The following is a 223273-nucleotide window of genomic DNA, read 5'->3' as shown; positions in this document are numbered from 1 at the left end:
TCTTCACCAGAATGAATGAGGAGAATGGGTTCAAATTCAAAGACAGTAAGTTGAGATTGAATACTAGGAAAAAGTTCTTCACTGTGGGCGTGGTGAGGCATTCTAACAGGCTGCCTGGGGAAGTTATGGATGTCCCATCCCTGGGGGTGCTCAAGGCCGGGTTGGATGGGGCTCTAAGCAAGCTGCTGTAGTGGAAAGTATCCTAGCCCACAGAAGGAAGGTTGGAACAAGATGGTCTTCAGGGTCCCCTTCCAATCTAAACCATTGCATGAACTGTAGAAGTGATTAGAGGTTGTGTCTGAGCTGTCTTGTGTTGATGTCTGGCAGGAAAATTGAGCTCTGATAGTAAAGTGTAGTTGTCTGAATGTTGTTCTTATCTGAGTGTGAGAAAAGGGAAAAGGACTTTACCTCTGGAGTGCTTCTTAAATGTTTTCCTACTCTGGAAGTTTCATATGTTTCTGACCTCTTTCTAATGTTCTGTCAGTGAATGTGGATGGCTTACCATGAAGACCACAACAAAGGGCCCCAGATCTTTAATTTAAACAATTTTGGTTTTTTTCTGTTGGGTCTCAGTGTGTTTATTCCACGTCTCCTGTTCTCTATCAGCTGTAGCATGTTGTGTTGTTTTATGCACATAGTTTGAAAAGACTGTACAGAGTCACAGAATTAACTGGGTTGGAGAAGACTTTTAAGATCATTGAATCCAACCTATGACTAACACCACCTTGTCAACAAGACCATGGCACTAAGTGTCACATCAAGTCTTTTTTTGAACACCTCCAAGGACAGTGACTCAATTTCTTTTTGGCCACAGGCTATAATTCCACATCATACAGTCTTCTGGTTTGATATAGCAATTTCCATGGCCTCATCATCTGGTATATAATGAATATTGTTATATTTTCTTGAAATCAGTGTAATGTTATGTATGAATGGAGGATGCACTGACCATTACAGAAGCTTCCTAAGTGAACACAACGTTAGATTTGAGTCTGCTGTAACTGTATTTTGTTTTAGCTCCATGTAGAAGTTGATTGGTGTAGGAACTTCTGTTGGAGTAGGGCTGCAAAGGGAATTCCAAAGGAAGGGGCAAGCTACTAGAAGACATACCAGGAGACCCAGAAGAACTTTTTTTAATCTGAGTTATGGCTCATGTCTGGGCCTAGGGCTCATCCCATTCCTAGGATTTGTTTTAGAAATTAAATCCATGTTGGAGCTCCAGGTTGATTTGGGTTGTAAGGGTCATTTTTGCTTTCTCTTCTCAGTCATCTCTAATGTCTCTTCTGAAAATAATTTTCTTGTCTTGTGCTCCTTTCCCTCTCTTGGCTACATACATTTTCATGTTTGGAATAAAAGTTTCTGCTTTATCTTTTAATTTAGTCTGTCCTTGACATTAGCCATCTGTGACTGGCTTTTGCTATCAGCTGTGTAGCAGGTCCCTCATTTATTCACCCTTCCTAGCTTTGGTGTTGACACTGATTTAAATGTTCTATGGTGCTTTTAGGGTGAGATACCAGGATGCAGAGAGAGATTCTGGGTCAGATGTGAAAGGAATGCATGTTGCAGTGTGATACAAGTATATTTCAGAACTGAAATTTCATCTTTTTGACAGGAGGGGGAGGCTGTGTGCAAGGAAAGAGTGTAGGCTGTTGCTTCTGCATTGCTGGGAAGGAAAGTGTTTTTCTGGAACAGTTCTTTTCCCTGGATCATTTCTAGTTCAGTTGGGCTTTTTGGGGGTGGAACTCTCTTTGGATTTTGTTTCTGTTTGGTTTTGTGGGGGGGAATGTATGTGAGAATGAGTTTGGGTTTTTGTGTGGGAAGTTCTAAATGTTTTTTTGTTTGGTCTTCTGAGGTTTCTTTGTCTTTTGTTGTTTTTTTTTTCCTCTTCCTGGTCTCCCATTATTTTATTTGCAGTGCTTTACACCACCTGGTAAGCCTGCAGAAGCTGTGTTAGGTATTGCCTGAGGACTCTTCTCTTTGCAAGCTATTTCTGACAGAGAGCAATGTCAGTCAGGTTCATTTTCTCACATTCAGTTTTGTCTCATGCTTCCCCTAGAGAGGAGAATGAAAATTTAATTACACGAGAGTTTATAACCACCTTTTTTTTGGTTTTTGAAATCTGCTTTGAAGAGCCCATGCATATTTATTACTGAAGGCGTAATACTCTGAATAAATATTCTCTCCAGTGTTACATTCTGTGTGTTTTAACCCTGAAGCTGGAAAGAGGGTGGTGTTAATTTGAATGACAGAAGGTGCTCAGACAGAGCCTGTTCAGAAGTGATATGACAGTTATTTGATTCACCCCTGGACAAAATGCTGATAAATGATCCATCTGCTTTTATGTCGTAACCAGCAGGGACTGTGTGGTGTTAATGAATCCATTGTTACAGAAAACAGTGGCAGAGCAGGTATTCTACCTTGACTTTTTCAGCTCTTATTTTAGCTATCAGGGATTTAAATTTTAAAAAGATGAAGTACTGTCTATAGGCACATACTTGATCACTGCTCTTTGTATGTGAGGGTACATCATCTTTACAGCTTCCAGATGAATGGGCTCGGACAGGCACTCTCTTTGCTGGGTAGGAAACTGGCTGATGGCCGGAGCCAGAGAGTAGTGGTGAATAGTGATACATCCAGGTGGTGGCTGGTCACAAGTGGTGTTCCCCAGGGGTCAGTATTTGGACCAGTCCTGTCTAATATTTTTATCAATGATCTGGACGAGGGGATCAGGCGCTTCCTGTCAGTTTGCAACAAGTTGGCACCACAGTGGAAGTGTTGATCTGCTGAAGGGTAGGAAGGCTCTGCAGAGGACACTGGACAGGCTGAACAGGATTGATGGGCCAAGAACAATTGTGTGAGGTTCCACAAGTGCTGAGTCCTGCACCTTGGTCTCAACAGCTCCTCAACAATGGAGTGCTGAAGGCTGGAGCAGAGTGGCTAGAAATCTACCCAGTGTAAAGGACCTGGGGGTGCTGGGCAACAGCAGCTGAACATGAACCAGGGTGTGCCCAAGTGGCCAAGAAGGCAAATGGCATCCTGGCCTGGATTAGAAATGTTGTGTCCAGCAGGACCAGGGCAGCAATTGCCCTGTACTCAGCACTGGTGAGGCCATGCCTCAAATCCCATGTTCCGTTTCGGGCCTTTCACTGCAAGAAAGATACTGAGGTGCTGGAGCAAGACCAGAGGGTCTGGAGCACAAGTCTTATGAGGAGCAGCTGGGGGTGTTTAGCCTGAATAAAAGGAGGCTCAGGAGAGACCTTATTGGTCTCTACAACTGCCTGAAAGAAGGCTGTAGCCAGGTGTCAATGTCTTTTCCCAAGTAGTGAGTGATAGAACAAGTGGAAATGTCCTCAAGTTATGTGAGGGGAGGTTTAGATGGGAAATTGAGAAAAATTTCTTCCCTGAAAGTGTTGTCCAGCCCTGGAATGGGCAGTCCAGGGAAGTGGTTAATCCACCATCCCTGGGAATATTTTAAAAAAATGTTGATGTGGCCCTTAGGGGCATGGCTAATGGTGGACTTGGCAGGGTTGGGTTAACAATCAAATTCAATGTTTTTAAAGAACTTTTCTACTCTAAATGATTATATGAAATGTACCTTTAGGAAAGTAGGTACTCCACTTGAGTTTCAAAATGATTTAAAGTATTTGACATACTTTTTTGAAGTTGTCATTAGGTACATTCCTTAAAGTCATCTTGAGTGTTAAAGTGTACATATGCATTATATAAATATGTATGAATATTTCCATTATATAGAAAAATATTAAATCATAACAAAAGTGGAATTTTATTTAAAAAAATTTGTGCATCTGTTAAATTGTGCTGACACCTAGTGGTGGGAATGCTTCTAATACAGTAGTAAATGGTCTATGGATCCTTTGGTTCTGTGAGTACTTTAAGTTAAACAAAGGCACCTTGAAACTATTATTTTCTTAGAGGAGGCCAGAGAAGACTTGGATTTCCTCAAAGGAAGGGCTGTCCCTGGAGTTCCTTCCTTTATCTTTCCTGAAAATCATCTTCCTTCCGCCTGCTTTTCCCCTCTCATCATCCTTTGAGGTACACTGCATTGCTATATACTCTATATGGTCTATATGTTAACAGAGCAGATGAGTACTTCAAAGCCCAAGTAAGCTTTCCTGCTGTTTCCTGCTGAATAGCTGATGATGCGCTTCATGGTTCTAAATTAGAAACTGAAGGAGATGTTCAGGATGTTTTCTGCCAGTATCCAGCTGATTAAACAGCTTCTGTTAAAGGGACAAAGCTTTCACTTCATAGAATCATGGAATGGTTTGGCCTAGAAGGAACCTTAAACACCATGAAGTTCTGACCCCCCAGCCATGGGCAGGAACGCCTTCCACTAGACCAGATTGCTCAGGGCCCTATCCAACTTGCACACTTCCAGGGATGGGGTATCCACAGCTTCTTTGGGCAACCTGATCCAGTGCCTCACCACACTCACAGTAAACAATTTCTTTCTAATGTTGTCGTGGTTTTGAACTAGTAATTAACAAAAAGGGGAAAAAAAAAGAATTATTTATTTCTTGCTGTGAGATATGGATTAAAATAAGAGCAAATCAGGCATAAAACTTAAAAGGAATAAAGAAAGTTTATTGACAAACTACAAGAATAAGAACACCAGAATAAACTTTCAGAAAAACCTTTTCATTTCTCACTGCCCACCATTCTTTTGTTCACATGATAACAGAGACAAAAACTTTATAATTTTGATGGTTTAAACAATCTCAATTCTTTCTACAGTCTTTCTATCAGTTTCTGTAAAGAAACAGAAGTTCCTTTCTGTTAATTTATGGAGTTTTTCACAAGAAAACTATTTTTGTTATAGTTTTTCGTTTCCTTGATATCAGCTGCTCAGAGCTGCTGTTATCAAAGCTCACTCCTCCCATTCCACATCACTCTGAAATGTGTTATGGGTCATTAGTTTGGGGATAGCATTTTAAGGATAAGTTATTCAAAGGCAAAAAGTATTCTTTATCTGTTTTTGTGAGCTTCACTAGAAAACAGTTTTCTCATTGCCTCTCAAGGCTTCAAATCTCTCAGCACTTCACTATACTATAATTACTCTACTTTTTTCTCAAATTTACACTTTGAACACTCTATTCCTCCCCATACACTATCATGAATTAAAGGAGTTCTTTTCAGGACTTTATTGTCCATCCCCATAGTTTTAACAGAAAGATATTTCAGCTTAATTAAAGCATCTTCTTAATTCTCTACCTTTCTTGAAATTTCTTTTCTTTCTTGCCACTAGTCGTTTATAAAGTCTCTTTTCATGTTGATCACTCTCCTTTTCTCTCTCTGGATAAAAAGATTAATCCGCAAGTCTCATCTGGATAAGAAAAAGTTAAAATCTTGCCCAAGCTTTTGTAGATGGTTCGGTGATCTCTGCTGAACAGGAGCTGGAGCTGTCTGCGATGGAAAGTTTCTCATAGCTGCTCTGGAAAGCATAGTCACTGTCTCTGCTTGCAGCAGGCCCAGAGCTCTTCTCCTTCTTTACTCGGCAGTTTCTGGTAAATTCCATCACGGCAAAACCTGCAGCCGAGCCAGGAACCGGCCTGGCCTAGCTTGGCTCGGAGCAAGCTCCTGCAGGCCCCATCTCCCGGCCGGGAGACACGGCAGGCCCAGCCCGGCCCCCGCCCGGCCGCATGGCCTGGGCAGGGAACCGGAGGCCAGCCAGAGGTCTGCTACTTTTTACAGCCAAGCAACAAAGAGAAGTACAGAGTTCTGGTTTTTTTTCTTTAAGGTGGGGTTCACAAGTTGATCTCACTTTTCAATGGCTAAAACTGCTGTCAATTCTCAGCAATGACCGATAATTGGTCATGAGAAAAAACTCCCGGCAGTCCCCAGCAACTTTAACTTTCTTAAAGGTAAAGTAACTCCATGACAAATGTCTAATCTAAACCTGCCCTCTTTCAGTTTGAAGCCATTCCCCCTTGTTCTGTCACTACATGCTCTTGTAAAAAGTCCCTACTTACCTGTAGAACTCTTTCCAGTTATTCTTTGCATCCCTTGCCAAGTCCAGCTCCAACTTCACCTTGGCCTTCCCCCCATCCCTGTACAACTGGACTGCATCCCTATACTCTTCCCAGGTTACCTGCTCTTGCTTCCTTTGCCTGTGCACATACTTCTTGCTCTTTAGCTTGACCAGGAGGTCCAGACTTGGTGGTTCTTATCTCCTGCCTTCCTTGCCAAATTTGTTGTGCCTAGAGATCACTAATTTGTGTGCTCCATGAAGATGCCCTTAAAGATTTGCCTGGTCTGTTTCCTTGTCCCTGAAGAAAGTTTCTCAGGGGATTGGATTGATGAATTCCTTGAAGAGCTGATGTTGACTTTCCTGAAGATGATCAGGCCTTTAAGGGAAAAAAAAAAACCCACAACTGAAAAATTGAAAAGTAGACTTGTAGCTGGTCTCTAAGGAGGTGTATTATAAAGCCTAAATTTCTGGATCACTGGCTTCAAGGTCATGTTAAAGACAGCTGTGAGGAGGAGGGTTAGGGGCCACCTGTCCAGAGTATGTAGCACTTAGCCATGACAACTAGCAAAGTGATTTAAGTAGAAAGTAGATTTAAGAAGGAGGCTCCCACAGCTGAGGAGAGAACAGCACTGACTGCTTGAAAAAGAGATTATGAAACAATCATCACTTTCAGAGTGGCTGAAATATATGGGCCTTGGATATAATAGGATAGAATAAGGCCATTGCTTTATGAAATATGGTGACCTTCATACTGTTAGGTCTACTGGAAGGTACTGCCTTTTCTCATGCTACTTCTGTATAGTGTAGACACTACAATGCCTACAGAAGTGAATTTGCTCACCAGGTAGAGGTCAGCACTGTGTCTGACCTGGGTTGCACTGTTCATTTTGGGATTATTTTACTTTCATTTCATTTTAAAGTATTTTCTTAATAACTGTAGCTATTACTATACAGCACCAGTGGGTTTACAGGGCCATGTATGATGCATTTTGCCTGTGTCTAGGGTTTTGTATATCTTTTCTAATATAATTTTTATGGATCTCTTTCATTGTGCAATAATGTCTATCTGTCATCAGCTCTTATAAAGAGTACAAATAAAGGCGGTGATGCAAATGAGTGTAAATCCCTGAAGCAGAATTCAAGAACGTGGCACCAAAGTAAATCATAATCCAGCAATATAATTTTTCCTCTCTCCGTCTGTTCCATTATTAGTGGATTGATCACACTGGGTTTAGTAAGGAAGAGGGTTCTTGGCTCTTATAGGGACAGTTACTCATATGGCTTAATTATTTACTTTGGCAATTTATAGAAAAAAAATCTTATTTGGTTTGCCAGTGATAAAATATAAACATTCTAATTCCTACAAACTCTTTTCAGGTTTACTGCATGTTTTCAGTTCTTCCAGAGAGTGAAATGTTGTGCAATACATGTTTTTGCACTGGTTATAAATCAAAGTAATTTTCTGTATAAGAACAAAGAAAAGGCTTCAGGGTGACCTAATTGTGGCCTTCCAGTACCTGAGACAAGCCTACAAAAAAGTTGGAGAGATATTTTTTTAAATAGTATGTAGTGACAGGGCAAGGGGGAATGGCTTAAAACTGAAAGAGAGCATACATTTAAATTAGATATTAGGATGAATTTTTTTATTCTGAGTATGGTGAGTCACAGAAGCAGGTTACCCAGAGAAGCTGTGGCTGCCCCATCCCTGGAAGTGTTCAAGGCCAGGCTGGATGGGGCTCTGAGCCACCTGATGTAGCGGAAGGTGTCCCTGCCCACAGCAGGAAGGTTGGAATTAAATGGTCCTTAAGGTTCCTTTCCTACCCAAGATATTCTTTGATTCTATGATTCTTTTCTATAGCTTATTTCATTAGTTTGAATGTAAAAATTGTTCTAAGCAGCACTCACTGGATTTGTAAGTAGCTCAAATGATTGACAATTAGAAAATCAGACAATCAGTGTTCCTATGTCTGTCCAAGAATTCTGGTGCTGTATCAAGCAACTGATACATGATAGCTCAGCTATCCCATAGCAGGTCGTAGTTTGCCACTGAAATAGCATAAAACTTCCCATTCCCTTTACCAAGCAGACATCTTTCTGAATTAGTTGCTTATCTATTTATAGCCTTTTTCAAGCTAGAAAATAAATTCCAATCTACTAACATTCTCAAAGTAACATAAAGGAGTACTAGTTGGTAGTACTCTTAATTAGCCAAGTACTTTTCTCAAAATATTAAAATTGGTTTAGCCTTTGTCAGCAATGACAGTGGTTAAGCCTGTCCTCATTATTTCTTCAGTTAAAGTAGCAGAACTAGTGTTAACTTCATTAATTTTCTTGAGAAACTTAGAATTTAAATGGTTCAAACTTGTTTCTTGTCACTGCAAGAGGCTGCTAATCAATATTTTCTCTCTGTAATTGGAACAGCTTTAGTACCAATAAGTTTTACTGCACGAATCTTTTGACAAATTATCTACTGTATCAAACACAGAAATTACTTCTGCAAGGTTTTGTGTACCAGTATGCTACTTGGATTAAGCAATATCATTATTCTAATTTCACAGTAATTCTTTATTTCCATCACCAGTAGCAAATCAAGGGTGAAGCAAATAACAGGACTGGAAGGGAATAATCCTCTGGTTTAACCCCAGTTCATAATTTTCCCAGGATATGTTAGCATGCCTCCTTTTTTCAGAGAAAGATTCTGCATATTCTCAGTCCACCTTCCAGCAGATTCTCCTGTCTTTCTTCTCTGCTCCTATTCTTGTCCCTCAGAGGATTATTCTTATTCCCTAAGACATTTTGTTGACTTTGCCATGCTTGTTTTCTGTGATCCTTCACCAGACACAAGTGGTGCCTGCCCCAATGCCAGGGCTCATGCCAGGCATCCATATGGCAAGGTCAAGTCCTGCTGCCACATGTGGCTGCAGCATCAGTCCCCTCCCTCTTCCTGCTTGGCAAGGTGCTTCCCATCCCTGTTGCTATTTCTAATAGTGATTGTCTTGGATTTCCACAATGCTGATACAAAAAAATAATTGTGGCATTGTCAGGTACTGTGATTCAGCATAATTAAACTGATTTGAAAAGCATTTAGGTATATAAACTTCCTAATGGTACAATTCCATCTACTGTGTGTAAACAATTGCAGTATTGAAATTACATTGCAGTTGCTAGAAAAATCCTTCAATCACTTCAGTAAATGCATTGCTGTGTGAACAGTATATTGTGATACTCAGCATGCTGTCACTGACACTGAGCATGTAAACATAGCACATTTATGTAGTTCCTGTACTTGTGGTGATAGACTACAAAGTCTGTTTACACTGGCTGTTCTTATCTTAGCAGTAAGATAAAACCATGAGCCACAACAAAGGTAGTCAAATATCTCAGTTAATGTTCACTGGAAGTGTGCCAAATCCTCCATGCTTCTGCCTCATTCCAAAGAAGGTATGTGTATTAAAGTGCTCATGAGAAAACCAACTGAGCCTTTGGCACCAAGAGTGCAACACCCAGTAGCCCAGCTGCTTGCTGTAATGTGTATTTATCTTGATGTTATGGATACTGGCTGTGGTTGGCTTTCTGGCAGGCTTCCTACCACATCCGTGGGTGATGTTCCAACTCTGAAAATGGAAGGGTACAATTTAATTTCTTTCCCTTGCAGTTGGTTAACAAGAGCACTGAGTACAAAGTCCTTATTCTTTTATTCAGTATTGCCAGTGTAGTTAAGCCACTCTCAGAATTGATTTGGCATTCACTTCAGCCACTGAAGAGCCCTCTGAGTCATATCAGGCACTGGTTACCTACAGCACTAGTGGGTCTGTCCACCAGCTTCCAGTAGAACCTGCTAGAAAGGGAACTGTGCAATAGGCTCTGCAAGATCACAGGGAACAAAATATTTATTTTGAGTAAATGAGCATTCCTTTTTCAGTCGTGTCGTTAAAGGAGAAAAAAATTAGCCAGATGTTCACTATGGAAAAATATTAATTTAAATAAGCTTTGTACCAGGTGAGTTCTTAAATAGAAAGGAAAATGTTCTTAAATAGAAAGGAAAATGAGACCTCACGTATGTTGGTCATTGCCCTGTCCACCTAAGCAGTGATGCCTCAGGAATGACTGTTCAAGTTCTGGCCCACATGATGTGTGTGGATGGCCAACAAAGAGGAGTGAGGACCAAAGAAGCTTGGCACGATGGAAACTCAGAGGCTTTGCATTGAGGAGAAGGAGGCAGGCCTGACTGGGAGGATGTGATTCCTTTCAGAGTGTGGTCAATTTGAGCGCCTGATGTAGAGACTATGTCACCCTTTCCAGTCCTGAGCTTCAGTAGTAGCAGAAGGCTTTAGACCAATGGCCATGCATAGTCAAATGCCGTTGCATCTGCTTGCAGTTAAATGGCTCATCATAGCAGGGAAAAGCATGTGACCATTCTTCCTGGTGTGTCAGTAGCTCACTATTCATCTTCTTCTGTGTGACGCTGGTTTAGGCTGCAGCACTGGGCTTTAGTGGTCCCCTGCTATGGTTGCAGAGACAGCCTCTGCCCCAAAATAATGGGTAAGGCCCCTTGCAGTTTGCTAAGTTGGTGACTCAAGAAGGAAAGGATGAATATAGGATGCCTTAGAGTATGGTGTTGAGACGTTTCAGAGCTTGGGAAGCCACAAAACTATTGGCACAGACATGGTGATGTGATATTAGCAAGATCTTGTCCTTGTAACCTCTGAAAAGCAATCCGTGCTATTGTATTACCCCAATCACTCTGGGGTTTCATTCAGACTGAGCCACTTGAATTTCTGGGGTATTTAATATGTAGATCAGGTGTCTGGCTACTCCCAGGCTTGCTTCTTAGGCTTATTTTGTAATATGAACACAGCTTTTAAGGACTTTTTGCTGTTACCTATGGGAGAATGGTTTAATCAGTTGGGGGTTCATACGAGTCTTGCAATTGTATGCAAAGTTGCACTCAACTGCTACTGGTTCAGAAAGTTTGCAACTGTTCCTGTGAGAATCTCATGTGTCTCATTCAAGGTGAATGAGGTTGTGAGTGACAAAGTACCTTGCCGTTATTTTTCTTTACTTCCCCTAAAGACTAGGAGGAAAGCAGAGCTATTCCTGTCTGCTCCCCTTATCCCCCAGAAGAGCAAGTCTGTATTTGATCTATTTTCTCTTTTTTCTTTCTTTCCCTAATGCACAAAACTAGGTCATAAAATCCATCTGCTTGGCAAATTTATTTGAACTTGCTTGAAGAATCAGCCACAGTTTTGATGTAGTCAGTGTCTTTAAACACTACTGGTTTTAGGAGGCATGTGTTGGTATAGACAAATGCGGCAGTGCTTTCTCTTGGATAGTCAGCCAATAGTACCACACAACACAAACCAGCTGTTAATTTCTCAGTTACATGTATTGTTTAACAATATTATTTGAGCTGAAAATATTTCTGTGCAAGAGTCTAATATTAAAGACTCACAGACTCCTACTCAGAGCATGGTGATTTCCCTAAGGAGTTTCTAGGTGGGTATTTGATCTTGGTGTTTAACAGTTTCAAGAGGTCTGGCATCCTCCTCCCTCTGTGGTAAAAAGTGAGATTTGGTTCCTGCAAATATACTCTGCAATAAGACTTTCAATTTCTTTTATAGCTTTTTGTAATCAGTGAAGTGGGACTTACTGTTGATGTATGGCCTCAACTTCTTGATGAATACTGTCCTGACATGTCTATTGCAAAGCTAAAATAAGGCTATATTTAGATGTATGAGTTTAGAGTGTTGTAACAGGAGTGAATGCCTGGGTTGTCAATATATTGGCCAATAGTTGTACTTTCCATAAGATAAACCTTCATAAATACTGTCAGACAATAACTCATTTTTTTTCTGCACAGAATAATTTAGTCCCAATAAAATTTGTCTGGTGATGGAGAGAGTCTCCTTGACAACAACCACCTCACCATAATCCTCTTCTCTTGCTGCAAAAGTTCTCTTTCCTCACGGTTCATTTACAAAGCCCAAATCTCAAATATATCCATTCTATTAAAAGAGGGCAGTCACAAACTCCAGCTGGATAATCTCATGCCTTAGTTGTAGATTAAAAAATTCTTGGTGTTTCATTAATTATTTGCATTTCATTCCTGATCTCTCAGGATCCATACACAGTAGGGCTCATGTCCAATCCATGTGCAAAACAGCCTTGTTTCATTAAAAACTGGGACAAAATGGACATGGGCAAAATTTTGAACAGAGATTATTAGTATGAATTATTGTTGTTAGGACTATTTTAAAGTATCAGTGAAGCAAAAACAGTTCAAGTTTTATAAAAATCATTAAAAATCTTTTATAAATTTTATAAAAATTTATGAAAATCACTGAACAGAAAAAAATTCCTCTTTTACGCTGACTTCATGTGTATTAGTGGTTGACAAATTTCACTAAGTCTTAATCTCTGCTTATGTTATACTCAAAGACTTATTATTGCTTCTTAATTCTGTGAATTCTGTGTCGTTTTGTGCCAGTCACCAAAATTGCAGGGTCAGCAGCCAGGCAACAAAATCTAGCATCCTGCTCCAGTCTTGCTGATTGGCATTGCTTTTCAGTCTGTCAGAGGTTTCCAAATATATTGCATTGTCTTTAAGTTATTCATTTTTAGTTAGAGGACTGTTTTGCTCATTTTTTTGTCACATATTATATTACATCCTTGTTTTGTGCAGCTCCCTGCAGTTGTATTTTGCTAACCTTTTCCCACAAAACAGTGGATAGAATGTACTATGTCAGTAGATTTGCAATATTAAGAAGTCTTGGAGGCTAAGAGTTCATTTTAATACTCATGAGCTGAAATTATTTCACTCTTATTACAAATATATTTCTTCATGTGACTGTATTGCTTGCTGCACTGAAATAATGTTAAAATTCCTTGTACTGCTACTATAGCTTTTTTTTTTGCCTTTGATCACATTGGTTACAAATAGCTGTAGATGTCTTATTCCTATTTGATCAATTTTGCTTTGATTTAGTCTTTTTATTGGTAAAAAATTGTGCTTTGAGCTATTTTGAAGTATGTGCACTGGAAGAGTCTGGATTTAACCATTTTTGGCATATCCTATTTTCTGCTTGTCTGGGGATTTTTCAAGGTTTTTACTGTACAATTAATCAGATTTTGACTTGGGACAGAGTCACATAGAGAGACTGCAAAGCACTTTGTATCACAGTCAACTCTTCCAAAATAACTGTTACAGAGATAGTTAAATTTAAAAAAATGTAATTAGCTATATTTTTCACCATTCCACTACAAATGGAATTTTTTGAAAACTAAGATATAAGACAAAATATTTGTAGCGGAACATACACTACAGAAATATCCGAATCTGGATATTGAATATGTAAATATTGACAATTTTCCTGTGTCAAAGGCCTTTCAGAAGCCAAGGTAGATACATAAGTTGCTTTTCCCCTGTCCATTGATCCAGTCATTCCATTGTAGAAGGCCACTAGGTTAGTCAGGCACTATTTTCCCTTTATGAAGTCAGAAATCACAGAAAACAAATACAGTCTAACTTGCCATTATTAAATCAATATACAAAAGATCTCTTTGCTGCAAATGAAACTTAGCAGAGCACCAGTTATATGTATGACTGGTGGCTATGGGCTAACAGTCTAGATTGTCCAAATCTCTCTCAGAATCATAAAAATACTGAATGTTGTCATTATCACAAAAAAAATAATATAGTCAATATTCAAGTATAAGGTTTTTCAAGGTTAGGGCTGCAAGAAATGTTTAATAGAATATCTATGATGACAGTGATTTGACATTAGCATTGTTTCTGTCAGATTGCTTTTCTTTATGAATTAAAAAAAACACAAACACATGAAGTCTGTTTTTGATGCCAAAATTATTACTGTTCCTTCCTTTTTACTTGCTAATTGAAAAACTCACAGATGAGTCTTAAATGTACCATGTTAGCATATTCATATTTTCCTCTTAGTGCAGAGAGTGTTAACAAAAAGTTCATGCAATGCATCCTCTTTCATCAGCCTCACTACACTTGCTGCAATAATCCCTGTATTTAGCCTTGTATTTATTGTTCAATCTTGCATTGTTTTTTCACTTCCTCTCTAAACATCAGAGGTAAATCTGAATTTTAATTTTAAGCATGGTTCTGTTCTGAAATCTTAATTTTCTATTCTACTTATTGTGTTAGACCTGAAAGTGTTTATTAGGGCAAAAATGCTCACTGTGCACACTGCTTGCAGGAGTTGCTGAAAATAATCAGAGTATTGCTTTGTGAGATTGCTACATATTTATGTTGAACTATCTTCAGCAAATTAAAATCATTGTTTATTTGCAAGAGCTTCCAAGCACTATATATTTGCTGACAGGTCTGCATTTCCTGCTGATGAATACATCTTTGAATAATTTGAACTTGTTTTGGAGATAGTTACCATGAAAATCTAGTGACTGCTGCCATTCCATGCTAACATGATACTTTATAGGCTTCAATTGCTTTGGAAAACAGTGTAAGCATAAAACTGATGAAGGTAGCAGTCTGAAAATAAATGAAATGTGTAAATTTTGTGAGAAGAGCTGTTCTTCTGGAGTTAGAACAAGCAAAATTTGAGTGGTTGCCAAACTTTAAACCATCCTAATACAGCTATAGACCAAAGTAGCCAGCATTTTTTGTGAATGGGACATGTCTGTGTGCTGTGGTAGAATCAGGGAGGTTTTCTGATGTCTTCACAAAAATCAGAAATTTTTCTGAAAAAAATTTCTGCCTTCAGAAAATAAAAAAATCAAAATTCTGCCTTCTTGTTTATAAAAAGTAATTGGTCTCTTTTTTGATATATATATTTGCTGATGAAAAAGGACTGTAATAATTTTTTTCTACACAGAGGACCAAAAATTCACTTGATCTTTTTATGTTTGTATTTTACTTTACACACAGTCCAAAAATTAATTGCATGTTTTAGCTGTAACTATTGTTTCTATGGCCTTGAACATCAACATTGTGGCTATGACTTATCTCATGAATAGTTAAATTCTGTGGATGCTACTTGTTCCTCTCTTTGCAGCTGCTGTTTCTGTCCCAAGAGTCCTTTTCACTGCCTTATGTAGAAATGCTGCATTTGCCAGGCTTATTCACAGCTCTAAAGCCATCATGCTCCATTGCGAATCTTAGATGCAATTAACATCATCCTCTCTCAGCAAGATCTTCTGCTCATGTTTTTTTTCTGTTTTGAACTGTTCATCACTACATGGATATAGTACTGTATAAATCTATGGTGTACTGACAGCTTGAACACTTTATAATTTGTCCTGTTATCTCAAGAAGAATATAGTAAAACTGGAAACATTCTATCTAATATGTGGCTGATTTTGTGATCAAGGAATTGAATGATTCCTGTATTGGGGACAGTTTGTTGAATCCTCATCCAGGCTCTTTGGTCTCAAAGAGAGACCAAAGTTATGCACTGGGTTATGCATATATAAAGCTGTGAATGGCACAAACTGCATAGAGAACTTCTTCCACTCTCATTCTGTGCAAGAGTTAGTGGGTGTGAAAGCCACCTAGCCCATGGTAGGGTGCAAAACATAATTCATCATAATATGACATTAAGCTGTGGAACTGGTCATCACAGGACATTGTGGAAGCTAAAGATTTACATGTGTTCTGAAAATGATTGGATTAATTAATAGAGGAAAAATATCTCAATTACTATTAAGTACAAAGATTCACTTTTGACTCAGGAGGTCCCTGAGATGATGATTCCTGGAAGCAGTGCTGAAGCTTGCACTGCTCAGATCAAGCCTTACCATCTGGCAGGTCTGTTCTTACTCATTTGTGTGGTTCTGTAATCTGACACCCAGGGCTCTACTGTGCAAATTCTGGGGAGAAATTTGTCCAGAAATGCCAGTGCAGCTGAAGAAATGAAAGGTATCATCACAATGAGAAAAAGTCCCAGTGGCTCAGTGAAGCTGAGGGAGAAACAATAAATATCACAGAATGGCTGAGATTGGGAGGAACCTCTGGAAGTCTTCTGATCCATCCATCCTGTTCAAGCAGGGCCACTTAGACTGGTTGCCCAGCACTGTGACCCTGCATCCAAAGAGGGAGATTCCAGCCCCTCTCCAGGCAACTTGTACCAGTGCTCAGTCATCTTCATAGTGCAAACGTGTTTCCTGATGTTCAAACAATGTCACCTGTGTTTCATTTTGTGACCCTTGCCTCTGGTCCTGTCAATGGGCACATCTTGAAAGAGTTTGATTCTGTCCCCTTTTCACACTCCTATCAGGTCATTTTTGGAAAGCCGCTTTCTTAGTTGGGTGTCCTCTGATGTTGTGGTGCATGTGGTTGTTCTCCAGCTGCAGGGCTCTGCACTTCTTATTCAGCTTCCTGGGTTTCCTGTTGGCCTGTTTCTCCAGCCTGTTAAGCTCCCTTGGAATGGCAGCATGGCTCTCTGGGCCCTGCTCTCAGTTTTGCATCATTTGCAAACTGGCTGAGTGTACACTCTGCACCACCACTTAATGAAGGTGGTAAACAGGATTAAACCTTGTATTGACCCCTGGGCTACGTTGCCAGTTACTGGCTTCCAGCTCGACTTCATGCCACTGATCACCTCCCTCTGGGCCTGGCCATTCAGTCTGTTTTTGGTCCACCTCCATCTGCTATATATATATATATATATATATATATATATAGACTGATCCAGTCTATACTTCACCAGCTTCCCTGTGAGAGTCTTCTGGCAGACACTGTTGGAAAGCCTTACTAAAGCCTTGCTAAATATTCACTGCTCCACCCTTTTCTACCAGGATAGTCATTTCATCATAGAAGGCTGTCAAGTTTGTCAAGCATGACCTGCATTTGGTGAATCCATGCTGACTCTTCCATATGATTCTTGTCTTTCATGTGCTTAGAAATGGTTTCCAGGATTAGCTACTCCATCACCTTCCAAGGGATCAAGTTGAGTCTGACTGGCCTGTAGTCCCCTGTGTCCTCCTTCTTGAAGATAGGATGACGTTTGCTTTCTTCTAGTCTTCAGGCATTCCTCCCAATTTTTGTGGTAAATCAAGGATTATAGAGTAGCATTAAAATGGCATCAGACAGTTCCCTCTGGTTCATCATCCATCCCCGGGAAGCACTCCATGATGTTTGGGCCCTCCAATATCTAAAAGGGAAGTCTAGGAGCAGCTCTTTCTTGTAAGTTGAAGCAAGAAACAAGCAACACTGAAGCAATCCTAAGAAGTGGGAGATTATCACTAGTGGTTGAAAATTACTGATACATAACAAATAAATTCAAGATGGAGCTGGTAAGTGTGATGCTTATGCTAAAACCACTACTGAAGTTAATAAATGAAAACCATCAGTAGTTCAGCAGGCAGAGTCCCTGGATGCTACTGAAGATATGGGTAGTCAGTAGAGAAAACTCATTCAATTGGCCTTTTTAGCTTTATTTGTATGCATGAATGGTGTTACTGCCAGCTGCAGCAAGTTTTGGCTTCAAAGGACAGCACAATAACACTCTGGAAGGAACAGCTATCCTTTTCTGCTCATTAACAGACTTCAAGTGTGGCTCTGGACTTAAGAAAAAAGGTTTTCTTACTAGAGTCCCTGTCTAAGCTCTTTAATCTTTATTCCCTGCCAAAACCAAATTCAACAGAATAATCTGTTTGGACAGATGGAGCAAAGGCTGTCATTTTATACAGTTTCATACTGTTGATATTCTGAGTGTTATTAAGTTTGACCTGCCCACAAACAGCTCACTTTATCTTTCCCATTGCTAAATTCCCCTACCTGAAATTCAGTTTTGTGTGACAGCTCTGACACCACAAAGTTATTCTAATTCCCTTCCTCCAGATCTTGCTCAGTGTCACAAGTATCCAATACATCTGCAATGTTTCTTAAGAGAAATACTGCTTCTTTGCTTTCTCAGCTTTACCTTGTGCTACCATAGATGACAGCTCAGCTGACAAAATAAAAATTTGCATCACCCACTGTTGTGGTTTTAAACCAGTAACTAAAAAATTACTTATTTCCTGCTGTGAGATATGGATTAGAGCAAGAGCAAAACAGGCTTAGAACTTAAAAAGGAATAAAGAAAGTTTATTAACAAACTACAAGAATAAGAACACCAGAATAAACTTCCAGAAAACCCTTTTTATCCCCTACTACCCACCATTCCCTTGTTCACATGACAACAGAGAGAAAATCTTTGGAACTTTGGTGGTTAAAACAGTCCCAATTCCTGGTAGAGTCTTTTCATCAGTCTTTGTAGAGAAACAGAAGTTTTCTTCTGCTAATCTATGGAGTTTTCTACAAGAAAGCTATTTATGTTATAGCTTTCTACTTTCTTGATGCCAGCTGCCCAGAAATCCTGTCATCAGTTCACTCCTCCCATTTCACATCACTCTGAGGTGTGTTATGGGTCAATGAGTCTAGGGATGTCATTTTAAGGATGAGTTATTCAAAGGCAAAAGTCTTCTTCATCTGTCTCTGTGAGCTCCACTGGAAAACAGCTGTCTCATTGCCCCCCAAGGCTTCAAATTTTCGCTTCACTCTGTTCCAGCACTTCACTGTATCACAATTACTCTACTTTTTACTCAAAATCTACACTTTGAACACTCCATTCCTCCCTATATCCTCTGTCATGAATTAAAGGAGTTTTTTCAGGACCTTATTGTCCATCTCCATAGCTTTAACAGAAAAATATTTCAGCTTATAAAGCATCTCCTTATTCTCTACCTTTTCTGAAGCTTCTTTTCTTTACTGTCTCTGATAGTTTATAAAGTCTCTTTACATGTTGATTACTCTCTTTTTCTCTCTCTGGATAAAAGGATTAATCTGCAAGTCTCATCTGGGTAATGAAAAGGTTAAAATCTTGCCCAGGCTTTTGTAGATGGTTCTGTGATCTCTGCCAGAGCAGCAGCTGGAGCTGTCTTCGATAGAAGATTCTTCATGGCTGCTCTGCAGTGTGGTTGCTGTCTCAGCCTGCCGCAGGTCCAGAGCTTTTTTCCTTTCTTTACTCGGCAGTCTCTGGTGAATTCAGTCACAGCAAAAACTGCAGCCGAGCCAGGGACCGGCCTGGCCCGGCCAGAGCCCGGGGCAAGCCCCGCAGGCCCCATCTCCTGGCCGGGAGCCGCTGGGCCCAGCCCAGCCCCCGCCCGGGCTGCATGGCCTGGGCAGGGAACGGGAGGCCAGCCGGAGCTGTGTTACCTTTCACAGCCAGGAAACAAAGAGAACAAGAGAGCTCTGGCTTTACATCTTAAGGTGGTGTTCACAAGTTGATCTCACTTTTCAATGGTCAAAACTGCTGTCAATTCTTAGAAATGACTGATAATTGGTCAGGAGAAAAGACTCCCATCAGCCACCAGCAGCTTCACTTCCTTAGCTCCCAAAGCTATCTTAAAGGTAAAGCCACCCCATGACACCCACTCACTGTGCTAACTCCTGACTTCTGGTAATGGCCATATTCTTCCGGATGCTGCAAAAACAGATCTAGAAGCATGAAAGCAGTAGGCTGCAAGAATTGGAGCATATCCATTGACTCCAAGGCATGTAAGTAAAGGCTTACTTGCCTTAAAGGACTAACTTCTCCTGTGCATATATTTTGAGGATTATTGGAGAAGTAGCTTGGGAGAATTTCTACTGAATATAGTTAACCTTGAATTTGTAGATATTCACCGGATTAACTACTTTAAGGACTTGTAGCACAGGAGGAGGAGAATGCTGCCTTGATGCATGACAAGGTGGCATGTTAGCAGCTTTTTTTTTTTTGGAATGTTGACCTTTGCTCAAGCATTGACAGAGATGCTAGTGGAAGCAGAGGCCATGGTCTCTCTGCAGCCTTATCTAGCCAAAGTAGAGGAAGATTAGAAAAACACAGAGATAACATAAAATATGACAAAATATTCAAGTCACTCGTGCATGAGAAGATTCCTTCTGTATACTGAAGGTAGATGCAGATGTAAGTTGCCTGATACCAAGATGAAGGTAGAATGCAGAAAAACCGCATGTGAGTAGCATTTTTTGATGTGAGTAGCATTTAGTGATAAGCAGCTGGACCCAAGAAAGAAAACGTTTATGTCTTGGGCTTTTGAGTGGATACACTGAGAATAATAGCACCATGGAGGGCACTGATGCCAGCATTTCATTGCACCTGTAAGCTTCTCTTCAATGCAGGATGGAATGTCACAGAACCCACCTTCTGAGGTAGAGGTGACTGGATTTGTGCTGAGAGCCCATCTTTCGAGGTAGAGGTGATTTGATCTCTGCTGTAAATTTCAGTAATGGATACTACAACAACTGGAGAGATTGTTTTTCAGAATTAGAGCTGTTGTATATGATGACCTGTTCAAAATGCATGGGCAGATGCTGGCCTCACTGATCTCTCAGCCTGCCTAGGCTGTCTTTAAAATTCAGTTTTCTTAACCCCAGATCTATATAGCAATTTCTTCTGCCTCTGAATGTAGGCAGAAATATTGTCTCCTCAGGACTGCCAGGATTCTCTACAGCTTCCATGGCTGCCAGACTGTTACTAAATCCAGCTGCAGAGTTTTTAATATTCAAGGTACAAATTATATCTGGAGCTGGGCATCTGAAACTGGTTCTTTTCCTCCTTGTAACAGCTGCTTCTTTCAGCATTAGAGTTGTGTGCAAATGGCTCTTCTCTTCCTGGCACTGACCTTTCAATTTGAAATCATAGTAATTTCCTTTAGGAAACTATCTGCAGAACTTTTGCATATTTGGGGAAGCAGACGGTCCTGGGATTGGTCTTGTTGATGTTCTTCCAGCCCTTTAAGGTTTGCCATCGTGTAGTCAGTTGAAAAATGCACGCACTGGTCAAGGTATTGAGGTGGTCAAGGCTAGTGGGAGTACATCAGTGAGTGCTTGTGTGTTTATCTTAGAAGGAGACACACAGTGTCTGCCAAGCCTAAGGGTGGTGTTTGAACCCTGGGTAGGCTGGTGTGTTTGTGCCTGGGAAAAGGATCTTGATTTTACCTTTCTGACCTTGGTGTCTCAAGTGCAGCTGCTGTATTAATCTTTCTCAGTAGTCTTTCAAGGGTGATGGAGCCTTTGACATTTATTTCTCAGTAGGAACCTCATGGGAGATAACAAATAGGATTTGGTTCTTGTTGATGGCCCCAGTGCAGCTGAGGGGCACTTGGGTGGTAGGGCCTGACCAACCTTATGTTATATATGTTTGGAAAGCAAACATTCAAATTACTCAATATTCCCCACCAAACTTGTTCATTGTGGACATGCATGGGTTTTTATCTCTTTTATTAGTGATGGCATAGCTCTGGAGGGCAGTATAGGGTCCTGGGAAATGTGGCGTTAGTGCTAAATAGCAAATGTTAGGCTCCTTGATATCCAGAAAATTGTGGCCCCACTGTTGCTCATCCTGTGTGTATGCATTAGTCATTCCTATCAGAAACACAATGGTGATGGCTCAGGTGAGCTGGCCTACCACAGCAGTACCATGTATCTGAATGGGCAGCTCAGGCCCTTGACCTGGAGTAACATCTATGATATGTGGAGAAATTCTTGTGATCCCATCTGCAGGAAAAAGCCAGGCCCACAAACTGGAAACAGAAGATGTCAGAGACCCTCTGGAAGAAGTACAAGGAGCAAACACAGCAGATGTAGAAGTAAGGTCAATGAGAACAGATGTATTGTGGAGAGTGCTGCACAAAGGTAAGAGCCATCCTTTAGGTGTCTGTTTCTGTGCCCTGAGCAGGCAAATGGTGCACACAGTGCACATGCTGTATTGAGGAAGTGTGCAGGTGAGAAGACAGCAAAGAGCATAAATAGATGCTGAGCACTGCAAGTGCACAGTGGACATAACAGAGCAGATGTGGTCTGTATAGTGCTCTTTGGGATGCAGAGAGGAAATTGCTACCTGGGGAGATGTTTGTGGTCATGCAGATGTAACCTAAGGTAACTGTAATGCAGTTCTTGGTATCTGACCACATCCAGCTTAAATATGCGTGTCTAACGAGCTAAAAACATTATTTAAATGTCTATTTAAAACCAGGTTTCTACAGGGAGTTGCCTTTTACCTCTGGTCATCATAGTGTTTCTCCAAAACAGAACAAGTTTGTATATAATGTATGTACATTATTATATATGCACTCAGGCAGTGTTACTAGCCTGGTAGGCCAAGTCATCTGTAGCCATCACCATTCAATTTCTGAAGGGAACACATAATGTATGTGTACAGGATGAACTGTGTTAACAGACATAGAGATAAATATGTACAGAAAAAGACCACAATAACAAGAAACATTTGCTCTGAATGAGGTCTTCTTTAGCTCTAGTAATTAAGTTTCATTTCTGTGCTATGGATGTGTTTCGAACTTGTAAGGCAAAATCTGTGTTAACAAACCCAATAAACTGGGCCTATTTTAACAGCTATTAAGTGGAAATTAGTGTCTTTTGGGGAACAATTAGAGCTCCTCCTAGTGCCTGTGGAGTAATATTGTAGAGGAGCTGTACCAGTTACTCTCAAAATATCTTGCAATTTCCACAGAAATAAAAAGTAATTAACAGCTTGCATTAGTGTTCTCATTATCTAAGTTCTGAACTGTTTCAAGGCTAGGATTTTAATTGGAAAATTATTGGAAAGCGTTCCCTTAAGAGCTATTTCATTTTCCTTTCTATTTCTCTGTCTTATATAAACAGATTTTTGAGTACTTGTTTGTGATACTGCTGCTAGGGAAAACAGTTACATCTTTGGTTTATTAGAGCCAGACAAGACAACTAGGAGAACTGGATAAATCTGTGCATTTTCATGATGAGAATGCTTGAAATTACCCAACAGCATGTATAATTATTTTCTGTTTGTCTTATATTTTCAAAACAAATTAAATTGTTTGTATACTCTTTGTATGTATACTCTAAAGAATATTAGCTAGCTAGTGATTAGAGCCTAACCTTTAAAACCAATAAATCAAACTGGGAGGGAGTTATTCTAGCCTATTTGATTTTACAATATTCTTCCTGAACTCTGCTATAGTAAAACTTTTCTTTCCAAAGGAATTCAAAGACATACAAATGCTAAGTAGTACTTTAGTAATAGAATTGCATTAATATTTACCATAATCTATATAAATATAAGGGTTTGCTCCACCTGGAAAAGAGGAGATTTAGGGATGACCTAATTGTGGCCTTCCAGTACCTGAAAGGAGCCTACAAGAAAGATGGAGTGGGACATTTTTCAAAAGCATGTAATGACAGAACAAGGGGGAATGGTTCAAACTGAGAGTAGGTTTAGATTACATATTAGGATGAAATTTTTTACTGTGAGGGTGGTGAGGCACTGGGGCATGTTGCCCAGAGAAGTTACAGATATTTCATCCCTGGAACTATTCAACGCCAGGCTCAATGGATCTCTGAGCAAACTGGTCTAATAGAAGAGTGTCCCTGCCCACAGCAGAGGGGTTGTAATGAGATGATTTTTAAGGTAATTTCCAATCCAAGCCATTCTTTGATTCTATGAAGTATACAAAAAAATTCTATTCCATAGTTGAAGCATAATGGCAAATTTAGTTTGAGAAGTTCCACATGTTTTGTGTCAAACTAGGGGACAGGTAGTTACTCACTTTGCTCATGTTACAATTGTTGCCAAAAGGCAGCAGCAATTGCTTTTAGACTGATGTAAAATCCTGTTTTAGTGAAGTAACATTGTGGGCTTAAAGCTGGTGAAAGTATTGATATGTGTCAGCTGAACTATCCTAGAGTTTGATCAAAAAACTGGCATTGCATTGGGAACTTTGGCAGACAGTGTGACAGAACTATTTAGCTTCGGGAAACTGGGATATTTTGGCAATTGAAATCCACTAAAAGGAGATAAAGCCCCCCAAATACCTTGAAAATTTTTTTGCATCCTGGAAATGTTGACTATGGTTTTATCTCCATGTAGGTATAAATTGAGAATGTCTAGGTAATTAAATGTTCTGCTCAAACATTTTCACTGTAAATTAATCATCTTGAACCATGCTTTTCTACTTTACTGTACTCTTGAGAGAGCAGTTTTAAAAAGCACACAATTACTTTATGCTTGAGATAGCAGAGGATCCAGGGCTCTTGACAGCCAGTGGACTCATTAGGACAATAGCAGATCACACTAATGAGTGGGGTACCAGCTGTGAAGCAATGCAGCATGTGGTGCTGCAAGTATGCATGGGATGAAGATTGACTTTGATCATATTTCAGCTCAGTATTAAACTGGTCTCACAGACCACTTGGACAGTTTGTGCAGTGCAAGGACTGTGCTTGTGGCACTAAAGCAGGAAACCTGTTTTCAGAGCCTGTGATCTTCCTTGCTGCTGAAGAAGCATTGTGCCTACCTAGAAGGCAGCACTGTTAGGTTGCTACGATAAAACAGTACTTTATGTAGGGACATAAAGAATGGGAATTTAAGCCTTAGCCTTTGAATGATACCTCTTTTTCTACCTTTGTGCTGCACTGAGTCCCTCCTAGTCTTTGAAAGACTAAAATTGAGCAGAATTACCCAATCCTGGAAACTCTGATAAGAGGAAGCATCTGCTTTTCAGGGATGGCATGTTAAGAGCCTTTGTCTCTGAGATACTTCTGTCTGATGTTAGTATTTAGGGCCATGTATGTCAAAGGAGGATTCTTTCACTCACCAAAATAAGCTGTAATGAAACAACATATTTATCATGGATAGAAGAGTTGACTGTCTAAAAAGCAAGTTAATATGACTTTACCAGGACAGTGAAGAAAACTTAAGAAAATATTCTTCTTACTGTCAGGTTAAAAGGTAGATTGAAATGTGATGTAGAGCACAGAAGTATACTGCCTTAGCAATGAGCTGATGAAAGCACCATCTTTATTAATTGCACTATTTGCATAGAGGATATTGTTCAGTTTGGGTGAGTGAACTGAAATATTTCTGAACCTGCTTGGGCATAATTTTTTTAAAGATGTCATTTGGCTTGCAATAATCTTATCTGCATCAACAATCACATCTGAAAATGGAGCCATATATCTCAAGCAGACATTGAATTCCTGTATCTGTTGAATCTAAAGCTGTCACCACTCTAAATATCTTTTTAGTCTTTCTGTTTGAATTGTGGTTAACTGCTCACATTATAAAACCAACCACTTCCAAGTAATAATGACAAAATTCCTAAATTTGGGTATCTGCTTCACTACACTCACCCCTATTGGCATTTGTTCAGGACTTTTTCTGGCTCCTATTGCCACTTGAAATGTTTCTGGTGAATCTGTTCTGTTCTGGTGTGACTTTTGACTAAGTGAATGGAAATAAAGTAAAGGATCAGTCTTTTACTGTGAAAGATTCTGGTACTTGTGAACACGTTACATTTGTCATCCAGAGAATGACAGATTAAGTGATAAAAGGAAAGCTACACTTTCCCATTTGAGGTGTTTTGCTCAGTTTAAGGTCTAGTTCAGAGGTATTCAAAGTACAAAAACTAATGGAGCTTTAGTTGCATATGATAAAAGGCTTCAGATATTGAATTATGAACTCTTCCACAGGGCTTGTTGGAAACAGTACAGGAGATATTTACCCTGCATTAGCACATAATATTCTGAAATACACCATTTCTGTCAGGTAATATTTTGATTGCATGATTCAACTAATAGTCTCCTGCATGCTATGTAAATACTATCCTTGCTAGGTCAAATTCAAATCATTAATAGTCACATTTGATTTTTGGTTGTTGCTGTTAGATTCAGGTGTTACTAATAGATTGTAAATCTGCTAAATGAATTGTATTCATAGAACATGAAGTGCAGCTGTTGTTATTTCTCAGATTAATCACACAAAATTACTTTTGCTGATGTACAGGTTAACGTGAACAATCCAATTGGATATTCAATAATCATATTGTCATCCACTTATTGTAGGCAGAAAACTACCGATTTTTAGAATTCTGTTCTAAACAAAGTATGTTTGACTGGACATACAAGAGAAAATATTAAAACAAAAATGCAATTGAGACCACTGAAATTTAAATTCTAGTTTTTGCCCTCCTTCCTTCCTGTTCAGATGGTTTCTAGCATAGGCTTTGACAGGACTTTGAACAGCTCCTATCAAAGTCCTATGATTTACAGCCATGCAAGCATGGCTCTTGTAGTCTTTTCTTCCATTCTATCAGACAGCATTCAGCCCTTTTTCCTCTTGGTGAATTGCATCTCTTCTGTAATAGATGGAGAGTTGGCAGAAAAATGGCTGGAATAGTTATGAAGGTGAGAAAAAAACCCAGATGAATTATCCTGACATAATGTGCATTTTATATTCCCTATTCTTTCCTTTCAGTATTGCTACTTTCAGTGGTCTTAAACCTTTGAATTAAGAAGCACAAGAGCACAAAGATAAGGTGTGACCTTAGACCTATTTCCATTAACATGTAGCATAACTTTGTCATATTTTTCTTTGCTACTGCTGCTGTCAGACTTAATTCTTAATAGCATACTTCAAAGGCTTAAAATTAAAGTAATCTAAAATATCTGTCAGTGGCAGAAGAAAACCATTAAACAATAGCAAGTGAAAATCTAAGAACTATCTTAGGCTAAATGTTACCCACATCAGTTGGTATACCAGAAACCTGATTTTGAATTATCTTGTAGTCTTGATTAGAAATTTTTTTTCCCCCATTTATCAATCAGGAATGAGATGGAAGTAGAATTCCTGAGCACTTAAACTAGCTCAGGCTATGACTGTGCATTAAAGTAGGAAATGAGAGGTTCTGGTTTTTGTTTTTTTTTAAAGTTTGTCATTTTAACTTAAACTTCTGAAAAGCTGATCACCCTCTCACCAGGAAACTAGCTTTTTAAAAAGGGTTTGTTCTCCTGCATGGTAATTTCTCCTGCTTTAAGTTACTTGTTCATGTCTGTTATTCTTAAATGTCATGTGATTAAAATAAAGCCTAAAATAAAGACTTTCTCATAGCCAGTTCCTAATATCTGACTAATAGTATTGCATTGTGTAAATATACAATTATTGGATTAAGAGAATGTTATTACCAAAAAAACCCTGCAAAGTTGCATCACTCACTGGGTTGGTTTCATAGTGTGGAAAGCATATGGGGCTCCTAATATTGAGAACCAGACTGCTTGCAACACCCAGCATTGCTCTGTCAGGACTTGGGTCCACCTCTTGGTTCATGTACTATGAAATTTTAATACTGTTCTGATGAGGCAAGTCAAATATAGAAATAAACTTTACTTCTGACACTCATCTTAAAGGAAAGAAAGACATATTTCTTTAGTAAATACCATATTTAATCCCCACTATTCCAAGTAGCTCTGAGAATGACTAAGATCATTTGCTTTCATAATGATTATTAATGTTCTCTCCAAAGCTGGGTTTGCAGATGAGACCACCATAGTAACAATAGAAAACAACTTTTTCAGTGATGACTAATAATATAGGCAAGTTGGGTGGACCTCCTGGATAGTCTGAAATAAATAAGATTGAATTAAGGATCTGCATTCTGTGTCTTTAAATTTTATTTGAGATACTAATTTTCCTTTGTCTCTCTTTCTATTACCTTTTATGTCATGTGTGTTTTATGGTATTTATAAAAGGTAGTGTTATTTATGTTAGATAAACGTCACAGGAAGTGAGTAAAGTATAAATTCAGTTCAATACAAAATACATGTATAATATGTTGTTTATAAATGTATTTCACTGACTCTACATTCAGTCAAAAAGCCAGGCAGGTCTCTGGGCACAAAGGAGAAGCATCAGAGTGTGAGCTGTCCTTATAAACTTGCAAATATGGCTGCATTAGGCTAAGCTAATCACTGCTGAGGCAAATGAGCACCAGACCTGGAATACTAATAGAGGCTTCTGGCCACAGCCTGTGGTTCATCCAGGGAGACATGTGGCTGGGAGAGGGCTATGAAAAAGCAGGATCAGATGGAAAGGAAAAAGTGAAGGAGTTTCTGTAGTGGTACAGACTAATTATTTTGGATTGACAAGCCTGGGACCTGTGTTTACAAAGGCTGGAAAAGGAGAAACAACTACTAAAAAGCAGAGTAAGAGAAAGACTTTTAAAATAACAAAAAATAAAATCAAACTAAACCCTACCTGATGATGAAAGAATCCACAGAACAATTGCATGTCATAGGACTGAGAGAATAAGGTTCACAGTGGGTCCAAGTCTTTACTTACAACTCCCAAGGAGCAGACTTAGTTGAAAGATCATGTCAGCTACTTTCTTAAACAAAAGAGGTGAAAGAGAAACTGATGCAGCAAACTGAGATGAGGAGAGGGCAATGCCAGGTAGTATACTTGGGGTGATGTTGGTCCTATGTATTTCTTAATGGGAACACACCTTTCACCATTGTCTTGAGCAGAGTAGGCAACTGAATGTCATCCGAGTATGTTGTTTTACAGATGAACTGTCTTGGTGTGTAGTAACTTCAAAAACTGTTGAGTTTAACAAACAGCTATTTGAGAGCTTGTTCTCTGCCCCTAATACAGTGTATCAGGTACTAAAAAAACAGTGAATAATCTTTTGTAGAACAAGTGCTGGCTTTGGGTGCTATGTAGGAATCTGTTGAAGCCTGTTGCAAATGTCATTGGGTTTTCCAGAGTTCAAGAAATGCCCTGTGGTGTCAGACCAATCTCTGATGGTGAAAACTGAAAATTCTGTTTAGGGAGAAAACACAAATCTAGCTGCTTTCTTCCATCCATTCCACTTGTACTCCTCTACTATCCACATCCATTGGATAGTAGAGGAGCCCCTGAGGGCTGCTGGAGGGGAAAGTCCTGGTGTGTTCGTTCAGCATCTGATACAACACCTACTTGAACCTTTTGCTTCTACACCTTTCTATGGCAACAGATTCCACAAATTCACTACAACCCATGGGAAAAAAACCAGTTTATACATTTTAAATTGATCCCCTTCTATTTTCAGTGAATGACCATAGTTCTGATACTTAAAGGATTTGGTGAAAAACTTGTGCATGTAACTTTTCTTCTGCTTTGTGATTTTGTAAGCTTTACATGTATGCCCTCTCAGCATTTTTAATTCTCCTTGCAAAGCAGCTGATCTCTCCCTGTCATCATTTGAGTTGCCTTTCTGTGCTTCTTGCCTCTCTCTGGTATTTCCTTCCTGATGTGTGGAGAGTGGGGCTTCAAATTGTGTTTGAGATGAGAGCTTCCCAAGGTTTTGCATGGAGGAAGAACAGTGTGCTCTGTCTTGTTCTACTGCCCTTCTGGGTTCAGAAAAACTGGATCATCAGCTATTCAGTGCTGCAATGTGCAGTGGCTGGGCCTGTCCCAGCCATTTTCCTTTGGCATATTCCTGATCTTGAGGCCATGTCTTTATGGTGCTCCTAAAAGTGAAATAAGCAAAGAGACCTGGAATTCCCTGACTCCAGTATACGAATTAATGTTCCTTTTGGAAAGTTGTAAATAGGATTTACTCCTGCCAACCAGAGGCTAACCACCCTTTCCCAGGAGGGGATCAATGACCACAATGAATCACCATGGGTTATGTTGCCACAGTCACAGGGGTGCAAGGAAAGATTCCCCAGAATCCTGCTTGCGGTGGCTCTTGCCTCATGGTTGTTCACACTGCTGGGTAGGGAGGGAAATTGTTATTTCTGGCAATGAGTATTTGACTGTACATCAAATCCCACCATTTATTTTGATTTCCATATTTTTCTTCCATGAAATGTTTCATTCCTTTCCATCATAGGCTGTTTGCTAAATTAGAAATTCACTTTAATATCAGTTGCTTTTGAAACTTTTAGATTTTGAGAAGCAATCAGTAAGGCGCTGAAATAATTTACATGACCAGAAACTGAAACCTAAAGATACTCAGTCACTGCTGCAAGATTTGCATTAATATTTATCCACAAATGATTATGGATATTTTATTGTGAAAAACATCTTATTCATAGAGCTATATTACTATATAGTATATAGCTATATTACTGTATAGCAAAGCTACAATATATACTTCTTTGCACAGACATTTCCAATCCCACATGAAACCAGCCTTTACTTTCATAGGGTTCCTTCTACAGAAATGGTCCTATTAATACAGCAAATGGCAAAAGACCAGGCAGCATTGGGTCTTGGAAGGTGTATTGCAAAGGAGAAGCATATAGGAGAATCCAGGCCCTCAAGCCCTGAGATGAAGATACCTGGCTGATGGACTCCATGTGTCACTGGGAAGGCCTCAACAGGACATTTGCCTGTAGAGGATCAGCTACTGGCTCCTATAGACCTCAGGCCATCCCCTCCTCTCACCAGCAGTCTTCCTGGGTTTCCAGGAGGCTGGGACATAAGCCATTTCCACTTTATTGCTTCTCTTTCTCTTTGCTCCCAATGTTCAGAAGATGAGGCACTCAGAAGGCAATGTATGATTTTGGGGTGAAAAAATCCCATATCAGAGGGGCATACTCAAGAGCAAGCAACATTCATTAACTTTTCGTATTACTACTTTTCTCTCTTGAAGAAAAATATTAACTTGAAAATGGTAGAAGAAACATGGCTTTTCTTTTACACTTGGTTTTTCTCTTTGTGTAGTTTACTATTCACAAACTGCAAACATGTTACTTGAGAGTCTATTTTATTTCCTGAAATATTTTTGTAGCTATGTGATGTGAACAGTATTTGTGTCTGTCAGAACCATGCAGAAGGTAGAAATGCCTTCGAAAGCACAAGAAAGCATCTGGATGCATGTCAGGTGTTGGGTTTATGCCTGAGGCTGACAAGGACTAATTGTCACTAATAGCTGCCTGAAAGAAGCTGAGCAAGGTTACAAAGCATGTAAACTGTAAGTTCAGCAAAGTACTAGCTCTGAATAGCTGGAAAGAATGCAAACGAGACAGAGGGTGTTCCTCTGTGAAATCACTTTGTTTGAGTTGTTTGATAAACCATTCTTCAAAGTAGTGAGTTAGAAATTACCTGCTATGAAGGAGTTTGAAACAGCTGGTCCTCTTACACAAGTCCTATGATTTGAAATAGAACCCTCAGCTTGTCTGCAAGAGTCAGATCTCTCCCTTATGAACACACTGCAAAGTCTCCTTTAGGAGGTTAGGAGGAGGGTTTATGTACCATGAAGGTGCTTTTGTTTGTATCATGTGGGTAATGTTCTCTGGTGTCTGAAAGCTTGCTTCCAGGGAGCCTTTGCTGCAGTTCTTGCTGTAAAGAAGTCAATCCTAGCAACTTCAGTGTAAATGTAATGCTTTGTATGTTCAAACACTGAATGCTTTAAAGCATTTATTAAGGAACATGGAGGAAGAGGAGTGAAGATGGGAAGATCAGTAACAGCAATAGATTTAAGTTCTAAGGGCTGTTGCTGCCTTTTCTTTCAGAAACCCTCATAATTCTTCCGTTTGTAACAGGGTTTTGATGTCCAGCAGGGGAAATGTGCTGGGCTCCAGGAGTATCTCTTCTGCATTGCACAGAATTCAGATCAGCATTTGGGGAACTGTAAACTGTTAATTGCTATTTCCATTCTCTTCCTTTTAGTCCTTGTGATAATTTTAGCAACTGCATAGGAATGCTACATTTCAGAGTAGAGCTTGGCATCCCTGGTTCCAAGCATACCAGCCACAACAGGTATACTAAATGAGGTGAAGGAAAATGATACAGTGTGGTAGGGGTCTTCTTTAAGGAGAAGGGTATAGATTATAGGTGTAGCACTTCCTTTTTACTCCCAAAGCTATGCCAAACTGAGAAGTAGGCCCCAAGCCTGTTGTCTGACTACCCTTGGGCACTATCTTGAGTCTTGCTCCAGTGCCTGGGAGTAGCCAGGGCTCCATACCGAGTCCCTGTGTTAACAAGCAGCCAGCAATAGCTGTTTTTGAAGACTGTCAGTTGTGAAGATAGAGGTTCAAGGCTTCAAATCTTAGTGCCTATTCCTGCTAACAACAATGTTGCCCTGAACTCAGTTGTTTCTTTTTTAGCCTTTCATTCAAAACAACTCTTTTAAATGGTGAAGTGAAGCACTTCAGTCTGATTTGGAGCAACCAACAGGACCTGAGAGAAATCCTGGGGATGGCTGGGGATAGGTTGCTCCTGGGATCATTCCCAGCAGGCAGTATGAACATGGCTGCATCAGTTCTGGCTTTCTGTCTCACCCTACTCGTGCCACATGTGCTCTTGGTGATGTACACATGCCTTTTGTATGGAGGGCAAAGCTGTCTTGTCCAGGGCACCACTGTGCTCCCTCAGGTAAATGTCCCAAGAGTAACAATGACCTGTCCAGGAATCACTCCCGCTGACCTACAGTTGCCTGTATCTTATCTTGCCTTTCAAAATAAATGTAACATTAACCATCTTGCAGTCAGCAAGGTCCTCTCCTGCTTGCCATGGTTTTCTGCAGATTATAGACAGTGGTCTATCATCTTGCTGGCCAGCAATATGGATGCTCTTGAGTGACCATCACCTGACTCCATGGGTTTGAATGTTCACAAGATATCTCAGTGCTCCCTAACTGCTGCTTCCCCACTGCACTTCTGTCCCCTCCCTGTGCTGATATGTGCAAAGACCGGACAGCACAGCACGATTCACGTGTGCCAACTAGTGCAAAAAAGCTGTTCATTACTTCAGCCTTCACTGTGCTGTCTATCCCATGCACCTGTGGACCCATGTTATACCCATGCTATCTCTTTTTACCTTACTATCCTTTATGACCCTCATTAATTTTAGTTCTAGCTGGGTTTTAGCTTTCCTGATTTTACTCTTCAGTGCCTAAACAGTGCTTTTTGTTTCTGCTTCCTGCATATTCCCTGTCTGTATTGTAGTTCACCTGGATGGTCCTTGCCTAGCCCGGCTGAAGCTTCCTGTGCTCCTGCACAATGGTATAGTTCCATGCATGAGCTCTCAGTAAGTTCTCTTTAAAATACAATTAGCTCTTCTGGGGACTTTTCCCCTTCACAGCTGTTTCCCACAGGCTATTTCCTGAATAAGTTAATCTGCTCACCCAGAGTCGTGTGGCTCACTTTCCTGGCTCTGCTCTCTCTGTCACCTCATGACTGCTGCAGCCTGTGACAAACCACCCACAGCCTGAGCAGTGCTCTGTGACCCCTCTCATCCCCACTTCTTCCCTGTTCCTCAGCAGAAAGCCAAGCCAGCATGAACAAGTCAGTCATGACTGCCCTGCTCTTGTGTTAGGAAAACGTTACAACTGCTCTCTAAGAACATGCTGGATTGCCTGCCCAGTGCTGTGTTGCCCTTCCAGCAGACAACCAGGCGGCTGAAATCTGCAGTGAGGACACGGGCTCCAAGTCAGAGGCTTCAGCCCCTGCCTCCTCATAGTCTGCAGTCTGTAGCACTCATCTACCACAATATACCCGAGATTGCTCCTTGCTGTGATCTTGATCCACAAACTCTCAGCAGGTCTGTCTCCAGTTTGATACTGGGGCACTGTATTTGTCAAGGAGCTCCTTAATGTAAAGCATGACACCCCCAGCTCTTCTAACCCACCTGTCCTTCCTAAATACTGTGTATCCATCCATGGCCACATTCCAACTGTGTGCAGCACACCACAAATTCTGTGTCCCTGACCGCAGTTTCTGCAACTGTGCCTGGCAGTGCAGCTGCTCCCCCTGATTGCCGGGCACCTGCATCACTGAGGGCTCCTGGGGGAAGCCTCTGAATGCCTGCTTTTTGATGCAAGCAAAAATGGGATGGGCTCAAATCTGCTTTACTTAGGCATATAATTTGGAGCTGTAGAGAGAAGCAGGTGCAGAAAGTTTGCATCATTAGTGAAAACAGCCTGGTACCTTGGAAAGCTGCTAGAAGAAGGTCCTGTATATTTAACTCCCATTCTTTCACCCAGAGCACCATCAGAAGTACCTCCTACATATATCCAGGGCCATGTGTTGTGTCATGTTGAAAAGCAGGGTCCTCACTGAACGTACAGATGCTTTTAAAAAGTCAGTGGCATTGCTTTGTGATGGGTATTACTGATTGTTCAACACTTCCTACTGGCAGCCCTAACCTTCCCAGGGGATTAGCACATGCGCATATCAAATGCTTTGAAGGGGTCAAAAATCACCATTAATGCAATTTTCAGGAGTCTTTAATGTTATATTTAATATTATCACCTTGGCTCCTATGCTGCTTGTCAGGGAATTGTTAAAACTTCTAGAGGAAGTTCCAGAAAACACTTCAGAGAGGGATCTATTCTAAAATGCAGCAGATTTTAATACTTGCAGCAGAACAAAATAGATTAAAAAAACAAAAAAACCCATCCATTGGTGAAAACAGGACTTTTGAATTTCAGATAAAGAAATAGGCAAGGAAGCAAATACAAATTACAGTGTGCTGCAGCTACATCCTCTTTCCCAGCAATGGAAAGTGCTGGTTTTCAACTTCCACATCCCAGTATGATACCTGGCATGTGTCAGTCAACTTTAGGCACTCTGAGTGTATTTTGCCATTGTACAGGGAATTCACATGGTACAACTCCCTTCTCAAAGTTGCCTATCCCTCATGGCACAGTCCTCTCAGAAAAAATCTCACTTAACAAATTTTGATGGATTCATGGTCTGTCAAATCCAAAGGGTCAACCAACTTAATCAGTCAGTAACTGGATTCTTCCTGGTGTGGTTCCAGTTTCATTTGCAAACTCAGAAAGAGCACTTCTGTACAGTGTTCTGCTCTGAGGCAGTGTCAGGGCTGACAGCAAAGCCAGCTTTTAGCCTGCAGCTTACAGGATACGGTTTTAACTTCTTGGAACTTTAATTTGATGGAAATATTTTGCATTGATGAGGTGAGAGTTTATAAAGTAGCGAATTCATGACAGGTCAGATGCTACTTTTCCAGGGATGGAAAATAGTGTTTAGTCATAAATAAGCCTGAAAGCCTTTCTGATTTATTTTTCATTAAATGATAGACAGCTGATGTTCTGGATATTCTGATTATATAATCTGTAGAAGGATTTGGTTTAGAAATACTGTCCACCTTTTATGGAAGTGGACAGTGATAAATAAAATTTATTTGTTTGAACAATAGAATGAAGGAGGTCTGGACCAAAATTAATGGGTCTGCATGTAGCTCTCTTCTTCTTATATATGTCTTCCACGTACACCAGATGCTAGGTGCATGCTGGAATACAGCATTACTCTGATTCCAAAAATCTGAACTGACTGAGAGATGGGCTGTTGCTATTTTGGGCTTACCTGCAGCACTTGAGGAGGTTTCTGTTTGGCAGACAAACAGCTCTGTGTTGGCATACATCTGCTTGAAGATACAGTGTAAGAAGAGCATCCCTGGTAGCCCTGGAATCTCATGGGTAGTGAGTTGTGCCAAGTCCTTAATTTTCATGCTGCCTGGTGTTGTAACTAAGTAATTATAACTTTTCCAGGGTAATAATGGCTTCAGAAGGATTGTAACCTAGCAAAGCATCTTTGCAAGTACACAAATGTAAAAAATCCAAATTGTGCAATAATGAAAGTCTACATCCTTCTCCACCTCTGCTACCTAGATGCAGCCATTGGGGCACACTGGATTTAGCAGCACGTTTTCACATGTGTTGCTGCTGACTCTACCAGAGACTCTGTTTCAGTCAAATCTAGTTAGATCTTCCTTTTGACAGCCAAAGGAAAGCCAGAAGGGAACTGTTCTGCCAAAAATTGAATCCCTGCTCTAAAGCATAAAAGAGTTGTAGATTTTAAAATTAGAGAGAAACCATTAACTTCAAAAAATGTGTTTCTTGCAATTGCATTTTCAATAGGACTGAAGTGGGTTCGCTGGAATTCATATTTCTAGAAAGAAAGTGAAATAATGCAAAATTTGAGTCAGTTATTTTGGTAAAGTTACCTGGGATTGAAATAGCGTGTGATGTGATGTCTAGGCAACCTTAGCTGTACTGCTGCCAGCCTGTCAGGCAAGGAATGCTTCATCTCACAGTTTGTCTTTCTGCCATCACCATCATCCACACCCTTCCCCAGTGCTAAGGCTTAAACTCTTCCTATTTTTTAAGCAATTTATCTTTTGACTAGTAGGATTAAATGCATGGTGCCAGTACATTCTTTATTAATAAATTCTGATGCTACTTTCATTTTGAAGGATTTTACAGAGGAGGTCAATAGTGATGTCCCAGTTTATAGCTTCAGATAATTGCAGTAGAAGGTAAATAACAGGCTGAAGGTCTCACTGCAGACTGGGACACTCTGGAATAAGAGTACTATATAGCAGCATCCAATCAAGGAGAGGTTGTTTATATGAGAGGTGACTTTTGTTGAGATATTGGAGAAGAGTATAATCAGGATCTGTACATATGAGAACCCAAATCAAACACTGGAACAATTATAAACAACCAAAACTGTTGAGAGTTCAGAGATAGGCACATTCAGATAAATGAATGACTGTCAAGATAGAGAAAATGGCTGGAGAAGGAATGTTATATGGGGACCAGAAAACTATAGAATGTATCTGAAAGTGTCTTCTTTCCAAAGAGACCAAACAACATTGTAGTAAGATGAACTTTGGAACAAAAGAAAGTTTTATGGCAATACACTGCTTATTTCAAATAATTTCTAAACTTCTATTTTCAGATCCTGTTTTTATTTTTTAGAGAATTCCTTACAGTCTCAACTTTATATAACCCATACAATTACTGCAAACTCAACAAACTGGTGTGATCATGGGTCAGGGTTTGTGTCTTCTCAGCAGGAAGAAATATTTTTCATAAAAAGCTGCACCCCACCATGGCACACTGATAATGTAAAATTATGTGTACGGAAAAGGTTTCTGAACCTTGAGACTACAACCAAACTTGCAAGAAAAGGTTCTGCAGTTACTATCATTGATTTTCCAAGGTTTCGGACATTATGTAAGCTGCTGTTATAAACTGCATTTGCTGATCTTTTTTTGCATACTCAGCTAGGTGATTTCCCTCAGCCCAGTACAGTAGTATTTCTCAACTCATATAGCAACTAACTGTCTGCGAAAATATTGTAGCAAAATAATTGACTATCAAAGCACTATCAGAGTTTAAGGCATCATAACAGTAACAAACAAGATATTAGTTTATGAACCTAAAAAACAAAAGGGGCTGGACATTGTATTGCTGAAACCTATATGAGGTTAAAGACCTCATGCTCACCCCCACAGCACCAAATGAGATGGGAAGAATTCTTGGTTTGAGGATTTGCTCCTTGTATTACTCCGTTTAATTTTTTTTTTAGTGCAACTAGTTTTATGTAAATAATATAACCATCATCGATCAAGCTGACCTTCTTTTGCCACAGAATCACATCCTTTTCTGCCTCACTGTCTGTCTAGCCCCATGGCTCTTACATTCTTGTCTGCACATCAACATAATTTCCTTTAAGAATCCATCTTTTCCTTATTGAACCTATAATCTTCTTGAGAAGCAAGTAGGAGACTTCCTGGGTCCTGAGACCTGGGCTGAAGCAAATCCATGAATCTGGCCTCCCACTTGCTGGGAGGCTACTGACCATCAGACTATCACACAACAGACCTACAACATCTCTCTGTGAGTCTTGGCTGGTCTGAAGTCCCCAGGAGATTTCAGCACTCATACACCCACTTCTGAGTGTCTGCACAGACAGGAGTTATTCCCCTCTTCTGGTCTGGCAGAGTTCTGGAACATGTACGAAGTCCTCAGTAATTTTCCTGAAGACATTTTCTGAGGTATGCGATGTATCAACAACATAAGAACAGTAAAATCCTGTGAATATTCCTGCTCTCTGTGAAACAAAAACAAACTGAGTTTTTGAAAGCTGGACCAGTTTTTTGCTCTAGTTCACAACATCCTGGCAAGAAATTGTACAAACACCTTAAAGGAGAGAATGAGAAAGTGCTCTGAATCTAAGTGTTTCAATTAAATATTCAATCTCTTGAAAGCATAACATCTATCTAAAATCCACTCAAATCCTTCTTTGAATCTGATGCCCTGTCTTAGGTTACTAATCATACCTACTGAATTTTCAATTGATGTGAAATAATTTATAAGTCAGCTTTTATGATGAAATGCAGTACTATGGAGAGATGATCACAATAATGAAAATCTACAAACCAAACAAATCCTCTGTCTTTCTCATGAAGTCAGTCTTCAATGTAGTGCATCTCACAGCTGAACTTTTTGTTGTGTTTCTTCAGGGTATCTTTTTAGGAGAGAAGCTTGACATCGTGATCTGATGAGAAATTATGTCTGTTTGTGCTTGTGTTGGGCCATCAATGGAAAAAAATAAAAGCTTTTTGTTAGCTCTCTTGAGTCTCTATTAACTGCAACATACAGAATGCCTCCAGCATCTGAGGTGGCTGTTAAAAAGATGGGTTGTTTTTGTGACAGCCAGCTGTTGTGACAATATTCTGTAAAAGCATTCCTTCTAGCTGGCTAGGGATTTGGTGTGAATGCTGTTTCATGCACTGTGTCCCACATTTTTATTTGGGGCTTACATAAAAAACACTAATGAGTGTTGTGCTTGTCAGGCAAGTCTGGAGACTTCTGGAAGATTACAGCTTCTCTCCTGCTTGTGCTGTAGAAATGTAGGCCAGTCTGGTCTTGGAGAGCTGCTGGACCTGAGGGGATAGTTCCTGGTAAACCACATATTGGATCAAGGGTTGATGTAATCTTTTTGGACTTCAGTAAAGCTTTTGATACCATCTCTCACAGTAGCCTTCTGGACAAAATGTCCAGCCAGCGTTCAGCTGTTCAACCAGAGAAAGTGCCAGATTCTGCACCTCGGATGGGACAACCATGGATGTATGGACAGACTGGGGAATGAGAGGCTGGAAAGCAGTGTCACGGAAAGGGACCTGGGGGTCCTGGTTAATGGAAAATCAAACGTGAGTCAGCAGTGGAGGCAGCCGGGTCACCCATGTCCTGGGGACATCAGGCACAGCATTGCCAGCTGGGCAAGGGAGGGGATTGTCCCACGCTGCTCTGCACTGGGATGGCCTCACCTCGGGTGCTGGAGGCAGTTTTGGGCCCCACAATATAAAAAAGTCATTGAACTGTTAGGGAGCATCTAAAGGAGGGCAACCAAGATGGTGAAGGGCCTTGAGGAGAAGCCATGAGGAGCAGCTGAAGTCACTGGTCTTTCAGCCTGGAGGAGACTGAGGGGAGACCTCACTGTTGTACATGCCACAACAAATTCCTGAATGTGACCTACGCCTTCAGGGCGCAGAGCACACCACCGACAGAACTGGCAATGACAAAGGAGCGAGGGATGGGTCTTTGGATATCCAAAATGGTTTAACCTCCAAAACGCTCCAGGTACAAAGCCAAGAGTGATCTGAGGGTACAGGATTAAATACAGGGTGACAGGGATGGAGTTGAGGGCCAGGGCCCAATCGGGACAAGGGAAATTGGTACAAAGGTATGACTAGGGTCTGGGAAAACCAATAGGATAATGGGGGTGGGGCAATGCAGCAAACTGAGGCCAGTAGGAATCAGGGGAAGAAAGAACTTTCTGGGGATTAACCATAAATGGCAAACAGGTGGAACAGGGATTACATCAACTTGGTGAACCAATAGAACACCAAACCTTGAGATCTATTTACATGTGTCTGCAAAGGTTGATGTGTGGGAGGCTCTTATCATCACAACCTGGAGGGGTGTCTCTTCTTGCCTGCTTTGGGCCCTCCAGAGTTGAGGTATCTGTATAACACACCCTTGGGTCTCCACACCTCAGTGCAGTTACAACTTTTTCACAAGAAGAAAAAGAGGGGCAGGCACTGCTTTCTATGGTGAGTAGAGATCAGACCTGAGAGAATGGCCTCAAACTGTGTTGGAGGAGATTTATGTTGGATATTAGAAAGAGGTTCTTTCCCGAGAGGGTGGTTGTGCTTTGGAACAGACTCCCCAGGGTAGTTGTCACAGCACCACCCTGACAGAGTTCAAGTGTTTGGACAATGCTCTTGGGAAAATAGTGTGACTCTTGGGAATGGTGCTGTGCAGAGCCAGTGTTGCACTATATTAGGAATGGTGAGGCAGTATGACACAGACTCTCTTGTGGGTTGTACAAGAGAGCAAAGTTTATTATTCCAGATCTTTTTTTATAGACAGGTCTGAGAGGAAAAACTCTCATTGGCCATTAAACTTACACGTCACTATCACTGGTCAAGTGGAACACCACCCCTTGACTGTTTCTTACAAGTAAACAACACGGATCCTAAACAACACCTGCAAAAGGTTGTTGTCCTTCTCCAAGGACTGTCTGGATTCCTTTTTATGCTTTCTCAGGCCAGAGTGAGAACCTTGTGTGACTTAGTTTCACACAGGCTCTGTGTTTCCTGCTTGCTTCTTGCATTTAGCATCCACAGGGCCATGATGGAGTTCGGCTCCATCATCCTGGTGGGTCCCTTCCAACTGAGCATATTCTGTGATTGTCATAACTTCATTCCTGATGCTAGAACCTGGAACTGATTCTTGCTCTAGTATTGGGTTGGCCCATATTGGTCTTTAACAAAATAAGAAATGCCCTGTGCCAATCATACCATGTTACCCAAATCTTGACTAAAAATAACTGAATGTTAACATGCATTTAATTATTATCTAGTTCAGGCTTCTCCCATGCTCAAACATGCAAGCTGACCTATTGTATTAAGAAATCCATTCCTACATGTCTCTAACTGGATTAACTATATAGGCATTATTATACTGTTACTAGAATTTATTTTAGTAACTACAGCTATTTTATTTAGTTGGTATTATCTGGATCAGTATTAGTATATCACAGCTTGCTTTGAGGCAGAGGCAAACCACCAAAGAGGCTGTGTGCAGCTGGCCATGTTGGACTTTGCTCCCTCTTCTAATTTTTAAATTCACATGGCTATGACTAGTACTGCTCACAAGGTGTGGGCTGGTAACTGATCCAGCTAATTACCAAAATTCTCTGGCTACTGGCTATGAGTAACTTCATTATGAGAATCTCTACAGAAGACAGTTAAGTCAGAATGAAAAATTCGTTTTATCCATATATGCCAATATATATACAAGAAGTACAAATTATTGCATTGTGGTATTATGATATATTCTTTTCCTCCAAGGTATGCATTGCATCTGGAAGGCCCTTCCATGTGCACCGGCAGCAAAGCTTGCCTGGGTCCTCATGGAGCCGAGCACCTCTCTCTGCTAACAGGATCTGCCATGTTCTGCATCCTGGTGAAAAATCCCCAAAAAGATTGTTTAAAGGTGGAGTGAGCAAAACACGATACTCCAAACAGAAACACGAGAACAAGCTCCAAACTCTGCTCCTACGTGGTAAGAAACCTGTCCTTCTCTGAACAACTGCTGGAAATTCCCCCCCCTTTTTTTTTGATAACAGAACCAAAGAATTGTTAGGGTTGGAAGGGACGTCCCTCCAGGGAGCGAGACATCCCTGGGCAGCCTGTTCCAGTGCCCATGCCACGCTCAGCGCTTGCTTCAGCTCCCCGTACGGCTGGCAGGGACGGGGGCAGGCAGGCTCGCTCAGAGCCCCTGCAGTGACAGCCAGCGACTGCAAAGGTAGCAGTGCCAAAGGGCTTTTTGGAGCAGTGTAGCCCCAGGGCCCTTCCTGTTCCACACTCTGAAAAGGAGAGCAAGGGAGGTCGGGACAGTCAACCTGAAATGCTCCCCGCAACTGAGCCTGGACGAAGAGAGCCGGGAGACCCCCGCAGTGAAAACCTGCTACTTCCGTGCTCAGCAGCACAGCCAGTCTCACCCAGCGCTTCAGAAAATGACAAACGCGGACGCTGAACGCTGTCTCCGTTCAAACGATGCAGTTATTAAGACAACTGCGATCCTTACGCGCGCCTGGCACCTGGGCAACGCTCCCCAGGCAGTGCGGGAACCGCGCGGGCAGCCCCAGCCGGCGCCCCCTTCCACCTCATGTCGGCGGGGGCTGCCAGCAGGAACAGCTCCGCGGGCTCGGGGATCAGCCCGGGGGCTTGCATGGCGCCCACCCACCCAGGGCTTCCTTCCTGGCTTCCATCCCGACTTCCTTCCCAGCCCCAGCGAACACCGCCAGCCCCGCCGCCCGCCCGCGAGTGAGCGCGGCGGGGTCGCTCGGTGCGCAGGCGCTCCGGGCCGCGCCTGCCCCGTACCGCGCACGGCGGGGGGGCGGCCGAGCCCGCCCCCTGCGCCCGCCGGGCCGCGCTCGCCGCTGTCCCCGCCTGCCTCCGCCTCCAGCTCCGCCCGGGCGCTGGGAGCGGCGGCAACTTCCCCTCAAGTCCGCCCGGCGGCTGGGGGACGATGCGACCCAGCTGAGCGCGGCCCGAGAGGGGCGGGCGCGCCGAGGAGAGGCAGCGTCGGCAGCAGCGGCAGCCCCGCCGCCCTAGTCTGAGTAGCCCGGCAGCCGCCCGCCTCAGCCCCCTGCCCTTCCCCGGTCGGGGCGGGAGCCGCCGCGGCCGTCCCATGTCCCGCAAGGCCAGCGATAATGTGGAATACACGCTGCGGAGCCTGAGCAACCTGATGGGCGAGAAGAGGCGGCGGCAGGCGGACGGGGCCGCCGGCTCGGGCGCGGCGGCGGGCGAGCGGAGCCTCATCGCCGCCGAGTCCTGTTCCAGCCTCAACAGCGCGGCGTCGGGCGGAGAGCTGGAGCGGGCGGCGCGGCGCCAGTTCCAGCAGGACGAGACCCCCGGCTTCGTCTACGTGGTGTCGGTCTTCTCCGCCCTGGGGGGCTTCCTCTTCGGCTACGACACCGGCGTGGTGTCGGGGGCCCTGCTCCTCCTCAAGAGGGAGCTCAACCTGGACGCGCTCTGGCAGGAGCTGCTCGTCTCCAGCACGGTGGGCGCCGCCGCCCTGTCCGCCCTGGCCGGCGGCGTCCTGAACGGGCTGTGCGGCCGGCGGCCCTGCATCCTGCTGGCCAGCGGCCTCTTCACGGCGGGGTCCGGCGTGCTGGCCGCCGCCCGCGACAAGGAGACGCTGCTGGCGGGACGCGTGGTGGTGGGGCTGGGCATCGGTGAGTGCCACACTGCCCCGCCGGGCTCCCTCCCCCGCGGGGACCCAGCTCTTGCCCGGCAGGGACAGTGCTCCCCCGGGGCAGGTTTAACCGAGCCGGGAATCGCCTGTCCCTGCACGCCCGCAAACCCCATGCGGTGAAGCAGAAGGCGAAGTGGCCCCGGAGTGCCCGCGGTTGGGGAGCTGGCGAGGGGAACGCTTGGCTGAGCGAGGTCCGGGGCGGGGTCCCATGGCCATCGCAGCGCGGTGTGTGTGCTTGCCCTCGTCGATTTTATTACAGGTGGTGTGGTCCTGCCCCGTTGCTGGGAGAGTTGTCTGGTTTTTGTACGGGGAGAGTGGTCTCGCATCCTTTCAGTAGTTTCATCTTTAGGGTCGTCTGTCAGTGTCGACAGCGCACGCCGCAGGCTTTGCATTTGAAGGTTCTGGGAAGTCAGGGGCAAGGAGATCACGCCGGACTTTCTGAATTGTAAACACCTCTTTACTGGTTCCCCGCATAGTTTTTCTTGGGCACTAAAGGAATTCCTCTGGGGCAAAATGAGGTACTAATCTCCCTGGTCTGAAAAAGTTAACCCTTGCTTTGGAGTTCATTAATGACATAGTGAATGTGAATTGCTGCTCTTTGCCTTCCTATATAGGTTACAAGCAGTGGATTCTCATAAAACTTTATAGCTGTCCCAAAGAACTTGCAGGGCTGTTTCCTCTGACCTATGAGACTGGTTTCTGTGCCAACTATATCCTAAATATCCCTCAAATGTGGGTTGCGCTTCAGCTGCCATCCTATCTGGCAGTAATTGAATTGTACTCATCATCTAAGATGGGCTGTATGAGGTTAATCAGAATCCTTGGACTATAGTTGCTATAATCTTGCTTCCCTTTCTATCTGAAAGCACAAGGATAAACTGAGAACTAAAACTGTTTTCCTCTGTGTAGCAAAGTTATGTTTCTTAGCCATTGGATAATTTTCTGAGTCCTCAGGCTTGTTATAGACACACTTTTTCTGATGCAAATCATGGCCTTATTAAGGAAGAGGAGTTAGTGAGTCATGATAAGGGCTGTCAGAAATAAAATTGACTCCATCCATGAAAGGGCTCATGCTGGTTTTCCCATACAGCAACATCTTCGGCTTGCAGTTTTCTTACCCCAAGTTGGGTGGTTCTCATTTATTTTTTTTAAATGCTACCTCTCTGTGTGTTTTTTGTTTAAGCAAGACTTCAGGCTGCAGAATGTTGATAATATTGGTCTTGAAGTTTAGGAGGCAAAACTGACTATGAGATTGAATGGATAATAGGAATTTTGATTCCTATTGATTGATGACAATATGTGGTACATATATTTAGTGGTAGATGCTAAAAATACCAAGTGTGATGTCTTTTTGTGTTTGTAAAGCTTGTGTTCCTTTACCGTAACTGGTTACAATGACAACTTCAGGGGGTGTAGAGAAATGAAATGGATGGATGGTTTGCTTGACTCCTCTGTGTGTGTTTTGGAGAGAGATATGTGGACATGTTGGAATTGTCTTACAGTGGTTCATATAAATGATACTCGAATTGTTGGAGAGATACGAGACTTGAGACTTAATATAATCAATATATAAACCACAGAAATGAAAACTAGGAGCCCTACATCTCTTGTGTGCCCTGGGGATAGCAATCTCTCTTTAGCCTCTGTCCACATGAGGGGCAGAGGTGGTTGTTCTGCTGAGACTCTGGAGAGCTGAAGAAATGAGAAATATCCTGAGGATTTTGGAGCATAAAGACACTAATTTATATTTTAAAAATGTGTTGCTTTCTCTCTTTTTTTTTTTTTTTTTTTTCATAAATCACAGACTGCTCTTCTTTATGTGATGTAGTTTAGGGCCTGAAACAAGGCTTTACCTCAGATTGCCATGACTGAAGCATGACAAGAGACTCCAGGAATTGCAGAGTCCAATCCTAACACAGTTTGTTTTACAAAAGAAAAAAACTGTTGTGGTTCAAAGCTGTTCTCATATAGCAAACTGGAGCAGTCTCTGCATTAAATCCCCCACCAGAGGGAGCCTGGATAATTTCATGAAGGCATTAGAAATTGGTGGAAGTTTTTTTTTCTTCCCTTTCATTTTTTGGAGACTTCTCATTATCATTTTACTGCCCAAAGTGAGCCAGAACTTCCTAGTGTTGGTGTAAGATGTGTGTTCAGTAATGTGACACTTCAGTGATAGTACGAAATGCTAAAATGTGAGTGTGCAGTGGTGTAGTGTTACAAATGCTTTCCTACCTGAAAACCAGTAAAAACTTCTTAACTGTGTAGAATATTATACATTTCTTAGATTTCTTTCCTATAGCACTCTGCAAATTACCCATCAAGAGATCTACTCTAGATACATGTGGGATTTTTTACATTTACTGAATGAATGACTGTGTTATGATCAGTACTGTGGTGCTGTAAAAGCTGATATGGCGATGTTCCTTCTGCCCTTGCTGGTGCAGGGTAGATCAGTGTTAATTTTGACTGTGAGAAAATGGCTGTTTTTCTTGTGACTGTGATTTATAAAGGAATACAGTTAAACTTTCAAGGATGAAAACCACAGGATATATGCTGAAATGAGGAACATCTCTCATTTGTCTGTCTTGTCCATTTTTTACCATTTTCCTTAGAGCTGTTTTGAAATGGAAAAATTCTCCTTTTTTCTACAGCCGTTACAGAATGAGGTGATTCTGGAAATAAAGACCTTCTCTCAAGGACAAGCCTAAATCCTCTTTTATTGCAAATGTTGAATAGATTTTTATGGTGGAAACTGTTCTGTTCCCTTTCTGTCCCTCTCCCCCGTAGTATTAATATGAAATATAGAAAATGCATAAAAATGGAAAACATGTTCAGCATGAGCTTAGAATTTCCTTAGATCTTTTCAGATCTGAATTTCAAAATACATAGCTCATGACAGTTCCAGACTAAACAGCTTAAGAACAAAGTTATGGCCATTATTCCTTCCCACTTGCCCATTTCCAAGCAATTCTGGTGTCCTGGACTCTTTAGGAATTTATCTGAGCCAAATGCCAGGAATGCAACACTTGGGCAGATGATATTCATTGCAGCAAATGGGGGCAAAATCCAAACATTTAGGAATTTCGGTTGGATTGCATGTGCTTGGTAACACTTAGCATGAGCGTTGTTATGTAAAGAAGTCATTGGTACAAAGGATGTTTGGACCTTTGGCATCGGATAATGGTGAAGGCCTCCTCCTGTTGTCTTATGTTGGCTACTGTAGTTTGTTTGTTTGACAGGAAAGCTGGGTCCTTCATGTGGCTCATGTTTAGTCTGTCCCAAAGCCTGAGGTCAGGCCAGAACCGAAACACTAAAAGCAAGAACCAGGCATGACTGGAGATGAGAGTCATTTCTGCTGAAAACCTCCTGTCTTGAGAAGGAAGGCAAAGAGTGAGAAGAGTAATCGCTGGGATTAAACACAGCAGAGACTAGAAAGGATAATAATAAATAGCCATGTTTGCAAAATCACTTTTTTTTAATGCTGTAATCAGTCCAATGTCCTAATTTGCCTAAACCCATTGGCCATGGGTTGCCAACAGCTCACCTCTCTGCGATGGGAATATATTATCCTTCTGTCATCTGGGGATGCTGAAGATTTTAAGTTTACAGCTGGTGTAGCTGGTGTTGGCATGGTGCTTCAGGTAGTGAGGTGTTCAGGTTACTTTTTCAATAGCACTTACATACCACCTGTAGAAGGAAAGCAGTTCGGGAAGTGACAGCATTAAGCTTTCTCCTCCATAGCTGATCTCTGGATGTACAATCTTTAGCTGGATTATTAGATACTCCTGTCTTGTTTGGCATGCAGAATAAATGATGCTCAATTATTGATAAGCTTTTCAGGGTTTTGTTTGCTTGCTGAATATGTGGCTTAGGCATTACTTAATGTACACATTACCCAAGTTGTCATGAAAGCAGAGTTACATAGGATTACAATATGTGCATGTTACTGAGTCTGCAGTGCAATGGGGATCTGCCAGGTTAGGTGCCTTATCTTCTCCTTGGCTACTGTCTTTTGTACATGCGGTATCTTCACAATGTAAGCCTACTGCTCATTGCTTGGTTTGTGCTCAAAATGTCTGTAGTATTTTTTTTTTTAAAGGCTATATTTGAATCTGACATATGTAGTGCTCCTGGTAGCATCGTTTGACTACATATGTAGGTCATTTTCTGAGCAGAGGAAACAAGATTGTACACAGAATTAGGCATGAGTGAAAAGCTCTGGCATATGGTTGTGGCTCCCCTGGTGGAGTTGGCTTCTATTGACAGTATAGTTCAATACCAAATGACAAAAATAACCAAATTTATCCAAAGGACTTGCATAATGTAGTACAAACTGTGTGATATTTAAAGTGGTTAAATAAAGGTCTGCCATATAATCTGGACTACTAGATATGCTGTGGAAATGCTAGAAAATAACTGGTATAACATGCCTATGAAAGATGAGGATATGTGTGCTGGTTATTATAATTATTTTTTTTAATTTTTTTTTTTTTTTTTTTTTTTTTTGGAATACAACTGAGTTTTTACAGGTATTTTCCCATGTATTTTTATCTTGAAAAACCAGATTAATATTCTCATCCAACCTCAACAACTCAATATGGGAAGCTCTGAAGCTTCAGTCTGTTTTTATCACTGAGTGTCAACCAGCTTTTTTTAAAGGAGTTTACACCTTGGTACATTTTGGAGTCACCCTCAACCCCCAGATATGCTGTGTTGCTTCTGACAGATGCTTGTAATTTTCACTCCAGTGGTTCATAGGCTATTTTTACCTCTGGAGACAGTGGTTTGTTGGTATAAGCTGGCAGTAGAGGGATGGAGGGGGTTGGAGAGACAAATTTCTGGGTTGTTGCAATTGACTGTTGTGCTGTCACTGCCCAGAGATGGTCACCCAAGCTTCCAGGATCTAAAGCTACTGACATTAATATGTGTGCTCAGGATTGAATCTCTGTATTTTAAGAGCTTAATCTATTCTTGTGCAAAAACATCTAGAAGGATACATTAACTTCTGAGTGAAGCTGAAATCTTTCAGCAATTTAAGATGAAAAACTATCTTTTCAAGTCTTCTAATTTTGTGTGCCTTGGACAGGATACACAGCTCAGTTCACTGTCATGTCAACAAGCACTGACTCCCTTATTGTTTTGTCTGATGGTATAATACAAAAATCAGCAATTTTCACATGAATGTTGCTACCTTACATTTAGTGACCATTTCAGGATAAAATATAAAGTACATAGAGTTGTATCTAAGAGAATTTTTTGATGTTTGTTCTTTTGGACACTTTTTAAAGGCATAAGGGAGGTGTTTTGACCTTCTTGCAATTGTTTTTATTTAAGTTCAGAAAGAAATTAATTCCCATAGTTCATAAACATAGAATTTTTTTCCTGTTTTTAAAACATGGGAGTTTTTCTAAAATGATTTTCCTTGTACTTGGTCAAACATTTCTTTTAAAACATAATCCCTGTTGGATTATATGTATCTTTGTTTATTTTGGAAAAAATAGAAAGCATCCATTTCATAGGTGACATAAAATTGAAATTATGGTCTTTTTACTCCTGATAAAAGGCAACTTGAAGGAAGCTTGCAGTGTTAAACACAGGTATTTCCTTACCTTGAAAAATTCATGTGGACACTGTAGGTGGGCTTATTTTCAAAATGCTTTGTTTGCTACAGGGACAGGAGAACAGTGGCATCCATTTACTGTGATGTTGGAGACAGCAAATCATTCAGCTGGGACTTTTGGGTCTGAGTCACTTGTTTGGCTGAAGTTTGCGCCAGTCCTGTCAGCAGAGGGACAGGGGAGGATATCTGAGGACAGTCCAAGCGGCAGATTCAAGGTGCTGACTGCTGGCTCGTGCTGTGCACTGTCAGAACTTGCACTTAATTTTTGTTCTGAGTGTAATAGTCTGTACTTTGCCAATTGTATCCTGAGAAGCAATGAAAAAAGTTAATCACTGAAAGGAAGTGTTGAAAAGATCTTTTAAATTATATTTTTTCTTATCTTATTATCAGTAGACTTCAAGATTAATTATAGCAGATGTATGCTTTTAAGTGGGGATTAATTGAATATATCCTATTTAAAAATACATTTATTTCTTTCAAAAGTAGTAATTTAGGAATCTTAGGGATTATTACATTCAAATATGATAAGCTTTTGGGTTGCAAGTCCTACAGAAGTCCTGAAATTGGGTAATTTCCACTTAAGGTGGTTGGACTCAAAGTGGGCAACTGTTGCTGTGCAGCATGCTGGCACCACAAAGGTATAATGGGCCTGATGGCTAGCTTTGTTTGCAGAATTGTTTTATTGGTCTTCATTGGTGGGCTTTCACATCTGACCTGTTCCATTAGTATTTCTGTTGTGAAGCTTGTGAAGAGCTTGGGTCTGCATTGAACTGCTGGAAGCCTGAAACCAGTGATTGATGAAAATCAAGAGAGCAGAGTTCCACCTTTGGGCTTTTTTTGGCACCGGTTATGCCTGTGAACAAGTATGAAGAGAAGCAGTTGTTAATTCTTTTGTAAATATCTTGTGTAACATGGCTCTGGATGAGTCTGGAGCCGTATGATTACTTCAGCTAAACTCTCTGTAAGTCTTTTGATGCAACTTGTGTGCAAACTCTTCTAAAATATATTTTGCATGTGACAGTTGTAGAAATAAAGGTTTAAAAGCCCACATTCCTGTTCTTTCGATTTCTGATCTTCCTCTGATTTGTTGTCAGATTTAGACTGGTTTCATAAAGGATTTATTCAAAGCAAATGCATGTTCTGAAGGGGATATTTTCGTAGGTGGTTTCTTATTTTGGCCGTTTATATACAGGGTGATAGAACTTAGGTTTCTTAGCTCAGACAGTCTGTCCCTCCTTCCCAAGTCCCTTGCAGACCTGCTGCTGGCATGGATGAAATGCCACACTGTGACTCCAGAGCCCACCCCTGCCATCTAGCTGGCTTTGGATGGGCCACAACATGCTTTTTCAGCCATGGGGTTGGCCACTGAGTTCCCACTTCCCCCTAGGTTTGGTCTCTTATTCAGCTGAACAGTTAAGGGTGTCTGCTCGTCTGCAGTTGAGGACAGACTTCTTTTTGTGTTCCTCCCTTTTGAACTGCAGATTCTTGTTTGAAGTCCCCATGTGGGCCCTAGGGATTGCAGCTGGGTTGACTTTCTTTGGAGTTCTGCCATCGTTTCATGTGGCTGTGTGCTAGTGAGCTCAGACACTGAAGCAGTTGTGTAAATTTAAAAAACAAAGCAAGGTGTATGTTTATTGATAAATGCAACTTTTTTCCTTTACCTTGGGCTTGTCCTTTAGTTGTCACTCAGGGACTTTTCCCCCCATCTCTGGATGGGTGTTGTGTGTATTCAGGAGTTGTCAACCCAGCTTCTCTGCCTGAACTTTTCTTGCACCCCCCCCTTGATTTTTCCAGTGTAATTCAGCGAGGGAGCAGCTCTCTGGAGTCTCCTCCGTGGCTAGCCTGAAAGGCTCCTTGGTTCTCATTGGAGCTGATGTTTTTCAGGACCACCTGGCACTGACCTTGGAGCTCATCCTTTGTGAGTGTTCTACAGCAATAAGCATGTTCTACTCCTGAGTGACAAGACAACTTCCAGGCAAAAAAACTTCCCAGGCAGTGTGAAGAATGGCAGTAATACCTGATGCTTTTAGCACATGGGCTGTCAGACACTGCAAGGCTGAATAGCCTTCAGGGAAAAGTAAGGATTCCCTTTCTTCTCCCTGAAGGCCTGAGGCAATTGCTTCAGGCCTCAATTCTAGAACTTTCTGTTCTGTTTTCAACACTGTGTATTTGGGAAGGTCTGAGTTCCACAAGTCTCATCTGAAGTGGTAGTTTTGAGGAGCTCTCTAATCTAGTGAACAGCCAGCCAAGCACATACAGCTGTGTGCTCAGTTGTCTCTGAGACAGGAGTGAAGTGGTTGTCAATCTCCAGATGATAGATACAAAACCGGGAGATGCCAGAAATGGTGGAGAACCTGCTATGGTAAACAAAAATTTGTAGCTAAAATTGCAGTCACCTTGATGTCACCCATATTTTCACAGCCTAGACAAAATTAAATAGTTCTAGAAACTTGTACCATAAGTGGGAGCCCTACGGCAAGAGTTTTCAATCCTTCTCTGCAGGCTAACCTGCAGAAACAAGAAGTAGCAACCCTTTTGTTTCCCTTTTCATTTGTTTAGGAGCCTCACGTTTCTCCACTGTTACTTCCCTTGCAAGGGAAGCAAAACCAGTAATTGTGGTTTTAATGTGTCTATGCGTATAATCGCTTTGGAAAAAGATTGCTTTCCAGCAGCTGGAAGTATTAGGTATGTGTTCGTGTTTAGCCACAGCTCTTCTACTTACTGCCTTTCTCTGGAAATACAGGGGAATGCATTGTAAATTGCAAAGAGCAGAAGAACCTGCCTGGGGTTACACAGGTTGTATTGCTCATGTTGTGGGGTATATGGCCTTGTAAATAGGGAATGTGTTCTGGTGAGCACTGCTCTGAGAAACATCTACTGAATTGATTGCTGGCATTAATTTCTGTTTGCTCAGAAATTCCCGTTCCTTCTCTTAAATACTTGCTCGATGCAAGAACCCCACAGACTTGACGAATCTCCCTTTCTTAATGAAACTGGATAGTTCTCTAGATATGTTTTCATATTTTTAGTGCTCCTACTCCTGGTTCACCAGATAAGAACTTTGAACTTGGGCCTACTTGAAGGCACCAATAATTTGAACTTTAAACTGACCACACTCCTAATAAATGAGTGGATGTTGAAGTTTTGCATTGGGTTGTTTGTTCTTGTCTGATTGTTTGTCTTCTTTCCTTCAAGTTGAGAGTTATAAAAACATGAAGGTGACCTTAGTGTCATTAAATCACTTCAGGTTGTTAGGAGTGATATGTTGCTGCCAGAGCAGTACCATTGTTCATAAGCCATCAATTGCATTTATTCTAATAGAAAAGTTAGTATTTGAAAACTGTAGCAATTGCCTTGATTCATGCCCTTCACTGAGCTGTCTTCTGCAGTTCATTAGATCTTGCTTTTGCATCTCTCTCATTTCCAAGGGCAGGAGATGAGCAGATCTAGAAGTACTCCTCCTTTTCCCTAGTGCAGTACCAGAGCAGAGCTGCTGTGCCCAGAGGAGCAGGCATGGAGGAGGAGCACTGGTGCCATCCTGTTCTCATGCCTTGTGGTGCAGTTTAACCTCCAAAAGAAGACCAGACCAGCTGGTGGAAATGGGCAGCTCCTGTTTGCATCCCTCTGATGTCTTCCCTTAAATTACTATTGATTCTTGTTCAAAGCCTGTAATGGTACTACAATACTTGGTAGTTATATGTGATTCTGTGGGGTTTTTAACTAATATTATGGAAATATGACCCATTTGGTTTTACATCTCTATTCTTGGAAGAACTTGCAGTACTTAACCTGGAAAAAACAGTTGTTGATTTACTCTATCATTACCTCACAGAAATGAATAGGCAGTTAGGATTCAATAATTTCTTTAAGGAAGAGGTAGATGATCCTGATGCTGAAGACAGCTACATTCTGAGCATGTTGCAATTTTTTCTCATGCTGTTGTAGCATAGATTTCACATTCCAGCTGTAAAAATTGGCAATATTTCAATTGTAAAAATTATCAGGAGTTATGAAAGGAAAAAAAGCTACTATCTTAAAGGTCCCTAAAGAAATTCAGAAGCAAAACTACTTTATTGAAGCTAGTAAATATACTTAATAAAGTACTTAGGAGATTTTTATAGAAAAAGTGTAGGTAACTAAATAAATTATGCTGAAAGCCATGACAAGAAGGCTGGAGCAAATTCAGCAATCTATAAAGATAAGCACAGAGCCTACATGAGGTGTTGGAGACAGGGAATATTTTTACTGCCTGTTTGAACATCTAACTGGAGTGCAGGTAGGAACAGGGAGAGCTGGGAGCCTAAATTCTTGTATAGCAGGTGGAGGATGGTATACAAGAATCCCAAAGTCAGAGGACTCAAATCAGAGTTAGTATTCCTTTGGGTTCTACTTGTTCAACAGGTGACAGCAGGGAAGAAACACCCATTCTTATGGAATTTCTTGTGTGTTTAAGGTTCAGGTCAGTCTGCTTTATTTGCTGTTTCTTGTTGTATGAAGACCTGCTCTACCTGTTATTTTGAACTTCCTTTTCTGCTTGTAGCTGCCTACCTAGGAAGTTTTGTTTATGAGGTTAAGGAGCTAAAAGTCATAGGGACCCTCCACTAAGTACTTGTTCTCTGATTTGGTTAGTTAATTTTTTTAGGATTGTTGGCTGGAGCGTGTGGAGAGTCTAACACCTGAGGAAGTCAGTGTGGTAATGGATGAACTACTGAGCATGGAGGAAGTAGTGGTTAACTCCAAAGCAGTGTGTATTTTAAGCATGCACTTCAGCAGGTGTTTGCATACCAGTGACCTTTTTTGTTTGTTCACAGGTCCTTGATTATTGGACTGTTGAGGTCAGTAGTAGCTATGTCAGCACAGGAATGGGGAATCTGCCTGAGGGGAAAAGGTAAGTCTGGTTTTATTCACTATGGAGTTCAGCTAAGTCTTTTGCCTGGTAGACTCCCTGCTCCTGCATTAATCATAGGTGCTGCTGACCTCACCAGTCCAATTCACATTGGAACAGCTTGGTACAAATGAAATCCAAAGTCACCTGGGCAATTTTAGGATGCTGAAAGTAGAGGTGGATAAGGCTAAATGTTGCACATAGGCATTAATGATGTTTGAGCCCAAAAATTCAATCACTGTGACAATATTTTCAGCTAGTACTTGTGTCTGGTTTTGTGCTGTGTGTTGTTCTTGGGTAGGAAGAGAAAGCACAGATCCTTCCTCTTGTAATGATTGACTGGTGTGTTGGAAAAAATCATCTGTGCATTTAGTAGAAACGTGGGCACACACTGAGTAGAGCATTACACAAATAACGTTAACTTCCCTTTTACTGAGTGGGAATTTTACTTTACTAAGTTCTTTGACAATTTGGATGAGAAGATACTATTTCTCATGAAATCTAACATTGTGTAGGGCACAATATTTGTTTGCGTCTGTGTGGTCTGTGTGATTTCCTCTGTGCATCTTGCCATCCTGCAGGTTTAGGGCTTCACTCTGCTCCTGATCCCAGCCTGCAGGTTTGCTAGCTGGGGTACACAAAGTATCATGTTCAACAGCCTGTGTCCTTCCGAAAAAGCTGGAGTTTCACGGCATATTTTTTAGGTCATGCTTTGTTGTTTCTGTTGTGTCTCTGATGGGGACTTTAAGATAAGAAGACATACTGTTTGTGTTTTTGCTTTGATTGTGCCTACTCTGTCCCCACCTACTCATTCCCTTCATTCAAAAACTGTCTGTTTTATTAGTCTACAGACCTCTCCCTGATTCCAAGTTAATTGCTTTGCCTGACACCCATGTACTATCTGAGCTATTCATCGTTAGCCTCTTAGATGTGGAGTGTTTCCTTGCACAGGAGGAAACAAGCTTGTTACACAGGACTGCAGAGAAGGCTTCTTCTCATAACTCAAGACCAGCAGTCCTGTCTCTATAATACTAGTTGGATCTTTAGCAAGATCTGAGTCACCTGTTTAGAACAATTGGGTTTAATCTGTTCAGAAGCTAATTCTCAGTAATTCACCCTGTAGTGGTGAAACTTCTAAGGGACTGTGTACAAGTTTTCTGGTGTTCCTTGTGTAGAATCTTAACATGTTTCTGGCTGACTTAAGAGAGCCTCTGCTGATGGTTATATACTCCCTTGTATCTTTGACCCCAGAGTATGGATTTGTGTGTGACTGTTTCAGATGGGTTGTTGAAGCATCAGTCTCTATGGCACTGTGCTGTTTGGATGAGGGTGAGCCTGGGCTGCCTGTTAGCCTGCTGTCTCAAGCTTTGGTGTTCATTCTGCTTTTCTTCCTGGAGACTCTGTGGGATACACAGAATGGAACTGTGCTTGTGTGTTAAGTGTGATGGGGACTTCTTATGAACTATGATGCAGTCAAACTAGTCAGTTTTTCCGTTCTTCTAGCTGCAATAGCTTCTTACCCCCAAATTTCTCCAGGGAATTTCATTTGGACTGGAATGTAGGGAAATCAGTCCTTGCACTGGTGCACAGAAGGAAGAACTGGAAGTGTGAGTGCTAAAGAAGCACTATTTGAAGATGGTTATGCAAGAGGATACTGTAAACCAAACATACAGATTTTTGGGATTAGTGTGTTTGAAACAGATTTTGCAGCTGTGTCCTGGAGGACAGGAGAAGATATGAAGAATGGCTTTGGGGTATGGGGCCATTCTTTCTGCTTATTTTAAGATTTATTTTTTTTTTATCAAGTACGGATATATAGTTCTTGTCTCAGTCCTTTATTTTTTATTAAATTTTTATCAAATAGGGATGGGTTTCTTCACTTAGATAATATGGATTTATATGTTTTAACACCTGCAGGATGTAACTAGGATAACTAGTTTCATCTGTGCTGTGGCAGGGAGCAAGAGGAAGAACTTAGGAAGGCTTAACTTGGCACTCTCCCAGCAAAATTGATTTCTTTATCTCATGATCTTGATAAGCTACAAATTATTACAGTACTTTACAGGAGATACTAATCTATTCAAGTAATTGTAGGTTTATATAAAATCAGGTCTGTAAGATAGGTGTGGATGTCATACTGAGCTACAACTGAAAAGTATATCTTTAGGCAGATTTTCTAGGAAAGTTTCTAAGACTTTTAAACTGATGTTTGAAGATAAATAAATACGACATGTGTAAGTGTGACTCGATCTTCTCGAGTGTGGCCTGGCTAGCTCAGTGATGAGGTTTCTCTTCACTCGAGTTTCGAGCCAGCATATGTTTGTGGGGTTCACTGATTTTCTTCAAGAATTCAAGTCTATAGAGCGAGTAAAGAAATCAGGGGGGGACTCTCTCTCTGGTTTGCATTCCACAGTTTATTTCTGTGAAGGGGAATCCAAAGGACGAGAGACCAAGGATTTGGGGTCTGGGGGGTTTCTTTTAACAGGGTTTCTCGGAGGGTGGGAACATCAGAGAAAGAACCAATTATTTTTCTCAGTTAGTACATCTTACAAACTTTCTACAAATCAAGGTTACACACACCAAGATAAGAAATAACAGACACCAACTTCTTCAAATGCCCACAGAGGTGTAGGAGTATTCTCCACAGAGGGACAGAGGGGGAGAGAGGGGGGCTTGGTTTCCTGGCAACACAGGGGGGAAAGAAAGGAAAGGCAAGGTAAGCATGCCCGCTCAGCTTCCATAGCTCAGAGGCATTCTGGGACAGGAAAAACAGAGTTACAAACTTCCGTGTTGGAAAGAAGGGTCTCTCTTCTCCCAACCCCGTGCTTTCCTGGGCTAAAGAAACTTCAAGCAGCTGGAAATGCCAGCACGGTCTTCTCTTTACTCTATCCGGCCTCTCACCGTGGTGCTGAGGAGAGAAACTTCAGTAACCATGGTAACTTGACGCCAGGTAAACAATTAGGAGAAAGAGAAGCTGGGGGGGGGAAATCACAACTAAAAGATGAGAAAAATACATTTCAAGCTATCAACTACAACATAAGTGCTATTCATCTTGCTATTCATCTTCTGTGGTATTTTGCTTACAGCAATGCTCTGTTTCTTGCTTGAAGCAAATGATTCAACTTGTTGTGCATGCATGTGTGTGTGCTTCTCAGTCTCACACAAATATGTTTCCAATGTAGCTGAATCATCCAGAAGTAATGTAGGGCTCTTTCATTGGATTTCTATTTGTCCTGCATTATCAGCACTAAAATATGTGTATCCCCAAAGCAATAATAGATTGAGAAGTGTTTGCTTTACTCTGTCTCTTTTTCACAGTTGTTCTGAGTGTTCTTTGGTTTGTATTTCTATTTGTCAGCATTATCAACCACTAAAGTACATACATCCCTGAAGCAGTAATACGCCAAGAGGTGTCTGGTCTGCTACATTTCACTTTCACCCTTGCTCTATGTGTTTTGTACTCTGGAAATTTGTCTTGTTACAGGGCCTGTAGCCATCGGTTTTCTAAGTCACAGTAAATTTTGCCCTTGCGTGTACCAGATGAGGTTGCCTGTTCTACAACCTGGAGCCCATTCCGTTTACTTGCGTGCTGTAGAAGCAATCATAGCTAGAACGCTATTGCAAGGAAAAAAAAAAAGATATGCTGATACAAAGAGCAACAGACACAAAGCCTCAAACTCGTCTTGCCGTAACATGAAGTTTTTTGTGTAATGTATAAATAAGCCTGAATTACAGTCTTATGTTAAGTTAAATATATGCATGTAGTTGTTTTACTTTGTCACTCAGTTGAAGTACTGCAGTGAAGGTGCTGAGGCATTGGAACAGACTGCCCAGAGAAATTGTAGATCCACCCTGGAAGGGGCTTTGAGTAACTTGGTCTAGTGGACAGTGTCCCTGCCCATCCTGTGGTGGGCCAGTTGGAATTAGATAATCTTTAAGGTCTTCTCCAGCCAAAACCATTCGGTGAACCTACAGTAAGAAAATGTCTGTTGTGCTGTTGAAAGACATGACTTGCACAGTGAGTCCCCAAGTGTCTGATGCAGTCTTTTGCTGAATAAATGTAAGACTAATCTGTAATTCTTGGATTTGTTGTTTTCTGACATTTGGATCATCAAGTGACTGTGGTGCCTTATGCCTCCATTTTTCTTTCTGTAAGGTGGATGTTTGCATTCTCAAAAGTATCCTTGGACTTATTTAAAAAACAAATAGTAATATTTTTTTCTATCAGTCATAACCTGTTCAACACTGTAATTTCTGTTAATGGACATTATAGTGTGATTTTCAGTTCCTCAGGTAATTTCCTCTATAGTCAAATCTCTTCTCTGTCCCTCCTTGGTGTGTATTTGGCCTGTAGACAGGCAATGCTGTTGGTGGTACTTCTCAGAGAAGTCTGGTCTCAGTACTGCCTGACATTCAGTCTTAGTGAAATGCAGGTAAATTATTTATAAAAAAATAATTAATTGCTATTAAATGAATTTCAAATGTTATGATTTAATTATTACTTGATTTTGTAACTGTAGGCAATTCTACTTGACTGGAAGTGCAAACTGTGCATTCATAGATATATATATATACAAATTGGCACATACTTGTCATTGAGAAGAAAAAGATTGCCAAAAATCAGGCCACCTCTAAAAAGCATTCTAAAATGTATCTCAGTGAAGTAATGTAGACTTAACTTCCAGAATGTACTCTGGCATGCTGTATTACTGACCATGCTTGTTTTTCAGTTTCTCCCACAAGCCTACTCTGTGCCTTATGAGCAAATGGCACAAGAGTCGTTAAAGGACTGCCACTAAATGCTTTTGGTAAATCATTCCTAAGCTTGAGTTTTTTAATATGGTATACTGAAACACTGCTCAAATTTTTGTATATATTGTACATATTAGCAGTTAAAAAGCCCTTTAAACTAAGAAAGGAAAACAGTGTAAACTCAGAATGAGCAGGTGAATATGAACTTTACAGTATTTGAAAGGTATCATCAAGATGATGAGCAGTAGACATTTAAAGTATTGAAAGCATACACTGCATTGGAAGCACAGTCCATGAGGAGCTTTTCTAGCTGTTACATTTTTGCAGTAAGTTACAGGTATTAGGGATGAGGATTCTGTTATTAAGGAGGTGATCTTTGTTAACAGGAAGAGTAGCATTCTGCTAGAGTAGTGTCTTCTTCCCAATCTCATTGACAAAAGCCTGTCATCAACATGTGTGCTTTGCAATGGATAGTAAAATTTTATGGGGAAAATACTGTGGTTTTATTATTTCCTTCCTGTATGCAAGTATAAATAATACTAACTGGGAAGGTAGGAGTGGGTAGTGACTAATTCAGAGATCCAGTCACCTATGAGCTGTTTTGTGCTTCATTATAGGTGCCTAGTGCTTTATTAGAAGCTATCACAACTGGTTCCATTCCTACTCACAGTTACTTTATTAGTGCTCAGTTTAATGATACTTCCCCAGTGGGTAATTAATTCTGTTTTCTGATGTTGCTCTTCTGCAGTATTGTCAGCAGTCCCTACCTTTTCTTTTGGGAAATAAGAAAGAGTAAGTAGGCCAAAAATGTTTTAAAATGTAAATAAAATAATTTTTACTTCTGAGTGAAAATTCAATTATATGTAGCTAGGTTTTACCATAATTGATGTTTCAATTAAATCTTACTTTTTGAAAACTTAATTAAAAGATCAGGTGAAATGTGATGTAGGTAAAATCAAGATGGGAGATAGTAATTACTTGATAGAGTTTCTTTGGAAGGAGTCCTGTGAGGATTCAGACATCCTTCCCTGCTCTGGTCTAAGACTTTTCAGCTATCGTCAGTATGGAAATTTCTTCAAAAATTTTTCCCTGTGAAAGTGTAATCTTTCTGTGTAATCACAGGGCTTGCAAAGTTTATTTTCCAGAGAGATCCTGGATTTAGTTATTTTTCTCAGTTGTAGCTTGTGCTTTTCATTTAAAGCTTGATCCTTAAATGAGAATGTCTTGTCACTTCAAAGGAGAATGTGGCTTCTTTTTTAACTATAAACTTTTCTGTTTTAAGGATGGAATCCACTTCTAAGTTGGGAGCAGGTTATGAAGGAGTTAAGATTTACTACTCTCTAGTAGCTGTACCTCAAGTACAAAAAAGCTGGGTCACTTAGGGACTGGCAGACAGCAAACAGAAGCAGTGGAGTATTTCATTGACCAGCTTGGTATCTGACAGCGTACACTGATTTATTTTAACTTGTGTAGTGCAAATCACAGGCAAAGCAGATTTTATCTTAGAGATACTTGCTGTATCTGTGTTAATTGGAATGGGACTGTCAGATACACTTTTTTGAATTGAAACTCCTAATTTTTCTTAAAATTTCTCATTTTCACTCTCACTGTATAGGGCAACACAGCAGACTGACAGATAGGAGAATCAATGCAGTGCCCTGAGTTGCAGAATAGCACTTCAGATACCCATCTTTATTTCCTCTTAATCTTTAGGTTATCTAGAGTTATCAAAGTCTTGTATCACTTAATGAGATTTACCAAGAACAATGCACTGTTTACCAAGCTTTCTCTGTAGTCTGACCTGGAGTTTTGCCTGAATGCTCCCCTGCTAATGTGCCTGGAGAATGAAAATAGGGCAGGAAAGAGCTGCTCTGCAGCGGGACCTCAGGGGTGTTGTGCTGGGTGCTCTGAGGAGGGACCTAACAAAGTGTGAAGTAAATGCTGAAGTAAAGCAGCTGTTACCAAAATTACATGTTATTTGGAAAATGGCTGTCCATCACAATGCATCTAGAGAACTGCAAGTTGTCAAAAATTGGAAGTCATGGGAGCAACATTTCCCAGAAAGCTCTTTGGCAGTCCATTTCCCTGACAAAATTTAGCAGTAATTTCTTTCTACCTGCAGCATCCATCCAGGTTGGCTGAGGCTTCCTCAGCTTTTTTGTCCCTTAGATGTTGGTAATGGAGTAGTTGATCTGTTCCTTTTTTTCCTTTTAGCACTTGACACTACTGTCTTGCTTTTTTCCCCCTCGAGTGCAGCAGCTTCATTCTTCTCTTGTAGCTTCATTTTTTTTTTGTCAGTATAAGCCATTGGTGGAAGTAAATACATATCAAAAGTGTTTGAAGTAACTTTGTATCCCTGATACCTTGAATATTACACCATGAGTGCTGCAGTTGTGATAGTCCAGGAAAGTGGTCACAAGTCATTTCTCTGTATAAACCTGTGTGACATGAAGAAATTCAGAGTTGGCTTATCCTTCTGCTAAGGGCACTGTGATGCAAGATCCTTGGCCTAATAGTACTACCACTTTTCTTAAGAGATCTTTACTTGAGATTCCTCCATAGGATGTTGTTCTATTACAGTTGCATTGCACTGAGGAGCTGTTATTGAATCTGTAGCAGGGAAACTCCAGATCATGAGGAGGACATATGACAGCGAGCTATTTAAGCTGAGCTGCTTCGCTTAGAGCAAAGAAGTGTGCAGCACTGCTTGACTTAACCCATGTGCACTGGGAAAGGCTTTACTCTCCTTAGCATGCAAAATGTGCATGCTGCAGAAGGTACCCTGAGGAAGGAGCACTGTACAGATTTCTACCACCCCCCACCCTCCAGTACTGGAAATATTTTCCCATATGATCAGAAATATGTTTTATTATCTCTATGTGGATCATTTGTGTTTGTGGACACAAGCTTGGTTGTATACAAATATGCTAGTGTAGAAACTGAGCAATTGCTGTGATTCCTGTATTTTCATTATAACTGTAGTTATACTTACATTACTGTCATGAGTGCTACTTGCATTATAAAGGCATAATTGAAACTTAGTTTTTAAAATCAAGCCTTAGGCTGTAAAAGGCTTACAAGGCTTTTGTTTTTTAGAGTAATAGTTATAAAACCATATAACTGGTACCTGTCTTCCTACCAGTCATGCTGTTTTCTGCACAAGTGGATAAATGTAGCAATTCCTATAAAAATATAGTTCTGTGTGTTGATGTTTACCATGTATTTACCCATGGCAGTCACAAAATTACTGGAAATATACGTTAGACAGACAGTGTTTTTTGAATGGCTTTTCTGAATAGGAAATGAAGTCATTCAATGTTACTTTTTCTCTAAAATGTTAGTTTTTTCACTATAACACTGAGTTTAGTGTTCTAATTTTCATTTTTCTTTTAATTAGTTGCAAGTGGTAGGCAAGAAAATGTGTTTTTCTGCTCATCTTCATCTGAAGCTTCATGTTTGGAGACAGTTGCTAGACTTTTAACCCAGTGAAACCTAAAGCAATTTACAGAGAAGTTAACCAGTTTCACTGTTTTGATGGCTGCACTTGTAGAAAGAGGCACTGTGAAAAACAATTTAGGTCTCAGTTGAAGATTATAACTATAGCTTTCACGTATAACCTGAAGGCATGCTTTTGGCTCAGTTGTATTTCAGCTTCTAAAGCTTTTTTATGTTTGCATAGATATCACTTTCCTTAGGATTCTTATAAGTTGGGTAAAGCATCACTCTAGTAGAATTAGGGAAAAAAATGGTATATAAGCAAAAGTGTAGCGTTGGACATTTTCTGTATAGCTTTCAAATTTTTACCCTTGTCTTCCAAAAAGAAAATTTCTCTGCACAGAAAATACATGCTAGTCCTTGAAGCATTCAGGCATTGTTCTGGAGTTTTTGATGTGGGATTGCTTTTTTTCAACCATGTAAGGGTTGTGTTAATAATGCTGACTTCCTGGCATAAATGAATGGCTATGCAGGTGAGCCCTGACGAATCTTTCTGGGTCATTATAAAACCATACCTCCCTGCTGGAAATTGCAGTTTGTGTGGCTAAGCCAGCAAAAGAGCCAGATTGGCACCCCCAGCTTCTCAGATAGTGCTTGTGGTGATCTGTGCCACAGCACAATTCTATGCCAGCCAGCAGATAAAAAACCTCAAACGGCCGGTGGGGGAGCTGAGATGTGGATGCTCATCCAGATCCCCTGCCTTGCTGGATGGGAAAGCAACTTCTTACCTGTGGCTGGGGCTGCCTCAGGACCTGACCACCTGCAGCTGCCAGTTCTTCCTAGGTGTGAGCAGCACATACAGTGCAGTCTGCTGGTGCTAAAGAGTGTCTGCAGAAAAGTGCTGCTTATCTCAATTAGTATTTATTTAAACTGAAACCACTCTTGAAGTAGATTGAGTAGTGCTTGACGTACATGTTTAAACAAGCTGTCATAAAGAAAACTACTATATTCTATTCATAATTTTCAAGTGAAAATAAAAAAATACTCATATTTTCTGAAGTGAGAAATTTTTGCAATGTGGTAAAAATAAGTGTTGGGTTGTATAAATATCTAGGCTGCTTTAATGCAGTTACAGATTTTTGCAAATAGTTCTTGATCAAAATTAATTTGGAAACAGAACAAATTAGAACTTTTTTCCTAGTTGCTTTTGGTAGCTTTTACTTACTTCTGATATTCTAGTATTGCTATAATTATTCAAAAATGCATTTCTGCATGATTTCTTGTAGCTTTCTGAAATGAGATCTTACAGATATGTGCTATAGGCACAGATTGCCAGTATGGCATTCTCAGTGGGATACTCAGGAACTCAGGCAGCTGGGTGGGATCTGGCTGGGAGTTCCACAGCTTGGATTACTAGGAACAGACGGTAGCCATAAAGAATGAGTGAACACAGGTAACTAATTCCAGGTTTCTGGGACATGTAAACTGACATCTGCGTTTTAGGTGTGGTCATAGGACAGTTGTAAAAATTTTGCTACACATTTTCTGGATAATTATATTGATTATTTTGCCTCTGGTTAGTTAAATCCCACTCTATCTTTCTCATTTTGTCACTCAGGATAAATTTCCTCTTAACATGTTTTTATTTTTATTATTATAATCTTGAATAATCTCAAAATAAATTGGAATAGAAAAAGTTACTTGTTTAAGAATGGTTTCTTCCCAAAATTAGCTATAGATAGATATGGAATATATCTATTCCATAGATAGTGCTAATGTTGAGTTGAATAGGACCCCACAGATGAAGTGGTTCTAACACTTGGAATCATAGAACATCCTCAGTATTTTTTGAATTACTGGCTGTTATTAAAAACTACTACATTCTTTTTATAACTCCTACGCTGTTGTCTTTTAATAAAGTGAGTAAACTAAGCTTTATTTTAATAAACTTTCACACTGTAGCCTGTGGGTGGTTCTTGTCTGTATTCCCTCAAGTGTCATGACTCACTTTTTTCCATTTCATAACTCCCAGTTTCCAAATTAAAAATATTCCTTGACTTGAAGAATTTCAGTGGAGGAAAATTGGTACTATGATAAATAGTTCCTCCTTGATTATGCTTTGTTGAATATTTATGTCTCTTTACTACATGTGAATACCCTAGGCTGTTCGTCTGAGATACTGTCCTGGAGATGCCAGAGAAAGGCATGGAGCATAATTATGGAGAATTTTATTCTGTATTGGCATGTTAATTTTGTTATGAGCTGGATTTATTTCTGTATCTTTTGAACATGGGAGAGCTTGAAACTTGAAATTACTCTTGTGGAAGGCTAATGCTATCTTCTTGGGGCATTGCATTTACTGTATGACAGTTGTGGTTGTTCCTACTGGACACAATTTGAGGTTTTCTTAAGTGAAGAAGGATTTTGTGGTTTTGATCCATGCTGGTAACACGCAACAGTGAAAAAACCTTCTTGTGGTTGTCAGAAAATTAATATATGATTGTTCTATAAATCTAGCTCATTAATATATGATTGTTCTATAAATCTGAGACAATATCAACTAGTGAGGAACTTCATTTACATTTCTTCTTATTGCTCTGGTCCTTGCTTCCTTCACAGCTGCATGCCACATAGTAGCATTGGGTTTTGATTATAATTACAATGTTGGCCACATGGATTTGGGCTGGTGGCTAGTTAGGGACATAAAGGTCTGGAATTACTTTGTCTATTAGATGTTCAGCAGTATAGGTTCTTTAGTTATGAACCAGCTCTCTACAATTCAGTAAATTAGTGTTAAAATACCAGACTTAAATGGAGGCTGCTGATGTTGGACCTCCATCCCAGAAGAGATGCAGCTAAGTCTGTCCATTACTGTGATCTATATTCTCATGTGGTTTTCGTGCTGCTGGTTTGTCCCTCTGCCCTTGTGCATTCCAGTGCACAGTTGTGCCACAGCTGAGAAATTGACTTCTACTAATCTGACGTAGGGGAGATACTAAGTGGGGAAGTGTGCTGCCAATTATCCTTGAAATAACTTCTATTAAGCAGTTACAAACTGCTGATAATGAATGCCTTTACTACATATGTGCAGTGGGTGGGAAGCCTAGATATTAGAGGGGACTTGAGCTTTCAGTGATAATTCACACTCAAATACAAGCTGAGCAATGAATATTTTAACTTTATCTGCTAGGGAAATGGTTAGTGTACTAGAACAGCATTCAAATACACTGCTTTCTCAAGTATTTCCTATTAGTGTGTTTAATAAGGCTCTGTTATCCCCTTCGGTTGACTGTCATTACTGAAAGCTGAAGTGTTAACTGTAACAGCACAAAAGGATTCTATGAGACTATAAAAAGGCTTAATTTCTGATTAGGCTGAGCAATGTAATTGTAATATGTTGTGGAGTTGTCTGATGAATAGGAGGTGGCTGATTGTTGACAGTTCCTGTATGTGTTTGTGAAAACTAATGCTCTTTTAAAACAAGTATCCTTTGCAGTTAAAATGTATCCCTTTTTGTTAGTAATGGATTACTTTTCTCCACAAACTATTTAAATCAATTCTTCTTTGATGGTAAAGATTATGTAGTTATTGTAGAACTTTTCAGTTCTTTCAGGGAGTTAACCAGCATGTTGCCCCTGTCCTCCTGAGTTTTGCTACTCAAATGTGAGCAATGTTCTGAAATTATCAGTTGTCAAGAAAGCTGGTTTTGCCAGAGTAAACCAAAACCTTAAAGTATAATTTTGTGGAAACACAACTGAAAGAAAATACTTGATGAAAGTCTCTTTGTCTATATAATGTGTCATACTTCTGGGGTCAAGGCACTAAATTTAGATTGCATGTCAAGTCTCCAAGATATAGGAAGTTTACCAGGTTTCCTGCAGAGTTGCTGTGAGAAAACATTAGCTCAGCTGTAGGCTGGCAAGTTTCCCCTTGTCACCATAGGAATTTGCTGTTTACTTATACTCCCCTCACACCCCCACAAAAAGCTCACCTTGACTTTGTATTCAAATTTTCTTGTAGCATAGCAACCTCTGCTAATATTTAATTCCTGATTCTCTTTGCCATAAACCTGCTTCTTCATCATACTCCAGAAATCCTCTGTCTGTGGAATCACTTCCTGCTTGGACTCTTTACCACTAACACAAACTATTATGGGATGCTTCTTAATTAAGTGAATTTGAAAGTCAACAGCATTAAAGTTTAACGTTTTAATGAAAATTTGCTCTTGCAAGGTATGTGAAATATTTTACCTTGGTTAAGTACCTCAGTGCAGCTTTATATGTTAGTGAAGGATGTTCTGAAAGGACATTTTTTAGTTTCTGCCAGTTCATTTGGAGCTCCTAACAACACAGATTTTTGTAATAAGCTGTGTATGTTCTTTGTTGTTAATAGAGATGAATTGCTAAGTTGCTGTGCTCTGAAATAGGATCAGAGATTTCTTTGCACTTTTTTTATGATTATTTCACATTTTAATTTTAGTTTCCACTTGGGCACTCTGGAGTCCCCTGGTGGTTCAGGTTACTCCCTTGTCATAACTAGTCCTGCCTGGGTGTTGGTACAGTCTTGTGATGTCATTGTGAACTGTTTAAAGGAGATAAGTGGTACAACCCCCTTAAGAGGCAGGTGGATGGCCTTCTAGCTGGTTGTTCTCCCTGGTTTGCTTGGTTTTCATGCAAAGGGTTGCACAAGCTGGACAGGAGGGGCAGAACCATGATAAAAAGAGGCATCAGTTCCTGGATGTGCCTCCTTAGCACTTGCAGTTAACCATCAGTCCTCTTTATTACTACTCGTGGAAGGCTAATTGAGTTGCAATAACAACAAAAGTTTGTGAGGATCCCTTCCCTGTGTTTTAATGCTCCTGACACTGGTTATTGGCTGATGCCATTGAAAAGACTGACACTTACATTCCTATTACCTTGGAGCTCTTTCATTGTGCCAGGAGTAAAAGTGCATTTCACTCAATATCCTGTCTCCAGCTTTTGTTACTCATCTGTTGTTTTTATGACACAGCTTCCCTCCTGTCGGCAGGAGAAATGACAGAAGCTGTGGTGAAAGTCCTGATCTGGGCAGGATACATTTATATCTGTCTGACTTTGAAAAAAGAAGTCTTTAAAATTATTCCATCTCCTTAACATTAATGCTCAAATGCATTCTACAAACAGTAACTTGGATTCCTTTTGTAGTCCTTGTGTTTTCTACCATAATTCCATTTCTTAAAATGTACTTACAATTCTAATTATCATAGGAGCTCTCCTTCATTGGCCTTTTTATTTCTATTGTCAGTAGGTTTGTTGACTTAATTTCTGAACTTCTTAGTGAATTCTTTATGATGCTTACATGTTCTTGCTGGAAATACCTTTCTGGATGATAAGTGATTCTAAGATGTCTTTTCACACCTCTGGTCTATTGATTGTCTTAAAATTGAGCTGTGTACAGACTTGTCTTTGCTTTCTACAGGTATGTCTGCAGATTATTGTAGGAGCCCTAGTAATAAGTCTCTTAAGTGATTTTAGGAGTGGAAAAACATTTAATATGATGATTTCAGCCCATTGTGTCATCTGATGCTTCCCGTATCATAATTAGATGCATCTTCTGGGCAAAATTTAAGGAACCTTTTGCTATGTTTTTTTCTAAGCTTTATCCTTTAATGAGGACAGAAAGTTCATGCCTTGGTTACTCAAGTGGATAAAGACTGGACTTCCCTGCTCTCTTTTCTCATATTTCATAGCTGTGGTGCACAATGTAGAGCTTCAGCCTTCGCTGACAGACTTCCAGTTAATTGTTTTCATTTTCTTTTTCTCATGTCTTGTCACTTATCAGCTCTATTAGGTAGTAATATACTTGCCTGCAGCAAGAATTTTTTATTTGGTGTGAGCAGTTTAACAGTGAGAGCTTATTAGAAAATGTCATCTAAGTGTAAATGAAAGCATTCTCGTATGAAGGATTAAGTAAAGATTCCATTGCAGCTATATTTGGAAAGCTGTTCTTTGTTTTCAAATTTATTTAATATCAGGCTATTAAAATAATTACATAATAAATAGTGGTTATGTATTTTATACTTGAATAATGCTTAATGCATTGCTTCTGTCTATGTCTTTTTCAGAAGAACTTACTCTCCTGTGTTCTAGTGTGTCTTAAATAGAAGTCAGAGGAGGAAAGTCTGGAGAACATTGATGCAGTCTAATGCAACTAAAAGCAAATGAGTAATGTAAACAACACTTGAGAATCTAAATCTAAATTAAATATAAATCTAATTAGATTAGATTAATCTAATCTAAATCTTCTTTAAAGTCATATGTTTTTTTTTCTCTTCTTTTGATGGGTTTCAGAATAGCCATTTTTTCCACTCCTAGTGTATTTTTTCAAGAAGAACTTTGCTTTTGTGTATGAATGCTTGCTGCATGTCAGTCAGATAAACTGGGAAGGCTTTCCTAATTGCCTCCTCCTGTTCCCTGAAACCTCCTGCTGCACTCTTTCAGACTCAGAGTAGCAAAGCATATGTTTTGATATTAAAACAATAATTGAAAATGTGTGACAAATGTGTCTTCTGAATTGAGATTTTTGCTTAAATATTTTGAATCTGTAGGTTTTGGGACACATGGTAGAGGAAGTAAGGTCTGAAACAGAAATCCAGAAAGGCTGTTTTAGACAGCAAGATTGTGAACACATTTCTCAGGGCAGGAAAGCTGCCATGGAAGTTGCAGATTTACTGAGTCATTCTGGTTGGAGATCCACATGTTAAGATGGTCAGGGCCTAACTAATCATGGTTCTGGGCAGCCTGCTCTAGATGCCCCTGCTTGAACAGCGGTTAGACTAGATGATCTTCAAATGTTTCTGGCAATCTAAGCAATTCTGTGTGATTTTGAGCTAACACTCTAAATCCTTAGGTTTCCCTGAGAAATCTTGTGCTATTTAATATTGGTTTAATAATAAATAATTTCAACTACTGTATTAATGCTAGCTGAATAGCACTGGCTAGCTTGTGACAGGATTGTTGGGGTGTGCAAGCTTCCTTTTCTCTGTTTGTTTCTGTAGTCAACTTGTGAGAAGAATGCAGCAGAAACAATAAATCTGTTGTTATGATGTGGCTTGTTCATGACTTTGTGAATACATGTTAACTTTCATACCACCCCTATGTTATGCAACAGGTTTTAGTTTCACCTATGAGAGGAAAGTGTTGTAGCTGTGGCTATCAGTGGTTCTTGTAGTGTCTCAGGGCTGATGGTGTGCTCTGAACATCAGTGAGAGCTTCTGGTCTGGATGATGGTGTGGCTCTGCTTTTTGGATGCCTAAGAAGCATTTTTGGCTGGCTTGCTTTGAGCAAGATTCCTCTGCAGGTCCTGTGTACAGTCAGTCTTCATTAAGAGTTTAAAGGGAGTAAAAAGTGTTTTTTTTACAGAGCAGATATTGTTTTTGGTTGTGCAGATCTTTCTAACTACTTTCTAGTAAAAACCACATACAGATGTTGCCATCTTTACTTCTCAAATTAGCTTCACTACATGATTATGTATGTTAAAGATGTATCTTAACATACAGTCCCAAGGAGCCTATGGGAAGATGGCCACACCGCAGTGTGGGAACAAGCACTGGCATTAGAGGTGACGTGCCCAAGGCAGAGGGGTGGCAGGGGGAGCAGGAAGGCTCAGCCTCGGTAGGCCAGGGCTGCCGCAGCTGTAGGGCCCTGCCCCTCTGCCCCAGCCGCTGCCTCGTCTGGGTCCTCGGTGGCTTGTGTTTGCAGCAAGTGGACACACTCCTGTGCTTTCCCAAAAAGGATTTTCTGCTATATGTGTGCAGTCTCCATCACTTCAATTATCATTATTTCAAATACTGATGTGAAATATGGGAGAGAAATACCCCTAATGGTGGGCTGGGTTTGAAAATTCACTTCTCTGTCAAATACACAAAGGGCTATTTGAATGCTTTTTTCCATGGTGCATTCTGGTTGGCTTTGAAAATTGGTTGAATGAATTTTTAATGCTCCTTTTTCTTTCCCCTGACATTTTTATTTGAGTTTTTTATTCTGTGCCGGTTGTTCAGTTGATAAGAGAGAGAGGCATTGGCATGTCCTGGGCGGCTCTGCTGGGAACTGGGTTATCATGCTGAGTGGCTGCTGTGAGTGTTTACCTATCGCAACAAAGGATCTTCTCATGCCATTTTATTATTACACAATCTGTATTCCTTGCTTGAGCTTTTGGAGGCTCCCAGCAGTCCTGTAAGGCTAACCTTGTTGTTAAAGATGATTTTGTGCTCTTAGTTTGGTGAGTCAGCCAGGCAGTGGGGCACTAGCTGAAGCCTCTGCCATCCCATGAGGAAGCCCTTCTACTGTGACACAAGCAGGGAACCACAGCTGTGCTTCAGGAGCATGTGCATGCTTTTAGGTGGCCCCATTTCTTGCTGGGGCTGTAGCACTGGCCAGTGCTGGTGTGGGGATGTCTGTATGGAGCTGGTGGAGCTGCCCCAGATTGGAAGACGTGCTGTGTGTGATGGTGCTTGGCTGTGCTCACTGTGCTCAAGTTGTATCTCACCTGACTTCAGTCAAAATATGTTTTTGGGTGGCTGCTGCCAATGTACTTCCAGTTTTAACTAGAAAAGAGATCACTGTGGCTTGTCAGTATTGGTTCTTGTAAGGAAGTAGGGACCACCAAAGCATGTGCTGCACCCAGGTGTGCTCTTCATACACTGTTGAACTCTTTTTTTACAGTTTGTATATGTTCCTTATGTACATTTCTGTCTTTGGCACAAATGATTCATCACATAGTTGTAGGAAGTACTACCAGTGTTAAGACAGAATAAAAAGCAGTTGTGGTTCAGCATTAGTCCTGGTTTCCTTATGGTGATAGAGTTTTTGCATTGAATAATAGAATGACTTGGGTTGGAAGGAATCTTAAAGATCATCTAGTTCCAATCCCCCTGCATGGGCAGGGAGGCCACACTCTAGATCAGGTCGCTCAGGGCCCAGTCAACCTGTACTTAAAATTGCACATGGAATATTTTTAAACCAAGTCAATAAACAATTTGTTCTACAACAGTAATGAAATTACACAATAATAATAATGATAATGATAATAATAGTAATGCTTGGCCTTGTTTTTGTTTTTATCTGTGGAAACCATGCTAAAGTTATTTTTAAAGTTTTGTGAACACCTGATGTCTTCAGTTAGTCACTTAGACTTATGTGTGCTTACTTGGATCATAGCATCTCTTTCTTTCAAAATTATAGTTATACCTATCCTTTTATTTAATTACAGTGTACAGGCAATGTGAATTGAAGAAAGTTTTTCTTTGTACCATTGCATCAAAACTTGAAATTCCAATAGAGCTGCTAGCAACCATTTGCTTAGGGTATGCTTCTAGGGTTCCTTAGTAGCATTTCCATTGTTTTCATACTTTGAAAGTAAAATTTGTTCAGCTTATTCTATTTAAGTGTGTGCAGATCTTGCCTTGATTGGAGTTAATTTTGTAAACACAAAATCCTAAGTTTAAATCCAAAATAATAATTTAAATCCATACTGGCTGCTATGAAGAAGAATAACTCTACCCCATCTGAAACTAGCACATTTTCCACCCCTTATTCCATCTAGATGCAGTGCATTCTTATTACCCATGAATCACCTCTCCATTCTTTGATATAATACACAGATATCATCCCCACAGTCTAAGGACCACCCCTATAAAATGTCTGTAAAGTGTCCATAAATGTCCACTGAGTTCCTTCAGCCCATGACTTTGGGCTCCATTTCTTAGGATGGTCACTCAGGGCAGGAGTGGTGGTGTTTTCTGTGGAGTTTCTGGACACCAAAGCCAACTCAGTTCAGATCACCGCTTGTCATGTCCAGCCTTGGTTAGGAACTCAGCTTTGTGTAGCTGCTTGCTCACTCCCTGCTGATAGGGTGAAGGAGAGAACTTGAAGGGTAAAAGTGAGAAAACTTGTGGGTTGGAATAAAGACAGTTTAATAGGTTTAGCAAAAGCCACGCACTCGCGCAGAGCAAAACAAGGAATTCATTCACCACTTCCCACAGGCAAGCAGTTGTTGAGCTATTTGCAGGAGAGCAGGGCTCCATCATGTGTTAGAGCTGTTGGGGAAGACACTCCACAACTCTGATTGTCCCCCCATTCCTCCTTTTCCCCTAACTATACATGGTGAGTATGATGCCATGTAGTCTGGAATATTCCTTGGGTCGGTTGGAGTCAGCTATCCTGGCTGTGTCCCCTCACAACTACTTGTGCCTCCAGTGTCACTGGTGGTGTGGGGTGAGAGGCAGAACAGACCTTGACAGTGTAAGGAATAAAGAAAACATCCCTGAATAGTTAACACTGTTTCCAGTACAAATATTAAACATAGCCCTATACTAGCTACTAGGAGGAAAACAAACTCTGTCTCAGCCAAACCCAAACCAGTATTTTATGATGAAAAAGCTATGTAGTATCTCTTTCAATTTTATAACTGTAACTGAATTTATTCTTGTAGGTGTAGCATCTATGACTGTGCCAGTGTACATCGCAGAAGTGGCTCCGCCGCACTTACGAGGCAGATTAGTCACCATTAACACTCTCTTCATCACTGGAGGGCAGTTTTTCGCAAGTGTTATTGATGGAATCTTCAGCTACCTCGCGAAGGATGGATGGAGGTTTGTGAGCCTTCCTTGCTAAAAACAAGCTGCTGTAGTCCTGATTTGGTTGACAGCTACTATAATTCTTGTTGGTAAAACAGAATTTACATAGAAAGTGGTAAAACTGTATACTAAATTGGAACTTCAGTAAATAAATCTTGCCAAAATAGATCCATACTGCTTTTGCTTAAGCTTAATATTCACAGTATGTGCAGGCTTTTTGACTTTACTAAACTTTAAAGTGGGAGAGTAATAAATATGTGTCACAAGTGTGAATGAATTGTCATGATGTTTATGGAGGTAGCTTGCCTTTTTCGTTTAGAATGATAACATGCTGATTTTTCAAAAGGCAAATTTCCAGTAAGTAATATGCTGTATGTGCAAGAAAGAGGTGAAGTTTGAATATTCTTAATCTGAGCAGTGGTAATCTATCAGAATTGAAGGATATGGTAGCAAAAATTTGTAGTTAAAAGCTTATGTTATAAAATAATAATCTATTTTCTGGGTAGCAAAAACCCAGTTCTCACAGCCTCTTCTATGTCTCATGCTCCAGTTGTGCAACCCATCTTAGTGATCCACTGTTACTCCTGGTTTGCGGCTTTCTCTTGTATTTGTAGTCTTAGTCTTCCAGGTGCAGCATGATGTATTGAGTAGTGAAGAGCAATTGTTTCTGCAGCCTGCTGGCATGTGCTGGCTGACTTGCAGTAATGCTGTGTTTTATGCATGTGCCAAGTACTGCTCTTCTGGATTGAGTGAACTTCCTGTGAAGACACAGGCTACCACCTCAGTGATGAGGTATCCAAGTATTTTAGCTGCAGTGCTGGAGCTGTTAATTGAGGATGGTATACTGTCCTCAGCTAGTTTATTGTAATCCAAGGCTGAGCAGGGAAGAGTACAGGTGGTCTGTCACCTGAAAGGAGTGGCCAGCAAACTGGTAGAGAGAAATCACAAAGGTTGTCTCCTGAGTCATAATATATAAGAAGGAAAATTACAGTAATTATTGTATCTCTTACTGACTGAATGGCTAAGCACTGGAGTGCTGCAACAAACAATAGCGAACTTTAATTTTTCTTGACTCTGCTTGTTCTTGGAAATGCTTTATATTAAATTAAAATAAACCAAAGAAAACAAATATTTAATGTGACCCTTATGTCAGGTTAGCTTTATAAACCCTGCTAATGCCATCTTAATAGTATTGCAGCAGTATGTCAGTGAAGGAGAAATGTTACAGCAGACTTATTAAATTTCATGCTGGATTTTTTCAGGTCTGCTAGACATCTGGCTTCAAAAGCAAAGTCTTGTAATCTGTATAGGAAAGAACTATATTAGATTTCTGAAAGCTGGCTCACTGCATGAAATGTCTAAAATTGCCTGATTTTACTCTAAATTGATTATATCAAAATGGCTTGCTCTGAAAATTACACCAACTCTAGAACTTGCAATGGATGTTCTCTTTCAACTAAACATTTTCTTTCTTGCCTGCTCCTTTTACTCAACTGACCAGAATTTTGTAGGTTGGAAACTAACTTTAGTGAGAGAGCACTGTCTGTACATTTCTTGTGATAAACAATCCAATAGAGTCCAACTGGTATGAATCAAGCTTTCAGGAGCTTTGATTGATTTTGCCTCCTAAGATGATTGGAGGCACCCAACTGCTTAGCTCTGGAGGCTCTGCTGCACATAAGCAACTGAAGGGCTTTGGAGGAGCAGAAATTTAAGTAATAGGAGTCTGAAGGACTAAATCAGTGCACTTAGATGCATTAAACATATTTTTGCATGCACTTTGACAGGATACAACTGTTGTTTTTAATCTCTATGAGGTTTTTTTACTCTTCATTTGAAACAGAAAAAGCTTTCTAAATATCACTCCAGTTAAGATATCGAATCTACAATTTGGTGAGCTTCAATGGTCTATGTATTTTGTATACAGCTACCAAAATGTTTGTGGAGAAGGAAAAGTGTAGGAATAAATGAGGCCATTAATGAATGAGAGCATTAGTGACTGAGGAATGTGAACATTAGTGAATTAGTGGCACTGTTAGATACATTGACTGAAGACTACTCAGCTAATAAGCCTTCCACAGACTTTGTGGTTGAATTTATTTTCTTTCTCATGCTTTTCTTTTTTAACTAATGGCAAGCTATATAATTTTTAAAGTGTTATCAAAAAAGGGGAGCTGTTCACTGAACTCTTTCTAGGGCAAGCTTTGCTTCCAAATATTTGGAAATTATGGCTGGTTTTAAGAAGAACTTGAGGCTCAGCTGGGGGTGGGATGACTAGTCTGCATGCACATTGTCCTGGGATGTCATCCTCTTTGCATTGCCTCTTGGGTATTGTTTTTACCATTCTCCAGTTTTCTGGCTGTTGTACTGCCCATGTTTTTCTTCATTAAATCCACAAATGCCTCTAAGAGAGTGTTTTTCCATTTTTACTCAAAATGCATTTCGATTTGACAAATACATTTGGTTTATTGCCCTAACATAAGGTTTTTGATGATGGTTGTTCTCTTCTTCCCACTCAATTAGCAATCTCTTGCATGCTTTATAAAAAGATCCAGGTGAGAGGCTGCAGAATTACCTGTGAAAGCATGCATCCTGGGGTATGGAGAGAGGAGCTAGAGGAGAGATTAGCAAATCTCCTTAATCTCCTGACTGATGTCAAGGTGTGAATGATTATGAGTACAGGCTAACTCAGTATTCAGAGGGACTGGTTTATGGAGGTGTTTTAATGATTATATCCACTGATGTGAAACCTGTGATAAATGCAATAATGTACAGGTGACACCAGCACTGTTTGAAGTCTTTCATGAAAGTGAAAAGAATCTGGGTGAAGTGTAAAATGGGAAGAGGTCAGATTTAAAAAGCAGAACCAAATTATACATTGTTCTGCAGTTCTTTTTATCCTTTTACTGTTTTATTGAAGAAATACAAAAATGTGATCTGTATAGACCAGAGCAATCCATGAAAATTGGTGGTATGCTTGTCTTCCACAGCCTTTTCCCCCACTTTGGATGGAGCAAATAACCCTGCCAGGGTGTTGCCACAGGTGTCAGTGCTGATCCTTGGAAGCATAACTGTACTTTTACCAATGGTAATTCTCTGTTGAGTAGAGAGCCTTAATGCAATAAATAGTAATCCTTGGGCATCTAAAATGCAGCTTTGATTTAAAACCTAACACTGCATCTGTCTGAAGATTTAAAAGCAGACTCTCTGAAAGATCTGTTAATTGCTGTGCTGGTGAAATGAACTTTTTTCAGTGTTTCTGCTTATAGTCAGAAATTTTCAAAATTAAAACCAGCAAATGTGCCTGTGTGTATGTACTACTGACCAAATTATGCGTTTTTCTCTGGCCTTTTTGTTTGTTTGCTTGTTTGTTTTTTGTTTGTTTTTTTTTATCTGTCAGAGAAACAATTGGCAGGATTTCAATCTCATTTTTGTCATCAACAGTACCTGGTTTTCTCCATGCACTTGCTTTCTCTTTCAGTTGATTATCATCACTGAAGAGTTTATCAGTTTCCAAACTAGTGGAATATTCCAGCTTTTTTATTTAGTCTAACTTAGTGTATTCAGGACCAGTGGGACTAGAGTCAGTGGTGGTGGAATAGTCAACATGTCCCTGTGATTTCCTGGAAATTAAGAAAAGGGTCATATTTTCTAAAATACCTGAAGAATATGATTCTTTCCCCCTTAACTTACAGTGAGGAAAAAAATACAAGGAGTGGGAGATGTCATCTGGAAATACAGTTTGAGTAGCTGTAACTGAATCTTCTCATAGCGTGTTTTTGTAGGCAAATAGTAGATATTAATCTATTTTCTTATTTATTTCCAGGTACATGCTGGGCCTGTCAGCTGTACCAGCAGTTATACAGTTTCTTGGATTCCTATTTCTTCCCGAAAGTCCCCGCTGGCTCATTCAGAAAGGCCAGACTCAGAGAGCACGGAGAATTTTGTCTCAAATGCGTGGCAACCAGGCAATTGATGAAGAGTATGACAGTATCAAAAACAACATTGAAGAAGAAGAAAAAGAAGTTGGAGCAGGTATGCTGAATACTTGTTGGCCACTCTGTCTATCAATGAGGAGATAAAAATCAGAAGAAATGTTGAAGTTGTAGCCTGTGGGAACTTGATGCTTTGCTTTTTCTTGTCTCTTTTGCTGTATTTTTTGATTTGAAGTATTTCATGTACTGGTAGCTTCAAAAATGAAGAGATTTCTATGACCCTGCACTTTCAAATTAGGTTCTGATTTTTTAAGTGAGGGAAGAGTAAAGTTGTGTAGGATTCTAAGTTTATACCACCTACACTTATGTGAGAATTGATTTCAGAAAATTGATCAGTTTAAGAATGCATATTTCAAAGTGTGGAAATAAAATAAACTTTGGTTTCTTTCTTCAGTGGAAAAGGCCAAACAGACACAAGAGAGGTCAGAAGGCATTGTATATGCCTCAATTATCCAGAGGCCCCTTCCCAGCAAAGTGCATTCTAGGCAAGAAGCCTTTGGAAAGATGTACAAAATGAGGCCAGTAATACAGAGATTCTTTTTCTGTAAAAGTAATTTCTGAAAGTCCTATTGATTTGTCCTCAAGAGAAAAAGTAAAATCCTTTTTTCTCTCTTTTGAAACTTTGTCATATTTGCTCAGAACCTTGTGTTCATGTGTGTACTTATAAAACAAGATTACCATTTGATTGACTTTCTGTACTCTGCATATTTTTTCTTTGCTTTCTACTGGAAGCGTTGACCTGGGAATGTTAAGTAAGGCTTTTAAGAGTTGTTCTTGATAGGAAAATACTGTAGCTTCTCAGAGCTGGTAGAAAGAAAAGTGGAAGTCACTTTACATCTGTGTAAATTGAGATTCAGCATCTGATAATACCTATTCTCACTGCCTTATTGAGCTTGTCTTTGAACCTTACAATAAATAATTATGTGTCTGGAAGAAGTTATTTGACATATAGTTAAAGGATTTTCAAAATATTCATCTGTAGTGTGAAGCGGGGCTGGGTTTTTTTCCTCACATTAAGTTTTTGAGGTTTTGGATGCCTTTTTTTCCCAGTTTTTTGGGGTTGGGAAATGAAGTTCATTAAAACTAATTTGTTAAAAAGATGAAGTGGATATTCATAGAATAGCTTGAGCTTAAGACTCCTGTGCTTAGGATCTTCATTCCAATTAGGGATTGAGCTATTCACTTCTGTGGAAAACCACTTAATGTCTAGTACTAAAGTATAACACTTCGTAGGAATAAAAGGAACAGGCATTTGGTCTACTCAGTCCCTTGTTTTCCATCACTGAGCTATAGGGTATGACCTTGCTTGTCACTCTTAAATCTTTTGTCATGATGCTTTTTGACAGTTGTGAATCAAATGTGGTGTTGTAGGTGCAGTAGGACAGACTCATCGTTAAATCAGTCCTTTGTATATTTGTAACTTGGACTGAGACACTAATTGGGTTGACAGTCAATGAGATTGTTGTCAGGGATATGCAGATCTTTTGGTTTCCCCCACATCCCCAAAAATTAGTGTTCCTGGAGTTTAGTTAAATCAATCACATTCCTAGGAGAGTGCTTGCTTACCATCAGTGTTTTGCTCTCAGGTAATCTACAGCTTCAGTTTTGTTACCCAAGGGCATTATAAAAATGAGGGTAGTTACCTATATATGCTGTCCCATTTGTTATAAATGCTTAGCAGACAGGCATTGGACAGCTATGGTCACTTTTGATTTTGATTATTATTGTACTTATCTCATTTACTTCAAGATCTTAATTGTTATAAAGAGATACGTTGTATGTCAGCATTAAGACATACATTACTTTTGTTACCTTTCTGTGACTTACAGTGGGTATTTACAGGTGGTGTTAAATCATAATTACTTTCATTTATTGAGGAGTTGTCTGGATCCCTGGTATTGAATTTTGCTTGTGTAGTACAAAAGCAGTTTTCTGTTCATGGTTTCATTGGCAGGTTTTCAGGTATTGACAACTTAAATGTGTGCATCTGCAAAGATTTTGCATTTTATTTTGTTATGGATATATTAGTTGTGGGTTGTTTTTTTTCTTTCTTTTATTTGTTTTTTTAAAATCTGTATTAATGTACAACTTTTTTTATTAATGTCTCCTATTTGTGGCAGACAGTGTTTTAAAATGGTAGTTAATAGCAATGACAGATGACTGTAATTCCTATCAGACATTTTGAACCGCATTCCAGTTTCACAAAAAACTTAAATAAACCTGAACTGACTGTGTGTGTACATGACATTCAAGGAAAGATGACTTTGCAGATTGAAAATCATCTGGCTTACTTTTAGGTAAAAGTGCCTTTTCCTTTCCTGTCTTTTTCTTTCTCGAAAAAGGACAGATGTTCTTTTTTCATTGACTGATACACAAGCATCTGCTGCTTCCTTAGGGCTTCGCTTTCTAAAACGAAACTAAAGCTGTGTTTGACTCCTCTGCAAGGGAGTAACACAGTGTAGCCATAACACATTCTCCAGTCCCACACTAAAGAACTGTAATGCCTTTTGTAACTGTTTCATCAGCTGTTCTCCTCATGGAGGAGTGAATCATAGGGAAACTTCATCTGTATTCTTCAAGCTACTTTAAAATTTGGTTTAAATGTGTGTCATAAAACTAGAGAACTTAATTGCATTTTTCATGGTCATCAAGCAGCCTCTGTATTCAAAATGACAAAAACTGCCTTCAGTAGCAAACTTCTGCTTCAGAAGTCTTCTATACAGTTTTGGGATACCTGTTCAGCAAATAATTCACATTTCTGTATCCTTTCCAATACATTCAATCAAATCAGTGCTGCTGATACTGCTAAGCAGCTTATATTTTAGCATTTTGAGATTGGCATCTGGAAAATAATGTATCTTTTTGACAAATACTTTCCTCATGACTGGTTATGCAAATGGCATTTTTTCTGGCAGTCATGGGTACTGCTCTTGCGTGTTCTGTTACGTACTTGCAGTGTGACTGCTGGTGCTGTAACCTTGCATTTTGAGAGGTGGAGGGGAGGGCATTGCGTTCTGCAGCAACATTCCAAGACAAGCCAAATCTTGGCTATCATCTCTTAACATCAGCTCTCAGATACTGTAGTGAAAAACAGGCTGTTGATAGGAAAACTGGAATGAGGAAGATTTTAGAAAAGGAGTGTTCCCCAAGAGTTGAGCAAAGAGTCATTTATAGGTGCAGAGTGGCCTTCCTCCTCAAATATGATGTAGAACTCACAGATTCCCCAGTGCTTGGCTTAGGTTCTGAAGTCTCATGGAGAGAAAAGGGAGAGAATGGTCAGAAGGGGTTTGCAGTTGAGAGGGAAGATCAAAGATGTTGGGAAAGCATTCTGGCACAACTGTTCCTAGCAAAACAAGTCTGACTCACACTGCTGCTGAATTGTAGTTTTTAGTACAGTTAAGGCAGAGGTTCTGTAGTGCACCTTAGTTAAAAATAGGCAATCAAATCATTGCAATGCAGGTAAGCTCTGGCACAGATGCTTAATTGCAGAATCAAAGAATCATGGAATGGTTAGGACTGGAAAGAACATTAAGTTCATCTAATCATCTAATTCCAATCCCCCTGCCAAAGGAAGGAAACCTTCTACTCTGAGCCTCATGCAGCCTGGCCTTGGGCACCTTCAGGGATGGGAAATCTACTTCTCTGGGCAGCCTGATCCAGTGCCTGAATACCCCCACAGTAAAGAATTTCCTCTTAGTTTCTAATCTAAATGTACATTCCTTCATTTAAGGCCATTCCCCCCATCCTGTCCCTGCGTGCCCTCCTAAAAAGTCCCTCTCCAGCCTTCTGGTAAGTCCCCCCTACATACTGGTAGGCTGCTCTAAGAGCTCCCCAGAGCCTTCACTTCTCCAGGCTGAACAGCCCCAGTTCTCTCAGTCTGTGTTTGTTGGAGAGGTGCACCAGCTATGTGGTCAACTTATTCTCTGGATTCATTCAAGATCCACATCTGTCTTGTCCTGGGAGCCCCAGAGCTGGCTGCAATACTCCAGGTGGGGTCTCATGACAGCAGAGTAAGAATCACTTCCCTTGACCTGCTGGTCACATCTCTGATGTTGCCCAAGATGTGGTTGGTTTTCTGGGCTGCTGTCACACAGTGTTTGTTCATGTCCAGCTTTTTGTTTGCCAGCACCCTCAAGTTCTTCTCCTCAGGGCTGCTTTAAATCCATTCTTCACCCTATCTTTGTGCTTGAGATTGCTGTGATCCTGCTGCAGCACCTTGCACTTGGCCTTGTTGAACTTCATGAGGTTCTCACACACCCACGTGTCAGGATCTCTCTGGATGTTATCCCCTTCCTCCAGCTCCAGTGTCAACTGCACCACACAGCTCGGTGGTGTTCGCAAACTTGCTGAGGGTGCACTTGATCCCGCCGTCCGTGTCACTGTCGAAGCTGTCACTATACTGGCCTCTGAGGAATGTCACTTGTCACTTCTCTTCACCTGGACATTGAGCTGCTGACTGAAAGTCTTTGAGTGTCACCAACCAGCCAATTTTTTATCCACTCAGTGGTCCATCCATCAAATCCATGTCTTTGCAGGTTTGGATATCCAGGTTTTGTCTATCCAGGTTTGGATAAGGGTATCATGCAGGACAATGTCAAATGCTTTACACGAGTCTCAGTGGATATTTATTGCTCTTCCCTTCTCTACCACTGCTGTAACCCCATTGTAGAAGGCCACCAAATCCGTCAGGCCGTGGGTATAGATGAATTAGCTTGTGCTCTTAAGCAAAGTGAAGTGTGGGATTTGTAATGTTAGTTCTAGAGCAAGCATTTGGGCGTGAACTTAATGTGAATGTGGTGGTTTGTGCATAAAAATAAAGCTGTCTAGCAGACCTTTTGTAAAAGTTTTACTGGCTGCCAGTATAGTAGTCACTTCTGACTGGAAATAATTCATTATAGCATCCAGTTGAGACATTTTAAATACATTTTTAGTTTTCCATATGCTGGACAGTACTACAATGTTCAATTCAAACTGGAGAAAAATATTAGTTTGTACTATCTTTCTGGGTGAGAAGTGTCTGCAAACTGCATGGCTCTTCCTCACACCCCAGCATGGAGCTGTACTTAGCTGTGATGTGCCAGGATGCATGGATGGTATTTCAGACAAAATCAGAAGTGTTGTGTTTGGGTACTAACTTAGCATCTTGATGAAATGAACATCATTTGCATTACGACTAGACATTTATTTTTGTGTAGATGAAGGATGTGTAACTCTGAATTGTAATTAGGAGAGCAGCCTTATTTATCGCACTTTTCTCCAACCTGTGAATTAGGGTTGAGATTCTTGACCTTATCTGTTCTGCATGTGGACTTTTGCCTTTTGTTATCTGTTGTTATCCACGTAGGTGTGTCAGCTTCTGCTCATGAGGATGTCTTCTTTGCTTATGTTACCCTTACTGATTTTGCCATGTAGAACTACTGGGGGCTCAGCAGTGCATGGGAACCACGCTGCTTCTGTGAAATTCAGTGAGACATTTATAAAATCGATCATTACAATGTAATATTATTTAACCTTCCATTCTGTGTCTGTACCAGAATATTATGTAATGGGCACTTCTTCTAGATTAGACATTTTCTTGTGTTTCATGATTTTAATGCACTTTTATAATAGCTGAGCTTTTTTTGTGACACCAAGAAAGTGTCACTCTTTCAGTCTTGTAGGCTTGACTCACTTAACTTTTTTTTCTGTATTTCCTATTTCAGCAGTGAGTCAGTCTCCTTTTTAATGTTTTGTATTTCCCTGTTGGAGATAAATATGTTATGACAGAAAGGTAAAACCACCTCGTTGATAGGTTTCAGCTTGTAATTTTATCCATTTACCCATTGAGAGTTAAAATATGATATTATGAGGCAGGAGATCTGGACTCTCAGTCTTTCTGGGTTCCAGTATTTCTATTTCCTGCACCTTTTCTTCTTAAGTAATATTTTAACTTTTTAGTATTCCTGGCTGTGGCTTTGGATGGAAGTATTTGATATGTGTCTTTCCAGGGAGATACTTAGAAGCTTGCTGTGTTTTCATTCTTATTTGTAATTCTCCTCTTGCTTCTGGAAGTTCTTTTTATCCCAAGGCCATTGCCTGACATGCTTGATGTTCACAAAGAGATAGTCATGCTTATTATTATTGGACATCAGCTGGAATCTTATTTAATGAAATGTGGTAATACTGTAATGCTCTGGTAGGACTGTGCAGATCTCTGAATAATTCCACTTCCAGGCACTAAAATCCTTTGCAGTTAATTCTTCTTTTATGATAATCAGTGGCTTTTGTTACATGTAACCATGAAATTAGATGGAAGACTTTGGGACAAGAGGAAACAAAGGATTTGGGTTCAGGATTTGTTGAAGAAGTCCCCAGATACAATGTGGGTGGTAGTCATGTCTGCCTGAAATTCTTGCTTCTGGCAAACCAAATGCCAGTGTTAGTTCCAAGTGGGTTTTGCCTTTAGGTTTTTAGGTCCTTTAGGACACTTGGCTGATGCAAGAGGTACCTGAATGGAATGTCTTGATTTCATTCTTGTACTTTAACCATTTTATATATAGAAGTATTACTTTGTTCCCTTGAGAGCAAAAATTCTTTCTGTATATGTCTGCATTGGGATTTGTTTGGAGTTGAAACCATAAAAAAAAACCACTCCTGGATAATTAAAATTCATACAATGCAGGCAAATAGAACATGGAGACATTTGATCTTGAGAAAGTATGCAAACTATATTCAGTGTACAATCAGATAACAAAAAAAAAATGTTCTACACAACTTGGCAATGAATATTGAAAGTATGAATTACTGTATGAAACAATTGATAGAGAGAGATAACATTTTTTGGTTCCCTTTCATCCTTAAAGTCTTTTAAACAGGTAACTTGTTCTTGCAAATATGATCTTCAAGATATGTAACTTATAAAAAAAAATGTTGTTTTTTGCCATGTACAAAAATGTGACTGCTGTATTTTAAAAATAATAGATTGTTCCTGGTATCTTAGAGCTCTGCTTATACTTTAAGGATCTTGCTCTTAGTGTGTTTACCTGGTAGGGTGTTTCAAGTTAGCCTTGCTTCACTGGCTTATAACCAAAACCAATCTCTTAATCTTTCACCTCAATTTTCAATGTACTGGCCTAAAGTGAATATTTATCTGGAAATGGTGAGTAATGGCCAGTCTGAAAATCACAGATCAGTTGTGTGTTTTGGAACAAGCTCTGCTTTGTCTGAATTCCAGACAGATTTCTGTACGGTAGTCCTAAAGGGCAGGAAAAGTAAAATCTGGTAAAACTTCCTCTAGGTATAGGGAAGCACTGAAAGGCAGGACACTTTCAGGTTTAGTTTTGTTTCTTTGCCACACTTTAGATCCACGATGAAATTTCTGGAAGTACACTTAGCTTTTTATTGACAGCGTTAATAAGCATTTTATTAGGTCACAGCTTCTGAAGCCTACAGAAAATTCAAGCTAGAAGACTGGAAAATAAAATTATTAGTACTTCATCCCTTATCAGTTCAACAATAGATTTGAGCATAATGAATTTTCTTTAAGCCAGATGACAGTATTCACAGATTGAACCTGAATTTGCTGATGTTTGTGTTGTTTGGAACTGCTGGTCTTTAAGCTTGATTGTGGGACTGCATGTCTGGAAACAGTATTGGGATGCATCACTGAACATTCAGCTGCTCCGCATGCTTTGTTTAGGAGCAGGTATCTGTTTTGTGAAAAAATAGGTTTCAGAGTGTAAAAATGCTGGAAGAATAAGACTACTAATTAACATCCTTTTATCAGAGAAAGTGGCTCTTCTAAATCAAAAACTGTCTGAAGAGGCTGTGAATAAGGATAGTGTGTTTCAGTCAAGTCCAAGGGAATAGGAATTTGTAACTTGTGCTACAAAAACAATCATCCCTATGCTTCCTCCCCCTGCCCCTTGGACAATTTAAAATGGAATAGTTTACTTTTCTTTCCTAAAATGAACAGCCAAAATTAGACATTTTTGGCTGGCTCTCAAGTGTTATAATTATCTCTGCTTCATGTTTATTGTCTCTTAGGGATAGCTACAGAAAGTTAAATTTATAGAAAACAATCTATTTCTTTTAATGCAAAGCTTACTTGTTTTTGGACTTAAAGATGTTATTCCAACTCACTTGTCCTGGATGAGTTGCTAGAAGGTAATGGCTTCTGGCTCCAGTTTCCATGTCTTCTCAGAGCTCAATTCAGTGCTGGAAAGTGATAAGCTAGACACATTTCTTGGATTTTCTAGAAGTAGTGCTTAGTTGTATTACTTGGCCTGTTATCAAAACTCTTCTGTATAATAGCATAAACTTAAAACAACATTGGTTACATTTACAGTAGTGCCTTCTCAGTCAGGGGAAAACCCCCAAAATCGTGTGGTGTGTGATGAGATTTTGGTAAAGCTGGACAAAAGATTCCTGCAAAACTGAACTTGATGGGCTTGGGGGGGAATATTCTTGGTCAACGAAAAGAAAAGTGAATGCATATAACATGAGTAATACTAAAAGAAACAGAAAAAAACTAAAAAGAGTCTGCCAGTGTGCTGGAGGGCAGCTTGGGTGTGAGCTGTGTGGTAGCTTGGTTGTGCTAGAAATGCGAAACAACGGTTTTGAATTTCCTGTGTATTCCTGTAGGAGAGGTGGGCACACACTGCCTTCACAGCACAATTGTGTTTTAGGACTTGTTTTCTTTCTGGCATGGTTACACTGATGTACTTGTTTCTCATCTGAAATCATAGATCAACTTTTTCTATTTATGTATGTCTTTATTAAGAAGTAATAGAATTACGGTGCCTCTAGAGCTGCTAATGGTATTCAAGAGCTCAGTTAATTAGAAAAGGAGAAAAAAAAAAGGCCTGGTTCTTCATCATTTCTCTACTGAATCCAGCACCTGCAGTGAATACACAATTCTAAGTCGAATGCTCCTGCTTGAGCCTCCTTTTCACATGAAACAGATTCAGACAAAATCTACAGTGTTGTGTGAAAATGTTAATGGCTATAGGAAGAAATTTTTTTATAGACTGCTGAGGAATATTTTTAACACTTTGCTAATCTTAGTATGATGGTTCTTTGAGCTAGCTCTTTGAGCAGGTTCTGTGGCAAAATTGAGATAATCTTGCTGCTTCTTTGCTCTCAGACCTTGTGAAGAAACTCTAAAATAGATTTAAGGATTTTAATAAAAATATTTGTATGTAAATGCTGTAGACAGGTATCTGGACAGTCTTTATCTGTTGGTCCCACTTTAGCCTTTTCAGTACAATCATTAAAATTAAAATTATTTTTTAAAAAATAACATAGTTTTGCCGTGTTATATGACCCACATGAGTGCAGGGCTGACTCGTCTCTGCAGCCTTTTATATGACAGCTTTGCACAAGGGCGGGGCTTGGTCCACCTAACAAGTGTTAATGATTCTGCAACAGCAGTAGTTTTTCTTCGATTCAGCAGTCAGGTGAACACAGTGTTTACACAGCCTGTTTAAATTGAAGTGTTTTGTTAATAGGAAGAAGAAACCATTAGAGAGGAAAAGGGGTTATAAGCAGTGTTTGCACTTCTTTTGCATAAGGCCATGTTCTGCTCCTTCAGTATAATAAAGCTTTGTTCTTTCTGGATACCTTCACCAAGGTATTGTCTGTCTGATTTTTGTTCGTCCTCATCTTTCCCCTTTTCTTCTAAAATAAGAGCATTGATTTTTTTCTCTCTCTCCTGCTTTCCTGACACTTTCTTCTTCTGGTGAACCTGAAGAGTTTGGTTCAGAATAAGCAGCTGTTCTTGTACACTGCCTGATAGTTATCTAAAGTATTCATGCACTGAACATTTTGGTAAATCTTTTCAACCAATGTGACATTTACCATAATTGGCATGCTGCCATATGTGTTTTCTTTGGTTGAAGACAGATTTGAAAAAAAACCTAAACAAAAGCTTTAATGTTGTTTGTCACTGTGTATGTGGCTGCTGTGATTTCCAAACTACTTGTGCTCCTTTACACAAATGTTTTTGAGCTTTCCCCATGTTAAGAAAGCAAGTTTTTGTTTCTTCTTTGGGATTCTTCTTTTGGAAAATATGAAAACTTGTACGATACTTCCATGTTGGCTATTTGACTAGAATATGTATTTAGGCCTAGTGCTTTCATCTAGGAGATAAGAAACAGATTATTTCTTTACATTAATTCTGTTTGACTGTAGTTTTTACAAATGGTGAACTGGTTCAGAATTGTTTTATTCATAATTTTTTGGCCAAGAAAAACTTGGACATTTCCTTTTTGGTCATGTATTAGTTGTTTGGGGTTTTTTTAGTAGTATCCCCTGAGCCATTGTGATGCTCAGCAACTGTAGTATGCAAGCCTTGCTGTTGAGCCAAATTCCCAGGAAAGAGCTTTCACTTTGTGTTATTTCACTCCAGAAAAAGAAGGGTGAGCAAAACCTCTTCCTTTTATCATCTGAATGAATGTGTCTGGGGCCTTACTCTTTTTTGGGGGTGTTTCTATAAATGAAGTATTTTCTAGGAATTTTTTACACTATTTTCTATTCTAAAATACTGCAAGTCTCCTGGAAAATGTCCATCTAGATTTGAGAGGATTTATGTGGTTGAGGCGTGTGTGTGTGCGCACAAGATAACAAATGCTGCATGAATAATTCACAATGAATAATTTTTCTAATTAGTTTAGACTTTCTTCTTGCCATTTTTACTATGAATTCTTTGTAAATCATGGCTTTCACTAATATTTAACAGTATTTTCAATCATTGTAGAAATACCTGCACAAACAAAGCTCTGATTAGCTCAGTTAACAATTGAGAAAACAATTAAAAGAAAATTTAAAAAGAATTGGTATGACTGGTCCTTCTCCACCTCTGTTTTCAGGTTTTTCTTTTCCTGAAAAAAAAAAGACAAACCAACTTTTCCTCAACAAAAATCCCACCCATACTATCAACAATTCCTTCACCAAAAACCACTGGGGTTTTTCTAGCACTTTTTCCCCCCTCAGGAAACCATTGTTCTGTTAAATGTCTTTTTCCTTTGAAAACGAATCGTCTCCTTTGAGGAAAGGATCACTCCACTATTCCTGAAGTGATCAGTTTGTGTATGGTTTTTTTCCTTTGAATAGTTAGAATAGTCAGAGGTAAATATTGAATTTATGGATAATGATGGTTTTGAACATTTTTTTGTTGAATATTTCTGTTTAAGAAGAAATAATGTTTTGTAAGGCAGTATAATTTAATATCTATGGCTATTCAAATATTTACTAAAAGTCATATGGAAAATATCGTTATCTAGTCAAAGTAAGTTATCCTGCAGTGCAATTGTGGTGATTTATGAATTAATTTTTTTTTCTCCAATATTGTTAATTATACTTAGAATTGTTCTGTACCTTAATGCTGGGGAAACTTGATTTTTCTTTTCCTTTCCCCAGCCACACCTAGTGAATATTTGATTCCTACCTTAGAGAATGGACTTCAGGCCAAAATTTAATGTTAGGAAACCTTACTGCTGTTATTTTTCCCCACTTTTCTTACAAGGAGATTGTAGAATTGCTAAGAATTTCCAAGAGCACAAGTCGCTGTATTGCATGTAACAGCTTAAATACATTCATTTGAACATGCTGCACATTTACTCTGCCTTCCTGGTGAAATGGCTGGCTTTCCCATTTCATGTTTTATTGTAGTGGGTTACAAAGCATCTTTGCTGTGACACACATTAGCCTTGTTCTGTTGGTGGCTTTGCACAGGTGGGCTGGTGGGAGCCCAGTGCTCGTCGTGGGGTGTCTGTCCCAAACCCGTGTGAGCTGGGGGCTCTGAGGGCTTCAGGAACTTCTTTGCCTTGTAGAACAACACTGTAGTACTTTAGATAAATAGTTTAGATCTTGCTTTTAGTACTAAAACTGCATGAATATATTTGGGTTTTTATTAGCACTGAATGTCTTTAATTTTTTGATGCACATTATCCTTAGTGTCAGTGGCTTTAAAGAGAACAAAAATACCATTTTCTTCTATGTGTTTTGACCTGTTTCCCATCTCTTATTGAACACAGAAAGGTTTAATTACAATTATTTAATGAAATGGCGCATGATTGGTCTGAACACTACATTACTATTGAAGTTAGTCAGCAAATGTATACTTGAAATTGGATTGATTTAAGAACATAAATACTTTTAAAGTAATTCTGTCCTTTTGAGTTTATATGGAGTAGATTGAAGTAATTAATTTTAATATAAATGTTCTGTAACTATCTTATCTAACACAAACTACATGTGATTTTTCATAATAGCTGAGGTGGATGTAGCTTATGATTAAAGTATGCAAGTATTCATGTGTAAATGGATAAATTATGTCTTCTGTAGAGTATGATATACAAAGTAGATCATTGAGCCAGAAGACTTCCTTTTTAGTTAAAGCAAATATGCGTTTCTATGGCAATAAAAGCAAATTTAAAATGTAGGTGGTTCTGACTGTTGCTGGTCTAAAATAAAGGTGGTGGCAGTTGCAGAATAGTACATTTCAGAGCCAAAAAAATCCAAGATTTTTATTAAAGAAAAATACATCTATATTGCCCCATACTTAATTTTTAAAATTTTTGAATTGTAAGCTCTTTCTGATATATATATTGTTCCCTCCTTTAATTTTTCCTTTTTTTCCACTGTGCGTAGCAAAGATATATATAAAATCTGCATATATGCAAATCTTTTATCAAGTAGATTTTATTAAATTTATTTAAATGGTGATACATACTACCTTTGTGTCTTTCATAATTTGTCAAGACTTTAAATTTTTAATGCTTGTGAAGTGATGATTATTTATTGTTAGTAGTAGTACTCAAGAGACATGAGAGTCTTTTATCAGAAGATAAATTAAAGCAGTATTTACCAAGGAACACGAAATTGATGGGGTGGGTTGGGGATAGCAGGTTGCAAATAAATAGGGTAGAATATAATGAGAAGTGTTTATCCTACTCTAATTAGAATTCAGGATAACAATGGAGACACCATTTCATTCTAGATTAGAATATTCAGAGCTTCACATCCATCGAAGCACATTATTAGAACAATCCATTATAGAATACCCAAATACCACCTATTCATGAGTGAGTCGCCTCTAATCATCCTGCCCTCTCTTTCATACATGTATCATTCAAGCTGTTTGCTTTTTTTGTGCTCCAAATCTTCCCCAAATCCATAGGCTAGACTACAGAGGACTCAAGATTCAATATCTGTGGAATTTTGTCAGTTTAAGAAGGGAGTATGGGCAGCCTAATTCCTATATTGAAGATTATATTTTGCAGCCAAAATGTCTTGTTATTAAAGCATAGTGTGCTTACATAAAAAACAAGTGGTATCTTGTTCGTCACTCACACATTTTGATTTTTTTGTGCCATAGCCTGACAGAACTTTACAGGAACTAAAATTCATTTAGTAGGATGGGAACATGTGGTACTAGTCCAAGGTTGAAAGTGGATCTTTCAGTTGATATAATGTCAGATTTCATCAAGTCTTCATTTGCAGCAATGGTCAAGATTTTCTTAAAGTTACAGCCTGAGAATATTTTGTGTGAAATTATCAACCTAAATTTGCAGAGATTCTGGTATTATCTACAAGTTACACACTGATTTCCCTCATCACAGTGGGTGCTCATGTGACTGTCCTTGATAATTCAAATAATTTAACTATTCAAATACAATAGATGAAATATCTTGAAAAGACATAGGGTTTGTGCCACCTGATTGCTGTCTGTGGTACTGGGATGATGGATTTGTGCTCCAGTTCTATCCAGCAGGAGCAATCAAGACCTAAGGAAAGGGCTTTGGATATCTGAGCTGCTGGGAGCTAAAGAAGCTGTTGGTATTGAATGCTTTTCACAGAAAATCAGCCAGTTTTATAGTATATAAATCTGTGAATAAATGCAGAATATTATGATAAATCTGTGAATAAATGCACTGAATTATGGTTGATGAATGATTTTGTAAGCCTAAAAATAATGTATGTACAGAAATAATGTATGTATTCCAAGGCTGCATCATGACAAGATGTTGACATGCAGTATTAGATATAAATCCTGGAAATAAATAGATGCATTTTTAAATGTAGCTTCATTTATTCTATATTTGCAGGCAACTGTAGTGAAACCCAGCAGCATTACAGAGGAGATATAATTAATTTTTTGGTTATTTAGTTATTTTAAGGCAAATTGTATTTGACAAATATGAGATGCTATCACGCAGTTTAGTGTTCTCTTCTGATCCAGGAAACATTCCCTACTGTCTGCAGCCAGGTCTGTTGTGCTGTGAGAGCCTGGCTCAAAACACAAAATATCATCTGGTCTGTATAGCTCTGATTTGACAACTCCTCCCAAATGTGGCTGATGTAGGCCAAGATATTCTCTGTTCAGATGCATGCAGATACATTAAAAACATGAATTCTGAAAACCTTCATGGGTCTGTCATGGATGTAGATGCATCTTACTAGACTGCAGTTTATAATGGATATGTTGAGACATGGCATCACAAAAGTATTTTAAAATAAGATCTAATATTTTTTTTCTTATCAGCTGAAACTTGTTTTCAAATTCAACCGAGAGGATTTTTTTTTACATGTAGATTTAATAAGCTTGCACTCTTCTGCCCTGATGACAAACTTTCGTTCTTTTCCTCCCTAACTTCAGTACAGAAAAATTAACCTGCAAAACCTCTATATACTTTTTCCCTACGTGTATTTTGGAACCTAATAAATCTGAATAGAAGTGCTCAATTTTATCTCAGCAGTTTCAAAGCAGATTTCTTTTATCATGACTTAGATAATTTCAAAGTCTTCTTTTCCTCCTCTGGTACTTCTTACATGTATGAATTTAGGAGATAAGACTTTCCCTCTGTTTTAAATATTTTGCAAATTTGAATACCATTTTATGCTGAAATCAGTCTTAGAAGTAATTTTTGCTTCTATTTTGTAATAATGATATTGAGATATTAGTGTTATATTAGAAAAAAAATGTGAGTTCTAGCTGCAAGACATAACAATAGATAACTACTCATCAATTTTGTGTAAATCCCGTATATCATATGAAAAAGTGTAATATTTTATTGCCATGGTGATAAGCACAGTAGTTCTTTTCAAGTTTTTTTTTGTAGCAGCTTAATAGTTGAAGTAGCTGCAAAGGGAAAAATGTTATCTGCAACTTGAGTTCCATTGAGAATATGAACCTTGAATGACATATAAACTCCTTTTATAATAGAAGGTGCCTTTAGGGCCTGAATTGTACTAATGCATTGTAGCTAAACTTTACCTGTAGAATAAAGTTGGATTTGACATTTAAATTCATTCAGGAAGGTTTTAAATTAATTTGTTCATTTGAGAGAAAAAAATTGCTAGTGGCTTACTTAAAAGATTTAATTACATGAAGTACAGACTCTTGTTTTTCTTTAGGGAGTGTCTGTGTGAGGTTTTTTTCAGTGATTCATTTTTCTGTGTAGTGAGAAGAGAGGATGTTTGATGTAGCCTGTAAGGGCTCTGTATATTTTCCTATGTTATATTTCTTAGTAACAATGTCTAAGAACATCTATTACTACAGTAACTGCACCACTACTGTGATAATACATTAGCCAAGTTTTTGTGTTCGGTAAAATAGCCTGTAATTGTGAGCTACTGGTGAGCCTTAAAACAAGAAGATTTTACCCTTTCTTCTCTTCTTAAAAAAAGCATTTCTTGTTGAACTCTTGAAATTGCACTGTGATGGTGAGCTGTTGGGAAGCACAGCATGGAACCAAACTCCTTAGTATCTCAAGCAAACTGCTTTCTCCTATTTTCTTCCATTTGGAGTGGTTTGGACAGGGAGTGTATAAGATGGATTGGAAAGAAAGGCTTCAGTTCCTCTTATAACTCTACCCTTGGATAACCCTTGGTAGTGGTTCTTACCTTCATTCATGAGAGATCAAGATCAGCTTGCTATTTTACAGGATAAATAGTTGACGCAGTGTGACTTAATTTCTGGTAGAACTGAGAATAAACTCAAGATATCAGGTCCTTTGACTTCAGCACATTTTTGAGACACACTATAGTTCACATGCTGTAGGTGTCACCTTTGGAATGTGCCTACACCATTTACTATTACTGTTACATGGCATCTTCTAGTGGCAATAAATGTGCTGCTAGATGACTATTCTTGTCTCATTTACTACAGATGATGAAGGGACTCAAGTGACTACAGGCAGATAGTTGCACATTCGGGTTTTTTTAATTAATAAAACGCATGTGTTGGTAGCATGAAAAGAGCTTAGAGCAGTAATGCTAGCAGGATATGCAGAAGTGAAATGTTCACATTTTTATGGAAATTAAAGCATTAAATTGTCTGTAATTTTGCTCATATGTTTGCTTCTGTACTCCCATTAGCTGTGTCTTGATTTAGCAGGAGTCAACAGCAAGTGTCTAGGAAGGAGTAGAACTTAAGCATGTATGGCATTTTACCTCAGAAAATATCATAGATAGATATAATTCTGGTGATTTTGGATTTATTATCCATGAAACTCTCTGGTCACATGTAAACTTTTAATACATTACATGTATTTAAGTGCTAGCCGTAGATTAACTCCAGTATGGAATATGTTCAATTCTATAACTGTTTTTGGGTTTTTTTTAATCTTTTCAGGTGTTCTTATGCATTTAGTCTGGTTAGACTTTTTAGAGTAATAACTAAGTTTTCCAAAAGTTTACAGCAACTAATCTGAGTTTTTTGAACACTTTTTTTTTTGTAGGATTTGTCTCTTGTTTCACGAAAAGTATTTGTTGTTTCACAATATGATTAGGAAATGCCTCTGTATAAAAATTATGCTTCTTGTGGTTTCTGAACAACTGTATTTTCAAAATCCTTCATGTGATGAAGTTCTACTAATTCCACTTTACAGAGAACGAACCAAAGGAAGTTTCTTCAGGGTTGCCTGAAGCTTGTGGTGGGATTCCCACAGATGCCCCTGGCAATACTAGCCCATCCTCAAACTTGGAAGCTGAAGTACATGAGCATGCTGTGTGCACTTTGAGGGGAGGGAAGTGGGTGTGTGCCAACTGTGGGTGGAAGCTTTTGAGAAGCTCCAAGTGTGGATGTTGACAAAGCTGGCTTCATACTGATGCTTCTGCCAAATGTACCCAAGTGGGTGCTGCTAAACTAAGCAGTGTTCAGGCTGTTATTGTATGGTTCTTGAATAGAGTCCCACTTCATTCAGGATGACATGCTCTTCTTGTATGTCCTTGTTTGGAGGTTAGTTTGGGTAATCTCTGGGCAGATTAAACTACAACAAATTGTCTTGATGTTGGGGTCAGATCCTAGATGCTGGGGAGGGGTTTTCTCCATGGTCTGTAGGTCTCACACAAGTCTGAAACAACCAGATGGTGTGGGACAGGGGCTGCCTCAGACATCTGCCTCAGCAGGCTTTACTGTTGCATTTGAAGCTGGTGCTTTGACATGTGTTCTTTTGCAAGCTTAGGGTACTGTAATACTGTTCCCAAGTGTTTTAGAAACCCAGCACCATCAGTGGAGCCTGTTCCTGTGCTGTGTGTCAGCTGAGCTGCCATGCAAAGACACAGTAACACCCTTGCAGTCTCTTTCAAAATTAATACTAAACAACAGAAAGAAAAAACTTCAGAGGCAATTGCCAAAAATAGCATTAGATAGTTAACTAGGTCAATGCATCCCCAAAGACAGATGCAGACAATCACTTGCATAACATCTTGACTGGTTCTGAGGTGAAATGCAATTTGTATAAAAGGCATTCTAGTCAAAACAGGAGTCACAAATTAATCCCTGATGCATGTTTATAGTACAGGCCTCCTGAATGGTGAGCTTTGGGGAGTGCTTGTTGCCCTGTCACTTTTACTTGGTTCATATTTTATTCATTTCTTTAACCTGTTTTTATTCCTTCTTGAAATTTGCCATTGGCTTTTGATTTCTTTAATTCTTGTGATACTTTGTCAGGATAGGTATTGCTTGTTTCCACTACTGCTTCAATAATAATGACTAATGAATTGGTATTTGCAAGGCATGATTAGGAAAAATCGACCTGAGACTTGCTGCCTACAACTCCAGGTTTACAAGTTTAGCTGTACCTTACGGAAATCAGAGCTCCAAATTTTGCCCACACTTAGTTTGGGTGTGTATTTGTCATGTCAGCTGACCTTAAATGAATTTTCTTTTCTTTTATAGCATGTTTTACTAGAGATGTCAAATCCAGAAGGGTACAGAGTCCTGCACATTAGTCATTGAGAATAATGTCCTAAACTTTGCCCCCATGTTAGCAGGAAGTAGTGATCACCTCTGGGTTTATGCTGGTTTGTTGATGCTTTCTGTGATAGCATTGTCCCATCAGGTAACATTTTCGGTGAAGCAGTTTCCATTTAGTGGAGTGCACCCTTTGTGCATGACTGATGTGGTGGTGCATCTCAACAATACCCTACCCCGAGTTAATGTACTTCCCAAAGGATGGGTCTGGGCACTTTGCATGTGCTATGACAGTGTTGCCATAATGGAAGAAAAAACTTGGGCTTGTAGAAGCCACAGCTGAAGTTTCCCCAATAACTGAGAGTCTCAGTAATCACAAAGTACAACCAACCAGACTGCAAAATACAAGGGAGAAGGGAAGTGCTTTCTCACATGTTAAAAGTATAGCTTTTATGGCACTGTTCTTCTTTTCCCCTCACAAGGTTAAGTTATTTAATGAATCTTTCTGTTCAAACCTTTTATGAGCTATCCATGTCCAGGAAGATTTATTACTTCTGGGGCAAGCAAGACCATCAGATGCTCTTCTTTGGTATACCTAGGAGGGATGGCTGAAATACTCATTCTGAGTATATATTTGTATACATTTGCAGGTAAAATTTACTTTTCTTCAATTCTTAAAATGTAATATGTGCACTGAAGGCAAGGAAAATGCTTTTAAAATACAGTGTATGAATTTTTTTCTTCTTTTATATATGAAATACAAAGTGTACTTCAAGAAGTAACTGAATTATTTGTATGGTTCATTCTGAAAAGTCTTGCATTCATTCAGTTTACTTTTTTCTTTGATGCCAAACCACTAGTATCACAGTGGTGCTCTTTGAGAAAGCAAGAGCAATCAAAAAAAATTTTTGCTCCTCTTACTAACAGAAAAGTTGTTATAATGATGTAATTTGTTTTGGTTTTCAGCTCTTTACCATCTGCATGTCTTTGAGACTTGCCTTCCAGCATATACCAAATGTGAACAGTCAAAATTCAATGTTTCAGTGATAGATTAATGTGTTCATTACCTTCTTAAATATTTCTTTCCATCCTTGTAAAATAAGGGAAGATGTTGGAGACACAAATGTTAGATCTGTGTCACAGTGCTTGAGACTGGAATAACTTACTTATAGTGTAAAAACTTTCCTTGTTTAAAGTTGTATGGTGCATTTGTAGAAAATCTGTAATCAGTACAATCTTTGCAGTTGGTCCTTGTAGGTTCATGTCACAGAGTTAGTGTAATCGATGAACTTTGACATTGTAAAGCAAATAACTGGACTTTTGGAGGAGTTTAAGTAGAATGTAGTGTTAGGAAGAATGTTAAGAGACCAGGTTTACATGTTGAAATTGGGTAATAAATGCTGAGTCAGGATTGTTCTCCTAAAGCTGTATGTGTTAGGAGAGCTTTCTTGGATGAAGAGTCAGGACGGCTTAGTGTCACCTTGTACAAATGCAAGGGCATGCTGGCAGTCTGAAATGGTTACTCAAGTGTTGATGTCTCTTTTCTAGACACAACTATATGTTTTTTCTATTGTTATGTCATATTGGCTGATTTTGAGAGCTTCTCTCTACCTGAGGCCTGGGAAGAAGTGTGTCACGTAGGTGACATTTGTGATGATGGTCTTTGTCCACTGAGAATAGAAAAGCCTCCCATTTTAAATCAATGTCATTGCAATGCCATCTATCAGACATGAATGGTGCGGTGAAATACTGTTCTTTCAATCACAGAATCGAGTTGCTGCCCTTCAGGGAGGAAGGTCACAGTTTAAAAACTGAATTCTTTACTGCAGCACAGGGGTATGACATGACTTCAATTTCTTCTAGCTGTGCTCACAGGTTAGTTTACAGAGTGAATTATCTGGAAGAATCAGTGTAAAAAATATTTAGACTCTCTTCTTATAATAAATAGCATCATGTATCACATCTTTTGAGGCTTGCACTTCATAAAATACTGTGTTATACATGGTGGATACTGGTGGAGGATTTGTGGCAGAGGGTTGTTGGGTGGTTTCGAGGTAAACAGTTGGCTTGGCAGTGGCTTAGGATGGCACTGTCAGTGCAGGCCATCTGTAGAAAGCACAGAGGAAAGAACACTTTCCTCTGACTCAGCTGCAAAAGCTTCCAGGTGCTGAAGTCAGATCTACCCTTCTGTGTCCTTTTCCAGTAAGGGCAACATGTGTTGATATCCTTTGTTGTTATGTGTGTGGGATTATGCCTCTGGATCATCCCTCTCCTACAAGCTGCTGCCTCCCCAAAACCTTTTGTAGAGGATCTGTTTTTTTTTAAGAGGATTTGTTGTTTTTATGAATTTTAGGTATTTTTTGCTGGTAGAAATGTTGCTGAATCCCACATCTTTCCAGTGTCTCGTGGGTGGTGACTTACAGCCTAGCCTCAGTACTTTTCATGGGAAACTTATGTGCTTTTAAAAAATCATAAGTGATATTGGACCACTTCCTTTTTCACAAGTTATTTTAAACATAGAAAGTAGTGTGTTGTGCTTCTGCAAAATGCTCCATTCAATCACACGGGTTTCATTGTCACCCACATCACCTTGTCTGCCAGCTGCTGCCTGGAGTGACCCGATCTGCTGCTGGATGCTGCCACATTTGGTCTGGAAGTGAAAGAGCCACCGTGTCATCTTCGAAGGTCTGCAATGCACCTGGAAGCAGCTGCTGTAAATGCCCTGATATACTTTGAGTCAATGTGGAGAATCACTTGTATTTTTGTAGTGCAAGTAAACACTTTCTTGTAATCCCTCTCACATGATAGCAGCAAATATTTTTCTTCAAAACTGCCACTTGAAAGCACAAGTTCCTACTTTGTTTTCTCCCAGTTCAGTGCTCGCTCTTGCTCAACTTCTTTAGAAGTTTTGTGGGGTTTCTTAATACTGCAAAGGATGGTTTGCAATATGTTAAAACTTAGAAGAGTGTCATCTTCAGTCAGTAGTTGTTAATTGAAGTCATCATTATCTAAGGGGAATAGAGAGTCCTCTTTGCTGTGGTGTTTCTAAGCACTGACTGGTGAGGGAAGCAGGCAGGAGCTGAGGCCTCATGAGCTGCTGTGAAACAGCCAGTGGTCTGCGGAGTGCAGCTGGGAAAGGGGAGGTGAGCTGGAATGAAGCTGGAATGATCCCACAGTCAGGGTGGGATGCCTGCCTTGAGACTTGCATTTAAATAGTCAGAAGGTGTATGCAGGTCTGACATAAGAAAATCTGGTGTTGTCACTGAGAAGGAGAAAATAGAATAATTTGTATTTGATGTGAAGGCTTGTATCTGAAGCTGTTATATTTAAAATGTACTAAAATGGTGGTCTTCCCTGGAGCTGGGACTGTCAAGACACATTGCAGTAACATTGATAAGCTAATCTCTTCAGTGTTCACATTGCTGTTGGCTTTGTAACAGTAATGTGTATCTAAATGTGATCCCATTGGAAAAGCTTTCTTCTTTCAATTGAAGGCATACTTTTGGTTTCCAAAAACATTCAGTAGCAACATGATGAACACTTCTTTAAACTGATTTTAAAAAGTAAATGTCCATTTATTCAACTTTGCTAGTTGAACCTCTTCTGAGGAACCTATACTAAAATTACGATTTTTTTTCCCTAGTTGGATGTTGGTTGTCCCTGAAAATCAAGGGTGAAAGAAGAACGTAACCAGCATAGAACATAACCAGCTCTCAGAACTTGTCTTTATTTTTCTGCTGTTGCTCCCTCAACCTCTGTGTCTTCTATCACTGTTTACTAGGCTTGTTTAAAAAGATATACAGCCCTAATAAGGGGAATAGGACCTTACAATTATTTTGCAAAAAAACCCCAAATGTTCTGCAGAAAAAAGTATTCTTCTGATTCTTGTCAAAAGCTATCAACAGTAATGATGATAAGTTCTCAGGTTTTACCCTGAGCATGCTAAACTAGTAATGAGGAGGAAACTTAAAAAAGACTGGAAAAAAATCCCCAAAACTTAGACCTCCAGGGAGCTGCTGCACAATTGAATACATCTGGCTAATGTTACAAAATACTGAATTAATTTTGTCCTATATTTCTTCTAAATTAATTCTAATTAAAATGTAATAGTTCATATGAGCAGCTTATAATTGCTTTTTTCCTAGTGTGGTTTGTACAGAATCATTCCAGCTGCTATCAGCAGAAGATGCATTGACTGCATCTGCTTTAGCATTTTAGCTCTGAGCAGCAGCAGAGCTCTGCAGTGAGTCTCTTCACATCTCCCATTGTCATCCCCAAATACTTTTTGATCAGATCAAATAGTGGCGTCAGTTCCCATGGAGTAACTTCTTCTGGGGGATATTAAACCACAGATTAAATCTGCTCCAGGGATTCATTCAATATGCTTGGACTCTTTTGGGGGTGTGAAGGTTTAAATCAATGACAGAGTCTCAGGGCAGCTTCTAACAGTCCATGTATGGCAGTGTTCTGCTTAGGGGACCGACCTAAATCTAGTTAGACGTAAAACCAAAAAATGACATGTCATGGATATCTCTGGACCTCAGCTTCAAACAAGTTTGGCCTGGTGATCCTTGCTACTGCACTGCCTTACTTGCTGAGATGCACACGATCATACTGCTTCCTAAACTGTGTAATGCCCAGAGGAATGAATTCTCTTTACGAATGAGTGATCCTCTGTCTTAAAATACATTGTGGTGTTTAGTGTACAGGCATGTTATTACCTGAAAGATAATTGAGTGCTGGGATTATGTATATCCTTCTCTTACTGCAGTCCAATTTAGCACTTCTCCAAGGATGGGAGGCTTTCATAGTATTTTCTGTCCCTAAAGGAATTACTTTCCTTTATGGTGGAATTTATCTCCAAGTTACTGTGCAATGGCCAAACTTTTCTTGTAGCTTGCTTGTAGTTTAGTGTGTCAGATGCAGAGATCAAATTGTGTCTTGGTAGTACTCTGCAAGTTATACTATATTTGATTTTATATATCCACCATTCCCTTTAGTTGACCGTTAAGGTACTTGAACAGGGATTACTGCATGCATTTGTTGGCTGGTAGTTATCTCTGGCAAAACACTTGAAGAAATCCATTTATGACTGCAGCCATGTTTTGCTTTTTCCATCTTCAATGCTTGTCTGCTGGTGTCTTCAACCTAACTGTGTAGGTACAAAGTGCATAAAGGTGTATATAGGTGGAGAATGGAAGTGAATTAGCTTTTCAGCTTAGTAGCAGAACCTGCATGCTGAGCAGTGGTGATTTCTCTCAGTGACTAAGTGACAGCTCAGAGAAAGCCAGCAAATACAAAGTCAGTGAATGGAGGTATTTGGAAATCCCCTCTAAAACATAAGTGGCCTGAATTCCGCAGCTTTTCCCAGCTTTGTTGTCCCTATGTTTTTGTTTACAAGGTTTTGTTTACAAGTTGCAAGAATTTTTCCTTTCAGCCTGCTCAAAAGGTTGGTGGCAGCTGGCAGAAGGCACAGTTAGACAATGACGCTTTTGCTGAGAAACATGAAAATATTTTCTGTATCCATAGAAAGATACAGATGCTTCTTATATCTGACACTGAAAATTACCTTTCATTTTCATTTGTTTCACTGGCCCAATCCAATGCCAACCAGACTGTCGTAACTCACTGGTGATAAGAAGTTTTGCCTTTACGTTCATCAGTCTGTGCAGCCTCTAAGTGAAGTAATTGCCCCCTCCTTTTTTTTTCCAGTTAAACAGGACCTAGGACTTGATTTTTTTTTTCTTGTTTGCTTTAGTGCTTATCCTTCAAATATCTGTTTTTCATAACAAGTTGTTTTGCCTCTGGAAAGTAGTTAAACATCCTGGAAAAGTCGCTCCTGTGCATTATAGGAGATATGCATATCCTTCAGGGTAAAATTCTGTCACTTCTCTGTACCGCAGGTAATCTTCATGGCTGATCATGGGTGCGAAATCTACAATTTGCCATAAAACTAAAAAGGTTATCTGAAATTTCAGCTATTCTAGTGGTATTTTGTCCTTCAAATTTAGAAAAACTACATGCTTCTTGGGACATTTAAATGCTATTTGGTAACTACTAGTTGCTGACCACTTACTTCCACTAGGATGTTGGAGAGTGTTGTTTGAAGTTTTTCTGCACCATGTTTGACTTCAGGTAGTTTCATTTCTTTTTGATAATTGGTTAACTTGGAAAGGGTTTAAAAGCAGCATAAAAATCTACTTCACTGAAATTACAAGAAAATATCTCAGAATTCCTGTATCTTCTTGAAAAATGGGTTTCAGGTCTCTAAGTAATTTAATACAACCTTTCTGATCTTCTTTTCTATCTGCTAGATCTGTGAGGCTGCAGAGAAGCCATGAAAAGGCCCTGCATGTGTGTACCTTGCAGTGCATACTTAACTGAGTAAATGGATTGAGTATTATCTTGCATTCTGCTGGTCTTCCAGCAGCTTTTGAAAAAACTGCATTTTAAAATATTTTAAACTTGTGAGGAAACTGTTAATAAAGATGGCATTTATGCAATGCCGTTCTGTCTTCATTATGATGAAAATGGTAAAAAAAGCTTTCAGCTTCATGTAAGACTATTTGCCTTACATGAAGATTGCTTGCAGATTTATTCCATAGTATGTGAGAGACCTTGAATTGTCCATTATGAGTATTTATTCATGATCTTTCTCTATTTCTACCATCCCTCATTTTGAGATGAGGATGAGAAATCAAAGGGGACCAGAACTCCCTCAGTACAGTACTTAACAAGTACCCAATGGTTTGGGTTGGAAGGGACCTTTAGAGATGGTTGAGTTCCAAACCCCTGCCATAGGCAAGGGCACCTTCCACTAGACCAGATTGTTCAACCCCACATCCAACCTGTCCTTGAACTCTTCCAGGGATGGGTTATCCACAGCTTTTCTGGGCAACCTGTTCCACTGCCTCACCACCCTAATAGTAAACAATTTATTTCTTATATCCAATAGAATTTACCCTCTTTTAGTTTAAAACTATCACCTCTTGTCCTTTCACTGAAGACCCTGGTACAGTGTCTCTCCCAATCTATCTCATAAGCCCCTTTTATCTATTGAAAAGATGAAATAAGCTCTCCTTTATTTCTTTGTCATATTTCATACTAGTTAAGGAAGTCATCAATTTAGTATTCTACACTTGCTGTTTTCAATATTGAACTGTCTCTTCTGCAGAGGTTATAAATTCAGGGTAAAAGGTTCTTGATTAATGAAGCCTAGTATTGAAATTGCAAAACATCAGCTGTTGGCAGTTTGGAGATGACTGAGTTTTACAGGATTTGTATGTAAGGATGCTTTTCAGTCACAGTTGTTTAAGATAACCATGAAAAGTGCCGAACTTACTTTTTCATTAGTTCTGGTTGTATTAACTGGTACCATCACCATTCATTAGGAGTGCTGTACGTTTCATGTAAGAATCTTGTGGATGACCTCTGAAAGTTCTCTAATCCAATCCCTAATCAAAACAAAATAAATTAGAGCAGGTTGTGCAGGAACTTTATCAGTGAAGTTTTTACCATGGTCTGTCTGCATCTCTGTGCATTTCTGCGTTTTTTCATTTCCATATTACAAAAGAAACAGACTTCACATCGAGTCCAAATTTTCTGCATCCCAATTTACCTGTTGCTTTCTGTCTTACCATTGCAGACCTCTGAGGAACCTGGGTCTGTTTTCTCCTTGCCTCTCTGCTAGATATCTGTAGACAGCAGAACCTTTACCTTCTCTTTCAAGGTGGCACAATCCCAACTGATTCGGCATCTGCTTATACGTCGTGCTCCAGCCCATCCACCTTGGTGGTTCTTCTCCAGGCTCAGGAGCACTATGATGTGCTGCTCCTGCTGCAGGGTAGAGAAGAAGAAATGTTTCCTTGACCTGCTGACAGTGCTCCTCCTCCTCCCAGGATGTGATTGGCCCTCTGGGATGAAAAATGTAGTGTTGTTGAGTGGTGATGGTTGCCTTAGAGCCCTTGGTGTTTCTGATAGAAGATGTTTAATACTACAGTGTAATAAATTAGCTAGTACCTTGAGATGAGGTGTGATCTTAGGCTGCAGTTCAGTGTAATATTTAGGTGTTTATCTGTCATTCTGTCTTTAGTGAAACTCAACTTTGTGCTCAAGTTCAAATGCTTTCCTTAAAATAAAAAAGTTGAAGCAGTTTCTTAAGACATACTATTTTCAGCTACACGCTGTTCTACTGTGCTATCAACTATATATCCATTGATGGTACTGTCCTATTCTTAGGAAGCTGAAGTTAAAGCACCTTAACTTTAACCTACAGTGACTTTTTGATTGTTCTTCTCTCTAGGTTTTTGAATTTAGCTGAGCTGTGCTAAAAGTATAATGATTTCAAAGCAAATTTTTATAATCTGTTTAGATGTGGATCTCATCACAATTTTAACTTTTTTCCTTTTATTTTTAATGAAGATCTTATGCTAATGGCATCTGTTTTTTAAAAAGTGAGAGGAATTTTTTTAGGCCCCTTCATTAATTGGAGATTTAAATTATTAAGTTTAAATTAAACTTAAATTTTTAAGGAGATGGTCTAAGCTAAGTATGCTGTTAATAAAGCAAAAAATAATAGTGGACAACTGATAATGTTCATAAATTCCCATGGAGACTTTCACTGACCTCCAGACTCCTTTTTCAGTTCTATTAAACTTTTCTTTTCCCCCGTTCCCTCCTGGGAATGGCTTCTCGTGTCTCATTCTTTCAAAGGGCAAGAAGTAGAAATATGTTTTTACTGTTAAACTACTGGCTTGAGGCAGAAATAAAGATATTTCATTTAGAAACAAGGGATAGAGGGGGCAAAATAATATCACTAAACCAAGATTTTTGGCAGAAACAAATTGGAAAAAATGTAAGGCTTGAAGTGTGCTGTCCAGAAAATAAAATATAATATCTGTATAGGTGTTAATACAATAACACCTGTGAAGATCAGCTTGAGAGTAGAGTACTGACTAGGAGGGAACTCTTGAGTCATCAGCTTTTTTAGTGCTCTTCAAATTGAAGAACAGCAACAGCAACACACTCCCCTAAAAATTAGCCCTCCCGAAACTGTCCTGACTGCAGTTTTCTTAAATCTCTTTCCTCAACTTAAAATGAAAGGAAAAAACCTTCTAATTCCAGATTGCTAGATGCTCTGCCCTGTACTTCTCTACTGATGAGAGTGGGATGGGAAGCTCTTCAGGCTGTTACAACACTTGGCTTATTTTGGCTGGTGCCTGCGTAATGCTCCTACATCATCTCATCTTTCCTCCTTTGCTTTCTGCAGCTTTAAGTGAGGGTCACATAACTGTTTCCTATGTAAGGCAGGAGTTCTGGAGCAGACCCTGAAAAGAAGTGCTGATTTACAGGTTGTAGGTATGCACAAGTCTGCCTTAGTATCTGTTGCCTTATTTCCAAGGTACTTTCCACAGCTAGGAAGAAATCACAATGTGATCCTTGCTTTTCTCTGTTCCCAGCCCAGTCTTCCAATCACTGGAGCAGGAAATACTCCCCCTTGATCATTCCCCCACTCCACAGGTCTGACAGTGTCACAGGGGGTTCCTTTTCCCCAGTGCAGATTCTTGTTGGTCATTGTGGCCACTTCTCTGCTCTCTCTGGCATCATGTAAGAGGCCACTCTTTGTTGTCTGTTTTGTTGTAGTTTCTCTAGTTTTAAAGGACTTCATTACAGCAGATTCTGTTTTCTATAGAGAACAAGTCATACAGAGCCAAAATGCAGTCCTTTTTTTTTTGCTTCCTGACTTGCCACTGCTTCTTGTTCTATTCAGAAGTGTTATTAAATGCTGCTGCTTTTGTGCAAGTACTCAGTCATATAGATTTTCCATCACCAAAGCTTTATATCAAAGAATGTCGTATCAAAGAAAAGATTTTTTCCTTTTACAGATAAAAGAAAATGTCTTTATTTTCAGAACTCCCAAAGACCAACTCAACTTGCTGTCAAAACAAAAAAAAATCTATATTAGGGTTTCTTTTCACAATGTGTGGATTAAAAAGGTCATTTGGAGAGACCATTTATTTGAAAACCAGGTTTCCTGAGCAAAGAAAAAAACCCATTCCAGTTCATCTAGGCATGGAAAACTCCTTGCACAACCTAATTCTCTAAAATCTAGGTGGTTATGTCTAATTAGCTTTTATTTGCTTTTTGACCAGGTTGTCTGGTTAGAATATAATCACTGAATGGTTTGAGTTGGAAGGGACTTTAAAGATCATTTAGTCCCAACCCCTCTGGCATGGGCGGGGAATCTTCCACGAGACCATATTGCTCAAAGCACCATCCAGCCTGGCCTTGCACATTTCCAGGGATAGGGTATCCACAGTTTCTCTGTGCAACCCACATTCCCGTGTCTCACACCCTCACAGTAAAATATTTCTTTCTAATATCTCATCTAAATCTCTCCCCTTTTAGTTTAAACCCATTCCTCTTAGTCCTATCACTATCCACCCATGCAAAAAAAAAAAATTCCTCTCCCTCTTTTTTATAAGCTTTTAGGTACTAGGAGGTTGTAACAACATCTTCCCAGAGTTGTCTTTTCTCTAGGCTGAAAAACCCTGTCTCTCTTGGACTGTGTGCAGGAGAGGTGCTCCAGTTCTCTGGTCATCTTTGCTCTCTCCTCCCCCTGCTTCTTAGGCCCTGCTGTGCTTTGGTGTTTGTCTTGTGCCGGGGATCCCAGCACAGTCCAGAGCTGGACACAGCACTTCAGCTGGGGTCGTGTGAGGGTGGAGTAGAAGGGCAGAATCCCCTCCCTCACCCTGCTGCCCACTCTGCTCTGCATGCAGCCCAGGATGCCTTTGGCTTTTGGGGCTGTGTGCACATATTGCCAGGTCACATCCAGCTTTTCATCCAGGAGAATCCCAAAGTCTTTCTCAGCAGGGCTGTTCCCAATGAGCACTCCTTCCAGTCTATATGCAGGCTATTGGATGTTTTTGCTGTGGAAAGCTGAAAAAATGCTAAGACTCAGCTGTTAGGCAAGATCATGGTACCTAAGTTAAATTGGTTTGTATCTTCTCAGGATAATTAATGCAGTTTTGATTTTAAAGCTAATTCTTTTTTCTAATTGATTTGTTAAATTTTACAGAAAGGAAAAATTAATGAGGTTGATACTTTTAGGAAATAATCATGTAATAGGCAAGGGGAGGAAACGAATGCTTGTTTTAGTATATTATTCATACACAGGTAGTAATAACTAGCTGTAAGTGCTTTAGAGTAGGAGTCATATGTGAAGGAAGGTTCTGCAGATGATGCAGAGAAGGCTGCACTGGAAGCTGTCATTTTATAAGGAAGGGAAATCCAGAAGTGATTCCCATGTTTGTCCTTTGTTATTGAGATCACCAGCCCAAACTTTCTTTTTTTTTGTTCCCTGCTGTAGACCAGTTCCTTGAAGATTTATCTGAGTGGAAGGGAGGGCATTTGAACAAAAAAGATCCAGAAAACTACTCTGACTCTTTAGCTTAATCGATGCTAAACTGATGAGTGGCTGTGTTGTTGCTTGGCTAAACCTGCCTTCTTGGAAACGCAATGAGTTCAAAATGCTGGCAGGAGCCCTGTAAGGTTTTAAGCTGCTGCTACAAGCTGTTACCTAGATTAGCTGGCAGAAGACTGTTTGAACCTGCAAATGACTTTGGCAGGGCCCAGTCTCTAACCATAGATTCCTAGCTGTGAAATCTGTCCAGTTATTCTACTAATAATTTGAGGGATGGGGAGTCACAAGGTTTCCAGGCACCAGATGTCTGCCTGTCTTTGCTGTGGGATGTTTAGATTGGCTTTATGTCTGTACTACGTTTTCTTTTTTCCTGGAAGTGAACACAGTTAATTTTCAGAAGGAGATACTAAGAATTCATTAATATCCATTTTTCTACTTTTTAGCTTTCATTATATAAGCTCCTTTTAGAGGTAGGGTTTTTGTTGTGCTGCCTTTGAAAATCCCCTCATATTTTAGTTGCCTGTGGATCATACCCAAGCTCCTATGATTGCCATACAATCCATTTTGCTCATACAGATAAAAATCAAAATCCCTTATCAGGTGATTGATAATTTCCAAGTCTAACTTGTGGGTTATGCCTAGTAACAAGGATAACTGCTAAAATATAGGAACCTGCCATTAAAAGTTTCAGATAACCGATCAAAAAATAGAATGTTTGGAGAGCACCACTCATTTTCAGAAGTAATGTTTCGACAAGAACAGCTTCTCCTTTCCTGTTTAGCTCAGTGTAAGCTAATAAGATTTTTTTTGGATGTGAAACTAAACTTCCAATTTTTGGAAGTTTCTAATTTTGCTTTTTGCTTATAAGGATGAATGTCTATTTTGGTAGAGAGTTTGGATTATGCCATGAAATATCTACTTGAATCACAGCAATCCACTTTGTGTATAACCACTTCAAGGAATGTCACCTTCAGCAGTATCCTTGTTTTTTCATTGCTCTTTATCCTGTGTTCTCATTTTGCATAGAGGAAGCTCCAGCTGCCCTTTACTGCAGCATATTTTGAACCCTTGTTAATATTATGTGTTCAAGTTTACTTCAGTTAAAGTAATTATCAGAAACAACCGCAGAAAAAGTCCAACTAAATCTATTCTCATTGAATTCAAGGCATTAGGAGGTCTCATTGTTCTAACTTCATTTTTATTCATAGATTAGAAGAAAGAAAATAAGCATCTTGTTGTTTTCTCGAGTTCAATTGAAGTGATTCTGATGCAGGAATGTGTCTAAATCTCTCAGATGAAAACAACAACAATTAAGGCAGAAGTATCACTAACAAAAAAATTGACTTTTTGGAGACAAATCACTATTTTGTCCTTTGTTAAAATTGCCAAATATTTTTTTTTCTGTGATTTACATTTAAATAATCTGTTTCCATCTAGTTCTATGGGCAGTTAAATTGTTCCATTTTTTAAAGGTGTAATGGTTTTATTGTTTAGTGCTATTTTAATCTGTTGTCATAGCTAACAGCATATTTAAGGGTTATCTGAAACTACTGAAGTACCATTTAAGATTTCAGAAGACTTATTTTCAGAAGAAGAATGTATTTAATTCTGAAAACTTGTTTTGGTTTTCATTTTTTAGTTTAAATGCATTTTCTGTTCTTAAAATCCATATTATGCCTAGAGTTGTCTATTTTTAATAACATGGTAACATTTGAACTCAATGATATGGATGGAAGGATTTCTGATAAGAAAATGCAAATATAGTATAGCTAGTTTCAGAGCTAGATAGTTTCAATAAAAAGTTTCATGCTCGTTTGCTGTTTTACAGTCAGAGTTCTTTAGGCTTTTTAGTTGACTTTGTAAAGCTCCTTTAATGCAGAGATTAGAATTTTTTTATTTCTTTCATTCAATTTATTGATTTGTAAATCTGAAGGCTATGGATTTTATGAAAGACAATCCTTTAATTTTGTTTATGCCTATTGGTATGTGGTGGTTGCCATGGCAGATATTTGGAGCAAAACTTTTTAAATGCTGATTTGAGTATGATAATTTTTAGCATCATTTTTCTGGTACAATTAATTAGAAGTCTGAAAAACTTCCAGGTGCTTACTGAATTTAACTTGACTGGATGTTCTAAAGGTCTAAAGTTCTGACATAAAGGTCTAAACTTTCCTACGTGGTCTTAACATTTCTGCAGGGCTGCACTTCAGATGCACAGACTGATTTGTGTGATGGAGCTTTGTTGGGAGCTCACTACTCCCTCTGAGTTGCAAACCATTGTCTGAAAACAGCTGCTTTAATTTCTCACTATTCATTTTGGTGCCTTCTTCCCAATTGTTTTGTACAATGTTGTTTTATGAATAAAGTTTTATAAACTTCTTGCAAATAGGTGAGTGGTCAGGAATTATTAAAAACCTTTCAGTTCCTTAGGACATTATTGCTTCCTTTCCTAACAGTACCTGCTGTAGAGTTCCAGCTTATTCAATGAGCAGGATCATTGATGGTGGACTTGAAGATGTAGATTGTCTAAAATATCCCTTGAAAAATAAAGATAGATTTTTGAACTCAGTTAAGGACCTTATACAAAGTATATGAAGAATTAAAGATCTCTTGTAGGCATTCAGCAGCCTGGATTTACAGCGGATGCGACAGAATCAGTTGCCAGATAATATTTTTAAGTCCGAGGACTCCATGCTCAGGTGTGATGTAGGGTATGAGGACCTTGGTGGTGTTTGTGAATTAAACTTTGTGGGTACAAGTATTAGTAAATGTTTTTCTTTGTGAAATTTGAGCTCTGGACTATTCCTAGCTAGCAGTAAGTTCTGGCTTCGTTGCTTTTCCACTGAGTAAATGCCACTTTCCTTATGGAACCCTTGTCAGCCCAGTGATGTCATGAGTCTTGTCTGGGAATATCTTACAAGATCTATAGATTGACAATATATAGATTTCTTCTGAGATCTGTATATTGACTATACAGTCACTTGATTTTACTTGGAGGCTTTTTGAGGTAATGATGTGGCTAAATGGCAGGACACATAGGACTGTGTACTGTCTGTATGTTAGTGTTACTTGGAAACCAGCTAGAAAATTGGTCAAGCTGTATACTGCTATCAAAGAAGAAAAGTTAAATGATGATACAATTGAGATATGAATCAGAAATACCATAATTTTTTTTCTTAGGCAGGTCTGATTATCTTTCAGTGAAGAAAATGTTATCTAAACCCTCTTCTAGAGTCCAGCTCTTGAAGCTCTTCATAGCTTGCCAGCTTTCTGAAGCTGAAATTCTGCATCTAAATTGTTCTTCACTAACAGACTCATTTAGGGTTTTTTACTGAATCAATACTTGAAATATTTTCTGTATGTTCAGGAAACATTGAAAACATAAAAATGTAGATCCTCTTCACCTCTCTCTTTTTATTTTTCTTTGATGGCAACTCTTTTGAGTTACTCATATTGTGATTAGATGTTCTAAGTGTGCTAGATGTGACAAGATGTATAAAAGCTAGAATTTTTCACCAGGCTGTACTAGTGAAAAAGCACTAAAAGAACTACTCTGGGCAGAGAGAAGTTCAAGTAAATACTGTAGTCAGGGATTTTAAATTTTTGCTTATTATCCCATAGCTTTCTGTATTATTATTATTTTTTAAATAGGATACTTTTAAAGTCTTAGAGTTTTCTCTGTTAACCAGGAATTTTGTTCATTGTTTTTTTCTTCTTTGAGAGAATCTTAAATTCAGCCTCATGCCATTGCTACCAAAGGTATAGAATAAATGTATTAATTTCTGCTCCCTCCACTGGCCTCCAAGCTGTGCAGAATAGATCTATCCAGTACCTTCAAAGTACCCACACCTGAAACTGGTTCATGGAAACTGGGTCTTTAGGGGACTGAGGAGAACACTTTATCTCCAATATCCAGACCTGAGCAGTAACTCTCAATAACAATAACAATGGCTCTCAAAATCAACAACAATGGAAACTTTTAGAAGGGAAAAAACAGTGATATTTTGTGATAATTTTTGAGTATGTTCAGTTGCAGCTGATGTGTAATCTGTTAGTGTGATATAAGGAGAGCTGGACATTTCACTCCAGCAGTAGACACTGTACAAAAATGGTTTCATTTCTTTGCTTGGGCTTCCTGATAATCCTCTTTGTAATACAGTGCAGAAAATAAGAACTTGAATTGCCAAACAGTTCAAAAATAATTGCAATTATACAAGTTTGCTTGAAACTAAGGTGGAAAGTCTGCTATGCCTGGCAACATTGTCTTGATAGCAATCACTTAAGAACTATTATGTATTCTTTTGTTGTTGTCTTGTTTTTTTTTAAGCTGGACCTGTGATCTGCAGAATGCTAACATACCCTCCAACTCGAAGAGCCTTAATTGTGGGTTGTGGTCTGCAGATGTTTCAACAACTGTCAGGGATTAACACCGTCATGTATGTATTTTCCAATTGCTTCTTTTTATAAGTTTTAGTAAAAAATCCGTTAGTTAGCAGTTATAGATGCTCTTCTGGACAAAGTCTGAAAGGTGAAAAATTGAGTCTGAGATCTAGAATGCTGGTTTGAAATCCAGATGTTGACATATTTTACCTCACGGTAAATTGGTACAGGAGGATGTTTGTATAGGGGGAAACATTTTTATAGACATGAGAATACAAACTCTATTCTGAGAGATGTATTATTGTGTTAGGGTCATAGTCAAGGCTATGTATGTCTGGACAAGAAAGCACATTTATGGTTTGAATTTGTGTGCAAATAGTCACAATAAGGTGAGGGTTAGACTAACCATGTTAATGAGGTGGAACATTACTGTGAAGTGCTAAAGGATGCTGAGGGAAGAAACATTTACTGCTTTTACATGGTTTTGTTATGTGTATGAAGACTCAGTAAATGTGGAAGTGAAGAATGATGTATTGGGTTTTCTGACAAGCTGTCAGCTCATAACAGGAGTAGCTCTTGACAACTGTGCGATGAGCAAGAGCTTAAGATGAAATTATTGTTGGGCTGCTCTACAGGACTAATTATAATGAATATGGTTGCCTTATTGTTTTAAGAGCAAGTATAAAATATGTTGCCATAACATTTTACAGAGAAAACTATTCCTAAGGGAGCATGAATCTTAGGAAACTGTTAAAATGAACAGCTAAAAGGATAAGGCTTTTAGTGGTATCAAGAGCTACCATATTAAATGTTAAAGTAAACACTGCCATCTGTCATACTGGAAGAAAAAATGCCCCAGTATTATTAAACTGTAAAGGAAGGAAATCTGTAGCAGGTAAAGAAAGACTTCATAGAGTAGGAATTGTGAGCCAATGTGGAAACACTTGGACACAAAACTGGTAAGTTATGTGTGAAAGCCAGAAGACAGGCACAGAAAGAGCTTTGATAATTTTTTCAGACACATCAGAAACAAGAAACCTAACAGTCTCCAGGCCCAGTAAGGATCAAGATATTGGGAGTATATCAGCAGAAGATAAATGTTTAGCACTGAATCTCACAAAGACACTTTTTGCATTTGTGTTAATTATAGAGGGTATATGAAGCTTTTTGCACTAGAGCCTGCTTAGGATGTCTCAGGTGGTCTGCTTAACACTCAAGTATTAGGGGAACGCTTCTAGAGTAAGCTGATTAAAAAGTAACGAACTGATCAGGGTAGACTCAACAGATCTGGGGTAATTTGCATCCATAATCACTAAATTTGGAAATGTAGCATAATTTACATGAAGCTACAGCCCAGAAATTTTTATTTCTGTCTTTATAAAAATTAATTAACACTTCATAGAATCAAATGAGATGTGTGCTTATAAATATGAAAAATGAACACGTATGATATAAAACAACAAAGAAGAACCATGACTGTTGTAGACAGATTATAGCTTGCGTGGATGTGAGTCCATGTTTGTGTTAGAACTGTAAATCCCACATGAATTAACCATCCTAAGCAACCATGTCAACTGCAGCCAAAGTTTCTTGAAGAAATCACATCGTCACAGAAGTGAGTGAGAAGTCCTATCAGGTAAATAACTATTTAAGATAGAAAAAAAAAAAAAAGGGTGAGAATAGAAGGTCAGTTATCACAAACCAAGAATAGACTCCTACAGTGATCTATATGAAGATCTTTGCTGCTTTCATAAATCTGTGAAAGGGGTTAAACAACAAAATAACAGCTTGTATTCATACAGCATTCACAATATATTGTGAAGGTCCCCCAAATCTGTGAACACGAACAGTTGTGGGAAGATAATGCAAGATAACAGATTAGTGGAATGGCAAGTGCATTAACTGTACAATGTTATTCAGTAATGTCTGCAGGAGGGAACTGGGTAACTTAACATGCATGGCAGTCTAAATTGTTATTACGCAAAAAAGAGGGCTTGCAATTGCATTATCGTTCTATACAAACATCATGACAACATCCATGGCCAATCTGGAATAGTACAAACAGTTGCAGATGTCCTTTCTTTCAATAAGAACAAGCAGGTTATGTGTGGGGAAAGAGGTACCTGTGTTTGAACAGGATGATTAGAGCTCTGCCGCTTGGAAAAGAAATGAGGTCAGAGGAAATACAAGAGGTATATAAAGCTACTAACGTTATGGAGAGGATGAGGGAGCATGATTATTCATCATTTCTTCTAACACGTTTTTGATGACTCCTAGCTCTTACCCAGCAGTAGGTTTAAAATAAGCATTTTTTTCATGCAACACATAATTACATATTGGAACTCATTGCCACAGGATGTTACAGATGCCAAATGTAGAAATAAGTTTAGAAGTTAATTAGGGAAACTTACATAATAAACATTATTAAAATGTTATGAAATGTGGTGTGCATGCAATCTCTGGCCAAGGCCAGTCATTCTCTCAATTTGGTTCTTCTTAGTTAGGGATGCTTTATTAGACTAGAACAAAAAATTGACAGTTCACAAGGATTATGACACTGGTAGGTTGACTTTGTTTATTTTAAACTTACTATGTTTTAAAATCTCAAACTGCTTTCTATGAAGGAGGTTTTACAAATAGTTTGGAATTGACCTAATTTGCTTGTAGATGTGTAGGAGGACAGTATTACAACTATAAAATGTGATTGAATCTTAGCTTTAAAATAATAAAATGCCTGTAATAAACACACGAAGGCACTGTTGTTAAAGGACTGTATTGTCAACCATTTGCAATATCCAGTCTCTTTTAATATTCCAATATAACTACATTTTTAGTTATCAGGTATGCAAGACATTGTGCTGTGAAAGGACATTTTTTCAAATACCAGTAAGCAGCTGTCTGTTGATGGTTTGCTTACATAGAAATTGCTGATTGCCTTTTAATGCTGTAATTAGAAGGTACCTTAAGGAACTGTCAGATTGTATTAACTCTCTAAGCACTAGTTTTCTGTTCATAATGTTTAGTGGTGTCATTCTGGGATTGCTGTTCTCCTGCAGCATGAAAGCAGGAATTGGTTATGATTGGAGGATCTAGTACTGTGCAGCTTTTCCTTCAGTGGTTTCTCAAAAACCGACATTAAAAGTATTTTAACAGCAGATATTCACTGTACCTTTGGTGCTACTGTAAATCCTTGTTTCTTGGTCCTTTTTAGGCCATAGAAGAGGAGGCTGATGGCCCTAACTTGCAGTTGCCTGGCCTTCTGTGGCTGAGAATTTATCCTCTGCTTGTCCTCTGACCAGTTAACTTAACATGACAGCATCCATGGTGGGCCCTGACTTGTTCTAATCTTCTGGATTGAGATTTTCTGCTCTTTCTGCTATAAAATAATTTGTTTAATCTTGTATTTTACTGTAAGAAAAGTGAGGCCATCAGAATGAATTTGTGTGTGTGCAGAGCACGTTTAAACCCCAATAATCAAATCATAAAGGGACATAAAAATATAAAAAATAACACAATTGTAGAATGATTTAATACTTCCTCAGTTTGTATATGCTTTACTGAGTAACTCGTCAATTTCTAATTGAAATTTCTAATTTCTAATTCTTAGAAAAGAAAAGGTTGAATCAAAAATTATGGATGTTAGAGGAATTTGTAGAGGTCTAAAAACAGTCACTGAGTCTACCCAGTAGAAGAAGAGATGCTATAAAGCAAAAATTACGTACAAGAAACACATGGAGATAGCAATAAAAATCTAGAGCTTGCATGCTTTAGATTTAATAATCTGATCTGAATCTAGAGCTTCCATGCTTTAGATTTAATAATCTGATCTGAATCTCCAGATTCTGATCTGGTATAAATTTTCTGGTTAAAAACTCGATATCAGTAATGAAGCCAATGAAAGCAATGAAGCCCATGTGTAGTTTGAGTTCTCTTGAGGATGGCAAAAGGAAAACCAGAATTGCTGTAAGAAATGTTGAAGGCTGTGCTCAGCCCTTTTCATTGTGCCATAAACTGATTTGGTTTTTGCCCAGAAATAATTTCATAGCATATTTGAATCACACTTGTTATACACATGAATGTGTATAACATCCAGCTGTGAGGAACCAGAAGCTCATCATGAACGGGATGTTACTGAATTGGTGAGAACAGAATGTGGAGCAACCCCTGCATTGAGGAGGTGGTTCTAAAAGAGAAGCAAAATGTAAAAATAGGCTAAGGAGATTGTGACTGTCATAGGAACGAATTCTAGCATGATAAATTTAGTCAGCAAAAGAATAAAGCTCAGTGGCATATTTCTTTGATTCCTTTTTTTCCCCTAAGAACAAGGGTATCACTGCTGTCTGATGGAGTACCTGATGTAGAACAATTGTTTCCTTTTTGTTGTGGCTTTGGCCAGCTTAACTGACCTGTTAAAGTCATATGATTTTAGACAATCATCTCTCACACTGGTGTGAGCAGGTCTGAACTGGTTTAACTTCTCAGTTTCTTATCATTCTAATGTTTTCTCATCTTCAAAACAGAAGCTCAGTGTTTCAAGCCTGGAGCCCAGATCTGCTTGGCAGGAGACTGAGAAAGGCCTTGTGAAGGAAGTTGTATTCCAGGGGAGTAGTTACTACAAATTAGCTTATTAATAGTAATATATCCCAGAATTTGGTTTAATCATTGACGTTAAGATATTTTCAAGCCTAAAGTTGCCCGTAGTTAAAACTTGTGGGAAGAGGACCATTTTGAGGTAAAACTTGAAATTAATTTTTCCTATCAGTGTCTTATTATAAGAAAAAAACCAAAAAAAGTTAAAAAAAGGAAGAAGTTCCATTTTTGGGGGGTGAGAGGAAGAGGGGACTTGAAGGATCTGAGCTGTTTCACATTGTGTAGTGAAAACCATCAATGGATATTTTATCTCTGTGTTCATGTTCCTCCAGAAGTAGGACATCTGAAAAAAAATCTGGTAATGTGCAGCCTTGTGGCAGTAAAAAAGTCTCCAAACCATGGGGAATAAAGGTTTTGGAAAAAATCCCAAGTTATCTTGAATACTAGGCAGTAATTTAGCCATAATTGGAGGGAGTTTAGTATTGTCTTGTCAGAATTGCTTGCAGGTGGTATGACCTGCGCTGGAGATTCTGCTGCTCTCCGAGAGGTTTGTTGTCTGTTCCCAAAGACTGCCTGTGCTCTCAAGACTATAAATCTTAGATGAGATTGAAGAGACAGCTGTATCCTCTGGATTATTCTTACTCTCACAATACTTTAAGTGGACTTGATGAAAGCCAGACAAAATACTTTGTTCTGCAGTTGAAATACTAAGTTTGATGTGGTGCTAATTTTGTAATTTACCATTATCTTTTCGCATTGTGCTAGAAAAGCTTTCTGCAGCAGGAAAGTGGTATAATGTGTCAGGGAAAGCATATAGCCTTCAGCATTTTTGCTAAGCTATTTGCAGGTGTATATGATCTGTTATTCCTATTTAATAAAATGGTTTTTTTGGTTTTTTTATTTCTGAGATATCTTTGCATCTCCTAAAAGTTAAGTGAATCCACATATAAAATGTATTGCTGTTTGGATTTGGTCCTCAGATGCTTTTGAGCTCTAACAGTGTTGTTTTTTTAATTTATGCAAGCAAACAAAAGAACCAGAAAAAAGGATGATAAAAAGAAGCATCTTTTTTCAGCTGGCAAGAAATAGGGAGGGGAATAAAATACTATGTGGAGAAGGAAAATACTTCAGAATAATGAGAGAGAATAAAGAAGCTGGATAAAAGAAGAAATATACAAAAGAGGACAAGAAGAGGTTATGTAACAAGTGGAAATCTAGGGATTGAAGATAAGAATATTAGAACAATTAATACAAAAAGTGGAAAAATATTGTACCAAATGTGAATGAGAGAATGAAAGAAATAGGAGTGGGACTGGGAAATAAGTCAGGATGCTTCTGGAGTTAGAGACCAGAGAGGAGTTTAATGGGAAGCACATTTCCTGGCAGGTTTAAATGCCAGATCTGTTGTGCAGCAGTTTCAGAGCTGAAACCTGTGAGTACCTTGCTGAAACCTCAGATGCAACTTGGTACTTCTGTTTAACATGAGTGTGCAGCTGAATCCCAGTGTGGTGGTGAAACTCAAGACTCAGAAACTTGTCTTTATATTCCAGTTTTTTAACTTCTTCAAAATGAAATATTGAGTAGGGAACATAGGACAATATCTGACATATCTGACTACAGATAAACTTTTCATTTTTTTAACATCATCAAAAAGATGCCTTCTTTTGTGAATTACTGCACAAGTAGTAGCAACCTTCTCTACTCTTTCAGCATCAGCAGGCATATAGAGATTTATAATTAATGACTGAATGCATTTACAGATTATGACAGATTTATAATGAATAAGCTGGTCATTGAAATGAGGTTTTCCTAGAGCATTGGTTGTTGTTTTGAATATTGGAAAATAGTTGCTGAGATCTGTAAACAGAAGTTCTACTGGCAAAAACTAATGGTGATTCACATTTTTCTTGTGATTTTTATTCAGGCATTGACTTTTAATGTTGTATAGATTTCTGTTGTGTTCTCTGGCTGTGCATTTTAAAACAAAATACAGAAAGTATCATGCTGTATTAAAAAAAAAAAAAAACCCAAGCTGATGCAATGCTAAATGTCATCCAAGTTGCACAGCATTTACTGAAGGAGAGTACCTTTTATTGTGCTCTTGCCTTAAATTCAAATTGGGTACAGTCACTCCCAGCAGACTGCTGTGTGCCATTTATTTTTGGAGGGCCAGTAACTTGTCACCTCAGTTTTTCTTGAGAACTCTCAGACCCAACTGGGCTTTAAGTCTGACTAAAGGAGGGACTATTGCATTAATGTTCTCTCCAGATACAAACTTTGTAGTATTGTCAGGATAATTGAGAAGATTTGGTAATTGACAAGTCTGATATTCTCTGATGACTCCATGACATTAAGGCTGCTGCCTGGTTAGATTTTCATCCTTCAGTATTTCATTGTGGGTAAATTGTCGAGTTTGTATCTTTCTTTTAAATTTCGCATTTTCCTCTTAAGCTTTAGGAGATATTTAATAAAACAAAAAGAAATTCTGTGTTGTACATCCACTGGCTTTTCAAATAATCCATTTGAGATTTTTTTATTTGGTTTTCGTAAATTCTTCCAATAACATTTTTTTTGAGAAGTGACCCTTCTTTTAATCATTTTAGTCTTCCTTCATATTGCAAGATGTTTTAGATAGTACTGTGTGCAAACTCATCACTTATTTCAGTGGCATATAGATGCTTTTTATGTAGAGTGCAGATATTTTTGGATGAACAACTAAACAAAAGTCTAGTCTAGTCAAACATGCTAGGTGAGGTGAGTATCCCGTTACATTAGCTGTCTCTTGTATGTGCTATACAGAAATAATGTGCTTAACTTTTAACAGCTCTTGAGAGGAACAAAGTATAATTACTAAACAAAATAATTTCATATTACTCACTGTAAAACATTCTAAATGAGAGTTTATAGAAACTGCTTATATCAGTTTCATAGTACTCAAAAAGGAAAATGAAACTCTGACTCAGGCTTTTTGAAAGGTTTGCATGTTCAGCAACCACTTTTCCATAGGCAGTGTACTGCTATCACAGCTGAGCTTATTTATTTTAAAGTAAAGAGTACATTGAAAATAAAATATATTTAAAAAAATCCAACTGCTAACATCTGATGATCACCAAGTTGTACATACTGGACACAAGTTTATTGTGTACAAACAGGCTTATATAGTATTTTTCACAAGCCCTCTAACACAGGTGATGAGGATGATAATGATTATTAACATTATTATTAAATTGTACTTATTTTTCCCCCATTAAAATGGCAGATCTAAACTGAACAATAAGTTTGTTTGTGAAAATCTATCCATTAAGTTTGAAAAATTATAACACAGCCTGTAGAGAGAAGCAGTGACTGTGGCCAAGGACATATTCAGATTTGGAGGTGAAAGTGGCTTAAAGTACAGAGCCTTAGGCTGGCCAGAAGCAGTTCTTGTCAGCAGCTGAGATGCAGGTTTTGTAGGTAACAAGAAATGTGAAATTCCCTTTCATCACATGGTCTCAGCAAGAACCCTGGGCAGTATTTACAGCAGCTGGGACTTGGCAGAGCCAGTCCTTTCCATTCCCTCTTTGTTTGCCTTCACCTCTGCATCAGTGCAGGTCAGGGAGGAGCCCAAACACAGTTTCCCTGGACCTTGCTCTGACGTTTTTCTTTCTTTTCAGTCATTAGGAAATGCTGATGTGGGAAGGGAATACCACGTAGTAAGGGGAGTGTGCCTTAGTAAATCTGATAGGAAGTGGCTGAAACATAAATCTGTTGATGACAGGATGCCATTAGCTTTATCCAGTAATTAAAACCAATCAAGCCAACACAAGATTGGCTGGTTAAGGAAGCAGCGGGCCTGAGAATAAAAAAAAAAAAAAATAGCTCTGTTCCACTGGCAGAATGCAGTGCAGGTAGTAGTGACTTGGTATTCAGAGTCATGGAGGGAGATGGGAAGAGAAAATAGCTGGGTCATACTGCTGGGTATCTGATATGGCTCTACACCTGAACAAGAATTACGAGCAGTACTTAAGCCTTAGCCTTCATTTTGGTTTTGTGCTTACCAGCAAACTGCAAGACTGAGTGACCTAAATGGATTTAGGCCCCAGAAGGCAGGTCAGTAAACTTGTACATTTTTAAGTCAGTTACACTGCTAAAATTTATGTATCATTTACTGTGTTTACTGATAACTCCCACGTTTTAGAGTTTTTGTTTATAAATTGAAATGTTTTTCTTAAATATTCTTGTGTGTGCTTACTGGGTGGCCTTCAAAACCCTGAAAAGCTTAGGGGTTTCATGATTTAGCTCCAAAGGCTGTACTTCATCAGTTGAAATAATTGTGAGAGGGTAGTTAGGATACAAATAAGAAATTATTTCTGTATTAAAAACAAGTCACCTGTGTGTCAGTGTTGCTAGCAATAAATCTACACTAAGCCAAATTTCCACTAAAAATACAAAATGAAACCAAAGCTGGTTTTCTCCTGTTGTACTACCCTGGTAGTTTAAAAGTTAATTTATCTGAGTCAGTTTAAAAGTGTAGATTTGCAATTTGCCATAAAACAAAGTTAAAACTTGAAATTTGGTTTGTTTGGCCAATGCCATACGTCAGTCTTCAAGATTCCCTCTCAGGCTGAAGCTTCTCGCTGCTAATGCCATTTCTCTGTACATTTTGTGTTCCTATTCCTTTTGAAAAAAGAAAGATGCAAAACAAAGCAGTGAATCACAATGGAGTAGTTAACTAGATTAAAGCTATAAAATACACATCTTATTTAAGCTGCTTGCCCTGTTGATCAAAATAACCAGAGTTTTTGGAAGATAGTTTTTACGGGTACGTCCTCCTTCTAACTGCTGGAGGTAGGCAATTCAGATCTAAAAGTTTTGAAGGCTTGAGTATTGGAAAATCAAGGAACTATTTATTTCAAGATTCTATATAATGGGACTAATGGGATGAAATAAAGTAAAATCTAGAATGATTATTGGAACATATCTCAGTGCTTAGAAGTACTTTAGTGTATATTGAGTGTCTTGAGGGAAGTAGGAAGCAATCATAGTTTCTAATTGCTTAAACTGTTATAACAATAGAGGAAGTATTAGAAATAACATACTTGGGGGATTTGGTGTTGAGATTAGTAAATATACAATAGCAGATTAATGTAAGTTTATAAGTAAAGGCTAATTTCTTTTACATTAAACTTTTATATCTCACATCTTCTGATAATTCTTCTGATCCATCCACTTATTGTTAAAAAAGTAGAAAAACAAACACAGCCCCCACCTAAAACCTAGACAAACTTAAAAAATCCTAGACTGCCAAAACCAGAAATGATATTGAGGTAGATTTATTTGCATTATAGTTGTCATCAGGCTAAATTATAAACAATGAAAAACCTTCTGAAATTGCACAGGAGGCAGGTTCTGGGTGCTGACGTGAGGTATTGTAAGGGCCTCTTAACTATAGGCTCTCATTCTGTTTTGAAGCACTGGATTTTTTTATTTTTTTTTTCATAAATCTTGTATTGGTGTTTTTCCTTATTTATATGGTGCTGAACATGTGCTTATTTTTTGGGAGTTTTGTGTTGTTTGTGTTTTTTCCCCCCCAAATCTGCACTTTTAAATCAATGACTTGAAGAATAACCACATGAAATATTTTTCTTACTTACTGTCTTTTTTGAGTTCTATCCTGGGTTACTGGGTAGAATATATACTAAAGAACAGAATAGCATGAATAAAAGTAAACCTCATGGTGTGACAGCTGTAAATGATTTGACACAGTCAGGATCCATCTACTGATGGTTTGGTTAATTATTTTTGAAATGTTGCAGGTGTATTAAAAAGGACCTGACACTTCAATTAAAAAAAAAAAAACTTCAACAAAACCGTAAGTTAAGTGCTTTTAATAAATAGGCATTTTTCAGTGTAATGCTTTCACAGAAGTAAATTCCTTGTAAATTTTTGTTGACTCTTACTAGTACGAAGGCTTGTAATATCTTCATTTGGAAATCAATGTTTATTTTTATAACATGTTCAAAAACACATATTCAAAGAACTGTATAGGAGTTAACATACCAAATTACTTTAACAGAAATCCTGCTATCTGTCTTGTCATTTGGCACATGTTTTATTTTTAATGTTGCCTGATCAGCAGGGACTATGTGCGGAAGTGCAGTTTTACCCCCAGTTTTTCATGAATGAAATCTTCTGTGGAAAACCAGTCAGAAGATTGGACATTTGTATTAAAACACTGAAAATCAACTCACAGTCCTGCTGATTGTACTCTTTGTTTTGTTTTACCTTACTATGGTTTTTTTAATGGTAAGTGATAATATCTCTTCCTATAGTTCTTCAGGCTGTGAAAACGTATTTAAAGAAAGTCTGTCACGTTGGAAATAACTTAAAAACAAAATATTTATTTAAAGGTGAAATATATTCAAACTGTATTTTCTAACTTTTTTTTTATGTAATTGAAGGATTTGTGTATTTAATAGAAATTTGCCCAAATTTTTCTGCTTTTGCTTTCTATTCCCTTTTGCCTGTAGCAGAGTTATAACACTGTTTGGTTTCTGTCTGTTGTCTTAGTAATAACTTTCAGGTTACCAATCCAGTGTTAATTTTACTGCAGGGCCATGCAGAAGAAATTGTATGAAAATGTCTTTGCCTTACACGTAGTACATACACAGTGTAGCTGTTAAGTCAGATAAATGCATCTCATTTAGTTTGTTCATATGTAAAGCCAAGTAATGAAATTAAGTCAGAGCAGTGATGCTGTTTTTAAATCATTCATGAATGATTGCAGGAGGAAGTTCCCTAAATAGCACTACTGGCTTGTTTGTTTTAATGTATTATTTGCCTAAACAGCTCCTGCAGCACAGTTTGGTCTCAGCAGTTTATCTTCTGTTAAATATTTCTAATCATCTTGTAAAACTTCCTTTTTAATGCAGCTGTTAATGTTTTACATGCATCATTCTGTTAAACTGTACATTTTTGTTGTCTCTAGCATTTATTTTGAGACCTATCATGAAATCAGATACCAATCAATGACCAATTTATTTTTTTTCTGTAAATCACAATAGAATAGTAAGGGGAGGGGTCGGTTTGTGCTGTAGCTTTGCTCCCTTGGCAAAACTTAGAAGGTACATATTATTCAGATATTGGACTGTATTCATAGCAATAAGGAAGTGTCTTCTTCATAGGTGAAAGACAGGGAGTATAGAAATGTGAAACAAGTCAAAGCTCACGATGTAATCCATCTTGAAAAGACACAAAATTAAAGTGTAAAAGGTCACCTGGTTAGGTGCTGCCAGATACAGCAACATGAACAAGCTCAGTGAAATATATTACTGATGCCATTCAAATATAGAGTAAGAGATATGATGCCCTTTAGATCTGTTTATTCACCTTTACTTTAAGGGCATAGGAACTGGTTCTATAAATTGGATTCTTTGGAGTCTGTCAATAAGAATTAAGCTGCCACAGCCAAGTCAATATGCCTTGTGCCACAGATTGGAGACACACAAAAAAAAGGTTGAAAGGTTATGCGCATTGCAAAGATTTGCTATAAATGAAAATAGTCCAGAAATGAACCGTAAATAAAACATGGTGGCATCTAAAAGCTAATCCAGACCTTGTTAATGGGAGCAGTCTGCAAAACAAAGAGATGGCTGTGGTGAAAATGGGCCATACAGAAGGTGTGATATGGAACACAGCCACCAAATCGAAATAAAATAAGAAATCACTGATGAGACTCTTAATTCCTCAGTGTGGTGAGAAAGAATAATGTCTGTAAGGCCAGTGAGGAGGAAAGTCCAGGGAGGGACGGGGTTATCAGGAGGGGGGAACTAAACACTTGGGTTCTCATCTCTTAGATGGGTTGCTTCTTTCCTGGAGAGTTTCCAGAAATCAGGTGATGTCAGAGCTGGAGGGGTGCAAGTTGATTCTAAGCCTCTGCAGGTGAGAGGGGTCTCATCTATGACTGTTTAAAATGTTTGGGGATTTATTATACAGAGCTCTAATAAGTCCGTGGGAGAATGATTCAGAGAATGATTTTGAAACATTTTCATGAAAGAATAAAATTCTTTTATGGTATTTTATATCTTCTTATTAGTCACTTGTATACTGCACTGACCCAAAGCATGTTTTACAGACATATTGAAAATAGAAAAAGAATATGAGACCAGATTATTATCGCAAAATTTCATATGTTTCACAAGGGAAAATTGGGACAGGGATATATTGGACTGCTGATTAAAACTTCTGCGTGCTGGAGGCCCCTTTCTCACATAAACTAGTATCTTTTGGTCAGTTATGAATGGAAGAGGCTTTTTGTTTTAGAAGAAACAGGGAGAGCCCTGTTAGAAACCACTGGAGGAAACAAAAGCAGAACAAAAGCAAACAGTTAAGACAATTTGGGCTTTCTTATTCTACTCCCTCTTCTTACTTCCTTGGTTATATAATTTCTGTTGTATGTTTATAGACTGGGGGTGGAGAAGAGAAAATGAGCAGTTAAACTTTAATGTTTTCAACTTCAGATCATTAAATAATAGATTTAAATGAAAGTACTGAAATTGGTTCTTGAGAACAAGAGTTGACAAAAGCTAGAGCCTTCTGTTACTAAAGGAATACTTCTTGCCCCTGGATGTTGGTGAGAGAGGGAAGCAGGTGAAAGTACTGAAAAAAGTACTGAAGGACTTGTTGGTGCAGTAAGGAACATATTGGCATGTAAGGAATCAGATATGTTCTCACTAAAACTTGGACCAATTTGGGTATTTTTAAACAAAGTTTTGAATGTTAACTTTTAAAGCCTCCTCCGTCCTACATTTGAGCCCTTAAGGAAATTCAAGAACTAAAACTGTGTAACCATTATTTAATACAGATGACAGATGAATTTGGTACAGATGAGATACAAACTAAAGGAAATCCTAGCACTACACTGAGCCAGCAGCTCTGTCCCAGTTGCACAGGAAGGAGGGAAGAAGGGGAAGCTTACCAGAATGAGAAGTGTAAATTATGCTTGTTAGTGATGGCACATTCCAGGACTTTTAGGTTTTTCAACCATCTTAATATTTGAGAACCAAGTTTAAATTTTTTTTCAGGTTGTGATACATGCCTGTAATGTCACTATTTTACAGTGGAAATAAAAGACGGGATACAGCTCATATTTTTTTTTGTTCATGTAGAAATGGCTTATTAGTGAAATGGAGCAGCTCTCAAGGGAAAAATGCACTCATTCCAAGTAATCTTGCTTTCTTTTCTATTTCATATAATAGTAGAAAAATTATATGTGTTAACACACTTATGGTTTGAATATTATCAAATATATTACAGTAGTCCTCTCTGTCTTATATATTTTATTAGAGTTTTGAGGAAGTAAAATTAGTGGCACTTAACTCATTATATTTCTCAGGGCATAGTCCTGTTTTAAAGTCCTGCTTTTATCTTACTGCAAACCCTAGTTTTTTATGATTCTTGTCACATTGTGGTAAACTAGCTCAAGCACTGCCATAATGCTGAACAGAGACAGAATCAGGATGTATCGTAGTAAAAGAAAAAAACCCAAAACCAACTCCGCCACCCCATATATATATATATATAGATATAGATATCACAACTGACTGCACTGAGACCTGGACCATGGGCTCTGCAAGATACAAGTCAGGTCTCCACAGGTATTTTTATCTCACTATTTATTGATTAATCATATTTCTTAATTTAAAACAGCTAGAAAATAATTTAAACACATGCCCATATTGCCAAATTCCTTCTCCCCTGCAAACTCTAGTCTGGTCACCTCCTCTTTAAACATCTCTGAAGAGGATTCTGCTGCCCTACTGTGTCTTCAGTTATGCTTGAGCAGCTTCAGTGAGTTTTCCTTGCATTGATGTAAGAGATGCCACCATCTCTGCAAAATCTTCAGTGTAGAAATGCACATTAACCAGGCACTAAATATGGGTAGGCAGATTGAGATCGTGGACTTCTGTCCAGTTTTGGAAATCTTAATTTCCTTAATAGTGTAATATGCTTTGCAGACTAGGCAATGCTAGGGAGGGAAATTTTAAAAAGGAGGTTTAGAAAGAAGAAGAAAAACACTTCATATGGGATGAACAGTGCTTTAAAATGTCCTGAAAGCCACTGTTGGAAAAATAATTTAATTCCGTGGTTAGAAACTTGGCTCAGTTGCCCATCCTCTCAGCAGAATCTAAGAGCCCTGTCTAGGTTTTTGCCTTTTGAAAACTGAACAAGTAGCTCTTGGTCATCTGTGACAACACTTGAGCCCTCATTTCTGCTATGTCCTGTTAGGATATGCTGAAGCAAATGGTTGTGTAAAGAAAAATATGATATTGTATAACTTTTTTTTTTCTTATGCCGGTTGCTCTAGAAGCTATGTTTCTTGTATTTTCTTTTAAAAAAATAAATTCTTTTTATTTTTCTGAGGGAATGTTATTCCTGAAATTTACTCAGCCAAGGGACAAATGAAACCAGTAGATTCCTGCAAAGAACATGTTATCTTGCCTCCAGTTCGTCTTAAAATTACTTTAAAACCCTGCGCTATATGCTTGCAAGAAATTTTAAGCACATTTTCTAATTCAGACTTGAAATTTAACGCCCCTAAGTGACATATTTTAGCTTCTGTGGTGTGTATATTACAATAGTATTCACGCAGAGATACGATTTCATACTTTGGAGATTTTCTAACTCAGACAAGAGACTCATCTGCCCTTGGGAAAAAAATTGTAATTCAGTTCCTATACTGCTCTTGATGTCCCTGAGTCTCTTAGTGCTCTGAGTGGTATGTGCAGGGTGGCCAGAGCTATATGACTGTCATTGGCCCGGACAGCTCCACCGTCTGTCTTTCATCTTCTCTTCCAGTATCAAAGCTGATCTTTTCAATAAATCAACTTTTGAGTTTTGCTAACGACGTAATCTTGCAGTGATTCCATGCTTGCTGCACTGTAAACCAGCATGTACAGAGAGGAGCACTGAAGTGTATTTCCCATACACCTTCATAACTTTTTATTTTTGTGTGTCTTAGGTTGTGTGCATTGGCTTATTGCTTCTTGTTCTCTCTAAATAAAGTCATGAAAAACTTATAATCAACCAGTGTTTATGACACCTCTCTAAACTAGATGTTCTCTGTAGAGAACCCATTTGGGGATTTATTCTGGTTTCATAAAAGACATTTTCCTTTCCTAGCAGCAAAATTCTCTGTCTGGAACAAATTAACTGCCATTCAAGGACTAATCTCTTCCTCCATGGCAGAAATTTCTTCCTCTGTGGCACTGCTCTTCAGTCTGACTGCTGCAGTCACTGTCACAGATACTCCCCAGAGGTTTCAGACCAGAATCACATCTGCTGCTTTGAGTCACAACTTCATCCTATCTGGTGGGGTTTCAGTGTTCATTAGACTAATTAATGATTAAGTACAGCAATATGACATGACTTGGCTGTTTTGTCATGTCTGTCAGCTTTCTCAAAAATTCAAAGTATCAGCTATTTTCTGAATGGTTTTGTGAAAGATTTTAAATAAGCAGCTTTCTCATGTTGGCACTCAAGTCAGAAAAAGTGCACTGCTGTCTGGTATAAACTTGCTGCACAGAGGTATTAAAACCTAGCAAAACCTATATTTGTAGAAGGAAATGTAGAGGGAGAAACCTCTCTGTAAGGGAGAGCTTCACCTATGTGAAATTAGATATTTTGAGGAGAGAGGAGCAAAAGTCGGAGAGTGGGAGGAAAATGTAATGCTAAAATTTAGTTGCTTTCTTCAATAAAGCAGAACACATAGCACAGAATCTGCTGCTGCTTTATTGTGGCCCTGTGGTTTTCTCTCAGAACAGATTACCTACCTCTGCTTAGGTACCTATACTGTTTTTCCAGGTTTTTAAGAACAGGTGCTTTGTAATTCTTTTCAGGATAAAAATACCTAATTATATTGTGTGCATAATTAATTATTGTTTATATGTATTATTAATCTAATAACTGATAACTGTTGTGGGTGAGAGAATTGAATGTGCCCTCAGTAAATTCACAGACAGCATCAAGTTGGGTGGGAATATTATCTGCTGGAGGGTAGGAGGGCTCTGAAGAGGTTCAGGCTGGACATCATGAGGATTATGCACTTGGAGACCACTGTATATCTGAGTCAAATAGAACCCATTGATGGTAGTGTGGCACTGTCTTCCTTGAAGAAATCAGTGTGATCACAGTGATGACTGATATCTAGGGCATAGATTTACTAGCTTTTGGAGAAGATTGAACATTGTGTGACCCGGTGGTGAAAAGGCATAGAGCAAATATTTATGGTTTTGACTCTGCAGTTTCTAAACCTATGTTTTCTGTCCATCATGCTTGAACTCTGACTTGGCTGAGAGAGTGTCACCACTGCTTCAGGAGATGCCACCTTACCTGTGGGTTCAGATTTCCCCAGCAGTGTTAAGAAAGGCTTCTTCTGGTTTCTAATCCTGTGGAAAGGTATCAGCCACCAAATGGCATTGTGTCAAATAACAGTAGCCATAAAGACTACTTGCCCAACAAAGTCAGCTAATTTTTTTGTGAATTATGTGGTAATTAATTTGATGTTCTTGCGACAGCTGTTCAGGAAGATTTCTTTCATGACATATCTGCAGGTATCTCTGAAGAACAATGAAGAGAGGCTCCAAAGCACAATTACTTGCTGTGTGCAAACTGTTACCTGATACATTTAAATTTTTGAAGTTTGCAATTCACATAGACAAGTCTGCCAGATAGGTATTATTTAAGATTGTTCAATGTATTTTTCATATGTTGTCTCTGTTTTCTTTCCATGCCTCCCCATGTCAGAGCATGACTAGCAAAAGTTAACATTCTGTCAGCATTCCTTCTTCCAAAACTACCTTTGTATCATACATGTTTGCCTCTTCTCAAAACCATGTAACTCCTGTTTTTCTCCAGTCTCCTGTTACGTGGCACTTTTTATGCCTGTAATAAATGCTGACAACTCCCAGCTCAACAGTTATTTCCATCAAATGCAGACTGTTACGTCACTCAGATTTCTGAGTGCCAGTCTGAGATAAGGACTTGAATGAAAAGGCAGCTGGCATAAGGTTTGTGTCTGAAGAAAATGTTACTGTGCCTGGTACAGCAGCAGCAGCAGCATCTAAAGCAAGAGCAGCCTTTACCTTCAAGGGGTGCCCAAATCTCCAGCACTCAAGGACAAAGCATATATCCTTTTGGCTTCTCTCAGTATTCCTAATAAAAATTGTTGTGAGAAGGTGAGAAATGGTGCTTGCTTCTTTCCAACATAAAGATGCCATGATGATCCAAGCTTTCGGCACCCTGAACTAGGCTGCTCCAGTGTATTTTGATTAAGATCAGTATGTTGAGTTTGGGTGTATTCAGCATGCAGGTATCTGCCAGACAGAGGTGTCCCTGTGGACAGCACAGCTTACTGTAGCCACTGGGCTAGGTGTAAAGACCTTAACAGATTTAGGGTTTTTTGTACTTCGCTTGTTCTCTGTAAAGGACAGAGCTGACAGGTAGATATGGTGTGCAGTTGTATAATTGACCACTCAGGGAAGCTGATATTTCTTTTCTCTGTAGCAGCAATCTTCCCAATACCAGTTGGTATTTCTTCTGTCCAGGCCTCTCACCTGTGTTATGTACTGTAAGTTCTCAACCTTTAATTTCCTTTTTCCTTGCAATGAAAGTTTTCTTCCTGAACACGGTTCTTAAAAAAAAGGCACCTTTCTCGAAGCAAAATCTTTGTGAGCAGTGAAGGTTCATGGTGTCAGTGTGCTGACATGGTCTCAAGTCAGGGATTAGTGGTGCTTCCTCATTATCTCATCTCTCCCCATCTGTCAGCATCGGTTTGTTTTTTTGCCTTGTGTTTATATTGCAAGCTTTTTGGGAGAGGTGACTTAATTGTTCTCTTTCTGAACAGCACTTAGCACACTTCCCGGTGCCGGAGACAGATATTTCAGTAATGCAGTCAACCTTTTGGAATGAACCTGTGTGATGTTTTGCTTCCAACAGTGTAATTTTGCAGATAGTTCTCTTCTAAGTAATTGTTTTTATTGCAGTGTAGAATATAATGGTCTGATTTCTTCCCACCTCTCTCCCTTTAATGCCCACCAATGTAGTAAAGCTTGCTTATCCAGGCTTTCCTTCCAGAAGGGTCGTAGTCTTGCACTGCCAAATGTCACAAACAACAGCTTCTGCACTGGCTGTAAGAGTCTCATTTCTCTAACAGAAGTAGTCTTTCCATTCAAATGAGAACAAAAGAGCTCACATAGCTAATTCTTAGGAGAGAAAGCTTTACTGATGATATATGACAGGATTTTTAATAAATTAAGCTGAGATTTTAAATTCTTTGTGAGAAATGGTTAGATGTCACCCTTTTTTTGGCAGTGCAGGTCTGTCATTTGCAATGTCAGTTGGGGTTTGAGGGTACAATACTTACTAGAACTTTACTTTCTAACCCCAGAATATTTGTATTTTACAGCATGCTGTATTTTGCAGTGAAATATTTATCTTCTGCAAAGAGCGCCAGGCTCTACCCTGATCAGGAGCCATAGGCCTGCTGAAGCCCCAGTGGTCATGGAATTTTGCATACTCTAGAGAGGTGTGGAGAGTCCAAGGCTGAGGCTTGAGGTTAGACTGAGAGGAAAAGGTAAAGTCTTCAGGAAGAGAATGCACATTTAGTATGTGTGTTGTAGAACTAGAAAATGAAATAGCAATTTAGCTTTGAGAGATTAAATTATTAGATTTTTTTCAGAAATAGTGTTTCAAACTGTGTTAACTTCTCAGCACATTAAAATATGGAAAGGAAATATATTGTCGCAGGTATGTCATGTTATTAGAAACAATTTAGGGGGAACAGTGAATCTGCATGTGTGGAGAGTCTTGCTAGTGTGTGTGCACATACTGTTCTTCTCTTGGCAAGGATCCCCAAACAAGCTTCAGTTTGAGAAAGTCAGTGTTTCCCTCTTGGACACAGCTTACTTGGGTTGATTCTGGTTGTTGTTCTTGATGCAGTAAGTAGATCCTGGGAAGGAATTAAACCCAAATAAAAAGCCAAGAAGAGTGAAGACAAAGGCAGCAGTCAGGAGGGAAAACCAGACAGAAACACAAGAAGTTGGATGAATAGGGGGGTTTTAGTGTGCTTGTGTGTCTGTTAACTCCTCTTATCTTGCCCTAGGAAAATAAAATTGTATTTTAGTAAATGTGTCTTTGTATCAGATAGTAATACACCAATGAATTTTTTGTAGGATTATTTCGTATCCTACATTTTTAAACTCTTGCTTTTTTATTGTGAGCCAGTCGCTGTTTGGCTGACCTTGCGTGTGACTAATCCAATGCCATCCATCTGATTGTACATTTTAAAATCTGGTGAACCCTTCTAAATCACAAAAGGTGGGTTATGGCAAAACAACAGCATTCAGATTTAATGTCTGGGAATACAGAGATAACGAAAAGACACAGATTTCCTCTGTGCAGAGATGCAATACTCTGAGTGGGAACAAAGTGAGCAGAACAAAGGCAGTGTCATCCTACTAGTCATTCACAGTCACCTGCTGACAAATTTAGCTCTGTTTGACCTTAAAAAAAAGTGAAAGGAAAAAAATAGATGAGAAGCTAAATTACTAGGTCCTAGTAATTTACTAGGTCCTAGTCCATAAAATAGGTCTGTTAGCTCTTAAAAAAATAAATAAAATAATAAATATATGGTTTTAGATATCTGTATCTATACCTATATATAGTTTCATAAGTAATTTGCTCCAAACATTTTAGGCCGTATCTGAGGAAGTTAATAGGGCCAGGAAAAGTAGTGCAAAATGTGGAAACATTCTCCCAGCATTTAGGTCAATTACCTTCAGTCAGGACTTTTCCCTCTAAAAGGGGAAAAGCCTACTCATGGACAGCTTTTCTTGAGGAGATTTTTTACTCGTCCCTTGCCTCATAAGTTAAGTGTGTCTGCTCAGTGACCTGCTGCAGCTTCATATTTTCATAGATCTCCATCTTTTGTTTGCCTTTTGGTTCTCTTCTTGTAAATGAAATCTTGCTCAGGACTGCCAGTTGTAATTTCCTCAGCAAGATCTTTCCTTCGTGCCAGTGAAACTTACAGAAATTTCATTTATGTGATGGGTTTTCTCCTCTTGGCTTCTGTTCCTGCCCCTCTGGGATTAATTTATCTTGGCCACTTTGAGAACAAAAGGACTTTTATTCCAATTATTTCCGGAGTCCTCCTTAGGAGACCAGCAAAGCCAATGCAGTGAGGATACACAGTCTCAGTGCTCAACTGCCTGATGCAGAATACTTTGTGGAACAGTGTATCATCTGTCTTGCATGCCCTGATGGCAGTTGTCTTCTGTCACTGAGCTGTCAGGTCGAGATGCTGTTTTTAGCTAAGGTTGCAATTTCTGAAAGGACCTCTGGGAAGAATTGACTGTCTGAAAGCTGATGCCTGTTGCTCTGTAATTGCTACTTCATTAAAATATTTCATTTACAATTCTTGTATGCCCCTAAGTTCTCTAGATACCTGACATGGAAACTCAGCTGTAAAGTAAATTTTTGTTCACTATGACATTTTAGAGCAAAATCCCAGTTGGGGGATTTGAGTTAAAGCTGTCCAGAAGATTGGCCTCCTCTAGAGACCTTAAATAATGCATCTATATTCTCATTTGAGTTTCTATACAGTTCTGTATTTTCATCTTAATAAAAATTTAATTCTGATTTCCAAGTAACCTGTGAACCTATCAGAAGTGATATCAGAAGTGATAAAGGTATTTACCAGATAAGCATTTCAGTAGAATCTACTGGATAAACTGTGAATATAAACTGAAAGGAGTAAACAAACATTGCAGTCTACAAGCACTGAATACATCACCACCATCATCAAAAAATGAAATGAAGTCTAGAAGGAAAAATCAAAGTTATTCTATGCATTTTTGGTAATACATATTTGCTGGGAGTTTTTTTAAGATTCTACTCCAAACCAGGTACAGGAATTACTCTTTTGAATGTACTAGGGCTGAATTACCTTTGCCTCAGGCAACATTATGCTGTTTTCTACTTAGTACATTATTAGCATAAAACCCGTAAGATCGCTCTAAACAAACCTTGCCTAGGTTGCCTTTGTTTTTACCTGCTGAGAGTGGTTGAGTGTTGAAAAAAACAATTACTGTGTAAAACGTAATTCATCTCACAGATAAGGTAATGGCACAGTCAATGTGGCAATAGGACTTTTTTCCTCTTTTCTGATTCATGAATTTGACTGTTTGACTTCTCTGTCTTTCTGTATACATGATATTGCGTTTTACGTACTTGCTATTGTTAAAAAAAAAAAAAAAGAAAGAAAAATAAAAAAGCCATACAATAGCTAGTATGTTAGAGAAGTCTTGAAAGTGTGCTTTTTTTCCTTCCCCAATCCAGGAATAGCTGTATCATAGGAAGTTTTAGAAAGGGAGATCATTATATCCATTGACAGCAATCATTACTATTGGCATATGAATACAGGAAAACATAAAGCGGTTTCATGAGATGAACAATTTGTGGTAGCTGGCCTCAAGGCTAATAAAATGTATTTGTGTAATTATTGCATTTTAAAGGCTTATTTGAGAAGCAGGGTAGTGCTGCACTAAGTGATGTAGAAATGTAGACCAAGACAGCTCTTGTTTCAAGAGATTACAGTTAGAAATTATTAAATACTCGAGTGCAAGCTGAAAGAGAAAAATTAATTAAAGTGTGAAGAATAATTAGATTAAGTAAAATAGGATAAGTATGATACAGTGAATTGATTTTATAAAGCAAAATCAAGCTGTTGAACAACCAGAGATATATTCTTTGAACAAATAAGTGGTTTTGATAGAACAAGAAAATCTTGAAAATTTCTTTTATCTGGAAAGTTTTGATTTTTTAGTTCAGCTTTAGTTCAAGGATAGGTGTCATTGCTCAAGAACTATGAGTAAAGGTATAAGCAAAAATGTTGTTAGAGGAGGTTGTGAGAAAAAGCAACTGGAAAGACTAACTTTATTCCTTTCACTGTGGTTCTGTTCATACTCTCACTGAGTTTGATGCTATCAGAAATCAGATCTTTCATGTTTTCAAATTATGTTAGAGCTCAAAGAGGGGAACTTCCTACGTAATATGCAGCAGACTGCCTGCATATTAAAGTTTCTATTTTCAGCAGTGTTAAATCTTGGTTTTGTTGTATATATTGAATATATATATTGATATATTTGAGTAATATTCACATGGGAAATCCCAGGGCCTTCTCATCATACTAAGGTGTGTGTAATAAATCTTTATTTCAGCAACATATTCTGCTTAACTTTCAGTGAGGCCTTTTGTTCTGTACCTGGCTGAGAATTGTAGCACCCTGGGTATTACTGTTTGGTACATTAAATTGATTTCCAGTAAGGAAAGATATGCATCAATGGGTATAAAACAGATTGTGTAGTGTGGATATAATTAGATTAATTTTTTCATTTTGTTGTGGCATTAATACACAACTAAAGAAATGTAATTATTCTTCCTTATTCTTTGTCTCAATTTCTTTAATTAAGAAAGAATACCTTCATTTTTCTTCTCTTTGCTCTTGTGATTAGTGTTTTCCAAGTGCAGGGCTTAGTGCTGATGATATTACTGTTGCCTTTTGAAGCATTTTTCAAGTACTTGTCACTTGAGCATGTAAATGCTGAAGTTGTGTTGGGAATTGTTGTATGTTATGTTCAAAACAGAGCCAGTCTGTCCAGTCATTCTTTCCAGAAGAGTTCCTCATATGGAGAGGAAGATGACCTTGGCAGCACTGTCTTAATCAGGGTCTGAAAGGTAGCAAAAGACAATCTTAGCTTCTTAACATTTTAAAAGAAAGATCTAGATTTCATTTTCATTTCCCTGAAGAATAACCTGACTCTTCATCTCCCCTTTTAGGACATTTCCTCCATCCAACATATTTCTAAACTGTAACACAGACCTCCACAGTGTACTTGTGGTGAGAGTAAGGAGAACTGATCAACACCTACTTTATCTCCCTTCTCTTTTCTGGCTATTTTCAAGTATTAGCCACATATGAATCTTCTTATGAGAAGTGTGGAAAGGTATTTAAAACTTCGCAGTTTTAAATAAAAAAAAACTTTTTCTTTTTTGCAGAGAAAAAACAAATAGGAAGAAATTAAATTTCATCTCCAAGGTTACAAATCCACAGAACTGAGATTAATATTTAGATTTCTGATCTTGGCATTGAGCTCTCATGATAAATTCCGAAGGACAGAGAACATAAATTTAATGTAGTCAAGCTGTCCTTGCACATAGAATAATTGGTCTGAATTGGATAGGGATTGCCAGCGATTTAAAACTTGGCAGCTTAATTAGTTGCAACAAGGAAATGATAAACATGAAAGCGATCTTTACCTGGAGGTAACAAAGCAAGACTGTGGATATGGAAAGTATTTGCTCAAAACAGTTAAACACAAAGACTGTTCTGTATCTATCCTTTATTAGGTGTTTCCAAGTAACAGTGATTTCTTTCAGGGAGAAGGTAAAATACATTTTCAAAATATGTAGCATAGAATCTTTTCAGCTGTTTATTGACTTTGTGTTGAAATTTTCATTCAACTTTATTTGAAATTTTGTTTTATATGTATTTTCTAGCAGCTTCACTGAATTTTAAATGCAGAGTATATGTAAATACTATGTATAAGACATAGCAGTAAATGGTGACAGCAAATTCTCTCCTATGTGGTTAAGTCCTTTATAACTTTTAAAGAACACTGTAAGATGTGTGTTAAGATGTCTGTGTGTTAAAATGTCTGTATAAATTTAGAACAGAATTTCCCTGTTGAATAGAAGTATACAGAGTGTAATACACTCCAGGGATTATCAAACAAATCTGTTGTCCAGCATATGGTTCATAGATGAAAAGGTTACTATTCTGCACTGTAGAGAATCTAACTCTATTACATTAGCCCTTAGCTCTGTATTACATTAGTGCTTTATATAGCTGAAACAGTTTTGATGCGGTGCTTAATCGCTACTTTTTGTATTGAAGAGAAGAGCAATGTGCTTGTCCCCTTGAATCTGCTTTCTAGAGGGAGCCCTTTGGAAGTTTCCTCCCAAATTTGCCCTAAACCAAGACAAACAGGAGCACATTCACAGCACATCACTTTGCTTCCATTGTGCAGGCTGTGTTGAAACACCTATTTCTCAATACATTAGAAGTGTATTGGAGCCTTCTTCTGCTAGAGCTTTATTGTGTAGCTGCTTTAAAGATGATTTTTCTTATCATTTATGAAGGGCAACTGGTGCAGAAGTCACCAACTTCACAGCGCTGGCGAAACATTTTTGCACTCACATAACGAATAAGAAAGTGCAAGATAAAAGTTAAATCCTTGGAGGAGTGAGTAAATTCAGTTTCCTCAGGTAAAACTGCTGTAAGAAGCTCAGCTGCTGCAAATGGTTCTCTAGATTTGGTACTAAAAGCTTGTTCTAGGTCTTTACAGCTGATATATTTTTCTATTAAACTTTTTGGACTGGGAATTATAGTCCACTTCTCACCTCTGCTGGAAGCAGAGCAGCTCTACAAAGAATAGTCAGAGCACAGAGTGAAGCAGCATGAGTAGGAAAGGTCTAATGGAATTCTCAGGTTAGAGCATCAAAAATGGAAACTGATGCTTTGTTTATTGGCAGAAGAGCAGAAATGCATAGTTGGGATGCTTGCAGATTCGTTTTTAGCAAGTGGCAGGAAAGAATGAGGCTATTCTGACAACTTTTAGTGTTGAAACTGAAGAGGAAATTTCAAAAGCATCATACAAGTATGCTGCATTCAGGTAGATTAATCATTCAGACATCAGAAATTAAATCCTTTGGGTTTTTTGATTGTCATTTATATTATGTTAGCATAAATCCTATGGTTTTACTCATCCCGAACATGAAATGAAAAAAAATCTGTCCACATTGGTGATTCCACTATAAGAAATCTTTTGGGTCTGCCATGATTTTTTCCTTTCTATGCTAGAACAGATGGAACAAAGGACAACAACAACAAAAATATTTAATATAAGCAGACACTGCTGAATTAATATTCACACTGCACACATTTAAGTGTGCTGTGCAATTACTTTTGTTTTCTAAGCAAGGAGAATATACAAGTCTGTTGAGATCTAGACTATGTGGAGTGTACATCTGAAAATATGTACAAGGGTAATATTTGATCATATGAACATTAAAACCTGAGATGGGATTTAGAAATTTCAGTTAATCCATGCCACAAGTGAGTGGCATGGATTTGAAAGACACTGAACACCTGCCACTTAGAATTTGGTTCCAGAAAAATCTAAAAATATGAGTTCCTGAATGCAGATTTAGAATAGTCAGTTGAGGTTGTGAAATTAGGGTATTTTTTGCCAAAACCTGTACTCCTGAAAAGGATCTCATCTACCATCACAAATACGAGCTCAGATGGAGTCACTCCAGAATTACCCTTTTGGATTTGTTTTGTAAACAGTCTTTTATGAGAAATGACTTTTAGTAATATGGGCAAATTTGTGCATTGAAGTCCAGGGAAGACTTTTGTGCCACCTATTTCCCAGAAACAATTTTCAATTTTTATTTTTTTTTTATTTTTTACACAGGACATATGCTTAAAATTTTTACTAGTAAGGGCATTGTGCCCAGTAGTGACTGCAGCTACAGTGTACTCATGTGCACATAGGCATGCTGCTATTCCTCATTGCTCATCATGGATTTTCCCTGAATGAATGTGGGATTGGTGCCAGTAGGTTTTTAAGGGGATGTGTGTGTGTTTCTGGTGCTGTAATCGGCTAGTTACGAATGAGGAGAAAGTGTATATTTAATGCAGTATTGTTAAAGAAGTCTTCCACCATTTACTCCAATGTTAGGTGTGTGTTTGGAGCCATCACGGGGGCTTTAAGTGCTCCTCCCTAAGAGTGGAGCAGTGCCAGAGGCTGCTGTGGCTGCATTGCTCTGTTTGGACACTTCCACCCTGCCCCATGTGCCAGGGCCTTTCCCAGCCTCACCTTGCAGAACAGTTTTTTCTCACTGAGTCTTTAACTGTTGGCTTTCTCAACTCTCCTGCCCTTTGTCCCTAGCAGTAGAGTCTGATAACAGGTTTTTTTTTTAAATTTATTTTCTTTTCAGAAAGACAGTTTGTCATCTTAGCACTTTTACTTTTGTTTAAATTAATTTTGTCTGTTTTGCATCCTCCTGCCTTTCCAGAAGTGCAGCCCATTCTCTGGCCTGTTGAGCTGTGCAAGAAAAACATTTTTAATGCAACATCTTCTAATTAAAATTGAAAAGCATAGAATCATAGAATGGTTTGGGTTGGAAGGGACCATAAAGACCATCCAGTTCCAACCCCGTGCCATGGGCAGTGGCACCTTCCACTAGGCCAGATTGCTCAAAGCCCCATACAACCTGGCCTAGAACACTTTCAGGGATAGGGTATCCAATGCTTCCCTGGACAGCTGTTCCAGTGCCACACACCCTCACAGGAAGGAATGTGATCCTAATATCTAATCTAAACCTACCTTTCAAGATCCCATTACTCTAAGCATGCTGGCTCCTGGCTCTTGTGAGACTGCTGTGTCTACAGGTCCCATTGTTTGCTGCTGGCCTTGGCTTTAAACACAGGGGCTAGCTTGATTTTTACTTTTTTTTGTTGTTGTTGTGCTATGTACATTCTGCAGGTTTATTGATTTTAATGAGGACTGGTTTAGGTTTTTTAGGATGCCAGCAAATTATGGCAGGCATTAGAACACCCTGGAATGTTAAACCTAATTTAAATTTAACTGAAATCATCAGAATAAATGAATAATTGAACAAGGTATGTTTTGTGAAACACCTGGGGGATTTTCTTTCCCTGTTTTTCTACTCACTAATTTGCAGATAGCACTTGTCTGCGTTGAGACTCTGGAGTGTCATTATTCTGCTGGAGGTACTACTGGTGGATAACTGGGAATAGTCATTCTTCTTTCTCCTCTTTCTCAAAAGCCCCAGTCATCTTCATTTATAAAACAGGAATGGCAGTGGTGATTTTCTTTCATGAAGGTTCTGATGAAGAGTAAGGCACTCATATATTGAGTAAAGGCACTAAAGACAAGGTAAAAAAGTTGACACTACTTTGCTTTTTGTTGCAGTGCAAAACATACAGGTGTTATCCAACCTGTTTTTTTCTGTGCTGGAAACTGATCTCTGTTTCAGGAAGAGGAGGAGGATGATAAAGACTTTGTTCCTGCCAGTGGTTTCATTTGATTTTCAGCTCTGCCTATTACTCCTCAGTTTACCTCTTCAATAAATCCAACCTACCTCTTCAATGGATTTTAACTACAGAGTTCTGTCTGAAAACTTTACAGAACACTTTTTTGCAGACTGATATATAGTTTGATATTATTTTCTTGCCTAATATTTTTTTCTTTCCAGAAATAGATCCAACTCTTCTTCATATTTTACCCTTTTTCTGTTATGAAGAACAAAACTATTTCTGTCCCCTATAGTTTCAGGTGAAACTTGTGAAAGACCCACATAAGTAGGTGAAATAACTGAATGTGAAAAGCACAGTGGCTGTTGGCAATGAGATATGTGGTGCAGAAGAAAAAAGGTTAAAAAAAAAAGGAGGAATTTTTTAGCAATCTCACAGCAGATATTGCAACAGTATTCTCACATGACCCAATAGGTGTGTGACAGTACTGTGGTAACTTAAGGAAGTGAATTTCTTTGTGTATCTTTGCCTTAATCCTCTAAATGTATTTTTAATCCTTGTCAAACACTGGTGTACTTACTTCCCTTAATAGCTACAGAGTTTAGTCTTTTTGGACACAAAAAAAATTCCTGTCTTTTCTTAATTACCATAGTTACATGGTAATTTTTAAATCCTTTTTATGTACCTTGTACATGGATAACACATGCTGAATCAGAGAACTTATTGGATGTTTATAGTTACCTCTCAAGCAGTACGAAATTCTGAGTGTTTTAATTATCACAATATGTTGATTGTAATAAGTGGCATTCACTATGTTGTTTCAGTCTGCGCTGAAAGCATTCATAATACAATACACTGTTACTGCCAATTAGGGAATTTGAAGGTTTAATTTAATTTAAGTGTAATGTGGCAGCTCCCCAGGTTGCCTCCCAGGTACTGATTTTGAAAAATCCATTTAAACCTAGAGATGACATGACAGCCTTTGAAGAGGTCTTCAGGTTTCTGTAAAGAAAGCCTTAGATTTATTCATTGCTTTTACAAGAATTATAAATTCTGTCCAAAAAGGCTGAAATCCTTAGGCAGAAACATTGTTGGAGTGGATTATGACAGGAAGGCTGGAGCAGCATCTTGTGAAGGATGGGGACACTCAGAGCAGTGATGGCGCCTTATTGACAAACATTTATTTTCTCTGTGAGCTACAAAGCCTGGAGTGGTGGGCAGCCTCTCTGCTGCTGAAGATGCTAAGCTGGAAACCCTGATGCATTCGGAACTGTCTCTAAGACCTGCTTGAAGGGAGGAAATGATCCTTTTCTTTAAGCATTTTACATTATTGCTTTTAAAAAACCCTGACTGATTAAAAGAAAAAAAAGGGGGGAAGTGTTTTTGGATGTTTCATTTCCTCCAAAATTGTGCATTTTCAGTATATAGTCAGAGGATTAGTCTGAGGAGACTTGAATGTGGGGGTGTTTCCAGGTTTATTTTTCTTCAATGTACAGCAGCTTTTGCTAGAACAATTCATAATGCTGAATTTCTTGATAATTTTGACCTCCTCAGAAATCAACTATATTAAAAATCTTTCTGTATATATCAAACTCAGTTATTTTGTGTGGCTTTGTAATTGCATGTGTTTCTTTGCTTTCTAAGATACAGTATTTGCTTGAAAGTTCCAAGGATACAAATGTGTTTTAAATTTTCTTTATGTTTTAGAAAATAAGCTAGGATTGCACTGCTTTGTCAATGAAGCTGTATTCCCTGCAGGATTTGCAGTATCAGCTGTGTTTGTAAAATATCACAATTTAACCTTTTGCTACCACATAGGTTTTTTTCTCTTGTCAGAAAGAACCAGAAAAGACTGATGTTTTGTTACATTAATATACAGGCAGGGCTGTACAGACTAGTATAAAAAATGGGCATACTAAAACAGGTGAATATAAGCAAATATATTTAGTAGTTGTCATAATCTATGTAAGTGCCCTTCTAAATTTTTGAAATCAGGTTGCTGAGCTGTAATAACTATGAACATTACTGCTCAACACCCAGGCTTTGGTAGCTTGGCATTTAGATTTGCAGATTCTAAAGTTCCCTGGTTTGTTTTCCACAGAAATTAAATACATTGTTTATTTATGGATAAACACTAGGCTTCTATTTGAAAATATATAACCTGTGAATGCAATAAGCAGCCAGAAGGATTGATGGGAGCAAAAGGTGCCTGTTTGTATGGATTAGGCAGTAGATATCTACATGCTTTTATGTGATTCCTTATTCTTTGATTTTTTTTTCTGACTGTATAGACAGTATGTTATACATTGCTGCTGACAACTGGCAATTTCTGACTTCCCAGTAGAATTGGATTTTAAGAAGATTTAGACGTTTGGAGTTAAATGTGGTTCTGAAACCTTGTCTGGTGAAAGTAAATAGGAGTTTCATAGCAAGTGTCAGCAGGCCAACACTTGACATTTGTTCTTTTCCTACCCTTATGCAGAAAAAGGAACATATATTGGGAAATCAGAGACTGGATCATTTTGGTGGCTGAAACAGTGCAGTACTATGTAAGTTTTGACAGGCAGTTAGCAATTTAATTTAGAGTGCCTTAAGAAGCAAGGATATGTTTAAGTTGGCATTTTGATGTCTATTGTTCATGAATCTTCCCTCCCTAAGAATCTCAGCCTTGCTGGGACAGGAGCTGAGCCTGGATGAGTCACTGCAGTCGCTAAGGGGTGGCTCAAAACCACTGTAGGTACTGGCTCAGCCCCAGCAGGGTTCCTCTGGAGGCCCTGTCCTGCCAACAGCAGCTGGTTGTGTAGGCATTGCCTCAGATGGCTGCACTGGGGAAGAGGAGCTGAGGAAGGGGCTGGGAGGATCTAAATGCCTTGTGGGTGAGGGGTAATACCCAGCATAGTCAGGGTCAGTTATGGGTGGTAGTGTCTTAAATGGCATCTCAGCCCATCATGGGTCATTGGTTTGAAGTAAAAAGTGGAATGTGCTTGGAATAGAGGAATGGGAACCACTAACATTCCTGAGGCTAGCACATCCGGGCATTAAGACAGCAAGGGGACATTAAGGAAGCTACAGATTGACCAGGGACAGAAAATACAAGCTTTGACATTCTTGATGATTATTGCTGTGTGATAGCCTGTCAACTGCAAGGTGTTTGAGAGCTTGAATATTCAGTATTTCAGTCTGCATAAATTAATACAAGCTGAAAAGTGCTTCTACATCATCAACAAAAGTACTCGTGTTTCCTTGGGCATTTATTTAGCTCTCCCTGAGAACATGGACACAAAGTCTCTGTTCATTTGATTGCTGTGAAAAATGGTAGGCTTCCTTTCTCCTCCCTTTTCATTTTGCTCAGTTCAATTTTTTATGAGTTATTGTTTGTGTGGAAAGATTGATTCCATTTAGAAGGAAGTAGAACATTCGGTCAAATGCTCCTGTTGGGTGCAGATTCACATCCCTGCAGTGTGGTGCTGAGGCTTTTCAAAGCAATCATTTTCTGGTTAAGAGAAAAGTAATGCCATAGAGAGAGGTTTGTGCACATCAGTGGCACTGAAATAATAGTGCAAAACCTAAAACCAAGAGGATGCAAGTGTCACAACATGTTGGATGCTGTAGATTAGTTGTGTATGACCTTTAAAAGGACTGAAAATCTATTTGATTTTTGAGCTGTCTTTCCCTAGACAATATACAGACTGCTAAAATCCCAAAAAGAGCATAAAGCAATGGATGGATATGACAGGCAGATTAATTTAAATTAAAAATGCAAACCCCATTTCTAGCAGAACATGACTGACCATTGAAAATATAAACAGCCAAAAGAATGGCAGTTCATCTCTTGATGTCCTCCAGTCAAAACTTTAGTCAGGTGCAAGTTAAGCCTTGTTTACACCTGATTTCCCAGGGTGATTGTGTGTCAGTCTTCAACTACATTATGCAGGAGGTCACACTTGATATTTGTTAAGATCTTTTTCAAATTAAATCAAAAACTGTAATATGAGCCAAATTGAAATAAATGGTGTTCTTATTTGTCTCTCTCTCCCTTCACAGGTACTACAGTGCTACCATTTTGCAGATGTCAGGAGTGGAAGATGACAGGCTTGCAATCTGGCTGGCTGCACTGACAGCATTTATAAACTTCATTTTTACTCTTGTGGGAGTCTGGCTTGTTGAAAGAATGGGTCGCCGGAAACTTACGCTTGGTAGCTTAACAGGTGAGTGTTTCATTAGTGTATTATATTTTCCTCATAATTATTAATGAAAAGAAAATAAAATTTCAAGTGCATTTCTTTTCAAAGTAGTCCTCTTCAAAATTTCATTGTTGATGCCATCTTTTCTCTGAAATCATACAGGTTCAAGACTATTAGTAAAATACCACAGCTAGAAACTGATTTAAAAGTGACTGCCTGTTATTTTTTTAGGTGACTTTCTCCTTGAAGCCATGTTTGATAATGTTTTCATTTAGCTTTCTTTTTCCAATTTAAGGAATAAAATGCCTGGAACTTCACAGGTGGTTAGTTTTTAAGTCTCATATGTAATTTTAATTGGCTTATTAATTGGAATTCAGAACCATCTGATGAAGGTGTACCAGAGAAAGAATAACCAGTGCAGCACTCTGTAAATATAATGCAGTTCTCTGCATAGTTACCTCAGATACAGTACAGTAAATACCGTACATACATTCATGTGATTTTAATTCACCTCCTATATGAGATAAGCAAAGACAGAATTCTGGTTTTATACATTTTATCCAAATATCCAAACACCATAGCTCATCACATAGTCTTTTCTTGAAAGCAGGGAAAAGCAGAGCAAGCAGCCTTCCTGTGTTCAGTATGTCCTGTTATTAGGATGGTAATTCCCTGCTTGTTCCTGCCTTACGTGTTCATTTTGCTGAAATGATCTGTGACTAAAACTTATCTCTGGGTGAATGTCTGGAAGGTTCAGATGTTTTCAACAGACTCTTCCTGCTCCTCTTGAAATAGTGTTCACAAGTGTTTTGCTGCAAAGATTTAATATCTTCATATTTTGTTCTGCTGTCAAGGATCCAAATTTCTACTTAGTGCAACACAGCAGAGAGGTACACCAGCTGCCATGTTACTGGATGTGCAATTCCCAGTTTACAGCCGAGTTAATCTACACCTGAGTATTTGAAAATGTGCTTATACAGGCAGAGCAGTAACAACACAGTGACATGAGTTGTTTGGTACGCAGTTACTCAAAGCATGTTTCTCACATTTTAAAGATAAGAAGAAAAATCTCAAATTACTACTTTTAGTCTGTTCCAGTTCAGTTACAATACATCCCCTGTATGTCTTTCTGTGCCTCCAGACAGTCTGTTGACTTGTCTTTCTGTGGTGTGGATCTGTCCAGGCCCTGCACTGACTCTTCTGATCCTTGGGTGCTGCCTTTCCTTTAGTGCCTACTGAAACAGAGAATTGATTGATTGATTGATTGATTGATTGATTGATTGATTGATTATTTGGCCCAAATAATCTGTTTGGCCAGCCCCCTTGAAGAGTTTATTGCTTATCTGGACCCAGCTGTATAGTTGTGATAACCAACATGGACTTCTCATATTATCAGAGCTCTTTGCTTTTCGGCTCTGCTTAACATATTCAAAGGCTGCACATCTGAAATGTAGATATAAATGTCTCTTACAAAGCATGTTATCATGGATCAGAGGAGGATATAACAGTAGGACACAGAATTAACAGTGGAGCATAATGCATTAAAGGGTTATTTGTTAATGATATTTGGACACAAAGTAATTGCTTAGTAAAAAATACTAAAATACTTTTTTTTGTGGCTTGCTGGCCGTCTGTCTGCTGTGTCACGAGCCAAGATCTAATGCTTGCTGTGATTTTATCCTACAGTCCCTTCTTAAGGGTAATACAAATAATGACAGTCATGAAATCGTGCATCATCCCTCTGTACTAGTTAGAATTTTGTCATGCAACATTTGATTTAGGTACTGGTGGATATGAGGTGTTTTCGTTAGCAAAAGAGCTGTGTAATAGAATGATAAGTCCTAAATCTATCAATGGATTTCTTTTCCATGTTGAGTTTTCTCACAGCATAGACATATCTTACTGCTCTACTTTGGTTTACATTTCTAAGGACATTACAATTTACATGGAGTTATTACTGGCAACTTCTCTGGTCTTTGGGGGAACCAGGTATGCCCCAGTCTCCCACTGCATAAAATGAAGACAAAACTACTGCTTTTGCCTGCTGCTGCAAGGATGTGGGGCTTTGCTTTTTTAATAAAGGCTAATTGATTAGACATTTATTAGGTAAAATCGACAAGAATAATCAGTAGATAGTAATATTAATATTTTGATTAAAAGCCAATATACTGTAAATTAATTTTGTAATCTCGTGCAACTTTTCCTGCTTTCTGAAAACATTTGGCAGACATATTTTAGATTTCATTAATTATGTCTTTATCATTCTCAAAATATTAGAAACTTTTGAAAAATTGAACCTTTTAGATAGCATTATGAAAAATGATAGTACATTTCTGAAAAAAAAACCCAAAGCCACTGTTTTAGTTCTCTGTTACAGTTACTGATTTTTCTTAGTTTCCTATCCATTTTATATCTTTCTTTATCTTATCTATAATTTCTTTATCTTTCTTCTTCTCTTTTTCTACAGTTAATTTCTTCAAAGCTGTTAGTTGGAAAACATGCAGGAATTGTGACAAGTATATTATTCATTTTATTTGTGTTTTCTTCTTTCCCTTCAGAAATGGTCTATTTGAAAGGTACTTGTGCATTGTACAGTTTGTATCTCTTTTTGTAACAGAGAGGCTCTAAAATATCTTCAGTATATTTCTTTTTCCTTTTTCCCACTGAGCTAATGATGGAGATTTATTGTTTGATTTTGTTCATCATAGCAAAATGTCCACAGAATGAAAATATATTAAACTTCCTTTTCCAAGTTTACATATTCAGTACTTTTGAGAGATTTTGGAATTGAGTGTTAATGTATTTAGTTAACTTAAAAGACAGAGCATACTTAGAATGAATATAATTAAGATTATAGACCCTGTCTAAATATACTTGCTATCTGGTTTATGGCATTTTGAAAGTACAGGACATCTAGTGCAGTATCCAGCCTGCCCTGAAAACTGGGATTATTAGTGTACCTGCCAGCCATAGCTGGAAGAGAGCCAACTGTGGAGTATTTTATGGAGGGAAGGTGCTTCCTGCTCATACAGTTTGTGGCTGAGTTCAAGGTCTTAGTTGCCTTGGTTCAGGTCAATGTGTGGTCCAACCATTCCTGCCTGTTGGCCATGGCGGCACAGGCATATTCACAGACAACATTATTACATAAATCTTAGTATTTTAGATATTATTTTTATCTCTGAGAAAGGTTTTCACATACTTGGTGTGTTTGCCAGCTAGGAAACTTTTATACAAAACATATCTCAATGTGTCATCAAGTTGCAAGAGGTAAAGTTTTATAAGTCTGAGTTGAGGCAGTTGCAGTAGTACCATGAGCAGTGAGGTTTATCAGTTTTCATTAAAATGATACAGTATATTGTGTGTCTAGCAAATGAGATAGAAAAACTATGAGTTATGTTCCAGTAATGGCCTGTTGCACAGTTTACGGCAGCTTCCTCTCATCATTTTGACCAGCTTGTGCACCTGGAATTTGTTGGGGGAAACAGAAGCAAAAAGATGGAAGGGACTTTTTCCCAGCAGATGTCATGTGTGCTCTTTGAAACAAGATATGTTGCACTTTTTGATGATGTTTTTATGAAAAGTGTAATTTCTCTAGTTTCACAAAGGGAAATAGAGTCAATGAAAAAGCTGATGCTACTTTCTGTCTCAAAGAAAAGCCTCCAGGTCTGGGTGTGGAGTGGGGAGAAGTATGTTGATTTCAAAGCCACTAATATATTTTACCTTTATGACATTATTTTCAACACCAAAAATAATACCTGTGTGTTCAAGCAGTCATCAATTCCACAGATTAAAAGAGTCTCAACCTACTAATTTAGTGTCTGGATGTGAAAACTGGTACACTTGACTTTAATATCTATCCTAATTTATGATGTGGATGTAGCAAAGGGTATTTTTCTTAGGTTCTCATCACAACTCCTTAGGGAATGCTGTATGCATAGTGATGGGGTGCCTTGCTTTCCCAAGCAGAGTTCAGTTCAATAGAGAACTATTTCATTTGCTCTGGAGAAAAGTGTCACATTGTTCTTTATCTGTATTTTTAGGTACTGCTGTAGCACTCATTATCCTAGCTTCGGGATTTTTGCTATCAGCTCAGGTGTCGCCAAGAATCACACTTAATCCACCAGATCCTTCGCATCAAAACTCTACCTGCACAAAATACAGGTGAGAATTCATGATCATTCATCCAATCTTCTTGAAGATTGTTTCCAATTAACTGAGTTTTACAACCTAGTGTGAGTAATGGGCAATTATTCACAAAGCCTAGTACAACGAACTAAACTATACAGCTAAATCTAAAATCACAACTTCCCTTTGTAGAGAAAATTAGACTTTTTGATTAAATTCTCTGACTATTCCTGTGGAATTTCTTGGATGAAATAAGATGGTTAAGTGGCAAATTCCACTTATACCTCTTCTAATACATCACACCTGCTACAAGTTACAGTGTACACAAAGTCAGGAATATTTTATAAGGAATTTATAAAAGTGCTTGCTGTTATTCATCTGCTTGTCATGTATAGCAGCTGTAAACTCTTCAAGAAGATGTGTTCCTTGCCTGTTGTTTTCCTGAGTGGGAAAAAGTAATGTTCAGATAATTGCATACCAATAAACAATTATAATAAATGTGTGGGGTTTGACCTATTTTCCAATATGCAGTCATAGTTTCAAATAGTGTTACTTCTGGGAGTTTAAGTATGTGTAATTTTCTATATTTTGTGGGGTTTATTCACATGTGAGTGCTCTTATGTTCATTTAGCTGACAGACTAGAAAATTCCCTATTCAGAGAAGAATAGTTCAGTGGCTGAAGAAATTCTTAATTATGTTCAAAATCTGCATCTTTGTAGTAGAGATAAATATCAAGAAATGAGAGGTACAGTTCTAGTTTTGTAGAAATACTGGCTAGAAATATGGTTCATGGCTTTTCTTGTGCCAGAGGTCTTAGGGAAAAGATTCTGAGGATCTGAAGATTTATAGAAAACTGGGGAGAGGATGGAAGGTATTCCTTGAGTGTAAATAGTTACAAATAACCACAACACAGGTTATCAGATATAATGATTCCTGTATTGAAAATTTATATTTTTACTTCTTTTCTACTGCAGAGTCAGCTATAATTTTGCAATTTTTGAGATGGGCCTGTCTATAAAACAGCGAGTAGTCTGATTAGAAGAGGTAAAGGGGGAAGATACTCTCCTTTTGGAATCAGATTACATTAAAAGAAAAATGTGAGAAGGATTTGCCTAGTACTTCAGTTAACTCTTTGGAAAGGATGTTTGGAGAGAGGAGATGCACCCTTTGCAGAACTCATAATTTGTTATTTAATAAAGCTAGGTGTTAATGGTTAATGTAACCTGAAACCATATAAAATTTACATACAAGAAATATGGCTAGTCCCACTTAAAAAACAATGAAAAATATGCAACAGAATTTTCGTGTTCACAGCCAGTCAGGAAGGAAATTTCCATGGCTTTCATGGTGCACACTTCTGGGCAAAAGCAAGAAAAATTAAAGCAGATAGTTCTCATAAAGGCATGCTGTTTCATGAACTATTGGAATAATTGTAATCTGTTGTGATTTATGTTTCTGATGTGAAGTGGGCAAAAGCAGGCAAGATAAAAATTCAAAGATTCTGGAAAAGGAGAAATAAAATAATTTAAATATTTTTGTTTGGGAGTATTTTGAAATAGAAGGAGCTCTCTTTGTTGAAAGATGGAAGTAAATGGAAGAGGAAGTAATGAACAACGTATGAGAAAGCTTTAGGTGCTTCTAATTTAATCTTATGCTATACTTTAGTAGAGAGACCCAAAAGCCAGGAGAGCTGAAAATAATAAATGGATGCACTTTCCCACAAAACACAGAATTAGGTTACAGCACCCAGTACTTAGAGTGTTAGTACAAAAAAGTAGGGATTTATATGCCTAATAATAGTTTTCACACTTGTATACCTAAAACTGTATACATTTTTATGTCTCAAAACATCACCAAACTGTGAACCAGATGGAGCCAAAGGAAGAATTCCTTCAGCATCATAAATATAATTATTTCTGAAGGGTACAGCATACAAGCATATATTATATTTGACTTGGAAAAGTGGCTGTTTAAGATCTGAGTGTGCCTGCTTTCTATGCACATTGTCAATAACCTGAATGAAATATAAAATACTGGTTTTGTCATGAGAAAGTAGATGGTGTTTTCAGCATTCCACTTGGGTTAGAACTTCAGCATAATGTGTATGGTCTTGGAAGGAAAAGGAGATGGGGACTGCAAACCAGAGAAAAGCTGGAGGCTGAGCTTTACATTGTGACTCACCTCTCTTCTTTTTGGCCTTGGAGGTATTCCCCATGGCAGTTACAAAGTTGAATAAAAAAGATTCTCAAACCTGAGGATTTGGAAGTGAAAGTCTATTATTTATAACATCAGTCTTGCATATTTTCTTTGCTACTCTAAGAATAATGGCTTTAGTGTACAGATACCTGCTGTCTAGGGCTGTAGAGTGTTGTACAGACAAATAGAATATCCAATCAGAGTAAAAGGAAGTAGATTAATGGCAATGGTCCCTTGCTCTTTAACCCATATTTTAGCTTGTTTTAGTAAAACTGCTGGTGTCTCAGATTGCTTAGCATTGTATCTTTCAAATCTTCGAGAGGTCTCAGAAAGTTTGGGAAAAGCAAAAGGCAGCAGGACTTCAGAAGATGAAGTCTGAAAGATGAACTCTGAAATAATGCCATCTCTCTATAACTGCCTTTAAGTATGTGCCTGCACAAATGCATATCGTAGTTCTCTTCCTCTTATGGGGACACAGTGCTTCTCTGAGGTGGGGTAAACTTAAAGTCTAAGCCTGTTTGCAGCTTGGGCATTTCAGAGTGTGGGGATGTTTCCTAAATATAACTTGTGTTTGTCTGTGTCAAAATGTATTTACGAGTTATGCAAATGTCAGTAGAATTTATTTTGCTGACAGAAGTTTCAGTGATACTGTGCAGAGTAAAAATTCTTTTTATGTTTGTAAATCCATTGGGTTAAAGTAAGTGTGGGTGTCCATTAAGGAACCCTTAGAGCTACTACAAACAGTCTGTTTGCTTGTTGTTCCTTCAGATCCATATTCCTCTGCACAGACTAATTCTTACTGCTAGAATAACGATGAAGATAGAAAGACTAGCAAATAAAGAGCATGGTCAGTGTCCTAATTCAAAAAAGGACATAAGGCTTGAGTACTGTGTTCTCAAAGAGCTGTGCCATGCCAATGGAGTTACAAGGTACCTGTACATAAAAACAAGATATGCTGTGCATAAAATAAACCAAATAAAGTCTTATCATATTGAAGAGGTGCACAATATTGTAGTTGAACAGCCAAAAAAATTATTCATTAATTTGTGAAAAAAAAATTGAATAGTGGAAATACCGCAAGTTCAGCAGGGCACTCCAAACACTGATTTGTTTTGCCTCCTTACAGCTGGAAGTGGGTGTGTATCTCACTGAGAAGAGGCAGGATGAATGCTCCTCTCTGTACTGTCCATTAATCAAATTTCATTTTCACACTCAGCTCTAGAAGATTAGATATTTGCAGTGTGACCACCTGTTTTATTTGATCTTAATCTCCTCAGCAGCTGTGATTGTACTTATCATCAAGGCCACAGAAATCTCAAAGGTAGATTTAAGAATACAAAGCAACACCATTCCAAAATTTATCACCTTAGAAGTGAAAAGATTAGCTATCCATTCCTATTATTATTCTAACTACCAAAACTCTGTAAATGTTTCCATTTTTACTGGGAACTTGCCTGATTCTGGAAGGAGGTTTAGGTTGGGGCACTTTCGTTAGCTATCCTCCCACCTTTTCCCAATCTTTAAAGAATCAATGATGTGACTGTTTGGGACACTGAACCATTTCTGTAAAATGACTGTGGTCCTGCTGCCTTGTATTCTTGCTCCTTTAGTCTCCATTCGTGTGTCTCTGCACTTCTGGAAACTTGGTCTGCTCTAGAAGACATAATGCAAAGCTGTTCTGCCTAAGCAGTATTTTATGTGAGTTACTATATGAAAATGGTAAATATTGTGTTAAGCTTAGGTCAATATCTTAGGGAAATGATACCTGTGCACACAAAGTTTCTCGGAATCCTTCCTGAACAGATTGTCTTCAGACTGATTAAAATAATACAGGCGGTGCCAGCTGTGCTGGGCACACAAGGATTGTGTTGTTCATTTTTGCATTAGTCACCCTCACGTGGTTCATGATCCTTAGCTCATTGTGCAAATACACACCACCGAGATGAAGGCAACAATATTTAGTACTTGCACATAGCTGTTTAGTAAGATAATGGACAAGTAAGATGGACAGAAATATATCTTTTCTTTATGAGTATAGCAGAAGTATGTAATTGTGATCAGTCCTGAAAAACTCAGCAAATCTAGTGACTGAAGCTAGTTTAATTGTATTTAAAAGCCTTAGGATACATGTAGTAGGTGTATTAGATATTGTACTTTATTTTATTGAGAACTCATTGACAATCTAATTTATCAGCAAACTAGGCATTGCTATTTTTCATAATGTCACTGTATCACAGAACCAGTATTTGTTAAAATATGATTCTCATTTTCTCTTTCTAATGTCAAAGTGCCTGAGCTACTGGTAATTTCTGATAACTGAGAATTGCAATAATAAATATAGTAATGTGTTTTGGCCATTGAGGTCAGAAAATTATGAATATATAAAGAGATAAACATGTCTAAGAATGCTTTTGCCAGCTCTTATGAAGTATAGTTAAAATGCTGATAGTTTATGTTGCAGAACTGTGAAAAGACCTCAACATAGTCTTGAAATTTATTAATAATACAGTGATATATTGCTCGGTAATGATTTTCCCTGTGCTGGCATGTTGGTCCTATCAATCAAAATTTGTAATTTTATTTTAAATTATAAGGGATAGGAAGGAATATGTCCGTCCATGTAGTAAGCATCTTTAAAGTGAATGAGAAAAGACTCCTCTCATCAATTTAAACACAAAGATCTGTAAAGTAACTTAGCTCAACTGTGATGTCCGAGTGCAATGCAGTTCCTGTAACCATTGTTAAGTTTTCCACATACTTTGACTCAGGCTCTGCATTCGTGAGGAAACAAGGTGTTATTCATATAGTAGTAACCCATTAACACTTCACATCAATGCTAGTACTTCTATGACTTTGCTATTTAACAAAACAGCAAAGGGAATGATTTTTTTAAATTTTCCAAATTGATGGTGTTACACTTTATGTGGTCTGCAGGTTTTTGTCACACAAGAATGATTTTAATCAAGTTTGAACGGGGCTTCTATCTGATCTGCCTGGAAGCTGGGAATATAGTATCTACATGTAGGGTCTCTTTGAAAAACTAGTTTTGAAAACAAATTATGCTGGAGAGATAGCCATTCTGTCCAAAATAAAGGCATGTGTAAGCCAGTTATTTCTCTTCTTTGTTGTCTGTGTTGCTCAGTTCCAGGAATAAATCAAGCAGCTCTGTAGTTGGAGGCTCTATAAATTCAGAAAAGAAAGATCATCGAAGACAAGAGGCAACTGATACCTATAAATAGATCAGGACACTTCTCATGTGATGTCAGAATTTCAGCACAGTCCCACAGCAGTAGTGGGATAGCCTTGATGATCTAAGGATCCTCACCATGTCTAAAGCAGAAGTAGCAAACACCAAGAGACTGAAAACAATTTCTATGAGGTTGTTTCCATTATGTTGCATAGCTGAGGAATGGGAGCCTTTGAGAAGGTTTATGGAATGTTATAAGAAAGCTAATGTATTTATATGTGGGTGGCATATCAGGAAGGGTAAAGATTTAGGGCTGGTCTGGAACTTTAGGGAGGACACCAAAGAATCATCTAAGTGGAACAGGTGGAGGAGGAGCCTGATTTGAAGATGAGAAAGGGTTGTAAAAATGTAATATAGATAAGAAAAATAAGCATCCTAGGTTCGAACACAAAACCTATCGCTCATGCTTGCCAATCCTGATCCTGGGGTAAAGAGCTAGAAACTTTTACAGTTATACTTGAACATAACTGTGATCTAGATCTGTTGGGAGTATCTGTGTGGTATAATTACAGAACTGCAATTAGCATCCAAGCACTGGGATTATAAATTACAGCTTTTCCTTATGGACACCACTAAATGTGTTACCTAACAGAGAGTTGGTAGAACTCAGCAAATAAACTTCTGTCGCTTGGTCTATTATAGTAGCAGGAAAGTGCTCTTGAAGTCCAAGTGGATTTTTCTCATTCTTTGTAAATTATTGTGTTTCCTATGTCCCAGGTACAACAGCTGGAAGTGTTATCTGCCATTAGCACATGTTTTAGCTGCTTAAAGCATCCCCTATATTCTTATCCATTTATATGTAACCTGAACTTAGTGCTTCACTTCTAGAAGCAAGACAGGAACCATCAGAAGTATAAAGAATGTTTGATTTCACGCCTGAGGTGCAGTGAAGCCTGTGCAAACAGCACAAGCCCTCAGGCACAAGCATCAGGCTGTTTTAAACATGGTCCTGCTACCAAACTGAGGTCAGTTTGTGTATGAAAATTAAGTAAGCTATTTGTCAAAAAAATCCTAAGATCCTTATTTGTATAACTGGCTGAAAGTATCAATATCCTAACATGTCAACAGAGCTAATAAGTACTCTTAATAATAAGAGTTAATTAATAAGTGCAAATACTGCAGTATTTGTCCAAAAGTCCTTGGTTCGATTTTTTTTTTTGTTGAACTCAACATCTTGGCTCTTTGGACTCATCAGTTGCCCATGTCCCTTGGTGAGTCCAGCTGAGTGGGCCTGGCCTGACCAGTGGGACTCAGCTCAGCTGCCTTGGCCGTTTTCTTTTGGTCGAGGCTACAGGAAGAGACACTGTCTTGTAGACAGAATACAAGAACAGAAGCAAGGCAGGCTTGATCCCAGCTTGTTGTTCTGTAAGGAGATGGAAAGCAACTACACTGCATGCTAAGGCAGGCAGAGACTGTGTATGTAGCCAACCTTGAGAGCAAAGAGTAACCTGAAGGTAGGATGAAGGATCCACCTGGCCTAGGATCATACTTGCAGTGTGGCAAACAGCAAGCTGGAAATAGGAAAAAGTAGCAGAGTCAAAGGGAAATTCCTTCTGGCCTGCAATGATTTGCAGCTTACATTCTCTCTGGGTGGGATGTGCTAATCCTCAGTAGGTGCTACAAGACCCTCCTGTCCCTACATTGAGCCTTTCCTGCCTGAGACAGTTTTTATTGTTCCTGCAGTTCTGGGAGAAAAACTGACTTCACGAATATGAATATTTGCATTATACTGAGCAGGAGCAGTGGGTTAAAAAAGCACACAACAGTGGAATTTACTCTGTGGACAGGACAGGACATGAGCAAAATGCATGTAATATCTCAGGTTGGAAGGGACCCATAAGGATCATCAGATCCAACTTGCATGTAGCAGATCTATCAGATTTTCCCATAAAAAGCCTTCTTCATGTACTCAGGCTAATTCTGCAGCATGTACTCAGCGTGAATGATGAATCCAAAAGGAGCGGAGTCTGTCCACAAAAAAAGTCTGTATTTGGGGATGTTTTGATACTCTGAGTGGCTGTTCTGCTATCCATGCAGTAGAATATTATGAAATCAGGCACTACGTTCTGTACAGCTACACAGTCTAGAACACATTATCAGGTTCAGATTGCATTTCTGTAGCTGGACAATAGGAACATATTGATACATTTTGTAATTGCATTACAGAATATGGAAAGCAAAGTTGAAAGTCCTTGAAAATGTGGCAATGAAAATTGTTGAATTTTTTTCAATTGAGGTTCGGCTTGAAGAAGTCAAAATAGTGTGAGAAAAAGAGAAATGGTGCTTGCAGAGCAAAGGCATAGGCCTTTCAGTGCTACATCACAACAAAAAGGGGCAAGGCAAAACTTGCAGCTCAGATTACAAGACTGCTGAGAATTGTAGGAGAGTCATTACTTACAAGGTCATTTTGCAAATTTCAAGTGCAAAATGTAATGATGAAACAAACATAAGTATAGAGTATTCTAAGAAAGGGGGGGTTATGAACCTTACATCAGCACCTGGAGAGCCACTTTGGTAGGTCAGGGATTTTACTCAATATTTTTAGAGATTGCATTAGAGTGTAGTAAACTGCACTGCTAGGAGGAAAGAAAACAGTGATTTTGGTATCAAGAAAGATACAGCTAGTCAATTGGTAATTCATCCATACAGAGTAGGATCTCTGTGAGAGAGGATGACATCGTGGCCTTTGTGATTAACCTCCAGCCTCAGAAACAGTTATTGGGCAGACTGATCCAGAGCAGAGAGTTCTGAAAGTTGCTGCTCCTCAGGCTGGCAAGAAATTGCTATCAAAGGACCTCAAAATTGGTGCTGCCAGTCTTTCTAGATATCAGTTATTCCTGTGTGGTTGGATGAAGGGGACATGTGTTGAGTGTGTTGGCAGAATCAGTGAGGAATCACAGGGTTGGGGATATCTACTCTGCTAACAGACAGCTCCTCCATGCTGTGATGTTTAAACAGGAATCCAGAAATCCCATTCCATGGCAGTTCCCCATAAACTGAGAGGCCAGGCTACTTTGTTCTGCTGAGTTCCTGCCACTGATCTGCAAAGAAGCTGGACATTTTTAGACTTCTGGAACCTGAGAGCCCTGGTTGTTGTTATTCTGTCTCATAGTCTGAAGCATCCGAAGTCTAGGCACTTTTCGTCTCTTGGGTTGCCTAGGAGCCCAGCTGGCAAGCAGGGAGTGAAACAGGCTCATTGTAAAACCTTTCTGCTGTAATGCTGCCTGGTTTCATCAAAATCAAATAATCTCTCTCAGGTATTTCAATCTTGAATTGTCAGTCTTACAGACAACCATCCTGCCTGGGAATTTTGAACTGGCTTTTCACAGATGAGCTTGTTTTCAAGACACTAGCTCATAAACTTAGAATAAATATCTCATGATAATTAGAGGAAGCATATCTCCTGTTTTATAATTGGATGCAAATTTCCTTTCCTACCTAGACATCCGAGAGTGTTTTTATCTAGAGCTTTCAGGGCCGTAACTGATCTCTGGTGTAGATTTGAAGAATTACCAATATTTTTAAAGATTCATCCTCTGACATGTATTTCAAAATATATATATTGATAGGACTGATAAGGTACTTCTGAGGACAGGACTGAGCTCTGTAGGAGATAGTTTCATGTCAGCAGGTATTAAATTCTGCATTTCCTTTCCTGGTATTTTCTATATACTATATTATTTATATCACTAGGAGCATGTATGTCAGAATATGTGCTCAATTTCAAATTGTTTAAATAATTTAGCAAATAATAATGGGGCCAGAGGGAAGAAGAGCATAAACCTGAAACTACTATATATTTTATTTCTAGAGTAAGCAGCCTCAGCACATAGTGTCTTTGATTGTTTTTTAACTATTCTTTGAAAAGAAAAGCTTCCTTGGTTATTTCATGCTGCATCTTCTGTTATAATTAGACTTAGTAATTGATAGAGGTTTCTGTATTGTGTTATGAAACAATTGTAATGTATATATGCTGAGGGTTTGGAGGAAAAAACATTGGTCATCATCCTGGAAAAAGCGATGTCCATGTACCTCATCAAAGTCAACATAAAATTTTATATCAGTGATAAAACAGGACACAGAAGAATGCTAAATGTTCTGAATAGCAGCTGCCTACTGTTAGTCTGCTAGGAGTTAGGTTTGAAATGGCTTTAGGTCTTGTGTGTTTGATTTCTGTGTTTCTTCTGGCATAAATTAGTCTTGTCTCTAAAATCTGAAGTCTGAGTCTGATTGTATGAACTCACTATATAGGTAATGACAGGAAATCCTAACCCAAATCTAAAGGGTTTATAAAGAGCTGTTATTTAACTGTTCAATCTGAAAGACAAATTTCAGAAAAGACATGGAAAATAATAATTTTATGTTACTTAAATTTTTTTGAGTAACTCTGTATAACCTCTGACATTTGGGAAGACATGAAATCCAGCAGCTTTTATTATGTTGAATGCCAACAGGAAGACCAGTTGGATTTGATGGTGTTAAAGGTCCTTTCCAACCTAATTTTTTCTACAATCTCCAATAAAGCCAGAGGATCAGCTGAACTAGCAGCCATGTAGACAGACACTGGAATCAATACTCAAATCTCTCTTTTTTTTTTTTTTTCTGGCTGGGAGGGAGGAATAAATAAGATATCTTGTGCTTCCCACTTGACCTGTTACTGATACCCAGCACTACATGAGGTTACATGGAGTTACCCAGCAGGATGGAACAGAGAGTGCAAATTCAGCTTTGCTGTTCATCTCTGCATTGATTCTTGTGAGGACACTGGGGGAAACCAGGAGGTGTCCAGTGCGTGTCCTGTCCTCTGCTGGCAGCACCATAAAGATGACACTAATCACTGTGTCTTTTTAGAAATTCATGTTGTTTACAGACACTTTGATAACATCATTTCAGTGGAAAATGTTCAATAGTTTGAAAATCGTATGTCACAATCCTGTTTGATATAATGAGATTCTTTTCAATATAAGAAATATCATTATTTTATACTATTTTTGTATCATTATTCCATAGTTGAATGCATTTGTGATTTATAAAAATGTTTTCATTCACTTACAGTCTTCTGTTCCTGTAAACTCTTTTGGTTATTGCCATTGATGTGCTAATATCAATGTAACAAAATGCAACTAAATCTCATGCAACTACTGTTATAGTGGCATTGTTCTTTTCTTTTAAAGCTGCTAATTGTAGATTTACAATTTTCTCATTTATTTTTGCAAGAGAAGAAATGATTACTACAGATAGATGAAATGATTGACTTTTATCTGAAAGTTTTGCTTCATCTCCATTGTAAAAATATTTTCTGCGGTCCTTATCTCAATCAAGAGCAGATTTAATGCAGCTTTCCTAACTAAAAAACCCCAAACTGTTTAGACTGGAATGTGACCAATCAGTTAAGCAGAGGAAGATGTGTTTAAAATAGATTTGTATTCTAAATGTGGACAACACAGAAATTCTGCAGTAATTTAATAATTTAGAAAGAACACAATAGCAAGGAGCACATTTCTCTGAAACTTGGGAGAAGTAGGAAAATCCAAATGAATACATTTTCTTAACACAATACAAGCTCTTTTTTTTCAGCCATCTGCCATGTAAGTTGACCATATAATTATTTTAGAAGCATTATAATACAAAGTGTTTGAATAACTAGATTTTAAGCATTACTTTCAGATTTTTTATATCCATATAATCTGCTTTACTGTTTTAGTTTCTTGAGACTTTGTAATTACGGCTACTTTTAATTTTCTCATAATGATTAAGTAGTTTAGGCAGTATATTCTTTAATTCACAAAGTCCTTGTTGTGATAAAGATACATAATCAGAAAAGATAATTTTCTTGATTTTGTTGTTACAGGAGTGTATGTTAAAGCTGCTTTGGACACCTTAATTATATGTTTCCAGATATTGCATTTCAAGGTTGAATTTAATTTTCAAATTTCCAGACTTACTTTATGTTTTACAGTTGCTAATGATTTTAATTTTTGCCACCTAAAGTTATCCCTTAGATGTATCAGGGGCTTTACTGGTGAAAATGTGTGTCTGAATCTAAAACGGCTTCCAGGCAAGATAAATGCCTGTGTAGTTTAATCACAGGAGCAATGAGTGAGTGTTTGCAAGGCTTTGTGCCAGCAGCTTTCAAGTCACTTGCCCTTCGTGGGGAACTTTGGAATGCCATTGTAGCTCACATACTTACATCCCCATCAGTCAGATTTCAGAGACAGATTTTAGACTGACTCCTCAGTGAAGTATCTGTAGAGCCCTTGGTGTCTCGGCTGGCAGTAGAGTCAGTGGGGATGTGGTCAGTGCAGCCAGTGGTATCTAGAGAGCAGTTTTGCTGTCTAGTCACCTGAACAACTAACAGAATGGCACTGAGGGAACTGCCTGAATGTTAGCACCTTGTGCTTATTGAGACTCCCAAGGAACCAGAGACATCCGTACAGAGCTGGCAAGTGTGATGCACTTGCACTGGAAATAATCTGCAAGAGCACTGCACGCTGCAGTGACAGGTGAGGGGCAGATGGGGTATTTTTGGGTACTAGATGCCTGTATGTGAATTGCCTCCATTAACATAATGACTACTTCTATCAAATTTCGAGGAAATTCAGGTGCCGAGTTTGCTCATGGAAACACGTGGTATTATGATCTTTGGCTGACTCACATCCATTGATGCCCAAATTCTAGTTTAATTATTAGGTATGATGTATGATAGGACAAGGGGGAATGACTTCAAACTGAAATAGTGTTTAGAGTAAGTATTAGGAAGAAACCCTTTAATTGTTAGGGTATCACTGAAGCAGTTGCCCAGAGAACTTTTGGATGAGCCATCTCTGGAACTGTTCAAGGCCAGGTTAGATCAGGCTCTGAGCAACCTGGTCTAGTGGGAAGTGTCCCTGCCCATGGCAGGAGACTAATAGGAACTAGATGATCTTTAAGGTCCCTTTCATCTCAAACCATTCTATGATTCTGTTATGATTCTTTTTCTTCATCTCCAATCTGTGTCTTTTCAATTAAAATTTATTCTATGAATGAATTCTCCTGCAACCAGATCAGTTATCAGGGTAGATGCAACCAGATCATCTACGGGGTAGATGCAGGTAGACTACCAAAATATGTTGCATAAGAGGGTGAAAGCAATATGTGATACTTTATAGAGAACTTGTCTTGTCTCCAACACTGACAACTCAACTATGTGCATTCCAAGACTTATTAGGAGATGCTGTTGGTTTTGATATCCACAAATGAATGAAGTGTTGCTTAAGTATTTATTTTTTTCTCTTTCAGTTATTGCAATGGATGTATGTTAGATCCAGACTGTGGTCTCTGCTACAAATTGAATAACTCAAGTGTTGTTGAGTCCTCATGCATTCCTGTTGATAAAGATTCTACAATGAAAGCAGCTTGGGGCAGGTATGTCGCTTGTCAATATTTTTTAGCCTTGTGCTCTACAGAGAATGTATTTTATGATATTGAGAACAATTTTGCTTTTACAAAAAGTGTTAAATTCTTGAGATGTTCAGGAAGAAGAAAATAACTTGGCATTGTCAAAAATGAGTAATTACTTCTTAACAGTAAACCAAAGCCTTGACCCTGATGTGTGCAGCCCTTTCGGTGTACTCTGTCACTTAGGAAGCATGGCAAAAGTACACTAGAAATGAGGAAAATTACCTTTCCTTAATGTTTTTCATTCATTTGAAGTGGCATATTCCCTAGTTATATACTTAAAGCCCTCTGAATTAATTTTCTTTTTAAATGCATTAATTAAACCACACCTTTAATACTGGCCTACCAAAGAAACAATTATCTCAGCTGAATAAACTAAAATTAGCAAAATCTGAAAAGTTCAAGTTGTCAAAAGCATGGGGTTTGGCCCCAGATTTCTGTGGTTCTCTGCCTGAAAGAGGTGTCATGCCATATGCTGCACTTGAGTGTAAAAATGTCTGTATTCATAGGTGCAACTGCAAAATATATCAAACCTCTTTCTTAAGCAACACAAAATTTTCTGTGAAGTCACAGCAACCTTCAAGTTTTCTGAAGTTCTAACTATTCCAAAGGAATAGCTTTGTGAGTTAGAACATTGTCTTGTAGAGGCTTTATGAATACTTTAGTAATGATTAGGGCTTGGATCAGGGTTTAGAATGGTTCAGAGCCACAAGGGAATTATGTAATTACTTCTGATAAAACCACCTCAACATAATTCATCTCAGCCACCCACACACCATGAACATACTTTGGGAATAGGCAAAGGTTTGTGTGGTGGTTCGGGCCTTTTTTTTTTTAACTTTCATAGATATTTCTCAGAATTTAAACCCAACTGTCTTAATGGCACTGAGTCATATTGGACAGAGGTTGAAAAGTATGAAAATATCTACTAATTGTAGAATCATTAATTTAAAATTACTCTAAAATTGCCCTCATTTTGATTTCTGTACCATTAGGCCTAGTAATTATTTCCAGGTGCAAAAAAGAGAATCTTATATTTTTTGTAATCCTAATTTTAAAGCACTGTGATCATTTTGGGGCTATTACAGTTAATAAATAACTGTGAAAACCACAAAATCTCATCTGACCTGCTTGTTCTGTGACTAACTTCAATGTCACACTATGGAAAATACCTTGCATGTTGTCTGATACCCTGATGTGATCTGCAGCATGTGGACTCTCATATTTGTGAGGTAACAGATGTCTCTTTATATTCCAAGTCAACATCCATTTCCTATATGCTGTAGTTTTAAGTAACTTATCTGCAATTAGCAGACTCACACTGGAATGCAGAAAGACGTACATGCAAACAAAAAGTTTTTAGGAATAGTTGATAGATAAACTTTATTTCATTAGCCAGTGGTATTGTTTAGTGTGATAAATGCAGGCATAAGAAATTTTTTCATATTCATGATTCAGTCTCACATACATTCTTTGCTGTATAGACTGTTGGAGTAAATTAGATAGGGAAGAAGAAATATTTCCATATCATATTGCAAAATGCAGTCTTTCCATGAACAAGAATTCCTGGCATGAAGACCCTGCTTAAAATCCTTCAAGAGGAAATGAAACAATTTATTGTATGTTACATTGGTAGCCACTGTTGTGAAAGTCCTCCCTTAAGCTGGAAAACAAATAAAATACCCACATTTCTTTTTCTAAATATTCATCACTGCTTCTAGTGTTTATTTCATTAACTTCTGTCTTGCTTCCACCTGGTCTGTGTAATCAGGCAGTTTTCAAAAAGCTGATCCTTCAAGCTGTGAAATGTCAGGTGGTGCCTTCTGTGCCTTCCAAGCCCTGTGGAAGAGGGAAGCATTTTGCCTTCTTTTCCTTCTGTTCCTCCTCCTCACAGATACATGTATTTCTGCTTACTTGCCCGGGGGAATCCCCATAGATTTTTGTTTCCAAGGGCTCACATTCACATACCGTCCCCCAGTTCTGTTTGCTCAAATCCTGAGTCTGCCTTACAGCAAAATCAGTCGCACAAAGCCAGAGGATTTCCTTGCCGAGGGAAGATCGCTGCAGGGAAAACAGCGTAGTTACATCCCCAGCTGTGTCTCAGAGCAGCCAGAGGCATCTTTATCTCCCCGGCAGCATAGGGAGAACAAGTGCCTGAGACAAGCCAATAGCACTGGTGAAGGAAATTGCAGGCCTTTCTTTCACAAAGTCACTTCGTCACAAACTAGTCATACAGGGGCAATTACTTTAAAAATACACAGCATTATAGTGATCAGAAAGTAGAATAATAATTTGAAAGATGATTTTGTGAGCTATGGACAGCTGATAGCCATAATTATCAGCGGCCTCCTTTGTAACTCCTGTGTATCCTGATGGTTTCATGCCATCCAGTATTAGATGAATGAGTTTAAATGGCTTAAAACCTCCAGGGTTACAGTTGGCTCATGGAAAATCTGTTTTGCCATTAATTTTGCTAAGGAGAGAAGAAAGATCTGAGCTGTTTGTTTGGGACTTGTTGGACCTCAGATGTCTGAGCATTAGGAGAAACAGCAGCTCTCATGATGCTGATGCAGGAGTTAGAGAAACAGCGTCTCCTGGATTCAGGCTGACAGTCCGTGCAGAGCATTTTACTGCTGCTGTGATCACATCTTGTTTATGATTTTCCTGCTGGAAAGCTGGGAGCTGCAGCCATCTGAACTCCAACTCTCCTGACATTTACTGAGGGGCTTTTCTATTCCTGATGTGTAACCTACCACCTAGGTGAGAGGTGCTCAGAAGCACTAACAGAGAAGGTCTTGTCATATATTTTTTTAAGATCTCTGCAGCCATGCAGACTGACATAGAAAACTTCTGTTTATGCATTTATAGTTTTTCACTGTTTTTCAGTGTTGGTCCCAAGGTACTTAGATAACACTGATGTAGCTGGCAATGCTTTGACTGTTTGCATAAAATACCATAATGCATTTTATTTCCAAGACATTTCTCCAGTACCAGCCAGGTGTACTAGATACCACCTCCATTGTTAATTGCATTTTTTTGGTTACGGTATGTTCTACATTGAGAAGTTTTGGGGAGGAGAGGGATGAGAGCAGATTTCAGTCTCCTGTGGCTGCCAGCAAGGCTGTTTATGTTGCTGTGGTTGTCATGGAAACCCAGGGAGACAATTAAAGCATCCACATATTTTTCAAGAAGAATATAGCATTTGGGTTCTGTTGAATGTTGGGAAATCAGTGGCTGGCAGGGACCCTGGGGGAGAGAGAGAGAGACTGCGCAAGAATAAATCTGACCGAGTCCAAGTCAGAGCTTAAGCAGCCTGGGTGATGTGCAATGGAGTGCCTGTAAGATCATGCATGTACCACAAGCAGTAGAGATGTATTTTTCATTATTTCATCAGCTACATTAAGTGTGACTGGTATTAGAATAACACAGAGAAGCATCTTGCCCAGGGCACCTGTACAGGCAGGTGCTTTGCTGCCTTTGGTATTTCTGAACCAGTGTGCAAAATAGCTGTTGACATGCAAATCTTACTGCCTCCAGCTCTGCCCAGGGACACATAAAGGATGGATCCAAGAGAGTAAGCAAGAATATTCTTTAATTATTTATTTTGTAGTAAAAGAAGAAGAGCTGTATCTTTTCTTTCAGTGTGGTCTCACAGCTCTGCATTTGGACTCTGTTTTCCAAGATTTAGGGAAGTTTTGCACTTAGCAGTAGCACAGAAAGCCTTGCAGTTCTGTTCTTCATGAATATTGAATTATCCCCATGAACTTAATAAAAAGCATTATCTCACTTGTACAGATGGGGATATAATGGGAAGGTTCCAATATGAAGCTCGGGTGACACAACAGAGGTCATGGGCAGAGTCCTTCTCTCAGCCCGGACAAAATGTAGAGGTGATTGCTTTCAGTGCTGTGCTTTCTGAACACAACCCAAAATCTGGGGTTTTCCCCCACAATTACAATTACAATTACTCCCACAGTACTCAGAGAAATTTCTCTCTTGAAATTTCTCTGTGTGTAATTGCAATACTCCTAAAGGTCAGCCAAGAATGAAGAAACTTTTAATTGCATTACTACCCTTACAGTTGAAAGAATAACTGCAAGGGAAGGAGGTACTTACAGTGCCTTGATGTGACATTAACCTTGACATGAGTATGTTGTCAAGACGACAGCAGGCTAAAACTGAGCTAAAACACTCTCATGAGCAACTCTGAGCAATCTTCCTCTGGAGAGAATAATGTTGATTTTACACAGTAAACAATTATGAAGAAATAATAACATCATCGTCAGATCAGAAACAAGCCTAGAAGCCATCCTGTCCACACAATTAGCTGGCAAGTTTCCACAGTCCCCGAAGGAGAACGATTTGGAGCAGAAATCTATAAAGAGAGAGGAGCTGAGTGATTTGCTCTTTTCAGCCATTTTTATTAACTTTGTTAGAGGAACATCTCCCTGCCAGGGGAGTTTAATGTTTCATGGAGAATCCTGCTTTTCTCAATGTAGAAGCTCTCCCCTCTCTATAAGGGCAGTCAGTGCAAATGCGAGAATGCAGATCTCTGTCCTTGGGAAACTATTTTCCTCTAGCCACCACTCTCCTAAGCATATTCCTTCCATGTAAAATTAATGGCATGTTTACAGATGCTCAGTAATGTTGTGTTTCACTTTGTGCCTGTTGCTCATATCTGCTTGTTCACTGAGGGGTTTAAATGTGTCTTGGAAACCTGTTTGGGGGAAAAGTGCCTGTGCAGTGAGAGGAAGTGGGTCAGGCAGGCAGTCAAACCCTCTTTCCCAGCTTCAGGAGTGTGCCTAATGACCTTGGCATTCAAGCCTGGATGCTAACTAGATTCCACTGGTTAGAAAAAATAAATTCATGGGAGTTCATTAGCTGGATTCTGAGACAACAGATTGGTTTATGTCCAACAGGGGACATGCCAGTGTCTGTCACAGCCTCAAGAGTATTCTGGTCAGCTTTGCATTCATGCAGGGCTGCCTGTTGTCTAATGCATAGCAGATGAGACTCTTAAAATTATTAGAATGCTTTTTGTTTGTAAAAACATTAGATTTTTATAAAAATACCATGTTACTTTTCCCCCTTGTAGATAAAGACAGACATGTAAGTTTATTGCATTGTTCAATGTTCATTGTTCAATGATGCATTGTTTTGCATCATGAGAGATACAATTGTACAAGTTCCTGTGACTTCTTTACTAATGCAAAAAGAATGTATGTGTGTATTTACACATTTGAAGACTGAGAATCTGTTTTCAGTACATCATGGGAAACAGCATTATAGACCTTTCCTGTTACCACAGAAAGATTAGCCCCAGAGCAATCTTTCAGGAATTAAGAGCACTGTTGTCCATGGCCAGACGTGGCTTGTTTTGTCATGCAGAAAGTACTGGTAGAAGGTTTTATTGCTGAAATGATTATTTGAAACCTTTCTACAAGGGTCTGCATTGAAAATTCATGCTTAACACAGCAGTAATTAGAAGAGAAACTGGTATTTCTCTTACCAAGTCATCAGATCAATAGGTGAAGATTATATGTAGGATTATGGTTCTCATATTGACCATGTAAAAAAACAATAGTAGAAGGAGTAAACGATTCAGTAAAGTAGCAGAATCAAGAAAATATTCACATCTGCATGTATGTTGGCAGCACTCATAAGAGCTGTGATTATAACCAGTAGTCTTAGAGAAATCTCTTGATGGACAATATGGTAAATGTTGGCTAAATTTAAATATTCATAATTTCAGTAGGAACCAGAACATAAAATGCCCCCTCTCTGCCTCAGTATTGTTTCGAAAAGAAAATCAAAATATATGCAGAATTATGTTCTGATTATCTTTCTCAGTGCTAGTAAGTATGAAAACCTGGAGCAGTTGGTGACAGGGAGCAATCCTATTTGTCCTGTTAGGAGTATGTACTTCAGCACAATAATATCTAATATATATTAGTGAGGTGTGAGGTGAAAATAGAAATTAAAAGGAGATCTGACACTGATTACAGTCTTTGTCAGCCAAAACTCTAAGGCACGAGGTCTTTCCTGGGAGGAGGTTATCAAACATGTAATCACAGTCTAATGGTTGCATATACCAGTGTGATTTGTTAAAGGGATGTAGAAGAGGAACTTAAGAAATCACGTATTCATATTTTAAAGCCATTTCTGCTAACTGCAGAAATGCAGAGCAAAGAGGAAGAATAGAAGGATAAAGTAATATAGAATACTGTGTCCTTAATCCTTGATGAGCCTGTCTTATTGGTGATGGAGGAGTAGGTAGTAAAATAAATGGAATTTCAATGTTCAGATCCATCCAGCCGCACTTCCTGCTTAAGGCATCACAATTCGAAATTATTTTAAAAGGAAGTTATTTCATGGTGGAGCTGAGAACCATATTAATCTCCTTTTAAGCATATAGAAAGATGGTGAAATCTAGATATGTACTGAAATATCAGGTGTAATTAAATAATTGAGGGTGGAATTTTATTGTAACTTTAAGATAGTTTTGTCCTTTTTTTAAACTGTTTAACTTGCTAAAGATGGAAGACATATTTTTGGTTATTGTTATATCATAATTATATTTTAATTTAATGCCTGTACAAATAAGGTGCTTTGTATATTATAGCTGCATTTTAGGTCTAAAATGGTGAGCAGAGCAAGATGGTAATCTAAACTGAAACTACTTACATTCCTTTCAGATAATTATTTAGGAATTACTGTTAATAGCTCTAACACAATATTTCTACTCAACCATTGGCAAATTCTGGATGTTTGAAAAGCCTTGTTATGAAGTGAGGGGCTTCTGATTGGGAAATGTTTAGTTTTTATGCTGAAGACAGATTTTATTTGTTGGAGACACCCAGCACAAAATAGGATTTTAAAGCAGGACTCGTTGGTTTGAAACATCATCTGTACATTTGTTCTCTACCTATTCTTTTTTATTGCACTTTGCTGCTAAACATGCTTCTGGATTTTACTCCAGGTTGCTAGTTAAAAGGTATTCTGGTAGGGAATGCCAGCTGCTGTTTGGGTTATTTGGTATAACTACTTCAGATGCTTGTACCATTGAGATAATTGGAATATAAAAACAAAAGTGGCCCTTGAGCTAAAACATTATCTATCAAATGCTGGTGTTTGGAAAAACTGTATTATTTAAATGGAAAAATGTTTGGGTCAGTGCTCTTCATTTTAAAAGTGCTTCAAAGAAGAAGATGGTATGGTGTTCAAACTTTAAATATACATCTGCTGAAGAAGCAGGCTTTCAGGTGTTTTCAGTCATTCTCTGGTCAGCTGAAGGGAACTGAAAAGAAAATACTCATGATCCCTATTTAAAAGCATGTTTGCTCCTAGCTGACAAAAGAGATAGGAAAGCGAAGGAGAAAAAAATGCCAATGTGTACGAGAGAATTGTCAGTCTCTCAACAGTGTGCTTAGAGTATGAGGATAATTCCTGCAGCTTTTCTCTCTCCCTTGTGAAGTGCACGTTAGAGAGTCTTTTATTGCCCATAGGAGCCTGCTGCTAATTAGCTTTTCCAGCTGCTCATCTTCTTACAGGCAGATTGAGAGACGTCCGTGCCTCACTCCTGGGGCCAGAGCACAGCCCTGCTCTGCTCATCCCAGAGGGGCACAGCAATTTGAGCGTGGAGGGAGCTGCTGCTGGGAGAGAGATGGGGATTGCCCCTTCTGCCTTGGAGCCCAGGAAAGGGAACTGCCTCATACTGGGGAGCATGTGGATTTCTTTCATGAGGGGAAAATTTCCAATAGTTGTTTTTCACTTTTATTTGGTTATTGACTCTGAAGTTTGAATTTAAATAAAAATAATTTAGGAAGACTGTCTCAGCAGATTCCTTTAGGCTTTTACACTGTGAAATGGATTTACTAAAATTAAGTTTTCTCTGTTTGGAGGGTGGAAAATATTTTGGAAAGACCCATGTGGTAGTGGATTTTTACTGATAAAGACCATTCAACAGGACCAAACACAGACCTCCATACAGCAGCTTTTACGTTTATCCCTAATCCGCTTCTTACATATCTTTATTGCATAGTAGATAATTCATCAATAATCACAGCACTGGATACAGTAAAATTTTTGTGTCTTTCCTTCTTAAAAAAATGAAGTTTTTAGAATATATTTTTTACTTTTGATGGAAAATAAATCAACACATTTCTGCAGTAGCACTGTTGAATAACTATTTTTGATAAGTTTAAGTCATGGAAATTGCTGTCTGTGTTTGCACCTGTGGTTCATTTCCTTGAGAAGGGAGGCAGTAACATCAATCTCTCACTGGCACAAGATGAACTGGAATTATTGATTCCTTTGATTTTTTTCCTTTAACTTGGCTCATTGGTTAGTACAGGCTAGGAAGTGGGCAATCTGTGAGGTGACAGGTCATACTTCTCAACAGCAGCACTCAGGGCATTTCTTCCTCCTTGTAGGATGTGCAGACTCCCTTTTGTCCTGTAGCTTTCCACAGCTGTCACATTAGCTTTGCAGAGACAATAGTAAGGGATGAGTTTGAGGTTCTGCATGATTACTGAATTCTTCAGACCTGTGATTCAGATGGGGTGTGTTTCTGTTTAGCATATTTCTTGGAAAAATAACTATTGTTAAAAAGCACTTATTTATGTAAAACTCTTTCTAGATGTCAGAGGCCATGAAAGATAGATGATTACTTTGATTTCTGCTGTGTTCTTCGACTTTCACATCCCAGACTATTGAGTTGCATGTAACAATGAAGACACTGGTACCCAAAGTTCATAAATTTTGTAAACTAGAGATAATGTAACCACTTACCATTTATGTATTTTACAAAATTCATTAGATTAGACATGGATATTGCACCTGTGTGCACAAATAAAAGCAGAGCAACACTCTGTGTTAAGTGCTCGCTCTCACAAACCAGGCATGAAATAACTATCTTGTTTTAAGTGTTCTTAGAGCCTTAGGGCTCCAATTTCAGTTACAACATTAATGATTTGCAGTGAATTTTAGGGCTGACAGCAGAGGAATCTTCTTTGGAGAGCTCTGTTGGGTGATTTAATTCAGAGCCTCCCCAGTACAGCAGGGATGGGTGGGGATGTAGTTGCTTCCCCTTCTGAAACAGGTTTCTCTGAGCTTTTTAGGGCAGAGCTATTGCCACCTACTGGAATCAGGGAAAACTTTCGTTTAAAAAATACTGTTCTATTTAAAGCAACGAATGAAAGATCTCAAGTATTGTCTGGTTAGATTTCAATTGTGATGGCAAACAGTTAAAACGGCAGTAGTTAAAATGTAATATTTGTGTCTAAATTGCTGCTACAGTAAACGAATGTCACAGTTCAGTACTTAGATGGAAGGTTATGGTTGTCAAAATGTTGTTGTTAGAACTACTGAAATATAAACTTTATATGTATGTCAGTAACTAGAAATTAAATAGAGCAGGAAAGTGCTAAAAAGGCATCCTATTGCATGTAATATTGATCTCTATTGTAAACTCCTTGTCCTTATGTGGTTTTTTGTCTCAGATTCAACAAGAAAAGCAAATTTAGAATGTTCACCCCTCCCTTTCTCTTTGTTTCAGTAAAAATTTCCCAGGGATTGATACTTTATTCTCTCTTCAGTACCTTCTGAAATAATGTGGTTTTAAGGCATTAACTGCACTATGGAAAATTGTTTCTGCACAGTGTTGATTTGGCTGGGAGGCACAGGGTCTGCTGCCTGGAATAAGCAATAAACTTCCTGTGAAACCTCAGCAGTGTGCCTGCAGCCACAGAGCAGACCCAGGTTGTGTTGGAATTGTGTCACCACATCCCATCTGTGGTTTGAGTTTGGGGTTTGGGTGGGATTTGCTTTGTTTTTCTCAATTGAACTATAAAATTTTGTCATTCCTTGCTAACTTCACATACCAGGTTTCAACATGAAAGTACAGTTTTTATGGTACCTCTGTATGTCTAAAACCTTGGGGTAGTTAAAAGCGATACTTTTTTTTTTCTCTTCATTATTTTCTAAAGTGTTTGGAAGCATTCAGAAAAAAACCGGTGGTAGTATAGTACCTATGTCATTTGGAGGGTGAACTTCCAGTGAATATTTGTGCTGAGTTATCTTGATACTTAGTTACAACAACCACCTTGATTTCTTTGGTCTTTAATTACCACAGTCTTGGAAATGCTTTTGACAATTGTAACTCAAGGGATGCTTTTGACATGATGGCATTCCTTTGACACTACCACTGGCACATGGACAGCAAAAGCATCAATAAAGGTTACTTGCAAGTTTAAGTAAGAATAGGAGGTCTGGATGGAATTTGTTTAAATCAGCTTCAGATGTCTAAAATTGTGACCTTGAGCTGTCTTGTAGTTCTTTGACTAATGGAGTTAAAAAGGTTTATTTTTGTTCCTTTGCAGCTGGTCTATGCCTGTGTTTTAGAGAATAGACTTTCTTCTGCCATGCCACCTGTTCTTACATGCTGTTCTGTTCATATTTCTTCAGTTAATATTAAAATATTGCTATTATTATTGAGCTTTACACTCATCCCTTCCTACCAGCATTCATTGGAGCAATCTGTCTTTATATAGTATACAAAAGAGGCATCTCCTGGGAGAACTGATATTTCTGCAGTGATTAGGTAGCTGATTGATATTTCTGTTATAACCAAAAGAACTTTGGAAATATAATTATTAAGAAAATGGAATGTAAGTTTAGGTGAAAAAACAAATGAGATTAAACATCAGGTGGATATTAATTTTATAGTAAACCTGCAGGAAATTCCAAAGTGCTGCATTTGGCATCATAACCTTCAGACCAGTTTGTTTCAGTAATTTTGAGTGCCAATGCTGCAATCAGAGAGACTAAATGCTTTTAAATCTGGCAAGACAAGCTAGAAGTTCTCCTATCCTATTGCGCCAGTTCTGTCAGTAGTTTGATTGCAGTCTGGTGCTCCATCCATAAGCTCTCAAATATGTCAGAGTAGAAATGACCCAGAACTTCACCAAAAACACCAGGAGCAGCAGTACAGCCCCAGTTCAAGGAAAGACCAGGAGCACTGAGGTAGAGCAAGGGGTCTGCACACAAGTGAAATTCTTAGTGAGCTAGTCTGTCATGGGTGGTCAATGCCAGTCTGTCTTTAAAAAAAAATACTTCAATCTCCTACATCTATAAGCATTTTTGTCCTGAAAGAACTCCAACAGAATGAAGTCTGCCTGCCTGTAGGCAGGAATACAGTGACTGAATCTGTCTGGTTTTTGCTAGAAAACCTCAAGCAGCACAAGTCAGATCCAGCATCCCCCAAGGTGACTGAAGACACTTTCCAGTTGGTGCTCATCTCTGAAATTCCCTGAAGGTTTGTCTTTCAGAAGAGATGGCCAAATCATTAATGAGCGCTCCCTCCTTTCAGAGAAGCAGGGAAAGCTGGCCATGACTGGATGAACCCAGACTGGATGTGCATGGTCACTGCTGAAACTGATTGTTCCAAAAGTGAGCTATTTCTGTATAACCACAGAAAAGCCACTAAACAATCTTCAAAGCACATTCCGGGGTCACAGGGAGTCCACAAGCCTTTCTCAGCCATGATGGCTGCCTGGAGGGAAACAATAGTTCATTCTGTTTCCAGAATGTCTCTGTGATACCTTTTTGCTGGTTGTCATGCAGAGACAGCTTTGTGCTTATACTTTAAATCTATGAAATTGCATCTGTTTCACAAGCAGTTAAATATTCCCATATGCAGTTTCTTGCAAGGGTTTGCCACGTGCCTGTGCCCTTACTGTGGCATGAGATGTTTCTTTGTGCTTGATTGCAGTGAACACGATTAAATGGAGCTTTTGTGGCAGCCACCAAGGTGGTGGGAGCAGGAATTCTCATGTCCCACTGGTCCCTCTGTGTGCGAGTGACATCACTGAGCCACAGCCCCATCACACACATCACATCTCCATCCGGACCTGTACCTGTACATGAATACATGAGTATGAAAGTGCTGTACCACCAAAACTGTGGGTCTTTCCTTCTAGCACATCATGGAGTTTATTCTACTCCATCTGCTAGAATGCAGTGGGTTTCTTATATTTTTTAATATTTCTGTCATACTAAAATACCTATTGATCATGGCAAAGGCTTCAAAATGTTAAGTAGTGTCTGTTCCGTCATACTCAAATTTCTAAATGTTCTTTGCTGATCTGCTCTTCCAGGAAGTTCTTCAATAGTTGATAATACCAGAAAGAAAGAAACAGTGAGAACTGTAGCATTTAACTAAAGTCTTCCAGTATGAGAACTAGGACTGAACTGACCTTGATCTCTTACTGGATCTTTCTTACTTTGAGGATTGGCTGAGACTTTTTAAAAACAGCACTGGAGGCTGGGAAGCTTCATGGCTTACTGAGGGCACTCTGCTGGAGCCCACCTTTTATAAAGTCATTGGGGTTCTTAAGCACATCATTAGTTTGGAAGCTACAATAAATAGTAGAACTTGTCTTGAAAGAGGATAAAAGATTTAGGGTTAGTAAAGTTGTTCAAAGCCATGAACAAATAAAAGTTTTGTGATGAGAGGTGAAATCTCAGTGGACCACTGGGCACAATTTCTTGTAGAGCCACAAACCTTAGCAACAGGATAGACTGAGGGGACAAACCTAAGATTTATATGCATACTAAGAATATTTCAGTAAGAACTGTCAGACAGTTTAGTGGTTCTGAAACACTCTGTGGTTATTTTAAATTTTTTGAATCAGTGTATTCTACATATGAAAAAGCAGGGAAGTTAGTGAAGGTCTCAATCTCTAAAGTACACAGATGTAAGTTTTCTGCAAATCATTGGAATGTGTCCTTGACAGGGGGAAAAGGGCAGAAATCTTAGGTTGCTTGCTGTTGCCTTCTGAGTCTTACCTGAAATGATTCACTCTTTCATTGTTGCTTTTTCACAGACTTTTTTAGCTTGTAAATACAGAGGATTTTGTTTCAAGTTGCAAAAATATATTCTTTTGTCTTCTCATGAAAATACAGCTGTGGGCTTTTCTTCTCCTTAAGCATTACCTTGCTGTAACTTTAACCTTGTAGATGTCAAATTCCAGTGAACCTTTCTCTGATGTTTTTGAGAAATATTTTCTGCCACTACATATCAGCATATCAAGCTACTGAGTCATACTTGAATTTAGAATTCCTCAGAATATATACTATTAAAAAAAAAAAAATCACCATATTGGAAAAAAAGAGGTATAATTATGAAAAATCTCTCAAGAAATAATTACCAGATTTTGCTCTTGTTTATTTGTTGTATACACAGTTATTTTATTCTCCATCTTGTACCTATCACTCACTGTTGTTGATATCACTGAATTTTTCAGTTATAAACCTCAAAGTAGTCTTCTGGCTGTACATAATAAACCCACTTTTTTCATGCCTTCTTAACTGGAGAATACCTAATTCTTGCAGCTACAATTTCAACCTGTCAGGCCCTTAGCTGGTGTTAACCAAGTTGTTTTCTGCCAGCTGTTTGTTGAGTGTACTCTTAGACTTGGGTATAAATGGATGTAGATGGAGCCTCCATGCACTCAGTTTGTGCATTAATATATTTAGGTATTTGAGGATTTTATAAAAATAATTTTATTTGATGCTAATTTTGTTTAAATATACATAAATATGCTTTTAGATCCTTTTCCAGAAAAGAGTGCAAAAAGATCTTTTTGCAAAATCAAGGCAAAATATTTATGATCTTTCTGTTCCTTTGTTTTGTCATCTGCTTCATGTCTTTGTTGAAAATTGGAGCAGTTTTGAAGCATTTCACCAAAAAATGAAAGAAGCCACATTCCTTCTTCTGTTTTCTCTCAGCTGAACAGCTGGTTTTGTACCCGAAAGTGTCCAACATTGAAAAGAAATACAAAATACTGTATTTTGAAACTGTGACCTATTACCTAGTGATTGAAGTAGTTGAAATGATCACAGGCAGGAATGCATGAAGGACAGTGACATTCAGCTAAGATGCTTATGCTCAAAACTAATTAAGTTTTTGCATTTTGATCAGCTTTTAATTTGAATTCTGTCCATTAAAATTCTGTACATATGACTGTTAGGTATTTGTTAAGTGAACAGTTGATTATGTTTCATAGTTGTATGACCTCACAAGTTCCTGGGCTATTAATATAATATTTGAATTATTTATGATTACGAAATAATACAATTTAATTATTACTAGTAATTCTAATTTATACGGGGGTAAACCAAGTGTGTCCTTTCAGAATCAGAATTAGGATTAAGATAGGCCACTGCATAGCACAGAGACATCAGATGTTTCCTGACACTTTTTGTGACCATCTGATACTTCGGAAAAGTAGGAGAAAGCTTGGAAAGAAAAATAAGTCAATCACTGTAGTGTGATCAAGAAAATTGTGTCTCCTACAACAAAAACCCAGTATATACTTATTTGTGCTCACAGCTTTTGAGTGCACTGTCAGCTGTTGTGAAGTCTGAAATGGTTGAGCTTTAACACTGGGTAAACATTATTCTGCATTTTCCTGATTTGAGTCCATTTCTCAAGGTAAGGAGTGCACAAAAGATGGTGGAGAAGTCCAACTCTGTTGGACAGAGTTCTGGCAGTAGCAGAGATTTGTCTCTCTCCCCTCCTGGTAGATGTGATGAAGAATGAAGCTTGAAACCCTCAGGGCGTGACAGCAGAGTGGGGAATTGTAGCTGACAGCTTGGAGGTAGCCACGAGGACTTGCAAGGTGCTTGTATAGGATAAAAGAAGTCTGAGGGAAATCCCAAACTGAAGATCTTTCACTGGGAGATTAGTTATCTCATCCTCCCAAAGGTGCTTGCTCAGCCCCATGGCTCAGGAGTGTCCAACTGGCACTGTCAGACAGGTTGGTTCTTTCCTTTGGCAACAGACACAGCAAGTGTGTTATCCACACTTCAGAAACCACTAATAGGTGATTACAAAAGTACTGAAATGTCCAGATCAGCAAACAGTTAAGAACCCCTTTGATGTGATTTATTTTGGGCAACTATTTGCCATGGAGGAAAATTGCTCCTGTTTCCAGGCTGTTGCTCAGTCTATTCAGACTGAATAACAGCTCCAGCAATCTATTTATCGGGCAGATTCAGATGCAGTTGTAAAACTGAAATTTCTCAGCTTGTGAAAGTGTTTGAATTTAAACCTAAAGATTCTTAGGTAAGTAACTAAATAATAATATTAAAAAATAATGTTCATCTGTGATCAGGTAGCCAGGACAGAGGTAGATCAGAAGAGTGTGCTAAGTCTCTTGCAGGTGTGTGTTCTGACTTGACTGAGAATCATGGAATCATGTATATCAGAAAAGGCTCAGATCATCAAATCTGTAGTTATAATGGATAGATCCTACAGTGGGGGGCAGTCAGTATGATAAAGACTTTTTCCATCACTTGCAGATGCACCAGTCATTTGCTGAGCTGCAGTTTGCTTTCTTTGCTGTGAACTAAACTATTTTTCCAGGTTTTTGAAACATATGCTAGTATTTTTAAAGGTCTTCCCAGTTACAGCAAAAGGCTTCAATAAGTGTCCCAAACTCTGTATTTTATGCAATGAAGGTTAAGCAATGTGTAGCTGAATCCCATGAAGATTTGTGGCAATAGTTTTTCAGTGCTGCATTTGTTTGTCCTTTTCTGGTTGTCTGGGGATTTGGGTTTGTTTTTTTTTTTTGTTTTGGTTTGGGGTTGTTTTGGTTTTTCAGTTGCTGTCATGTGGTGTAAGAAGCTTCATCTGCATATCTTTAGGTAACGTGGATGAATTATTTCTCTGTGTAAACTACAAAGTTAAAGTGATAAATGCAGACTTCTCCAGAGATGTGTGGAGTTTCTGAGGCGTGGACAACAGTAGCTAGGGAACTTTGAGAATGCCTAGAAATTCTTGATTCAGACATTAGTCAGGTTTAAAGTAATCTGTTTGCCTTCAGGCTGAGTTGCAGTTCACTTGATGCTTGTCATGGGGTTAGTTTACCTTTAAGAAAGTTAAAGTCGCTAGAGACTCCTGGGAGTCTTTTCTCCTGACCAATTATCGGTCATTGCTGAGAATTGACAGCAGTTTTAGCCATTGAAAAGTAGAATCAACTTGTGAACCCCACCTTAAAGTGTACAACCAGAAGTCTGTGGTTCTCTTTGTTTGCTGGCTGTAAAAAGTGGCAGAGCTTCGGCCTCTCGCTCTGCCCGGCCACGTGTGGCCGGGCGGAGGCCGGGCTGGGCCCGCCGCGTCTCCCGTCTCCCGGCCGGGAGATGGGGCCTGCGGGAGCTTGCTCCGAGCCAAGCTAGGCCAGGCCGGTTCCTGGCTTAGCTGCAGGTTTTGCCGTGATGGAATTCACCAGAAACTGCCGAGTAAAGAAGGAGAAGAGCTCTAAGCCTGCTGCAAGCAGAGACGGTGACCACACTCTCTAGAGTAGCTATGAGGAATTTTTCATCGCAGACAGCTCCAGCTCCTGTTCAGCAGAGATCACTGAACCATCTACAAAAGCTTGGGCAAGATTTTAACTCTTTCTTATCCAGATGAGACTTGCGGATTAATCTTTTCATCCAGAGAGAGAAAAAGAGAGTGATCAACATGAAAAGAAACTTTATAAACTACTAGTGGCAAGAAAGAAAAGAAGCTTCAAGAAAGGTAGAGAATTAAGAAGATGCTTTAATTAAGCTGAAATATCTTTCTGTTAAAACTATGGAGATGGACAATAAAGTCTTGAAAAGAACTCCTTTAATTCATGATAGTGTATGGGGAGGAATAGAGTGTTCAAAGTGTAAATTTGAGTAAAAAGCAGAGTAATTGTGGTATAGTGAAGTGCTGGGAAATTTGAAGCCTTGAGAGGCAATGAGAAAACTGTTTTCTAGTGAAGCTCACAGAAACAGATGAAGAATACTTTTTGCCTTTGACTAACTTATCCTTAAAAATACTATCCCCAAACTCATGACCCATAACACATTTCAGAGTGATGTGAAATGGGAGGAGTGAGCTTTGATAACAGCAGCTCTGGGCAGCTGATATCAAAGAAACAGAAGACTATAACAAAATAGCTTTCTTGTGAGAAACTCCATAAATTAACAGAAAGGAACTTCTGTTTCTCTACAGAGACTGGTGAAGGGACTGTAGAAAGAATTAGAACTGTTTAAACCATCAAAATTCTAAAGTTTCTGTCTCTGTTGTCATGTGAACAAAAGAATGGTGAGCAGTGAGAAATGAAAAGGTTTTTCTAGAAGTTTATTCTGGTGTTCTTATTCTTGTAGTTTGTCAATAAACTTTATTTCTTTTAAGTGTTATGCCTGATTTGCTCTTGTTTTAATCCATATCTCACAGCAAAAATAAATAATCCTTTTTTCCCCTTTTTGTTAATTACTGGTTCAAAACCACGACAATGCTTTATACAGCATCTTACCTTGTGTATAAAACAGGAGCAAGGATTTTTCTTTAAAACAGAATATGCTGATTTATAGTGAAACTATACCTCATGGTTTAACTGGTTCCTATGGGTTGTGCTAATGTAACTATTTTGGATGTACATGGGTGGATTTGAGAGGCCACTTGATGGACAGGGTAGAGGCGGTTTTCAAAGTTCTCCTTAGTTACATGTCTGACTACCACTAAGTTATTATACAGTTCATCTGGTACCTTGCTAAATTTTGCCCTCTAAGGTAGTTGGGGGCTTGTTCAGACAACTAAATATCTTTAGCAGAAGAAGAGGGGCTTGAACTTACGACAACTAATCCAAATGTTGAGATTCAGATTCTTCTACAAGATGAGTAATTGCATGTGGATAAATAATCTTAGTTGTTCCCAAGCATCATCCACAAAAACCTTCCTCCATCCAAACAGCAGCTACTCTAAATTATGTTTCTTTTGTCCTCTGTCATTTCCATTACAGATTTCAGATGAAAACATGAGTTAATAAACTTGGCATAAATTAATATTCTTCAGTGGATTGCCATGATATAAAAGTCAGCACTCTACACGGGAGACTTTAAAAATCTCCTTGAAGGAGATTTTTAGTAAATCAAATATATTTGTGTTACACTCAAGACTTAAATTGGCAAATTGTGGATTATCATTATCCTGATAATCCGGGCACAAAAGGCTGGCATAAGAGCAGTCCTTACATAGTTTTACTTGCGTTAGAACAAAGAAATGGTGGATTAGTGAAACTGTGAATTAATTATAAAATCTTTCTGTGCCATCAGCACCTGATGTTAAAGTTTATCTCAGAGCAGAATGTGTAATTTTGAAATATTCTTGTTCTAACAAGCATTTTACAGAGACGGATGATCACATTTGTGTTTTTCTTCAGAAGTAATTTCCTTTGCCTGACTTGATTTGAATTTTGACCTTTTAAGATTTTTGATCTAAATCCATTTAAGATGCTTCTGAAGGGCTTAAAAGACAAGACGTCAGCAGCTTTCATATTAAAAATACATGAACTGTTCACAATGAAGCAATTCACACAGAAGCTGTATCTTTAGGGTTAGACATTCCTCACTGTACAGCAAAGCAAAAATTAATGGATATTTGAGAAGGAAATCAAGCTGGTCTCTGTCTTGTGCCTGTGCTATGTCTTGCCCAGCAATTTCTCACACAGGGGTTTTCAGTGTTGTGCTTCAGAATTATTGTGAAGCCAGAATGGCTTGAGTATTAGGAAAATTTACATTATCAAGGAAATGGTTTTATCCTGTTTCATCTTTCTCTTATTTGCAATAATATTCTAAACTCCCCACACTGGCTCTTTTCCTACCTTCTTTTATGTGCCATATGAAGGTAGTTTAGGGAGATGGGGAGCAAAGCTTTAGTCCTTTTGAGCTTCAGACCATATCTGATAGAGGATGGATTCTGTGATTTTGAAACTCACTATATAGTGCTTGTCATTTGAAAATCTACCAATCTTCTCATTTATTTCCAGTCAGTTGAATTTCTTGCATCAATTGTTGGTAGGTGATTTCACTAATTAGAAATTATGTGCATCTTAAGTAGCCTGTAGAAAACTCATAGCCAAAAAAAATCACAGTAAAGGTTTTCAGTATAGCATTTTCATGTTTTTGGTTTGGCAGTGATTTCAGAGGCTATGATGTGATGTGTCTTCACTGGTTGTACCAATGTGACTATTACCCAGCATATTGGTACACACAAATGCTTTGCACCAGTACCTGATTGCATCATTTCACTTGTACCATTTACAGGGAATTGCCTGGATGGTCACTCAAAGTGTTGTAGTCAACACCTTAATGACCAAGCAAACACCAGTGACAAGTGGCATTCCTCAGGGGTCAGTACTGGAACTGGTGCTGTTTAAGATCTTTGTTGACCACATGGACAGTGGGATTGAGTGTGCCCTCAGCAAGTTTGCAGACAACACCAAGCTCTGTGGTGCTGTCAACACGCTGGAGGGAAGGGATGCCATCCAGAGGAGCCTGGACAGGCTTGAGAGCTGGGCCCTTGTGAAGCTCATAGAACCATAGAATCATCCAGGTTGGAAGAGCCCTTTAAGATCGAGCCTGACATCAGTCCAGCACTACCACAGTAACCACTAAAGGATGTCACCCAGCACCAGCCTCTTAAACTCCTCCAGGGCGGTGACTCCAACACTCTCTGGCAACCTATTCCAATGCCTGACCACCCTAATGGGGAAAAAAACTTCTTCTAATACCTAACCTGAATCTCCCCTGTCTCAGCTTAGGACCATTTCCTCCGGTCCTCTTACTTCAGTCACTGTAGAAGAGACCATCCCTCATCTAACTAAAATCTCTTTTTGGGTAGTGGCAGACAGCAATGAGATTCCCCTCGACTCTCCTCAAGACTAAACAAACCCAGCTCCCTCAGGCATTACTCGTAAGATCTATTTCCTAAACCATTCATGAGCCTTGTTTTCCTTGTCTGGACATGGTCCAGCACCTCAGTGTCCTCTTTAAAGTGACGATCCCAGAACTGAACACAGGATTCAAGGTGCAGTGCACTTCTGAGTACAGTGGGATGATCACTGCCCTGCTCCTGCTGGCCACAATATTCTTGATGCAGGCCAAGATGCCATTGGCCTTCTTGGCCACCTGGGCACACACACTGGCTCACATTGAGCCCACTGTCGACCAGCCCACACACCCAAGTCCCGTTCTGTCAAACAGCTCCTGAGCCACTCCTGCCCCAGCCTGTAGCACTGCATGGGACACAAGTGCAGGATCCAGCATTTGGCCTTATTGAACCTCCTGCAGTTTTCTCCTCAGCCCTTTGATCAAGTCTGTCCAGGTCTCTCTGCAGAGCTTTCCTACACTCCAGCAGATCAACACTTCCACCCAACTTGGTGTTGTCTGCAAATTACTGAGGGTGCACTCAATTCCCACATCCAAATCGTCAAGAGATGCTAACAAGCTGTGGAACAGGCTGCCCGGAGAAACTGTGGATGCCCCATCCCTGGAAGTGTTCAGGGACAGTTTAGATAGGGCTCTGAGTAACGTGGTCTACTGAAAGGTGTCCCTGCCCATGGAAGGTGAGGGTTGGAACTTGATGATCTTTAAGGTCCCTTTCAGATCACACTATTCCATGATTCTTTGATTTTCTTCTGTGTTTCAGCTTATGAAGCAATGGGTAGCTGCTCCTCTGCTTCCATCATATATGCTCCCTTCATGCAGGACAAAATTCCAAATTTTGTCTGGTAATAAACTGTATGCTAATTATAAATATGTTCTTCAGCAAAATAATACAGTGCTACAGTAGTAGAATTAGCACAGTAATAGAGCTTGAACAAATCTCCAGCCTTGAAGGAGTGTTATTTTTTTAACATTCCCAGCACTGCAAGATGCCAGCAAATGCAGATGTCTTTGCTTTTACGATGTGTACCATGCTGGTTCAGAACTGAAGGATAAGCAAAGCACAGTTTATTACTGCCAGGTTTCTATTTAATCTAGTCTCAAGTGCTGTTTTTCCCATTTCATTGCACTGAATCTGCTTTTCTGCAACAAAATTTCCTCTCTGCTAGGGGCAGACAGTGAAGAATATGAGTGACCTCAGTCACAGGAGGCTTTGGAGACATCTGGTTTTCCCCTGTATCATTTGTGTTCCACTCTGCCAAAAGTAGGATACAACTGGGGAAAGATGGCGAGGGAAGGAAACACACTGACCTGGTCTGCAATTGTGTCTGCATGAATCAGCATGTTGGTTTGTGCTCATGGAGATGGATGCAGGATAATAAACCAAGAATGTCTTTGTTTACAGTTTTGTTTGAGAGAAAGCATGAGGCCCTCTTTGCAGAGCTGCCAATCTGGCTGGGCAGAATGGAGAAATTCATCTCAGCAAGATGCTTAAAAGTGCTCATCAGCTTGTATTCATTACAAACACCTGCAAATGAAATTCGCATAACAGCAAAAGAAGCAAAATTGATGATGTTAAAGCAGTGTGAAATCGAGCACTCCTATGTTCTTGCAGTGGGCCAGTCTGTATCCAGGCACAAAGGACATGTCTTTGAGAGGGATGTTCAGCTGATCTGTTTTCTAAATGTTTTCCACCTCAAGAGTGAAAATGAATCAATGCCCTGGATGAGATGGCCTTTCCAGGGGAACTCAGCGAGGCAGAGCTGTGAAAGGGTGGGAAGGAGCACACTGGCACTGGCTGTATTGCTGACTCCAAATTAAGGGCTCACCATTTCTCCACTTGATCAGGTGCTGCTCAAGTGCAAACTGAAACGGCACATCTTACAGGTTACTGCCATTAGGGTTTTACCAAGGTTCAGACATGCATTTTTCCAGTGGTTGTAGGGTTAACGTCTCTCTATTAAATATTTTGGAGCTTTGGATTTCCAGCTATCCTGAAATTGGGTCTGGGACTTCACCATGATATCTTGCTTTAAATGTTGCCCTGTCATCTATGATGAGATAGGGAAGATTTCTGCCCCAGGAGTGCTGGTGGGGTGGTCATCAGTGCTTAGCACATTGCTGTTCAACTCTGAGGCATTGCAGAGTGGCTGTTACTCCACCATCCACAATCTCTTGCCCTCCTATTGCCATTGCAGGCATCGTCATTCTGGTTTCTCTACTTGTCAAGAGAGTCACATCCTTCATATAAGTGCTCAACTGATCTGGAAATCATAACCCAGGCAGATGTTCAGCTCTCTATGATTTCTTCTTTGCAAGTAAATAACATTGTTTGATTAACATATGAAAGAGTAGTGTCTGCCTGACTCTTCTCTCCAGAAAGTATAATATTTTTCATCTCTAGCAACTGATGTGGTGGCAGCTGAAGAGTTTCACAAGTTACATTTAAGACTTGTTTCCTTTAAACAAACAATTTAAAAAAATTATAACAAAAAATAAAGTATGCCTTTAAAAAATGTTATATTGTTGGCAGTCAGAGGGAAATACCTGATCTTACACCTATTCCTTGAAATATTGGAAATTGTTGAAATATTCTGTGAAATACAGAATTCCCACATGGTCCTTGCAATAGAGACACATATTCTTTCAGTAGCTAATTACAAGCACTACCTTCTCCTAAACTGTTTCACTGTGTAGGAAGGAAATACACACCTCTTTTCTTTGTAACTTCACTTGACCTTGGCACACTCCATAGACATTGCTGTTTACACCTGAAGTATGCCTCATGTAGTTGGTTCAGAAGTGATGTAAAGACTAACTTCCCTCTGACCTTACATTCTTGTGTGAAGCATCTTTAGCTCAAAGTCCTGCTGCTGCAGCTGGTTTTGCATTGTGTGATATTCCTGTAAACTAGTCTTGATGGCTTTGGTATCACCATTTTTGTACTAACTACTGGTTGTTTGAAGGAGATCTGTAAATTCAGGGCAAGTGTTTAAATTCAGGAATGTTCTGCTGATTACTCTTCCTAAGACTAGGCTTACGAAAAAAACATGTTTCTGAGTGCAGAACTTTGCTCAAAGATCTTGATAAATTTACAGGGATTAAAGGTTTTTATCTTACATTAGCCATCTTTTATTAAGACATTATTTGCCATGTTTATATTGCAATGTCAACTATTGCCTTGAAATTTTTTAATAAAATGGAGTTTTGTTGATTTTCAGGTGTTCAAATGAAACCGTATTCAAAAAGGAAGATTTATTTTGGGCATACAATTTCTGTCCCACTCCGTACTCTTGGACAGCACTTCTGGGCCTTATTTTGTATTTGGTTTTTTTTGCACCTGGTAAGAAAATACTTGTTTTCCCATATAAGTTTAAAATGTCAAATAGTGAAGCTACATGTTAAATTTATTTTTGAATTCAACCATTAAATTCAGATTAATCCTTTTATTCCTCATTCTTAGGGATGGGTCCTATGCCCTGGACTGTCAATTCTGAAATTTATCCACTTTGGGCTAGAAGTACAGGAAATGCGTGTTCTTCTGGAGTCAACTGGGTTTTCAATGTGCTCGTGTCACTGACATTTCTGCATGCAGCTGAATATCTGACATACTATGGTAAGTAACAGTACATGTCCATATGTGCAGTACTGCCATTGGCACAGAGATTTTCTCCGGATTCTGGGTCCCTCCACTGGTTTTGCTATGAAGTACCAAAGCAATGTTCTCAACCCACTGTGGTTTTGTAAGACTAGAGATCTGCAGCAACCTGCTTGGATCATAGAGTTTGGTCTGGATTTCATAAGAAACATTTCTTTTTGTACTTAACTGAGAACCTACACAGTTGATTAAAACAGAGAAGCTGGAAAAAACCCACTTTTGATTTAATGAAATAATACTGACTCCCACTTAAGGTGACAGCATCTGCAGTTTTTCCAGTTTATGGTGACATCCAAGGCCAGTATCAGATGGTGTTTGCAGAAATACAGCTGTTGATAAAGTACTATCTGTGGGAACCTATGGAGTGTTTGTCAGGTTACTGCTCACCCACTCCAGTATAAGTCATTTAAATCACATTAATCTGCCAGGGAGTTGATGTGACCTTCACATCCTTACTGGTGCAGAGCCTTACAGCTCTACTTGTTATTCCTTTGAGCCATCAGTGTAGCGACACGAGGTAAATGTTTGTTGGTCCTTTGCTACCTGCTCTGCCCCTCTAAGTATGCTGGATTGTGGGCAGGAACAAGCTCTTTCTCAGTATTAATTGTCACCACAAAGCACTTTTAAATAATAATTAGGTGTAAAAGTCACAAACATTATTTTAATCCTGACTCATTTCTTTTGCTCTAGAGCATTTAATTTTGAGGACTTGTCTTAATGTGTCCTTCGCTGTCAAGACAAACCAAGAAAGCTCTTTCCTTTCACATCTGCTTTTTATATTTGGGCATGTGATTGTCTAATTGCTGTTTATTTTAAGACCAGAGCGACTTGCCCAGAAAGGATGTGTATTATCTTTCACGTGAATTGGAATTGCCTTTGTCAATTTACTTTGCTGAGGAATGGGGTAATAAAGAGTCCTTCTCCCACACCCACAGCCCCACAGCTCATTCATTACACAGCAGTAACCCTGCCACTCCAGCCTTTGCTTTTACACTGTCCTTTGAAGCCACAGCCTGCTGCTTCTGTCACTCCCTCTGCTCTGGCACAGAAGAGGGATGGGAGCCTCTGTAACTGACTGTGACAATGGTTTTACATTGCAGGAGCCTTCTTCCTCTACGCAGGGTTTGCTGCCTTGGGACTGGTTTTCATCTACGGCTGCCTTCCTGAGACTAAAGGGAAAAAACTGGAAGAAATTGAATCTTTGTTTGAAAACAGGCTATGTACATGTGGTATGTCAGATTCTGATGAAGGAAGGTATATCGAGTATATTCGGGTGAAGGGAAGTAATTACCATCTTTCTGACAATGATGCTTCTGATGTGGAATAATTTTCAGCTGCTGATGTATTTAATCATTTAAAAGCCTTCTGGGGGAAAAGCAGCTCTCTGATGACCTCACTGCCCTGCTTCTGGTCTGGTTCTCCTTTCTACTGTGTATTTAAAAATGCCTTCATGTTCAATGCTCCATTTGGGAGAAAATTCTAGATGCTAGCATTTTCTTGATAACTAAAAGCAATGGCTTCCAAAAGAGATTGAATTCCACAATTATGTGACTTCACCGAGTGTGTGTGACACTGCTCCATCCCCAGATGTTTAATAGGGTGCACTGTACCAGATGAATACAGAAGGCTATCCGAGATGGTCGGGGGTTGTCCTTATCTGCAATACTGACAAAACCTAAAGTAGTCGAGTGGCTGATGAGAAAGCAGCTGGCAGGTATCGGATCCCCATCCCACAGGAGCCAAGGAAGAAGCTCTGCTGTGCAGTATAGCAAAGGATAAATGCATAAGCTGCTGTAGCAGTAACCATATCATAGGGTTAACTGATCAGCAAAATACAAATACCTGCTGTAGCTATCAGTGGGACAGTTCCCAAATTTACCCAAAGACAATTTACATTATTTATTTGAGATAGCAAGTAGAGAGCCATACTCACTTTGATGGGGGTTCACTAGGGTGGTGTGTGTCTGTGCTACACCGGGTTATCCACCCACGACTACTCCTGAGTACACGTTGCAGCTGGGAGTTCATGTTTGTGAGAAAAACTGGCAAAATTAATTATTGATAGCAGGAAAACAGCTCAGTATGTGGCTGCACTTACAAATGTACTGGTATATATTGCTAGGTACAACATAGAGGTTTCAGTTTAAAAAAAAATTGTATTTGTTTTCCTTTTTAGCGTTAGAGCATACTGGTTTGTGCCTAGTTTTGAGCACAAAAATACCATTAGCTAAAAGAAAGAGAAGGAGGGGAGAGGGTTTGTGCTGCTAAATGCACAGTGGTCATCCCTCCTGTGCCTTTTGCTTGTGAATAATAATTATTGCCTTCAGTTTATCTCCATATGTGCTGAGCAAATTACTCCCAGCACATTTTTCTTCAAATTTTCTTAGTCAGTTTTGGTGTGTTGCTGGATCTAAAGAGAAACATTAGCCATGGGCAGAAGCCTGCGTCTCATATTAATTGCCTTACCAAAGCATTGCAAACTTGTCAAGAAAATGTCAGGCACAAAACTAACTTGGCTGCCTTTAGCATGATAATGAAAATATGAATGGTATTTTATTCGCCTGCCATGATTGCTTCCCTTGGCAAATTGAATTTTATGCAGCTACATAAAAATATTATGGTTTTTTTTCCTTTGTCCTGTCCTCACTGCTTTAAGTCTTCAAAGATATGAATTTGAAAGCATCAATAATTCAAATTCTTATCTTTGAAACATTTGCTTCATGAAAGAATGTGGAAAAATTCCTCTGCCTGTGGGCTGATGCCCATTTATTTGGTAAAAAATATGTTTTTCATTGTGTAAAGATTAAAGAAGTCATTAGGTTCATTAGCTTTTATAGATTTGGTTTGTGGGTTTTTCTTAGGTTGAAAAATATTTTCAATGTTGGATTACTATCAAAACCAAGCCTGAACATTTGTTACTAAATTACTGGATAACATAGGATTTTGTTGTTGTAAAGAAGTCTGACATTATGTTATCTAATCTTCTGGGGGGGGGGGGGAGTTCGTATCCTCCAATTATTGACCTTCAGGGATTGGGTGTGTTTTGATTTCTTTTCTTTTCTCTTTTTTTGTTAATCAGAGAAATATTTTTGGAAAGAAAACATTTTAAGAACTCCTTCTGTGACTTGACTGGGGCTAAGAGGGAAAAACATAGTAGACAGAGGGAATTTCAAATTAATCTTTGCAAAGAGCAGCTCGACCTTGAACGTCTCCTGTGTGGTGAGAGGGCTGGATTCTTACGCCTTCCATTTTGCCTCCCTTTTAAGCGCACAATATTTTTATGCTTGAAAGCACCAGCTGTAGAAAATGCTGAGGTCTCCAGATCTATCTGTTGAAAGTGCTGAGGTCCTCAGACCTCCCTACAAATTCCCCTGCTGTGGGATGTCTCCCTTTGGCTGTCACCTCTTTGAAGCCTTCACTGAAGGTGCAGTATCTGAAATGAGAAAAAGAGATACTTGGCACAGAGAAGAACAAAATCTTTTCAAGGAGACATTAACCTTTTTCTGAAACCAAAAAATTGTGTTTGAAGCCCAATATTGGATGCAGTTTTGTTACCTAGAGCAGTGTGTGAATAGGTGTGTAACAGCCAACCTGTGCTTACACACTTGAGAGGTTTAAGTGGCTATTTTCTGGCTTCCGGGATGGGGGACTTAGGGTTCTGATGGTCCCAAAAGCACGAGCCCACACTCACCTTCACACCTGGGAGCATTCCCTTGCTTGGTGTGTTTTACTGGAGCAGGAGCAAGGCAGGACCTGGTGTTCCTGCCCCGTGTCAGTGCTCACCTTGTGTCCATAGGGAGAGGGAACGCTGCAGGTATGGGCATAACTGAAGTGGAGCTGCTGGAAAGGTCACTGGCATGGGGTCAGCAGCCTCTTCTCTTTTGCAGGCAGTGCTGGGGCTTTTTAGCAGCAGCAGATCATCTCTCTCTGCCAGCCTTGTTTCGTGGACCTTCCCAAAGGGGCGCTCAGTCGTGTACAGCACTGGGCTCATTTTCTCACGCAGGTTCTGTCTTACTGAAAATGGTTTTCTGAAGGTTTGTATCCCCTGTCCTTTCTCACAAGACACAGCAATTGAAACATGCATTTTATTCCTCACTGCTACTGGTCACGAGGATACAAAATACATTGGATTCTTTATTGTCCCTCCCTGTTCTGCGCCCACGGAGAGCAGGGTTTAAGTCTTCCTTTTAGGGTTTCTTCACACCAAGACAGCATTCCATACTTTACAAACACTGAACATAAACCAAGAATCACGTGTATTAAAAATTATATCAGATACTTCGAATTAATCTTACACAGTTAAGGTTTTATTTTTAGAATCTGTGAGCATTTAGAGTTTATGAAGAAAATTAGAAATATATATCTATTTTGCAAATATTTTTTATATTTATTAGTATTTTAAGTTTTAAGAGATTTTTTCTAAAGGTAGACTTAGTAACATTCCAGATAAAAGAATAAAAATACAATGTAACCCAATAATTTCTTACTACAAGATTTTAATTTATGAAGTAGCATAAATAATATGTCTAAGCACAATATTCTTTTATTGAAAGCTTTTTGTAGAAGATGTGAAATTGTTTCTTCACAAGGACTGCAGACTTAATTCAGGTATTCTGTGTATCAGGAATGCTAGAGTAATACTTCTGGTAGATGATTATACACAACAATTGGAGATCTTCTAGTTCTGAATTATCTACCAACTCTACATGTAGTGAGCTAACACCAAGTATAAAAGAAACAGTCCTGATACATTTTTAATATTTTTAAATTTAATTCATGTTAATTTGCATATAGTTGTTTGTTCACCATGCTGAGTAATTTGAGATAATTTGGCACTTTTCTTCCCCTTTGTCACTTTGTTGATCAAAATAATATTTTAACAAAGGAACCAAACCTGTTTTGAAAATAGAGTCAAAGCAAGCCCAGGAATCATTTGGAGGGCTGGAGTTGCATTGCTGTGTGGGCACCTTGGATCGGTCACTCTTGTAGACATTTCCTTGGGAGGTGCAGTGACAACTCCGGCAGAAATCATGGGGCAAGAAAGGGAAAATCACAAAGGACCATTGCTCCAACACTAACTTATTGTTGCATGGGTTGATAATGCTGCATTTCACTCGGGTAGGAGTTAGGGCTGGGACAGGAGAAGAAGGAAATGATGCATCAAAAGCACCACAAAGTCAAATTTCAGTAGGAATGGGTGTTGTAGCCATGCTCTGACTTCTCTCCCTTGTGGGGTGAGGATGATGGGGTGAGGGACTGTGCTTGGTCCTGTGGATAGGAATGGAGGGCTGTCAGGGGAAGAAGCAATCTGGTGTTGCTCTCCCATGCCTGTGTGGAGGTGAGGATGTGGCAATGGAGTTGGCAAAGCTAGTATGTTCTTCCTCGGTGAAATCTCTTTTGCCATTCGTAGTCACTTGAGCTGAGCACGGGGGAGAAGTTTTGACCTTCAGGGGCTGCTAAAGGCTTTGAGGAAAGGTCTTGCCTTAGGCCATGGGAGTATTGGGTGTAGTTCCACAGGCATTCAGTGGGCAAGGAAAAGACAGACCCTGTACTTCTCTGCTTTTTACCCAGCTTTCTACTTCTGGTTGATGCTCTTCTAACGTGGTTGTTTTGAAATTTTACTTGCATAAGGGGCTTTGTTGGCTGAACAGCACTACTGCAAAAGAGGCAGAATATTTACAGCAGAGAATGACCTTGGGGTATAAATCAGGGCAGAAGAGACAGTTCTGCAAAGCACTTTAATGAGTAAGATATGTGTGCACTATTTTCTGAGAGAATCAAGCTAACCAAACCCATTCCTCTGCATTGGGAAGAAAATCAAGCTTTGTGTACCAGGCCAGAAGCAGATAATGCCACAATATGTGCTTTATGGCAAAATGTGTTTTTATTGCGGGTAACATTTACAGCTTACATGTAGCTGCTGCCTATAAAGTGACTCAATTGTTCTCTGGATTTTAAGAAGTCATACTTTTGTGCAAAAATCTTAGTGGTTTTCTATCAATCTTCATCACCTTGTGTACAGTACAGTTAAGCATAATCCACAAGTGGTCTAGATTGTGGCAGTGTTACAAATGTCAGCACAGTAAAATTCTAGGTGAACATTGTTAAAGAAATATTGTTGTTTGTGATACTGGGGGTTAAAATTCCTCAAAGGCAACTATATATATAGATTTTAAAAGTCTGAAAACAAAAAGGCAGTTCTTATCTATTTTGTGTATGTTTTCATATAGAGAAGGAGTTTTTTATGTGCCAATAACCATCACTGTAGTGTTTTGTAAATGGGTGTTAATAGTGTTGCAGAGTTCTGTATATGAGAATATACTTTAGCCACAAAGACCTGTTAGTGTGAACCAGCGGCATGTTTTTAATCTTACTCACACCTCTCATCAGAGGTGCTCACTTGTTGGCTTCAGTAGAGCTCACTCATGCCAGGGGAAGTTTGACAAGAGTCAGGCCTCAAGAATACAGACTTCATCTAAATCCATGCTTTTTCACATTGTCCCTAGGTAGTATGTTACATGTGAATGATCTGCCACATGTAATTTTAAGGCTTCAACTCCAGTTCAGTTGCTTCTTGATTTTGTTGAGAAAAATTTTGTCCGAATTTGCTTTGGCCTTTCATCACATTTATATAAATAAGGAGCATACTGATGAATTATGACTATTGTCCACCTATTTGTAAAGGAACCATCTGTTTCTGAAGTGTTAAAATAAAGGCAAATTTCTCTGGCTGCCTTAAACATTACACAGACTTCAGAGAGGACTGAATGTATGACCATCATCGTGACTTCTGCAGGAGAAGCTTCATGGATCCTCAGCAGGTATGAAACGAGATGGTTTCATGGTGCTGGGATGCTGTGTTACACTGCGGGCCCTGCCTAGTGCACGCCTGCCATCTGTTTGATTTCAAGTGTTCCAACAGTCCCCGTGAAACTGATAGGATTATTCATGTGCTTGATACTCTCCATGTGCTCAGTGTCCTGCTGGTCCGGGACGTCGCTGGGAAGTGGCACGAGTCATGTCTCTGCTTTCCATTGTGAATCTCACTCCTCTACAAAATGGTTAACTGGATCTTTGTGTGACAAATGCTGTGTAGAATATTCGAGACATTATTGGGGACCAAGTTGATAGTAATAATTCCATGCTGAATAATGTGCACATGGTGCCATCAGGCACACTGTAATCCCTGGGCACGGGTTATGGTATTTAGTACAAAACAGGTTTTGGCAAAACAATTTGCTAGGTCGTCCAAGTCATTTCTTAACCATGTCAAACATGTGCCATTTCCATTTCCAACCAGTCAAGCCTATAATGTATGAAAGTGTTGTACATTTTCTGAAACTTAAGTGATGTAAAATTATTTAATTGACTTATGATTGCTTTAATGAAGTTTGTCTTTACATAAAAATAAATATCTTCAAAGAACTGTCAGTGCCAGAAGTGTAAATGAACAAAATAAAAGGTGAGATACTTAATTACAGTATTTTTCTCAAGGTTTCATTTGTTTGAGTATTCGGGTCACCTTTTAGAGTGGCAGCTTCGGATTGCTCAGCAAAATGAGCTCAGATAGGCCATGGGCTTGCCTGAAATAAGGGAAGGGTAAGAATAGCTCTGAATATGACCTTAAAACAATGTTTTTCAAATCAGAGAATGGTTCTGTGACACCAGGTAAGTGTCCCTCCCTTTCTGGAGGATTTGTTTGGAGAGTTGAATGCAGCTATTCAGATCTGCCAACTGTCCCAATGTCCCACCATGGGTTTGCAATGTCCTCTGCCCAAACAGACTGTTTCCTTACAGGAATTTGCATCCTCAGACTTGATTATGGACTAGGAAAAGAGCAGGAGTTGCTGTTTTCTAATGGGAACTGTCCTAATTCTGTGTGTTTTATTAAGAAAATTGTTGGAATCAGTTTGATGGCTTAAAAAAAAGCAGCATGACCATGACTGTGCTGTGCTGGGGCTGCCCTGGCTGCGCTCCCCAGAGTGACAGAAGAATCACACCCACGAGAACAAATGGAAAATGGTTCTGTTAAATCCACCCACCACAGGTACCACAACTGAATCCTGGTGAGATCCAGAGCTGGCTCTGACAGCCTTTTGGTCCAGGATGCAGGGAGATCACAGCCAATGGGGAGAAGCTGGCAGTGGGAGACTGCTTGGCAATCCTGTATCTGTGGCAGTGCGTATCTCCAAGAGGGGGCTAAGCAGCTCATCACTGTGCACTGGCAGCTTCTGTTTCTAGTTTTTGGCTGATAGTGCTTATAAGGGTGATGAGTGACTGCAGTTCATACTACTTGTCACCAAAACTACATGACAACTTTGTAGGATAATGAAAATCTGGTGGCTCTGCTGTTAAACACTCCATTTTTTTGCCTTCTGCCATTTCTCTGCTCCAGCTGTTATTACAAAGCAACTACTCATGGATTGATTTTTTCCAAATGCATTCTCCCTTCTGTAGAATTGAACTGCAGGCCATTACAGTAGCTCCAAATCTTTGTGAACATTTTCAGGATCAGGGCTGGGTGATGCTCTATCCGAACTAAAGTCACCCATCCAGTGCTGTGTGGTCTTTGTTTTGTGCATGGCACAAAGTGTTTATTTCAAGGCTTCTACAATTTGTGGAAAGTAAGTGGGGAACTTAAAGGTAAGCTGAGAAAAAAAAAGTCCTTTTTCTCTAATCTCAGTAGTTACCTGCTGAGTTCTCTGGGCTGGTTGAAGACACCTGCTGCAGATTGTTCCCTGAGCTGGTGTCCCTTCAGTCACCCCTCACCCACGCAGAGCTCTGTGCACAAACATACTCAGGCGCTTCAGCTGCTGCAGTTTCACTTCTGTTTGACCCAAAATGAATTGCATCTCAACTCTTCTCCTGATGGACAGTCTAACACAGTCAGCCCACCAGGCAACCAGCTGAGCTCTGTGAGAAAAAGTCACACACACCATCAGCAGTTCCACAGTCTCGTCCTGAGGCTGTTTGTTAGCTGGTCTCCAGGGCAGGTTTTCACTCACTTGTTGAACATGTGTTACCTACCCAGTACCTGCACCTGTGTGTGTGTGATTTAGAAGTTCTGCATAGACATGGAGTTTGGAAAGCTTTTGCCTTTTGAGAGTTAAGTGCAGAACTACCACAAATATTTTCTGCATCTTGATTTTGGCAGAAAAATCTGGAGGGTTGTGTAAGTTTTGATTTGGTTGGATGCTTTTATAGATCTTGGGATCTGAGTTTCAGGAGGATACAAGGGTCCATCTGTTTTTCTGATGAGTGAAACCTTTGCCTTAGCTAGCAAACTCTGATTTTGGGTGCTGTGATATCCCGTGAAAACTCAGATAGAATCCTTAATGCCAAACAGAAAGGCAGGCGCTCATTCGTGGAGCTGTAAGATACATTGTATGAAGGAAGAAAGAGTACACATCCAAAATGACCTACCCACAGTCTTGTAACACATTAACACCAGCTCCACACGAGGGGCTTAGGTGCCTTTTATTGCAGGTAGAAAGGGGCAGGGAAATGAAGGGATTCCAAACCAGCCCCATTCTGTGGACCATTCCTCAGAAGATCAGAAAACACAGATCCTTAGAAAGATGCGTGAGTTACACACAATGCAAGGAACATAGAAGCTGCAGTGCACTGATGCCAAGGGAGCACATCCCTTGAGGGGACTCAGGTGTTAGAAGGGAAAACAAAGGCCCCCACTTTCACAAAAGCAGTGAATCATCCATCCCCTTTGGAAAGAGAGTTACTTAAAGGTGGAGAAAGGGAGATGGAGAGGTGGAGAAGGTCCATGCCTGAAGGAACAGTGAGAGTTTGGGGGCCCATCAGGGAGGCGGTTTGAGATACATGAGCAGTTTGAGGGCAGAGGGGGCTGGATTAGCTAAACTTCATAATCAAGGTGGTATGTGGAACTGAGACTAGATCAGGTTGCCATGACAACATGAGCAGGAAAAAATCCTGAGCAGAGGCTGAGGGAAGGAAGTAGGGCATAAGGTATGGAGGATGGTTAATGAAGTGTGAGTGTGGGGACACTATGTGCATGATGTCAGGGGACAGTGTCAAGCTGTCCTGGGTAGAGGGGGGCAAAGTCAGAAGGCAGCAGTGGGCTGAGGATGCAGCTGATTCAAGATCTAAATCTCTCTCTAAAAAATAGGGTGGTGTTTTTTTTTTTTCCAGGACTCAGATTCATAGGCTTAGTCTTCAATTTTTAATTATTTTTTTTACACTGCTTGAGTGCTGCAGTGTACTTTGTTAATTGCCTTATGTATCAAAACCACACATATAGAAAGAATTAGTTCCAATTTCCATGGCCACCTCTCTGTTCCCAGCTGCATCCACCAGTTCATGCATGCTGACAAGGCACAGGAGCAGGGTGAGCCATCCTTCCCTTCTCCTTAACATGTGGCATTTTCAGCCTTCCCAGTCCCACAGCTTTTCCTTCTCAAAACCGTTTCCACAGCTGAGGCTGGTGAGACCCCATGTCCCTATCCAGCTGCCACCAAATCCCACATACAGATTTTCCTCCTGAAGCCTTCACTCAGGGTCACTCAGCATAGCTGTAGTTGCAAATGGGAGGTTGTTGGCATCCCAGCTGTCCTGCAAGTGCCAGATGATTTCTCCATCCCTAAAGTGGCAGTTGTGGCCTGCAGCAGGTGGCTGGGTCCCCACTGGGAAGTGGTGCCTTGGAATAGGCATTGCCATGAAAGTGGTACTTGTTTTAATATATTCATGGTGAGATTGCATCAAAACTGTCTGACTGGTCCCAGTGAGCTCCTTCATTGTCCAGGATGTCTGATCAGTGTGCCTTGTTACTGGATTGTCAGAAATGTGACTGCAGTCAGTCTCATGCTGTGTGGCTTCTCCTGTGCTCTCCCTGGTGTTTGAGGTTCCCATAACCTGCAGGCTGGCTGAGGGGGCTGAGGGAGAGGCAGATACCCCATGCAGCTTTGAAACTAAGCTGGGGCTGGTGTCCCCACTCTTCTCCTCTCATGGGCTGCTAAAAATAATGGGAAAAAAGTCAAGAGCAAGTAAAGTTTTTGTAAGCTGGGTGAAGGCTAACTGCCACCCCCAGCCTGGTGCCAGATGAGATAGCTTTTGTATTCTCTCTGTATGTCAGGTTTCCTTGTTGCTGGTGGGATTCACAGGGATACACTGGGGGCATTGGGACCCCCGCAGCCCCTGGTGGGAGAATTATGAGTGCCTGTAGTTAGTGCAGCCCAAGGCTGCAGGGCTGCTGGAGGAGGCTCTGTGGCTGTGCACTCAGGGATGAGCTGGTGTTGGGGTGAAACTGCTGCTCTTCATGACTGCACAGAAATGTGGGTGAGGAGAGGCAAAGAGAGGCAGGAGTTGTGCTCTGAGGAGGTGGAGAAGGGCAATGCAGCAGCAGCACCCAGCCTCCCTCCCCATACACCTACAGCTCCCCTTCCTCCAGCCCCAGCCCCCTGCCTTGCTCTCAGCACAGGGAGGAAATGGCTCAGGCAGTGGCTGCCTCCACCTGCTGTGAGCAGGCACAGCTTCCCTGGGGCCCCTTACCTGGCAGGGCTTATTCCCCCAGCCCCAGGCCGGGTGTCTGCTGATAGCAGCTGGCTGTGGCCCAAAGCACTCTGCTCCAGCTGGCCCTGCTATGAGCGGGGCTTGCACTGGGCAAGCTTGGAGATGGCTGCCAGCTTCAGCTAGTTGGGGGTTCTCCAAAAATTCTTTCATTTGCGTGGAGTGCAGCTTCTCTGGTGAGCAAAGCTCCTTACAGACCTCCTGTTTCCCAATAATGACTCCAGCTCAGGAAATGAAATAAATCTTCTGCAATAAGACATATTGGTTTGTCCTATAATCAGCCACAGCTCTGGGTCCTTGAACCAGGCCAGCACCCATGTGCTGAGCATGACACACTGGCAGTAAATCACAGAATTCTCTCTGCAAACGAGCAAAAATTGTTGATTTGGACATGTTTTCTCTCAGCTCTATTAAATAATTCAACAGGCCTCTTTCAGCCTCCTGCCTTATCTTGACTCACTCACTCTCCACCTCTGCTTGGGCCCAAGATTCCCCATCACCTGACACAGAGCTGGTGTATCAGCACCCTCTGCAGCTGTGTGCTGTGTGAGAGCTCACCGTGCGCTGGTTGTCAGCTTGCACATCCAGAGGGCTGCAGCACCTGGAGCAAGCACCATCAGGATGTGGAGTCACTGCAGTATGGTTGGAGAGAGGGAAAACATTCAGTATTCAGCTCAGGATCAGGAGACCTGGCTGGAGTTCCACATCACCGGCCCTGGATCTGGGACCTCTGATCTGGGTGACTGGATTGTCACCTCTAACCCATCAGAGGCTGTCAGGGAGAAGAGGCTGAAGAAGCATTGCGGAAAGGTCATTGACTTTCATGAGGACAGATTAGGCACTGGATACAGAGAGTTAAATATTTTTTCCAGGGAACCTCATCCTCCCTCAATCTGCTATCCACTGAAACCCTTAAAAAACCAATTCAGTTTCTACCAGAGAAATAACTACTTGTATGAAGACTTAAGCCTCTCATTTCCTATAATGATAATCCTTCATGAAAATAAAATAAGAATTTCTACAAAGTTTGTGGAGGCTTTTGGCAAAACATCCAGTAACAAACTGCCCATTAATGACCAAACTTCTTTTGGCACTTTCCCAGAAAAATCTTATCTTTCAGGTTACTGTAATTAGAACTGATTTTAGAGGAAAATAAAATTACAAGCTGCATATTAAAACTGATTCCAATTGAAGCTTATGGTAGTATTTGCAATGAGAGTTTTTCAATCTGTGTTTAGAAGCATTTGACTACCACTGATAAACAAATGCTCCTGTTTTTTTGGTTAATTAGAGGTACCCTTCTGTCCTTTTCCCCAGCAAAACTCTACTTATAATTGATGCTTACCAAACGTTAAAAACATGTTTATTTCCATGGTCTCCCTGGAGGCTCAGCGTGCTGCCAGGAAGAATGACATGGATGAAAAAGTAGTGTCTCTGCCTAAGCTGTTGCCTCAGAGAAAGCTGGTGGTGCCTGAATGCATTTAGTAAGGTGACAATCATCACTATAGGCTACAAATACTGATGGATTAATAGTATCAGCTGTTAAATTATCAGCTGAAGAAAGCACAGTTTGAGTTTACTACTTCCTATTAAACCAAAGACAGCTCTTCCCTGAAGTTGCCAAAAAATCAGGGAAAAGAAAGTACCTGAGCAGAGGGGCAGACTGGTGCTGGGCTAAGGAGAAAGCATGAGCCTCTTTTAATGCAATAATAGTAATGTAAATACTTTAAAATACTTCTCTAATGGCTAAAACGAGCACACAGCCTTACTTGTCATCATTGCCAGCACACAAACCACTACAAAGATAGTTTTCTTTCTTCAGATTGCTTTGCAGTTACAGGTAAAAGGAAGATTGTAATTTGAATTGATATTCTCTCATCCAAAGGCTTTGAAACATGATTATCTACAGTGATTGATATCCCAGGTGGTGAATTATTGCATTAGAGACATATGCAGCTCTCATGTACAGCCAGTCAGAGGGTGAGTTTCTCACACTGGGCAGTGGAATTTCACTGCAGTCCAGGCTGAAACCTGGCTGGAACTGGACAGATTGTCAGAGCTTCTATATCAGTGGCTGAAGTGAAAATAAGCAATACCCACTGAGAGGCTTTAAATGATGATAAATATGAGCAATAACTTAATAAAGAGCATTTGAAACCCCCCCCCACATACACCCATATAGTGTAACTGTCCCTCTTTTCCCCCCTGCATTCCAACCTGCGTTCTTTGTCCCATGGGTTCATAGGCACAGACTGGGAATGTCTGCTCAGAGGCCACCTCTGCAGATCTGGAGTATCTGCCTGAATGTGGGTAGCTTCAGTGTAAAACCAACCACGGTTTAAAAGTCCCAGCAACAATGCCACCATCAGAGAAACCAGGAGCAGAACTTCCACTCCAAGTTAATAGCAGTTCATCTCTTTTTGGGTCACCAGCACCACTCTAACCCAGACAGCAAAGAACCCTTTGGCCATGAGGCAATTTTACGTCTGCTGGGGTAATAAAACCCCTCCAGTCTAAAGCACACAGTGCTGGACCCTTTAGCTGTTATGTGCCACTGTGGCCTCTGCTACAGTGTATTGCAGGCTGGCAGGCCAAGTGCCTTGGGGACACATCAGCTGTGGGGGTGGCTGGGAAGCTGCACAGACCCCACCGGAAGGACTGGCAGGTACGTACCAGGTGTGAGGGTCTGTTGGGAAAGCAACATTCAGGGAGCATGGGCTGCTGCTGGTGTGGCACAATCTGAATTGACTTCGTCATACTGAGTGAAAAACTATGCTTTAGAAACCACTGGTAACAGCTGAGCTGTCAGAAAATCATAGCTGTTATTCAAATAAATTATATCTCCTGTGAAGAAGATGAATATTGCAGCTTAAAAAAAAATTACTAGGGAGTTTGCTTTGACAATAAATTGAGGCAACCTAAAAAAGAAAATCTGCTTATGTCAAGCCTTAGGAAGCAGGCAGTGAATTGGCTAAGTGATAGTTACACAGTTTAAGTGTCTGGCTGTGCAAACCACTTCCTATGTATGCAATTTATACATATAAAAGACAATGCTATTTTCTTCCAAGTAAAGTCCACTGAAATTTCTGAGCTGCTATTTTTAAAAATAGCACAGCCATAAACCTGGAAACTGTTGAGCAATGTAGACCTTCTTTTAAAAATGGCTCTTAGCTTAAAAAATAAAATGCAACAGCAAAAGCAGCCACTAGTTCAATGGTGAGAACAGAGACAAAGAATGGTGACGAGTCTCATCTAGGCTGGGTGACACCCTTTCTACAAAACAGAAAAAACCCTGACCTGGTGGGAATAAGGGCAGTGAATCTTTTAACAGCGGTCTCCAAGAGAAAAGCACAATATATTAACCTTATAGAGGCAAATCTCCTTTTCTGTTTAAGGAAGTCTCCAGTGTAGCTTTTGCCCAAGCCCATTTATGGATGCTGAAAACAGGCAGGGAGCACAGAGCCTGTGTGAAACTAAATCACACAAGGTTCTCACTCTGGTCTGAGAAATCATAAGGAGGAATCCAAACAGTCCTTGGAGAAGGACAACAATCTTTGCAGGGTTGTTTGGATCCCTGTTGTTTCCTTGCAAGAAAAGGTCAAGAAGTGTTGGGTGTACCCAATTGTCCAATAATAGTGATGTGTTGGTTTAATGACCAATGAGAGTTTTACCTCTCAGACCTTCTCGGATCTGCATATAAATGAAGATTGGGAATAATAAAACTTGCTCTCCTGTATAACCCAGCTAGAGAGTCCATGTCGTACTGCTTCGCCATTCCTAATATAGTGCAACAGCCATTTTGTGAAGAAGAGGAACCCTGCATGCAGCCAGCTGGCTAGTGCCAGCACAGGCATTTATATATATATGCATAGGCATATGTATATAGATATATATACACAGGTTTTTATATATATATACACATACACATACACACAGAGTTAAGACAGAGAGATATCTATATAGAAGTGAAGGTGCATGGATCTGTAAGTTGATGTTAGTAACAGTGAGTCTCCCTGACCCCTTTACCATGTGGTAAAGGCCTTTTTAGAAGGCAAGAATATAACCTAGAAACAATATTACCAGAAACTTTTATTTGTAGCTTCACACAAATACTGAAATGAAGAGGCAAGTAATTCAGATTTTTAATTTGCAGACAGAATACAGGAACACATGAAATATTTTTTAGATTAACAGCCAGAAAATGAATGAATGGATCTGCTATGGAAGGAAAATTGAACATTTTTTTAAAATGTAATAAATTAGCACTTTTTAAATTACATTCCATTCTATGTGTGCAGATGTATATTTTCTGTTGTTTCCCATTTTTGTGTTTAGTATGAACACATGACAAAGGCAAGTTTTTCTGTTAAAATGGGTGTGAATCAGACAATGGCTCTGAACTCAGAGCCACACTAAATATGTTTTGAAGTAGAACATCTTCCCATTACCTTAAAATAAACATAGTCAATCAATTCCAAACTACAGAATCCTATATGGTGAGGAAACCAATATAATTTCTAACATTTGTATTTACTAGGCTACTTTAAAATCCTTTGTTAATAGTTGGATATTTATAGAAACCCATACTTTGAGACAGCAGTAGGTAGACAGAAACCCATAATTATTGACAGTTAAAACAAACAAACAGTAAAAATATTCTTTGGCTAACCATGCTAGAAAAATCAGATTATGCCAATTGAATGAAATACACTGAGAACAGGACAAAACTATTGTGTTCTTTACGTGCCATAGTTGATCACTGCATATTTCTCTCCTTCATTTTATCAATGTAGTTCAGCACCTCTAGAGTCCTTCTGCCAGCCAAACTGAGGTACTCGGCCTCAGAGGAGAGGGCGTCTGTCCCAGCTGCGCTGCCGGTGCCCGCGGGCTGCGGCACCTCCTGCACTGGCCGTTCGTGCTCTCCTGCGCTGCCGGCAGTGCTGGGTGCAGGAACCCCGCCCGGGCTGCTGGCAGCGGGGAGGGATCCCCCACAGCTGCACACCCTCAAGGTGTCACACTGGGTGCCTACATCCACCTTCCCTACTTCTGTCACACAGCCCTCGGTCTGCGACCAAACATCGCACCTGGTGGTGCGAGTGACATGCTCCCTCTTAGGAGCGCGGTGTGATGCACTCTGAGACAAGGCTGTGTGGGTTTTATTTTCCACCTCTGTGGCACAAAAAATAAAGTTTTTCTCCTGAAGATTGTTTGCTTCTTCTCTAGCCAAAGTACTCCTGGGCTGTGTACCCACACTTCGTGTGTGAGAGCTCTTGGGAGCCTCTCTGCTTGCTGAGGCTGAGAATAGGGCGGCATCATGTGCCTTCAAGAACTGTTCATTCAGATATTCCTTCTTTTTGGCCGTGTCTTCTTCTTCAGGCTGTTTGAACACAATGGTGTAATTGTAACTGTTCAAATAGTTCAGTAACTAAAGACTGAAGTAATGACTTGCTAATAACTAAGTGAAATAAACAGAAAGGCCAGAACTAAACAGAAAGGCCAGAACTGTCTGCTTTTGGTTGTTTGCAGGTTTTTTCATTCCTTCTCCAAGGATGTACCTCTGGCTCTTGGTGAAGCGAAGGTGGCCAAGGCAGACCTTCACTCTCACATGCAATTTAGACTCTTACACCATGGCACATTTGTGTTTAAGAGTGACTGAAAACACAGTGTGTCAAATCATTCTGCTTTACAGGCATGTAATCTAAGGCAGCTATACAAACAGGAAGAGCATAGAATGTTACTTAGCATCTTCCCACAGTCATGCTACTGTAATTCCACAAGGCCAGTCATTATCAAGAGAACAGACCACGTGTCTGTCAAACTACTTAGGAAGATTTACAGCTAATAATTTATTGTTCTCATCACATGTGAAGTTATCTCATACAAAACAAAATGAGATTCCAGCTACATCCACCTATGGCACTCGGGCATAAAGACATGATTCAAATAAAGCCAGCCTACAAGGGTTTACTCACTGTGTCAGGACTAGAGCTCAAATAGCTCTCAGTCTGCCTTGGGGAATAACTGTGAGACAGGCTGCTGAGTGGTGACTCCACATCTTAAAAAATTAGATAAAAAAGAAAGAAAGGTTACTCACCAAACATTCCCCAAAGATCCAACTCTCAAGTACAGCACCTGGAATTAAACATTACTATTTCTGATGCAGTTTTAAGATACTGTTTAAAGAACAAGATGTTAGTAAGATGAATCTAATTCTTAGCAATAGCCAGTCCTTCTCAGGTCAACACAACAGAGCTTGTGCGATTGGTTCCCCAAAGCCTCAGCTGTGCTGTTAATCAGCAGCAGAACTGTGCTACTCAAAAGGAGGAGTGACTCTGTAGAGCGCAGCATGTGAGAGAACACAGCAGACTCCATGTGCACAGTGGCTGCCATTACATATTTCTCCCTTGGAGGCCCCTGAGAGATCTTCCAGTCTGAAATGGAGCCAGCACAGCTGACCCTACAGCTACTGAGAGACTAGGAAGGATGTAGGATTGCCTAGCTTACTCTGCTCCCTCTGTCCACATGTGGAGTGACAGCATGTAGTCTAGTGGAAGAGATTATCTCTTCAAGGAAAAACAAAAACAGCTAATTCTTAGTTACCTGGTAATGCTGGTTGTCTTTTTACAGTGCTGTGTGAATCAGAAATACAAGCCCTCATCAAAGTAAACATCCCAAAAAGATCATTCTCCATGGCTTTAAAAGTACCTGTTTCAGTTTCACATGTAGAGAAAAAAATTTTAAGTGATAATGTTTAAATAGTACTAACCCATCTCCATCTCATGAAGATATGAACTCACTCCAAACTTATACCTTTCCTCTTGTGCTGTTGTGAACTGTTAAAAATAATAACATATTAATAGTGATTAGCATCTCAGGTTAAGAGAGGAACATTCAGTTTCTGTATTTACATAAAGGAGTTACTGCACTGTACCACAAATTATTTAAGAGGTATCTTTACCCCTGAGTAGTACCATATGTGGCTTCTACAGGCAAGATGTCTGAAACAGTTTATATATGTTTACTGGCACAAAGCTCCTTTATAACACAGAAGCATCCTGCATATAATGTCCAGGCATTGCCAGCAAAATCTGATCCTAAGTGTTGATGGGTAGCTTATACAACATCATTCAGGCACCAGCTGAGGTGTTAATGAAACCATGTGAACTGTAGACCTGGAAGGGTTAACCACATCACTAGCAGCAGTTCTTTCTGAATTCCATGATGGAAAAGAAGCTTCCACAGTAGTTAACTCAGTAAAGCTATATTCAGTCTCTAACTGTTGTGGACATCTCAAATGAATCATGCAAACAGTGGGTTTGACAAAAAATAAATATTTTTTAAAGTTACCTCTTCAAATATAAAGAGATGGTTCTGATTCCAGGCTGTTTCTTTCACAGGCTTGTCATCACTGAGGAATGCAAACACAAAGTTCTCTGGTAAGTTATTTTCCCCCAGTATTTTTATTTTCTTTCTACGTTAAAGCCCTTACTGGTGACTTTTCAATTTTTAGTTTGTCTTCAGTAACCATTAAATGCTCTCCACTACTGAGATCACTGGACTTATCTCTGAACCTGAGATTTAACACCAAGAATATGTTTTTCATAAACTTCATTTCTGTTGAAGGAGTCAAAAAAAAAAAAAATGGAGTCAAAGCAATGGCAGAAGATAGTGCTGTTTTATAAAATGGAAGGTGCTATGTATCAGTCTTTGAAAAACAAGTCTTTAGTAAAACACAGAGCACTGAGCGCATGGAAGACACTTGCTCTGTAGCCAATGGAATGAGACAGAGTATTTTAGAGGACAAGCCAGATCAACAGCTGAATTTCAGGAACTCCAAACTGTCTCATGAAGTATTTCTGTGTACTTATTACGGGCAGATACACAGAAGTATAATGGGCTTATCTGTGCATAAATTCATTCACGCTGTACAGTACTATTCTCATGGAAAAAACTTGAGTCCTCAGTAATACTGTTTAGAATTTTGCCTTCCTGTGCTCTTAGCATGATTTCTCCAATTCAGCAAGGTCTTTGCAGTTATTTCTGGTTAATAGATTGGTAATTTCCATGACACTCACCATTTTTTTCTTGAAGAATTCTGCACATTCTCCTTTAGGCCATTCTGCTGATCACGGTGATAAGCAAATGTCTCTAAAATTGAAAAAAAGTAAACCTTGATTTTGAAATGCAATAGTTTTGAATTTTGAAAATGCAATTTGAATATAAAAGCTTCTGAAAAGTTTTTAAAATAATTTAAATAGTTGGATTTAAAATGATGTGACTGCATTCTGATGATTCATGACGTTTTCAGTCAGGGCCGACACATCTCTGTTTATAAGAACATATGTCTTTAGAAGGAGAATAAAACCCAGAATATATATGTCTGTAGAATGTGACACGCACCAATTTTTTCAAGGTTTGCTCTTTTTCCTTTCATTTCACAGGGTATGAAGTAGTGCTGTCCCTCATGGCATTTCTGCAGGTGGGTTTTATGAAGTCTACTGGTTTCCTCGTAGCTTGTACTTGACGCATTGTTACTTTTAAGGAAAACCTGTTCTGGAGCTGTGAAAATGCCCTCAAGGTGTCTGTCTACTGAATTTTCTTTTGCATTGATTGCAGGATAAACCCTTTCAGTATCATAAGAATAATTTATGTTGGCAATTTGATTTCTAACATCAGGAACAGTGAAAAAAACATCAGTATTGCTTTGGTTAGAAAAAGAATTAAAATGCTTTGTGGAAGGATTATTATGGATTGGTTGAGTCTCGTCTTCAAATAGTGCCAGAAAGGAGCAACCACTTCCATCCTGGGGACCTTTTAGTTCTGCAATTTCTTTCACAACATCAAATATTGGTTCTCGTTTTCCTTCACAGTTGTCTGATTCATTACTGGCTATTATCACTGGATTTTTCCTGGCAGAATTCATGCAGTCTGGCCTGGAGGTAGGCAATGAGGTGTAACAGGAGGAGAAAAGAAAAAAAAAAAAACCAACATTTTTCTGAGTACACAAATAAGCAAAATACTCACTGTTAATGTAACACTTTATGGTAACTTGATGATAAAAATCTCAAAAACTTCACTGCTCATTACATTTGATTTTGTCCTAAATATACAGTATTTCAACTGAAAAACTGTGTATTTTATTATGTTTTATATCTACTCTATAGTAAGATTGATTTAAAAGAGGTTCTATTTCTTAATGTCTCCAAATATACAAAGCCATGAGGCACATCCTCCTGGACAGGGAACTGTGATTTATAAAATCAGCCACAGTATGTCACTGCTGCTCCACCAGCTGACCAAAGGCAGCCACTTCGGGGAGAAAAAGAAAAAGGGAGGAAAATAAATAAAGAGGAAGATAGTTTCTTCCATTCATAAAAGCAGTTTGCTTAAGACTATATTTCTCTTCCATACTGAAAACCCATAACAAGGGACTTCCATTTGTACTTGAAATCAGTAATCCCGATTCAGCACAGAATTTTTCTGTTCCAGTGTCAGGAGGTCAGTCAGACATTTTGTTACCCTACTTCCCTACCTCACTTCTGAGAGCAGTGGTTTTGAAGATCTTATCATGTGAGCATCATGGACATGAAAGCTATCGTGCTTTCACTTACTTGGCTCTTAATCTAGCATTTTCACTGACTGGTTTCCAGGCTGGATCTGCTGACTGACCTTTCAGAAACTCTGAGCAAAAAGATGAGATTCTTCTGAAGGACATAGATCTGGCAAAAAAGGCCATTCAAAAAAAGCCCTTTAAAAAAAGCCTTCCTTTAAAATGTTCTGAGCAAAGCTATCAATAGAACTTGAAAACTGAAATGTAGTACAGAAAACTCTTACTGGAGAAAACACCTGTGGTGTTTGTTCAGCAAATACTTGGAATTGGATAAACATTCTATGGAACTTCAATGAGGAACTAGTTTCCTCTACTTACAGAAACATCACTGGGACAGTTTTAGAAGGCTAAACACACTAGAGTTTATTCCTGAAGATGCTTGGATAGGTCTACATGAGGAAGGCAAAACTATTTTCTGAAGCAATTCAGAGAGTCTTTATCAACTCCAGCTGAATATTTTGTAATGCAAAGTAAAATTTAAGAGTAGATGAGGAAATATGACATAAAAACTTTTAATTAATATTTAATAACCTCGAGGTTCCAAAGCTCTCAGAATTATGCACATTGATTATATCATCAGTATGTTACATTAAACAATTGTATAAATTTATACTCTATTTTCATATACAGTGAAAGAAACTCCCTTCACAGAATTGTGATCTCCTGAGGTGTAAGAATTTATGGCTACAATGGATCAAAACAAAACACGGAGAATAGAAAGAAAGAAATTTGCAGAGCAGTTGGGAGATGTTGTTAGTGACCCATGAATGGGTAGAAGATGAGATGATGTAACATAAGCAGATGTGTACGGGCCTGATAGCTGGAGAAATGAGAGATGTAGGTGAGATAAGGTTATATAGGGGTCCATGTAAATATATTAATTAGGAATTCACTCAGCAAAGTGAATTCTATGCTCACTTTAGGTTTTGTTGGAGAAAGTCAGGAGAATCTACAAGAAGAGTGGAAGTTAAGGTGGCTGATGTGTTTAGTTATTATTTGTCCAGTGAGTTTATCGGTCACATGACTCCCCAAGCAAGGCTGCAGGCACTTCAGGAATAGCAAAATAATGTATGGCCTTTTTATGTCTCTATCCAGCCTAAACCAGAGATGGACAGGAACTTTCAACCAAATGGCAGACCTATGGAATAGAAGGAGTAAAGTAAGGTTGGCTATGTAAGACCTCTAGGTCCAAGGGAGAGTCTCTTAAAAGAAAATAAAATAAAGTGTTCACTACAAATGAGTCTGGCCCTAAACCACCTGTGATTTGAAAGATCAGCACATACAAAAATAAATATATTCTTAATTTCTATCCATTCTTTTAAAAACAAAGTGTATATTCTCATAGAAAGTATCACTGAATCAGTTACAGGGAAAAAAAAGAAAGCTGTAGTAGGATCACATATGAAAGAGGAGGAAAGAAAATGCTTTGTTCCTGGAATCCCTAGTATTAATAATGTAGGTACAGATGCTCAATTGCTATTCCATCAAGATCATCAGAAAAGCACTTGCAATAGTGCCCTGAACTAATAACACTTGGGGCAGCTTCCCCCTGCAGCAGCTTCACCCTTCTCATGGCCTCTTAGTAAATCTGTGCTATCATTCAAGGTGAATTCAGCAACACTATCATGTCTGTGACATTGCAAAAAGTAGATCATGGTTTCAAGTGCCTACCCAAAATTCAGACTGTGCTGCTTTTCAGAAAATTTAAATAGCTTTGTATGTTTAGTATTTCCATTTGATCTCAATTTCTGTTTGAAAAACAGTCAGTGAAAAAGCCAAGTAACAATAAGATTCAGATTATTTTAGTGTTTTTCTTAATTAAACTTGACTGTTATTTTCCTCATTAATGTAAAATCACTGCCTACCTATCAAACGGTTTGAACAGCAGCTCCTGAGGCACCGTATCAGACCTCCTGAAAATACCCTGGGTTGGAGGTTTTGTATTCCAAGGGTCTTGATCAAAGCTGTTTCCTGGCTGAGAAAACAGTTGAAGCTGTCAAACTGTGAATATACATAATTGTTACAGTCTTTAAAACTTTCAGCTTGAGTTTGCAAAAATATACATATTTTCCTATTATTTTTATTTCTTTATATCTTAATAGCAGAAGCCCAAACCTCCTTACAGCCCAACTGTTGCCAAACAAACTTTAGCCAACAGATAACTACTTTGAGCATGACAGTAACGGTTTTTTCTCATCCTATTGTCCATTTATCTGATTCTTAGCTACCCATTTTGGCTACTAGAATCCCACGGGAAACTTTGTCAAAAGCCTTCCTAAAGTCAAGGTAAATAATGCCTGCTGTTCTCTCTAATTCCTAGAGTTACTAATTCCATCATAGAAAGCAGTTGGGTCCACCAGGCAGAGTATGACCTTGGAAAATCTGACGGCTGTTCGCAGACACCTTGTTCCTCATGTACCTTGGAATTGCCTCTGGCAAATTAATCCTTCCAGGGAGAGAGATGATGCTTCCCCAAATCATGCTTATGTTTTTGCAGATGGACATAATATTTGTGTATTTCTTCTCAGTGGGAAGCTGTGATCACCACAGTCTTACAAGGGTGATAAATATCTGCCTCACAGTGGTGTCATCCAACATCCTGAATACACTGGGTTGGACTCTGTCCAGTCTCATCTATTTCTATATGTCCAGGTTACCGTGGATTCTCTAACTTTGTTCCTTCCCTGCTGTTCCATACAACTCCCCACAACTCTTGACTGCATTTTAAGATGAGACAGAGAGCAGATCTTGTCTGAAAACCTTGAAGCAAAGTAGTTTTTGAGTACCTCAGGCTTTTCCATGTCCTTGTCACCAGGTCTCAACTCTATATAGCAGTGGACAGCATTTTCCTTGGTTTCCTTTCTTTGATGACATACCTACAGAATACCTTCCTTGCTGTTCTCACCCATTATGATTTTCATCTCTGACCATCCTAATGCCACCCCTCCAAGCTGAGGGGATACTCCTGTCTTCTTCCTGGGTTGCCCATCCTTCCTTGTACATTTTCTCTTTGCATTTGACCTCAGTCAGGAGTTCCCTGATTCAGCCAAACTGGCCTCCAAAATCTAATCATTCTCTTGCACATAGGGGTGGATTGTTCTTGTGTTTTGAAAACATATTAGTTGGGCTTCTTTGTTCTTCAGGTCAGCTTCCTGTGGGTTTTGGCCTACTCATTCCCTGAACAACTCGTCATCTCCCCAACTCCTGGAGCATTCCTTCCTCACTTACCTCAAGACTTTAGAATACCACTGGTGAAACACATAGAATTTGTTTTATTATTTCCAATGAATACTATATTAAAAATAAACAATATTATAATTGCTATCACTTTTCTAAGGATGATTTTTTTAAGTATCACAAAGTTAACAAAAAGAAAAAATAGTAACATGCATCAGAACAAATAACTTTCTATTGTTTCTTAAAAGTAAGGAGTTAAACAGCAGAGCACTGAGAATACTGTAAGAGCTCTGTTATTCACTGAGACATTAAAAGATAAAAAATTATGTCGTGGAATCACCTGTATTCATGCAACATCCAGTTACACTAACTGTATGTTTAAGAAAGCTGTATTTTTAACTATAATATATTACAGTTTTCTTTATATAAATTTACAAGCCAGGAAAAAAAAAGCCACCAGTATGTGACTAATTCTCTCTCTGTAGATATCAGCAACACTGAGAGCTCAGTGAACAACAGCTCAAGTTGAGCTCATTTCAGAACAATAAAATAAATATATTTATATATACAGAATATTCATTGCCACCAGCCAACAAAAAAATGTTGATCCATCATAATTACCATCACCATTACACAAGTTTTACACACCAAATAAATGGAAGTTAGTTTAAAATAATTCAGTGGAAGTAAAATATTAACCAAACCTGGTTTTGCAGCTTCTTTTCATAGGTCTTTTCCCAAATGTTGCCCATTAGGTTTGTGTTGAATTTTTCTTCTGAAAGCTGTGTACAGTTAGAGAATTGACAACCAGAGGAGGAAAATGGACAAGCACTAAAAACTCTTGCCATGTTGTCTTCATTTTCCATACTAGAATCAAGACAGCCTAATTCCGTTCCTTGTGACAGCTAGACAAAACATAACAAAGAGATAATTTATTTATCTAAAATTGATTTGATTTAAGCATAAAGTTCAAAGTAATCAAGCCATTCCATATCTTTTACATCTCTCCACATAAACCACAAAGAAGAGAAAATTTTCTGTTCTGATATGACTTTTCATGAAAAGCTTAAAGCAATAAGGGCTTATTTCAGGGAAATATATTAAGTACCTACTTAATCTGAAGCATGCACACAAATGCTGTCCTGAGGAGAGGTGGATATAAGTACATTTTTAGCTTTTTTTTCAATAAATATGTAAGTTGTAGCAGGAAAATAATTTATCAATATAGTCCTAAAGAGAAAGAAGGCTTCATGTGTTTCAGTATCCATGAGATTTGGCCTCTCTTTGAAAAATCACTTAAAAATACAGTAATTACTGCACATTTTGAGTCTTATATCAAAAGAACAATAAACTTACATTATGTTGGTATTTTACTTTTTCTGAGAGATGCTGTCTTCTGTTGTCCAAAACTTGCTTTTGTAACCTTGTAAAATGAATTAAAACAGATTGTGAAATACAAGATCCAAAAGATTAAAATATTCTGAGTATTAATTTCAAAATAACTTATGAGTATTTTCCAATACATCTTAAAACAGCTTGATTCTTAGGTAGTTATGAGCAGCCTGTCTGTGAGTTGGCCATTTTAGGGTGTCCAAAGCTGGATGGAAAAACAATTAAGTGGGTAATCCTTTTTGAATAACTTGCTCCTTGAGATAAACTTAGTGTATGTACAGACACATTACCTTTTTTAAAAACTCTCTCAGTTTCATGTGCAGTTTTTTATTTAGAATTTATTAATTACTCTCCCACAGTAAGAGTATCATTGGAATGGCAGAAGTGACTGTGAAACTTCCCTGTTTACAATGATATGTTAAAACTATCGTGAAGTTCCTCTCCCAGAACTTCACTGTCACACTCTTGTATAACTATTGCCTATTTTATACAAGTACCTGCTCTGGAGAACATCTAAGTTTGACTTGTGTTGTGTTCGTAGGGGTGATGTGGGAAGCTCCAAGTTATGTCTCCTGATAGGTTTTTTTTCATCTTCAGTGATATCAATGTGGACTGGCTTCCGCATGTTGTCTGCAATGAATGTATTTGGTATGTCATTGCTGGGCTTGGAGAAAGCTTTGAGGTTCCTGAATTTTCATTAGAGTACAAAAGCTATTGGTTTAGATTTCTTAATCCATTTAAAGTCATATTTGTTTCTTTCTTAGCTGTTAACAATAAAAAACTCTATTCTAAATGGCACGATAGTATAAAATCATTTAGTCAGCCACCGTGTGTGTACAGGTTCTGTTGCTTTCCTCAGTCACCTTCTATTCTTCTGAGCATAGGACAAAAAATGTTCCATAATCTGGTTTATGAATATGTCACAGATGACAAGAATCATAGAAACATAGACTCATCTAGGTTGAAGAAGACCTTTAAGATCTTTGAATTCAACCAATAAACCAGCACTGCCAAGTCCACCATTAAACCATATCCTTAAGTACTACATCTACATTTAAAGAGCTATGACTAAAGTTTTAGTGATGTTTCTCAAGAAGTTTAATAATGGATTTTAGGAAAGATAATCTGGGTAGAACTGACAAGACTATTCCAAATGCCCCCAAAGTTATGAAAAAGGAAATAGATGGGAAATGGACCCATTCAAGAGCAAAGAGGAAAAGAAATGGATGTGGGGTAAAGTTAATGAATAGAATGGGGGAGGTAGTAAGTGTGTGTAGTAGTTTAGAAATAGTATTCTCCAATTTAGTGTTCCCACTGAAACACTTCAAACCATGTGCCACTCGCTCCCTCTCCCTTCTCCCTCCTTTCCATCTCCCTCTCCCTTTCCTTCTCCGTCTCCCTGTCACTCTGGAGAAAGATGGAGAGGAGAATTGAGGCACAAAAGGTAAATATCATGGCTTGAGATAAGAACAATTTACTGGAAACAGCAATGAAATAAGAAAGGATATTAATAACAGAGTGATGATTCTCAGGTAGGTGCTCACCACAGGGAGCACAATGTTCCCTGGCCACTCACTTCCCATTACTCCACCAGACGGGACTCCTTCCCCTGCGGCTCCCTGTGCACGTTGTGAGGAGGTGCAGAATCACCTCACGGTCCTGGCCACGCCTGTCCTGGCAACTGCAAACATTAACCCTGGCCTGGCCTGGAACCAGGACACTGCACAAAGCTTTAAAGGTGAAGTAGGCAGAAGCCAAGGTTATTTGATTCTTCCTATGCCCTTTTTATTCAGTCATAATTTTTGAATTTACATATAATTTTTTATTTTAAAAATAAAACACTTACTTGAGGGTTAAGTTGTAAATGGAAGAACAAGAACTAAAATAACAGCAGTAATAGTTAAGAACAATTAATTATGAGAAGTCAGAATACCCAAAACTCACCAGTGTTTTCTTTTTTGATTGATATCTGGTTAACCACATATAGATTAAGAAGATCCAAACTGACTGCTGAACTCTTAGGAGATGATACTTCCAGGACCTTCATTTTTGACTTAAGTTTCTTTCTTTCAAAATATTCCTTAGTTTTTTAAAGGAGAGAATAAGTTTTGACAGAAGCTTCAACATTACCAGTATAGGTAATTCTTTTGAAATTAGCAAGCAAGATTTAGCAAACTATTCCTAATATAAAAATACATGGTTAAGTATCTCTGAATGCTCATGCCCCATTTGCTCTTATTTTATATTGCCTTGAAAAAGAATGCAAATATAATATTCATATTCAAAATAAATCATTGTTATCTTGATGCCAAAAATTTAGTCCTTAAATGCTTGTTTCTCAAGCTTTGTTTACAACCACTGAAAATACTTCTTAAAATAAAAGATACCAAATGTGGCAAGGACAAAGACCTAAAAAAATTTAAAGGCGCTTTTCAGGAAGCATATAAGATAACCAAAAAAATCAGCAAGATTACATACACCAGATGTGCCATTTATAATGACACAATGAGTTTGTTGTTGTCCAAATTTGTCTCTCTTGACAAAGAAAATAGTCATCTGACCAAAAAAAAAAAAAAACCAAAAAAAACCAAAAAAAAAACCAGAGGAAAAAGTAAAAAAGAAAAGTTTCTAAGATTAAGAATTCAGAAAGAATTTTTGTTACAAGGACTAAAAAGACATATGACTGACACTTTGAATATATCAGGACAATAATATAGGAAACAAACGCCTCCATTTTGCAAAGACTATTTATAATCATCTTAAAATCATTAAGTACAGCAGATGGATAAATAAACCCAGTAAGTTTTTGGTTTTTTTCTAAACAAGAAAAGGATATTGAAAACTGAAGGTTATGCCAAAACAAAAAATAGCATTGGATTTTCTTCGGAAATGTAATTCCTCTCCTGATTGCAGGTTATATGTAACTAATATACTTAACATGTTCATTGGTAAATAATTTTTAGTATAATTTATTATTATCTTTATCTTTCTAGGATGATATTATCTATGGAAAATATCTGTTCTTCAGTTAAGATGAATATCTTCAGTAAGGCAAAATCATCCTGTGTACAAATCAACACTTCAAAATTCATGTTACTTTAGTGTCCACAGCCCCAAAATGTAACCACTTCCCTTCAGTGTCCCAGATATATTTTTCCCCATCACCTCTAAATTACTATATTACTAATTGTATTATGGGAATTAGAAAATCACCACTGTGTTTAGTAATTTAGTACTATATTACTAAAAACAATTTTGTCTTTTCCTGTTTTTCCTCGCCACTGAAGCAAATTACACAGTTATAATATAAATTATGTGGCTTAGACCAGTAATCCCAGAGAAAACAGAGAGCTCATAGGTCTCCAGGAAACTGGGAAAGTGATGGGGACAAGTTGCTTCTTGGTCCCGTATTCCTATTTGTAAATGTTTTAATATGAGTAATTGTCTCTATGCAGTCAGCCTGTTTTTCCTCTATATGCCTGTGCATATAGACAAAAAAAATCTTGTTCTGGGTTTTGGGGGTGTCAGCTTCAGTGGTGGAGCTTCCCTATACTGTCTGTTTCTTTCCTGCTGCTGAGGAGGAAACTGACTCAATTTATTTTTTATATTATTACGGTTATAGCAATTTTTAATAGCTGTTTTATTGATCTTTCCTGTTTGAAAAGTCTTCTACTATGCCAGGGGTAAGTTTGATTCCCTTATTTCACTTTCAGATTCAAAACACAAATAAGCTGTCCTCCTTTTGCAAATACTAGAAAAAGGACTTTAATGAGCCTAACATCCTTTACATGGCCCAGAAGAATGGCTGTGTATGTGTGTGTTAAACCAGATGACCACGTGGTTATCACCTGAGGCTTCATGCAATCCCTTGTGTCCCCACATACCAACAAAACCTGGTAACAGAAGTAATCCAGGAAAACCAAAATTGAGCCCAGGCAGGCATGCATGCATGCATTCATTCATTCATTCATTCATTCATTCATTCATTCATTCATTCACACCTTCTCTGTCTCCTTCCTCTTCTTGCTGTAATTCAGTTCAGTAAATCTAGAACAAGACTTTCTCCCTAAAAGTCAGGGAAACACACTGTAACTGTTTATCTACTGTTTTGAATATCACTCCAATAGCTTTGATAGTTTTACATAACTGAACCCACTAAAGCTTTTATATAACAACATAAAATACAATATGGCTGAAACTGTTTACCTTTTGTTTTCTCCTTTCTTGCTTTAATATGATTCTGCTTCTGAAAAATGCAAATAATTATTATTTAAATTGAAAAAGTATAATCTTGAGTCATGGCTTAAATTTCTCATCAATGATTCAGAGGTTTTAGGACACAAATATATTTATGTTATAATGTTATGTTATGTTATATGTTATGTTATAATAGGTCAAACCTTCAGGTAGTAAAGTCAACACATCTCTGTTGAAGTAATTCTGACTGATCCTAGTTTACTACAGTAAGGACAGGACCACATTCGATATTAGGTCACCAAACACATTTAACATGAAAAAAGGAAACAGAAAAAGTTTTTAGTCGTTTAACTTTAATGCGCATTTCATCAATTTGTAATTTCTTAAAACTTAAGAAATCTTTGTCAATATATTATTTTCTCCTAATTTTCTTTGTCATGCTGCAACATAGCTACAAAGCTGTATTAGTATACAAACCAAAGGAGCACTAAATGAGCTTTTAACTTTTGGTATTTTCCAGAATACTGGGGACATTTTGTAAAACAGGAAAGCAAAATAGATTGACACTACAAGTTGCTGTTGTTTGTGCAATATAGGAGACAGTTATACCTCCAACTACTTATCTCGCCTTATCTATGTCAAACATAGTCTTATGTGAAATACCTACAGAGGTTGGTGCATAAAACTGGAAGTTGGGTTCACTGTTCCATGAGCAGAGTGAGCATGGCTGCAGTCCTTAGGTCAGTAAGATTACGACTTTTTGTGAGTGTTAGAAATACTGACTATTCCCTTGGAATTACCTCTTGCTTAAAGTTAGAGCAAACTTTCCAAACATATGGGTATAACATTCACCCTTGGAGTGGGGAGGAACCCCAGTGATGTGTAGTTTTTCTGACACCTAAAATGTAAACCCCAGATTGACCTGAGGAACCCTGACAGTTACTACCAGCAATAGCAAGCAGCAGGTTGGTTTGTATTTGCTAAATGTGTGCAGTACTCCTACACACTGGGTTTTCTTACAGAGGGTATGTCAGACAGGCATTTAGAACAAAGTTTGGGTTGGTGTTTTGGGGTTTTTCCCAACCGAAACTTTCCCTTCCTCCTGCTTCACAGAGACAACACTCTTCCCAATTTGTTGGGAAGATTTTCAGAGACAACACTCAGACAAATTCCCAGTTTGCTGGGAAGACTTCCAAATGGGTAGGATGTTTTTTTAGTTTGATTCTGCATAGAGTCTGGATGACTCTATACAAAGCTGTGCTCAAAAATGCTGCTTCCCAACGGCTGACAAAATCTGTGGGGTAGATTGGCAGAGGGCACAACACCCACAAAACCAGACCATTATCTTTTTTTTTTCTTTATCATTTCAACTCAGTTTGTGATGTTTTACTTTTTCAGTGACTCTCAATACCTGTACATCCTTTTCTCCAAATGCTAACCACAGCTTTTTGTGAGGGTGTGAGAAAGGCCTCATCCAGCCCCTGTCTGGAGAGACACTGAGCCCAAATGTGACCCCTTGCCTGGGGTGGGAGTGCACCTGCACCTTCTCACACTCTGGCTCAGGAGGGGACTCTGGGGCTGTCACACCCCAGGGCCTGCTGGTCTGTGAGGGGACACTATGCCTGAAACACACACCCTGTGGTACTACTGTTCTGTGGAGAGACACTCATTTGGTCTCAAACACTATGCCCACGTTGTGAGGGGAAATGAGGCCTGAAACACACACCATGGCTGTGCTCGGTTTGTGAGGGGACACTGTGGCTCCACACACAACATGGCAGTGCCTGGTTTGTGAGGGGGCATAAGGATTGTTAAACACACCATGGTGGTGCCCAGTCTGTGAGGGACACTGACACAACATGGAGCTGTTTCTGTTGGCTTTGTAGAGTTTCACTCACCGACTGCCACCGACCCAGTTCATTTTCTGCTGCTGAGGAGGCAGGGAAGGAGAGCTGCCCCGTGTGCTGCTGGCCGTGTGGGTAGAGGCAATGGCTACTCAGGGATGGTTTGCAGCCTTCCAGGAGCGCCATAAGGGCCCTTCTGCAGGGCCTCCACCTCCCGGGGAACACCAGGGCAGCTGCTCTCCAAGCCCCCAGGCTGGCAGAGAACAACAAAAGGGTGGTACAGGGATTGACAGACAAAGGGGAAGGATGCAGAAAGCCAAGCGAGGCAGCTGATGGGGAAGAGGCAATGCTCTGGTTGCTCCTGCCTTTCTACCTCTGGTGTTTCCATGCAGGCTGCTGCCAAAGCCATCGCCCTTTCCCAAGAGTCATGAACGTCTTGTCCCTAGTGAATTGATTTGTCTTTCAGGTCCAGCTTGTCTCTGCTACAACCACTTTCTTTTTTAGGACAAGAGAGAGTTTTCCTCTCCATCCTGCTCTTCCTAAGGTATTTTAGGGGCAACAGGAGCATTTTCTATGGATAGATGTTTTTGCTCTTGGTCCTGCCTGATGAGCTGTTGTGTTTAACTGTGACTAACCCTTGAGGAGGGACGCAGAGCCACTTGGGGAATCTTGGCAGCAGCAAGCTCCACTCGCTCCCTTCCCTATAACTCATTTCCATCATCTCAGCAAGGGAAGGCACTCATTTACAAAAAAAATCATCAAAATTCTATATGAATCTTTTCCTGTGGTGTTTCTTTGCTGAGTTATTTTTAGCCTAACTTTTTTCAGGGTACTAAAGTTTGATTAGCATTGGTACAACAATGGGAAGAGTGTTCAGAGTAGATATTAGGAGTCTAAAATGAAAAATTAGCCAAAATGTTCTTCTTTCTAATACTTCTAATTTGGCTAGGGTGTTTATAGAATCTGGTAAGTATGCATAATTGTTTCTTGTAACAATACTTGATTAAAATCTTCATGATAAATTATATCTATATTTTAAGTCTATGTGTCTCTACAGCTAATATGACAGATGACAAACTGAAAATTTATTTGATTTCATCACTCCAAATATTATTTTTTATTTTCAATTCCATCTAGTGTAAATGTTGAACTTGCTAATACAATGCGTAAGATGTAGTTTCATGCATAACTAATCAAATCCCTTTTAATTTTTTTTTAAATAAATTATATTTTTATATCATCCTTACTCTTACTTTTTCACAATATTGTCTAGATTCAAAGGAAAAAAGTGGGATTTTCTTTATGTTTGAATTATTTTAGCTGGTAGTTAGCAGATATTTGTAGAATCTAGGAAAAGTTACATGGCAGCTTCAATTAATTATTTTTCAACATAATAAATCTTATCCTCCTCAAATTATTTCTTGCAAATAAAGTTAATGACCTTTCAAGCAGTCATAAAATAAAAAAATCTGTTCTTTTTTGAGGAGGGCAAAGTAAAATTTAAGTAAGACCTGAGATGAATATGATTATATTTCCAGTGTTTGCATATATTGCCTTGACTGTCAACATTTTAAAAGTTTGAAATAATTCATGTGAATTTCCGAATTGATGGCATAATTTCAAAGAGTTGTATGACATAATTATTAATTTTTAAAAGGTCATGAGAATGAGTTTCATGGAGCTTAGTTGATTCTCTGGGAAGTGAAGTATAGAACAAAGAGGCTTCCTCTATTTGTCAGAGTTGAAGTTTACAGATTCCTCTTTTTTCTAACTTTTATACTCTTCAGAATAACCATACTTCCTGTTCCTTTGTTAAGAAAGTATTATACAGGATTTTCTTCAGGACAGCTTTCCAACCTTCAGCACCTGAATTTTCCTCTCTGACATGCTTCTTCATTATCAGATCAGATCTAGATATAAGAGATCTAGATAAATGATATCAAAGCAGCCCAAAGCAGTCTAAGAAAGCACTTCTCCAGGGAGGCTGGTGTTGAAATGTTGACTGTGTGACTTTTAGCACTGAGCTTTGAGTAGGTCCTTACAGAACATCTATATGATCAAATAAGAGAGAGGGAGATCTGATGGGTGACTCAGGCACTTAAGCCAGGCCCCTACTCTATGTCTCAACACACTCAGAGAGGAAGCAGCTGATTTAGGCAATGAAATTGTGAATTCTGTGTGGGCCAACTCTGTCTGCAACATTCTTGTACCCTGACAGTTTGAAGATGCATCTTTCCCTAAACATATTCCCTTGAGTGAACAGACACTGCTTATGTAAAAACATATTCACCAGAGACAGTGAGAGAGAAACACAGAGAAGATACGTTTCCAAGCAATTTCTTAGAACTAACTGCAAATAGTTCTCATGTTTCTTAATGAATCTTCCCCTTTCCAGCAAGTGTCCTACTCTAGTGCTCATTATAAAGGAAGGAATTACTAAAGAGGTGAATGCTAAGTAAAAAACCCAAAACAAACTCATACTGGTGAATCTCAGTTAGATTTAAATATTTTACATTACTCATTTTTTTAATGTTAATTTAACATACCTTAACTTTGGTTTTTTTTGTTTGATCTTTATATCTAGCACTAGGTAACTAAATCCATCTGTGGGAAATTGCATAAAAGATGCAGGAAAACTAAAATGCTTTCCCATCTCTACCCAGGGTAAGAATTTCTGGCACTTTTAAATACCAGGATACACTTATTCAGATCCCTAAATATTGACCTAATTATCTAATGCTAGAAATGCATGACTAAAAAAAGCCTGACTCTGTTCCAAGTGGAAGTTTTCTTTGGTAAATGCAGTGCTTAAACTTTGTTTACAGAGTTGCATGTCTTTTTTCCAGTCAATATTCTATGCCATTCCCTTCCTTGAGAGATCAGCCTATGGAGAAATAAAGCAACACTGACCTTGTAGTGTTTTATAGTAACCTGGTTGATGGTTTTGCCCTTAAGAGTACTTTTAAAAAGATGGCTGTTATACTGCAAAAATCATGACACAGGTTTGAGGAAGTTCAAAATGTAAGACAAAGCCTGATTTAAAAACAAAGTTTCCCCTTTCAAAAATACTTCATCTTGAAAGACAGGTCTCTCTTTCAATTAATTTGATGAAAAGTCCTTCCCCTATTCACCTTTAAAGGGTAGAAAGGGTAGAAAGACAGAAGATTGTAGACAGGCTAAATAATTTCCAAACACAGCAAACTGTCCAGCTTAGAGAGAAGCACCTAATCTACCTGGTCAAAATTCCATGCCTAGCTGGGAAGAACATGGGACTGGATACACATGGCAAACCATCAGCCACAACAGTACCACTGACAACAGTAGGTTGACACATTGCTATATGAAGCAGATGCCGTTCTTAGGTGGTATTATTTAGATGGAATAATTTTTTACAGAATGAACTCTAAAGACAAAGTGCTGTCCTTGGCTTGATGGAGAACAGTGCGCGAGATCTGTTAGAGGGTCTCGCACTGAAAAACTTTATAAAAACAGTAAAAACAGTATTTCTATAAAGATTAACAAAGACCAAAGAATCCTCTGTAGATGGGCTGAACTCCAGTTAGGGAAGTGTCAAAAGCAAATCAGGAGAGGGAGCTAAGAGAATGAAATCCTTACAAGGGGTTAGGAAAAAGCTGAAGGATACCAGACTTGAAGTAAAGAGACAGTCTGAACCATAGCAAAAAGAAGATAACAGAGGGGAACACAAACTCAGAGAAAAATACAAATACAATTACAACAGGCCAGAAAAAAATGGGGAAACAATTAGGCAAAATAACCAAACTACTAAAAATTTTTTCTTCACATCAACTAGGAGCAAAAGCTTGCTAGAAAGTCTAAAGGGACAATTGATGGCCAAGGAACAACAGGAGCACTCAGAAGAGACACAGATGTTACGGAAAAGAAAAGATAGGCTTTTTGCATTAGTATTCATTGATGAGGAAACTGGGGAGAACTTTATGCAGGAATCCTTCCTGGGAAACTCACTGAGGATCTGTCCAAAGTGAAAGTAACAACAGACAAAATGAAAATGATCTTACCAAGGCAGAATGAAGACTAGCAAAGTACCAGGACTAAGTGGTACTCAATGAAGAGTTCTATAATGCAGCACTGTGGAAAGGACCACTTGAATTTGGAATCATCTTGGAGACTAGAGGGTAGCAAATGTGACACAATTTAAAAATAAGAATTTTGTGACAATCCAGAAAGCTCACTTCTGCACAAAAAAAATAGCAGGAATAATAATATAGGCCAGCATGTGAAAAGCCAATGGAGCTTCAACAGATGGAAGTTGCTATAGAACACATGTAGAAAAGAGTGATTGCTGCTGTCTTGCTGGATTTAATTAAGGCTGTTCACAACATCTGTTATTGAAGGTTTTAAGAAGATAAAGAAGTTGTAAAATAATAGGGAAGGTCCTGCCATTGAATAAAAAGCAAAAGGGAGGGAAGAGACTAATTCTTATTTTCATGCACTCGGGCACAGGGGACTGATATGGAATAGAGGCTGACAAACTCCTGAGTGGTATGGGAAAGTTGTGGGGTGAGGGGAAAGGGGAAGAGAGTGAACAAGAGTGAGCTGTGCTATTAAAGCCTCTTCCAGAACAGGCGTAAGTGGACATAAAGTGGAGCTTGTGGGAGAAACAGAAGATTTACCATTTCACATATGAAATGGTAAATCTGAGGAATGGCTTGTCAGATGTTTCTATTTATGTAAGTTTACAGGATTCCAAGAGAGACTGAACAAGTAAGAGTAATTGTAAGGAATATTTAATAGGCAAACCTCCCAGTCTCACAAAATTCTCAGTTTAAAATGGCAAAAGGTTGGGACAGTATGAAACTGCAGCATCACATTAAATTGCAATTTTCTTCCCTCTTGGGTATCTGCTTAGAGCTATTGTTTGAGACAGAATACTGTGCTTGGTGAAGCACTGGCCTGTTTGCTAATTCTTAATATTTAGAAGTCTCACAAATAAGAGTTAATAGGTGAACAGCAGTAGATGACCATTTTGTTGTTATACTCATCAACTGTAAACCCTCAAATAAATTTTTGAGGCAGGACAAAAGGATGGCGGCACATCCTGTGTTTGAGGTGCAGGAGTAAAAGAGATGGCTTTTCTGGATTTATTCCTGCCTTCACTTTTACAGAGTAGAACATTGACTCTGCTGTGGGCAGTGCCACTATCACCATTGTTAACTGACACCAGCTATGTGATTTTACCACTTATACCTGTACTCTTGAACTGTTCATGTAGCTTGTTTAAAGAGTTTACAATGCACTTGAGAAAAGGTTTAATAAGGAGGCATTAAAATTTTCTTCAGATGATCTGCGAATAGAAACCTTTCCAGATTTAAAGCAAAACCTGAAATAGATACATAATGTATTTGAGACTTTTGAAGACATAAGAGAGATACATCCTCATTCAACTGAATTATCTGCATGGAATAAGCTTAACAAGAAAGAGAAATCTGATCTTAAAGGTTTAGGTATTAAAGCCTAAATATTAAAATAAATATAAAAATATAAATATAAAATATTCTTTGTCTGAGAACATCGCTTGAAAGTTTACCATGCCTAGAGCAGCTGACATTGAACTCAACACTTGCCTATTTCCCTCTCCCTCTCCCTTTGTAAAGGGAAAAACAACTTGTTTATATTTCTTTCTAGAGGTATTCTTTCTAGAATATCACTATTCTCAGAAGTCAGAACTGTTAGTGATCAGTCTGCTATTGACTGTCCTGTCATAGAGATTTCTCAAATCCCTTATGGTTAAATTATTAGAAACTACAAGTCATGCAGGCTTCAAATTTACAGCAGCAAGTGTGTATCTCCCTAAAGATGGAGTAAAGGAGAAAAGACTTCTGATGCAGGAATGCACCCCATTTACACCACCTCTGTGATGCTTACACTTAGGAGAGCCAAGCAATAGAATAGGATCTTCCTGTTTCTTCTCTCTTGTGATAACATAGCTCTGCCTAGTCTATAGACCTAGAAACTGTAGGTACCCCTACAGTTTCACCAGAACCAAAAGAGTTGGAATCAACTGCTTGGTAGGATCAGGCCAGTCTCACCACACTGACACTTGTTCAGCAAGCTTTCATATCCATGCCATTAAAACTGAGATTCCTGATTGTCTTTGATCTCCAGGTCCTAAAGGAATTACAGCGTCTGAATATTCTACTGAGGTATATGAATATAGCCAATCATTTCCCTAAATAGACTAAATAAACAGATAATTTCTACTGACACAAATTTGAAATCAAAGGTCAGGGTATCTTATCACCCTTTTCTGATAAAAACATCAAATTTACCATTGGTGTGCCTTGATGTTGCAAACTAATTCTGTTGGGTGTATTTCGGTACTTATGTAAGTGATGACACTAAAGTAAATAGAAAGTTTGGAAGTACTTCAGAGAAAGGTATTTACTTGAATAATGGCTTCTATGTTCATATTCTGTTGAATCTGACTCAAATGAAACCCTAATACTCCCACACCACACCACTATGCAAATCCACAGCTCAAAATTAAAGAAAAAACCAGATGTTCCTATCTTACTGTATTACAGTACATCACATTTTGGACATTATTTACAGTTATTTACAGTATTAGTAATTGAAAACAAGCATGGTGTAGATTCGTGTCAAGTGTTTCACATACATTCATCCACATTGAAAACCACTGTGTACTGTTTGCATGACCTACACGCATCTAAATCTTAAGGGTCCTAAACAGAAATTATTCAAAACACAGAATTTATATATATTTTTCACTAATTTTATTTTTTATTTTGTATGTCCTTATGGCACAGTGGATAACTCCATAAGCAGCAAGAAAATTTCAGTTTACTGCAGACTGATGTTACAACTATTGGACCCTCTATTAGGACCATATAAGACATCAGATAAATGGTCTTTTGCTTTAAAAATTGCACATTATTTTTTCAAACACTAAATCAAATGGTAGAAAAAATGATCACTGAGTAAGCCTGATATCTCTTGTGTAATAGCCTGCATGTTCCAATTCCACTACCTTCATGACAACCACAAAGTTGTGCAAGGATGAAGTGCTGGTGTGGGAGACAGTGGGCACAAAACAGAAGATACAAAAGACATCAGTTGGAATGATGACACTCTAGTTCCTGCATAGACAAACATTCATGGACTTTAGTCACCCTGATACTCATTGCTGCCATATATTCTTCCTCCCCAGTTATTGGTTCCTGTATTTAAAAAATGCACACAAGTTACTTTAATGCATTTGATAAAAACTAACGATATGACTAAAAACCAATCACTTGACACACTTGACACTGAAAAATGAGAGTCTTCTGAAGAATGATCCTCAAATAGTCTGGATCTAGTATCAATATCCCCCAGACACCCGCCCATTCCACAGCTTCAGTTACTCGAACTTATTTGATTACACCTATCTCCAGAACTTTATAATAAAGTCAGTAGAAAATGTGGAGACAACAGAGCACTGCACCAATATTACTGCAGTTTTGGCAGTTATTTTTCCAGTAATATTGAGAAGTGTTATTATGACTAAATGTAGTAAAATTCCTGCCTTCAGCAGGAAAAAAAAAAATAAAATAAATCTAACACCTAAGGCCCTGCTCCACAAAGAGGAGTTTGTGCATGGATTACTGAGCAGGATTGTGGCAGAGCAAAACTCTCGAGACAGCAAGAACAGAAGAAAGGGGGTATTTAAAACAACAGTTCAGTCTTTTCTTCATCCTTTCAAAAGAAGGAAATACATTCCTTTTATTGACTGAAACACTGTGCAGTTAGATTTGCTTCACTTAAATGTTCCCACAGACCTGACTGTGGGGTGTATGTGTGCACTAACCACCAAATCACCAGAAGTTTCAGTCATCCAGGATCCTGTGAAGTGAAAGGTCAGCAAATACACAGAACCAAAAGAGATCTGTGAACTTTCCCCCTGGTAAGAAAATGCTAGAGTAATGAAATATTGCAAATAGCTGTGGTTTGGCAAAATCTAAGAGTATGCTGTGCTACACAAGCCAGTAAGGAAAGTATCCAGTGGAGAGCATGATTAACAGCTGTAATTTTACAAGCCATAAGCAAAGCAATTTCTTAGCCACTTTGTGCACTGAAAATCCTACTCTGACAAAATAATGTTTTGTCTGTATCTTTGTGCACGGAAAAACCTATTCTACTGACAAACTAATCTGCAGTGAAATCAGGCTTACCTACTAAGTGAATGTCTTCTGCACTGCACTAGGTCAGATTTTGACATTTTCCTAGCTTTCCTAGCTTTTGAGTTGTGCATTTTGGGAAAAGAAAAAAAGCTAAAAGGGCCTCTTTCCAGATGTCTGGCCTGCGCTCACTGGCAAAAATATAATGCACCTAAAGATTACCCCCTATCCTCTCTACCTAACTGTCCAGACCACTGTGAGCTGAATTTTTGTAACCTCCTAGGAAGAAATGAGATTTTGCTTCCTTCTTGTCCTGCTGGTCTTGGCTTACTGAACGTTTTAGAAGGCAACGGGATGTTTCGAGAAGTGGTGTCTGATTTTTAAAAGCAAACCTCACTTGCTCTCAAATCAATTATACCATTCCTTCATTCTGAAACTTGCGTTGCTATCTACACACGATCACTGCACTCTGTTCAATGGGGAGTCATATCATAACAGTAATGTGGTTTATTTAACACAGTATTTACTGAAGTACTGTGAGGCAGGTAGCCTCACTCTTCATTTTTAGGGAAAAACCAGGCTCCTCACCACTGCCATAAACGTCTAGTATCACATTTTAAAAGCATACATACACACACATTCTTAACTAATGCTTTATCATATATTATCTTACACAGTTATCTTAGTACTACATTTTCAAAGTGTAAAAGGACCACAGTATGTAGGTACTCTGATCCTCCCTCTGCAATTCCAGTACCTTTTCCAAACAAGTCAAGCAGTAGAAACAAGTAATTAAGAAAACAGATAAAGCAGCAAGACAGCTGTCTTTGCTGTAGACTCCTTTGTGAGAAATTGGCCGGGTTTCACTGC

General features: G+C 38.9%; 2 protein-coding genes across 4 annotated transcripts; one reads left to right on the top strand and one right to left on the bottom strand.

Moving 5' to 3' along the window:
• The first annotated feature begins 41984 nt into the window (after positions 1-41984).
• On the top strand, positions 41985-189963 carry LOC131573220 (proton myo-inositol cotransporter). Of its 3 annotated transcripts, none has more exons than XM_058826952.1 (11): positions 41985-42833; positions 72016-72175; positions 75987-76195; positions 110083-110191; positions 141928-142091; positions 146108-146228; positions 158915-159040; positions 182053-182174; positions 182295-182447; positions 183590-183718; positions 186377-189963. In XM_058826952.1, the coding sequence occupies exons 1-11, from the start codon at positions 42287-42289 to the stop codon at positions 186394-186396; spliced, it is 1860 nt and encodes a 619-aa protein (XP_058682935.1). In that variant the 5' UTR covers positions 41985-42286; the 3' UTR covers positions 186397-189963. The 3 variants fall into 3 exon arrangements, with proteins under 3 accessions (XP_058682935.1, XP_058682934.1, XP_058682933.1); XM_058826951.1 differs by having other exon boundaries at positions 185569-189963; XM_058826950.1 differs by lacking the exon at positions 186377-189963 and having other exon boundaries at positions 183590-184158.
• Positions 189964-198745: 8782 nt separating this feature from the next.
• On the bottom strand, positions 198746-214433 carry LOC131572586 (uncharacterized protein C12orf40-like). The gene is made up of 14 exons (XM_058825834.1): positions 214302-214433; positions 213204-213301; positions 212413-212452; positions 210151-210286; positions 208704-208836; positions 208171-208237; positions 207519-207719; positions 205503-205612; positions 202428-202960; positions 202103-202175; positions 201375-201435; positions 200794-200860; positions 200000-200082; positions 198746-199404 (listed from the first exon to the last, which is right to left on the bottom strand). The coding sequence occupies exons 1-14, from the start codon at positions 214431-214433 to the stop codon at positions 198784-198786; spliced, it is 2355 nt and encodes a 784-aa protein (XP_058681817.1). The 3' UTR covers positions 198746-198783.
• Positions 214434-223273: the final 8840 nt, after the last annotated feature.

The sequence above is a fragment of the Poecile atricapillus genome, chromosome Z (assembly GCF_030490865.1).
Source record: "Poecile atricapillus isolate bPoeAtr1 chromosome Z, bPoeAtr1.hap1, whole genome shotgun sequence".
In the NCBI taxonomy this organism is placed as follows: domain Eukaryota; kingdom Metazoa; phylum Chordata; class Aves; order Passeriformes; family Paridae; genus Poecile; species Poecile atricapillus.
Note: the sequence above shows the minus strand (reverse complement) of the source record. Positions and strands in the feature narration are given on the sequence as shown.

Bases quoted from the DNA above. Each gene is read 5' to 3' on its own strand.
- LOC131573220 (XM_058826950.1), top strand. From the start codon at position 42,287: ATGTCCCGCAAGGCCAGCGATAATGTGGAATACACGCTGCGGAGCCTG. The intron at 146,229-158,914 runs GTGAGAATTCAT...TTTCTCTTTCAG, and splicing joins TCTACCTGCACAAAATACAG to TTATTGCAATGGATGTATGT. The intron at 182,448-183,589 runs GTAAGTAACAGT...TTTACATTGCAG, and splicing joins TGAATATCTGACATACTATG to GAGCCTTCTTCCTCTACGCA.
- LOC131572586 (XM_058825834.1), bottom strand. From the start codon at position 214,433: ATGGCGCTCCTGGAAGGCTGCAAACCATCCCTGAGTAGCCATTGCCTC. The intron at 202,176-202,427 runs GTGCGTGTCACA...TTTCAATTTTAG, and splicing joins AGCAAACCTTGAAAAAATTG to AGACATTTGCTTATCACCGT. The intron at 200,861-201,374 runs GTAACTTTAAAA...TATTTTTAACAG, and splicing joins ATCTCTTTATATTTGAAGAG to TTCACAACAGCACAAGAGGA.